Source organism: Python bivittatus, unplaced genomic scaffold, assembly GCF_059951505.1.
Source record: "Python bivittatus isolate LINGU-HERP-01145 unplaced genomic scaffold, Pbiv_v1 ctg000340_np1212, whole genome shotgun sequence".
In the NCBI taxonomy this organism is placed as follows: domain Eukaryota; kingdom Metazoa; phylum Chordata; class Lepidosauria; order Squamata; family Pythonidae; genus Python; species Python bivittatus.
In genome coordinates, this window is record NW_028277056.1 from 5,250,281 (window position 1) to 5,538,638 (window position 288,358).

The 288,358-nt window shown below is 43.4% G+C and overlaps 10 protein-coding genes across 18 annotated transcripts in view; 2 read left to right on the plus strand and 8 right to left on the minus strand.

The window, feature by feature from the left end:
- LOC103059205 (glycerophosphodiester phosphodiesterase 6-like) overlaps nt 1-13,112 on the minus strand; it is a 17,567-nt gene extending 4,455 nt beyond the window's left edge. Inside the window, exons 1-11 of the mRNA XM_025172698.2 lie at nt 12,852-13,112; nt 11,608-11,711; nt 9,471-9,564; nt 8,128-8,187; nt 6,961-7,059; nt 6,621-6,714; nt 6,085-6,230; nt 4,620-4,702; nt 3,091-3,241; nt 2,270-2,494; nt 79-236 (exon numbers count right to left, since the gene is read on the minus strand). Coding sequence (XP_025028466.2) covers nt 79-236; nt 2,270-2,494; nt 3,091-3,241; nt 4,620-4,702; nt 6,085-6,230; nt 6,621-6,714; nt 6,961-7,059; nt 8,128-8,187; nt 9,471-9,564; nt 11,608-11,711; nt 12,852-13,112 — 1,475 coding nt within the window. The remainder of the gene's footprint in view (nt 1-78; nt 237-2,269; nt 2,495-3,090; nt 3,242-4,619; nt 4,703-6,084; nt 6,231-6,620; nt 6,715-6,960; nt 7,060-8,127; nt 8,188-9,470; nt 9,565-11,607; nt 11,712-12,851) is intronic.
- Nucleotides 13,113-24,687: 11,575 nt separating this feature from the next.
- On the minus strand, nt 24,688-25,542 carry LOC112541777 (uncharacterized). Its single transcript, XM_025172697.2, has one exon. The coding sequence runs from the start codon at nt 25,540-25,542 to the stop codon at nt 24,688-24,690; it is 855 nt and encodes a 284-aa protein (XP_025028465.2).
- Nucleotides 25,543-27,376: 1,834 nt separating this feature from the next.
- PAK1 (p21 (RAC1) activated kinase 1) lies at nt 27,377-109,454 on the minus strand. Of its 2 annotated transcripts, none has more exons than XM_088140475.1 (15): nt 109,315-109,454; nt 79,985-80,192; nt 72,936-73,036; nt 70,977-71,124; nt 68,676-68,713; nt 52,897-53,013; nt 50,788-50,965; nt 47,225-47,288; nt 43,647-43,695; nt 42,094-42,206; nt 36,910-37,027; nt 35,982-36,081; nt 35,067-35,263; nt 32,627-32,764; nt 27,377-31,177 (listed from the first exon to the last, which is right to left on the minus strand). In XM_088140475.1, the coding sequence occupies exons 2-15, from the start codon at nt 80,172-80,174 to the stop codon at nt 31,091-31,093; spliced, it is 1,638 nt and encodes a 545-aa protein (XP_087996601.1). In that variant the 5' UTR covers nt 80,175-80,192; nt 109,315-109,454; the 3' UTR covers nt 27,377-31,090. The 2 variants fall into 2 exon arrangements, with proteins under 2 accessions (XP_087996601.1, XP_087996602.1); XM_088140476.1 differs by lacking the exon at nt 109,315-109,454 and adding an exon at nt 92,409-92,485.
- Nucleotides 109,455-128,207: 18,753 nt separating this feature from the next.
- AQP11 (aquaporin 11) lies at nt 128,208-137,512 on the plus strand. The gene is made up of 3 exons (XM_025172596.2): nt 128,208-129,186; nt 136,093-136,209; nt 136,817-137,512. The coding sequence occupies exons 1-3, from the start codon at nt 128,601-128,603 to the stop codon at nt 136,876-136,878; spliced, it is 765 nt and encodes a 254-aa protein (XP_025028364.1). The 5' UTR covers nt 128,208-128,600; the 3' UTR covers nt 136,879-137,512.
- A 1,722-nt stretch (nt 137,513-139,234) lies between these two features.
- CLNS1A (chloride nucleotide-sensitive channel 1A) lies at nt 139,235-151,534 on the minus strand. 2 transcript variants are annotated; one of them, XM_007437290.4, is made up of 7 exons: nt 151,347-151,534; nt 149,836-149,972; nt 147,967-148,071; nt 146,477-146,587; nt 144,541-144,714; nt 143,037-143,109; nt 139,235-139,936 (listed from the first exon to the last, which is right to left on the minus strand). In XM_007437290.4, the coding sequence occupies exons 1-6, from the start codon at nt 151,463-151,465 to the stop codon at nt 143,042-143,044; spliced, it is 714 nt and encodes a 237-aa protein (XP_007437352.2). In that variant the 5' UTR covers nt 151,466-151,534; the 3' UTR covers nt 139,235-139,936; nt 143,037-143,041. The 2 variants fall into 2 exon arrangements, with proteins under 2 accessions (XP_007437352.2, XP_007437351.2); XM_007437289.4 differs by having other exon boundaries at nt 147,967-148,074; nt 151,347-151,533.
- A 10,441-nt stretch (nt 151,535-161,975) lies between these two features.
- Nucleotides 161,976-220,669, minus strand: RSF1 (remodeling and spacing factor 1). 5 transcript variants are annotated; one of them, XM_088140478.1, is made up of 16 exons: nt 220,447-220,669; nt 189,613-189,704; nt 188,279-188,371; nt 187,181-187,386; nt 186,292-186,443; nt 183,539-185,181; nt 179,962-180,180; nt 178,871-178,975; nt 176,686-176,765; nt 172,798-172,852; nt 172,003-172,112; nt 169,922-169,989; nt 168,860-169,067; nt 167,203-167,426; nt 166,031-166,213; nt 161,976-163,335 (listed from the first exon to the last, which is right to left on the minus strand). In XM_088140478.1, exons 1-16 carry the CDS (start codon nt 220,658-220,660, stop codon nt 162,767-162,769), a joined length of 4,221 nt encoding a protein of 1,406 aa, XP_087996604.1. In that variant the 5' UTR covers nt 220,661-220,669; the 3' UTR covers nt 161,976-162,766. The 5 variants fall into 5 exon arrangements, with proteins under 5 accessions (XP_087996604.1, XP_087996603.1, XP_087996605.1 ...); XM_088140477.1 differs by having other exon boundaries at nt 166,031-166,219; XM_088140479.1 differs by lacking the exon at nt 220,447-220,669 and adding an exon at nt 219,430-219,472 and having other exon boundaries at nt 166,031-166,219.
- A 382-nt stretch (nt 220,670-221,051) lies between these two features.
- AAMDC (adipogenesis associated Mth938 domain containing) lies at nt 221,052-236,346 on the plus strand. Its single transcript, XM_088140483.1, has 4 exons — nt 221,052-221,211; nt 228,078-228,223; nt 233,529-233,624; nt 236,141-236,346. The coding sequence occupies exons 2-4, from the start codon at nt 228,092-228,094 to the stop codon at nt 236,279-236,281; spliced, it is 369 nt and encodes a 122-aa protein (XP_087996609.1). The 5' UTR covers nt 221,052-221,211; nt 228,078-228,091; the 3' UTR covers nt 236,282-236,346.
- Nucleotides 232,268-277,689, minus strand: INTS4 (integrator complex subunit 4). Of its 2 annotated transcripts, none has more exons than XM_088140482.1 (23): nt 277,536-277,689; nt 274,931-275,128; nt 272,967-273,084; nt 267,312-267,418; nt 266,548-266,733; nt 265,566-265,616; nt 264,163-264,251; nt 263,416-263,536; nt 262,895-262,966; nt 261,546-261,720; nt 260,256-260,461; nt 259,115-259,257; nt 256,392-256,507; nt 255,496-255,629; nt 254,336-254,493; nt 252,748-252,841; nt 251,170-251,250; nt 249,267-249,397; nt 248,576-248,632; nt 246,626-246,785; nt 241,841-241,984; nt 239,657-239,777; nt 232,268-233,052 (listed from the first exon to the last, which is right to left on the minus strand). In XM_088140482.1, the coding sequence occupies exons 1-23, from the start codon at nt 277,590-277,592 to the stop codon at nt 233,030-233,032; spliced, it is 2,742 nt and encodes a 913-aa protein (XP_087996608.1). In that variant the 5' UTR covers nt 277,593-277,689; the 3' UTR covers nt 232,268-233,029. The 2 variants fall into 2 exon arrangements, with proteins under 2 accessions (XP_087996608.1, XP_087996607.1); XM_088140481.1 differs by lacking the exon at nt 232,268-233,052 and adding an exon at nt 237,474-238,387.
- A 1,262-nt stretch (nt 277,690-278,951) lies between these two features.
- Nucleotides 278,952-285,136, minus strand: KCTD14 (potassium channel tetramerization domain containing 14). 2 transcript variants are annotated; one of them, XM_025177306.2, is made up of 2 exons: nt 284,826-285,136; nt 278,952-283,126 (listed from the first exon to the last, which is right to left on the minus strand). In XM_025177306.2, the coding sequence occupies exons 1-2, from the start codon at nt 284,883-284,885 to the stop codon at nt 282,455-282,457; spliced, it is 732 nt and encodes a 243-aa protein (XP_025033074.2). In that variant the 5' UTR covers nt 284,886-285,136; the 3' UTR covers nt 278,952-282,454. The 2 variants fall into 2 exon arrangements, with proteins under 2 accessions (XP_025033074.2, XP_007444893.2); XM_007444831.4 differs by having other exon boundaries at nt 278,952-283,129.
- Nucleotides 285,137-287,070: 1,934 nt separating this feature from the next.
- Nucleotides 287,071-288,358, minus strand: part of LOC103048514 (mid1-interacting protein 1-B-like) — a 2,866-nt gene continuing 1,578 nt past the window's right edge. Inside the window, exon 2 of the mRNA XM_088140485.1 lies at nt 287,071-287,496. The gene's annotated coding sequence lies outside the window, so the exon portion shown is untranslated. The remainder of the gene's footprint in view (nt 287,497-288,358) is intronic.

A 288,358-nucleotide genomic window follows, 5' to 3' on the forward strand; every position in this document is an offset into this window, starting at 1 on the left:
CAATGTGGCATTGGATACAAGATTCCTTGTTTTCCCTTTGGCTGGGGAGGGAAAATCAATGTTGCCATGACAACCTACCGAATATCTACAGTAGCCATCCTTCTGTAGTCCAAGTTGAGTTTCACAATATTCCGTTTTTGGAGATCTTCAATGGGTTCTAGGGAAGACGTAGTGTGTTGGAAGCCGGGAGCTACGGACTGAACATAAGTTCTACCTGAATCCATCAGCCATAGGACCTGGGATTTGCAGAGGAGCAATCCTAGAATTAAAATAGTCTCTCATCTTTCTATCAAGCATTTTCTAGATGGCCATGAAGAGCCATGCACAACAAATGGAACTTTATTACACACCCAAACAATTTTTCCATGGAGTATTATCTATGAAGTCCAATTCAGAAATCCAATCAGATCATATCCAGCAAAAGAGAGCCCAACATCTCTAGATAATTGGTACTAATTTCAAATTTACTCTTCTCCTCACATTGAACCAGAATCTGTCTTCCTGTGATCTAAAACCATTATTCCATGCCCTGATCTTTTTGATGATAAAAAAGAGTATTAGGCCTTCTACTGTGTGACTCACAGATATTTGAAGTCCCCTCTCAGTCTTCCCTCAAGGCTAGAATATCCCATTCCATAAATCTTTCATTTTAAGACCCCCGAGTCCTATTATCAAGTGTACAGAATAAGGATCACAAGCTTGATGGAGATGCACAGAAACTACTGCATGGGCAAGAGGGACTGAAGCATTTTTTAAGTTTGGAACATCCAGATGACTTTCAGAAGTGGTTCAGGCAGACACCTCCCTAATTCACTGCAGTATAAGAAGGAGGAGGAGATACCACACAATCAGACTTGGAGATTCTGTTATTGTAGCCAATCTCAGTAAACATAGTTTATTGATTTCCTGGTCTGGTCTACCTAGGCGGGCTGACATCAGCCTGGTTACCCTTCTCTAAACCCATGCCACTTTTCTGAATCCTCCTTAAAATGTAATTTCTACAACTAGACACAGTACGAGAGGTGAATCTGCTCCAAGCCAAATAGAGTGGAACCGTCACTTCCCACACTCTGAAAACTACCCTCATATTGATGCAACCTAAGATTGCAAGCACATCACTCTACACATCATCTACAGAGTGATGTCCAAACTCCGTTTTGTAAGTACTACAGCTAGTCCTCACTTAACGACCACAATAGGGACTGGAAAATTTGTTGTTAAGCAGGGAAGTTGTTAAGCAAGTCACACTCAATTTTATGACCTTTTTTGCAGTGGTCATTAAGCTAATCACTGTGGCCATTAAGTGAATCATTGTGGTTATTAAGCGAATCAGGTGGTTTCCCATTGATTTTGCTTGCCAGAAGCCAGCTGGGAAGGTCACAAATGATGATCACATGACCCCGGGACACTGCAACCATCTAAGTGCGAGCTGGTTGCCAAATGCCTGGATTGTGATCACATGATTGCAGGAGTGCTGAAATGGTTGTAAGTGCGAGGACCGGTTGTAAGTCCCTTTGTTCAGCACCGTTGTAACTTCGAATGATCACTAAATGAATGGTCGTTAAGTGAGGACTATCTGTATTGCAAGCCAGATATCCCTATATTTTCCATTGGATTTCTTTTTTTCTTATAGAAATATTCTGTGCTCATCTCTATTACATTTTGGTCTGGGTTTTTTTCACCCACTTTGCCCTAAGCTATAAAGATTTTGAATCTTGTTTCAATCTTCTAGGGCAGTATTTTTCAAATCTGGCAACTTCAAGATGTGTGGATTGGGGAATTCTGGGAGTTGAAGTCCATACATCTTAAAGTTGCCAAGGTTGAAAAACACTGTTGTAAGGTATCAGCCATGATGCAACTGAATCTGCCTGGTCTGTAAATTTAATGCATGATCCCCATTGTCAAAGTCATTAATCAAAGCACTGAAGCTTGGAGTAATTTCCCTCCGGACTGACAAGGAACTCTTGATGAGTGCTGAGAATAGCTTGCAAGTCATTTACACAGCTATCTGGTGGCTATACTAGGACCAAGCATGTACAGTAACCCGTTGGCTAGACGGAATGCATTCTGCTCAGAAAAATCAAACAAAGGCCAAAAATGGATGGATTTGTGATTGTCCCCTGTTAATAAGATAGCTATTGAAGTGTGTTGAGAGAAAAAGTGAGATAAGAGAGGTAAGAAGGAAGCTGAAAGTCCCAATCTTTCTCTAGGGAGGATAGAGGAAAGTTATATCATGAAGAGAAGCAGCATCATAAGAAAAGTCTCTTACCAAATTAGCTTTAATCCCAGATTCATTTTTGAGTACGTCCAAAGTCCTATTGAGGAAAGTATCCCTGTAGGGATGATTCAGAGGTGGGCGGTAAAGATCAAAGATTACCACTTTGTTCGCCTTGTCAGCCAGAGACAAGAAATCACTGAACTTGTAAATTTTCTGATTCTTCGCCCATTTTTCATCTGCCTCTGAGAGCAGGGGCATGTTAGGGAATGGCCTTCTCTACAAAATAAAATGCAGAGGAATCAGGAAGGAACTAGGTTGGTGGTGTCGTTGCTGTTTCAGCTAAAAAAATCAGCTTGGAATATCCTTTGGAAACGAAAAAGATACCAACTGCAACCACTGAGCACACTTTTAGGGAAGAAAGAGTGCCCCGGAGAGTTATGCCTATTTACCAATCTGGTAAATGTTTGAAAAGTCATCTCAATCCATACTGCATTTCTTCACTCTACACCAACCTCAACCCAACCAATGAGTTTAAGCAACCCCAAGTCATTGGCTCAGCACGGAAGAGGACCCAAATCTTTACGAAGCTTGCAGCTCGGCCAGATAGGTTGACCAAACAAAGCCCTTTTTTGTACAACATTTGTAAAGCTGTTGTAAGGAATCTGTTGCAGCTTGTTCAAAAGCTTGCACTGATGATGTTACCTAGCTGGGTAATGAAACGTCTGCCAGCAAACCACAAAGCTCAGAGAGCACCAAGGACTCCACAGTGCAACCCTGAGCTACACAGATTCTCTTCTGTTGTTCCAAAGTCTTTGGAGAATGAGGTAGAGAAAGACAAGGATCTTCTTGATTCCAATTACAAACAACCCTACCTTGAAAAACCACTGTCCGGCATTCAGTAGCTGCAAAGCTGGCCAGGAAAAAAAGGAGGCTTTTTTGTTCCTGATTGTAGGAAACAGAGTTTTGATGTTGGTGGTTCTTTTTAGAGTCTTGTCATGCATAAGGAAGGGGACCCCATCAAAACTGTCCAGGAAAAAAGTGACATTTATCACTAGCTTAGAATTTCATGTAGATGATTTGCAAGGGGGCTTAGTTTTTGTTCAAGGAGAAAGTAGAAATTATAGTCTTATGTGCTCTTTGCATCCAGTCCCATTCTTTTAATACACAAATATAAAAAGGATTAATGAAAGTACAATATTTCTCCTTCTTGACCCTGTCCTTTCCAGGGTCTTTTTTCCTTGGTTGCTAGCAACTTTCCCCATACAAGAATTCAGCTTCCTGTGTGCTAGATTAATGACCTCAGTTTAACTACCCTGATATCTTTATTTTACCTATTTGTAGAAACCAGCAGTGTGATTTATTTTGTGTTAGACCCAGGCAGAAAAAAAAAAATCTGCCTTTTTTTCCCTAGCAGCCTTCACTCAGTTTGGTGAAAGAGAATTTGCTTTCAAAACTTATTTCAAATGAGAAGAGAATTTCAAGAAACCTCTCAGTGAGTGACAAGGTAGCCAAAATATGTCTGTTGACATCCAGTCATTCATCATTTCATCCACTTCTTTGCAGTCTGAAGCCTCCCTGATTTCCCACCCTTCTGCTAAATCCCAAGAAAAGACATTATGAAGGAATTTTCCCCATTTTTTCCCCCCAGACTGGATCATGGTCCCCTCTGCTTCAGATGCCCTCCACCATCCCAGAAACTCTGTTTTGGGTTTTGAATGGGGCTGGATGCATCTAACACAGGATTTCTCAACCTTAGCAACTTTAAGATGTGTGGAAGTCCACAAAGTTGCTAAGGCTGAGAAACCCTGTGTTAGATAGTAGATAGTTAGATAGTAGCCATATACATTTGTGAAACAAACAAACAAAGTAAAATATACGTGACAAAAAATGGAAGGTTTTAGTGAATGGTTCAACGTTGAGCAGGGCTATGCAATTTTCCCTTGGTTGTTCATATATTTATGGAGTTACAAAGTTGCTAAGGCTGAGAAACCCTGATCTACCAGAAGGAAGTCTAGGCAGTGAACAAGAATAAAAACACAATGCAATAATAATATTAATATTAATAATAATAATAGGAGAAGGAGAAGGAGAAGGAGAAGGAGAAGGAGAAGGAGGAGAAGCATTTAAATGGAAAACACCGTTGATGCCCTGATAAAATTCACTTCCACAACTCAACCACGCTATCCTAGCTCCACCAACATTCCACCCCCAGCACCTGGGGCAAAAAAGGTCTCCCATCATACACCTTTCTTAATTGCATTCAGTGATCAACTTTCAGTTTCATATTTCTGTAAAACGTTCCATTCCTAAACCAACAAACATACAACAATCTCTCTTTTTTGCATTCGTATTTATCTCATTTTTACAAGGCTATTGTGACCGTTCTCTAGAATGCTCTTACCTAATGGTGACATCTGTCTCCAAACCGTCAGCACCATAGTCAATGGTTTTCACAAACGACATCTCAGTATTTTCAGGAGCCACCTAGGATGAAAATCGAACATCAGGGTTTGGCAAGATTCAATGACGCTGGGACTGAGTTAGCACAAGCACCTCACCATGATTACATGGAGCAGTTTTTAACCATCTGAAGTAGCTCTCTCAATTGTGCATAGCTGGGAGGTGCAAAGGGAGAAGATGGGAAGGGAGTTTTAGCCCTGTCTTCTCTTGCTTCTGGATTAAAAAAAAAGAATCTTTCCCAGCAAGAATGCTGATGCCTTTTACCCAATTCCATGGTTCAGATCTGACCAGGCCCCTCTGTGACTGGAATCTAAAACAAAATTCAGACCAATCCTGTGTGATCTATTATTTCCCTTACACATTGTCTGATGTTTATGTTGCTCAGAGTGCAGCAATACTCCCAGAAAATTGGCAAAAATACACATCAGCATGAGAGATTTACAAAATGCAATGTCCATATCTTGTTCTCCAAAGAAATCCAGCCAGAAAATATAAAATATCTGGTTGTTTATTGATAAAAATGCAAAACTCCATAAAATACAAGTTTCATACAAAATATAGGAAAAAACACTTCTCATGTATTTAGCATCCAAGACTTAACAACTACATAGGTATAACAAAGTCTCTAGCTAAACAAACTCTCAGAGAAGAAGTACACTACTTGGTTATTAGTTACTACTACATAACCCATAAAACTGACTACATGGTGGCTAAAACTCTACTGAGAGGCTGGGCATATAATCCTCCCGTTTTATTGCCACCCCTTGAATAACTAGCATACATATGCCAATAGGTGGCAGTAAATAGCAGTATACGTGCACAATTACAATAACAATTTTCACATGACTTGCTTAGCCATAACAATCCATTTTGAAGATAACGAGCTGCACTTCTTCCCATGAGAAAATCCTAACAGTTTAGGCTTTTTTCACTCTCTGCCTTCCAGACTTGCCTTTCTTAAAACAGAGGACTGATGGGAAGACCCTCTATCTAGTTCTATCTCGGTGGTCACAGAATCACAGAAGGTAAGGCTTGGAAAGGACCTTGCAGACCCTCTCGTTCAGCCCCCTGCCCTGTGCTGGGACCACAACATCTCTGACAAGCGGCCATTTTGCTTGACGCCTGAGCTCCAGAACCTGAACTTCTTGGCTTGAGGATTGCTTCCACCATGAACCCACTGAAGGCCCAATCCTGTTCTTCTTAGCTGGGGGCCTGTCTTGCACCCTAACCCAACTGCATTCTTCACTCAGGCATGGACCAGCTCCTACAGATACAGCCACCGTGTCCGAGGGCTCAGTCGTTATTGGAGTTCTGGTTTCCACAAATCTGGAGGGAACCTGCTACAGAAAGGTTCTTTTGATAGCACCTCTTCTTTGGCTGCTGAAGGTACTTTCTGCTCAACCTACCATCGGTGCTCCTCTGTGACCTATCAGGCCTGGCTTGGGACCCAGCGTCCCCTTCTCCCGGATGCAGGGTGAGGTCATCCCCAGGGGTATGAAGAGAAGAAAGAGCAGGATAAACAGGTAAGGACCAAAGATTAGAATCTGTAGAACTGAAGAACATCAAAGGAGTCCATTTCAGTGCCTTCTGAAAAACACCAGCTCCTGAAGAACTTGGTTCTTGCAGCATCAAGGACCAACCTTCTTCCCAAACCCACTAGCTGAAGAACTATTGTTAGTTTTCCAAAAGGTGAACTATTGTATGCAGATGCTAGATTTGATTAGCTTTGATCCAGCTAAGCTTTGATCTAACCAAGCTTCTGGTAGAGGGGTGGGGCTTTGAATGCACAAATCTGGCCATCATCTTCACTTTTTTTACTCCTTCTACAGATGCCCCTGAAACCCACCTTCTGGAACTATCTTCATCTTTCTTAAAGGATGTTATACACTGCTTTTCAGAACTGCAATATTTACACTGGAGGGTAAAGAAATCCTAACCTTACCTCTGTTTTTCATCTGGAAGAAATGGATCGCCACAGGCCAAGATAGAAGGATCATGGTCAAGATGGCAGCCATGTGGAGAAAGGGAGCTGAGATCTGCTAGGGAGACCAAACAGCTCCATTAAAAACTTTGCAGCTAATTAAAATTAAATGAAAATGAATTAAATGTTTAAAAGTTCAAGGCCAATCCATTTACATCTTATTACTTTAGTTATTTCTAGGAATGCACCTAAAATGCTTTCATCCAACAACCAAAGAATCTAGTGATGATCACATCTTCCATATATGAGGAGCATATGAGGAGCAGATCTCCTTTGTATAATGGCCTTTGAATTTCCTTACCTGAAATGACAGGTAGAATGTGTACCATTGTCCTTTCCAAAATAGTGTTATGGTGATTAAGCCAATAATGGAGAGAAACAGGGCAAAGATCGTCATCGTCTAAAGGATCAAATGTTACAGATTATTCACAAACATTGCACAGATTCAACAAAGACTCTTTCTACCTCTCAGCCCAATTTTCAGATTTGTTTCAGTTCTTCAGTCTTAAGAGATCATTCTGCCTCCTCCAGCTCAACACCAAAAGACTCTGTGGCCTTCACCTCTTCATCTAGATTTGGGTCAAGAGGGCTCCGTCCCCTCTATGCCCCTAAGCTTACTACCTACATGAGGATGGGTCGTATAATTCTCCCAGATGATGTCTGGACTGAGTCACTGGCAACGGTCCAAACCCAAAGAAAGGACAACATCAAACATGCCATAATTTTTTTAAGACACCTTCAGGGCGTTGACTGATCTCTGAGGGAGCAAGATGGTTCAAAACGTTCCTGATTTTGTGGGGTGAAGGAAAGAAGAACACCTTTGTTTGAATCTGAGAAAGCCTAAAGAAAGAAAAGGAAGGTTCTGGAATATTTTGGACCATAACTCTGCCACTGTTGAGAAACTGGAACCAATCCTCCTCCTCTTCTCTCCCTCACTTGGTCCTTAATGCCTTGTAAAGATTGTGTTCAAAATCTGTGATAGGACGCCAGGGCTATGAAATATAATCTGACAGTGGGGACAGTTACAACACAAAGATGGGTTTTTCTAAGTTTTTCCCAAGTGTTATGGGAGAGAGTGTATTCCTTTGATAAATTCTAGGACAATGTTTCTCAATCTCAGCAACATTAAGATGTGTGGACTTTAACTCCCAGAATTCTCTGGCTGGGGAATTCTGGGAGTTGAAGTCCACACATCTTGATGTTGTTGAGATTGAGAAACACTGATCTAGGAACTACCTTAGGACATGGATCATAAGTTGGGGTACATATTCTGTGGCAGAATTTCATGTTGTCCCACCTCAAAATGACTCCCTCCAAAGTTTCAGAGGTTGAAAGTGTCCACCTTTGGTTTAGTAGATCTTAAAACATCTCACGGCTCCTGGATGCTTTGCTTCCAGAACTGAAACAACATCTCTTCCTAGGAGATAATACCTTTTTAAAGAAACAGCAATAGATGAATTGTCTTTACCTTGTGACACCAGTGTAGGTACAGCTGTTGATTCTCACACAGGAGACACACTGCTAAGATCTATGAAAATCATTGGTTAGTCATACTGTAAAACAATTTGGAAATCTGTAAGAAATACAGTAAAAGTAGAGTTACATCAAACCATCCCTTTTCTCATCACCCTTCTTATCATTCTAACTTTCTGTGATATCACAGCAGCTCAGACAATGAGAACCTTGGAGATCCCTCAGTAATTTCCACCTTGGGCCATAAAGTACAGTGAAATGGAACTATCGCCAAGGAAAGCATGTAGAAAAAGGAGTTCTTGAAAAATCAGGTGCTAAGACAGGAGAGAAATGGGGGAGGCCGAGAATTTAAGCTGCATAACAAACCTGTCTTCCCTTTTCTTCTTCTCAGGAAGGACGTGACCAAATCATATGAGTCAGAGCCCTTAACATTAATGCCAGTACCTCACATCCAGTCATTAAGCAGGAGTTCAGATGTTTCATTCAAACATATTACCTACTGAGTAGATCACATTCTCTTTCGGAAGCTAGGAAAAATCTAATCTCTGCAAATGTTTTCATACTGATATTTTAGGACAGGATCATGTCAGCTTTTGAACCTGAGGCCATCCTTTTTGCCATTTATTCCAGCCCCCAAAGGCATTGGAAGACTTGAAGAACTAGGTTAGGGACAGATGGTCATGGGGAAAATCTGTCTATGTCAGTGTTGTCCAAACTTGGTCACTTTAAGATGAGTGGACTTCAACTCCCAGAATTCCTCAGCCAGCCATGCTGGCTGGGGAATTCTGGGAGTTGAAGTCCACTCATCTTAAAGTGGCCAAGTTTGGACAACACTGGTCTATGTGGTCACTAAGACTGGACAATGACTGGATGGCACATAATCTATCAGTCAAAGGCAACAAGGGTCATCATTCTGATGGCAGGGCTGAAATGTTCATACTTTGGGGGTGGGGCCATTTTTATAAAGCCAAGTAGGCTTGTGAACCCTAATGCTGTAACTGATGCCTCCAAATTTTAGCAAGATAATGAGTGGACGGGGGGTGCCCCAGCCACCAAAGATGGACAGAGAGACTACAGACAGCTGATAAGATTGTCCATCCAAGCGGAGATCATTGACTTTATGTTGCAATGACAATATGGCTGTCATCATCATAATCTTGGAATTGGGGTGTCTGCAGGCGATCAAAAAACTCGATGGCTGACACAATGATGCAATCAAAGCCCCTCCCTTTTTTACCTGCCTTGAGATTCCTGTGGCTGCCATCTTGACCTTTTTGACCCTCTCCCTGCAGACACCCCAGTCTTGGAAGATCTTTCGCTGAAAAGAGATGCACTTACCAATAAAAACAAGAGATAGGAGAATGAAAACACAGCTAAAACCAGGAGGAAAATCGACCAGTGAAACCAGTATCCTGTATTCATATAGCTGTACCTAAAAATGGAACATTAATAGGATTAGTTGAGGAACATAACCCAACGGGTAGGTAGAACATTCATGGGTTTTTATTTTCTTCCTTCTTGGTATGATACCAAAGGAATGTCAAAAAAGTCAAGATGGTAGCCAAAACTGCGTGGCTGAAGCCCCGCCTCTTGGTTACATGTAACACACATAAAAGGGGCGGAGCTTCTTTTATGTTGCACCCACCATCTTGACCTTTTGGGGGAGGGTCTGCTCTCACTAGTTTATTCTTGGATGACATGGGGGTGCAGAGAGGGTGGGAAGGCTAGGTGTCAATTCCCCCATAGTAGCCCTGACCCTCAATTGGTCACCACACAGAGAATTTTCCTTGGTCATCCGCTGCTGGAGCTCCAAGAACTACCCAGGACTAACAGCAGAGAGAGTGAAATAGATTGTGTGAATGCAGAGATTGTACACTACCTCTCAAATTTGGCAGTGAGTTACTCCCTAGCCAATTTGGGGTGACAAACGTCTATTAACAAGCCTTGACCCTGTTTCTGCATGAGCCTGAAAGAAAGGTTCCTGTCCTTTAAGAATTACATTAACTTTGATGAGTGGCTTTGACTCATTAAAGCAGCCATGTGATTAATGAGACTGACTCTTAAAGCAGCTGCTTCCTGTTTCAAGCTCCAAATGGGTCTGTTTTAAGGCATAGCTGAAAGATGCTTTCCTCTGGGGCATTTGTTGGGAGGCAATAAAAAAAGTCAAGTTGGTGGTCCCAAACTTAATCAAGAATGGCTTCCATATGTATTACATATTACGCATCAAAGGCAGTACAAACATTTAGAGTATGGTTTTTAAAGCTTACGCCAACAGGCCCTGCAAATCAGTTAGAGCAGGGTTCCTCAACCTTGGCAACTTTAAGACGGGTAGACTTCAACTCCCAGAATTCCCCAGCCACCAAGGCTGGTGGGGGAATTCTGGGAGTTGAAGTCCACCCATCTTAAAGTTGCCAAGGTTGAGGAACCTGAGTTAGAGTACAAAGAAAGGGGAAGTTAGAAATTAAATATTTACCTATATTATTTTTAGGGATTTCCCCCCCTTTTTTCTTCTTTTCTTTTTCTTTTTCTTTAACATTTATAAACAATAACATAGTCAAGATTTTGGCATTCAGCTCAAAAATTTATACAGGTAGTCCTCGGTTAATGATGCCAATTGGGACCAGAATTGCCATCGCTAAGTGACATGGTCATAAGTGTCACACCACGTGACCACACTGCTTAGCGATGGCAGTTCCAGCAATCCTGGTTGCCGTCATTAAGCAAGGACCTCACTTGGCCGCAACTTCCAACTTCCTGCTGGCTTTCCCATTGACTTTGCTTGTGGGAAGCTGGCAGGGAATGTCGGAAATCACAATCACATGACTGTCAGACACTGCAACTGCCGGAACTCCAAGGACTGGTTGTAAGTACTACTCGTTCAGCGCTGTCCCAAATTTAAACAGTCGCTGAACGAATGGACATAAGCCGAGGATTACTTGTACTTCTTTTCACTATCATAAAAATAATATACTCTGCTTGGAACCTTTACTAATGTCATATTGAGTAATAATGGCACAACCTCAGTAGTGATCTGTTTATCCATAGATAATATATTTTTTGAAATATATAAAAGGATTAGAATAAGACTAAACAATAATAATAATAAAACGAGCACAGAGAACTGTTGATGTACTTCTTAAAAGAGGAAAATGAATATATATCGCTATCTATCTATCATCTATCTATCTTTGTATATATGCATAATGTATCATTATTAAATAAAGGAGGTTTTTTTATGAAAAACATATAGTGGTCACAACCAATCCAAGCCCTGCCGCCTTTTTACACACATGTAAAAAAGGGGAGGGGCTTCAATTGGTGGGTTGCATCCACCATATCAACTTTTTTGACCCCCCCCGCAGGGATGCGTCTGGTACGTGAGATCTGAGTGCTTCTTCTCGGCCACGTCCCAAGCCCGTCCGCTCCTGTTGCTATCTGGATTTAAGCGCTTGTGTCAAGCAACGAGGACACTTACACATCAAAATTGTGATAGTCGTTCTTTGTTCCCCCCCAGAGAGACAGAAAGATGAACCAGAAGCTCAGCGCCAGCGTCAAGATTGCAAAAAAACTACACTCCCTCTAGGAAAAAAGGGAAGAATAGGAAAAAAAAGAATCAGAGGAGAGGACATGGAATTAAGGCAAGGACGACCCCTCTTCATATCAGTGCCAATGAAACGATAGTCACCAGGTGTGGAATCCAACTTGAAGGAGTCTGGATTGTGCAAAAAGTCCCTGCGAGGAGAAATTCTATGGTTTGATTATGTTTCCTTTCTTTGCACTCAGTCTAAATGGCATGATGGGGTTTGTCTAGCTTGGAAGGTAACTTAAGTCATGCTCAGGTGGAACTTGGATGGGAGACCACGAGGAAATCCCAGAGTTGCTGGAAAAAACATCCCGGAAGAAGGAAGTTGCAAAAAATTCCATACAGCTGCCAAAAAACCCTGCATTTAAGTTTTCACTTAGTGACCACAATTGGGACCAACAAATTTGTTGTTAAGCTCTGCAGTCGCTAAGCAGAAAATTATATGACCATGACGGGCTTACAACCTCACTTCCACTTCCATCGTTAAGCGAAGTGCCATGGTCTTTAATCGAAAAATCACGTGACTGCAACTTACAATTTTACCTCCACCTTCTCTCTTTAACTCTGCTTGTCACAAGCCAATTGCAAAGTGCCTGAATGGTGATCATGTGACCACAGGATGCTGCAGCAGCCGTAAATGCGAGGACTGGTCATAAACCTGGGGTTTTTTACATTGTTATAACTTTGAACGGTTGCTAAATGAGGCAGTTGGTAATTATCAGCTTTTGATAATACAGGTAGTCCCCGGGTTAAGAATGCCCAATTTACAGACGACCCATAGTTAAGAACAGAGCCTACTGTAGCAAAATTTGAGTTATATACTCAGTGGTTCAAGTTAATTACACAATACTACTTATACAGTATTATACAATAATACTGTTCCAGCTTACATACAAATTCGACTTAAGGACAGACCTTGGGAACAGAACTCGTTCTTAAACTGGGGACTACCAGTATATTGGTATCTTCAAACAGAGACTGGGGTTCACCTAGATGACCTCTGAGATCCCTTTCAACTCTATGATTCTGTGACTTTATGTCAAAAGTTGGAAACCACGCACTCTAGAGAAATTGCTGATGTCCAGCCACACTGCGCCTTCTTGCAATGACTGACAGCCTTCAATCTTCAGTCTTACCTTCTTGCAACACCAATGGCCTGGCTTCACTGTTCTGTGCTGTTGCCAGCCCCACTGACAGCTGTAGAAGCCGGTCAGGCAGATGACGAAGGGCTGATGTTCAGGGATCTGGGGTGGACGCCGGTGTCGACTTTTCCGACTCCAAAGCTTGACGTTCGTGACCGAGATGTGGCCAACATCCATTTGGAAAACGTCTATCGCATCTTCCTTCTGAAAAGAGGATCGAAGGAGATCAAAGCTGGTGCGGTAAACTTTGACCATGCTGCGATTCAACAGGATCACGTCAGTTTCAATTCCCTCTTAAACAATCAACTTCCCAGCTCTTATGGTTTAATTAGAAGGGTGGGGTTTTTTCCCCGAGCAGTTTTGAGGCAAATGTAGAATTTCCAACAATAAAAATACGGTGGGGTTCTTCAAGCAGCAGAAAAATCAAGTTTATAGCTGCTAAGAAATCCTCAAAGATATGTGAGCAATGGGAATTTCAGAAGCAGAAGGGTGAGTGAAGGCTAAGCCATGTATGATTATATGAGTTTTCTGTGTATATATTAGTGTTTCTCAATCTTGGCCGCTTTAAGCTATGTGGACTTCAACTCCCAGAATTCCCTAGCCAGCCATGCTGGCTAGGCAATTCTGGGAGTTGAAGTCCATCCATCTGAAACCTTTAACCAAAGTTCCTATCAGAGAAATTCTGATAAATATTTAACTCCAAACTTCCATCGTTTGATTTTGTTTCAAGCTTCAGGAAAAACATAGGAGCAGGAGGGCCTGCTTAAATACCAAAATAAATTGGTAAAGATAGCAGAAAACAGAATAAGGGTCAAGACACAGACCCCCTCCTCTCTCCAATGAGCTGGCTTTCTTAAACACATATGGGTAGTCCTCACCTGATGACCACAATAGGGACATCGTTAAGTGGGGTGGTTGTTAAGCAAGTCGCACCTGATTTTATGACCTTTTTTGCAATGGTCATTAAGCGAATCACTGTGGCCGTTAAGTGAATCATGCGATTCCCCATTCATTTTGCTTGCCGGAAGCTGACTGGGAAGGTCGCAAATAGCAATCATGTGACCTCGGGACACTACAACTGTTGTAAGTGCAAGCTGGTTGCCAAGCTCCCAGATTGCAATGGCGTGACTGTGGGGGTGCTGCAATGGTTGTAAGTGCAAGGACCGGTTGTAAGTCCCTTTGCTCAGCACTGTTGTAACTTTGAACAGTCACTAAACAAATAGTTGTTAAGTGAGGACTACCTGTATGCAGGAAAATTTTCCTTTTCATTCTCAGCAGGGTTTCATAAATCACATTTTCTTAAGGAAGCATTAAGTTTGCCATGAGCCAGAAGCGATCAGCATTTTGCTTTTAATACTCTAAAAAGAAATTGTGGAGAAAACATACCTCCTCAGACGATCACAGATCGGGTGTTGGAGGCTTTCTGCAGTCTGTTGTTTCCTGTCTGCCTGGAAAGTAAAAACTAAGTTTAAGATTTGGGTCATTCTATGGGTAACCTTGGGGCTAAAGACTCTGAAACCAAGCTGACTCGCCATGTACAGAAAAAAACTGAAGAGTTTCCCTGTGAATTTAGATCCGCACAACCTCCACCCACCTATTATATGATTTATAATTTATGTATACGTGCATTTCTGTTTCAATAAAATATATAAAGGAATAAGAAACTCTAGTGTAATTAGGGTGGACCTATCGGGATGTGTGTGTGTCAAAAAACTCAGCTGTCTTCTCAGGCTTATTCAAACAAACTATATTTGCAATCAAATTTCTGAAACACACATTGCAACGTTTGCAATGGCATTCCTTAATCGTAGTCACAAGTTTCATTCAGATGCAATTAGCCAGAGCAGAGCCCCATGGAAATGAATGGGGCTTCGGTTACCATCCTGTCTGGGCACACCCCCACACCCCCCCCACCAGCTGTCTCACTGATTTCCACAATGCTCCTCAAGATCTGAAGGCTGAAGGCATTAAGAATTCACAGCCTCCTTTCAAAATCTGGGATTACAAAGCAACAGGATAAGATGGAGATCTCACATACCGGCAGGGCAACAGGCAGGTTTAATTGAAGCTTTTGGCACTTAGATTCAGTATCAAGGTCTTTGTGGGGCAAGATCTTTATTAATTGGAAAAGAAATGTGACATTCTCGTGGAAAATAAAGAATTGTTTCTTGAGCTGTGGCCCCAGACCTACTGCAAGCCATCAGGGTTTCATGGTGAGTTTTAGCAGTTTATAGGCTTTTCTTTAATTTTACTCCGTTTCTGTCTTTTGTGATCAATCTGTGGATTTTTGAACTTAGGTTTATGGTATTATACAAGGCTACCTTGAGGGGCAGAAAGGAGCAGCATCATAAATATATTAAATAGCAAACTGTAAGTAATCACAGAGTTCTTTGGGGGGGAAATCCTTCTTTTTCTAAGTCTAACATAAACAGTGGGTTTGTCAAAAGAGACAAGGAAGATGGGTGGTGAAAGCAACTGACTTTTAAAATTGGGAAAACATGGTAAAAATGAGATGTGGAAATGCAATTCTAGTTTTGGGTTGTTGTTTTTAATTATAGAGACTTTCATTCAGGGGTATCCGGGGGGTTAAAAAATTCAAGATGGAGGGCTACCCGATCAAACTCCCACCCCTTTTTCACATGCATTGTGCATGATACACATAACCGGGGCGGGGCTTTGATGCACAGCCTCCATCTTGACTTTTTTGACTCTGCTTTCATTATTTGTAATAATCAAATTCATTACAATCAGAAAACCCATGGTAGGCCAAGATAGGAAGTGTGCCTCTCTAATTGACTAATTCATTAATCTCTTTCGATGATAACTCCCTGTGCTGGTTCCATGACCCTTTTTTATTAACTCTTCGTCCTTTTATTCTTACTTCAGTCAGTCTAAAAATTACATCAGGGTCTTCAGGGGTACCATCTATATTGGATAAAGTAACATGTTTTAGCAGCAAAATATTTTTGCCTGTTTTCTTTCAGTAAAAGCAAAGCATCAGGATTTTCCCACCCCACATGTCTTACTCCAAAACAAGACACCTAGCTGTTCCTGACTGATCTCAAACGGCTAAGCAGGGCTGACTAAAGCCAGTACTTGGATGGGAGACCACCAGGAGATGCTTTTTATTTTATTATATTAGATTTATGAAGTCATCGGGCGTTCAGCTCAACTCCAAGAAGACATCACACCTGAATCCAGAATAAAATCTTTTCATCTGATCTGTATTCCCTTCTAGAGGCGGGTTCCATTTTTTTCTTCTGCCCGAGCCCAACCTAGGCTTCTGGCTTCTGAACCTTATCTCAGTTCATATTCCTGCCCACAGCCAAACTTCAGAGGCTACTGGCTAAAACTTAACTGCCATAGAACTTTCTCTGGGGCAACCTTCTTCCCGTCACTTTTCTTTACTGACATTCTGATTTCCAGGTCAAATCTCTCTGATTCCAAAGCATCACGGATGCTGTGCCCATTGCAATGGTGCAGTTGAAGCTTTGCTTGGTTTTTATGCGCAGCACACTTGAAAAACAAGCAGAGTTTTGTTTCCACCACCGTGGTCAGCAACTTGACTCTTTTGACCGCATGTCGCGGACACTCCTATCCGTTGCACCCTGTGGCTCTTGTAAAGCTTTTTTTTTTTAGATTTTTTTTATCCCGCCTTTATTATTTTTATAAATAAGGTGGCGAGCATAGCTCGTACTCCTTCCTCCTCCTATTTTCCCCACAACAACAACCCTGTGAGGTTTGTTGGGCTGAGAGAAAGGGACGGGCCCAAAGTCACCCAGCTGGCTTTAGCTCTTGTACAACCACCTCTAGCAATATTCAAATCTTAGCTTCACATGACATGTTAAATTTGGGTAAGGGTTTTTTTCCCCCACGTGGCTCAATCTTACACCAATGTTTCTGAACCGTGGCAACTTTAAGACATGTGGACTTCAACTCCCAGAATTCCCCAGCCAGCATGGCTGGCTGGGGAATTCTGGGAGTTCAAGTCCACACATCTTAAAGTTGCCACGGTTCAGAAACACAGTCTTACACAAACTCATTTGGTCACTTTGTCATCCACTACTTTCCGTGAACTAAAAAAAAACCCAGTTAATGTAGTAATCCAGTTATATATATAGGTCTTCTCCGCTTATCAACTGACAGGCATATCTCCTTGAGCTCCTCCTCCTGAATTTTGGATTAAGAATGGGGGATGGATCCGCTCACTTTCCATTTCACTCTGCTTTGCACTGATGCACCAAACGGCACATTTTTGAAAGGTGTGCAAGTTAATCTGACTGGTTCTGAGGCAAAGACCAGCTGACCTCGATCGCAGGGGATTTGTCACGGGTTTTATCCCTCAGAGACCAGAAAATTGCTCAGAAATTGGTATGAGATCGGCAGAAACACAGTTTGATGCGAAGGAAATGTCTTATGGCATCTTTTTTGTATCACCTGCAAGGCGGGGACTGTGGGAGAGGACAATTATTGTCCTGTTTTACTTATAATCTTCTTGGCTAGAGTTTCTGAACCTTGGCCGCTTTAAGATGGATGGACTCCAACTCCCAGAATGCCCCAGCCAGCATTCTGGGAGTTGAAGTCCACCTATTTTAAAGAAACACTGTTCTAGGTTATCAACATTATAGCCACCAGCTCCACATAGTCATCTTGGCTGATTTGGAAAGCTAGGAACTGGATTGGAACAGGTCAATATTTGGATGGGAGACCACCAGAAAATCCTTGCTGACTGCAAAATTGAAGACCATTCTGGAAGAAGGCAACAGCCGTGCTGCTATCTAGCTTGCTGTCTAGCTTGAGACGTAGCTTTGAAAAACCCATAAACTTGAGGTCTAGTAGACCATCTTGCATCAGTGGTGCTCAAAGTAAATCAGGATTGATGTGATGATGCTAAACCAATTTTGGGTGGAATTTAATTCTCACCTTCATCCTACCCTACTAATTTAATTTCTTTTTGGGAGAGAAAGCTGGGTCCAGCCTAAGGAATCCATTTCTTCTCCTTCTTCACACTTTGGAAACAGGACAGGGCTAACCCAGAAATGAACGAATTGATTTCTGTCTTTTATTCCTTCAACGTACGTGGCCAGCCAGCCAGCCAGGCAGATGGCATCTTTTGCAACAGTTCCCTTGCCAAGATAGGGCCTACAGCACATACACGCTCTCCTTCCAAACCTCTCTGAAAGCAGACCAACCCACAGAAACCCACCGAGCGCAATTTGCTGCTTGAAGCAGCCGGCTCATTTAGCAAAGTTAAGTCAGTCCCTCAGCTTTTACATGTTCTTTCAGGGCAAAACTGTGCGATCCATCAATACGGATCCCATTGCAGCACAAATAGTAGGAATCTCTTGGTTATGCTCAGCTCAGATACGGGTCCAGAACGTAAGCGATTGGGAAACGTACATAAGGATTCACATGCAGATTTTATTTCTTTTTAACAGAGAGGGGGGAAAAGTGGATTAGATACAGACGTGGTTAGATCGAACATACAGCCCTTGCTGTGGCTTCTGTGAAGCTGTCTCTGGAAAACAGCACAAAATCTCTCCATCATTTCTTTCTGCTTACAGGGAGGTAAATAAGTGGAAGATCGTGGAGAAGAGACAGTCATGTCCAAGGGCACCAGCGAGCTTCGGCATTCTGCAAGCGATGCAGCCACCAAAGACAAGCAAATTACCAAACTCCTTAAGTTTATAATACATTCCATCAAACTATTTCTGAACAGACATACTTGTCCATCTCTAGTTCAAGTGGTTGTTGACCAAGGATGGACTTTTCCACGCTATAACCCTAATGCACCAAAACTAGCGTTTCATACTTCTCTCACTGTTGGACAAAGGAATTTGTCACACTGGAAGGCTGAAAAATCTGATGCTTATATTGCAATCAGCTGCTTTTTCACTCCATGCGTCTCCTTAAATAATACAAATTCATATCTATATCTATATATCTATATCTATATCTATATCTATATATTCCCAAATAGCATTTAATAAAGAGCTCAGAACCACTCATTATTTCAGTCAAGGTCCTAAAATTAAATCCAGCTTTAAGATATGACTGACTGACTTTTTCTTTCTTTCTTTCTTTCTTTCTTTCTTTCTTTCTTTCTTTCTTTCTTTCTTTCTTTCTTTCTTTCTTTCTCTTTTTCTTTCTTTCTTTCTTTCCTTTCTTTCTTTCTTTCTTTTTCTTTCCCTTCCTTCCTTCCTTTTCTTTCTTTTTTCTTTCTTTCTCACCTCCTACCATTATTGTTCTTTCAGATTTTTAGCAAAACCAACCTCAATATTTTAAAAAATGTGCACACTGTTAAAAGAGATCCGTGATTTGCGAGTGATCTCCAACTGCAGATGGGCTTTCCCAAAAGTGCGAGAACATACCTTTTGGTTATTCACTTCTGCAACGTCCTTGGACTCCAGGTGATAAACTGGACAGCTTTCCCCAGGCGTAAAGATCCCAGATTTCTTAGCTCAGCATCAACAGCCCCATTTACTAGGGCCAATTTAGTAAGACTCTTTATCTGATATCCTACAAACGCTCCAGGGTTAATTCTTTCTCACTCCTTGCTCCAGCAGAAAACGCGTCACCCGTCATCATTACAGGCTTGTGTTCACGATTCCCAAGGCAACAGCAAAACTTGCTTTTTCTACCTCTGAAAATATCTGCCTGTCCTTCAACCATTGAGTTACAGACTTCTTAATAATATTCCTCCCCCTGCATCATGGCCATTTTTTCTTCTTCTAATAGCTGTGGAGAACAATTCCTTTCTCAGCCGAAGAAAAGTTTTGTTTCTTCGTGCATTTTCCGAAAGCAAAGGGTCACTTTTATTAACACTCAACTCACATCCCAGATTCTCCAGGGAGGCGGGGGGAAGCTTCGTAGAGCAACATTTCACACATCAGCTTCAAAACTGATTTGTGGTGAGGGATCTTAACAAGCTGGTCACGTCCTGCTGCCCTATGGGGAATGCTACTCCCCCCAATTTCTTTCTAAATTGTCTTCAAGTCTTTTTTGAAGTTTCCCCACTCAGCACTTGGCTGCAGCTGCGATCCCAGAACTCCACAGAATTTCAATTCAAATCCCCCAAATATAAAAGATCATTTAGGAGCTTCCAAGAGTATGCTCGTTTCTGAGATTTAAAAATACACTTATATTTGGGCTTTGGGGAAAACATCTGAAATATTGAAATAGTAGGACAGATGAAAAATATGGAACTAGAACACAGATAAGCAAAGCTGCTTGCCTTACATGGTGGAAAAGAAATGGAAAGAGAAGGAAAAAGGTTATTTTGATGAAGTTCTTAGCATATCCATGCCCTTTTGAAGCATTTTGTTTTAAAATGCTACTGGCACAATCTCGCCTTTAAAAATGCTTTATAAGCAACTTGGAGTGCAACAAATGCAAACAAACATTTGCATTGTTGGAGATTTCAGTAAGACTTGATCTCTTATTTTTTCTTATTTTTAATCTTATTCTGTTGACACACATGATAATTTTTTTTTTTTTTTAAAGTACCTTCCTGTCTGCTATTCCAGAGACTTCAGCCTGTTGGATATCTTTGTGTAGGATCCTGTTTTAAATATTTCCTCCTGATGGATCACCTGGAACCACAGGCATATTGTGCAATTTTAAAAATGTAAATTGGACGAAGAAACTGGCTTTGTTAGAATAAAGGAGGAGAGGCAGAAGAGGAAAAGGAGTGGGGCAGAAAGACAAAAGGAAGCCTGTCTGCTAATATTTCACCATCCAAGCCTTTCTGGGACATTAATTTTGGCATAACCTTTGAGTGATGAAAAAGCTCTGTTGCTCATCCCTTGATAGCAAAATACTTTCAAGAAATCTAGTCAACTTGGAATGTGCACCCTTGTTGCATCATCATCATCATCATCATCATCATCATCATCATCATCATCATCTCATTATTATTTATTTGAAAATGCAGCCCATTATTACCAAGTTTATTCAAAAGCCAGCACCACTGATTTCAACTGAATTCAACTTTTAGATCAATATTTTTAGAAGTGCAGCCAAGTTGACACCAAGGATCTGATATATCTGTGATGGTTCTGTAGCACATATGCATATACACAATTCTTCACATTTATTTGTTTGCATTTAATTATACACAATCCAAGGGATAAGAACTGACATGGCTGGCTGGGGAATTCTGGGAGTTGAAGTCCACACGTCTTAAAGTGGCCAAGGCTGAAAAACACTGCACTCGAATATATGTGGGGCCTGCCAGATTGTTTTAGTAGCTACAGAATTTGTGAAATAAATAATCCAGTATTGGGGTGATATTTTGAGCCCTTCTGAATCTCAGGGCTTGACCGCACCATACAGGAAAAAAATATGTGAAAGGAAAGGACGTACAGTTTTGCATTTACTGAATTTGCAGAATGTATCAATGCCATTTGGCTATTTATCCATAACTCCGCGTCCAAGCACACCTTTTTGCCCATGTTTTACATGCAAAACATTCCAGGTTTAATTATTAGCATCTCAGGCAGGCAGCAAGTTCTGGGAAAGGTCTGGCCGTTACCCTGGAACACTCCTGGCAAAGTTTGGCCAAGAAGACCAACCGTTTGAGCTGATCAAAGGCAGCTCCCCGTGTTCCCTGCCCCAAACAGGGACTCATGCGTGAATACAACAGGCAGACTCTTCAGGACCCCATATCCTTATCCATCGTATTCTAAATGTAAAGGGACTTCATCGAAGGCATTCTCTGTTTTAATTCAGAAAACATAACGTTGCTTCCATTTTCAGAAAGGTAAACTGACCCGGCTCTGAATGGGGCCATTTGCAAGCCACAGCATTGCTCTATGATTCCCGTCTTCTTTTCAACTGATCTCTCTGGGCTTGAAATAAACACCCCTCGCCCAGCATTCATCTCAGTAGCATATAAAAATGGCTAAGAGGGTCCAAGGAGAATTTTCTGGAGTCCAGTGGCTCACGTGGAAAAACGATTGTACTTTCACACAAGGCCTGCTAAGCAACTGGTCTGCTCTTGTAATGGCATGTGGGAATGACCTTGGGAGACCCAGACTAGGCAATGGTCGGATAAGGGGCAGCTGAGCCCGCAGAAGGAAAGGGGGTGTGGCAAACATCTCAGAAGGGACCTTCCCCAGTTTCTTGGACTCACACGCAAGGTCTGCTCTTGTAATGGCAAGTGTGAATGACCTTGGGAGGCAGGAGGAAGAGCTGCAGACTAGACAGCAGTCTGATAAACAATATCCAAGTCTGAGCGAGGGATGGGGGCATGCCAAACATCTCAGAAGGGACCCTCCCTAGTTTCTTGGGCTATAAAGGAGACGGGGGAGAAAGGTCCTTTCAGCCTTGCAAGATTCTGTTCATGTAACCTTATGAGAAATTTAGAGCTAGTATTTATAGTTGTGCTTCTCGTCTGCCCTACCTCAAAGGCCTAACATCAATCTTGCAAGGCTGAAAATATTCCTCCCCTCCTTTCCTTTTACTCTCCAGAAAACTGGGGAGGGCCCCTTCTGAAACCCTTCCCATGCCCCCTCTGCTTCTGTGGTCCCAGATATCTTCTGCAGGATGATGGTCTCATCTGTGCATCTTCCTCCTGCCTCCCGAGGTCATCCCCTCATGCTGCTCAGCCGTGTTCACATCCCAAGCTGATCCGGTTCAATTCAAGACAGGGGTGTCCAAAGTCGGAAAAAAGCCAAGACGTCCGGTGCATCAAACCTGGTTTTATACGGACTGTGATGGCACTGTTGCAGCCGACCTTGATTTTTTTTAACCCTCCCCTACAGAGACCCCTGGCTCCAGAGTTAATAGCTGCATTTGCCCAACATGCAAAGCTTAAATGTAGCTTTAAAGTTGCTTCTCTACATTACTCCATTAAGTGCCAGAACAACTTCAGCGTAACTTTGCTAAGTAGGTCAGCTGGTCCAGATGTGGCACCCTCTGGTGTGTTTGGACTATACTTCCAAAAATTCCAAGCAGCCTTGTCTGCAGAGAGCTGCACCCCCCCACACACACCTCTGCATGTTCCCCCAGGCGTGGGGTCTGGAGATGGGTGAGCCCATCAGTTTGACTCCGTGTTTCGGTGGTTTGAGCTAGATGGCCCTCAGGTTATTATCATGTTATTATTGCTTGTCTTTTTTGGGGGGGGGGGTTAACCCTATGTTTGCCCCCAGAGTCACATTTGTGAGATGGGTGGCTATATAAAGCAATATGTATATAAAAAAAACAAATAAATAAAATCTGGAGGAGGACCTTGGTTCAAGAAAATGAACCAGGAATTTTTAAGCAAGTAACATCCATTCAGCATATTTCCTCCTCTGCCGCCTCCTCCTCTTCTTCCTCCTCCTTTTCTTCCTCTTCCTGAGTATCAGGAGTAGAAGGCTGAATAATACTGAACATTAGTTAACATATACAAGTCTTCTCCTCCTCCTTCTCTTTCTCTAGATATATAGTACTGTATATATTTTGAAAAAGAGCCTGCAGAGGGCGGAGTGGCCTAAGAAACTGCTGAAAATTAATCCCAATTCCCTGGATCCTTGTTCAAGAGCTGTTCAGAAGCAAGAGTTAAAATCTCCCAATTTGCAGTTGTATCTTTAGCATCTGAACGGAGGGGGGAGAGAACGAAAGCGCGAAGGGGGAGTGTTAGGGGTTCTGCCACCTCCTTCCATCGCAGAGACAGACCATCCCCACGGACTTTTAAAAAGCGGGTTTCTTCACCCCCCCATAGCTAAATATAAACATAAATAAAAATATATACATAATATATTAAAAAGGCAGGATAATAATAACAGCAGCAGCAGCAGCAACCAAATTTACCCATTTTCTGGGATCACACAAGACGTTAAATCATACATGAGCCAAACCGGCTGGATTTGCACCAAGGATTCATTCATTTAAAACTACTTCTATTCTATTCACTCTCCAGAGGATTGCATGGCAGGTTACATTCTCTAAGTGAAGCACAATAAAGCAGAAAAAAACAAGATCAATACCTAACCAACTACCACACATGATTCTAAGCGTAGTAGCACGGACAGGGAGGCATAAGGGCCGAAGAGCAAATTTGGGCTACTGAGCCCCCAACACTAAAAGCCAATTTTTGAACGAGCACCAATACCAGATGCCATCGGTCCCAGAGGCGCAACAACAAAGTCGCTCTGCCCCCCCTCCCCAAAAATATCCCTAACCAAACGTAGCATGTTGTAGGAAGACAGCATCTTGGTCTTTCCCCGAACACGTTGTGTGAACACAACCAATTTATCTACAACAGCAATTCCGTGGTGCGTCTTTCCTTAAAAAACCGTGCCAGCTAACCAAGGTTGCAGCATCTCATGTAGCTTGTGCTAAGTGATCATGGCTTACGAACGTGTGAGTATTAACCTATACGGGCAGGTAAATCGCATGCGATGCAGGTCCTAAGACAGCAGCAAAGATTTTAGGTAGGGAATTCTTTATTGGAATGAAAGTCATACATTTAATTTCCTGCAGGTAGAAAGGGAGCACCGTTTTTCCTCATTTACTAGCTTTCTACGGGCTAAGGTTTTTTTCTCTCTCTCTCTTTTTAACATGGGAGGAAATATTGAAATGTTGCTTATCCTCACCTGCAGCGTCAGATGGTACAGTCTGAGAAACTCTGCACTGATTAATAACTTTGAAGGGGGCAATCAAGCTACACCTTCTAGCAAATGTTTGGAAATAAGTGCATAATTCTTTGGAAACTAGGTCTGATTTTATTTATTTTTTTTAAAGCTGGTGATCATTTCGGTTTGCAGTTTTTTGGTTTGATGTGAGATTCCGAAGCACACCGATTTTAATTTTCAGCGGGGTCCTTGGCAATCCTCAGGACTTTCGCTCATAGAGGCAGCAAGCCGCTCAGCTTCCGGTCGTAATATGAGGGCAGGATGTTGGATACCCACCCGAGGCAGTCGGGAAACATCACCAACTGTTTCCCAGGCTCAAAGTCTTTGCTGAACAGGAAGACCAACACGTTTGAAAATTCCAGGCCAACGATCATGACCATCAGCACCCACATTCCTCTGGATAAGAGGAAGAAGAGAGTCTTTTGCATCGCTAGGGAATCTTGCACCAGTTTGGCCTGGACCATCTCTTGGAGCAGGGAGGGGGCCTCCAGGCCGTCCTCCGTCTCCGACTTGAACAAGGAGGCCTGTTCCAGCTGCCCCTGCAGACAGAGGATCTCGTTTTCCTGCACTTCACGGATCTGTTCGAGCTCATCCATCGTGCGCTTCAGCTCGGCAGCCTGGTTCTGCTCGTCCTCGTACCGTTGCTCGGCGGTTTCGATTTTCGCCTCCAACTGTTTAAAGTACCCCACGATTTTCTCCATCACCTGCTTCATACGCAAAATATCCTGCTCCTGAGTAGCCTTGTAATCCTGAAACACGATGACATGGTTGGAGACCTTCTGGATTTTGGAGCGGAGCACCTTGTTGGTCTCTTTGAAGGTCTGGTTCTGGGACTCCAAGGCTGCCACTGTGTCTTCGAGCTGTTGGAGCGTCTGCTGAAGTTCTTCCTTTTCCTTTTCCAAGTCCTCCACCATGGCTTTGAAACAATCGATTTTGGCTTCCAAGGTCCTGTTCTGCTCTTTCACGCTCTTATACTCCTTAACGATCTCCTGCTTTTCAACATCAAGGTTGGCCGCTGTCTCTCTCAGGTCCCAGATCTCATTCCTTAAGTTTTCCTTGGTGTCCATCAGGACAGATCCTGCGGGTTTCTCAATGGCATTGGTGTGAAAGGGCTTGGTTTCAGCGCCGCTCCTGTGAGTTCTCTGCTGATCAAGAACCAAAGTGAGAGTAAGCCAGCATCAATCATATTCTCGGCATATGCCATCTGTTGTTGGATGTTTTCATATGGGCAGCCACAGGAGGTGATAGCAGCCTATCCCAATTTATCCCATCTCCCCAGATTGGGTTGGTACTTGGATGAGAGACCACTAGGAAATGGGATAGGAGTGTGATGGAGTGGACTTATGAAGGCCAGGCTCAGGGAGATAAGTGTGTTCTTAGCCCCCAACAGGAGCGTGGGAAGTTCAAGATGAGGCTGGCACCCCCCTAAGGAATTCAGTGTTGTGGCTGGCTGGCTTGGGAACTAGGGTTCAGTCTGATGAGATTGATGTCCAGTTCGGCCCAAAGAACTCCACGAGACAATGCAAATACAGTTCTGTTGCGTTTATCAGCTTCAACCTCAAGACAGAATCTCACCAGACTGAACCCAAGTTCCCAAGCCAGCCAGCCACAACACCGTGAATTCCTTAGGGAGGTGCCAGCCTCATCTTCTTGAACTTCCCACGCTCCTGTTGGGGGCTAAGAACACGCTTATCTCCCTGAGCATGGCCTTCATAAGTCCATTCCATCACAGGGAGACCACTAAGAAAAAAACCCCCATCCCAGCAGAAGATAAAGACCAAGTCTGTACTGCTGCCAAGAAATGTGTAATGGCATGTGGGAATGACCTTGGGAGACAGGAGGAAGAGCCACAGACTAGACAATGGTCGGATAAGCGGCAGCTGAGCCCACCAAAGGAATGGGGACATGGCAAACATCTCAGAAGGGACCCGAGTTTCTTGAGCTGTAAAGGAGACGGGGGGAGAGATGTCCTTTCAGACTTGCAAGATTCTGTTAATGTAATCTTACAATAATAGAGCTGGTACTTCTGGGTATGCTTCTTGCCTGGACTGCCTTGCAAGGCTGGCAAACTGGCATGGATATACCCCAAGGTCCCCAGAACCCAAAATCAATTTGTTTCTCCCCCCCCCCTTATTTGGACACATGAGGTCTTCCTCTAGAGCAACCTTATTCTTTAACAGCATCTTAAGTATCTTAAGATACTTTCTAAGGATGCTCCTAATTTTTGATACCAGGCCATGAATATTTATTTCCTGGGGATCTTCAGCTGATTTTTATCGCCTCTGCAGATTTATGTCTTTGTGATCTTTTTGTTTTACTTTATTTGAAGGAATTGTCTTTTATTACTTTGTTTTGCAAAATGACCACTCCTCTCTTGAGAAGCCATTTGTTAACATGTACCAGGAAAGCAGCACCCTGACAAAGGGCTTGGGGAAGAAAGGCAGGGCTGAATATTTTAAAATAAAGCACACAATGAACGTGGTGGAACCCATTGGCTATAAAGTGCAATTAATAAAATCAATGAAAGAGCAACCACCATCCATTTCCTCATCTCCAGCTTCTTTCGAACTGTAGCCCCAGGAGACCACGGTGTGCTAACCTTTAGAAAATGTTGATTAAAAAAAGCGAAATCAACACATTATCCAGAATTCTAATGGGGTCACAGCATCATCCAGGATTCCAGATGAGATGCTCGTTCATGGTTTGGATCAGAGAAACCACCTTTTGCCTACTCACCCAAGGATCTTCAATTTCCCTGAGTTAAATTACATCTCCCAAACAGCCCGACACAAACCAGAGCGTAGCCTGAGCCCAACTGTCAGAACCTGTCCTGCAGCTGATGTCACAATCATCGAGCATTCTTGGAGAAAGGGAGGAAAAAAGGAAAGACTCAGATTCTGGAGCCAATCATTACGTTTTATTGATCGCATCCTTCCCAGATGCTCAATCACGCAGACGATACAGTCGCGCCCGCATTCCCGGCAGCAGAATTCAGTGTTGCAGTGCAAAGTCTGTACTTATCACAGTCACACGCTGAAGACTATGCAAGGATTGATTGAAATTTAGAGGCTGCCCTTTAAAGGGTGGCTTTCAATTAAAAATAAAAGGGGGAAATCCGTAACATTGGGCGGGGGGGAAGAACCACACACTCCAGAAAACATACAGTATAATAAAAACAATCCACGGAAGCTCAACACCCATCTTAACCTGGGAGACTGGTTACTAGTTGAGATGAACTTCTTAAAAGGCAGCTAAATTCGTGAAGGAAATCCAGCTGACCTTGGCTCTTATAGATGTATAATGCCAAACAGGTTCCCACAGGGTTAGTCCTTGGATGAGAGACCACTAGGAAATCTTAGATTGGAAGGTTGAAAAACATCCTAGAAGGTGACATATGTAACTAATTGGACTAAGTTGAATAAATATGCAAACTATTTCTGTAACAACGTCAAAACAAATGACATTTCCTCATTCATAAAGTCATCAGGAATGAATTAGGCTCAACACTTTTTAGAGTTGCTTCATTTGGACTCCCCAAATTCCCCAGCATCTGACTACAGGTAGTCCTTGACTTATGACAATAGGGACCAGAAAATTCACTGTTAAGCGGTGCAGTCATTAAGCAAAGCATCATGTGACCGCACCCAATTTTATGAGATTTTTTGCAGTGGGCATTAAGTGAATTGCCAGAGTCATTAAGCAAATCATGCGGTTCCCCATTGATATTGCTTGTCAGAAGCTGGGTGGGAAGGTCACAAATGGCAATCACGTGACCCTGGGACACTGCAACTGTCATAAATATGTGCCAGTTGCCAAGTGCCCGAATTTTAATCACCTGACTGCAGGGACGCTGTGACAGTTGTAAGTACAAGGACCAGTCGTAAGTCACTTTTTTCAGTGCCATTGTAACTTGAGTTGCTAAACGAATGGCCATTAAGTCAAAGACTACCCATAAACGATTACCAGAATAGTTGAAAAAAGAGATTTCAAAAAGCATGCCAAGAATGCTTGACTGGCCCCTCACAGCTCAAGTTTTCTGATTGGAGGTCAGTGATATTAGCCATGTGATGTCCATGGGAGTTGAAGTCCACGTCTTAAAGTTGCTAAGGTTGAGAAACACTGATCTAGAACCATAGGGTTGAAAAGGACCTTGGATGTCTTCTAGTCAAATCCTCAAACCACCTCAGAAAAATGGCTGTCCAACCTTGAGTACCTCCAGTAAAGGACCCCCCACCTCCAACATCAGGAGGCAGGATGTTCCACTGCTTCACAGCTCTTGTGGTCACAACATTCTTTGAGTTTAGATAACTTTATTAGTTTTATTTTGAGTTTGCTTCCACTCATTGGTTCTTGTCCTACCTTCAGAGAATAAATCCGCACCCTCTTCCCTGGGACAGCCCTTGGAAGACAGCTATCATGTCTGCTTTGCCTTCTCAGGTTCTTTTCACCATTCTTCCTAGGTTCAGCTGGACCTGTTCCAGGAGGTTGCAATCCAGATGAACCCAACCCTGGAGCTTCTTGCTTTTCCCAAGTTGCGCCCAAGAGAAATTCCAGGTGGTCTTGTGGAGTGAGTAGAGCACATCTGGGGGGTCTTGTCCCCTTCTCCTCTCTCAATCCTCCCCACATTAGAACCACTGCAGAGCTTGGATTCAAGCAGAGTATAACACAAATACCCTTCCCTTTCTCCAACTCTCCTAGCTCCTTCCCTTCTCTCCACCATCACTGCTGATTTCACCTGTCCCTGTGACTCCTCCCACTCCAGAACATCTGTGCCTGAAACGTGTGTATGCAGAGCCTGTGCCTGGATCTAACACATGTTCCACATTCAGATGGGATATGTATATGTAAACCTGCTGTTCTGTGCACAGAACATTTTGCACACCTATCGGTTTGGTTGCTGTGTTAATCTATAGCTTTAACTTTTATATTCTGCTTTGGTTTTCGAATGCTGTTAACCACCTCGAGTGCTCATCGTGATAACAAAGGTAGGAAATGTGAAAAAATACGTCCTGTCAAGGTACAGGAGAGAGAACTCTCTGCTCATGCTCGGGAATACTCATTCCTGTCACAACGGCACACAATGGCTACTCTGTTTTCAGCACTTGCAGGAGGGTGTTTCCTGAAATCGAAACTGCAAGACAAGCTTGATCCACGGATTGCTTGATGCTTTTTATACGGGTTTGCTTTCCATGCATTTCTATGCTTTGCTTTCTAACGTTCTTGCCTTTACAAACCAATCAGTGTAAAACATCTGCGATCCAGTTTATTCAAACTTGCTGATTTTGCATCCACCGTTTTCATATCACACTAATTAAAAGTTCTTTTCTATACAAAGTGACAGATGTTCCTAGCATGCTGACGCTTGGCTGCAGCTGGGACTGTAAAGACTGAATTCTCAGTTGCTCACAGAACCAGACAGACCAGTCCTGGTATAAAGCAGAAACATTTTTTGCAAATTTTGAAATGTGATATTCCTTACTAGGGCTAAGGGGCAGCAAAGAAATACAAAAAAAACCAAACCCCCTTTTTTTCACTGCCTTCTCAGAGTTTTTGCAGCCGTATTTCTTAAGCAAGGGCCAAAAGAGCAAGTTTCTGTATCATTTAATTTGAGATCATAGAAACCAAGATCACTTGCATCAGCTTTTCCCAACCCAATGCCTTCCAGCTGCCCTGGACTTCAACTCCCATAATCCCTCTGGCCACGGGTCATGCTGGGAACTGAAGTTCCAATACATCTGGAAAGGATTTTTCTAATCTATGAATCAAACAGGCACTGGATTGCAGTGATTGCAGATCAGGACGGGAAATAGCCGCAGGAATTTAATCAGAGGACAATTTGTTTCTCACACACACACATACGCATATAAACACACACATACACGCACACAAAACCTCAAACACATTGCATGATGATCACTGATTAATTAATCTTCCAAAAAGGGGTGGGGGTGGTGTTCATCCTAACTACTTCAACCTCTTCTTTGACGCATGCAGACTTGGGTCCAAACATCCAGTGGTTCCCCAGAGGGGGAAAAAACTCTTTTTCTCGAGAGTATAAAAACAGTCCAAACCTCTCTCTGCCTGCCCTAGTTTTCAAGTAATTCAAATAATCTTTCAGTAGTTTAAGAACCAGGCTCTCAGAGAGGTAAAAAGGATGCCTAGGCAATGAGAATTAGAGCTTGCTTAGGAAAAACATCATCTAAAAAGCATCTGCGTAATATTCTTCTCTTTCATTCTGAAATCAGTTCATTAAAAGATAAAGAACCCTATTCGTTGGGGAACACCCCCCAGCTTTTCACATCCTTTCCTAGGCTTCTCGCTTCTTCCACTCCAAACACAGCTCCCGAGTTCAGAGTCACTCCACGCCGCACGTCTACTTCCGAATCCTCAGTCCAAATTACCTCCATTGTGATTCACCAAAGATTAAAAGGCTTCTGCACAGGGCAGAAATCCTGCGAGATGAACGCTTTAAAATTGTCTCTTAAAAAAAGGAAGGAAGGAAGGAAGGAAGGAAGGAAGGAAGGAAGGAAGGAAGGAAGGAAGGAAGGAAGGAAGGAACCCCAGAAGGATAAAACCAAACACGTGAACAGGAGGATTCGGACCAGTTGGTGCGGTTCAGTGGTTATTCTTCGTTGCCTCCTTCGCTGCAATGATCAGAGGGGTGAGGCTGGACAAGGGCTTGGCAATTTTCAGGAACTGGTGCTAGAAAAGAGGGGGAGAAAGGCAGAAGTATGGGCAATGGAAAAGACTGGTTCATCTAACCCAGCGTTTTTCAAACTTGGTCACTTTAAGATGTTGTAGACGTCAACTCCCAGAATTCCCCAGCTGGGGAATTCTGGGAGTTGAAGTCCACACACCTTAAAGTGGCCAGGTCACCTCTGCATTTCCTCTGCGGTGGACACTCATGATGAAGAAAATCTATCTATATGGTCGCTAAGAGTTGACACTGCCTTGATGGTGCATCTTCGATCAGTCACTCACTATTGTGGGGATATTTTTCATTGAAATATGTTTATTAGGCCTTTTTTAAAAAAACAACTCATTTGTACACCATTTAGGAATGATGAAGGAGGCTGAGAAAGGGAAACCAAAGACTTCATTTCAGAGAGGACACGACCAGAAAAGAGTATCCAGGATTTGAGATATGACTGGCTAGAAATGCTGTACAATCTCTCCAGCCACCTTAGAGACTATCGCTGTCAGCCACACTAGGCTGTCATTCCAACCTTACAACAGAGATTTAATTCCTGGCAATGTCTACCCAAGACGGTGGGGAGTTATGACCTAGTTCTTCTCTGTGTCAAAGGCATGAATCTTGGTTTAATCTCACCCCTCTGAGATTGTAACTGTGTAAGGGAGGAGGATGGACAGCTGTGGCCCCAACAGCTGATCTTTGCCAACAAAGGATACCAGAGAGATTCCAGTAAAGGCAGGCTGCTTAGGAAGGTCACGGCATGACCCAAGCTGCAATCACAGAAATACATGAAGCACAGAACCATAAAGTATTTGACCTTCTGTCCTACAGGACAACATTCCTCCAAGGATCCAGATGGCCCCAACCTTGTTAGCCTTTCGTGAAGTCATTAAAGACCTCGTGGTTCCTCCAGACTTTGGGGCCAGGAGATTAAATGGGCCCAGCTGGCTGATCTTCTTGGTTCTACTCCTATGACTAGAAGCAGCATGTTTTTAGGCCTCGCCCCTTGTTTAGGCTTCTGTTGTTATTTTTGGTTGTTATTACAGACAGTCCTCTACTTACAAACAGGTTACATTCCAAGAGGCTGTTTGTAAGTCCATTTTGTTTGTAAGTCCAATCACGGAGCACCACATACATATGTACACATGCGCACTGTGGCCTTCTGGGGCAAAATACTGTATATGTGGCGTACACTTCTGAGCGTAGATATGCACGCACATCATAAAATTCCAGGACCTTCCTTCTGGGACCTTCATTGTTGGAGTTGTTAGAGGTTTGTTTGTATCGGTGAAAGTTCATAACTCGAAAGTTTATAAATAGAGGACTGTCTGTATAAGGTGTTCTCTTTGTCACCTCAACTCACTGTAGTGTGAAATGGATGGCTATGTAGATTGTGTAAAAATAAATACAATGAATACATTAAATTCTGTCTCCCTTTCTTTGAATCACAATGTTACCTGGAGAAGCTCTTTAGCAGAACCTCTCTTCTCCACGTCCATTTCAAGACAGCGGTTAAGGAAGTCTCTAAATATGGGTGAGAGTTTCTCTGGATTTTGCAGCTCCGGGGTCCCATTGGTAGCAATGAGATACAAAGCCTGAAATTTAAAAAAAAAAAAAAAAAGGAAGAATAAACATAACCGAAGCTTGAATTGCTGATCTTATTTTAGGCCCAAGTCTCGGAGAGAGATTTCATGCAAAGGCTCGTGTTGCGAAAAGCCAAAGGAAATGTCACATCATCATACAATGGGAGAGGAGGGGGATCAGAGCATCAGAATTATACTCTTGTGAATCACAGTCCAAATACAATTTGCAAACGTAGCCACTGTTTCTCCCTTTGCAAAGCAAACTGTTGTGGTTCTGGGCTGAGGATGGATTGCATAGAACACCTACGAACTATATTGATCTGGAGTATGCCAAACTAGGTTACAGATGGGAGAGTTCACAAGATCAACTGCCACTCCAGAAGAAAAATTTGCCCCCCCCCGAGGAAAATATGTGTTTTTCTGTGCACAAAGCAGAATTGCCAAAGCATTCAGAAGGGGATATAGTACAGCAGTACTCAGGTTGCTCTCAGTTTCACCTTTAAAAAAAATTGGGGGTGGGGGGATCTTGTAGGGTCAATAGGGCAGGACTAACATGCATTTCTCCTCTGCGTGGCCTGTGAGCCCACCAACCCATCTTCTTTTCCGTATTTCCCAACTGCCACCATCATCCAAGTATGGCATATCCAAGCCACCTGTAATGGACCATAGGAATGACCTTGAGGAACAGGAAGAATAGCTGCAACCGAGACAAAGAAATCTGAGTCCAGGGCAGAAATGTAATTTGAGAAAGTGTCTCAGGCTTGACCTTCCCTAGTTCTTGTGAAGATAAAGAGAGGGAGTGGAGAGGCACATTCAGATTTATAAGATTCTGTTACTGTAATCTTATATAATAAAAGCAGTCTTGTCTACTTCAGACATCAGTCTTGCATCTCTTCCTCCTGTTCCTCAAGGTTATTCCTACATCTCATTCATCACTCAACCTCTCCCCAATCTTTCCAGCAGCTTCTTTTCACTAACTCTGGGCTGCCACCAGTGATGTTGGAGATTATGGCCCCATTCTCACCCACCCCACAAGACACAGAAGACCCCTACTCAGAACACACATCTCAAATCCACATCTGGGTGAAACACGCAGGTCACTCCAGAGAGAGACCATCTAAGAGTAGTTATTCTGTGCAAGGAACAGCTCACAGACAGCATATTTTGCACAACCCTAGCAAGGTTAATTGATAAACGGTTCCTCCAGAGAGACTATTTTGATGCTCAGGGAATTTCCTCGCACCCTAGAATATTTCATCAAGGAAACCTCAGTCAGCATCACAGAGAAGAGACGTAAAGAAGGCAACTTTTGAAATGGAGGAAAAGGAAGATGACCTTTAAACTAGGTCAGAGTGTGGCTGCAGTCAGGCAACATGACATGCATAGCTTATGGTTAATTGTGAGTGCCCCCAACTGGGAGAGGTGCCACCTCCCTTCATCCCTTTCCAAAAGGCTTTTTAAGGCTTCTCAAATCATCTTCCCACTGCGGCTTTCTTTAACAGTTAGGGGCAGCTTTCGTACAACACATTCGACTAGGTTAAAATGAGGTTTGGGTAAAGATGGTCGATGTGCTGGGGAGAATCCAGCCATTTTCTCAACCTGTTGCATGAGCCACGGAATGCTGTACTTGGGCACTGCATATAAAATGTACCAACAACTGTATTTTGTTATCTGAAATTCAGGGTGCAGAGTAGTGTTTCCCAACCTTAGCAAGTTCATCAAATCCTGCACTTCAACTCCCAGAATTCCCCAGCCCGCATGGCCATTGTCGAGAATTTTGGGAGTTGATGTCCACACATCTGGAAGATGTCCAGGTTGGGAGCAATACGGTTTAGAGTCTTGTATATACCCAGCCGTTGCCTCTCCTGCCTGTGACTTCCACCTACTGTCCACTACAGAAACGAACAAGAGGCAGATAATGTCAGATTCCTTTCTTTGGTTAGCATTGGTGGAAACTGCAACTAAGGGATGCAACGAGCATTAAGATCCATGTATGGCAGGAAAAAACCAGCTGGAACAACCATTCTCGATCTCTGCTTGTTGGGCCATTTAAACACGCCTCCTTGTATTTCCATCCAGTACTTGCTGTGTCTCCCTAGGCAGAGAATGTTTTCCATCCTGTTTTCCTTGGAACTGGTAATTCAAGGCTGGAAGGTGGGAGCCTTCCCCTACAAACCTTCCCCATTGAGGCGCAGCAACTTGTCCAAGATAAGTGGGGTTAGGTCTGGCCGGAATCTGGATGGGAACACATCTGAAAATACTATGAACCCTCCATTAGAGGAGAGGACAAACATCAATGAAGTCCAAAGCTTACCCGCAGGGGATTCTCATTGAGGTACGGGGGTTCCCCCTCAATCATCTCAATGGCCATGATGCCCAGAGACCAGATGTCCACCTTGGGGCCATAGGCTTTCCTTGTTACCACTTCGGGAGCCATCCAATATGGCGTCCCCACCATGGTGCTGCGTTTACTCTGCTCAGGAGTGATTTGGGCGCAGAAGCCAAAATCAGCTGGGGGAGAAGAAGGGGAGAACAAAGGAAACAAACAGGAATGAAGGAAAGAGGTTCACACTAAGGTTGATCTACCGCAGCATTTCCCAATCTGGTGCCCCCATGATGGCATAGCAATTCCCAGAACTTCTAGCCACCATGGGCTCCTTTTCTCTTTCTTTGGAGAAGATCACCAAAAAATATACATCTTTTCTCCCACTCAGGGCCACATGGGGCCCTCAAGAGAGGTATCAAGGTTAAGACCAGGCAAACAGGCCAGGTCCAAATGAAGTGTGATTAATACGACGACTCTCTCTGTATGCAACGAATCATTTGTCATCTTGGGCCCACTGAAAATTAATATTAGATCGCCATGTTGGGATCAGAGGCATCCGCAGACAAGGGTGTGTGTGTGTGTGAAGGAAGGCCAAATGCCTAAAACAATGGTTCGATACAAGTTCTACTCCTTTTCTACACATATTATACACATGTCCAAAATCACAAAGCCTGCGTTACGAACAACAAACACTCTTTTCGCCATTTTGACCACAGCGCCAGATCCTACAGACCCCCTGGCTGGGGCCACTGTCAAACACTTCAGGGACTGTGACCGCTTGGGCTAGGGCTCTCATTAAAATTGAAGCCTTAACTGTTATGCCCCTATTACTTAATTAGGGTCCACCAACGAGGCAAAACATCCCCCAGCCTGCAATTGTCACCAATCATCCAAGCCACGTACTTAGTTTGACAGACCCGTCCATTCCAAGCAAGATGTTGTCACTTTTGATGTCCCGATGGATGACCTGGTTGGAGTGAAGGAATTCCAAAGCCTGAAGGCACTATGGAGAAACAGCAAACATAGATGTAGAGGGTGTGTGTCTGTAGGTGCGTCTATGCATTTCCCAGCAACCAACACACCCATGATACAGTTATCAGGAAGACAGGGTGATGTAAAGGTATGTGGGAATGACCTTGGGAGACAGGAGGAAGGGCCACAGACTAGACAGCGGTCAGATAAGAGGCAACTGAGCTCGGAGAAGGAATGGGGGCATGGCAAACACCCCAGAAGGGACCATCCCTAGTTTCTTGGGCCGTAAAGGAGACGGGGGGAGAATTATTTTTTTAGATTTTTTTTTTTAATCCTGCCTTTATTACTTTTATAAATAACTCAAGGTGGCGAACAAAATTAATACTCCTTCCTCTTCCTATTTTCCCTACAACAACCCTGTGAGGTGAGTTGGGCTGAGAGACGGACTGGCCCAAAGTCACCCAGCCAACTTTTATGCCTGAGGAGGGACTAGAACCCATGGTCTCCTGCTTTCTAGCCTGGTGCCTTCACCACTAGACTGTACTTTCAGACTTGCAAGATTCTATTAATGTAGCTTTACAATAAAGCAGAATTAGCTCATCGGGTCGTGTTTCCTGTCTGGTCTGCCTTGTAAGGCTGACAGGTATGAAAGGGCTACAAATTGCACAAATTTAACATTTTTTAAATCCAAGATCAGACAGAAGACTGGTTGAGCTTGAGAAGTGGATCCTTGGTGGTTTGTAACAGATCAGCAAAGTTTTCCGACTCTGATAACCTCAGATGAACTTCGTTGATGGGCTTCTCAAAGCAAGATTATGTCTTTGGTGGTGAATGCGCATATATTCATTAAAATTGTTACCTCACGGCACACTGCAGCTATCTGTCCTTCATCCATGCAGGTCTCTGTCACTACATCGGTCAACGAGCCGCCAGCCAAATACTCCATGACAACCCACAGTTCATCCCCCACAAGGTAACTGCAATAAACCCAAGAAATAACAGAAGTCATATTCTTCAGCCAAACACGCACACCTATTGCCAATCCTACAGATGGAGCAATGTTTAAAAATAGAACAAGCCAGTAGGGCAGGACATCAGTGTAAAGCCACAAAACCATGTCGCAAATACAAAACAAATGAAACTGGGGTAAGGTTGGGGAACAAATCTAGGTTCCAATTCTTGGTTAGAGGTCACGCTTTCCAGAGACTCCAGAGAAACTCTTAATTCAGTCAATTCTCTGCCTCATTCTGCTTCACTCACCCACGTAGCTTTTGTAGAGGACCTTGGAGAACAAGATCTCCAAGAAAGTTGAGAGAGGTCCCACCTTTGCAGAAAAATCAGGAGCCAAAATGATCTCCTTGCCTGCCCCATCCCTTAAAAACTGTCCCCCTAACATGGGTTGGGAAATACATTTGGCCAAATGTTTTCCTAGAAAATGTACTGGTTTGAATGAGAACTGCATGAGCAGACCAGGAACCCATGGATGAGAGAATCTGGAGAGGCTGCCCAAGAGATAGTGGGAGAATCCCAAGGGATACTGGGACACAGTAGCTCTTTTCTGTGAAACCAGCCAGCTACAAAGATTCCTGCTGGTGAACAAGAGAAATCCCCTAGTCAAATACCACCAAGACCAGGGAGTCTCAAATGTTCTACCCTGGTCCCATTTGAGGGACGTTGACGATTACTGAGGCCAGCCACTTACTGAATGGGAGTCAGGTGGGCAGAGTCAGTAGAAAATGATCCCTGAAAGAAACATCTAAAGGTAAGAAAGAACCCTCCATAATCACAATCATTTTAGTCCTGATTCCTGAAACACACATCCAAGCTCTTGGAGTATTGTCTGGTTTTTGGATTGGAGGAAAGTAATAGGGAGCAAGGCAGCCCCAAAGCTTATCAGGAGCCAAGATGACACCCAGGAGTGGCTGCAGATCCACAGTTGGGAAAAATCCATAGAAAAGCACATTCTACAACCAGGCAGAGAAGTTTGAAGAGCAGAATTTCTGTGAGACTAGTTCTCATTCCTCATCACAAATTGTCAGAGGTCTCACGTAGCTCACTTCCAAGCATGAATTTCACAGGTTTTATCTCATCACCAGAAGTCCTCCACCCCTATTTCTCCCCATAAATGCCTGAAGGTCACATTTTCCTCATTTCTCATCTCACCTCCCTCATTTCCCATCAAGGATTTTCAGAGGCCCCAGCTCCCTTATTTCAGAGGCCTCTCTTCCTTAATTTCTTGCCATAAATTCCATAAGTCTCACCTCCCTCACATCCCCATGGGAGCAATTTTCCCCAGCAGAGCTGGTGTGCTATTTGGGAGTCTTCCTGGACTCATGGTTCCTCCTGAAAGAGCAAGTGGCAGCTGTGGCCAGGAGGGCCTTTGCAGAAATAGATCTTGTGTGTAGTTGTGCCTGTTTCTAGATCAGGAGAACCTGCTCACCATCATCCATGCCTCAGTCAGTTCCTGATTGGACTACAGGTAGTCCTCATTGAACGACCACTCATTCAGCAACCATTCGAAGATTTGAAAGCGCTGAACAAAAGCAACTTATGACAGGTCCTCGTAGTTGTGGCCATCACAGCATCCCTGTGGTCACATGATTGCAATTTGGGCGCTTGGCAATTGACTCGCAATTATGTCATCACAGCATCCTGCAGTCATGCATTTACCATTTGCAACCTTCACTGCCAGCTTCCAACAAGCAAAGTCAATGGGGAAGCCAGCAGCAGGTCACAAAAGGCAATCACGTGACCATGGGATGCTGCAATCGCACGGGATTCACCTAACAAGACAACTGGGACTGCCACAACTGCCACTCTAAGTTGATGCGGTCATGTGACATCCCACTTTACGACTGCATTGCTTAGTGACAGAGTTGCCGGTCCCAATTACCATTGTTAAGTGAGGACTACCTGTACTGCAATGCGCTCTCCATGGGGCTGCCCTTGAAGACCATTCAGAAGTTTCAGGTGGCCCAGAATGCAGCAGCATGTAAAGTATTGGGCGCATCATGGTGCACCCATGTAACATCACTGTTTCTACCCATCCTGTACAATCACAGTGGGCAAGATCTGGGTGCAATTCATTAAGCATTGTCATCTGATGGGATCCAGGAAGTCTTCTTTGTTGTAACACCTGCCCTCTGGAACAGCATCCCCCCGGAGCAGTGTTTCTCAACCTTGGCAACTTTAAGATGCTGGCTGGGGAATTCTGGGAGTTGAAGTCCAGTCATCTTAAAGTTGCCACGGTTGAGAAACACTGCCCCAGAGAGGCAAACTGCCCCAACCCTACCAGCATTCAAACGAGTCTTGAAAACCTGCCTGCTCCTCCAGACCTTGGGCTAGGGCAGTTGCTGGATCTCTTTCAGTTGGACGTTGCTCAAGGAAAAGGGCTTTTATTGCCCACTATGAACAACTATCGCTTTTTTTGATATTTTGACATTTCTCCCTTTTTAATCTGTAAGCTGTCCAGAGTTGTTCTGGAGTTGACCAGCCCTAGAAATGTGTTCTATTGACTGACAGATTGCTTGAAATTAATGAAACCCAATGAATAAAATCAGCCCCATGTATTTCATAATTAAGAATTCAACTCTATGGGAGAGGCCTTGGATGCTGTAGATGACGCCATGGCAACAGATAATGTACCCCAAGCCACTTGCAAGGATCCGTTTCAAAAAAAGGACTTTAAAAAAAGGCTAAACTCCACAAATAAACTCAAAAACAAGGAGAAGCAGCAGCAAACAGAGAGAAGGAACAGTCAAAGGGGAAATATTTTAATTCTGAGCATCTGAACGCATCTTTTCCCCCCACCACTTGCCCAGATGAATCAGCCCCATTACAATTTGCTGGGACAGGAAAGAGCAACAGATGTGAAACAGCATGGATCCTTCCGCACTGAAGACGGGGACGTGCCAAGAGCAGCATGTCCATAAGAGGGCCAAGGCAGGACAGCATCGTATAGATAACACCCGGTCAGCATCTCCTCCACAGGAGGTAGTGATGGTATTTTTAACAGGTTTTTTTTTTTAATGAAGGCACAAAAACGAACACTGAAGCAGAGCTGAGAATATGTGTTTTGTTTGTTTTTTCAAAGGGAACATACTAGGTCTTAAGACTTCAACAATCAATTTGGAAGCCTTAAGGCAGCGGGGCGTAACTTTCAGAACTTTACCAGTTCGTCAGGGGAAAATTTACCTCCAGATTTATACCCTTTTGCTAAATATTTATATTACATTTTCTCTTAAGAGTCCCAAGGCTTTCTGATCTGGTTAGGACACTCTGATTGTCTGTGTTTAATACACATAAATTTGTGAACAGAGGGTTTAGGATTTAATAAGAATTAAAGATGGAAGTATATGGATTCGCTCTATGTAAGCAGCAGCTAAAAATATTTTTTTGCTTTGCTGAAAAGACATAATATCTGATTTAAAAAGCCCAAATAGAAAACCTGCCTTCTTATCAATCTCGTGGAAAATCCATTCAATGTCATTCAATATGGTCAAGATTTTAATTATGAAGAAGAAACCAAGAAAAACCTGAAATTGCCAAAGTGGAAATGAAGTGCACTAAATCAGATGCGTTAGGAATGCATGAACTTAGGTGGACCAGAGTGGACCACTAAATCAGATGGTTATGAAAAGTCCTATTCAAAGAATAAGACCATGGAAAGGAACAGAATAGCAACAATATTCATAAAGGACACAAATATCTGCTTGGCTTTAACCCTGTTAATGATTAGCATCGTATATGTTAGAATGAGTGACTATCTAGTGAACATCAATGTTACACAAATGTAAGTTTCTGCCACAGGCTCAATGGTAGAAGACATGAGGAATTCTGTGGCAAATGGCAAGGGGTGGTAGATTCGATGTGTACAAAGGACACAGTGCTAGCAAGGGATTAATCATAATGCCAAAGTTGTACAAAGAGAGGAGAATGGAATTAAAGGAAGTTTTGGATCAAGGGAAAGCAGTGAAGATGGTGCTTGGTGGGAGAAGGAAGAGAAGGCGATGGAGAAGGTGTAGCAGCAGAGACATCGTCAAGTAGGACCTGTCTAATAATATCCTGACAGGAGACCCAGATGATGTTCTTCCAATCATCTCTCTGCAATGAACTCTGAACAAACTTTGAAGTTCAAGAGTCTATCCAAGCCAATAGCAAGTAACTATTTTAGCTGGCAGTTTTGGGGCCTTTATTCAGAATTCTGTGTGTCTGATTGTTGCCCGTTTTGTCTATATTCCTCTTTTCCTAATAAACACTTTTATATAACTAGAGATTTGGGTTCATGGGTTTTAGAAGGGGATTTCTGCCTAAGACCTGGTCCACATGCAAAACTGCAGGGCTACCTGTTGTGTTCTGGGATTGGCATCTGGTTTGTTTAGTCCTCCCATCTGAGCTTTGAGCAAGCAGATCCAAAACAGCTTCCTCCATCCAGACTGAGAAGTCTTAACCAAAAGGCTAAAATCTCTCTAGGGGCACAGACTGAGCAGATACCAGGTAGTTCAGCCCAATCTGGTTGTTTTTGGAAAATACTTTTCCCCAATGGCAGCTTTGAAATACGGCACACGCCAAACCGGATTTAAAACCCAGAGATTTGTGTAGCACCCACCCTGATGATGTTCTGGAAGTCTTTAAAAAACTTGGCTGTTCCCCCAGACCTTGGGTTAAGGGGTTGGTAGAGCCCTGTGGGTGAAGTCTTTTGTCATTTTGGAGTTGGGTGGCCTTCAAATGTCATCAATCAATCAACCTTGCCACCCCTCCCAATTGTAACGAGGCCTCTGTGCATTTGAAATAATTCATTCTACTAAATTATAAACTGTTCTACTAAATTCAGATCAACACCAGCAGTGTGGAAACTTCATGGACCAGGACCAGCTCCATTTCTTGGGATCTCCTGATCAGTAAATAAAATAGGTGAGCTAAGCTGACATGGTGGGAGAGGAGAATTCTCCTGAATTCCTTTGGGGCAGTGAAAAAACAACATCTATTTCTGTAAAAAGAGCTGCATAAAACAAGGCTGCCTGCCCAATCGAATTGCAAGTACCTGTCTAGATAGTTGACGATGTTGGGGTTCTTGTTTTCCCGCATGACGAGAATTTCATTGATAATCAGTTCTTTCTTAGGCTGCTGCTGCAAATTCATCTGTTTGATTGCAACCTGAATTTTGGAGGGGAAGAAAGGAAAGGGTCAATCCATAGGTCTGATTGTGAGAGTCCCAATTCCAATGGTGGCAGAAGATTCTAGAAGTTAGTTAGTTAGAAGTAAGAAGAGAAGAAACTTTGCTTCGAGTGAGTATTAAAATATCCCACAGTTTGTGAAATGGATTCTGGAGGGTAGAAGCCAGGGTTAAATTCTAGGCAGGATCCATTTCCAAAAGGATGAAAGGAGCTTATTGCATTCTTGCTCCTGGCTGCAAAATTGAGAATTGCTCAAAACTGGAAATTTCTAGATAACCTATCACTCAATAATTGGTGGGCAAAAGTAGGGTTGCACTGATACTGACTTCCCAGAGGGATTGATTCACTTTTTTTATTGGAACTGGAAAAACTGAATATGTTATGTTAATAACTCTTCTACTGATAAATTGTTATATATAACCTATGACTGAATGTTGACATATTATTCTGAGCTGTTATCTTGTATTCTTGTTTCTCCTTGCCTTACAGGATATTAAAAACGAGAAATCGAAAAGTCAAAAAGATCGAGTCACTAGACCTCAGGGGTTTAGCTTGAACACATTTGCCATCCCCAGGACTAGAAAGGTTCCATGCAATCTCCAAACCCTCGTTTTTGTCACCTCTATAGCCACTCCCATTGCACCCCAAATTTGGCGGTGTGCATGCTGAAAAGGAAGGGCCATTTTGAGGCAGAAAATGCTCAAACAGTGCAGTGCATGTCCTAAAATATGCTTATCAGTTTCTACCGAACACAGAGAAACCCCTCAACTCTTACTTCAAAAAATGGAAGTGGGGCTCCAGCTACTTCGCATTATTGTCACACACACCCCACACTGTGTTATCAACTATCCCCCCTCCCATGTTAAATATGGCTCCTAGCAGCAAAGGATGGCCTACTCACTCAGCCACCCAAGATTATTTTCCCATGTTCTTTTATATCTTGGGATTTAAGATATTTCCAGAACAGGATCGGTTTATGCAAAGAGGGAGGGAGGGAAGAGAAGATGGAAACAAGGAAGGAAGGAAAGATGGAAACAGAAAGGAAAGGAGGGAGGGAGGGAGGGAGGGAGGGAGGGAGGGAGGGAGGGAGGGAGGAAGGAAGGAAGGAAGGAAGGAAGGAAGGAAGGAAGGAAGGAAGGAAGGAAGGAAGGAAGGAAGGAAGGAAGGAAGGAAGGAAGGAAGGAGAGATGAAAACAGGGAGGGAGGGAGGGAGGGAGGGAAAGATGACTCAGCCAAATTATTTGGATCAGTACCTTTTTTCGAATGGGAGAAATAATGCAACAGGTTTATGTCGAATCTTTAAAGATGGTCACTATGGGAGATTCCAGACAATCCCCAAAGAACCTCTTTGCCATTCAGAAAGATTTTCGGGGTACAACCCTCTGCCCGTATCCCACCTCACTCCTGCCAGAACCTTTACCTCTTGTGCCGTAGCAACATCCATCGCTGTGTAAACTGTACCCGAAGCCCTGAAACACAAGAGGGAGAAGACAATCTGTTTAAAAAATCCTCAAGTACCATGTATAAACATGGATCAGCCATTCGTGGATAAGCCAACCCTCAAATATTTAACCAAAAATACCATGAGAAATGCACCACCCGCAGATAAGCCAACCCTCAAAATGTTCATATATTTTGATTTTCAAAATTGGCTCATCTGTGGGTAATCCACAGATTATCCATTTTTCATGGTATTTTAGTTAAACATTCAAGGGTTAGCTTATCCGCAGATCTGCAGATCCACAAATATATACGGGATATACAGTTACTTTATAAAATTATAACTGTATAAACATAAGGATAAGCCTATCCATGGATAAAGCTGAACCCAATTTTTGGGGTGTATTTTGGCACCTAAAATTCTTGGCTTATTCCTGAGTATATACAGGAATTTATTTGCAAAAGTTATAAGCACCCTATTCTGTTACTGTCTCAAAGCAATTTTTTCACATTCTTCCATTTTTCACTGGCATGCTACAAAGCACGAACATCAAAAAGTAAAGAGATGCAGGTCCAAAACAAATATTACATTAAATTTAATTTAAAAGTACAGTGACTGAATGAATTAAAATCTAAAGTCTCCCTTGAGTCATCTGCTGATGACTACGTAGCGTCAGCTTTTTTGGAGGCGGCAATATGGAAGCGGCTTGCCGATCTTGTTCTTCCAGAGGGTTTTGGGTTTTTTTTGACTTCCCAAGTTTACCCCTTATCTTAAGTTTATTCCATTAACTCCTTTCTCATCCTGGTTTTTTTTAAAGGTGGGGGAATCTGTTCAACGGTCTGTAGAAGGACTTCTAGGGATTCAAATGAGGTCATTGCAGCTGAGACTAAGGTGATCGTTCATTTCTTCCATTTCAACTCTTCTCATATTACTTTCCTTTCTCACCAACCCCTGTAGTTTATTTGCGGGTATCTGCAGCATTTATGAGAATCGTGCGGCTCTGTGACCACAACGGACAATAAAACTGGCTATGTGACAAAAACGGATTCCCACCTGCAGGACGCCTTTGTCTCGGATGACCTGTCTACTCACCCATGCAAATGGGTCCTTGGCAAGCTGAAAACCCTTGACACTGATATGAACACTACTAGGTGCAAATAACAAAGATCAGCTCCCAAATCCCACAGAAACAGCAACTTGGAACAAATAAAAAACCTTTTGAAGAAAACTCCCACAGTTTCACTCAAGTCTGGAGCACAGCAAATTTCTACAGGAAAAGCACAGGGAGTGTGTCATGGTTATAAATGCCCACATTTGGGGAAGTGAGGAAAAAAGTTTGTTTCTGGTTCTCCTTACCACTAGCCCACTCCAAGGGGAGGGAAAAAAGGACATTTTGGAAAAAGAGAATTTTTGTTAAAGTACCTGCTACCTATTCTTTGGTACTATGTGTACCTGAAATGCATTATTTATTCTGCGACTTGCTCATAAAATCACCGTAATTGATACATTAAATTTCAAAGCACAACTGAGTTATGCATGCAAGAGTGTGCAGGAATGTGGCTTTCTCACAAAGTTATCAAATTAGTAAAATTTAGTTGTGGAAATCCATTCTACAGGTATGTAGCTGAAAGGAAGGTGACTATTTTTAAGGCACCACCCCCCATCTCCAACAGTAGATGGGGGAAAAAAATACAAACCCAAATTTGATAATTAACAGAAAATTACTAAAATGATAGGCGGTGCTCAGATTCCCCACCTTATCAGCCAAGAGTTACCAACTCCAGCTAAACCTTATTCTGAATGCCCCCCCCCAATGGATACATATCTCATACTTTATAAGTGCATATTATTCACTTTTCTATATATCCTGCAAAAAGTCAAATTAAAAAAAAAGAGCAGGAATCAGATTTTTAAAAATTGAATACGAATTCATAAAACTAATTGCCTCTAAAGCGAGTATTCCTATTTACAAAATTAATTGAACCCCGTTCACATATACCAATCATTCTCTCTCCCTGAGATAAAAACTACTCTCTTGCACAGAAATACACATCTCTGTAAGGCTTATGTGCTCTTCCTCCCAACAGAAACAGCAAAGAAATAAAAAGAATGAGATGGAATAAGAGGAATGGATAACAGGGTGAGGAAGGAAAAGAAACAGAAAAGGGAGGCCAACTGAATTGGAGGAGGCAAAAGGAAGTGATAACTGAACAGGAAAGGCAAGGAACAAGAGAAAGGTCCTTTTTGGGGTTACATAAGGGTTAAATTCACCAGGCAAACAACTTTCCCAAGCAAGAGATAACCTTCCAGGGCATCTTTGCTTTGAATCTTCCTACTGGATGAATATGCTATTAATAAAACAATGTACAGGTAGTCCTCACTTAACAACCACAATAGGGACCAGAAAATTCATCATTAAGTAGGGCGGTCATTAAGCGAGGCATCACATGACCGTTTTACAAGATTTTTTTGCAGCGTTCACTAAGCGAATCACTGCAGTGATTAAATGAATCGTGTGGTCCTTAAGCAAATCACACAGTTCCCCATTGATTTTGCTTGCTGGAAGCTGGCTGGGAAGGTTGCAAATGGAAATCGCGTGACCCTGAGACACTGCAACCATCGTAAGTGAAAGCTGATTGCCAGACACCTGGATCGCAATCACATGACTGCGGGGGCTCTGCGATGGTCGTAAGTGTGAGGACTGATGGTAAGTAGCTTTAGCGCCATTGTAACTTTGAATGATCACTAAACGAATGGTCTTTAAGCGAGGACTACCTATAATTAAACTAAAGTTTAATTTATTGGAGTCAGACGTCTTTATTTTTCAATAAAGCATGGAAGGCAATGGGTTCTTCTTTCTAATCTGAATCATTACCAAAATAAACCAACTTCTGCCCACCATGTTGTTCACATGATCTTTTGAGCACTTATCAAGCTGTTAGAAGGACGAGATAGATCCACCGTGATTGCAATGATCACACACGGAAATAATTTCTCGGCGCATAACTGCCAACAGTCCTTTGAAAGAGTAAGATATGAATACCTTGTTTCAAATACCTTATTCCTAATTCTAAAAGGAAATAAATCACAATCTGTTTTCCCATTTTCCCAAATTAGTTCGATAAAATGATTGCCTAAATGCCAGATATAAGTGACATAAATGCCAGATGGCCTCTTTTAAGAAGATATCTTTCTTATACAGGCATTCATTGGGTCTTTTTTAAGTCAATTTTTTTTCTTCAGAGTTGTCTTTATATGCAAACATACGCAGATCTGTGCCAGTCATCCAACAAGCTTGGGTAACAACCCAGAGATTCTCTTATTTTTACAAAAGGTTGAAGAGTACTGAGGCTAGGACTGAACCTAGCCACAACTAGGTTCACAACTGTAATCTAATATTCACTCATCAATTTTACAGCAATGCAAAGTGGATTTGAGTTATGAGTAACCAAAATAATTACAACAAATAATCTTCTTGAACAAGGAAGAGTACTTCTAACAATTCCATCTCAATCTTTAAATACAGAAGAGGGAGAAGTTCGCAATTAAATACTTACCCTTGTCCAATCTTCTCAAAACTTGTATATTTCTTCTTGGGATCACCAATGCTTACGATACCTCCTTTCAAAACAAGCAAAAAACTAAAATCAGATTTTAATTCTGCAGTCTAAGCCTTCTGATACTTGTAGCAGTCAGTTCCATGGAAATGCAATTAGTTTTCTAAAGTTTTGAGAAAAAAACATTTAACTATGAGAAAAACTAGGAAGAAAAAAATCCAAAGTTTATACAATGGGACAAAGACTTCAGTAACTTTTCAGCCTTGATGTTTTTCCTTTTAGTGTAAATTTGATCAATATGGGAACTCACTTGGGCGAGTAATAAATTATGCACCTACCAGTTTTCTTCATTTTAAACACAGCATAATAATATCGCATAAGTATGGATGGGAAACTTCCAGACAGATCTCTTATGTAAAAGAACAAAAAATCCTGTTCAAGGCTTTGCCCCTCAAAAGATGTGAAGAATATTAGAGCCGGCTGGCTGGGGAATTCTGGGAGTTGAAGTCCACGCATCTTAAAGTTGCCATGGTTGAGAAACACTGGTCTAAAATTTTCATAAGAATTTCCTTCACCTCCTCATCCCAGACATTAATGGAAAGGTTGAAGAGTACATTAAAATGGAGTGAGGCATCAAGTGAGGTTCAGTCCTAGCCTCAGTACTCTCCAACCTTTCCATTAACATTTGGGATGAGAAGGTGAAGGAAAATTTAATGGGGAGCTGTTAATGAGTACTCCCCAAATAGAGTTTTCAAGTCAGCTGTGGATTGGACATGCCACTGAGTTTATACAGTGGGGCAAAAAAGTATTTAGTCAGCCACCAATTGGGCAAGTTCTCCCACTTAAAAAGATGAGAGAGGCCTGTAATTTTCATCATAGGTATACCTCAACTATGAGAGACAAAATGGGGGGGGGAAATCCAGAAAATCACATTGTCTGATTTTTAAAGAATTTATTTGCAAATCATGGTGGAAAATAAGTATTTGGTCACCTACAAACAAGCAAGATGTCTGGCTCTCACAGACCTGTAACTACTTCTTTAAGAGGCTCCTCTGTCCTCCACTTGTTACCTGTAGTAATGGCACCTGTTTGACCTTGTTATCAGTATAAAAGACACCTGTCCACAACCTCAGACAGTCACACTCCAAACTCCACTATGGCCAAGACCAAAAAGCTGTTGAAGGACACCAGAAACAAAATTGCAGACCTGCACCAGGCTGGGAAGACTGAATCTGTAATAGGCAAGCAGCTTGATGTGAAGAAATCAACTGTGGGAGCAATAATTAGAAAATGGAAGACATATAAGACCACTGATAATCTCCCTCGATCTGGGGCTCCATGCAAGACCTCACCCCGTGGGGTCAAAATGATCACAAGAACGGTGAGCAAAAATCCCAGAACCACATGGGGGGACCTAGTGAATGACCTGCAGAGAGCTGGGACCAAAGTAACAAAGGCTACCATCAGTAACACACTACGCCGCCAGGGACTCAAATCCTGCAGTGCCAGACGTGTCCCCCTGCTTAAGCCAGTACATGTCCGGGCCCTCTGAAGTTTGCTAGAGAGCATTTGGATGATCCAGAAGAGGATTGGGAGAATGTCATATGGTCAGATTAAACCAAAGTAGAACGTTTTGGTCTAAACTCGACTCGTCGTGTTTAGAGGAGAGAGAATGCTGAGTTGCATCCAAAGAACACCATACCTACTGTGAAGCATGGGGGTGGAAACATCATGCTTTGGGGCTGTTTTTCTGCAAAGGGACCAGGACGACTGATCAGTGTAAAAGAAAGAATGAATGGGGCCATGTATCGTGAGATTTTGAGTGAACACCTCCTTCCATCAGCAAGGGCATTGAAGATGAAACGTGGCTGGGTCTTTCAGCATGACAATGATCCCAAACACACCGCCCGGGCAATGAAGGAGTAGCTTTGTAAGAAGCATTTCAAGGTCCTGAAGAGGCCTAGCCAGTCTCCAGATCTCAACCCCATGGAAAACCTTTGGAGGGAGTTGAAAGTCCGTGTTGCCCAGCGACAGCCCCAAAACATCACTGCTCTAGAGGAGATCTGCATGGAGGAATGGGCCAAAATACCAGCAACAGTGTGTGAAAACCTTGTGAAGACTTACAGAAAATGTTTGACCTCTGTCATTGCCAACAAAGGATATATAACAAAGTATTGAGATGAACTTTTGATATTGACCAAATACTTATTTTCCACCATGATTTGCAAATAAATTCTTTAAAAATCAGACAATGTGATTTTCTGGATTTTTTCCCCCATTTTGTCTCTCATAGTTGAGGTATATTTATGATGAAAATTACAGGCCTCTCTCATCTTTTTAAGTGGGAGAACTTACACAATTGGTGGCTGACTAAATACTTTTTTGCCCCACTGTACATAACATGCTTATTCATCAGAGTATCATTGGCAAATGCTTTGCTGACATCAAGATATATTACATCCATGGCATTCCCACAATCTACTAGAAAATTGCCTGATCAAAAAATGTTAAAAAATCAGTCTGACAAGACTTGGCCTCAATTCATGCTAAGTGAATATATCAGACCGTAAGTAAGGATAGTAAGAGTGTATCTTTGGTCAGTCATGAACTATACTTGAGTATTATTTTTAATTAGAATCAGAATGCCCTTAGCCACTGGTTGCCTAGAAGTTGGCAAAATTTAATTATTCACTCCCAAATCTGTAGTCCAGACTTGAAGATACCCTAAAGATGGAGGGAGCCATCAAGTCTAAGATCCTGCTCAGTGTAGGAATCTAAATTAAGGGATCCACAACAGACAACTGATCAGTCTTGAGCACATTCAGTGTAGAGAAGCCCACCACTTCATTGGTACCTCTATCTCGCTGCTCTTACTGTTTGGAAGTTTTCTTAATATTCAAGCCAAATTTGCCTTCTTATCCTATATCTTTACCATTATTCCACACCCTGTGAATCCCAGATTGCCAAAAAACCCACTTTTGATGGTGGTGGCATTTATGGTTATCCTGTTCCTGTTCCCTTTCTGCCTACAGAGCACACAATCTTCTTCTGCTAGAAACTGTTCTGCTGGTTAAAAATGCTCCTGACCTATTCATTGCTGTCCTTGTCTTCGAAATGTGGGCTTCCCAGATGTATGGGGTTCGGTCCTAGGGGAAAAGAGGATGTCAGAGCAACTGAGTCTTTTCCATGAACCCACAAGGCTCTGTCCATCTGCCATTTTCCATCATGGCCAGAATTCCTGCTTTGCTAGTACTACGGTTCTGAGTCCCAAAGCAGTTTCTAGCCTTGACAGTCCCACCTAACACATTCCATCTATTTAGAGAAGCGAAGCACCACGTATCACACCATCGACCTCGCTGGGAGAACTTTCCGAAAGCCTTCAAACACCGATGGTGCTAAAGTTTGCACTTCAGCACCAGGCGATGATATAACACCACATAGGAACATAAGCTTTGACAAGAAATATTTCTGTCTGCAAACCCAATTAAAAGATTGCACCCCCAGTGCAATGTTTTCTCTCTCTCTCTCCCCCGACCCTCAAAGTTCCACTTCAGAGAACTTACTTAATTTTTCCAGAATTTCTTCATCTGTCATTTTAGACTTCTTCTTCTGTTTTTCGGCATTTCTCGCCAGCGTATCTGGGGGCGTGGTGCTGTTTTCGGAAGGGGAGGGGATCGGAGAGGTAGTCACATCTCTGGTGGGGGCTGGCGGAAGAGGTTCGATCACAGAGCGGGTGTAGATCTGCGTTTTGGGGAAGGAGAAGGAGGAAACAGGCATAAAAATGACAAAAGGACCACAGAGAGATTAAATGGCTGTTTAAAAGCAGATCCTGCTTAGCAAACAAGAAACAGGTGGTAAAAAGGGAACTATCAGCGGCTGTTCTCATCAGCACCAAATGGAGCTTCGAGTAACAGTAGCAGTCTACCTTCAGTGGCTGGGGCTGGTGATAAAGAACGACAAAGGAGAGTTATTGCTAAAGCTCTCCTGGATATCAACGTTTTAGAAGAATTTCACATGAAATAAAGGGGGGCAGAATTCCAGCTGCCTCTTTATCCTTAAAGGAAATTCTAGGTTACTGAGATCGATTGGCCTGTGAATAATGCCTGCTGAAATCTCAGAATCCAAACGGCTGTTATGGCATCTTGTCTGGCCTAGGACTGTGTTTGCACCCCAGTTATAGAATGAGCCAAATGGACCTATTTTTATAGTTGACCTCATAATCTAACTCAGTGTTTTTCAAACTTGGCCACTTTAAAATGTGTGGACTTCAACTCCCAGAATTCCCCAGCCAGCATGGCTGGCTGGGGAATTCTGGGAGTTGAAGTCCACACATCTTAAAGTTGCTAGGGTTGAGAAACACTGATCTAACTCAATGGGCTGGATTCCCAGAACTGAAAACTAACCCCAGTAACAAAAAAGGTTACCCAAACTTAAAACTAAGCCCAGATAGGCAGTGGGTGGCTTTCTAACCAACTTGGATATGCCAACTTGTACAAAATAGTTTAAAAGACCCATTTTGGCTCCATTGATAAGATCACGCAATTCAGGTTTTCTGGGGGTCGGTTTGGGATTATCCGAGTGGGTGGAATTTTGATTCGTTACTTTTTTTAGGTACGGGTTCAACTCCACCACACTTCCAGGCATGTGAATGAACCCACTGCAAAATGTAATGCCGTGCTTGATTGGGGAAGGATCCTCGTAACCAGCAAGCATCTTGCTTGCAGAGTCTCAGGGCTGAATCCCAGAAACCTGCAAGTGTGGTTGACAAACCCCAAGTGTGTCCCCTCCCCAATTTCTGAGTATTTCTACAGAAATAACAGAACAGTGAATTAAGTCTCCACCAGGCACAGGACACCTATTCTCCCTCCCTCCCTCTCTCTCTCCTTCCTTCCTCTCTCTCTCTCTCCTTCTTTCCTTCCTTCCTTCCTCCCTTCCTTCCTTCCCTCCCTCCTCGGTACCTCCCTCTTCTAAATCTTTAAATCAGGATCTCTCAACCTTTTTTTGTTCATGGCCCCCTTCCGAGCCTCATTTACCTGTGACACCCCCCCCTTGAAAGGGGATGCTTTCAAGAATGGTCAACAGGTGTATGTTACAATCACTTTATTGTTGGAGATATATCTCAGGATCTGGAACGTTAACTCATATGGTTTGGTCTTGTCCTATTGTTGCTGCATTTTGGGCTGACAGCAACGGGATTGTTAATGCGGATTAACTAACATGTGTTAAAAGTGTACATGCTCTTTTATCCCCAGTATTCTGACTCTATCAAGACATAAAGAATGTGGATTTTTTTGGACATGGGCCTGGCCAAAGCAATCACTGTAAGAAGAAATCTATTATCTGATTTGCAGCCATGGATTGTTGATAAATGCTGTTCGTCAATATTTCAGCTCAGCTTTTTTTGGGGGGTGAACCAAGAAATAAGGAAAACCTTGGAGCAACATGGCCAAAGTTTTTTGGATTCTTCTGTTTATAACATAATACCCGGGCTGACTTTTTTTCTCTTTTCTTCTTCTTTTTTTTCCAAAAATTCCTACGCTTCTCAGTTTTGAGATTCTGCTGTTGAACCTGTATATTTTTCTTTTCTACACTCGTTTCCCCTAATAAAACAGAATAAACCCATTTGAAAAACAATTCCCCAGGGCTTGCTCAGAAGGAACCGAAGTACTCACAGACTTCGTGTGTTCAGGCCGGGGGGCAATCACGGGTGGGGGGAGAGCGTCATCATCATCGTCTTCATCTTCTGAAACAGGGGGCACAGCGGGGGTTTCCGACACAGCCTTCACATTCTGCATGGAAATAACACCCATTTATTTATGTGTTAAAGTTTTAGATCCTATCTTTTGCTTTTTCTCCAAACAGGCTCAAAGTCTCCCCTGCCCCGAGCTTGAATGGCTGAGGATGGGCTAGAACACGGGTCTCCCCACTCCTCGTCCAGCAACTTCACCCCTAGACCAGGCTGGCACCCTCTGCAGAAAAAAAAATATATGCCATGCACTGAAAACAAAATCAGCATGGCGATTTGCTTCGTGCCAATTCAAGCAGCTGAAGGATGAATCAGAACTGAAATCCTACCCCAATGCCCCCAAATTCAACAGGCAGTACCCATGTCTGGCTCATCTTTGCACACGCTGAGGTCTAGAAGCAACACGTGTGGTTTGAATCGAAACCCAAATACGCAGGATACTAAATGTTTTAAACACCAAATGACCTTGTTTATATCTACTACTGTGGGCAAGAAACCCTTAGAAGAAATGGAGTTGCACTCATAGTCAATAAGAGAGTGGGAAAGGCAGTAATGGGGTACAACCTCAAAAACGACAGAATGATCTCAGTGCGTATCCAAGGTAAACCATTCAATATCACAGTCATCCAAGTCTATGCCCCAACCACTGATGCTGAAGAAGCTGAAGTTGACCGCTTCTATGAAGACCTACAACACCTTCTAGAACTAGCACCAAAAAAAGATGTCCTTTTCATCATAGGGGATTGGAATGCTAAAGTAGGAAGTCAAGGAGTAATCGGAATAACAGGCAAGTTTGGCCTTGGAGTACAAAATGAAGCAGGGCAAAGGCTAATAGAGTTCTGTCAAGAGAACAAGCTAGTCATAGCAAACACTCTTTTCCAACAACACAAGAGACGACTCTACACATGGACATCACCAGATGGTCAATACCGAAACCAGATTGATTATATACTTTGCAGCCAAAGATGGAGAAGCTCTATACAGACAGCAAAAACAAGACCAGGAGCTGACTGTGGTTCAGATCATGAGCTTCTTACTGCAAAATTTAGGCTTAAATTGAAGAATGTAGGGAAAACCACTAGACCACTCAGGTATGACTTAGATCATATTCCTTGTGAGTACACAGTGAAGGTGATGAATAGATTTAGAGGATTAGATTTGGTAGACAGAGTGCCTGAAGAACTATGGACGGAGGTCCGTAACATTGTACAGGAGGCAGCAACTAAAACCATCCCAAAGAAAAAGAAATGCAAGAAAGCAAAATGGCTGTCTGATGAGGCTTTACAAATAGCTGTGGAAAGAAGGAATGCGAAAAGCAAGGGTGAAAGGGAAAGATATAAGCAACTGAATGCAGATTTCCAGAGAATAGCCAGGAGAGATAAGAAGGCCTTCTTAAATGAACAATGCAAAGAAATTGAGGAAAACAATAGAATGGGGAAGACTAGAGATCTCTACAAGAAAATTGGAGATATGAAAGGAACGTTTAGTCCAAAGATGGGCATGATAAAGGACAAAAAAGGCAGGGACCTAACAGAAGCAGAAGAGATTAAGAAGAGGTGGCAAGAATACACAGAAGAACTATACAAGAAAGATCTTAATGTCCCTGATGTCCACGCTGGTGTGATCACTGACCTTGAGCCAGACATCCTAGAGAGTGAAGTCAAGTGGGCCTTAGGAAGCATTGCTAACAACAAAGCTAGTGGAGATGACAGTATTCCAGCTGAGTTATTTAAAATACTAAAAGATGATGGTGTTAAAGTGCTGCACTCAATATGCCAGCAAGTTTGGAAAACGCAACAGTGGCCACGGGATTGGAAAAGGTCAGTTTATGTTCCAATTCCAAAGAAGGGCAACGCCAAAGAATGCTCAAACTATCGCACAATTGCACTCATTTCACATGCTAGCAAGGTTATGCTCAAAATCCTACAAGCTAGGCTTCAGCAATACATGAACCGAGAACTACCGGATGTACAAGCTGGGTTTCGAAGAGGCAGAGGAACTAGAGATCAAATCGCCAACATTCGCTGGATCATGGAGAAAGCACGAGAGTTCCAGAAAAATATCTACTTCTGCTTCATTGACTATGCAAAAGCCTTTGATTGTGTGGATCACAACAAACTGTGGCAAATTCTTAAAGAGATGGGAGTACCAGACCACCGTACCTGTCTCCTGAGAAATCTGTATGCGGGCCAAGAAGCAACAGTTAGAACCGGTCATGGAACAACCGATTGGTTCAAAATAGGGAAAGGTGTACGACAAGGCTGTATACTGTCACCCTGCTTATTTAACCTATATGCAGAGTACATCATGAGAAATGCCAGGCTGGAAGAATCACAAGCCGGAATTAAGATTGCAGGGAGAATCATCAACAACCTCAGATATGCGGACAATACCACCCTAATGGCAGAAAGTGAAGAAGAACTAAAGAGCCTCTTGATGAGGGTGAAAGAGGAGAGTGCAAAAGCTGGCCTGAAACTCAACATTAAAAAAACTAAGATCATGGCATCTGGACCCATCAATTCCTGGCAAATAGAAGGGGTAGAAATGGAAGCAGTAACAGACTTCATTTATTTGGGCTCCAAGATCACCGCAGACGGAGACTGCAGCCATGAAATTAAAAGACGCTTGCTCCTTGGGAGGAAAGCTATGGCAAGCCTAGATAGCATATTAAAAAGCAGAGACGTCACCTTGCCGACAAAGATCCGCATAGTCAAAGCTATGGTTTTTCCAGTAGTAATGTATGGCTGTGAGAGCTGGACCATAAAAAAGGCCGAGCGCCGAAGAATTGATGCCTTTGAACTGTGGTGCTGGAGAAGACTCTTGAGAGTCCCCTGGACTGCTGGAGGTCAAACCAGTCAATCTTAAAGGAAATCAACCCTGATTGCTCATTGGAAGGATCGATAATGAAGCTCAAGCTCAGATATTTTGGTCACCTAATGCGAAGAGAGATTTCTTTGGAGAAGACCCTGATGCTGGGAAAGATTGAAGGCAAAAGGAGAAGAGGACGGCAGAGGATGAGATGGTTAGATAGCATCACTGAAGCAATGAGCATGAAACTGAGCAAACTCAGGGAGGCAGTGAAGGACAGGAAGGCCTGGCGCAATATGGTTCATGGGGTCACGAAGAGTCGGACACGACTTAACGACTAAACAACAAGTGTTTCTCAAGCTCAGCAACTTTAAGAGGTGCAGACTTCAACTCCCAGAATTCCCCAACCAGGATGCTGGTTGAGAAACGCCGCTCTGCATATTCACAACCTTGTGAACTGCAGCTGAAAAAAATCCGGTTTCTTAGATTTAAAAGGTAATCAAAGACAAGGATAAAACAGAGTTAGGTGGTGCATGACTTATGCAAGCCCTGAACATATTGTGTGAACATGGCTTTCTATTAATCTATTACAGTGTTTCTCAAATGTGGCAACTTTAAGACATGTGGACTTCAACTCCCAGAATTCCCCAGCCAGCCATGCTGGCTGGGGAATTCTGGGAATTGAAGTCCACATGTCTTAAAGTTGCCACATTTGAGAAACACTGATCTATAATATGGTTTATTTTTTTGAACACAGCCTGTTACATGAATTCAACAACTGTGTTTTGTCAACCCAAGTTTGGGGTTAAACATGCCACAAGTTCAAACCAATGTTTCTCCACATGTGCAAGGGAGCTGAATGTCAACAAAAGTCAGAAAAAGTAAAGAATAGAGCGTATTTATGCTAAGGAAGAGGTGAGCAAGCAATATACAGCTACACCTCGGAGAACAGGAAGGAAAGTACAGATAAATTTGAGAGAAAAACTCTAGTTTTTAGTTACTGGATCCAATTCTTGGCTTCAGATCGAAATTCTCACCACCCCATCTGGTAAGAGAGCATCAGTTTTAGTCCAGCCACAGCAGGCAAATCTGTTTCTCTGATGGAAAAAGATGGTGTGACTCATGAAAGTCGTATCCACTCGGCCTTACAAAGCCCGGGGCTGTCCAAACGTGTTGGACTCCAACTTCCATCATCCCCAGCCCGCAGATTTAGAAATGAAAGGATAAGGAAGCCAGGGTTATACTAATACTCAGATGGAAAGACGGAATAGGATGAGCTCAGCCAATAAACCTTGCCTTGAGCAACGATCCTGGCGTAGAATCCATAGTAATACAGTGGTACCTCGGGATACGAACTTAATCCGTTCCGTGACCCTGGGCGTATCCCGAGTTGGTCGTAACCCAAAGGAAATTTCCCCATAGGGTTCAATGTAAATCCGGTTAATCCGTTCCGCCCTCCGAATCTGGTCGTACCCCGAAGCAAATTTTCCCATAAGGTTCAATGTAATTAACGTTAATCCGTTCTGGCGTCCGCGGACCACACGTCAGGGGCGCGAAAACGGCCGGGCGCGGTGCAGCATGGTGGGAAAACGGCTGGGCGCGGCACGGCGGGAAAATGGCTGGGTGCGGCGCAGCAGGAAAACGGCCGGGCGCAGCGCGGCGCAGCGGGAAAACAGCCGGGCGCGGTGCGAAAATGGCTGGGCGCCGCGCAGCACGGCGGAAAAATGGCCATGGACCACGTGTCAGGGGCAGAAAAATGGCCGCGGACCACGTGTCAGGGGCGGAAAAATGGCCGCGGACCACGTGTCAGGGGCAGAAAAATGGCCGCGGACCACGTGTCAGGGGCGGAAAAATGGCCGCGGACCACGTGTCAGGGGCAGAAAAATGGCCGCGGACCACGTGTCAGGCGGAAAAATGACCGTACCCCGTGGTGGAGTTCGCACATCGAGGTAAATTTTTGCGGCCGGAGCTGGTTGTAACCCGAAAAGTTTGTTAGTAGAGGTGTTCGTATCCCGAGGTACCACTGTAATTATATTATTGGTTGGCTGATGTGGATCCACCATTTTTGGACTTTTTGCAGGAAACAGAAAAAAATGATGTTGTATGGAGTTGTGATTAGAAATAATATGGGTTAACAAAAATAATGCAAGTTACTTTTTAAATTTAGAGTAAGAGTTTGATGCATGTTGTTACTTAAATCTGTTGCAAGGAGGGTCAGAAGTCAATTCTTTTTGTCTTTTTATTTCTTTTCTTTTCTGCACTTCTGATCTTCACATTTTTCTTTTTTTTCGATTTTCTTTACACTTTTTTTTTTTTTTTTTTAAGTAATACAGGATAGCTGGCATGGATCCAAATACAAAGATAGGATTCATTCTTTCAAATGGGATGCTGTTCACAAGGTGAAGCAGAGCAAGATACTCAGATTCGCAACTTTCTGTTTTAGGAGAGCCAGAATTTGTCCGCTTGACAAAGGTACTGCTTTAAAAAGTTTCTTAACTTGGCACAGAAAGATCCAGCTGTGCCTTTTCAAGATGCAAAGAAACGAACAAAAGTTTGATACAATTTGTTTCAGGAAACGGGCACCAATTTGTCCTGACTGTGGGCACTTAACTCAACTTTTAAGTTTTATCTTTGCTGTTCCTTGTAACTATTCTTTTGGTTTTGATATTCATTTGGATTTAGTTATTAATCTTCTTTTGCTTGATATTGTATGTCATCCAATGTCCTTTGGGATTGAGGCAGGGCAGAAACACTGTACATAGCAGTGTTTCTCAACCTTGGCAACTTTAAGATGTGTGGACTTCAACTCCCAGAATTCCCCAGCCAGCCATGTTGGCTGGGGAATTCTGGGAGCTGAAGTCCACACATCTTAAAGTTGCCAAGGTTGAGAAACACTGCTATATAAATATATATAATAAACAGTTATTTTAGAATCAAAGTGGTGCTTTTGAAACAATGAAACTTGCCTGTTTCTCAATATTTAAGCAATTTCACGTTGCTTTATGACTTAGAATGATTCTTTTTTTAAAGGGGAAGTGGAGGGAGCAGGGCTAAGCAAGCTTATGGATTGCAGCAAAATGTTTTTTGCAGGGTTTTTTTCCCTCTTGAGCAACAAAGTCATTAGACAACATCAAGGACATTCCACCAGCATGGCATATTCATCCTGCCAAACCAACAAAGGATGCCTGGATTAGCCGCCAAGCCCACAATATTTATTGCCGCTTATTAAAACACTCACTGAGACCTTAAAAAAAAAAATCCCTTTGTCCAACATGTGCCTCTCTTCACCTGCTGAGTAATGAAAATGTCACGGTCGTTTTATTACCAACCCATAAAATCTCCATCATTACAGGCAGGCGGGTTAGGAAAATAAAAAAAAAATTTGCAGGGATTTCAAGAGAAGAAAGACATTTCAGTTTCACTATGAAATTTTAACTCCCTTGTAGACCCTTCATTTCTAGGAGGGAGAAAAAAAACGCTAGAGTTTCTTTGGTGGATAAGAGGATGCGTTTTGCAGGTTGGGGAGATTATGTCACTAGTACAAACTACAGAGAGAAGATATAAAACAATTGAAAATGCACTGAAAAAAATAAAAGATCAGCAGCCCGTCATGATAAAACTGCAGCTTCCTACATAAAAGGAGGAACCCTATCTCCAGCTCTTATCAAACCAGAAAATGGAAGTAGATTTCTGCAGAGTGTGAAACTCGTTGGTTAATCCTGGATGGTTTGTAAATTACAGTGGAACCTCGGTTTACGAACTTAATTCATTCCGTGACTCTGGTCGCACCCCAAATTGGTCGCACCCCAAAGCAAATTTCCCCATAAGGTTCAATGTAATTTCTGTTAATCCGTTCTGGCGTGGAGGACAGGGAGGCGGCTATTGCTTGGAGGGAGAGTCCCCCTCCCTACGACCACGTGTCAGGGGTGGAAAATGGCCGCAGATCACGTGTCCGGGCGGAAAAATGGCCGCGGATCACGTGTCAGGGTCGGAAAAATGGCCATGTATCCTGTTCGTACCCTGAGGCGGAGTTCGCAAACCGAGGTAAATTTTTGCGGCTGGAGCTAGTCGTAACCCGAAAAGTTCATTAACAGAGGCATTCGTAACCCGAGGTACCACTGTACTTAAGAGTGGGAGTAAGCAACCTTGTTCTGGGGCTAGGAGGTGCATCTGAACCTGAGAGCCTATGGTGCACGCCCATCACTCAACTACGAATGGTTTGGGTAGCAGACACAGCATTTCATTCATGAGAATGCAAACTGGTTTTTCGGTATCTCCTTCAGCAACCTTAGGTGCTGGCTAATATCCCAACCTAGCTAAAATTAAGACAAAAGCAGTTTGCTATGTATTTAATTGTATACGGTAACCCAGAGAATGTCCCTGGGGACTCGCAGGTGGGAAAGACAACCTGGTGTCGGGTCCTGGTGAAGAGATGGATGGGAAAAAATTAGAGAATTCATAAAGATGCATTTGGATTAAGGCTGAGGAAGAGCAGATGGGTACTTATAACTGCTGTGAAGAATATCGGAAGCACTTTTTTCTATCTTTTTTCTTTCTTTTCTATTTTTCTTCAACTTTTTTTTTCTTTTCTTGCACTTTTTGCTTTCTCTTTGCTTTCTTTTTCTTTTTTCTTCCTTACTTTACATTAGTTTGTATTAGATAGTTTTTATCTTCTTTTTAAAAACTTTCAATAAAAATCATATTTTAAAAAAAGGAAGAGCAGGTGGCAAACAGCAACCGAGTCTTTTATGGGCAAAGTAGAGGAAACAAACATTTCTTCAATAAAATTCAAGTACCATTCAGATTTTTAAAAAAAAAAAATCAGTCAGAGTGCTGCCTTCTTTTTTGCAAACCGTGAAGTGTCTCCAACTCAAGAAGGAAAAACCTAAAATTGAAAAAGTGGTCTGAGTGGATATTTTTGCCACATTTTGCCAATGAATGTGAAACTTAGGAAGGTCATAGATGAAGAAAAGCAAGCTGCTGAAAGTCGTTTTGAAATTCCAAAGTTCTCCAATGGGAACCAAGAGCATAATGTCTTTTGGGACAAAGTCTCTTTCTAATCCTCTCTGAAAGCCATCCAAGTTCGTGGTTATAGCCACATCTTAAGAATATAAGAATGAGGCTAAGGTCCATCTTGGTCCAGCCATTTGTTTCTCGCTGTGACCAACCAGATGTCTCTAGGGTGTTCACAAGCAGGAGAAGGAGACATATTCCTCTCCCACCCATTTTTCCCTGCAGCTGGGATATGGAGTCCCACTGACCCCAACTCAGAGGTTACATGGAGTCTTCAAGAATAATAGGCCTCCACAATTCTGTCCTCCATGGATTTATCCAATCTCCTATGAAAGTCATCCAAGTCAGTGGCTGTCACCACGTCCATGGGAATACATTCTGAAAGTTATATGATCTGCTGTGCGAAAAAGGGCTTTGTTTTTACTGGTCTAAATCGTCTGCTATTAATCCATCTTCTGGGTTTGCATATCGCACATCAGGTGATGAACTAATCAAACAGAATGAGCTTGAACAACATGCTCAGCCATCCTCCCGAAAAAAGAAACCCAACAACAACCAAAGTTAACACTAACCAAAGATAGAAGGTTGTGAGAATGCAGCTACTAAGTCTTTAACTAACTTGGTTAGGCCAATCATACAAACCCAGCCCTTGACTTTAAAGATGCTCATGGTTCCCCATATGCAAAATAAATGCATTTAAAAAAAAAAAAAGCTGAATCTCCTGAGCATTCAAAGCAAGATCTCACAATATTTGTCCAACTGCTGAGACTTCAGCCATTTTTCTTTAAATCAGGGGTCCTGAAAACTTCTACTGGGATTTTCCAGCATCTCCTAATCATTGCAGTCACCACATATCAGACCTGTAGCTTACACTGCTTTCTGATCTACAACAGCTTCCAATAACAATGCATGAAAGATAAATTTGGGGACTATGGGTGCAGCCATGGCTGAAGCAAGTGATCTCCTTTTGGGACAGTTCACCAGACCTCCCATCTTTGGCCTCCTTGGTAAAAACAGGGTTAGAACATGGATAACAATCGGGCAAGAAAACCAAGCCTGACCCTGTTTAACTTACAACTCAGAAAAGATCAGCCCAGTGTAGCCAATGACTCCAGAAACATGAGGGTAGAAATCTGACTTAGATTTGAAGCAAGTCAGGAGGACAATCTGAAAAACTCAGGAACTTGGTGTCAGCAGAAGATCGGGGCTGTCTTTGTATGATATAACAGCCACTCTTCTTTCTCCTCCTTCCTCCATCCTATGGCCCCGTGGCTGCAGGATGGGGGATGAACATTAAAATAGAAGAAACTGAGTTAACCAGAGAAATATTAATTTTGCAGGGCTTCCCTTGTCTGAATCTGGGAGAAGAGTTAGTTTGCTCCACAGGAAGACATTCAGATGAAACAGCCGGAAACTAACCCCACCGGTTTAGATGTGGGGTAGGGTGTTCACACGTTCTGCTTAAGCTGGACACTTCTTCCCCCTCTATGTGCAAAAACAGCCACCCAGAAAAACTAGCTCATTTAAAAATAAAAAGTTACGGCTTCATAGTGAAAGAACCAAATTAATCTGCAAGTGTCAAATACAGATGCCAACTTTTACCTGTTATTTGAAAAAGGCTGGATTTTAAAAATAGTGCTTTTCACGTGCATGTTTGTTTGGAATTTAAAATACAGGGTGCTTTTTTAAAAACAAGAATGTAATGCCTACACCAGAAAAATAAGCTCAGATCTGTGGGATTATTTTTAGTCCTGCCAATCCAGTTCTTTGCTCTCTTATTTCAGGATTCATTCCCCCTCTTCTCCATCCATCCATCCTTTTAAAGGGAAAGCAAACTCGAAGTTTTTCTATTAACAGCCATGCAGTACACTGAACGAGGCTGCCTAACTTTAACTTTTGGATTTCAGTTTCCCATTCAGCTACAGAAAGGGCCGGCGTTTAATGGCTATGTTCACACAGTCAACTTAACCGAGTTAGATAAAATCCTAACAAATGCACTCACGTAACATACTAAGAATGCTGAATATTAACTTTGGTTAGGGTTTCTGTTACACAAATCCAGTCCCTTGGGTTTGCTGATGGTGCTGTATATTTGGGTGAACCCCCCCCAAAAAAGGGTTAATTCAGTTACCATAAGTGTCTTGTGTGAATGCAACCAGTGAGAAAAAAAGTTGGTAAGATCTAGATGTTGATCATCCAAAAGGTCTAGGACAGTGTTTCCCATTCTTTGGTAAGATTTAGATGTGAGGACTTCAACTCCCAGAATTCTCAGCAAAGGGTACGGTGGATGGGGAATTCAGGGGACTGAAGGGCACCCATCTGGATATTGCCAAGGTTTAGGAAATACTGGTCTAGGAAGAATGAAATAAGAGAGGCATCCAAGTAACGTTACCATATTGATGAACTGCCAATTTGTTAGGAATGTGTCAATGTCTAAGAGGAGCTATGAAGATCAAATTCAATGTTCATGAAGTTCATAACAGCTACTTTATCCCAGATCCCTCTATGGCTGGATTCACACAATTAAATACCTAGTGGCTGCGTTGGATGAACTGCCAACCTCGGCTAGTTTTTATGGTTTAGCAGGTTGTGCAAACCCAACCTGTTTGGTGGGTTCAGGATCCAATGGATTAATTCAGCAACCAGGTTAAGCAGGTTGGGTGGAGCCATCCCATGTACCCATCTAGCCACCCTTCTTCAGCCTGGTGACCTCCAAATGGGTTGGGATTACCACTCCCAAAACACCCACAGCACGGCCTATTCAGCAGGGATTCAGGCAGAGGGAAACCTTTCTCTTCGCCACTTAAGAAAAAGGAAACTGAAGATTCCACAGATCAAACCTGAGACCTTCTACAATCAAAAGTGGTGCTCTGCCAACCAGGCCATGACCCACCATGTCAACTTACTGCAACTTACTAGACTCAGTCCAATACAGGTACCTTAAGACCTACCATTAGCAATCAGCAGTAAAGGCATCTTACTCAGAGAGGTCACCAACTTCCTTATACGTCTACCGTGGCCTGAAGGGAGAGATGGAGGCTGGACCATGAAGATGTAACTCCTCTCCCCAAGCTGCTAAAATAGTCATGATGTCACCACCATATTACTTACTCATTATTTGGTAATTACCCCACAAACCTAGCCCCTTGGTTCCCCATTTCCCCCTACCGTATATTCATGTGGAAGCTGTTCAGAGTTTGATGCAACATCCTGTGCAAACTTGGTAGAACTAGAGATCCCAGAATTACCAGTCAGCACAGCCAAATGTTAAGACCGGCTGAAGGCACAACCGTTAAGCTTTCTGATCAGTGCAGATTTGAAGCGGACAAGGATGCTTCAGATCTGGGCACCTTCACTGTACCTGTCAGCAGCTCCTTAAAGAAGTTATACCTTTTCCTGGACTTGCACAGTAGCTATGAGGGTTCTGGAAAATGAGTGATCAAGTCAAATGTTCATATTCACCTGCTTCGAATCCAAAACCAGTACATCTCTACTTTGGGGACACCACCTTCTCAGTTAAAAATGTTCTACATGAACTCTACCAGGGATGCACAGCTTTTTCTGGACCAATGACCACACTTGAACCTTGAAGGGCATCCTTCAGAACATTAAGAGGTGGGGCAAGCACAAGAAACTACATTTCAATTTGTGTGCATTTCCACCTCTTAAAATTTACTATGACTGCTAATTATCCTTAACTAATTAATTATATTTTAGAAAGCTATAACCTCCATGACAATTTGAAATCCTTGGTTAATTTATCTGTATCATGTTCTTTATTTTCCACGTTACTTATTTATATATTTTCATCAAAATGTTCAAAAAAAAAGTTAACACAATCGCTCTAGTATAGTCAAGAATTTTCCTTTGCCCGGCTGAAAAATCTCAATTAGGTAGGAACAGTGAGAGCCTCCAGGAGTCATACCCAAGGTCTTAGAACCTATACGTGGCCTCTGAATTAGGGAGAGGGAAGAGTAATCAGTAGGAGCCCGTTAAGGTCCACAGAGATGGGTCAGATGGTAATCTGTGTGTTCAGGCCGCAAGATCAGCAGAACAGAATCCACAAGGGGGTGAGGAGACCCTTCTCTCTTTCCAGCACTCCTCTATTTCTCTCACTCCTCTCTTTCTGGCACCATCTTCTCTCTTGCACTGCCTAGGTAGGAAGAAGGGACTATCATCCCCAAGTGGAAGTTGGAAGTTTTTTTAAAATTGTACACCTCAAATCCAAACTCATTCTAAGACAACATTGTTGTTGTTTAGTCGTTAAGTCATGTCCGACTCTTCGTGACCCCATGAACCATATTGCGCCAGGCCTTCCTGTCCTTCACTGCCTCCCTGAGTTTGCTCAGTTTCATGCTCATTGCTTCAGTGATGCTATCTAACCATCTCATCCTCTGCCGTCCTCTTCTCCTTTTGCCTTCAATCTTTCCCAGCATCAGGGTCTTTTCCAAAGAGTCCTCTCTTTGCATTAGGTGGCCAAAATATCTGAGCTTGAGCTTCATTATCGATCCTTCCAATGAGCAATCAGGGTTGAAAGACAACATTGGCCTCCTTCAACTACTATTTCCAACACATGCATCTCTGTGTCAGTCCCAGTTTGCGAGACCTGCAATTGATCCCAGGAAACTCTTAGGGCCTCTAAGACCACCAAGTGGCCCAACCTGGACTGTAGCTTGGTGGTTGAATACATGCTTTGGGCACAGAGGGCCACAGGTTCAAGTCGTTGCATCCTTAACTTAGTTCATCTGATCACGAGAAGGACTTCTGTCTAGGATTAGAAACCTGCTTCCGCTTAGAGCAGGCAAATCTGGCCTGGATGCATAAATAACCAAACTAAAGCAATTCCTTATGTCCTTCTATTTCTAGTCAAAAACACTGCTGATAACCTGCTAGGCAGAGAACTCCACCATTTCTTCTCTCATGGGCCTACATCACACTATTAATGGTTTATTTTGATGTGTTATTTTTATATGCTAGCTGCCTGTGTTAATTACTGAATGCTGATTTTATTTTAATCATGGTTTTAAAGTCCCATTATAATAATGTAGGGTTACTTCAAACATTCTTATTTGATTTTATACAGCTTGTAAATCTCTTTTTCTGTTTCTCTCTTGCTATTTGGGGGGGGGGAGAGGTTACACTTTCAAATGCCCGTTAAAATAAAACGTAAAAGAATAGGAAAAAATAAGATGGAGGTAGAACGTTAGATTTTTCTGTATCGTAGAGATACCTTTTAGTTTTCACCGAGATTTTTAGTCTTGCGGTGATAGCAATAAACTAGGAGGGTCTTCAGTATGTTCTGCCAGCCTGTCTCCAGATCATCGGAACTGCAGCACCCTGAATTCCCATCATGGCCAAGGCTATTGATGGGAATCACAGACGCATTTAAGGGCTGGGGAAGAGCTATTTGGAATGGGCAAAACATTAAAATGACCCACCTGACTCCATCATACCTGGGACAATCCTGGACAGGATTTTTGTGCTTCAACACATCCTGTCAAATCTCACTCTTCTTTTTGCTATTGCTGGTCAATCACCAAAAAAGCCTGCTTGGGTTAGCCAAACATGCTAATGGCTACTACCAAAGAGACCTTTCTACAAGATTGGACGTTTACATCAAAATGATCAGAGCAGCGTCGCATTGTTGCAACACAAGCTGCACCTTTTGGGCAGGCATGCGACATCACAAGGCATGCACAGAAGGCTTGCGTCAGGACAGCATGACGCTGGCTGGTGTGGGTCTTCCGGGCTGTGTGGCCGTGTTGTGGAAGTTTTGGTTCCTAACGTTTTGCCAGCATCTGTGACCGGCATCTTCAGAGGGCAGGAGCACAGACAGGAGCGGTTCTCTCTATGCCCAGGATGATGTGACCCTTTGTGGGTATTTATAGAGATCAGCGTGGGTGCCTACAGGGGGGCGGGTTTGTGGGTTAACGAGTGGCTGCTTGTTTTGGTGATCAGCGTATGTGTACAGTGGAACCTCGGTTTACGAACTTAATTCATTCCATGACTCTGGTCGCGACCCAAATTGGTCGCGACCCGAAGCAAATTTCCCCATAAGGTTCAATGTAATTACCGTTAATCCGTTCTGGCGTGGAGGACAGGGAGGCGGCTATTGCTTGGAGGGAGAGTCCCCCTCCCTACGACCACATGTCAGGGGCGGAAAAATGGCCGCGGATCACGTGTCAGGGGCGGAAAAATGGCCACGGACCACATGTCAGGGGCAGAAAAATGACCGCGGACCACGTGTCACGGGCGGGACAATGGTCGCGGATCGGGTCACGGGAGGGAAAATGGCCACAGATCCTGTTCGTAACCCGAGGCGGAGTTCGCGAACCAAAGCAAAATTTTGCGGCCGGAGCTGGTCGTCACCCGAAAAGTTCGTGAACAGAAGCGTTCGTAACCCGAGGTTCCACTGTATATCTTCCTGTGCGTTAGGCAGGGTTTTTTGTGTTGAGTTACATTTTGTGAGGGTCACATCACCCTGGGCACAGAGAGAACCGCTCCTGTCTGTGCTCCTGTCCTCTGAAGATGCCGGCAAAACGTTAGGAACCAAAACTTCCAGAACACGGCCACACAGCCCGGAAGACCCACACCGGCCATCGTATGCCAGCCGTGAAAGCCTTCGACAATACACAGCCTGACACTGCTTTTAACTTTTGCTTCCCTTGCGCACACATGCACCCTGTAAGATATTGCTGCCTGCAAGCATACTGCCATGACCTGATCAGCAAAATTGGATAATAGCTCTCCATTAAGTGCAATCAATCCAAAAGGATCTTCCAGATACACACTATCATTATTGCATGGTACTAAACGGCTCAATTTACTATTATGGCTATTGACCAATAACATTAAAGACAATGCATTTTAATACAGGCAAGGGGCAGAAAAATCTAAACTGCTCAATGCAAAGTAATCAAGTTTCTTTTGATGAATACAGACACCAGGAAACATGAATTTTATTACTGTTCTGGCCATCGGCTAACCCTGTTCTGACAGCAATAAGCAAACAGAAAATGCATCTGATTTACCCAGAAATTCATCAAGGGAGGCAATCAAATTATTACAGATATCTGAATAAGAATATGTATACATTCATGAGATACTAATTTAACTTTCTCAGAAACATACAGGCGGATTATTTCAAGGAGCAACCCAATATCTATCAGCCAATAAACCAAAAGGCAGAACAAATATTAGCTCATTGTCCTATTTCCCAAAGTAAGATTCTGCATGTGGGCACCTTCATTGCTCAGAGAAACACAGGAATTTCAGATACTATGAACAACCTTTTTGTAGCAGGAATGGGAAAAGTTTGACCATAAAACCGTAAGCTTGATGGGGCCCATTCCCACAACCATGCCCTTGAGGTACAATCATCTGAGAAGGCTCTCTTCCTATCTGGTATTTTTTACTGCACAAATGCCAAGAGATGTCTCAGCCACTAAGTCAATTAAGTTCTCTATCTCCTTCTTATGGGCAGCCCAGAGAAAATCCAGTAACATTCAGATCTACATACTGGCACCCAAGATTTCTACAGAGGTTGGATCATCCGTGTCTTGATGATACTACGAAGAGAAGAACTCCTTTCCTTCTATCCAAAGTGACCAATCTCTACTGTTCAGCAGAACTTACTTCATGATCAATGTTCTCAAATCACCACCTCCTTCAAACACCCACTATTTGGGAACACTGCAAATATCTGAATACACCATGACAGTTACTTGGAAATCAATGTATTTACGCAGAGTTTCCATAACCTAAAGACTGATCTGATGCCAAGACTGTTGGCAGCCGAAGTAATGATTCACAGTGGGTTTACACACATTGTATTCTACACAGAATTTCATATTTGGGTATCTAAGGCACCGAAAGATGACTTACCAGAGTATTCGAGGAGTTATAGTCTTCTGCAGATTTATCTAGAAGAAAAATAGAACATCTTCAGATAACTCGGCATGTTATCTCATCAACACCAAAGGCCACTCAGATCAAACCAGCAAAACAGGGAAACAGTGAAACTGAAATCTAACCATTTAGATACACATCTAGAAATGTACACTTGTGTACCCTCCAGACTGTTAAACTCCAATACCCAGAATTCCCATGCTGGCTGAGAATACTGGGAGATCAGTCCTGACATATCTCAGGCCGGGAAAGCTTGTTGCACAAACCCTGGTTTCATAACCACATCCCCTTCTTCCCAATTGGTCAGAGCACCTTGCTTTGATTGGTGCCCAAGAGGAAGACCTCCCCCTCACGCTACAGCAGAAGTTATCAGGGTCAGCCCTGAAGGTGTCCCAAAGCATCTTTCTAGGCCTGCACCCTTTCCAAAAATCTGGCCTCCACAACCAGGGTCTAACTGGGCCGGCCATCTTGCCCTAGCTCTCCATGCCCTGTATCTTCAAGATTTGTATTCATTTGTGAGTCTTTTAATCATGCTGAAGTATAATCTGGAGGAGGTAGGGATTAAAATGGTGGATTTTAAAACTTACTGTAGCCCAATTTTTAAACAATGATTATTAAGGTTGGGAGGAACGTAAAATCGCAACCCTGCTAATGACGTGTTCATTTCAAAAAATAAGCCAGACCAAAGTTATGACTCTCGCAAACTGCTAGGTTCTTGAGGACTTCTTTGAAACCAAAACCTAGCATCTAGGTTGCCAGTTGACAATTTCACCAATGTTGAATCAGCTTTCTGCAAATGTGCAAGTGAAATATCAAGAGCTGGTTTGGGCCCTTAAGACCATTTAATTTAGGAATAATGTATTGTATGAGCTTCTTGTTCCAACACAAATCTAGTTGTGGTGGATCTCCTGTCACTGTACATGTCCAAGCAGAAACTAGTCATTTATCAGGGATACTTTTTTGATTCCTGCACTTAGCTAAACAGTGGACCTAATGACCTTAATGGTCTATTTCAACTCTATGAAAAATTATCTGGCAACACCAGATAATCTGGATTATCTGGATTCACTTCTTTGCTAGAGATGAGGCAAGTGATACTAAGAAGTCACACAGCTGTGGAATGTCCTCCCTGATTTATCCATCTGCGTCTAAGATACTGTCCTTTAATGCCAAGTATTTTTATCCAGTTATTTTGAATTCAGTCCTTCAAATTTTTAGTTTTATATGTTGATGCTTGATTATACCAAACATTACATCAGTTCTTACGTTGTCCTAATTTCTATAAGGATAGCTGTGTTAGTTACACCAACTATCAACAGTTTATTTTGAGATTAGATCTCATGAAGTACATTCACTGCACCAGATGGAGGGTGTATCATCCTGAGAGAGAGTGGGAGGAATTATAAAAGTTAAGTTACACAGAAATTAAACAGAGAAGCCACAGACAGTGATAATTACTTTGGACTGGGTATGACATAGATATCCTTGCAAGGCATAAGCCACAGTTTATTGCTGTCTTAAGAATTGGATTTATCAGAGTAGAAACAAGCCAATGTTCACTACTAAGATGAAGGATTTTTTTCTATAAGCTGAGACACATTTTCCTATACTTCATGTGAAACAGTCAAAGTTAAAAAAGGATGGGCTGTCAGAAAAGATCTTATTAAGCATTCAGAAGGAAATTTCATAGCGTTTTGCACTCTGAATAAACAGACATCTCCCATTCCAGGTGCTGTAAATTTTACTGAATGTCATGATGTATAAAGCCCAAACGTAAGACATTCTACCTTCATAATGTCCTATTCTCAGGTTCTTCTGCTACTCTAGATAGCAGAAGGGTTCCCCAACACTAACCCTCTAAATGTCCTACAATGAAACTCTAAGCAACAATAAATGTGTGCATATACAACAAAAAAGTACATCACATCCATGAAACATACACACAAAAAGATGTCTGATGCAGGTCACAATGATATCACACACACCATGTTGTTATCACACAGGTTACCAACTTGCATTATTTGTGCAATGGCCTCATGCTGCATGTGACATCGCTCCTCTCTCCCCATGTTGAACTGCCATGCACAAACATTATATTTTCATACAATTGTACACATTATTTGTTCCTTATCACCCCTTGGATGTCAAGGGGAATTGGTCAAGATCACCGCAAATTCTCCTGAGGTCTCAAGCCAACTACGTGGAAAGTCTATCAAGTCCAGCCTACCATCTCCACAAGAAGAGACTTCTTGACCTTGTCTAAACAAGGTTACCTACCTGTGAAACTCATGTATTTCTGGCTGTTTGAGGTCTTTTTGGAATTGTAGAACTCTAGGACATCCAGAACTGCTTGGGGATTCTTCTTTTGCTCTAACTTGGTGATGTTGGATGTCTGCAGCAAGCGGGCCCATTGCTCTGGCATGCCCTAGAGTGAATAATTTTTTTAAGAAAGAGTGATTAGCATTCCCTGTTATCCAAACGAACACTTTCCAGAAGCTCTTCTCCTGCTTAAAGTGAGAGCTTCACCCAGCAGTATTCCACTGCCATAGACATCTGGGCAACAGTGAAGGAGTTTGCATTCTTCACACCTCCTAAATAAGGAACAAATTGCTAGATGCAGAAGATCCAGATCAGTGTTTCTCAAACTTGGCAACTTTAAGATATGTGGACTCCAACTCCCAGAATTCCCTAGCCAGCATGCCAAGAGATCACTCCAGCGAAGATTCCCAAAACTTTCCTGGCAATCAGTTCTATTGTCAAGACATTTCTCCTCTTAAGAAACAACACAGCTTGTTCTACAGGGAGTGCAGCCATCGTACACTCTCGGCCAAAGAACAATACACTCCCATCTGGGTTGGTCATCTTGTCCACTGAGTGCGCAATTTCAGGAGGGACGCACACCCACCTAGCCAGCCAGATCAAACCTGACAATCAATGGGATGGTAGGTGTGGCAACCAGACAGCCTTCTCATCCAAGCAACAGCAGAGAAGCATCTGGCCTCGTCTGCATGATATAACTTTTACTTTCTGAAATTCGGAAGCAGTCATTCTGCCAAGGGAACCTAAAAATGTGTTAGCTTTTTCTGCAAATACATCACACTGCTAACCGAAACTCAGCTTGTCCTTGACTAACAGCCAATGTGTCAGGAGCAGCTGGTACCATCTTCCTGGTGAGAAGGTATGACTGAAGGATTTGGATGCAACTTGGTTGCTCAGTAGTACATTTCTAAGCCCAGGTGATATTCCCCTGTGCTTGGATCCATCTGGGAAGGAAAACAAGCAGCTTAAGATCTGGGAATGTAACGAGATACATTCTCCACTAAAAGAATTGGAAATACAATCTCATGTATTTTATCATTTCCATGCAGTTTTGAAAGCCAAGGACTTCCCCGAACGGAAACAGGTTCCTTGTGTCTTTCTTGATCTGGGGAGATTACTTCTAAACACTCATCAGCTTCTATTCCACATTAGTCCTTTGATGAGTAATTTTAAATGGAAAAAAATTGCTACATTGCCTTCTTTGTTTTCAATTTTTGCCCATTTTTCAGGGGGGGAAAAAGAAAACTTCAGAAAAAAATGATTTTTTTCCCAGTAGTTTAGGGCTTTGTGGCTCAGACCTTGACATGTCTAAGTATCATAGGGTGGTTTCTGGTCCAGAAGATGAGGAGGCCAAAGTTATGGTCCATTCTCCATGGAAATTACTCCATGAAAATCTGTCAGTCCAGGCTTGTTGGAAGGAGCAAGACCATGGGTACTTATTACCAAATGTGTTAGAACTCCAACTCCCATAATTCTCATCAAATGTGAATCCTGGGAGTCATGGAGACTGCTAGACTGGTGTATCCTGGGGAGGAAAACTAGCAGCCTGCATTTGACCTGAACCCCTTTCTGGTACTTGCTAAGTCAACCCTGGGATCCTTGATGTTTACATTTAGGCTGATTCAAGAGCACGCTGCATTTCTTTACTGCAATTGCGTCTGTAAGTTTTTGTGTGGCCCCATCCATTCCAGTGATGTCGCAAGGTCACCAGCTATGCACCATGAGATCCTTGAAGACCATTTTTTTTTTTAAGCTGATTTTCTCTTTTAACTACTGAGGAGAATCAGCAGAGGGACAAGTGATATCATGGGGCTGACGCAGATTGTATAACCAGTGTGATTTGCACCACAAGGTCACTACACATCTGGCACAATCACGGCCTTCACTAGATGCTACTCCCGCCTTTCCGGTTCTTACCGTAAATTCACCTGTGACAGCATCAAATCCAACGTGGATCGTGTGTTCGAAGTCTGACGGAAGGGAGATCTCAGGCCGTTCTTTCTCCTTCTTCTTGTTTGCTGTTGTGAAAAGGAAACCAAATTAAGCAAAAAACAAAACAAAACCAGAATTATTTTTATTATTTTGCACACCGCCTGACTCCCAGCAACTCTTCAGCTGACCCTGTTGTAATATTTCCTCATTAGTACTAACAAATATGAGGCCTCCATCTCCAGGGGTTTTACTATCCAAGGACCATGCAAAGCACAAGGATGCTCAGTGTTACCAGTTTTAAGATTCTAGTAATTCAGGCAGTCCCTATTATAAATTATGCACATTACAGTCACAGCTATTACACAGCTGGTAAATTCCTGCAAAAATAATTCCAAAAGTCATACTTTGTCCTTCCTCCCCTACAAGGGTGTAACTGAAGCCAATCTGCATTTTGAACATTTGGATTCTGTGACAAATCTGGCTTCTACTCATTTAACCCCCAAAGCTGCAGGTCATCAGTCAAAACTTGGTGCTCTCGTTTCTAATCTTACCACAGGTACAAAAAGCAAACCTCCATCTTCTCCTGCTGATACAAGTATTTTAGGAAGCCTATAAGCTTTTTTCATTTTGGCAAAGTCTTTTTGTAATTAGGGGCTTCAGCAGAAAGCGCCAATGGGGAATTACATCAGGAAATACAATGACATCGTAATGGCTTACAACAGACGCCTATGATTTTAATGGGTACGTTCACACAACATGCCAAATGATGGCTTTTAAGCCATGATTCATTAAAAACATAATTGAGTGGATCCCTACCATATTATCCCAATTAACTAGGGAAACCTAGTCCCAACAGCTAAAGTCCCCCACTATGCTAAACCCAGGTTAACAAGACTTAATTGTTGTTTTCACACAGCGTACTTAATATAACATGGCTTAATATATGGGTCTCATTCATACAGCATATTAAGATAATGGCTGGATTCCTATAAAACGTTTAGCCAAAAACTACACAACGCACCTTAATTTAGTCAACAGAAGAATGTTTTTCAAATTTACCCAACAAGGCACCAACAAGCCAGCCACATTATGGTCACGTGCAAACCAAATACCAAGCCATGATTTCCTGAGCTATAAAGTACTGAACAAACACCAACTGAGGAGTTCATAGAACACATTAAGCTATAAACTCTGGTTTGCAGTCCACACTGGTTGGACTCACACAGCACACTCAATAATAAAGCAACCAGCATTTTGGCTTAATTTGTTTACTTAATTAACCAGTTTCTGGATTCACACAAGACACTGAATCAGAAACTAACCCCAGACCACATTAGTGCAAAATGCTAAGCCAGGAACAAACTAATTAACATGCTGGGCTAAAGTAGGTATTAAGTCTTTAATCCAATTCAACATGTGGTGAGAATCTACACAACCCTTCTCTTCTTACGGCCTCTGCTTCTAGAGCTCTGATGGGAAAGAGAAGAACATCTCAACTCACCAGGACTTTCTAGCTGAGCTCCCATCTTCTGGAGGTTTCCTCTGTGCAAATTCCATAAAGGAGACACAGAATTCACCTTTATCCACGAAAAGTCCCACCCTGATTTCCCATTGGTTGATCCAGGGGTGGCAGAAATTTTCAGGATCTACTAAGACTTCTTGGGTTGACTCAGAACTTGACATAGGCTTGATGTGAATATGGGCCTAACCCACTGCTTGCTCAACCATAGTTTATTAAACAGACCATAATTGGCTAGGCTCAGGCAACCCACTAAGCTATTATCCATGTTTAACATAACCCATGCTTTACAGGCAAATCACATTATAGTTTACAGCAGTGTTTCTCAACCATGGCAACATGAATGTGTGGACTTCAACTCCCAGAATTTCCCAGCCATTCTCTCCCAGGGAATTCTGGGAGTTGAAGTCCACACATCACCACTGTTGAGAAACACTAGTTCAGAACAATGGACAGATCCTGCGACGGCCACCCCTGACATGCCAGGACAGTAACTCCCATCGTCTCCTGCAACAGGGAAGGAGCTAGGCTGAAGAACTCTGGAAGGACAATATGAAGCGTTTTTCTTTCAGATCATTTTCCAATGGAGGAAAATAAACACCCAAGAAAAGTTAGGTATGAATCCTGCTCCTGCTGTTGCTCCTTAATTTTAAAGGTCTGGACAATCTGCTCCTCAACATTTTTCATCTGGCTTTAATTACTGGGTCTTTTAAAGTCAAGGAAAAGTTTTTTTAAAAAAGCAAGGACATCTTTGTTATAGGGTATACAATATTATTTCTTTAAGGATGCAGAGAATTGGCTGTGCTGTTAAATTCAGTACAGTTAGCAGGATTTTGGAGTGAACAAAGAAGACAGGGATATGTATGAACAAAGAGGATATGTATATGTATTGTATTTTATATTGTTTTTAATTGCTGTGAGCCACCCAGAGTCATATATTTGAGATGGGCGACTATATAAATTGAATAAATAAATAAATATGAGAAACCAATAAAGGTATTTCTTTTTTCTTGAAACAGTGTAATAGTTATGAGTGATTTCAGGCTCAGTTGCCACCTGCCCTCACTCCTAACTGGCTTCATCTTTGTTCAGAGTTCCTTCCAGCCAGCCACTTCCAATCTCAGTTTTTCTATTTCCTTTTTCAATAGTCACTGTACATTTGGCTGGCTGGGGAATTCTGGGAGTTGAAGTCCACAAAGCTTAAAGTTGCTGAGGTTGAGAAACACTGGCCTAGAATTTTGCAGAGACTTAAATTTGGCCGTGCTTGCAGAGAATTTTGGGCATCATCATGCCTGCACATCGAGAGGTCACCAACTTAAGGACAGCCAAGATGTCTCTGGATGATGCTTTCTGCATCTGATAATAAGCGGTTTCAAAATGCACAGCAGCAAGGATTGAGAATCCAATTAATTGGCTTGAAAATCTATTAAGTAAACGGACATTTAAATTCCTGGCTTAGGAATTTATAAAGGCTTCTAGAAGTGCAAAAGCGAGCAAATGGGTTACTCAAACAAGAGCTGAGCCTGAACATATTAGAATATTAACCATTTCATCCCTTCATGCTGCCCAAAACAAGATACAGGTAGTCCTCACTTAATGACCATTCATTTAGTGACCATTTGAAGTTACAGCAGTGCTGAACAAAGGGACTTACGACCAGTCCTTACACTTATGACTGTCAGAGTGCCCTCATGGTCACATTATCATGATCCAAGCACTTGGCAACCAGCTTGCACTAACGATGGTTGCAGCATCCCAGGGTCACGAGATCGCCATTTGTGACCTTCCCAGCTGGCTTCCAGCAAGCAAAATCAATGGGGAACCATGTGATTCACTTAACGGCCACAATGTTTCACTTAATGACTGCTGCAAAAAAGGTCGTAAAATTGGGCACAACTTGCTTAACAACTGCCCTGCTTAACAATGAATTTTTCAGTCCCTATTGTGGTCGTTAAGCAAGGACTACCTGTATCTTGCAGCTGGATTCAAGGGTTTATAAGAATTAGTGATTTCATGGGCTGCTGAACTAGATGTTACCGTATATACTTGTGGATAAGCCCATCCACAGATAAGCAGACCCTCAACTTTTTCGTATGTTTTAATTCTCACAATTGGCTTATCTGCAGGTGGTGCATTTTTCATGGCATTTTGATTAAAAATTAAAGGGTCTGCTTATCCCTGGGTGGGCTTATCTGCAAGTAAAAAAGTATTACCATATATACTGGCGGATAAGCCCAACCCAATTTTGGGGGTGTATTTTGGCCCCTAAAATTCTTAGCTTCTCCACAAGTATATACGGTAATCTTTTCTCATAGCGTCTGTGGATATTTCAGCAGAGTCTTTGATGGGGCACAAAATGGATCAGATCTTTCAAACAAAAGCCTTTCTTGCGTCATTCTAGAGCAGTGTTTCTCAACTTTGGCAACTTGAAGTTGTGTGGACTTCAACTCCCAGAATTCCCCAGCCAGCATGCAGGAAAGTAGGAGTTCATAAATTGCAGAGTTTATTCTATTTTTATTTCACCCTTCCTCACCTAAGAATAGGTAACTGTACGTGGATAATCTTGCGAAAAGTAGGCTAGGCAAAGAGAGAACAACTTCCCCAGATTCATGCAACAAGTTTTACAGCTGAGTGAGGATTTGAACTCGTGTCTTCCCAGGCCAAAACAAACCCAAAATTCTCAAACTCTGCAATCCCAGGAGCCTTAAACGATCTGTAAGTTTGTGTGACTCTCCTTCCCAAGAGGAAAATGAATTTTTCCACTGGGAATCGGGTTGTGCAACAAATAAATACCCCGTTTCCTCTTCTGAATGAAATGTTAAGATCAGATCAAACCAGGATAAAACCTTGATGAAATAAAAAGGATAAAAATGCTGAACTTAGTGAACACAAACACTTTTAGAGAGGTTCAGAAGAAGATGCACACAATAATTACACACCGCCCTGGAGGCACACAGATGTTCTATCAGCATCTCCATTTATAGTTTTGCAGCAGTTTCCCCAAACAGGCATTAAACTGTAAGCCCTTTATGTGCACATCCCTACAGGGACAAAAGGGACTGTCAACGCCCTAAATTGTGAACATTATTATTTTTAGTTAAAACTGAGTGAAGTCTTTATGATATAACCTTAGAGAAAGAGGGTAAAATATAAATGCATTTATAACTGCTGTCAAAAAGATCAGAAGCTGCTTCTTTACCATCTTTTCTCATTCTTTTTCTATTTTCTCTCTTCCTTATTCACTATTCTTCCTTATTTTCTTGGTTTCTTCTCTAATATTTGTATTGTTTTTATCTTGCTCGAAATTTCTTCAATAAAAATTATGTTAAAAAAAAATGGGTGGTCTCACAAAAGCCCCCCGTTTTGCAAAATTCCAGTGTTCTTGCAAGGACTGAAGACGGAAGAACGCTGAAAGGCTGAAATTTCAGCGTTCATATGAGAACTGGTGGTATCTCAGGGGCCAGACTGTTGCCCTGTCTCAAGGCATGACAGTTTCACAGTTTGGCTCTTTTTAAAAATTATTTTTAGGGACCTGAAAACTCAAACCGGCACGAATTGGGAGAAGGAAGTGCAATGCAATGAGCTAGCAGAGAAATCGCTCCAATTTAAGAGGAAAATGTTTTGGCTTAGGGTTTTTTAAAAAGTCTCAGCAGAGCATATACGTTCATTATATGCTAAAACTGTTATTATCCCACTGTATCCTGAAGGTCGGATACAACTGCAACTGCTTTTTTCCACCTTCCACTCCTGTCCCCTTATTGTTTAGGTCCTTAATTTACTACTGCACTGGGAACATGATGGGCTTAAGAGGGGAAATAGGGTTTAAGCAAATCCTAAAATAAATGCCTAACTGGATCAATTTTTCTGAAAATTGGTGCAACTTTTAAAATTCCAAGTTGGAAACCAATCCTGGGCTGTAGTTTCTCAAAATTACTCCCAGCTCCTGAATAAATCTGATTCAGAACAGACATGCCCAGAAGTAAACTTGTGGTTTGTAATAAGATTGGGACCCAACAATGTTTGCTGAGGATGTGTAACTCTAGAGCAATATTTCTCAACCTTAGCAACTTTGAGATGCGTGGACTTCAACTCCCAGAATTCCCCAGCCAGCATGCTGGCTGGGGAATTCTGGGAGTTGAAGTCCACGCATCTCAAAGTTGCTGAGGTTGAGAAACGCTGCTCTAGACCACAAATAACTCTGGTATATATTAAGATTACCTGATCTGGGCTGCAAAGACGCAGCATGCTGGCTGGGGAATTCTGGGAGTTGAAGTCCATGCATCTCAAAGTTGCTGAGGTTGAGAAATGCTGCTCTAGACCACAAATAACTCTGGTATAAGATTACCTAATCTGGGCTGCAAAGATGCAGAGAACCACTAGATGGCATCAGAGACACAGAATCTCCTAACACATTGCTGCTAACTAGTGACTGGATGTCTGCAGTTCAATCAGGTTGCTCTTATTAGAATGCAAAACTTGTAATAAATTGGACTGGAGATTTTTCTCCTTCTGCCGAAGGCAACGAGACGCCTGTCCCACCTCGTGTCCCAAAGTCAGATGGGCAGATCTGCCTCCAAAAGGGCATCACCACATGCAGCCATTCAGCAGGTAAACCATTTCCCAACCCCAGCTGAAAAAGTTAAACTCCCCCTCCACTGACAGCTGGAATCTGATGCAATCTGGACATGGCAGTTCCTTTTTCGGGTTGCACAACCAAAAGCAGAAATAATTTTTTTGCTGCATGAGAGATAGCAAGAGGAAGAGAGCCAAATTTCGTCTCTGGCCAAAGGGGCTAAGAAACTGTTGATGATATTTTTAAGACCACTAGCTACCTAGGGGCAGAGTAGGTAAAAAAATCCTTTACAGAAAACTCTAACAAGCTGTTCTGAGTCAGTTTCATCTTGCTTCCGAATCAATCCATATCCTCAGATTTTCTTTATTAAAAAAAAAGGGGGGGAGGGAATCCTGCATATAGAAAACTAGCACAACAGGATAAAGATAGCTTAAATCATCCCAAATAGGAATTCAGAAAGCTGCTTGGACCAGCCCGGTCCATTCATCCCATTTAGCCTAGAAAACCTTTCCAGCCTTGCAACCCGGGATCTCTCGAACTGGAAAAACGGGGGCTTCAATTTTTGAAATTCTTACATTCCCCGTGGACTCTTCCACCGAATAATGACCTCCTTGTCTTTGAGGGAGGGGAAGTCTGTACAATTTCAGCCTTCAAGTCCTGACATCCTCATCTACAAGGTCTGCCAATGAAAGCCCATCCTTGGAAGATCTAGCCCAGTGTTTCTCCATCCCTGCGACTTTAAGACCTGTGGACTTCAACTCCCAGAATTCCCCAGCCAGCTGTGCTGGCTGGGGAACTCTGGGAGTTGAAGTCCACAGGTCTTAAAGTTGCAGGGATGGAGAAACACTGATCTAACCCAACCAACTCCAATCCAGATATAATGTCTATTGTAAAAAGAAAGGAAAAAAAAACACTTAAAAGGAATCAAAGAAATCGCGGTACTTTTGTCTCCTGGCAGGATGGAGCGATAAAAACGGTCTCTCCTCTTCTTTTCCTCCGGGTTAGGGGGCAGGGGTTTCGAGCCGTGGTTGAGCGTCCCCGCATCTTTGCTGCCGGAGCAAATCATGGTGCTCGTATTCCGCATTGGAGGCGCAGGCGGTTTATCTTCTGGATCGGTGCCGCTGTGGGACATCTTCAGCAGTACCTACAGCTAGGGCCGAGGAGAGGAGAAAGGGTGTCAAATCAGGGCAGAAATCAGGCCAGATTGGGGATAAATCGGCTCCTCTCGCCCCCCCACCCCCAGCCACGTGGATTTTAAATATTTGAACACGACGGACAGCTCTTTCCCAAACTTGGTGGGGGCACCTAACTTGCAACAAGGGGAAGGCTGTCCCTTTTTAAAGGACAGCCCCCGTTCTTCTCCATTACTTCCCCTGGGGGATCCCAAATCTTGGGGCACACCTGTGTTAAGGGCCCTGTTAAAGAAGCGTAGAAATCCCTATCTGAATTAACCTATTATGGGGGTGGAGGTGCCTTTGAGTCAGTCTCGACTCCTGGCGATGGCTGGATAAGTTTTCTTGACAAGATTTCAGAAGGGTTTGCCATTGCCTCCTTCCTAGGGCTGAGAGAGAGGGGCTGGCCCAAGGTCCCCCTGCTGGCTTCATGCCCAAGGCAGGACTCGAACTCATGGTCTCCCGGTTCCTGTCCTGCTGCCTTAAACCACTCTGCCAAACTGGCTCTCTCTTAGCTGATCTCAAAAAGCTAAACAGGATCCAGGAAATCCATGGATGGGAGCAATCTAAGTTTCAAAGCTTTCTCAGGTCTAGGTACGATAAGAAAAAACTTCGGCTCCCCCATCAGCACCCAGCAAGCAGAGACCACCTGCCCATGAAAAGAAACGGGACCTACAGGTTACATCTTGGCTACTTTTTCCCAGTGGTTTCAACTGCTCATTTCTTATCCCGACACATACAAGAAGACGTGAGATTCTCCCACCCGTTGCAGGGCCGCAGTAACATTTGCAACGTTGCATTATGGATTTCTCGCAGGAGTGCGCACCGGAAGAGGGTCAAAAAGATGGCGGCCACGACCGTGTGATTCAAGCCCCACCCCTTTTTCGCATGCATTGCATCGCGTACATTGCACACTAAAAGGGGTGGGGCTTTGACTGCATGGTTGTGGTGGCCATTTGACCTTTTGGACCCCCACGCAGACACCTCTGGTGGAATCCTAATCACCTCCCAGCTCCTGCTGTCTTTGAATAACTCCAGAATCCTCCAAATGCAGGAACGAGATTGACAGATGCACCGCCCCAGGGAGCATGGGGGCTGGAAACGAAGCCGGATACATACATACATTCATACATACATACATACATACATACATACATACATACATACGTCATCAAGCAGATGCCCCCATCTGCATATTTGCATCAGATCCTGGAATGCAAAAAGACCCAAATTTGGGAATCGGCCAAGCAAAGTGTTCACCGTTTCAGATAGGTTTTCATTTATTACAGTTTTACGATAATGCCAAATAAGAAAGCCTCCATAAATTAAGCCCTCCTGTATCCACGTCCGTGGTTTAGGGCCTCGCTGGGTCTAAATCCAGCCCTGAATGCAAATATGAATGGTGGCATTGGTGCAAGGCCATCCTTGTCCACGTGCCAACATTCTGCATCGCTGGCTGGCAGAGCTGCAGGATTTCCGGCAAGCACCCCTATCTCATTTACCTGCCTTGACTTCAGCCTCTCCAGGTGAAGATCAAACCTATACGGCTCCGTAACCCTGTTTCGTATCTGGCTGCTATTTCCAGCACGTGCCCGGCCAGGGCTGTTAGCTGCCTGGGTGCCTCAGTTTCCCTTTCACTGTCACGGTTATTAGTTCCTTCCTTCTCCAGCAACTTCCTGTTCAAGGCTTTCATTCTTTCTGATTTTACCTACATCCCTTTTCTCTGTTCCTCTTGGGGTATTTCGATTTAAATTTAGGGATCTGGAAAAGTTCTGCTCTGGCTGGGCCTTCGGGTTGGCTGCCCACAGATCTGACAGGGCAGAGGCACGGAGCTCAACACCCCTGCCCCTCGGAGTCCACATCCACGTGTTTTTGTGGAAGATGCTGGTTCAAAGACTCCGCACATCAGAAAAAGCAATTATTTTTCTTAGGTACATTCCATGCCACACATAACCGTGATCATTTTTAGCAGCTGTCACAAGCATTGCCCCACACGGACACGTGTGACCGAGGGGAAGGGACCCAGTGCAGAAATGCCCGTACCAGGATGTTCTCAGAAACACGAGGGTCGGTCAGTGGATTTCGGATGGCTTTTCTTGACTACATAAATGCCTCAATCGGGATTTGTCTCCCCTGATCTGAAGACCATGAGGCAGGCATTATCTGGCTAATGCACCATCCTTGGCTGAGGCTATTTGTAGTAGAGGAACTAATTGGCTGCTGATGGTGCCCGTCTGTTTTCGTTTGCGATTATTTATTTTGCTTTCAACATCTTTGCTTATTGGTTTACGCTGCTCAGAGTTGCGTGGTTCGATCTGGGCAGCCATACAAATGCTTTCAGAGGAAGGAAGGAAGGAAGGAAGGAAGGAAGGAAGGAAGGAAGGAAGGAAGGAAGGAAGGAAGGAAGGAAGGAAGGAAGGAAGGAAGGAAGGAAGGAAGGAAGGAAGGAAGGAAGGAGTGAGCAGCAAGCAAGCAAGCAGGAAAGACAGAAGGACAGAAAGACGGAGGGAGGGAGGGAGGGAAGAAGGAAGGAAGGAAGGAAGGAAGGAAGGAAGGAAGGAAGGAAGGAAGGAAGGAAGGAAGGAAGGAAGGAAGGAAGGAAGGAAGGAAGGAAGGAAGGAAGGACAGACGGACGAGGAACAAGACCTGCTTTGGGTGCAAAATATGAGCCCAGATAGAGACACATTTCAGTTAAGGAAGCCCCAACAGGCCACTGGCACGCCGTGCGCATTTCCTTAACTCAAAAGCTGAATTTCCCGAGAACGCATGGCTGCCCTGTGAGCCCAGGAAAAACCGCACCTTTCTTAAGGAGGTGCCAACAAGCACCTCCGTGCCCCTCAAAGCATCTTTTCAACTTTGGAACCGGAGCCCTGCACCCTCTTATGTATTATCACGGTCAAGCCGAGAGCATAAGATCACAGCGCATGTTTTAGTGCCAATCAATCCAGCTTTACTAAAGCGATCCGAACTGCTGGGTTTGCAGGCCTTACGGGATATACCATCATTCAGCAAACCTGTACGGCATGTGCTCCTATCGGAGGCCACCCTGACGGAAATTATTGGGAAATAAATGCTTTAATTAATTCCTCTACTAGGCTAGACAGGAGGCATTTTAGTAAGCAGCCCTGCAATTGATTCTTACCCCATGCTCAATCAGGAAAATTCACATTAGAAGGAGCAGTTTTCAAAATGTGGACAAAATTCGGTCTGGCTTCCCAGGTAGGATGTTTCTAGCACTGACTTTAATTCATGCCCCAGCCCTTGATCTTCTTAAGACATTCCCCAGGAATATTCTAGTTTTGAAAGGGGGAACCCTGAGGGTTGGAGAGACTCCAGCAAAAGCCACGGGCCTTTGGGATGACAGGATGAAACCGCTTCACAAAATACATTGCAGTTAGTTGTGAAATGCAAGCGCGGAGAGGAACGGAAACCGTGGTACAAAAAAGGAATGCAACAATTCTCCACGATCCCTTTTTGGCTGCGTCCTAAAATACTGGGGAGTTCAAAGAAGATTGTTATAGTTGTTTGGGGCCCAAAGGAGTCCCCGGGGCCAACCTTACAAGACTGTCTTTTGATATAAGCGGGAGCTTTGTGACTGGCCCCTCTATCTTGGCCGCCATTTTAAGAGGGTGCCCACAACACGAGTGCAAAAATGCCACCACGGGTAGTAAATGTTCACTTAACCCCGCTCTCAGCTGCCAGTGCCTTTTAATTCATTTATTTCCACTTAGCTTGCACCCAGAACTACTGGCAAAAATGCTGAATTTTGGGAGGAGTCGTGCAACAAGCCATATTATTTTGACGGCCTTAACTGCACGAATCAAACCAAAATTCTAAGTTTTTTTCCACCCTGTCTTTCACTGGCAGAGGGGAAGTCGATTTACAAGCTATTGCCTGCCACTAAGAGATGCTACGTAACTTCCTTTTTCATTTGCAGTTAAGGGCCTTTTTTCCCACAGACTCAATGATTTCAGCACCCAGTTTCAGCACCCAGCTGAGCATCAGACATTCCCGAAGGAAAGGCCTTTTGGAAAACAGGGGACGATTCCAACACTTTTGCAGAACTGCATTTTTCAACAGCAGCCTTGGGAATTAAAAGTTCAGGAATTGATGTCATCCCCAGAGAGAGAGAAAAAAGGCCACCGATAATGGAGTGTTTCGAAGAATTGTTGCGATTTCTGCCCAAATCACACATAAGACACCCCTCCAAGACGCAAAAACAATTATTTGGATTAGTGGCATTAGGGAATGTCCAGTAACTGTGTACGGTTTGCTCCTGGTTACAAATCCTCTGCCCATCTTAAAAGTTCTCATGACCTGTTTGAAATGTTAATGCAACAATAAAAGAGAATTCAACTGTGGTCACCATTTCATCGCTACATTTACGAAATTTCTCCTAACAGATTTTCTCTGCAAAAGCCTTTTGCAACAGAAATACCAATGCTTAAGATTACGTGTGTCCCGTATACTTCTAAATTTCTTCTCCTTCTTCTCCTTTGCTGTTTTCACTTCTCTTTCACTTCCTTTCTTTCTTTCCAGCTCTCTATTTTTAGTCACTGCTCTGTTTTCTTGATTTGTTTAAAAAGTTGTCCTCATCCAGACACCCAAGTTTCTTTTTTTTCCTAATGCCATTTTGTGGGCGGATTAAAAAGCTAAATTGCTTTTTAACTTCCCACCCTCTACACTTCCTGCAATTAACACACGGTAGCTTTAATTCGGAAAACACTCTTTTACATCATGCTAAAAGTTGCGGTGTAGTGGGGAAGGTGTTGAGCTGGCAGCTGGGAGACCCAGGTTCAAATCTCTCCTCAGCCACAGAAGCTCCCTGGGGGACTTCAGGCCAGCCGCTCTCTCTCAGCCCAGCCTACTTTGCAGGACTGTTGTTCTGGGGGAAAAGGGAAGATGGAATGCTACAGACTTCAATCACCTAGAGTTCCTGAACAAAAGAGGATTAAGACTTTAACAAATAATTTACTTATTAAGTTTATGATGCCATTTTTTTTACCCTATCTATCATCTGTCTGTCTGTCTGTCTATCACACATATTTTTGGAACTCCCTTAATCTCATTTTTTTTTTCAAATTATTTCCAACTTCCCTTGGAGTTAATAGAAACAAGGGAAACCAGAGAGGCTGCAGACCGCTGGCACTAACACACAGGACTTTCTCACACTCACACAAACATACACACCCCTTTTGCTACTAAAAAAAAAAAGGGGGTAAAAATGCTACACATTCCACCCATAAACATTTCACCAAAATTCTCCTTTTCTTGAGGGGGACCCCTAAAAACAGATGGGCTTTCATGAAACTGAATGGGGTAGGGAAGAAAATGCTTCAGCCAGCACCCACGATAAGCCACCCCACCTTCCAATTATCAGCATTTCTCCAGAAGGGCTCGTAAAAGCCAAGCATTTATAATTCATGCAAGCTTGGAAGCAGATCGTTGCAGGATTAGCCGGTATAAACTGCACGGGGGGGGGGGGGGGACAAAGATGCTCTTAAGAAAGGAATCGGGGTCTCTGCAAGATGTCAGCCGCTGCATTGCACGTAAAGAAGGGGGGGGGTCACACAGTGTCAGCCACCATCTTGACTTTTCTGACCCTCCTCCAGGCGGATGCTCCTGAGATTACCTAAGTGGTTCTTGCCGTTTTATGGGGGGGCGGGGGGGACAGGAATCAGTTCCTTTCCCTCCTTGCATTCCCAGCTCAGAAACTGGGAGATTTCCCCCCCAGCAACGGGCTGGCGAAGGACCCCAGCCTCTCCAAACCCCAAAGAAATCCAAATTTCCAAGCAACTGGGTATATTTTTCACTCTAGTCCAGTATTTGTCAAACTTGGCCACTTTAAGTTCTGTGGACTTCAACTCCCAGGAATACAGTTAATTGGTCTTGGTTAAACTTGTTGTGTGAAAAGAGCCCACGGATTCAGTTGCAGGGAACTACAGTTTGTTTTTAAATGCAAGCTATCATTCAAAGATGGGATTCCAGCCGCAATCTGCAATAATACCTCAGGGGTGTCCCATCCTAGTCTGTTCAAGGCCCATGCTTGTTTCTCACAGGTTTATAAAGTCACCTCTATAAAAAATGTATATAAAATCACCCTCCAGACAAACTGAGGTTCCTTAGCAACACTTTCAAATTGTCACTGTCTTGTTCTTATTTCTTGAGCTGGCAACCCTGAGATTCCTGGTGGTCTCCCATCCAAGGACTCGCCAAGACACCTCAAAGGTAGCTTTTCCAGGATTAGCTCAGGTCAGCGAGGTAGTGTGATATGAAAGAAATGTAAACGGCGTTTCTGTGGTCCATATAATTTTTAAAAAGGTAAACTTCCTTAAAGTCAAGCACAATTCCTCATGACTTCAGGCACACATGTCCTTGTCAACAGGACAGAAGCAATTCCTCACTGCCTCCTTCAAGACTAGTGTCCAACCCTGAGATTTCCTGGTGGTCTCCCATCAAAACACCAACCGAGCCCTATCTTCAAGCCCCGCAGCTGCTGCTGTTTAGACTTCTCTGTTGGACCTGTCACTTAAGGCACCACCGCACAATTTTTGCTGTGTTGGGATATATTTCGCAAAGCCGGATGGAGATGACACAATAGCCAGACAATTTCGCTTTGGGTTTTTCATAAAGATAAAAGGGGGGAAATAACAAAGTACTGTATTCGACAGATACTCCAGGCAGTGTTTCTCAACCTTGGCCACTTTAAGACCCGTGGACTTCAATTTCCAGAATTCCCCAGCCAGCCTTGCTGGCTGGGGAATTCTGGGAGTTGAAGTCCACGGGTCTTAAAGTGGCCAAGGTTGAGAAACTGCTCCGGGGAAGCAAACAACGCCATTTGGTCTGGAATATACTTTTTCTAAGCTAAAAGATTCTGCATTTCCAAACTCTGAGCCAAAAGCCCACCCATCCTTTGCCACAAAATCTTGATCCAGCAGATCATTTGCCCACAAAGAAGTAAGTACCTTATTTATTTATTGAAACATTTATGGTTCATTCCTCTTCTCTGACAACTCCAACCCACAAAGTTGGGGGGAAAAAATCAATGCAATATAATTAGTAATACAATAAAAGCAATTGTTCAGGTTTCTGGATGGCAACTCCCCAAACCTGGGATTATCCTGGGCCAATTCACTTGGAAGAATCTCAGAGCAGGAGATCAAAAAGGGACAGTAATTATTATTTTGTGATTTATTCGGCTTTTAATCTGCCCAGTAAGCGAAGAACTCTGGGCAGATTACAAAATGACTTAAAATTAAACCGAGTAATAGCTCTTCTCATGTTGGAATCACACAGGTAAGTAGAACTTGCTTCTGAATAGGATTGTCCTCTTTGCCTATTCTTCCCAAACTGGGAAAAACAAGGCAAAAATAAGTCCAAAAAGGAAGAATGGGGCAGTTTCTGATTTTAAGCAACTCTCCTTTGAGTTGATCAAAGAGAGCTGTCGTTTCTCCAGAAACCCAAAAGGTTCTTCTAGACTTGAAGACGAGCTGGGGAAGAGAAACGGAGCTGTTCCAAAACGACAGTTCTCTGCTGGGGCATTCTGGGAGTTGAAGTCCACACATCTGGAAGCTGCCCAGATGACAGAAGGCCGGATTTGCCATTAAAAAAGCCAAAAGCCGTGGCAGCATCTTGAGTGCCGAATAAGGTTTCATTCATGAACTGAACGAAATCCAACTTCCACCCAGTTTTAACCAATTTTTTTTTTTTGCAGCAAGAGACTAAGGTGCCTCCAATCCAGCTGTTGAGACAGCATCTGCACGGCTTGAGAGCCGAGCGCCGTTCGTTAGCTGCCTTGCAGCAAAGATAAAACAATGGGCGTCCCAAGAAGCGGGCCCCCCCATTATGAAAAGTTCTCATTAGACCACTTTTGCCAGGCGCATTAAACCATTTACTGGAAGCAGCAACGCATCGCCCGCGATTAAAAATTAAAGAACGGCAAAAAGACGGTCCGTCTTGCTCCCCTTTGGGCTCGCCTTACGTGTTCAGATGTGAAGTCATTACCCAGCCTGGGCGTGCCCTTTCCGGCGGAGCAGCACCGGCTGCAGCGTTCGAACCTGACCGCAGCCTTCCCTTTCGCCATCGCTGATCTTTAAAACGTCAAGCCTCTAGCCCCTAAGAGCAACTCGGTTGCTTCTTTATTCAATTTGCATAAATTCAGGGATTCGAGGCAGTGTGTGTGGTACAGAACAACAGCCCTGCGAGGTGGGCTGGGCTGAGAGACAGGGCTTGGCCCAAAGTTACATCTTTCAACTTCTAGGTAAGGGTAGGATTAGAACCTGGGTCTTGACCCTCGTAGTCCAACACCTTCATCACAACCCTACTGGCTCTTTTATTTCTTAAATTTATATCTCACCTTTCCTTCAGCCCTCCCTCCTCCCCTCTCTCCCTACCACAACCCTGTAAGGTAGACTGGGCTGAGAGAGAGGGACTGGCCCAAAGTCTTCCCAGGGGGAGCTTCAGGGCTGGGGGGGGACCAACCAGGGTCCCCCCACTGCCATTCCTACACCTTCCCCACCAAACCAGACTGCTTCTCTACAAAATCTCCCCTTCCGCTTTTGATCTTCGCTCAACATGTAAAGGTGAGCTTTAGGGGAGTGATCTGCCTTTCAAATATTACTGTGTTTAACCTGGTTTAATACTAGTTTGCAACCCAATGTATAGTGGTTATCCTGGTTTCCTTTTGGATATGTTCAGCAGTGAACACAAATGCTCTTTCTTCATTCTATTTTGCAACCTCCGGGCCCCTTAATCGGAAGTGGACATGTACGTAAAAGAATTAATCCATACCAGTATTTCTCAACCTCAGCAACTTTAAGTCAGGTGGACTTCAATTCCCAGAATTCCCCAGCCAGCATGGCTGGCTGGGGAATTCTGGGAGTTGATGTCCACCCGTCTTAAAGTTGCCAAGTTTTAAAACCCTGATCTATACCAAGCCCATTAAGGCTCACTCTAAAATGTAAATTCCCTTTTACAGGCATATTCTGCTGATACCAGTAAGGCCATTGATGGCTGCTTTCCCAAACCATAATCAATCATTTTTATTGTAATGTCTGAGGGCAGCAAATATTGCATCATCAATTTATATATACTTTGGTTCTCTCCATAACGTGGACCCCACCTGCCAACTGGTAAATTAACAGATGATCCCAGATTCCCTTTCAGACAAGCCTATTCCAACCCACCCAATGACAATTCCTATTTATTCTTTATTAAATTTACATTATTGATTACATTTCTTATGGCTGCCCACTCCAAAAGGCTCAACATCCAAACCACGTTTAAAGAACAGGACGGAGGTCCAGCAAAATTTGAGGCAGGTGGAAAGAGATTTAAACTTAAAGAACGGATGCACGGTACGTTCTTCATCGCTTTTTGAAAGGCCTGACTCGGCTCAGAATGACAGGATGGAGCAATGCACTTGTAGGCAATCTAGATTTAATAATAAATTTAAGAACCAAATGGGCTTGATATGAATATTAGATGGATCCTTTGTTTTTCTTTTCTTTTTTTTTCCTTCAAGTTTATTTTAATTGCAGCGATGTACGCATTATTTTACTGTGCTCTCCATGATGTTTGTTTCTGACGCTTCACTAACAAAAACAGAAATGGATTATGTCAAGCTGCTATCAACTCTCAGTAACCACAGAAATAGACCTTCTCCAGGATGAATTACATACACACACAAACAAAACAGCAGAACAACAAATGAATTAGGGACAAGCTTTTGCACCTACTGTAATACCATTCTGATTTGTTATATTTCTTCAGGGACACCGATAGGGGGTCAAAAAAGTCAAGATGGCAGCCAGGTCTGTTCACTGCATACAAAAAAGGTGGAATTTTGATTGCACAGACCCATCTTGATTTTTTCCCAGGTTCCCACTGCAGACCTCCCTGTGTTTGTTCGTAATGCCTTAATACGGATCAGTGTTTCTCAATCTTAGCAAATTTAATATGTGTGGACTTCAACTCCCAGAATTCCCCAGCCAGCCAAATGTAGAGTGACTGTTGAAAAAGGAAATAGAAAAACTGAGATTTGGGATCGGAAGTGGCTGGCTGGAGGGAACTCTGGACAGAGATGAAGCCAGTTAGGAGCGAGGGCAGGTGGCAACTGAGCCTCTACTCCAGTGTTTCTCAACCTTGGCAACTTTAAAATGTGGGGACTTCAACTCCCAGAATTCCCCAGCCAGCCAAATGTAGAGTGCCTGTTGAAAAAAGGAAGTGGAAAAACTGAGATTTTGGATCAGAAGTGGCTGGCTAGAAGGAACTCTGAATAGAGACTAAGCCAGTTAGGAGCGAGGGCAGGTGGCAACTGAGCCTCTACTCCAGTGTTTCTCAAACTTAGCAACTTTAAGACGTGGGGACGTCAACTCCCAGAACTGGGGAACTCTGGGAGCTGAAGTCCACACAACTTAAAGTTGCCAAGGCTGAGAAACACTGACATCTTAGAAGTCCTGGATCTTACACGTCTCTTCCTCATTATGGAGTCCTCCAGAGATTGCCACATGCCTGGTTCCAAACCAATATCACCTTTGGCAGTGCCCTGAAAATTTGGGGAGTCACATACTTGCCACCCTGTAGAAGGATCAACTGCACCCCTGATCCAAACCGAAACAGGAAAGAGGAGAAATTGCAAATTTAATCATTCCATCCTGATTTTCGGAGGCTAATTTTTGCTCTTGATTTTAGGAGGCTACACGAGTGTCCTTATCTCTGAGACCTTGCAAACAGATAATTGAGGGTTAAGATTGCAAGGGGAGGTGATATTTCCCTGTAAATAGTGATTATTACTAAATTGCAGGGAGGGGAGAAGGGATCCACCAGAGGATCTCATCCTCTGAAAGCAGGCACAATGTGCCAGGAGTGGCTGCTTTGGCTAAAGCAATGTTTCTCAACCTTAGCAACTTTAAGATGTGTGGACTTCAACTCCCAGAATTCCACACATCTTAAAGTTGCTAAGGTTGAGAAACACTGGGCTAAATATATCACTGGTATCAACTATCCAAATCTAGCTGACCTTGTCTGATTGCAGAAAAAGCTGCACAGAATTGGAACTAGTTAATATTTGGATGGGAGACCACCAGGAAATCCTAGGGGTGTAAACTAGTGGGCGCTAAGAGATGGGTCTGCAGACCCATTGGTACTTTCAAGCATCATAGAGGAACCCCAAGCCTATTTTAAGAGACACGTCTTTCCACAACGATCTCTAACAGGAGGGGAAGGGAGAGAGAGTGAAAGATGAGGAACACTGAACACTGGGGGGAATCCAGAAAGGATCCAGCTGAGTCAGAGGAGGAGCATTGTTGTGAAATGACGGAGCCTACCGCCCCAAAAAAGGGAACAGGGAATTGCCAAATGCACGTTTGACAACATTTATGCCAAAGAAATATGTTCACTTTAGAGATATCCTGCCAGGCTGGATTAAAAGTGGCCCAGCAAGATCTATTTAAAAGATCAGAGAGAATTTTTTTCTTAATCACACAAACGAGCAGAATCTTTGACAAATGCAAAGCCACTCTGCAGGATAGCTTTTTTGCAGAGCCAAATCTCAATTGTGATATAGCATATTCCCTCATCAGCCAGCAAAAAAAACTTTAAAAATCCATACATTTATAACAATCTAAGATATCCGACGGAAGAGAATCTCTGTAGCTCAGGGTTGAACGGTGGAGACCTGGGTGCTCTCTGAGCTCGGTGGTTCGTTTGCAGACGTTTTACTACCCAGCTAGGTAACATCATCAGTGCGCAGAGTTACCTGATTGGGTGATGAGACGTCTGCAAACAAACCACCAGCTCAGAGAGCACCAAGGACTACACAATATAAGGTATCAAAAACGAGGATTTGCAGCACAGAAAGAAGATGTTACTTGATCCTTCTCCAATGAGCAGGTCTTACGGTGTGTTTGAAAAAAATGTTAGGAGGTTTTCCATTGCTGGGATTTTATTTACGCATCTCAAGGAGCTCCTTGTCTGAACTGACATAATAACTGATTCTCCCATTATTTTTTAAACAACAATAAAAATGGTTGTGGTTATGATCAGAAATCAACAAAAGGCAAACATATGCATTAAAAGGTCAATTTCTTGCCAGGTTTCCCAATTGCTATCCTTTTTGCTGTTTCAAAGGCTTATTTGCATTATCTGAATTTTTCTCATTCCCTCTATGGTTCCAACTGATTAGAAGTACTCACCTGCCAATATTCCAAAGAGCGCAGAAAGAATGTGGGCCTGGGCAGAAAATCTAATTTTTTTTCCGCCACCCCCCCGCCAAAACTCACCCATTTAGCAGAAAAGCAAGTTTCTAGTCCCTCCCACCACAAAGATAAGCTTGAATGCCTTTGGACAATGCCAGCCAAAGTCCAAGGAAGGAGGTGGCGAGAGCAGAATGGCGGCACGGCCAGCAATTCCTCGTTTCCGGGGATTAAAAGAAGGGGAGGCGAGGGGTTGGAAAATCACCGCCGGTGCAAAATGCAACCAATGAAACCATCGTGGTAGAGTCGAAAGGGGTCCTGCTTTTCAAATTTTTTCAGGCTGCGGAACCTGTTAGTTTAAAAAACAAAAAATTCTGGAACTCCTGATCTGTCGTTCTAGTGACAGAAAACGAGCTGCATTTGAATAGGCTTTTTTCTGCCTTCGGTTTCTCATGGAACTGCATCAAGATCTCACGTAGATTGAAAATCTCTGGTCTGGTTGGTTCCTCTGAGTGTGCAGTAAAACTCATTAATGCAGTGTTTCTCAACCTTGGCCACTTGAAGATGTGTGGACTTCAACTCCCAGAATTCCCCAGCCAGGGGGAATTCTGGGAGTTGAAGTCCACACATCTTCAAGTGGCCATGGTTGAGAAACACTGATCTAACCAAACATTATCTCTGCCCAGCAACCACCTTTGGGCTTCTGCGCAAAGCGAGGGTTGTCCCATCAACTACAATCTGATCTTTTTAACTGATTTGGACGTTTGGTGTGCCGTGCATGAGTCTAGTTTTCAATGCAATTCATATTTAAAAACAACAAAAAAAAGAACATGGAGTACAGTTCTCTGAGCATGCATAGAGTGGATTTCTGCAATTACAGCTAGATTTTGTGCGCTGGGCTAAACCATGATTAGTTTAACCTTGATTTATTAAAGAAACAGTAATAGTTGACTTAGCACAAGGAACAAAGGCATTTGTTCAAAGCATCAATCACAATGGCCAGATTAACATAACCAGCAAAGCCACAATCTAGTGGGTGAGTTCTGGGCCAGCAATTTGTGGGAACGCAGCCAACTCTGGTTAATCAATACACTGTGGCTTAGCATAGTGTATAAACGCCACCACCGAGTGACACCCACTTTGGTCCTTAGCGGGCATCAATTATAGAGCTTGAATGCCATATTACAGGAATGAGATCAGAGAGAGTAGCAGTGTTTCTTAAACTTGGTAACTTTAAGATGTGTGGATGTCAACTCCCAGAACTCCCCAGCCACCACGGGGAATTCTGGGAGCTGAAGTCCACGCATCTTGAAGTTGCCAAGTTTGAGAGACACTGGAGTAGAGGCTTCTGAAATTAAAAAAAACAAAACTGTGTGCCGTACTTCCCAAATGCAGATTTCAAGCTTTTTAGTGTAGAAAGTCTGCAAAACTTATCCAAGCTTTCTCCATCGAAGGCCAAACACACTTGTTCGCAGTATGAATTATATGAAAGTAAAAAGGTTTTCCAGCTGGTGAGTCAACAATGCCCGGGATGCAGAACGAAGTCCTGATTTTAAAGCCCCCACGGCAGGCCATTTTATGCATTTTATGTATTTCCAAGAGATGCATTTCCTCCCAAATGTGCAACTGCAAAAGGCAGAATCGCAGAGTGACCGATGAAGCCCCGCACTCACCGACATGCTAACCCAGTGCTTCTCAACCTTGGCAACTATAAAATGCATGAACCTCAACTCCCAGAATTCCCCAGCCAGCATGCTGGCTGGGGAATTCTGGGAGCTGAAGTCCACGCATCTTGAAGTTGCCAAGGCTGAGAAACACTGTGCTAACCTAATGGGGGGCTTGCTCATTTGCTGGTCGGGGTGTCGTGCAATCACAACTGACGTGGCTCATTTGTGCTTCAACATGGGCGAAGTCAAGCCGGAGGAAAGGAAACGGAACCAGGTGTGTGGTGAAGTCGGTGGCTCCGTCAGAAACGACATGGCATGTGCTGCGACGCTGCGGTGCAAGGTCCACGCCTCATCTCCAGGCTGCGAGCAAAACCCGCAAACCAGGAGCAAAAGAGACAAGCGCATCGCAAGCCACATCTTGCCATTTGCTCCCCCAGCAGATGCGCAGGACGCCACGGATTAGCCGTTGGGCAAATAACGCCAGCGAGACCACTTTTTAGGCAGGGCTGCCCCCCAACAGAAGGGAAGTAAAGGCATCTACGCTTTGGTCCATTGATATCACTGGACTCTCTGTCTGGGGATGATGGGGCTGGAAAATCCTGCACCCTTGGCGGGCACCAGCAGGGCCAAGACCATGAAAGTTGCAGTTGCTTCGTTCTTTATTGATTGGTTTATATTTCAAATGTAGTCACCCCTCTCACTCAATAAATACTCTAAATATTTGCTCTTCCTCTTTATCCAATTTTACTTTTTGCTTATCTCACTTTATGTGCTATGCACAGTCACAGCATCAACAAAGATTTCAAACTCTACCCCTTTTTGGCATCAACCCGGACCTAGCGCTCTCAGGCACTCAGTCCCAGTTTTAAAAGCCCAAGGTTCTGGTCCTCATGACCACCACGTCCCCTGGAAAGAGAAACATCACCTATGGGCATTCTTTGCTGACCTTCTGGACACAAAATCAGGATTTCTGTTACCGCGAAGAAAAACGCTTGAACAATTAATAAAGTTCCTGGGGCTGGCTTCCTTGCCGTGGCACAAGCACAATCAATTATGCAAAATAAGTCGACCTCTGCAAAATTGATTACCTTGCATAATTCATGAGGGTTGGGACATTTGGCAGAATTTGGATTGCTGAGTTGCAATCGGTCCCAGGATGCCTTTAAACACACAGGACCGAGGCCAATCAGATGCTGGAAACCACATATTTAATCCTAAAGATTAAGCAAAAAACCGAGATTGCTCAGCGTCCCTGTGTTTTCACTGTAGTATGTTGAACAAGCCATGGGATCATACAACATACTACAACCCAGGTTTGTTCTCACAAGCTGGGTTAGGTAGTTCAGTAAGCCAAGCCAAGCTCAACAAGCCAGGTTACGCCTGCGTTCAACAATGCACAAAAGCAATGGTAAGTTAACCCAGGATTGTTGAATAAACTGGAATGGACTTCATTCACATTGCTAAACCTAAACCAGGGTTTACAAATCGCAACAGCTGGATTCCCGTTATTCTTTTCAAGCCACAAAGATAAAGCTGAGGTTCAAAAGAAAAAAAAAGACTGGACTTCGCACGGTGTCAGATCCTAGCTTGTTCCATTAAATCGTCGTGAAAAGTAAATATACTTTATCATTCTGCAAACAGAGCCCAAAGATTAGTACAAAGCAAAGGTACAGATTGGTCAACCACAAATATTATCTGCTGGGGGGGCGGGGGGGGCGGTTATTGCATTAAAAAAAAGTTTTGGCAAATGTTAGTCCAGTGGGCAACTGACTTTGATTTAGGCCTAGTCCTAACTCAGGATTTTTCAACCTTGGCCACTTTAAGATGTGTGGACTTCAACTCCCAGAATTCCCCAGCCAGCCAATCACTGCACTAGAAGAATAAATACAGCAAAAAGGGGTTGACTTAATGTGATATGGGAATATAGATCAAGTTATATACCAGTGTTGTCCAAACTTGGCCACTTTAAGATGAGTGGACTTCAACTCCCAGAATTCCCCAGCCAGCATGGGGAATCTTCATCATAATTTGGTTGGCTGGCTGGGGAATTCTGGGAGTTGAAGTCCACTCATCTTAAAGTGGCCAAGTTTGGACAACACTGGTATATACCAAAGCAAGGAGCTTCAGTTTGATTCCTACTTCCAGGTTCCCCTTTAAAACCAACCCCCCCCCAATAATTTTGAAGGCCAAATAATACTAATCTTCATCATAATTTGAAAGCACAGGTTTCAGGCCATATTTTTCGGGCTAGTGAGGGGAAAGAAGGAAAGGAAACAGAGAGGACCCCGTGCTAAAGCCAAGATTCTTTGTTTTCCTCGGAAAGTTTAGTTCTTATTTTTTTAAACGCACCGCCAACTTTTACACTTATACACTACGTAGTTCTGCATACCCCCCCACTTAAAATGGTGCAGCTGCGCTGCTAATTTTCAGCAAGGGCAATTCACCGGCCAGGACAAAGAGGCTAAAAGTTGCAGGTTCAACACCCCCGCCCCCAAAAAACATCATCAGTTCTCTATTGTGCAAAAGGTGCTATCTCCATTTCCATTGAGTCGAGCAGGCAATTCCTAAACTGCCAGCTCTGAGCCCCACAGAATTTTATTTTATTTTATTTCTTTGCAATTAAGGGATGTTCCCAATAATGCCTGGCCTATAAATCCTTGCTCTGGGACGGCCATCAAGACAACTTCAGACCGACTTCAATGCTGAATCGAGCGAGCGGGGAGGCCGAGGAGGGCCCTGGGGAGCAACGCTGACCCAGCCTTCCAGTTTAATGTCAGCAACTGACCCCGAGGAAACCTTTTGTAATAAATACTGTATTGCAACAGCTTCTCCAAAAGTTCCTCTGATGCCGTAGCAAAAACCAGGCCCCGCAGATCCCTTTTTAACCATTTACAGACGCCTTTCGTTTTAGGCCTCCTCTATCAAAATCCAATTCCTTGCTTTCGAGTAGAAATCCTATTTTGGGGAGCAGGGGGTTTTAAATCAGGAAACTGGCCGTCCCAATAAGACCAGGACATTTTATTAAGGGCTATTTTTAAGAGCTATCAGGTCACTGTATAAATAAATGCAGTCCTAAGCCAAGCCTTCTAAAATTACAGCCGCGTTGAAGGCTGGGGAAGGAAGCCACACGGGCCCATTTAATAAATAAAACTGGCCCATATGAAAACTAGATCAGAAAACAACCCTTTTCGCTTGTTTCGAAGTCTGGAATCACATCTCTGTCCCTCGAGATCTAGAAAGGTAATCAATTTCGATTTTAATCAAGTTGAAAGCTCTCCAAGTAAATGGGGAGAATGCCTTTTTACAGCAATCTTTTAAAAAACTTCACGGGGGATCCCACCTCTGTGAAACACCAAAGCTGTGTTCCCACCATCCTTGCCGTTGTACAACCTAAGCCTGGTTAGTTTTAAACTTGGTTAGTTGCTTTGGCCCGCATCTGGTGGCTTTTAACCAGTGATGCAAAGCCAACCTGTTGGCTTAGTTTAAGGCTCAAGGAACTGTGCAAACCCAGAAACGGCTCCTTTCAATAACCAGGTTAATCAGATTATGTCAGTGTTGTCCAAACTTGGCCACTTTAAGATGAGTGGACTTCAACTCCCAGAATTCCCCAGCCAGCATGGGGAATCTTCATCATAATTTGGTTGGCTGGCTGGGGAATTCTGGGAGTTGAAGTCCACTCATCTTAAAGTGGCCAAGTTTGGACAACACTGGATTATGTGAATGCAGCCAGGCTGCCCTTGGCGAACGGCTGAACATTTTGGTCTAAGAAGGCAAATGTGAGTTTTTGGGTGAGCCAAAACTCAGAACACCTGCAACTCCTAGCCAAAGTCTCATAGGCGTTTGGGAGAAGCTACGATGATGTCACACATGCTATGATGTCATTGCACTGCATGAAGATGTCACAGAACACATGACATCACTGGGGTTCTACAGGATGACTATGTGAATTAGATGATTTGTGTCACGCGCACAATGACACCATGATGGTATGACATCCCTTGCCCCACTTCAAGGTACAGTGAACTTTTAAACAGAGCAATGGAAAATAGCTTCTTCCCTCTTCAGTAACAAGTATTTTGCGAGTTCTGCAGCTGAAGGCTGCTTGGAAAAAACAATGCAACGGAGATAAGCAATTAATAATTTTAGAATAATCTTGTGGGCAAATCAGAAAAAAGTAGGGGTGGGGAGAGAAGTTCCTTGCCATGTTTAATAGAATTTAGTTGACAATTTAAATACAATTTAAATATCGGAAAGAATTTCTGCTAGACTCCTTGAAAATGACCTGATCATCAGAGTAAACACTAACCCTGCAGATACCAAGAGATCTTTGCTTTAGGTCCAGATATTTCCTCACAAGCTTCAGGAAAAATGCAACATTTGCTATGCAGTCGCTGAATAATCAACATAAGGGTGGGATTAATATAACCCCCAACCCATAATTCTTCTTAACTTAGTGGCAGTCCCTGCATTATTTGATCTGATCTATAAAAAAAAAAAAGTTAAGCACAACCAGATACTTGAATGGGAGACCACAAGGAAATCCCAATGCTGGGGCCTAGAGTGGAAGTCAGAAAGAAAAAAAAAATCCTGGAACGGTGAACCACTCCCACATTGTGCTAACAAAACCGCTTGGATGTGTCCGTGTGATTATCAGCAGTGAAGCTCAATGCCCAGGGCACTAAATCATAAACCATGGTTTAAGAACCAGAATGGCTGAGTTCATAAAACAGGCTAAACCAGAATCAAATAAGGCAGAGTGTGGCTGTGGGCAATGAACTGATAGAGCCAAGAAGGGTAACGCCCATATAAGGGTTGCCATATAAGAGCTGCGAGAACTGAAGTGACCACAGGATGGCAGCAAAGAGACACCTCAGACTAACTGTCTGCTGCCATCTAATGGTTGGGCCAACCCCATGAAAGAAAGTAATGGTTTTGCGTGTATTTTACATCCGGTATTTGCTTATTTAACAGGCTGATCACAGCGGGAAATTTCAGGGTACTCCAGCTCAAGGATCCAGCCTGCCAAACCCCAGAAGAGATTCCAGAATAAGTTGTCAGCCTGTGGCAGATAAACAGCACGGCCCCCCTTTTGCTCAGCTGCTTTTGGGGTTCGTGACGAATGGATTAATGGAACCAGGGGAAAACAGAAGAAAAAGCAACTTTCACTAAGCAGAAATTCAGTTCTGCCAGTTGAAACACCCTCCCTGCAGATCAGGCATCTGGAAGTTCCCCCCCGGCGTTAATAAACCCAAGATTAAGTGCAATAATTGCACTTATTACCTATCAGCATGGTAGAGCTTAAAACCGATACACCATGAAGCTCAATCCTAAAAAAAGGGCGCAGGAAGTAAACAGGGGAAATAAAAACATAGCAATGACCCAACAATTTAGAGATCCCCACTTCTGCCCACCCAGAGGTCCATTAAATGGTCGCACCGGACGAGTCTGATTCGCCATCAAGAGTTAAATTAAAGACTGATCATCTGCAAAACAGACTCAGCACCAACTTCTATACAATCGTCACCACCCACAGCATTCCAAAACATTATTCCAATTATATATTTAGAATTTCAGTCTCGTAACCTGCATTCAATTACTAAAAGAGACGGCTAGTGTTTTTTTCATTTTTAATGCATCTTTATCCCACCTTTCCGCCAAGATGCGCTGGCTGGGCCCCACGGGGCATAGGTGCCCACAAGAATGCCCATGTGGCGAAACTGGCGCGGTGACGTCACAGTCCAAGCCCTGCCTCTTTCATGCTTGCATCACGCTCTTGCACGGAGGGCTGGTGTTGGCATCACAAACATATGCTTCATCACACGGAAGGAAGCCCAGGGCGGAGGGCCGGAGAAAGAGGTGATCCCGGGTTCACTGCCCGGCTAAGCGGACATTCGAACTCAGCTCAGATCTCCAGAGATTCGAGGATGAAGCAAACTGCTGGTTTTAACTTTACAGAGCCAGGCTCGGTTTTCTACCACTTTGCAGATTCTGTGCTCCAAACAGAATCGGCCTGTCCCAGATGTTCAATCCACAAGAGGAGGCTTTGGGTCCCCCCAAAAGGTGAGGGCAAAGGCCTCCTTAGCAATACCCCATCATTACAGAACAACAGATCCCCAGACGCTCACAAAAAACTTTTTCCTCTTTTAAGGAATTGGTGAAGATGGATTTCTTTTGCCAGACGTTGCAGGATTAAGGGGGTGTCTGTTGCACTGGGCGGCCTTCTGCCTGAATTTTGGTGCGCGTTTTATTTTAAATCGTTGGCCGTTTTTATTATTCCGTTTTGGGGTTTTTTTAACTAGAATCTTGCACAAGGAGATCAACAGTGCTGTTTTTCTGTTTTTACGGACCACAAAGCATCCAGGGGCTGGGGACTGAGGACAGGAGAGGCATTTTGCATGAAATAAATAAAACAAGAACAAATAAATAGCTGTTTGCTCTAAATCAGTGTTTTTCAAAGTTGGCAACTTTAAGATGTGCGGACTTCAACGCCCAGAATTCCCCAGCCAGCTGGCTGGGGAATTCTGGGCGTTGAAGTCCGTGCATCTTAAAGTTGCCAACTTTGAAAAACACTGCTCTAAATGACATCCTGCAGTATTGAATGGAGTTGTGTGCACAGGAATGCAACTTTAAAGAAACGTGAATGATGGTTCCAACCTGATTAATTAAAAGGACTTTTGCACCCTCTCTTGCAAACTGAGCCAAGAGTTCACAAGAACAAGACCGAATCCTCCGAAGGTGTTTTCAGCCTGATACGCTCAACGTCAGCTAAGAAAATTCCCTCTGGGATCCTCCAAGACCCCATGCATTCACAGGCACCCGGAACAAGCCCTGATGACCTCACTTCCCCCTTCTGCAGACCCCCATGTCTCCGTTATCAATCAAGGACGTTCCTCACCTGGATGGAGCGTGAGACTTCAGTTGCCACGCGGTGCATCGTGCGTGCAAATATTTGGTTGAAGAAACATGGCACGTTTGTTGAATTGGAAACTCGACTGAGCTCACTCAAACCTCTTTCTATGGGGAGGACCAGCTGATTTACGGTCTGTCCCCTTGCTAAGGAGCCCCAGGGCAGAGTTCATTCCAAAAATGCAGCTGAATTAGCAAGGAGAAAAGGCAGTAACACTTGATAATGCTGGGAGAAGCTGCCTGCATCTGATAACTCCCCGTAAGGAGAAAACTAGCTAGCTGAAAGCTAGGTTAAAACAGGCTTCCCTGATCAGCTAGATTTCTACTTGGTAGGACGCTTTGCTCAAAGGAATATTCAGAAGTAATTTTCCTCTCCTTCAGCCAGAAATGGCAAAGACCGCTCAACTACTGTTCTGCCTTCATATTTGCCCCCGTATTCCCCTATCTCAATAACAGTCCCAAAATAAAACAGAGCAACCGCACGGACGCTTCCTCGAATACCCAGGATAGGTGACAAGACAGGATAAACAAACTACAATTGGCAAAGATGATTCAGATGTTATAAATGAAAAGAAATCACAATCTAAGTCCTCTAGATGTCATCTAGCCCTGAGTCAGAACTTTAAAAATAGCACCGGAGCTGAGGTTCTGTGCCAGCCCCATTAGAGCTCATTGTGTTCGTTAAATCTTCGAAAAGATATGTATAATTCGGTGCCACGAATACCGTACTGAGTCGCAGCCTTTCCCCAAAACTTTCCTAGAGTCCTTAAATTTTTGAAAGTTGAGAGGAACTCAGCTTCACGGGGGGAATCTCACCCTGGCAGAATTCCTAACCACAGATATTGCTATTAAGAAGTTTCTCCTGGCGTCGGGGCTTGGAAGGTCCTTCTGAAGTTTAGGCAAAACTCCCCGTAGTGCTGACCCCCGCTGGAGCATCAGCGAGGAGATGAATTTTTCTTTTTTGCCAGACAGAATTTCAGAAGCCTGAAGACAGCGAGCATGTCTCCCCTTTAATCTCCTCCTCCCCAGATGATATCTACTCAGCAATGTCGATTGGAAATGTATCTCCTTGGCCAGATCTGCACAACGCATCAGCCTAAATTAATCTGTGGCTCTGCCTGTCATGGAACTCCACCGTTTTACTTGTCGTGTGAACCAGAATTCACATGAAGCTGGAATACGCTTCATTTGCACGGGCACAGGAAGTTTTGCTAACCTGGACCTAGCCACGCACTCCCCCCGCCCAGGATCATGTATCACACGAAGCCAGGAGTGATGATTTCCAAACCACATTTTGACTTAATATGGTGTGCAAATCCAACAATAATAATATAGAAACACACACTTGCTTATTATGCAGGAGGAGGAAGAAACCGAGACAAGAGTTCTAATTATAGCCAGCTTTATTTATGCAATGGTGGCCTGGTTTATTCGCCCTGTTTCCCCCTGGCAAAGGGATCCTGGTCTCTCACATAGGGTAGAAATAGTTCTGTCTGTACAGCTGGAACGGCTACTCCCAAACGCAGGACTTTTTACAAACGCTGGCTGGTTTCTGCTTTGCAGCGAAGTTTGACCGATGCAAACTTCATAATTACAAAGGATGCAGGTCATGTCGTGCACGGGTGGCATCACTCGCCCCCTTGCATCCCCCCCACAGATGCCCACAATCCTGTCACTCCAGCCCTACAGTGTCCAATAAATACAGACATGTCTTCCTTTCTTTCCTCCTCTCTCGCTGACTTATTTTTCTAAATCTGGTGAAGCATTCTTGAAATGCAAAAGCATTTCACATTTAAACACACACACACACACACACAATCAGTTGGCCTGTTTAAAGTATCGCCTGTATAGATGTTTATAAAATTCCCATAAAAATCATTTTTTTAGTGCCAGAGTAGAAGTGGGCAAAAATAAGATTGTAGTTCACCAGTGCCTAGGTAGGTTTTCAAGGCATTTGCTGGCTGCTGGGATCCTTGCAACAGGGTCAGTTTTCAGGGAATCAAGGTCCCTTGAGGCCATCCAGTCTAACCCCTTCTCAGCGCAAAAATACAAACGAAAGCAACCCAGAAAGACGGTTCTCTCATTTCTGCTTGAACCCATCCAACGCCAGCTGCCTCGGGACCAAGTTGTCAGATTCAATCAAATATCATGGCTGTGTTCTAAAATAAGCAGAACATTAATTAACAGAGGGGCAAGAGGAAAGGAGGCCAGCTTTTCATCAATGGTCCCCTTATCATCCGAACTGCCAGCACAGGCAATTTTGAAGCAATTATTTTAGCTCCTTTTTAGTGCAAAAAAGCAGAGTGAGTACCATAATGTATTTTCTTTTCTTTTCCTTCCTTCCTGCTTTCCTTCCTTTTCTTTCCCTCTCCCTCTCCCCTTCCTCCTTCCCTTTCTTTCTTTCCTTTCTTTCTCTCTCTCTCCCTCCCTCCCTTTCCTTCCTACTTTTTCTACCTTCCCTTCCCTTCCCTCCCTCCCTTCCTTTCTCTCTCTCTCTCTCTTTCTTTCTCCCTCTCTCCCTCCCCCTCTCCTTCTTCCTTTCCCTTCCCTTCTTTCTTTCTTTCTTTCTCTCTCTTTCTTTCTTTCTTTCTCTCTCTCTCTCTTTCTTTCTCTCTCTCTCTTTCTCTCTCTCTCTCTCCTTCCTCCCTTCCCTTCTTTTCTTTTCTTTCTTCCAATTTCCCAGTCCTGGCTTGCGTTGACTTTGATCCATGACATTAAATTAGTAAAGTAGGAAAACGAACTCAGCTCAGCAAGCTGCAGAGTTTGCAAGACCTGCCAACCTAAACCCACTTGGCGTCAGCGGTTCATTATGGGGGATACCGCAAGTGGCAGGAAATTCAAACAGCCACCCAGAGTTAAAACTGTGTCCTGGTCTGGAAAGGAAATGAGCATTTCTACCCACAAAGACAGCCTTGCCGTATCGCTTTCCAGACCATAATATGTAAAATTATTCCGGGGAGGGAGGGAGGGAGGGAGGGAGGGAGGGAGGAAGGAAGGAAGGAAGGAAGGAAGGAAGGAAGGAAGGAAGGAAGGAAGGAAGGAAGGAAGGAAGGAAGGAAGGAAGGAAAGGAGAGAGAGGAAGGCAGGCAGACAGGCAGGCTCAAAATCAAAAGAGATGACCAGGATTACTCTGCTAAAAAAGAATTTCATATGTGCTTTGGGATGAATCTGCTTTAACAAATATTTTAAAAGCTTGAGGATTCCTTGCAAATAAAAGGGCACCCACCCTCATCTCCCAATGCTCTTCCAGGCAGGCATATTTTTACCAAGTTAAAAGGAGAGCGGAGTTCACAAAATATTTACTTCTAGTATGAAAAGAAGAACTGGGCATCTTGATACAAGTCTATAGCACGCCCAGGCTTCATTTATTTATTTATTAAATGCAGTATCGTTCAACCTTGACAACTGTAAGATGTATGGACTTCAACTCCCAGAAGTCCCCAGCCAGCATGCTGGCTGGGGACTTCTGGGAGTTGAAGTCCGCACATGCTGGTTGGAGAATTCTGAGAGTTGAAGTCCACGCATGCTGGCTGGGATTCTGGGAGTTGAAGCCCAGAGGTGCTGGCTGGGGAATTCTGGGAGTTGAAGTCCACCCATCTTCAAAGGTTGAGAAACCCTGTGCTACAACAGAGATGAAAAGGAAAGATACAACTGTGGGAGGCATAGAGCACGCCGCACAGCCAGGACGCCTGCAGCAATTCGCCCCACTTGAGCAACCCTCTTTTGCAACCGAACCGTAGGGGACAAGCGCTCAGCGCAGAGAGGAAGCTACAAGAAACCCGTCCCCTTTTTCTGCCAGTAGCTTCACACACATCACTGAGGTGCTGGGCCCCTATTTTCCAACTTGGTCCAGCTTTAAAGGCGACTGGCTGGACGTGATTTTCAATTATTATTATTATTTAGGTGAAATCAAGCCGCCCACTCCAGGGGACTCTGGGCCGCTTACAAAAAATCACACTACGTTAAAGCAATTAAAAATATAAACAAATACGTATAGGGTTTTTTTTTCCAAATTTCTCCTTCCCAGCACTTACAGAAATGTTCCCAGACAGTCTGGTATGTTCAAGACCATAAATGTGCATGCATGGAAAGGGGGAGCAGGCAGTGCTCCCAGCATGCACATCTTCCGGGATAGAGCCCCCTAAAGAGGGTTCCTGATCATGTGCAGAGCGCTGCTCCCTGTGTGAAAACACACACCAACCAGAAGTCTGGATCAGCACCCAGCTTTATGATGCATATCCCAAAGGCCCAAGAGGGGCTTATTCATAAAAGTCAAGCAATCGGTTAGCTGCTTCCTGGCTCACGAGCACGAAACCCAACATTTCAGCATTCCGGTTCTCCTTCGATGGAAAAACCGGTTTGTGGAACTGGGCGGGGAGGCAGGAAGCGGGGAGGGAAACAGAAGGGAAGGGAAACAAACCAGCTTGCTTGCTTGCTTGCTTGGGAGACCATACCTGGTTCTTGTTAAGACCATCAATGGGAACCCAGCGCATTGCCCGACAGGATTGCTCCATCCAAGCGAGCCACCACCCACCCACCGAGGTCGTCGGGTCTTCCCAATCACTGCAAGGGCGCCACAACTGATTCAGAAAATGGTTGCAACGTTCAAAGCCAGAAAATCTCTGGAGGGAGTGTGAGATCTGAACACCAGAAGAGGCACCGATGGCCACCAGGCTAGAAGACTTCAAAGAGGTGGGTAATTTCCCACGGAGGGGGCTCCGTGCAAAGCCTCTACAAGAGCTGAAAGCAGGGGCCCTCCGCTGACCGGGTGGGTCACCTCAGCCAGCTGAACTCAGCTCAGATGGGTTATGCAGTCTGCAATTCAGCACGCAACGAGAACCAGGCCATAAATTATGCCATAATGTAGTTTATTTGTTTGAGCATGGCATAATATGTAAGCCAAGCAATTATCTTTGGTTAACCCAGGTTTGGCGTGTTGTGTGAACCTGCCACTGTATCTTCCAGATCCATCTTCTGTAACTGCAAACCATCTTCCACACTGTTGAGGTATATGAAACCCATACTACAGGTAGTTCTCGCTTAACAACCACAACAGGGACTGAAATATTCATTGTTAAGTGGGACAGTTGTTAAGAGAATCAGGCTCAATTTTAAGACCTTTTTTGCAGTAGTCATTCAGCAAATCACCATGGCCGTTAAGCGAATCACACAGTTCCCCACTGATTTTGCTTGCCAGAAGCTGGCTGGGAAGGTCGCAAACAGAGATCACATGACCCTGGGACACTGCAACCGTCGTAAGTGCGAGCTGGTTGCCAAGTGCCCAGATTGCGATCATGTGACCGTGGGGGTGCTGTGACAGTTATAAGTGCAAGGACTAGTTCTAAGTCCCTTTATTCAGCACTGTTGTAATTTTGAACGGTCACTAAACAAATGGTCATTAAGTGAGGACTACCTGTAGTGAAGATTTGGAGGGTTTGTTCATATCAATGTAACAAATAAATCTCAGTGAATTATAAACAATGTTTTAAATAGGGAAATTTATCAGTAGATGAGATTTGCTAGATCTTCTTTGGATTTGCAGAGAAATTTGGAGGAAAGGATTTTGGCACTACCTAGTTGACTTTGGCTGATTTGATTAAAGCTAAGCAGGGCCAGTCTTGGTTGGTATTTGGATGGGAGACTGCCAGGAAATCCAGACTGGAGGCTAGCTGGGAAAGAAGCCCAAAACAGGCAAACCACATCTCAGCGATTCACACAACCACCTTCCCACAGCAACAGCGTGGAGGCTGCCAAGAATCCTGGGAGTTGAAGTCCCACACATCTGGAAGACGGGAGACACTGCTGTCAGCTTTTGATTGCAAGCCACCCACGTTGCTTCCATGGCTTAAAGAGGGAGAAAACCAAATGCTGCCCCAAAAAGGCTTTCCTTCAACTGAGCATTAAAAAAAACAAAAAGCTGAGCTCTGCATTTTTCAAAAAAATCCCTCTTGTCACCTTGCCCAAGGATTACCCAGCCTGTGTGTCCAATGCACGATGCATGGCTCGCAGCGGGGAGCCCACTAACCACAATGAATTTATTTCCTGCACTCCCACCGCGGGCTCTGGGTAATCACATACAATCAGAGTCCTGGATCCACACGTAGCATTGATGTCCGGAGCGGTGATGAAGGGATCAAAGGAGGCAGCCCCATGCATTATGCGTGTCCAGCGCAGACGTACGCAAAGTGGAGTTTGCACTGCAAAGCAGGCACCTCCTGCGGGCAGAACCTGTCGCAATTCCCAGCATTCCTAGCCATGCTGGCCGTGGCTGATGGGAGCTAGAGTCGAGCAGGATCTGGAATCTACCTTATGGAAGACCTTTCCCGAGTTAAGTGGATTCTTCTATCAGAAGGTGTCCGGGACTGCACAATTAACACCCCACGTAAAAAGTGCAGATTCTCCCACTTTCTCACGCGACTTCCTCTCGGGTGCGGTGGGCAACTGGCAGCCCTCGGGCCACAGCCAGCCCTCAGTTTGACTCAGATGTTCTATTCAAGGGGCATCTGTGCTCACCTGTTGCACAGGGAGGGGAGAGGGAAAAAAGGGTGCCAGAAAGAGCCAGAGATGCCGGATGCAGTAAACCAGCGTTTCTCAATTCTTGGAGTTGAAGTCCACCCATCTTAAACTTGCTGAGGTTGAGAAACACTATGACTGCTCTTCTGGGGAGGGGCACGAAATTGGGGGGGGGGCTTCTTTATACAATAAGATCACATCTTTTTTTTTTCTTTGTACCTATCATTATGCAAGTACCTGAATGGTTAAGGGACTATTTAGCTATCCTCAGCCCCCACTACAAAATTCTGAATATACATTTAAATGCCCCGAACAAAAGCAAAGTGTTGGAAAAGCACAAAGCTGTATTTATGGAATGCAATTCTTCAGAATTAGGATTAGCTCAAGAAATACACAGAGAACTATTTTACACACCAGGCAAAACTCTCAGATAGATTATTGGGGCGGGGGGGGGAATACTATGAAATTCAGCACTGTGGCTTGTAAACCTGGTGAATTTTGTGATGAATGTATGCATGTGGCTAAGCCTAACCCTAAACCATGATTTATCAAACCAGGTTAGTATGATGTATGATCCCTGCCATGCACCTGAGCAGAAAACTTAAACATCCATCCATCCATCCATCCATCCATCCATCCAAGCCTTTATTACGGCTGATGATCAGATGTGCTTATTAAATATGTTTGGACACTGTATCTGAAGAACTTTTTGTACAAGTGAGTTTTAATGCTTACCCAACCCAAAACACAACTCTTTTTGCTTTCCAGCACAACTCAATGCAGCCAACGATGGGGAAATTAAGATTTTAGGGCAGCTCTTTCTCGGGGGGCGGGGGGGGGATTACACAATCTTTTAACCATAAACTAACCAAGCAGGCAGGTTTCAGGGAAACGCCTGGCCGTTACACATATGAACTTTCTCAATGCAGCCCCACAGTTTCTAACTGGCCTGGTTAAATGGGTTATGTGAATGGAGTCACTGGAACTGATTGCTGGACTGGGGAGGGGGAGATCCAGGTCCCCCCACCCCAGCAGGGAACTCACTGGGGGACTTTGGGCCAGTCGTTCTCTTTCTCTCGGGGCAACCTACCTAGCAGGGTTGTTGTAGAGCTAAAACGCTCTGCTTTTCTCCCGGGCTGGACTTCAAGGGACAGTTCCCCAGCGGGTGGCAGCGCAGGGCCGGGCAAGGTAGGGCTGGGCAGGGCGGCCGAGGCTGCGAGCTTTCCTCCCCAGCCCCCAAGCCATAAGCCCGGGCTCGCCAGGGCTGGGCAAGGCGGCGGCGGGGCGCCTTTGTTAGCGGATCGCCGAATGAATGAACCAGCCGGGCGCGGAAGGGAAGGGAAGGGAAAGGAAGGGGAAGGGACGACCCAGGCGGCTCGGGGAGGGCCGGCCGCGCATTGTTCCGAGGGATGGGGGCGAAGGGGGCCGGTCCGCCTCCGCGGAGGGTCGCAGCTGCTGCCGCCGCCCGCCCGCCCGGGGCGCGCCCTCCGTTCCCCCACGCGCCGGGCGACGCGGCCGCCCAGCATCTCGACCCGGCGCGGCGCGAGGAGCCGGCGCTGCCCCTCGCCCTGGGACTGAGGCAGGCAAGGAGCGCCGGGCAGGGCAGGGCAGGGCAGGGCAGGGCCGGGCTGGGCCAGGCCGACCCTCCTCCCGACCCCCGCCCGACCCCCGGGCGCGCCTCCCCGCCGCCCCCCGCCCCGGGCCCCTCGCCCGCCGCCGCCGCCGGGAGAAACTTCGCCGCCGGGCGAGCGAAAGGCGCGGCGATGCCGGAGGGCGGCGGGCGGGCGAAGCGGGCACCACGCGGCGCGCCCGAGACTCACCGGCGGCGGCTTCGCTTCACCTCCGTCGTCCCCCTCTGGCCCCGGCGGCACCGCAGCCGCCTCCGCCGAGCCCAGCGAGCCGGCCAGCCCAGCCCGGCCCGTCCTCCGCTCCCCGGCGGGTGGGTGGGTGGGCGGGCGCGCGCGCCCCTCTGCCGCCCCTCGGTAGCAACAGCCGGCGGGCGGGCGGGCGGGCGAGGCGGCGGCGAGCGGCGCGCCGGCTGCCTCTTACCTTTGCCCACCCTGGACCGCGGCAGCGCCCGCCTCCCTGGCCACTCACCCCGCCTCTCCCATTGGCTGCCGGGCATGTCCTGCACGGCTTCCCCACCCCCTTCTTTTCATATGCATGTTGCCAGGAGGGCGGGGGGCTCTTCCCCCACCCCCCGCAGAGGAGGGGTGGGGGCGCGCGAGCAGGGGAAGGGGCGCGGCCGGGCGCCCGCAGCCGACAGGCGGGCTGGGGAAAAGTTTAAGCCGTCGCCATCGCCACCATCGCCACCATCACAGAATTATTATGGTTATGGTTGGAGGTCCCAGCGTGGGACCCTCCCTCCCTTGCCTGGCATTTCGTATCAAATCTTGATATGAATTATCAAATTCTGCAACGTCCAAGGTCAGGTATTAATTCTACTTACAGGGCAAACGTATCCTCAAAGTGGTAAGGTTAGAAGAGGCGGAACAAAAAAGCCGATCGAAACACAGTTTGAAACGGGCAGAAAACACCATTTTCGGGGGCCAGAGGGAAGGAGCATCAGAATAGAAGCTCACCGGCCGAACCGAAAGCGAAAAACGTGGCTTAATGTTAAGCAGAAGTATGTTAACCAGCTTGCGCAGTAAGCTCAAAATAGAGGGTGAAGAATTGTAGCTGGAGCACCTGCAAGGTCAAAAAAGTCAAGATGGCGGCCAGAGCCACACAAAGCCCCGCTCTCTTACACGCCTTGCTTTATGCTGCGCCGTTCCAGCTGCCATTTTGACTTTTTTGACCAACCTCTGGGGAGGCCCATGAATGATAGGTCATTTCTGTTTTCTTGGGCTGAAGATAACAAGGTGAAGAGGAAACCACAGCAAACTTAAACAAGATGTGAAATATGAGTAACCATTTTGACTAACAGTAGAAGAAATCTCAAACTGATAGTTCAGTTTATATCAGAATACATTTCTTCTGATATAAACTACACTTTAAAAACAAAGGGAAAACAGAAATTATATTACTGAGAAGTAGGCCTGTCCCTCTATTTGGGAAACAGGAGTGAAATGGAAATTAATTATAAAAATCACAGGAGGAAGAGATTATTATTAATAATAATGTTAATATTAATAGCATCAGAATTGAAAAATATTACTAATAGAGAGAACTGCACTCAATAATAACACTATTAGTAATAATATTACTAATAAGTAGAACTGGAATTCAGATGATTACTCAGCTGAAATCTGAGTGTATATTATATATTAATTCTGTGACTTTTAGTCAGTTGGCCAATTAAACTGAAAGGAGAGCAGTTGTTTTCAAGAGACATAAACGCATCTCAAAAATGGTACATAAAGGTATATATCGCATTCTCATGGACAGTGTCAGCCGTAGAAGAGAACCACAGAATCATAGCAAGATAATGAGGCTGGTGAGTCCACTACAAGAATCCACATTAAAGCATCTCCACCAGAGAGACAAATGTCTAGCTAGCTTTGCTGGAGCACATCCAATGAACGGGATCTACCACCTCTCAAAATAATTGGTTGCGCTGCCGTATCATCCTTATTGTTAGAAAATGTCTCCTAAACATTCAGTAGGAATCTGTGTTCCAGTAACTTCCATCCATCATGCGACATCTTGCACTTTGGAATGAGAACTATCAAGCGTTGACCTACTACATGACCTTCTAGTTGAAGAGAGCGTTCAGATCCCTTCTCCACCTTCTCTTCCAAGGCTGAACATCTCCAGCTCCTTCAAGTGTCTCTTCAAAGGACTTAGTTGCCAGGCCCTGATCAGCCACATTGCTCTTCTCTGAACTTCTTCCCATTTCTCTGAATTCTTCTTAACGTCTGAGGCCCAGATCTGGATACAGGACTCATGGTGGCATCTGACTCATGGAAAATAAAATGGGAGGATTACCTTCCATGATTCGAAAGCTTCGTTTCTGTTGATGCAGCTTAAAATTGCTTCTGCGGTTTTAGAGCCGCATCACATGGGTGATACGTTCAGCTTGTTGTCCACTGTAACTTCAAGATCTTTTTCACAAATATTGTTACCAAGCAAAGTATCCTTCATCCTATACTTGTACATTTGGTCATTGTTTCCTATGTGAAGAACTTTGTTAAATTCATTTTCAGTCCATTTCTCTCACCATTCAAGATGATGATGATGATGGTTTATTAAATTATTATTAAAGATAGGTTTGGATTTTATTTCTGTCTTCTGGGTATTAACTATCTCACTCAATTCTATGTCATCATAGATTTGATAAGCATCCATCTACTTCTTCATCCAAATAAATAACAAAAAATGTTCATGGATAGAGGACCCAGGATCGAACATGGTGGCTCCCACTCAACCCTTCATTCCAGGTTGATGAGGAACCATTACTAAGCACTCTTTCAGTACAACTTTCAAGTCAGTTAGATACTCATTTAATTCTCAGGTCTTCCGGTCCACATTTAATTAACTTGCTAATCAGAATGTCATGGGGTATTTTGCCAAATGCTTTGCTGAAATCAAGATATATTATGCATACAGCATTCCCACGATCTACTTTGGAAATTACCTAATCAAAAGATGAGATAGTGTTACTCAGTCAGGAGGAGTCCTTGATAAACTCATGGGGATGTCTGATAATTGCCCTCTTGCTTTCAAGTTACTTACAGATAGGTTTATTTGTGATTTCCCTAGAATCTTCTTAGGTATCAATGTCAGATGGATCTGTAGTTCCTTATATCCCTCTTCTTCCCTTTTCTGAAGATCTGGACAGGTGCTGTCCTCCAGTCATCTGGCATTTCAAATATTATCCAGGACTTCTCAAAGATGAGACAGACCATCAGATAGTTCCTTCAGTAACTATAGAAAGTAAGGAAGATGACCTTCATGGAAGTATGCAGGAACTATTACCTAGGCAAACACCTCCCTAATTCATTGAACTATAAGGAGGAAGAGGTCCAACACAATCAGACTTGCAAGATTCTGTTATTAGAGCCTATCTTAATAAAAAATAGTTTTATCCTTCCTGTGGAGTTGATTTCCTGGTCTGGCCAACTTTGTGGGGCTGACAGTACCCCAGGGTACAATTTTACCTAGTCCTAGTGATTTAAACTTGTTCAAAGTAAATAATCTATGCTACAATGATGACGCTATTCTGATAGCTGTAAATATGAATGATCTGGAAGCTGTAATTAAAGTCAAGGGGCTCAGTGAAAAACTCGGACTAAGATTAAATATAAAGAAGACCAAGTTAATGACAACAGGTTCAGCAACCAGCCTTAACATTGACAATGAAGATATCAAAGTGGTGGAGAGCTTCTGCATTTTAGGATCAACCATCAACAGTAAAGGAACCAGCAGTCAAGAAATACACCACAGACTAGCACTTGATAGAGCAGCCATGAAGGCCTTGGAAAAGATATTCAGATGCTGGGATGAGTCTATACCTACAAAGATCTGAATAATGCAAGCCATAGTGTTCCCTGTGACACTCTACGGAAGCGAAAGTTGGACTTTGAAGAAGCAGGAGAGGAAGAATATTGACGCCTTTGAACTTTGGTGTTGGAGGAGACTCTTGAAGATACAAATAAATGGATCATCAAATAAGTCAAGTCCAAATTCTCAGTCAAAGCTCTAACAACCAGGCTCCATCTGTCCTATTTTGGACACATCCTGTGGAGACCCCGTTCCCTTGGGAAGTCCTTAATGCTTGGAAAAGTTGAAGGAAAGAGAAGAAGAGGACAACCAGCAGCAAGGTGGATGGATTCAATTACAACAGAAATGAATGTACCACTGAAAGTCCTAAAAGACCATGTTGAAGACAGATCATCCTGGAGAGAATCTCACAATGTGGTCATGAAGAGTTGACACTTTCTTGATGGCAGTCAATCAGTCCGTCAAAGTAAATAGGTGTTTTCTGACCATGCTTGTCTTAGCTTCGCTGCTCACGATTTTCTGGTGGGAAACCCACTTCCTCACTGGAGAATACTGACTATGCATTAGCATTATCCACTTAAAAAAAATCTGAGTCTGTTCATTACCCTTAACATGTTATAGCCCACTTAATTAATTAATTGATAACTGAATTCTTCGTTCACGGAATACTCTCCACAAAGCAGAGATTTGCAGATCGCTTCTCTCGATTCTGTTGGGCTGATAATATATAATTCTAAACAATGGGGTGTCATGATAGGACTGCAATAGCTAGGGAATTACAGAGAAGAGAAACGAGAGTTTCAACAGTCAAAAATGTACTGCTGTGTCAGGTCGAATCAGCCATATCTCTGGGTGGGTTGAGATATTCTGGAGGAGAAGACCTGGAGATGCCAAGTCCACGTGACACAGAACGTGGAAGCTGGAATCTTTGAAATGCACACACAAAGATCATCCCAAACAGCCCATCGAAGAAGACACAACAAATTACCCCATCAATAATCCTAATGTAGTTTTAGAGCTGACGTGGGTCAGCTCTAAACGAAAAAGATAACACACTTTTCAAAACATGCCATTTCATTGATATACATTGAATTAAAATCATTTTAATGCAAGCTGAAGGGTGTACAAAAAAGGGAAATAGCAATTAAACCTTTTTAAAAATGCCATTTTATTTATATACGTTGAATTTCAAAATATATTTTTTTAAAAAAATGGAAAACCAAGCACCCTGAAAACCGAGGACTAAGCAGTGTATCGCAGCATCAGCTTTGGTGGAATTCAGCCCACTTCATCAGTTGCACGAGAAGCGTCCTGGACGGTTTGTATCTCCGAGGGGTGGATGAGAGTTTCTCTCTGGAACCTTCCAGTTCCCTTCCTCCCTGTTTGAGAACTAAGGTTTTCTGACAACCTCGAAATCAGGCCCCCGGGCTTGGAGGCCTCCCTTCTCACCCTGCTGAGAAAGCTGATTGATCAGCCCTGCCAGCAATTCACAGCTTCTGACAGTTTTCCTTGCTAATTTGCCTCGGGGGACTCCTTGCTTTGTTTAGCTCCCCTTCACCCGCCTGGGGTGATGCAGAAGAACCAGGAATGGTGGCTTTGGAATTCAAGAGCAGGTTTGGTGGAAGGAGAGATGGTCACTAGAGCCTAGAGTAGCCAGAAATCAGGAGGAGCCCGTTGTCTAAGTTCAGTAGTTACCTGTTCATTCAGAGATAATAGGGTTTTTTTTTGGGGGGGGGGGTATGCTTTGTTTTAAATAAAATACTGTAAAGGATTATAATAAACTTTTAAAAAAGAAATGATAAAACAAGCACAGACCTCTTACAAGAGGGAAATGAATCCATATCTCTATCTATATTTGTATATCTGTACATGCTGTGTTATTGCTAAATTAAGTTTGAACTTTTTTTAAAAAAAAGAAGTCCGGTAGCCCCTTTTCCCACGAATGCATTTTATTAATCGGCAGAAGTTTGTAAGAAATTCTAACCAGACTCCTTTAATTTATGGACAGATTTTGTATTGGAAGGAGAGGAGAGGAAGGAAGGAAGGAAGGAAGGAAGGAAGGAAGGAAGGAAGGAAGGAAGGAAGGAAGGAAGGAAGGAAGGAAGGAAGGAAGGAAGGAAGGAAGGAAGGAAGGAAGGATGGGATGATAGGGAGGGAGATGAAGGAAGGAAGGAAGGAAGGAAGGAAGGAAGGAAGGAAGGAAGGAAGGAAGGAAGGAAGGAAGGAAGGAAGGAAGGAAGGGATGATAGGGAGGGAGATGAAGGAAGGAAGGGAAGGAAGGAAGGGGAAGGAAAGGAAAGGAAAGGAAAGGAAAGGAAAGGAAAGGAAAGGAAAGGAAAAGGTCCCTGTGGACAGTTGTTTTACAGAGACACACATCTCTAAAACCCTCCTGGGATCTTGATTTCGGCTTCGAATGTTGTGGGAATCCATTCATTTACAAACTACTCATATTCGCACACCTTCCCAAACCACCAAAATTGTGCTGATGAAATGGGTCAAAAATATATTTCAGCACTTGGACTGTTTTTTAAAGCACTAAAACACAGCCTAATAAAGCACCTGTCTTCCCTTCCACTCAGGCCCTCACCCCCCCTCCAAAAGTTACAAAGAAAAGCTCCCCCCCTCCTGACTGGGGCTTTGCCCTCTTTGGTGACCTCTCTCTTCTCCACATCACTCTCCAGAAATGTGCATTTGTGGGTCTGCGGGGGTGTGTGTGTGTGTGTGCACGTGTGCATTTTAAAAAAGCGGAAAGCTGCTTTTTTTCTATTTTCTAATCCACATTTCTACTACTTTTCTCCTTTTGCAATTCTTCTATTTCCCATACCTTCACTGTAATCTTTTTTTTCTTTCGTCTTTTAATTTGTACATTAGGAAAAATAAAAATAATTGAACGAAAAAGCGGAAAGCTGGTTCCGTCCAGGTATCTTGTGCGAACCCGTTGGGATTCCCTGGTCACCTATAAATGTTCTGGGATTTTATGCGTACGAAGTTTATTTTGCTTTGTTTTTGATTTATCGTCCACCTCCCTCACTGCATCTTCTTTTCAAATAAGTGCCTACCTTGATCAGCTGCAGAAAAGCAAGAGAGGAAGGGGGTAGATCTCCACCTTTTGCTTGCAAGCGCCCTCGAGGCATCTGGATGGCCATCGCGAGAAACAAAATGCTGGATTAAAACAGACCTTGATTTGATCCCGCAAGCCTGGCCCTTACGTGGCCCTGCTTCCAAACCAAGCTGTCTCATCGATGATTTAAAAGAGGAAACCCCAAAGAACTGAATTGATAACGGTTTCCTGTCTGGTCATCTTTAAGCATTGATTACTCGCCAGAGGTGATTCGATGAACGGGCATCTAATAGGCCAACTCTAATGGACCATGCGTCATTTCAATCGAAACCGTCCATCGGTCTAAAATGGGCCTTCTGGAGCATCACCATGGTTAGGGCTCTGTGGGTCAAGGCCGGGATCCATCATAAAGGGCCGCTCCTAACCTCCAGGGCTTTCTTCTCTGAATGCCCCCAGAGAAGACCATGAATTTGGAGAGAAGAGGATTGTCACTGGCTGGCTGGGGAATTCTGGGAGTTGAAGTCCACACTTCTTGAAGCTGCCAAGGTTGAGAAACACTGCTCTATATCTATTTGTTCGGCCCTTATTTTGGGAGCCAGCTTCTAAAGAGTTGTTGGAAACCAGAAGCAAAGAAAAATAAATGTCCTCCTCTTTGGGTTCAAATCATCGTGGAACTCAGTTCTGCCTAGGCTCAGAAGCCGAGTGGAGTCATTTCTACGGTAGTTCATGCTTGGATGGGAGACCACCAGGAAGTCCCTGGCTTATAGGCTAGATCGGGAACTGGAAAAGGGTTGCGAAAGAAACTGCCGGCAAACCACTTCTGCATCGCGGTCAAGAGAACCACAGGGATGAGTCCATGCAGTCATGAATAATCAAGAGCAATGAGATCATGTTTTTCTTGTTCCTTGGTAAAAGGGCCTGGCAGCGGGTGGGGGGCACCTAGAAGAACGGTCCTGAAGCTGGATCAGGTCAAGGCCCCGTCCAGCACAGCCTGGTGGGTCACAACTCCCAAACCCAGGCAGGCAGGCAGCCCCCTTTTTCTAACTCAGCTGCCCCCCCAACCTGTATTCAGAGCTTTGACTCCAATGTAGCCAGGAGTCATGGATCCTCACAGCTGTTGACAGACCGATCCACTATGAATTGATCTGGTCCCCTTTTAAAACCAGTCTCAGTTGAGGATCATCACCACATCCAGTGGCAGTGAGTTCCACAAGTGCGCTAGGTATCTTATGAAACCTTCTTCCTTTCTCTCGTCCTCAATCTCTGCACAAAGAAGGCCTTTGCACAACTCCATCTGGTGTGCCAGCTGCACCATTTCCTAGATCGGGGGGCTCTTCAGACAGTCACTCAACCCCAGGTCATCTGGTAACTTGACTACTGCAATGTGTTCTACATGGGGCTGCCCTTCAAGACCACCCAGAAGCCTCAACTGGCCCAGAATGTGGCAGAGCGAGCAGCGGCAGGCATGCCTCAGTATACCCATGTAATACCTTTGCTTCGCGAGCTGCACTGGTTGCCAGTTTGCTTCCAGTTGCAATTCCAGGTGCTGGTGGTCACCACTAAAGCCCTCCGTGGCATCGGCACTTGGTCACTTGAGGGTCACCTGTCTCCCACAGCATCTGCCTGGCCGATTCGACCCTACAGGGTTGGCACATTCTGGGTTCCTTCAATGAAACAATGTCATCTATTGGGACACCAGAAGTGCGCCTTCTCCGTAGCAGCCCCTGCCCCCTGGAACAAGGTTCCCCCCGAGATCCAGACGGCCCCCACTCTGCTGGTGTTCAGAAGAGCCGTGAAGACCTGGCTCTTCACCCGGGACTTCAGTGAGGGAGAGGGAAACCCTTCGCTTCATTGTCCTTCCATCTTTCATCTTTATCTTTTATGTCTTATTGATTTGATTGCAATTTCTTTGTTGATTGTTGCGAGCCACCCAGAGCAATTGAGAGTTGGGCAGCATGCAATTTTAATAAATGATTATTATAATTATTTCCAACCTTCCACTGGGTTGGGGGGAAAAAAAGGATATCTTAATCATATTGACGCTGCTCTTTTTTCCCCCTTTGCTGGAAGTCGTTTTGCTATTCAGCAGTTTTTGCTTTGCCACCAGAATTCGGATTTATTTGTTTTGCTTTTTTGGTAACCATCTCTAGGGGGGGATTCCCACAGAGAGTGGCTTTCTGGGCTGGTAAACTAAGCTGCGTCAACCCTGGTCAGTACTTTTATGGGAGCCCCCCCCCCCCCCAGGTTAATACTAGGCTTGAAGACTAAACTGAGAAAAAAGCAATCTTTTGTCAGGCTGACAAGGAAGCTGCGTGGACTTGCCCCAAGTTAGCAGGAGGTGAGTTCAGCTAAAGAGAATTTAACCTTTTCCTTTAATGGATTCATGGAGTCTAGGCCAGGGTTTCTCAACCTTGACAACTTTATGATGGGTGGACTTCAACTTCCAGGATTCCCCAGCCAGCAACAGTGGACTTCAACTCCCAGCATGCTGGCTGGGGAATTCTGGGAGTTGAAGTCCACCCATCATAAAGTCGCTAAGGTTAAGAAACACCGTTCCAGGGGAAAAGGCAGAGAAGTTCCAAAAGGTCTGTCCTCTCTAGTTTAAAAACTCCTTTGGATGCCTCAACTTTTTCAACCGAGAAAATATGTTCCAATATTTTTCTTCGCATCCGGTAAAGCCGAGAGCTCCATTCCAGTTACCAGGCCGCTCCGACATTCGGGGCTGCAAAAACCGCATGGGGAAGGCTTCTAACGGAAACCACCCGTGGGGATTGCAAAGCCAGACAAGCAGAATCTTTTAAGAAATGCAAATGATCCATCGCCTCCCTTTTCTGCAGAGCAGTCAGAAAAGCTGCGAGAGAGGAAGTGCAATTAATCACTGCGTCTAAGACTGGACAATCTGCTCAGTTGTATCAAATGGTGTAGAAATCTGCAGATGCTCAGAGGGGAAAACGAAAGGCGCGCCCGGGCGTCCGCAATGGCAATCCTGTGGGTGCGTTCCTCTGAAGAAATGCTGTTGGACTGAAGGAAGCGGCGACTGGATCGTGGTTTGAACCAGCTAAAGTGGATCTCCGCTGGAGGGTGATTTGGAAAAACATGAGCCGCATCAGGACGATTAATCTGGGGAATTTTGATGCTGGGGTACTCTGGCTCCAGCGATAATCAAAGGGCTAATCGCCCAGCGAACAAAACAGAATTAGGGTTATGACGTCTCTCATAACATTTTCTGTAAGCCGGACGTGATCCTCTGACATCCTCTTTTCTCTATTAGCAATCCCCCTTTTGGATTCAGGTAAAACCCGGCCTGGATTCTGTGAACCCGGAATAGGATAGGGGCCACCACCGAAAGGCCCCGCAGGATACCAAGCAATAAATGATGAAAGCAGAGAGAGAAACGATAGGTTAAAAAAATGCAGAACCAGCAGCCTCTGCAAGGGGGCAAGGCAAAAAAAATTCACGACAGCAGTCACGATGGCAGGACTGAAGCCCTGCCTTTTTTGAACATGGGTATAAAGAGGCGGGGCTTCAGTTGTGCAGCCCCGCTGCCAACTTTCCTTTTCTGACTCCCCCCAACTTGCCGACCTTGGCGTGCAGGGAGAGCAAAGGACCCGATGCGGGTGATGTCATCTTCACCCAGAGGAAGCCCCTGACGTATTTGCATCCAATGTGATGACGTCATTGCACACACCCGCCCGTTGCACGAAGATGTCATGAGGCACGTGTCATTGTGAGCTCATGGTGGCTCGTTGCAGGCGCTATTAATTTAGCACCCTCCATTCCAGACAGCTGCTTCTGAAATGGGACAGAGAAGCCAAAGGAATAAGACACACACACACACACACACACACAAACCCCACTATTTCATTGCTCGCTTTTGAAATAAAGATGTTCTCTGTCTGGGGAAAATGCCTTCTGGCTCCAGAATCAAACACAGAGCCTGTCCGCAGCTTTCAATCCGGATGCGTGAATTTATCACCTCAACCTCGAGGTTTAATATTTTCAGAAGTTTATATTCTGTCTCAGTCAGATGGGAACTGAGTTCTGGACAAAGAAAATGCGCTTCCGATCCAAAGACTTATTGTTCAGCATCAGAAACGCCAAGACGGGGCTCCAGTTATTCACCGGCTTGCAGAATTGATCAATATAGATCGGCCATGGATGGCTGCAATGAATCAGGGCCTCAATTTATCGATATCTGTGTGTCTGTAAATATATATTTTGTCCGCTTGTATGTTTTTGTTCCTTTTTTTCCCCAGATTTTTGTCTGCTTTTATAACTTTGTGTATTCTGTTTCTTTGTTTTTTGTATCTAGTTCATTAAAAACAACTATTTGAAAAAAATTATGATGCATGAATTTCCCTGCTCTTTGGTACCTTTTACCACAGAAATCCCACTTTTTGAATTAACGTACAAAATTGGTGAAACAGGGTTAATTTCATTAATATAAAACAGGTGGAAAAAATAAAGAAAAAAGAAGAAAGTGATTGTGAAATAGAGAATTCCCCAATCTTCAACTACATTGCTCAAAATTTTTCCAGAAGTGTATAGAGGGGGTCAAAAAAGTCAAAATGGCAACCACGATGACACAATTGAAGCCCTGCCCCTTTTTATATATATTGCATATTTGCAGCTGCCATTTTGACTTTTTTGACCCCCATGGATATCCTTGCCTTCTTCATCACCCTTTTGTTGAAGAAAAAAACCTTATTAGAAAGTCGACCATTTCTATCAATCATCCTTTGCTGCAAATCCAGCAGCGATGTCCGCAGGGCGTGGTCAAAAAAGTCAAGATGTTGGCAGGGGTGCCCTTGAAGCTCCGCCCCTCCGCCCCATCGCCGCCATCTTGACTTATTTGACCATACCCTGTGGACATCCTTGAAATCCAGAGTTGTACATTGATTCAACTCCACCTCCCCAAAAAGCCATGGGTATCTTGATAGATTCCAAATCCAGGGATACAGCCCAGAAGAGCACATTAATCTTTTGCACGCGGCTTCTCTCTCGATAATTGTGCTGAAATTACGTTATCCTTACTTCCTAAAGATTACAAGCATCACTCGGAGCCAGACTAAAAATAGCATACGAACATCTGCAGAGAGAGGGAGAAAATAGGTACCCATCTTCGGCTTTGCTTCTTCTCTTGTCCTCCAAACACACACACACGGACACACTCACTCACACACACTCAGAGGAGATCCAAAACAAGCTGGCGGGCAGGTCCTGCTCTTCAGATTGCGCCAACCCTAGCTGTCTGCTAAGCGTCCGATATGTTCTGTGGTTCGTGGGGTGCAAAATGAAGCTGAACGGTGGGTCGTCCAGCCTGCTTCCCACTTCGGCTACAGTCCAGGATTCTTCGGCCCCTTGCAAAACTGAAGGCTTGCTCTGGCACACATTTTTAGGAGGGCAGAAGTGATTTCCTTGCAGGCGCTTCCTGGGGGACGGTATGGCAGCATCGCCAGGCCAACTCTCCAGCCGATGAACGCAAGGTCCGCTCTTGCTCGAAGCAGCGAGGCTCTGAAGGGAAGCTGCAGGCGGAGAACCCGGAGTTATGTCGTGGAGATGTTCCAAATGAGCAGGGCACGCCTGACAAGAGTTGGCCTAACCCAGCACTGCGCAGGAGAGCCAGTCCAACCCAAGAACAACCACACAAAAGTGGGTGCAGGGTCGTTGTGGTCTTTTTAATGCCTCTTTTCAAGATGAAGTTTATTAAATAGCAACAGTCCAGAATCTGGGGGGAAAAAATGTTCCCGAGAGCCAGCCTGCAACTCTGTAAAACGTCTGCATCGTTTTTCTGGAATGTTCTGCAATGTTTTTTTTAACTCCTCGGTCTAGACTTCTCACTCAGGGTTTCTTGGTGGTCTCCCATCCAAGTCACACACTCCCTCTCCCCCCTTCTCTCTCTCACAGGCACACAGACCCAGCTTTTCCAAGACTGGCAAGATGCTGCTATCTTCTTGTGTTAACAACACTTCCTCGGATTCATACTATAAAAAAACTGAAGCTCCATTCCTGGTGACGTTGCAAAGAAGTCTGTGTTGTCTTATTCTGGCTTATTTTGGCAAGAAAACAGAAGTAGCTTACTACTGTCTTCTTCCAAGATGCTTTCCCAACTTTTCCAACCTGCATTCCTGGCCTCTCCAGGTGGTCTCCCATCCAAGCGCTGACAACTCCCATCCCCATCAGCTTTGTGGCCACTGACCCGGGCCAATGGGAATCCAGGGCAGAGCAGTTCTCCTGTTTTCTTTGCTCCTTCTACCTTTTGCTCAACATTGCTCGTTGCCGAGCGAGCTCTCTGTGCGGAGTTTGACTCAGCGGTGAGTCACTTCAAGTGTGATTTCGCACCATAGTTGTGAACAGACACTGTTTGCTGGGCGTGCTATTTTTTATAGGAGGGGGAGCATTCCTCCTGGCCTCCCTGCCTTCAAAACTGTCAGTTGCGTAACAAAGCTGTTGTTGGAAGTGCGACATGAATGGACAGAGCGAGCCGGCTGGCAGAGGCAAACAGATTGGCCAGCGAGGGCGAGACTTGACTGGCCTCTCCCGGCGATGGCCTCACAGGCTGGATTCTTGGGCAACATCTGTAGCCCCTTCATCACAGATTTCATAAAAAGCTTTTGGGGTCCGAATATCTTGGGGGCAGGTGGTTGGCTCTCAGTGCTCTCTTTAGCAACAGAAACGCAGTTTGGCAACAGCAACGAATAAAATTAAGAAAAATAAGACCGAGATGAACCCTGAGGACTAGGAACATGGAATCCTTGAGCGGGAATTGTCAGCCTAAGAATGTGTCCCTTCTAATCTAATGTTGAGGTTCTTGTCCTTCTAACAAGAAATACTGTATTCGATTCAAGGAAAAAAACTCTTGCTTTAATCAATGCATCTCTATACCCCAGAAGCAGCTTTGTTAGAAGCAGGGATGGTCAAACTCCTGCAGCTTTGCTCTGATGGAGAGAGGATGAAGCCGTTACATTTCTTCAAAACTCAAAAAGGGATGGTGAGAAGCAAAAAGGGCTGGCAGAGGACTAGGGCGGGGGCTTGGCTGAATCTGTTGTGCCGCACAGCAGGGGTGTTTCATGCTCTCCTCTCTTGATTAATCTCCAGCCGCTTTGGGGAGGCAGAGCTGGCATTTGAGAAGACGCTGAGATGGGGCACCTCAATGGCCTTTTTGATTGATTATGTGGCAACAAGTCATTGTTGACACTTAGCGACCACATAGATCAGTGTTTCCCAACCGTGGCAACTTGAAGACGTGTGGACTTCAACTCCCAGAATTCCCCAGTCAGCACTGGCTGGGGAATTCTGGGAGTTGAAGTCCACACGTCTTCAAGTTGCCACGGTTGGGAAACACTGACATAGGTATTCTCCATAACCATCTGTCCCCAGCTTGGTCCTTCAGGCAGGGCGGGTTCTAGGTCTAGACAACCAAAGCCAGCGTTTCTCAACCATGGCAACTTGAAGATGCATGGACTTCTTCAAGTTGCCAAGTTTGAGAAACACTCACCTAGGCAGTTGCCTAGGCACCAAATTTTAGGGGGCACTGAAATTGAAAAGACTTCCAAAATATACCATATGAATATCCAACCTGATCATCTTTCCTTGTTGCTTTAGAATTTTCTCTTTCAGAAATACTAATCCCCAAAGTCGGCCAAGTGGTAGTGAACCACACATTAACCAGATGTCCCATGTCATGGAAAAGAAATTATTATTGCAGCTGTGGACCTCCAGAAGCTGATAATACTACTGAAGCAAGGCCACAGTCTGATGGGAAGGTCCTGAGTGAGCAAGTAGCAGGACGTTCAGTGCATTGAAATTATACCTGGAAAAGTGGTAATGGCCCACTTGAGGGTTAAATAACATTTTGCAGAATTGTTGCCATAGGACAACAATGAGTGTTGATGTAATTAAAATGACCTATGGTGATTTACTGTAAATAGGGTGAATATGTCCAAGAAAAGAAAAAAAATTGGCCAGGGCTAAACATTGTAATGTAAAACTCCAAAACTCAAAGAAAAAAAGAAACAAGAAAGCGCCTTTTTGATATTCCTAAGAAAATGGGAAGATGAACCAAACCATAAAGGGTGCCAGAATATGACTTTGCCTGGAGCGCCAAAACATCTGGAGTTGACCCTGCTTCAGGTCTTACAACGGTGCCCCCATCATCACTGTAACTGAGTCCCTTCACCTTGCTGATGGTCATCCTCTTCTTCTCTTTCCTTCCACTTTTCCCAGCCTTATGGAGTTCTCCAGGGAGCTGGGGTTTTGGATTGATTGATTAAATGCCATCAAACTGATGTCAGCTCTTAGCAACCACATAGATAGATTTTCTCCAGGAGGATCTATCCGCAGCCTGGTCCTTCAGGTCTTCCAAAAGTGCCCCCATCGGTGCTGTAACTGAGTCCCTCCACCTTGCTGCTGGTCCTCCTCTTCTTCTTTCCTTCCACCTTTCCCAACATTGCAGCCTTCTCCAGAGAGCTAGGTCTTCTCATAATGTATCCCAACTAGGATAATTTGAGCCTGGTCATGTAATGGCATGTGGGAATGACCTTGGGAGACAGGAGGAAGAGCCACAGACTAGACAACAGTCGGATAAGAGGCAGCTTAGCCCACAGAAGGAAAAGGGGGTGTAGCAAACATCTCAGAAGGGACCCCCCTTAGTTTCTTGGACTGTAAAGGCAAGGAGGAAGATATGTCCTTTCAGACTTGCAACACTCTGTTAATGTAACCTTGCAATAAAGTTAGAGCTAATACTTCTGGGTGTGCTTCTTGTCTGGACTACCTCATAAGGCTGACAGGTCATTTGTGCCTTGAGGGAGAACTCTGGGTTGATTTGTTTGATGACCCATCGGTTTGTTTCTTGGCTGTCCTCGGTGTTCTCAGGAGTCTTCTCCAACCCCAAAGTTCAAAAGCGTCAATACTCTTCTTATCTTGTTTCTTCGAAGTCCAACTTTCTCTTCCATGGAGCGTCACAGGGAATCCTATGGCTTGCACGATTCTGATCTTTGTAGGGATAGACCCAAAGCCCTAATGGGTTGCACAACAAAAAATAAAATGCTATCTGTTTGCTAAACAACAGGGCCAGAGGAATTCAAGGATTTACAGGAGACCGGATTTGTTTCCAGAGGAAGTCAAGAAGGCTCCTTCCAAAACCATTTCCTCCCTCCCAAATGTTGATTTGATTGGCCAGGTACATATACGGCCTGTCCTCCAGGAATTTAAGGCAGTTAAAGGGGAGCCTCCCTTCATTTGACCCACACACCAACAACAACCCTGTGAGGTAGGTCGGGTTAAAAGACAGGGCCTGGCCCCAAATCCCCAAGGAGACTCTGTGGTTAAGGGGAGACCAAAATCTAGGTTTCTTCTGGTCCAACGTCTCGTGTGAGATCAAGAATCCTGAGTCCTAACTGGTATTTTGGAATCTGAGCATATTTTCGGGGGGGGGGGGGGCGGGAACTGTCGCAAAACACTTCTGTAACCCTGTCGAGAAAACAGATTAACAGCACGAGTCAAGCTTGACACTGAAATGTTTAGCTTTCAATCAGTTTCAGGCATTTTATCGAGCTGCTTTTACAAGATTTACACAAGATATTAGTCAACGGCAGCCTCTGACCAATTCCGACTGGGATGAGAAATTAAACGGGGTTGGGATAGATGGGAAACCAGAAGAAAATCCCAGGGATGAACTTGGAAGTCAGGGAAAAATATATATATATTGGAAGCCATGCTAGTTTTGCTGCTAAATAATCAGTATGAACATGTCTGGGAAACTGCCAGGAGTGGATTTGAATGAAGGGAGACTTTAAGGCAGTGTTTCTCAACCTCAGCAACTTTAAGATGTGTGGACTTCTTTAAGATGTGTGGACAACTTTAAGATGTGTGGACTTCAACTCCCAGAATTCCCCAGCCAGCCATGCTGGCTGGGGAATTCTGGGAGTTGAAGTCCACACATCTTAAAGTTGCTGAGGTTGAGAAACACTGCTTTAAGGAAATAGGCAATCAGAAAAATTAAAGAAAATCTCTACTGCCCTCTTGTGGGAAACATGGGGTATAAATAAATAAAATGAATTTTTAAAAAGTTTTGCACAGGTACAAGTAGGTCTCGATTACTGGGGTTAATGAATCCCATGAAACGGTCTCATTATTCAGATTTGCATTATTCAAAGTGATATTTCTATAGAAAATAGGGTGATGGGTTCCAGCTCGATAGAAATAGACAATAAAAAAACTTAAACATCAATTTTGATATGTATATTAAAGAAATATGACAGTAAAGGATAAATAGAATGTACTTATAATTTAAATTTATGGTTAACAAAGTCACAGCAAAATAAAACTAAAAAAATTCTAAATATCCTTCCTAAAGGAAAGCTGGGGAATTCTGGGAGTTGAAGTGCACATACCTTCAAGTCGGCAAGGTTGAGAAACACCACTCTATAGTTTAAGACGGGCAAGTAAAAACAATTCTGGTAAAAATGAACTGTCTGATATTGCAATAATTGTTCTCAGTCTTGCAATCTGTTTTTTGAAAAAAGAAAACAGATCTTTAGGCCGCTCGGCTTATAATTGGACTTTTAAAGCTGTGCCAAACATTTTCAGTTTTGTGTAAGAATCCTGGCTGGGGAATTCTGGGAGTTGAAGTCCACATATCTAAAAGCTGCTGAGGTTAAGAAACACTGCTATCGACGGTCATCCATATCGGTGTGGAATTCCTACGGTTGGTATTCCAGTATTTAAGGATAACTGCATAAATCTAGACGGGCCTCATTTATATGTTAAACTTGCCTCATAGGCCTATTTAAAAATATGATTATTCAAATCTATGCAAAATAAGCTTCTTCAAGGTGAGTTTGACTCTTGCTGGCTTCATGTCCATGTTCCTCCTTAGCAACATTCTTGGCTGTGTTGAATGTTTGATGGTTGCTCCGTCATTTTTCCCGGCTAAAATACTATGGTTGCTTAAATTGTACAATTATTGCTAAGTGGGCCACTGATAAACAGTTGCAAAATGCCCTGAATTATTTTACGAGAAGGGTTTCAAACTTTGAGCTGAATACTTAATACTAAACTCTCTTCTGTATTGTTATTTAGTGTTATTTAAAAATGTTGAAAGGGAGAAAAAAGGAAAAAGGAGAAAGAAAAAAGAAAAAAGAAAAGATGCTGCTTGGGATAAAGTAAGTAAATATTTAATTTCTAACTTCCCTTCTTCATACTCTGACTGGTTTACAGTGTTTATAAACATTTCAACCACCGTTTCGCCATTTCGCCTGTCGAAGAGGGCAGAACGTGGAATAGCGTGACGTTTGTTCGTGTGACTTCAGGAAAAAAAACTCATTAAGGATAAACTCTCAGAGCTGGAGAGGAGGATGCGAGGAGGATCTCCATGTCATAATTTGATTTTTTTTTTCTTTTTAAAAGCAGCAATGGTGTAGAAGAGAGGAAAACGAGGACTGAAGCAGAAAGGGGTAATTTATTTCAGGGGTTCAGGCTGCCCCTAGAAACCTTTATTTCTCAAGCCAGCAAAATCCTACCTTGATATATTAAACTCACCTTGCACCAAAGTTTCTCAACCTTGGCAACTTCAAGGCGGGTGGACTTCAACTCCCAGAATTCCTCAGCCAGCCTTGCTGAAGTTGCCAAGGTCGAGAAACACTGGTGTAAGATGAGTTTAATATATCAAGGCAAGTCCACCCGTCTTGAAGTTGCCAAGGTTGAGAAACACCGCTCTGGGTTGTATTGCGGCATTAGTGCTTGGCTGAAAAGGGACGGGGCAAACCTTTTTTGCATGTGGGGGCATGTGGGGGCACCTGAGCCTCCCCCCCCCAAAAAGCCAACTCATTTCCCTGCAAGCGAGTCGCGTCTCTGCTTGGAAAGGGACGCGCCCAGCAGCACCAGCCTCGCGCCCCGGAGCGGACCGGCGCGATGCCGCCCCGCGGGCGACGGGGGTCCAGATGGGCTGCTCCGGCCGCCGCTCTGGGTCCGCCCGCTGGGGAGCCGGACCGCCGCGGGACCGCCGCCTTGCAGCTTCGGCCGGCGCGAGGCTGGAGGCGGCGGCGGCGGCGGCACCGGCCCGGAGCGCCCTCGCCGGCGCGGCGGAGCCCCTCCTCGGCGCCCCGAGCGCAGCCGGCGGAGCGAGCGGCGGCCGTTGGCGTGCCCGAACGAGGCGCGCAACGGCTGCGGCGGCGAACGGCAGGTTGCCCCGTGCCGGCCGGCTGCAGCCGGAGGGGAGTCGGCGCTGGCGAGCCGAAGGAGCCGGAGCGCCAGCCCAGCCGCTGCGATCGGTTGCCCGCGGAGGTCCTGCGCCTTTCCCCGGAGCTTCTGCGGGGCGCGCCGGCTCCTCCTGCCCCCCGGTCCTGTCTGCGGAGAGACACGGGGCGCCCCCGGCCTGAACTCCGTCCCGTGTCCGGGAGCTCCGCGGCGGAGAGAGCGCGGGCTCGGCCGGCGCTGCAAGGCTGCGAGTGGGCCAGCGCGGGGGGCGGAGGTGATCTGAGAAAGCGGAGCCGGCAGCAACCGCTGATCATCCCCAGGGAGGTAGCCCCGAGCAGGGAGGAGTGAGCCAGCCTCGGCAGGCTCTTGTTCCAAGGATCTCAGCCCTCCCCTTCCTTTTCAGCCATGGATACCAGAGAAGCCCTGATCTCCCTGCTTCTGATGGCAAGTCTCATAGCCCTTGTGGCCAGCTGCAGACAGGTGGCCAACCGGTCTGCACGGTGGAATGTCACCTTCTTCCTGGAATTAACCGGCACCTTCCAGATCTGCGCCATCACCCATGAACTTTGCCTGCTAGGCAATTTGATGCCCAAACCGCAGGTAGCCCTCTTCCTGACCTACGTTTTCACAGTCCTCCACGGCTGGACCCTAACTGGCAGCATCGCCAACCCTGCCAGCAGTTTCCAACAATTCTACAAAGGCCGGTTAGGAGTCCAAACCTGGTGTCTGCAAACTTCGGCTCAGTTCACGGCAGCCCTCCTGGCTCACATTTGCATGAAATTAATCTGGATGTTGGGCATCACCTCCGAACATACAAGAGCCCTGCCAGAGACCTGCGGCAATCCAATTCAAACCACCGTAGTCAATGCTTTTGGCCTAGAGTTCCTCTTCTCTTTCTTGCTGCATCTGACTTTACTCCAGTTTGAGTCAATGAATCCCAGGCTAAAGGTCCATCTGATTGCTTTGCTGATCACCTCATTTGTCTATACAGGTTGGTTGCCCCTCGTTTGCTCCTCTGATTTAATCTCAGACCATGACTTTCTTTGGAATAATTGCAAAGACTTAATTAACTTTACTTTGTTCCTCTAGATCGGGCTTCAGGACAGCTGAGAATACATAGCCAATTGGGTCAACCTTTGTAGGTTCCCCGTGATCCTGCCCAGCAGTTTTCAACAGTTTTCCCTTCAGGAAAAGCAACTGCCAATAATTTACAAAACTTCTGCAAAAAGGGAAATTCTAAGTAGGGCTTAGCTTGTACAGGTCATCCTCATTTAGCGACTGCCTTGTTTAGTGACCATTCGCAGTTATGACAGTGATGAAAAAGGAACTTTGCAACCACTCTTCGCACTGATGACCTTCGCAGGTCTGTAAAGCAAAGGAAAGTTGAAGGAAGATTGTAAGCAGAGTTGCAGTTTCACTTAGTGAGTGCTTTGCTGAATAACCAAGTGGCTGGTCCCAATTGTGGTCGCTAAATGAGGACTTCCTGTACAGATCAAATCTCTTGCACCTTTTTGATGCTGGTCGCAACCCAACATTTTTGCTCTAAACCAGTGTTTCTCATCAACCTTGGCAACTTTAAGATGTGTGGACTTCAACTCCCAGAATTCCCCAGCCAGCCATGCTGGCTGGGGAATTCTGGGAGTTGAAGTCCACTTTGAGTGCAATTAATTGGGTTATTCATTCTAGGCAGGACAATAAGGCATGTGCTGCTGTTTGTGGATTTGGAGACTTCATGAATCAGAAGGAGGGCTGAACTTTGAGTTGCTTTTGTAAAACATGACCTTACCCCAGGAAAACAGGAAAGTGTGAGAAATAGACTTAAGATTGCTCTGCCTTTTTTTAAAAAAAAAATTTTTTTTTTAATTAAAAGGTTTTACATACATCATAAGAAATACATTCAAAGAAAGAAAGAAAGAAACAAATATAGCAAAGTAAGCGTGAAAAAGAAAAAAAACAGAGAGAAAAGAAGGTAGAAAAAAGAAGAAGAAAACGGAAAGATGGAAAGCGTGAAAAAACATTATATATATAAAGAAATGGCTTCCGAGATCCCTCTGGGCAGTTGTTCATAGAATTCTAATCAAACTGCTCTCTCCAATTTCATCGTAATTCCCTTCTTTCTATAACCTTTCTAATCATCCAAAACCATAAATCACAAAATCGTTCTCTTTCTCACGCAAGAAGTCCGTAAGGGGTTTCCAGTCGGTGAGGAACGTCGGTTAAGATTGCTCTGCCTTGACTTCCTTTGATGGAAGAGGGAGGGAGCCCCTGCTGTCTAAAATACGCCTCCAGTGTTCAAACCCTGGAAATTCCCCATACCCACCAGATCACGGTGAGGAAGGACTCCCTGATGGTATGATCTGCCCAACGGTGGAACCATCCAGCTATGGAGATGGTACATTCTCCATCTCTGGAGGTTTTTAAGAAAAGGGTGAACGGTGGCCACTTGAGGATGGCTGAATTAGCTTTCCTGCACATGGCAGGGGGTTGGATTAGATGACCGTCATGATCCTTTTCCGATCCTACGACTTATTAAAGGGGGAATTCTGGGAGTTGAAGTCCACTCATCTTAAAGTTGCTAAGGTTGAGAAACACTGATATAAGTAGTAGTGTGTAATGAACTCGAACCATTGTGTATTTAACTCAAATTTTGCTACAAAAGGCTCTGTTGTTAACTATGGGTCGTCCTTAAACTGGGCGTTCTTAACCTGGGGACTACCTGTATTCCACGTTCAGTTTTCTGCATGAGGGGATTCATAGTCTGAAGAACTAGCCTGCTTTCGCTGACCTTTGTGATTTTCTTCCCCCAGATCATTGCATTTAGTCATCCATTTGCAAATGACTATATTCCACCAAAGATCACAGGGTTAATGTTTGCTTGTTCCACTGTCCAGGACTTTTTAGAAATCATCAGTCGGTCATCTGACTTTCCTGTTTTTGTTTAGGATCCTCTTAAGTCCCCCTGAGATCTTTGAAAATATTGGTTTTGGCAGAAAGTAGGGAGAAAACAAACCCTCTATCATTCAGCCAAGCATGGAAGGTTGCCAGATGAAACAGTTAAAATTATGTAGCCCAGCAGGATTTAAACTCCTTTTTTTTCAAACTTGACTTGGAAGCTAGAAGGAGTTGCAGAGTCATTTCTGTATCTGCCATATTCAAACTGGTCCCCTGCCAAACCGTGTTTCACTTTACTTTGAAATCTGTTTGAACTGGGAAGGCTCGAGACAATGTCCTTCTCAACACCTTCCACAGATCGCCAGTTTCCAAAACCTTGATCGGTGCATCACTGAACCATTTGGAAGATTTCGCTTGCCTATCTTTCTTTACTGAATTCTAGGTGAAGGACGAGCCGAGGGCAAGATAGGCGAAGTCGTGCTTTCAAAGAATTTCAGACTGCCGTTGCTGCAACTCCCTGCCTTTGGGCAAGGCGCCTAAGGTCGATGAAAGCTGAAAGAGAGTACATGGGTTGGTTACGGTGCTGTGCAAGATCTGTTATGCAAACAGCAAGCCATAGAGGAGCCAAGAGTCCATAAAAGATCCAGTAATGTGTTAGGAATTGATTCAATTTGGAAGAGGAACCGAACTGAGAAGATGATGGAGGCCTTCTTATAACCATCTGAGGTGCAGAACCGGCAGGCCCAGGGTCTCTATATAAATACTCTTATAGATCGTGGTTGCTTCTCGTAAGCCCAGCACATCATTTCCCCTGAACACTGCCTTTGCCAAGTACATTGTCTCTTCAAAAAGGTGGAGAGAGGGAGATGGTCTCTGCCAGCCGCTTCTGCTAATTCACCCTTTGGAGCTTAGCTCATTGGTATGTTTACTGCTTGGTTACGGTATAATTGTACCAATCTGGACTGACTCAGACTGACTCAGAAGCCCTCAGAACAATATCATGACATGTTAATCGATGGAAAGAAAAATGCTCCCAATTCTAATGTAAAACAAAGGTTAGAAGGTGTTGGAGAAGTTTCATATGGCTGGGTTGCTAGCAGCATGGTTTTCTTGCTAAGGATTTGTTGCGGGGGTACGGGGGTGGGGGAGGGGCTCAGTAGCAATAAGGACCCAAGAGACGCCAGGAGATGTTGAGCTGTTCCTAAGGACCTCCTTGGTGGTATGGTTGAGAGGGGAGTGGGAGGTGAAGGGGAATGTCAGGGCAGGACTGGTTCTGCAGCCACAGAAGAAGGAACTACTAGGAGGAAGAACTCCAGAACCCAACGTGGAACTTCTTTCTGGCTGCCATGAAAACTGTATGGATCCAGCACAAGGCTTAGATGAGTTTAGGCACCAAGTCAGAAGACATTCTTCTAGTTAGTAGGGAAGAAGTCAGATTGGGCCAAACTTGACTTCATTCCAGAAGGTGGCCTTTGAAAATGGGAGCTACCTATGCAGGTGGGCGGTATCTGGTGCTAAAGTGATGACTGTATGGTTTTTTATCCTTGATCGCATTTTCATTGTGTCTTTTCTGCAACATTTTATGTTTTCATTGTTGTAAACCACCAGGAGTCTTTGGATTCTGGCAGAGAAGTAATGCGATCAATCAATCAATCAAAATCCGAAAGGGGTCAAGTACTTGCAAGTGGACACTCTTGTTAGTTGAAAGTGAAGAAGGCTTTGACCTGGATATAAAAGTAAAACTAGAAGAAAAAAAAATCTGGGTTAATATTATTGCTAACAAGGGGAAAGTAATGTCAACCAGCATGCTTAACAAAGTTACAGCTGATGGGGAAGAAGAGAAAAAGTAGGGTGCCCCCAAGCTCAAGATAAAGATGAATGTTGTGCCTGAGTTGTAAAGAGGTAACTCTTTGGAGGAAGTCAATGATCCACATAGCCAAGATCATGAAGAATAGTTAGCCAATTCTGCCATAAACTGGTATCCGGCACTGATTGCCTGGCCCATACAAGCCAGGAGACAAGTGCCAAGGATAAACCCAGAATTTCAGAGATAAGAAACTTCTTTATTTAAACTGCCTCATAGGCAAAACTATTTGCAGTGACATCCAAGATCAGAACAGGTAAAGGAAGGCCTATGAAAGGGGGACAAGCGAAAGAAAGAATAAGAACCCATTCCAGTTACAGATTTGGAGATGATCCCTAAAAGAACTGTGTGCTACAAGGAGACCCAATCAAGAGGTCCTGACTGCTCCCTCAAGGCTATGATCAGCAAGCAGCAATTCACATCCTTTGGGCACGGGATGCAGAATGACTACCAACTCAAAAATAGGACTGTACGTAAAAGGGTGAAGAAAGTAGACAGAGAGAAAGGCAACCAACAAGGTGGATGGATGGGATTAGAAAGATTATTGGAACGTCTTTAGAAGAGCTACAAGTAGCCACTAAGGAAAAATCAGGATTGCAAGTACTTGGCCATTTAATCATCTGAAGATGTATCCAACCAGATGGCACCTAAATTACATCCATGCTGCTTTACATCTGTTGTCTCAGTAACAAACAATCATGTAAGGAAGTCTGGCATCATCCTTAAAATAATAAAGATGGAGGTAGGGATGGGAGATGACACTGGCCCTAAGATCTTAGAAGGCCCTTGGTGCAACCCTGCCTCCAGGATTGATTGATTGTTTAGGTGTCATCAAGTTGTTTTCAACATCTAGTGACCACATTGGTAGATTTTCTCTGTGATGATCTATCCCTAATCTGGCCTTTCAGGTCCTCTAATGATGCATCATCACCACCATAACTGAGTCTGTCCACCTTGCTGCTGGTTGTCCTCTTCTTCTCCTTCCTTCCACCTTTCCCAGGATTGGAACCTTCTCCAGAGACCTGGGTCTTCGCATCATGTATCCAAAGAAGGATAATTTGAGCTGGGTCATTTGTACCTCAAGTGAGAACTCTGGGTTGATTTGTTCGATGATCAGTCAGTTCATTTTCTTGGCTGTCCACAGTATTCTCAGGAATCTTCTCCAACCCGAAAGTACAAAAGCATGAATATTCTTCCTCTCCTGCTTCTTCAAAGTCCAACTTTTGCTTCTATAGAGTGTCACAAGCAAACCCATAGTTAGCACGATTCTGATTTTTGTAGGTAATCCCCCCACGATTAACACCAATCAACTATGCTGTTGCATTAAGGTCCCTGGCCTGCTTCATCCCAACCATTTCAGCAGATCTCCCAGTCCCTTGGGTTCCTTTCAGGCTTCCCAACAGCTGTTTGATGGGCTGGAAGATCTCATCTTGCTGAGCTAAGAGAGGGAAGCATGTGGGGAGAGGCATGCTTATGTGTATTTATGCACACGTGTAGGTACATAATGGACACATCTGCCCACTCCCGGCCCCTGTCCTGACCACAAGGAACCCTTGAGGAAAAACAGGTTGCCTGTTCCTGCTGCAGTGATTCTTCACACAAAATGGTTCTGTAGATTCTTGAGTAAAGTCCTCTGGGAAAGAAGATAATCCAACTCCTAATTTACTAGGGGGGCTGTAACAAAGCACCAGTTCTGTGTGGTTTGTATCATGGAAAAAACGGCCCTTCCCTAAGGGCGTGTGAAAGAATCTGAAGAACATAATCCATCCAAACGTTGCCATCGTTGATCATTAACTTTCCCCTGCAGAGTTTGGGAAATCCTCAAATGCAAACATTGTGGTTTACCAAAGACAATATCAGTGCTCTCTCACCTTTGGAATCTGTTCGGTTTGGGACTTCGTCCGAAATCTTCAGAGCAGCACACCACTGCTGCGAGATCTGTTGGTAAATGCCACGTCCATCAAGAAAACAGTCCCTTCTTGCAGAAGTCAGAGATGGGCCTTTTCTGTGACCATGCCGGGTCCAACATTGCCCCCCCCCAGCCGATGTCCAGTTGAGAAGCAGAAATGGAGACCAAGAAGTCACTGGGTCTACAGAGCAGACAAGTTTCATAATGAAGCCAAAGCATTTTGCAGAGATTCCAAAACTTGAATTTTACATATGGGATAATTTTGTGTGTGTACAAGGGAATTCTACATATGGGAAATGAGCAGGAGATCCCATGACTTGCTCTGCTCCCAGTCTGATTCCCCTCTTTGCTACTTTGGATCATACCTAACATAACTGGCAAAAGACCTGATCATCATTAGCCTAGAGTAATATCAGATTCTGTTGCCCCACAAATAATTACCCTTATTATTATTCTTTGGTGTGTGAGGTGCGGGTAGCTTTATCATTATGTTATAAGAATAAAATCAGCAGTTGAAAACAAAGAAATTGGTAAGAGATACAAAGGGCTGCAAAGATCCTTGCTGGAAAAGGCAGATTTTCTTGAAATTAACCTTTAGACCAGTGTTTCTCAACCTTGGGAGCTTTAAACTGTGTGGGCTTCAACTCCCAGAATTCCCCAGCCAGCATTCTGGGAGTTGAAGTCCACACATCTTAAAGTTCCCAAGCCTGAGAAAGACTGCTGTAGACTCTACCAAGCAAGCCATATAGGGACAGACTTGGAACCAAGGTAGAAAATATGTGACCTTCCAAGCATTGCTAAACACCAGCCACCCTAACCCTGACAATATGGCTAATACAGGTATGTATGTATGTATGTATGTATGTATGTATGTATGTATGTATGTATGTATGTATTTATTTATTTAAATTTGTATGACGCTCATCTCCCCCAGGACGGAAGACGTCGTCCAAAAGCATTTGAAACCTGCAGCTCATGAAAGCTTCTGCCTTTTAATAAAACGTATTAGTCAGAAAACGTGCTACTTGATTTTTTGCTCTTGTAGACTAACACACCTTTCTTCCTATAGCGTCTACTGCTTGGCCCAGCTCTCGAGTCATCACACTTCAGTAGGGGCATATTACGGGCTGTAAATTATCCTTGGTTCTTGCGCTAGCCGATCTAACTTTATTGGCTTTTAAAAGTTGCGTGAAGTCTTAAGAGGAGAAATGTTTTGTTTTTGTCTCTGGCAGGAGGAAACCTCACTGGCGCGATATTTAATCCAGCCCTGGCTTTTTCCTTGCACATAAGCTGCTTTGCGGAGCAATTTTGGAATTACGTGGCGGTGTATTGGGTGGCACCATGCATAGGTGAGCGGTTTTATATTTTTATTTTTCGGAGAAGCAGACTAGGACTCCCCCGTTCAACCCTGAGCTACAGCGATTCTCTTCTGTATAAACTTGCAGGCCGCCCAGTCTCAATGACTGGCAACAATCAAAGAAATTACAATAAAATCAGTAAATCATACTAATAAACGAGGACAAGCGTGATAAGGCCAGGGTTGTCATTCTCCTCTGCCAAAGGCCTGGGTGAAGTCTTGGCCCCCATTTTCCATTTTCAGCTTGAGTCCTGAACAGCACAGCAATAAAAACTTCATACTCTGGATATCCTGAAATCTTTAAACCCACGGCAGTGGTTGGGAGAGGGGTCATAAAAGTCAGGACGGTGGCTGCAGTTGCGGCTAGTATCTTGACTTTTTTGACCCGATGCCTGTTTACTCCACTCCTATTTTAATCTGTTGTTTTTTTTCCCCTTTACCCCCGTGTTTCTCAACCTTAGCAACTTTAAGATATGTGGACTTCAACTCCCAGAATTCTGGGAGTTGAAGTCCACCTGCCTCAAAGTTGCTAAGGTTGAAAAACACTGCTTTACACACTTTTCAAACAGGAGCTGAAGAGTCTGTTTTTACTCTTTCAGGATCTGTGCTCGTGACTGTTATATGGGATGAAGTTCTTCCTGGGCTACGCAGAGAAGTTTAAGGTGGAGAAGACAGATGTTCAAGCATCTCATGAAAGTGGATGGAGTCTCTTTTTCCCATTTTACTGGAGGCTGGCACTGAAATTTTCCAACATCTTACAGAGGTTGATTTTGAGCATAGGGTTCTAAGGCATTCTACATTCCCGTGCTTTAAAACTCTCCCAAGCTGAGGCACGTATTTCAAAATTGCAAGGATCTGTTTACTTTTCAAACTTTCTGAATGAGCTGAACACAGAACACCCAGGCCTGTTAAAGGGAATCATCTTCCTTTATGCAAATTTCACCTCTTCCAGTAGACACGAGTTTGTCTATTTTAAGGGGAAACAGGCCATTAAAAAATATACTAAAGTGTCACAGAAGTGCATTTATAAAGAAAATGTAGATGGGGAAAAGGATACCAGCTAAAACATTGAGCAAATGTTCATAATTAAGACAATTATGAACATTTTGCCCAATGTCTAGAACAGTGTTTCTTAACCTCAGTAACTTTTATGATGTGTGGACTTCAACTTCCAGAATCCTCCAGCCAGTATGCTGGCTGGGGAACCCTGGGAGTTGAAGTCCACACATCTTAAAGGGGCTGACATTGAGAAACACTGTCTAGAAAATGATGCAGTAAGATACATCCCAAATAGGTCTTGATCTGGAATCCAGGGATTCTTTTGTGAGCTATCCAAATAATTTAAATTTCTTCCTCCTAAGCAGTCACAGAATACTGTTTCTGCTGGCTTATTTAAGGGAGGCAGCCTCCACGCCCCCCACCCCCCCAACATTTCTCCACAAATATTTGTTTGATGCCATTTTTAAAAAAAGTGTGGGCCACCTTCGTAGAACCTATTGTTAATAAAGCACAGTTTCATGCATATATATTATGCATGTAAAAAACACAGAACCCATCAACTATGTAATTAACCAAGGGCTGAACAATTACTTTTCTTGATGACCTCTTTATTGCTCAAGTGGCAAATGATCTGAAAAGTAGAAATGAGATCCAGATGTAACCATCAGATGGCCTCACAAATGCTTCAAGGTTTTATGCTTCAGTAAAGCAGGTTCATCAAGTATTTGCACAGATTCTGGAACCCAGCAGGATATGAAACGAACACAGGCTGTGCCATAATTCTGTTAGCATCTATCCTGGAGTTAATGTGTTCCTTCCAGGGTTTCTACTTTGTTCTGTTAGCATAAAGCAGTTTCTGTTTTGTTCTGTTAGTAAATTCGGTTAGATTCCCCCTTCCCCAAGCTAACGTTTAGAAAGAATCGAAGGATTCGTTTCAGGAAAAATTGAAATTTCTGACCCATTTAAAATGGAAACACTTAAAAGATGTCTGTCTTTCCGACTTTAAAAATGCCTAATGTAAACTGCAATTGACAGAGGATGATGCCTGAAATCACCCAGGTGTTTTTTGAAAGGAAGTGTCTTAAAATTGTTGGTGGATGGAAGAGGTTTTGGGGGATATTTTGCATGGTTTATATTTAAAGAATATTGAAGTAACGAGAAATTGCCATCCACTGTCTTTGTATTTCAGCTAAAAGACTTCTGTTAATGTGACAGTTGTCTCATTCAAAATGATGGCAAAATTTATGTTATAATAGTTTATATTATATAAATTGGACACGATATAACTGTTGGTGTTACAGAACTACTACTGAAATGAGGCATCAAAATACTCCTGCAGCAAAACAGGCAAAGAAATGGAATTTTTCGATTTCTAGTCCCTAATTGGGTTAGAAACCATAACTCTGAATTTCCCTTACCCTGTGAAACTTGAACGTTGCGTACCACTGGCTGAAAAATGAGCCATGCCTGAACGAAACATCCGCAACTTACATAGGAGGTTAATACCGCCTTAAAACGGTAGAAAATGGCTATTTTCTTAATAAAGAAAACTTTACTTTTGCTCCTCTTGTACATTTTTCCTCCCAGCCTTTTAGAAAAGGCACCCCCAATATTCACTCATTTCCATAATCCCCATAAAGGCATCAGGTACACTTCCTGCATTTCACATAATCAGATGGTAGCACACAGCAGACCTGGGCTAGGCTTAAAAAAGAAAACTTGGGCTTGGACGGGAGACCACCAGGAAAACACAGAATTGTAGGCTACACTGGGAACTTGAGAAACAGCCTTGCTGGGTGGGGAATTCCGGGAGTTGGAGTTCGCACATCTTAAAGTTGCCAAGTTTGAAAAACACTGGTGTGAAAAACACTCGAGCCCCACATAATGTAAAAGGTATACAGTGGCTATTATAGGAATTGAGAAAGGTTTCCTTATTCACCTATCACCATAAACACCAGCCGCTTTTAGCCTGAGCAGAAACGTGAAAAATAAGTTCCCAGCAATAAGCAGCGAAGCTGTAAGATACAAAAATTATATTTATTGAACCATTTCGTTTTTATTTATAGCAGAGAAACAAGATTATTTATCTGTAGCACAAAACCATCTGCTCCATGCCAAAGCAGACCCTTAGAAGCGTAATACCAGATTCTCTGAGACTGAAGTCAGTTCTTTATGGGATTTTCACAATGTCCTTGACTTCATACCTCTGACGTAGCTCTGGTCATTTTAGAGCAGTGTTTCTCAACCTTGGCAACTTTAAGATGTGTGGACTTCAACTCCCAGGATTCCCCAGCCAGCTTTCCTGGGAATTGGAGTCCACACATCTTAAAGTTGCCAAGGTTGAGAAACACTGCTTTAGATAAAGCATAATAATTCTTGTTGTGTGAAACTGGCTGTAGTCAAACAGGCTCAAAACATACGGGAAAGATCCTAGAACAATCTAGAATTCTAAGTTACAACTTTGTTCCTTACCCTCTAGTATCATGTAAAGCTTTTCCAACAGTAAACCATGATTAATTCTCCAATCAAAGCCAAGTTATTATAATTTCGTGTGTGGGTGAGGGTGGATCATTCACACGGACACACACGAGTTAGATCATGTTTTATAATCACAGCTACAAAACCATTTAGTCTTCATGTTTAGGTCTTATAGAGGAATGGTAATGATTGTTGTGACATCGTCAATCTCGGGAAGCCTGCTTTGGAACCGCCAAGAGGATCTGAAAGACACAAGATGCTGGGTTTCAGAAAGAAAGAGAAAGGGGGGAAAATGCAGCATTATAACATGACACACCCGTCCAGCATCAGTGAGGTCCCGACATGTTTTCACATTAGGTTTCTTTTCAAGTAGGCTTTGAAAAACTCACATCAGTGTAAAAATAACTAAGCTAAGTTATGCAAATCTGTTTCTTCCCTTGTGATTTGGCTTGGAAACACTTGGCAAAGCGCAGCTCTGAGCCAAAAGCAGTAACAGGAGAAAGGTGGGAAGGAAAGGAACAAGATCAGGTATCTAGAAGGGAACATGCTGTTCTCCCTCCTTCAACCCCCCCATGGTATTTTTTTTAATTAAACGTCTTAAAAAAAGAACATAAACTACGATCGATCTGCCCACGAAGGATCTGTGCTAAGCAGAATGTAAGCTATAACCAAAAGTTACTTCTATACCAAATTTTCTGCCCACATACTGCATTCCTACTCTCTCCCTCTTTAGCACTTGGTGGGCTTTTCCAGGAGAATTTGGAACCCCATTCAATGAGGTTTCATTTCCTTCCCATTCCTAAACATGTCCACTGGCACATCTTGCTTTCAAAAGGTTGGGAGGGCATGTTTGAAGCAGTATACAGGAAAGAGAACCTGCCCCCTCCCACTCAAGCCCCCAACCCCTAGAGAAAGCCTGTCCTGAACTTTTTTCCTTAGGGAAAATCAGGAATCAATTTGTAGCCCCAGCAAAGATATAAAATAAATCCAAGAACAAGAAGCTAAGATGGAGTAGACAGATCCAGGTTATAGCTGGCACCACTGGGGTATAAAATGCTGTATTATCATTTTTACAAGAATCCAGCATTCTCCAATCTTTATACCAGTGTTTCTTAACCTCAGTAACTTTTATGATGTGTGGACTTCAACTTCAAGAATCCTCCAGCCAGTATGCTGGCTGGGGAACCCTGGGAGTTGAAGTCCACACATCTTAAAGGGGCTGACATTGAGAAACACTGTCTAGAAAATGATGCAGTAAGATACATCCCAAATAGGTCTTGATCTGGAATCCAGGGATTCTTTTGTGAGCTATCCAAATAATTTAAATTTCTTCCTCCTAAGCAGTCACAGAATACTGTTTCTGCTGGCTTATTTAAGGGAGGCAGCCTCCACGCCCCCCACCCCCCCAACATTTCTCCACAAATATTTGTTTGATGCCATTTTTAAAAAAAGTGTGGGCCACCTTCGTAGAACCTATTGTTAATAAAGCACAGTTTCATGCATATATATTATGCATGTAAAAAACACAGAACCCATCAACTATGTAATTAACCAAGGGCTGAACAATTACTTTTCTTGATGACCTCTTTATTGCTCAAGTGGCAAATGATCTGAAAAGTAGAAATGAGATCCAGATGTAACCATCAGATGGCCTCACAAATGCTTCAAGGTTTTATGCTTCAGTAAAGCAGGTTCATCAAGTATTTGCACAGATTCTGGAACCCAGCAGGATATGAAACGAACACAGGCTGTGCCATAATTCTGTTAGCATCTATCCTGGAGTTAATGTGTTCCTTCCAGGGTTTCTACTTTGTTCTGTTAGCATAAAGCAGTTTCTGTTTTGTTCTGTTAGTAAATTCGGTTAGATTCCCCCCTCCCCAATCTAACAACGGTGTTCTAACATTTAGAAAGAATTGAAGAATTCATTTCAGGAAAAATGGAAATTTCTGACCCTTTTAAAATGGAAACACTTTAAAGATGGCTGTCTTTCCAAGTTTAAAAATGCGTAATGTAAACTGCAATTGACAGTGGATGATGCCAGCAAAGATATAAAATACAGTCTCTGGGTTAAGAACACGTAGTTTACGGATGACCCATAGTTAAGAGCCTACTGTAGCAAAATTCAAATTAAATACAAAATGATTTGAGTGAAATACACAATGGTTCGAGTTTATTCACAATACTACTTATACAGTATTATACAATACTACTGTTCCAGCTGTCATACAAACTCAGCTTAAGGACAGACCTTGGGAATGGAATTTGTTCTTAAACTGGGGACTACCTGTAAATCCAAGAACAAGAAGATGGAGTAGACATATCCAAGTTACAGCTGGCACCACTGGAGGAAAAAATGGTATCGTCATTTTTACAGGAATCCAGCATTCTCCAACCTCTATATCAGTGTTTCTCAACCTTGGCAACTTTAAGATGAGTGGACTTCAACTCCCAGAATTCCCCAGCCAGCATGGGTGGCTGGGGAATTCTGGGAGTTCTTAAAGCTGCCAAGATTGAGAAATATTGCTCTATACTGGAGTTTCTGCCGAAAGAAGAAATGAAATGATTTATGGATTTGAAGATTAAGAAAGACGTGGGTTAAATGAGGGGCTGAAGGGACTTGTATAACATCTAAGAAGAGGGAGGAGGGACAATAAGATTATAATTATCTCTTGAAAAGAAAGTTGGAAGGCATTCACATATTTCTTTAGTTCTTTTTCTCTTTTTCGTTTCTTGGACTTTCTTATTTCTTTTGTTGCTTTTTTCCTTTTGATTTGGCTTTTATTCTATGAAAAAAAAATCTGAAATAAACGTATTAAAAAAAAGGGAAACACTGCTCTATATTATCATCCTAAGAACACTGCAAATTTGGTAGGTTAGCAAAGAAAAGTAGTATCTGGCTCAAAGCAACCAACTGATTTTCTTAGTTTACTCTAGTTTTTATCGCTTTTTCAAAACTCTGCACTGCAAGCTACTTTGATGTTATCTAGGATATGGCAGGGTGAGTATTTTATGCATGAAAGTATTACAATATTATCCATGACATTATGGGGTAAACATTTTATAAATATTGTCTAGTCTCTAAAATCCAACTGAAGCACTCTATCCTAGATGCCCTATTCAGAAACGGAGGTCGAGGGGTGTCATAATCCAAGGAACGTAAATGTTCAACAGTTCTTATCAAAATGTTCAGTACGCTTTGAAAAGTTGAGGCTTGGCCCGAGGAGGAACTGAAAAGCAGAGGGAGGGTCTAAACAAACTGGACAATCCTCTGAGCGAAAGCAAGCAGATGAATTCAGGGGCTCAATGGGATTACACCAAAGGGAGAGAAACCGTTGCTCCTACCCTCCTTAATGATCAACATCCGCATCTTCGAACTGTCCCGTGACTGCTGGTGCCGCATCCACTTCCATCCCGTCTGAAAGCAAAAACAGCAACAGGCTGGAGATACCACACGAACGGAACAGGCCATTGACACAAGGTACCTTGGGACGCCAAGGGAAAGCGACGGGAATGCTTTTTGTAAGAGCGCTCAGCAAACACAGCTCTCTGAGCTGTAGACCACACCAGTGAAAATGGAGAACGTAAAGCAATAAAATAAAATGATTGTTGGAGACGGTATCCCATCAAGAACACGCGGGAGCATAGCAGCTTATCACAGATCAATCCAAGCAATCTCGGCCATCGAAAGGAAAGATTCCTGCGCAGCAAAGGGTCCAGAATGAAAAGTTCTGGCTAAAGACAAATATGATACAATCCTTGGGAGTTCAGACTTACTAATTTTGAAGCACAGGAAGGTGGGAGTCAGTCATTAGCCTTTTTAAAAGGCTGAGAGAGAAACAGCAGAGTCTCATTCTCTGGCAAAGTTTATGGTTGAAGGGTTGGGTGCTTCTGTTTGGTCATGGCCTGTCTTATCATAACTCCAGGGGACTGGAGAGGGTGACTGGCCGAAAGTCACCCAGCCAGCTTTCATGCCAGAGGGAGGCCTAGAGCTCACCATCTCCTGCTTTCTAGGCCAGGACCTTCGCCACTACACCACACTGGCTCTCTTTACTATTTAAATACTATTTAATAGCATGTAATAGTAAACACTATTTACTATTTACCATTACTAGTAAAAGTCAGTAAATGTAAAAGTACGTCAACATGGAGATTCTAGATCAGTTGTCTCATGATATCATCACACAAACAATGCCCACTGATGCCAATGGTGTAATCTGTGCTGTTTTCGTAACGATGTCATTGTGCACATTGCACCACTTGAGTCACAGCACTGTCGTGCCAGTGACAGAATTTGATCCACTGTGAGTAAAGCCCATTGCATCAAGGTAAGGCAAGATTTCACTGCACTTGAAATCCAACAGGTGAGAACTCCCAGCACATATGACACCATCTGACTATTCTGTGCAAAATAAAGTCCTATGTTCCCAGCATCTTCCTTTTGTCCCCTGGAGCAGGTTGATCCAAATGTTCTGAGTGTGTTGGCCCTGAAACATCTGGAACAGCACAAAGCACTTCCTGATCTGGAACTTCCAGAAGCCAATAACTGGCCCCAGATCTGTCTGTTTCGGAAGCAAAACAGAATATTCCAAGGACAGAAGATCTTGCACATCCCTGTAACTAACTGCCTGAATCCTCCAAAAAGTGTGGTTCTATTAATTTCAAGGCCACCTGACTCCACAATATTCTGGGTGGCTTACAGATTAAAAAATACATAGACAAAAACACACAGCCAACTTGGAGAGCAGGACACCAGGTATAGATGGTTCTGCCGGCTTAAATCCCGACTGGAGACTGCCTTCAAAAAATCCCAACCTTTGTCACGAAACCCTGCAAGATGAATTCATACCTTCAAATTCCCTGAGAGAATCTTCCGTTCGTACGCCAGCCATGTGGTACTGAGTGCTTATAGACTGGGCCAGCATACCTTCCAATCTCTCCAAGGTAGCCTGACCCTCGGCCGTTAAATGTGACAAGCCTTCTTCATACGTGTAGAAAGAGGGGATATCACCTTGACCGATTTCTGTGCCAAGAACAAAATCCAAAATGCATTTTAGCCTTAGAGTTAATATCACCGTGCCTGGACAAAACCGCTGGACACAGGCAGTTGTTTGATTTCCTTCCAAGGAACAAGCTGATATTCTGTACTGCAAACTGGAATCAGGCAATTACAGTACATGTGAACGACTGTTAGAATTTAACCTGTCTTCCTTGAAACCAAGGCTCTTTCTAGTTTTAGATTTAGAGATGCAGTCTTGTTCCAGCTGCTTGATGTGCTGATTTTAACTCTACTACACTCTGAACAGTCTTGTCTGCTAAACCGAAACAATGAATAAATCCACTACTGATTTTTCCAGCAGATCAAACACAAGACTAAAACACAATGCAATTTAAGACAGCTGCAAGTAAGTTTGGCATCATGCAGCACAGAAAGTAAAAAATGCACAAATGAAACTAAATCCTAGCTTATTTTTTTTGGTACAAGGTCCCAGGATCATGGGATCACAGCGGGGCTTTGTGGAATGATATGAAACATGCATGGTATTCTTTATATCATTTATTCTGTACATATATATCCTCATTCTTCATTCTAGTCTGTATATGTCTCCTAGTCTGGTCTCTCCAAATCCTACTATGTGTGCTGTATAACCTTCTAATACCAGCTGGCCGGAAGAAGGAACATAATAATTATAGAAGAATACAGACAAAACCACCACTTGGCACCATTGACAGCTGTCAAGTTGAAATAAACTAAAGGAAACCTCTATTTATCGTGATTGCCTAAGCAGTACTAATAATCAAGGCTCAATTCCCTTGAGAAATGAACTGGCACATCAAAACAAGAGGGAAAGGCACAAGGCCACAACAAAACTTTTTGTGGGAATCAGCAGAGATACCATGGTCTGCCTATAAATATAAAACATAGAACACGGAATTGAAAAGCTGAGATTTTTCCCAAAATAACTCTTTGGAGTCTTGGACCTTTCATTAGCGGGGGAGAATGGCACTCTCAATTTCTCTCTATTTATCCTCCTTTACTGGTATGAACTTTTGTGGGCATGTAAATGGGGAGGGGGTTGTGTGCGTGTGTATGATAATAAAGTAATTAGAAGACTAACTGACTGTGCTCTTGGTTTGTTTGGTGAGAGCTTCACTGGCTATGGCAGTGTTTCCCAACCTTGGCAACTTTAAGATGTATGGGCTTCAACTCCAAAAATTCCTCAACCAGCTTTTAACAGTGGCTACAGAAAGTCCATAGGTGGTTTCTGACGCAACAGCCATTTGCTTCCGGCTCTGGGGATCCATCTATAATTCTAGAATCAGATCAGTCAGTGGATCTAAAGCAGCATTTTTCAAACTTGGCATCTTCAAGATGTATAGACTTCCACTCCCAGAATTCCCCAGCCAGCAAGTTGCCAAGTTTGAAAAACACAGATCTAAAGAGAGCTGAAATGAAAGCCACTGCTGTGATGATCAGAATGCTCTAAGCTTGAAATATACAGAATTGTTGAAACAAAAATACTGCTTTCCAAGAACTACTTCAATAAGGTGCAACTAACACTGTAAAATGTTTAATAACCTTCTGATACTTAACGAATGATGCTGCGATTGCTGCAAATCATAATAAGACATAGAAAGGAAACCAAGATGTATGTGTAACCAACAGCTACTAGTTCACAATGATTAGCCAATTGACTTTTTGGGGGGGGGGGGTTAACATGGCCCAATGTGGATCAAGACCAATGGAAAATTATGGCAGATCATGCAAATCAAGCCGCACTCACCGTGAGCCTCCACGTCATATTCCTCACCATCGTAATTGTTATCTGAGTCTTCATCTTCTGGGTCAGGATGCAGGGCTTGGCATTCACACATGGCAGAGAACATGGCTTCCACTAGGTAAAACACAAGTGCAACATTTGCTCACTCAATGACTGCCCCGTGAAGGTGTTTTTTTTAAACAGGGTCAGGTTGTTAAACCATCTGATCCTTTACTGACAGCATCAACCTCTCACTTCCCAGGCAGAAATTCTTTTGGTCTATGGCTCACTATGCTTTCCCTTGGGAACATCAAGGTCTAAACGGTTTGAACAAGAAACAGGATTGCCATTCTGCAGGCTAAAAGAGCTGCAGAAAAGCTGACTGAATTTTTGTTGTGTTGACCAACAGAACTCCTTGCTCAAGAAGTAAGGGACCTGTTCAGTGCAGAAAAGCTTCATTTTGGCCATAAAGAAGTTACCTTACTCTGCACAGGAAACCTCTTCATGGCCAGAATGCAGCTTTTCCACACTCAATCCACACTGAGTCATGAAAGCAGAGCGAGCACACCAGTTTCTTGACAATTGGGCAACTTTGCTAGCATAAAGACAACAGCCCCCAGAGTTTGATTTCCAGAGTCTGATTCCAAGCAAAAGGGATCTTTATGACCCCCCTTATAATGGCTGCAGTAAGAAATGGAAGTGGAGTCTAGCTTAGGAATAAAGTACAGATGCCCGGACTGTAATGCAGAGAGCACACATGCAGAATTCTCTAAAAGAGAACCCGTCACAAGCAAGGCAAGTACAATGTAACCTGCATGGTGAGCAAGAGTTAGTAGGGAGCATTCTGTCTGGCTAAAAGTTACAAGAAATCAGTCCATCTGCTATCACAAGGTATCCTTCAAATCCCTGGTCTAATCGACTGAGCTAAGATTCGCCCTAAGACTCCTCTTGGCCTCAGCATCCCAAATGAAAAAGCTTTTCTTCTTGGTCTTTGATAGTTAGAAGTTCAAGCTTTGCCACCAGCTCCGTAATGTTAGAGCTGAGCACTCAGAGCCATGACAAATGGCCACCACAGCCCACCTTGGGCCAGGCAACTGATTGACTTGGAAGAAGAGCAGAGGTGCTTGGTGACAATGGAGAAGATCTGAGCCATGAACGCCAAGAGGTGGGCAAGCAGAGAGGACAAAGGAAGCAAAGGGGAGAAGATTGTGCAAGACCAGGCCAAGCAATACAGCTGGTAAGGGCAACTGGGCCACAGAGTCCCCATAGAGCAGGAGCAGCACCATCCAGAGAAGACATCATTTTACATGACATACTTGCCCCGTGGGCTTAACATCTATGAAGAAAGAGGACATATCCAAAAGTTACAGTGTTTGAGTGCCAGTCAGACAGCATTATTCTGAAAAAAGAAGAAACAGATGTAGAGGCTTGGCTCCCTCCCTAACCTCACCCAGGATATATCCTCCATGCCAATACTGGTGTGATCCTGGTTTCTCATCTTTTTTTCTACTTACACGCTGATTTGTCGCTGGGTACAAATCGGAATTCTGAGATCGGCTCAAACTCATCATCACTCTCTTCCTCTTCATCCTCCGCTACGGGACTTTCTTTGGATTCTTCTACTAAAAAATAAAAAATGAAGATGCACATTAAGGAACCTGGCATTTCTGCCTCACTTCTCCAACGAACTAGGACCACCTTGGGTCTTCTGCCATCATTTCCAGCTAACATAGCCAATGGTCAGAGATAACAGGAACTGAAATTCAATAGCTAAGGTGTAGCTTACACAACTTTTGTTTGCAATGTAAGACTCAGAAAATCTGTCTACCGGCACTTTTAAAAGATGCTAAGGAAACTGAAATTCAGAGGAAACGTCAAATCCCATGACTTATTATTTGGCACCTAAGAATCACAGCTCTGAATTTTATTGCTATTTTATTTATTATATTTTTATTTTACAGGACTTGCAGGCTGTTCCAATTAGACCCAGCTCTGAATGACGAACCGACTGTTGTCCTATGCCATCCCAAATGTCCATTGCCTACACAGTGGTAGCCAGTTAGGGGAAAAAAAGTTTTCCAGCCTTCCTTCTAGTCTCCCTTAAGGGGAAAGGGAAACTCAAGAGAATAAATGACTAGAAAAATTGTGTTTCCCCAAGTCTCTGCTGTATCACTGGAAGCTCAGCAGTTTATGAGAATCAGAACCATCAACACCCAACCTACCCCTGCATTTCTCAGGAAGTCTTCAACAACAAGCTGTTTTCCCAGTCCAAAATATCATTCATTTCACTAGCCTAGGAAGCTTTTGATCGTGACATTAAGACGTAGGCTGACATTCTTTATATAACAGCTTTACCTTATTTTCTTCTATATCCTTTCATTCAATGTGTATTCTTTCATTGTGGCTACCCAAAGTAGGTTAAAAGGAAAACATGAAAAGAGCTGAGAACTGTAGATTACAATCTTTCCCGGGCCTTGGAGTCAGGAAGATCTGAGACCCCAACTGATGAAGGTTTCAGTTCTAATTGCCATTTTACTGGTTTAGTATGTTTTAATGAAATTGGTTGATTTTATATTGATTTGATTATGGTTTTCTCTTCTTGTTTGTTTGCCACCCAGAGTTGCAGGGCTGGTTTGGGTGGCCATATAATTGCGTTAAACCTAAATTAATAAACCATTAATTGATGCCTCTTAGAACTGATAAGTGGAAGGGACTAAAGATAATATTTATCTGACTGCACGGCCAGTGGAAGAGAAGGACCACTTCTCCACTTTTCTTCCTTTTTGGTAGATGTGCATTTGAACGTTGATTATGAGAGTCAAAACCATCAACACCCAACCTCCCTGCACATTTCTCAGGAAGTCTTCAACAACAAGCTATGCTCCCAGTCCAAAATGCCATTTATTTCACTAGCCTAGGAAGCTTTCGATAGTGACATTAAGTCTGTGCCACTTTTGACAGTGAAAAGAAGCGTGTGCATGTGTTTGTAGAAGATGGCTCTAATAAGGTAGCTAGAAAACAATTGATTATGCTCCTGGCTTGTTTGTGGATCCTCAATATCTATGCTCATTCATTCATTCATTCATTCATTCATTCATTCATTCATTCATTCGATTTGTGACTCTGGGTGGCTCACAACAATTGAAAACAACAATCAAACACAATAAAAATATAAATAAATGCAACAAACATACAACCATATTAAAATCACCATTAAAAGCTCATAAACACAACCAGCAGGTTAATACAACCATACATCTGATTCAGTACAACTATTGAAAAGGGTAATCCGTACTATCAGACCCTCAGGGACAATGACAAAGCCACGCTTCTGTGCCCTCCTATTATGCATGTAAGTTCTTATAACTATGCCACCTTCTTACCTTCAAACTTTGCATTGACCATGACGTACAAATGTTCCCACGGGTAGGCATTCAGGTCCCTGGAGATGGCATGTAAGCTTATGATGGGATAGTCCAATGAGAACCCAAGGCCTGAATTCGCTATCCATGACAGCCGACTGAAAAATACAAAACGACAAAACAAAGTTACAACTCAAGCGATGAGAGCAGAATTTAATTTAGTAAACATCCCTCTTTGTAAACATGCATACAGTGGCCCAACGATGTCTTAGGAAAATAAAAAGTGTAGAGCCATTTCAGCCTAATAGGTAAGGGCAATTTCCACCTGGATATAGAGGTGAATTCCTCAGAAAAAGAACAACTCTCCAGTAGATGAAAACCCTTTTTACAGGATATGCTAATATACTGACTTTTGGCAGGAAGAAGCTAAAAGCCAACTCCACGTAAATTGTATTAGTTCTGTACAATGTCTTCTATGGGACCCACATCAAATCAAGATCACATCCATCTGCACAGAATGAATGAAATTTTACAGTAATGAATCAGATGATTTATCACTGTAATGTAAAGGTACAGATCTTCATGGATTCTTGCAGATTTTACACCAAACAACTGTTAAATCATAGTTTACATCTATCTGCACTGAATGAGTCATAACAATGATATATGTGATTATTTTTTTAAGCTGCTATGGAGCAAAGTCTGGATCCAAGACACAAATTCTAATGGATACAGGAGGCAGGAGTATTATGTATATTCGCCACCTTGAGTTGACACACACAGACACATATATAAACAAGGCAGGATAAAAGTAATAAAAATGTTATCCACCTGAAACCACCATCAAACCACAGACTGTAACCATCTATGCAGAATGAGCCGTAACAATGATGGACTTGGCAGTTTTTGGCTCTGTCATGGCACAACAGCCAGGATCTCAGGCACACCTTTAGACATGTTTGCAGATATATCATCAGATCAGTTATTGCCATCATATATACTGTACCTTGAAGGCAGGTGCAGTCTGTGTTTCAATGCCGATTACAGGGGGACACTTTCAGATATGTGGATTTCAACTCCCAGAATTCCCCAGCCAGCACGGGGGATTCTGGGGGTTGAAGTCCATACGTCTTAAAGCGGCCAAGTTTGAAAAACTCTGGGTTAAACCGTAAGGATCTATTCCTCAGATCCACGCGTTTGCAGCAGGACGGGGCCAGGACCTTCACATCTTGTTACAATTATTGTCATTATCTGCAGATGAATGCAGTTAGTAGATGGGGTCCAGGTGAAAGCGGCATCCGCAGGGGTCCGTTATTACTCAGATCGCGGAGGCTGCAATTATACCGCGGCAGCGAACCCCCTGCCGGCCGGAGATTCTGAGCGCTGCAGGCCCGGCGTCTGAAGGCCGCAGACTGGGCCCACAGGCCCGGCCTCGGCCTCGGCTGCTCTGCCTCGGGGTGCTTCTCCGCCCCTCCGGTGGCGGGGAGTTCCGCAGGCGTCCTCGGCTAGCCCCGGTAGGCGGACGCCCTCACCTCTCCGCGATGTACAGGCTGCCGGTGCCCAGGCCGCGTCCCCCGAGCACGGCCTCCGTATCGGGCTGCCGCAGCCGGATCCCCTCACTCGGCTCCGGGATGCGCTTCAAGAAGCTCATGGCGAGCGCGGGCCTTCCGCACCTGCGAGCCGCCGAGACAGGAAGTACAACCCGCCAAGGCTGACCCGCGAAGTTCGCCGTTTCCTTTCGCCGTCACCATAGAGCGGAGAGCGCCCCGCGCGCGCATGGCTGTCACCATAGAGACTAGAGTACGACGCTCCCCGGCGGCTATTGTGGTGGGGTCATGTGACCTCCTCCTGCCTGCCAGGCGGCCGCAGCGCTGAATCCGAAAGTTTGCTAATGTTTCTTTGCAAAGCGCGGAGCGCGGAACGCTCGAAAAAAAAAAAAGAGGGATTGGAAATCGTGGGGATACTTGCACGGAGGCCTAATTAGGGCTCCCCACGCTAGAACCACCCTAAAAGTCGGGGGGCATCCCCGCCCCACCAAAATAGGAGACAACTCACGTGCCCGGTTTTTTTTTTTTTAAGGCTTCCAACAGCTGCCAAAACATTCAGATAAAGGCGGGGGGGGGAAGGAAAATCCGATTTTTTTCAGTCCTGGCAGGCCTGGGGCTGCTTTCAAGTATGCAAAATGAAGAGGGGAAGGAAGAGCTGCGACGGCTTTGGGAAAGGGGAAAAGTCCCGGGGCTCAGCTGGTTTTTGGAACAGGCAGGCAAAGCAGCAGACCGGATTTAAGGTGAGGGCTTTTAAGGTTGAATAAAGCAGGTTGGTGTGGCGCAGGCGCCGTGTCCCCCTCGCTGCACTTTTCTCCAAGGACACCTTTCGGGAAAAGGATGCCTCTATAGCCCTGTATGCACATACATACTGGTTTCCAGTTGTAAGCCGCTCAGAGCAATTTGGGAGTCGATAAAATAAATAAATAAATAAGGCGAGCAGCCCGAACTGAGTGAAACGCCATCCCGACCTAAAGGGCGTTTTAGTTCATCGTGCGCTAACCCCTCAGCTCAGGGAAGCGAAAAGCACCCTTTGCAGCTTGAGCGGTTGCGCCATGGATGAATTTTGCGCCATCGCGGCAGCGTCGACTGGCAGCCACCGCATTGTTAGACCTCCAGGATGATCTGTCCTCCGCCGGCCTTTTAGCCTCTCAATGGGGCCGCCATCGTTCAAGTCCATCCGCCTTGCTGCTGGCCATCCTCTTCCGCCTTCATGTGCGTAAGTATGAATCGTGTACGACATGCTCAAGAAGAAAACATCACTGAAATAGGCATTACATCTCTTTCAAAATACTGAGAATGGTCAGACTTCATGTTTGGAAGGAGTACAGGCCTAGGGATTCCCAGTTAATCATCCTCGTCCCTTTTAAATTTAAAATCTTTGGTCACGTTGCATCCAAAACTTATTCAGCAGCGGATCTTTTAATTCTATTGCTTCCTCTTCTGCTGATTTAAAAAAAGAAAAAGAACTGCAACGCTATTAACTTCCCCACTGCCAATTTTGCACTATCTGCAAATGGGATCAAGCAGCGGCCTTTTACGAAAAGATGTCAAAGCAGACGAGAGGATGCCCTTACATCTTCTCCGATACGTACTCGGTGCGTCAGCTTATTTAAATGTTTTTTTTATTATGACAATTTACATGTCATATTTATATGAAAGAAATGACAGTAGATATTATAAACAAAAACATTATGAAAGAAAAAAAGTTACACAATTAGGCCTCCGAGCTATAAAAAAAGGCTGTAGGCCCAGCTTATACACTAAGAGTTCCGACCAGACCATAGTGAGACAACATTGAACATTTCATTAACAAAAATATTGGCACCAGCCGTAACATTTTTTTTTAAACTTCATTTACAAGGAATACAGTATTTAAACAGTCATGTACTGCAAAGCTAAAAACACCAGCTGTTAGTCAACTGCAGTTAACCACTTTGAGTGCTGAGGGAAGTAGGACGTTCCAGGTCAAGTTAAAAAGTTCCATGCAAGTGAGTTTACTGGTATGGGGAGAAAACAAAAAAAAAATGGTAATAAAGCAAGCCCAAAGTTATGTACAAGTATGAAGATACGTCCAGTTCTCTCCCCATAATAATCTATTTCTCTCTCCAAACGTCCACTTCAAATGCAACATTTCAAAAACCAAGCAAAATGAAACATCCACATGAAAGAATCACGTAGGAAGTTTATGCCCTCACAGTAGGACACCACACACACACCTGCAGATGGAAAACTGCACATCAGCTTCCTAATCAGCCTCAAGCAACCTCAGAAAGACGCATTAAAACCCTGGGGTGAGTTTGCATTCACAGCTTCTTGTCTGACATGAAGCTGTAAGCATACACCCTGTGCACAAAATCCAGAATCTATTGCCCTTCGAAATATAACCAATTTATAATTTTATTTAAAGAAAAACAGGCCACAAGTTGTAAAAGTTTTTGATAGGGCTTAGCAAATGTTCTTAAGGGATTTGATGGAGTTACTGCCTTTTGGAGAGGATAATGACTCAACTGAGGATAAGACAGAAGGTTCAAAAACCAGCTATGCGCTATTATTATTCAGTCTCGGGTGTGCAACCAATGTGTTTCCCTGCCTCCCTGCTTTGTTGCTGTCACTGCTTAGTAATGGGTGCACTGATGAACCCTGCGGGGTGCAGGTTAGACTTGACGATCTCTGAGGCTCCTTCCCACTCTACGATTCGGCCATCCTGGTGGGGCTTACGGACTGAAATCAAGATTTAAGAACAGTTCCAAAGGGAGAGTGAGGGAATCTATGCCGATGGCCAAACTCAAATTCTAATTTAGGACAAGAGCACTGCTAGGCGAGGAAATATTCTGCCAAGCTGCTCACGGTAAAAATGCTCCTGGGAATGCAGAACTGTGCGTGTAGTGTAACTGTCACAGAGGGGAGGAAGAGGACAGAAACTGAACTCCTTCCTATAGACAGGAAGCACTTGCCCCAGAAAACTGGGGGGGGGGCATGCCCCCCCAGAGAACAGAAAAAAGCAAGCCCAGATTAAGACCCCCAGTAGTGCAATTGGATATAGGCTAAATACAAGTAATGTTGAGAATGCAACATTTTCTTTTCCTCAAATGCCAGCAAAAGAACGATTCCTGAAGCAGAATTACTAGGCTGTGTAGAAAAGCAACGGTGGGCCAACCTGTCCCATTATGGAACCAGCCAACTTTAACCCTAAGGTCTACCCCCGTCCCAGCCCCGAGCAAACTGCATGTGTCAGAAGACCGAAACCGGTACCCTGCGTCCCTAAACAAAACGTCTGTGCCCCATGTCCCTAAACACATTAAGTTTTAATACACATTAGGGATAGAAATACATTCTAAAACGTCCCATACGTGAGATGAGGGCAAGACTGGCTAAATCACAAAGCCTTTTCCACAAAGACTGGCACTTCTTTTTGTTAATAAATGACCAGTGAACTGTGACGCCTTTCGAGACCTGTTAAATGGAATACGGGCCACATCCTTTGAAAAATCAACAGTGAGGTTGGCCTGGTGGAGCTTACCAGAAACAAACAGTGCTCCAACAGGGCTAACCGCCCCCCCCAGTCTTTCCTTGGAGTGCACCCCGATATTCTGTCTGGAAAAATCCACCCAGCATCCACTGTCACGTGTGCAATCGTAAAAGAATTAACAATGTCCATCACACAACGGGATTCATCCCTGCCACCTGAAAACTGAAATTCAGAGGTAGGATACGCTGCTTTAAAAAGCTCTCCCATCACAGTTGCAGGGGGAAAAGATTAAACAGGCAGTAAACAAGGGGCTATCGAATGCCTACCCCATCCAGACAGGTCCATTCACAAAGAAGAGCAGCCAATGGCGAAAACTAGATCATGCTGTGTTATTTCAAACCCTTGTCTGCTTCTCTTTGCGGGATCTTGAATATGTCACCAGGGATGACGTTCCCCTCCCCTCCCACTGGCTACCTAGAGATCATCCAATGTCTTCCATAAAATTAAAATGGGATTGGGGAGGGGAGAGGCGGGAGAGGAAGGAAGAAAAATAAGTGACCTAATGGGGCTTAGAAAGTCTGGGCGAAGAAGACGGCCGCACCGGCTTGCTCTCCCTATAGAGAGCAGAGGCCAACTGAAGAGCAGTGGGTGGCTTTCAACAGCAGAGGAGAAATGGAGAAGTCTGTGAAACCTGAACTTTCAAGAAAGGAAGAGGAATGTAAAGATGAGGAATTTCTGCACCAGGAAGGAGTGTGCCTAGACCAGTATTTTTCAACCTTGTCAACTTTAAGATATCTGGACTTCAACTCCCAGAATTCCCCAGCCAGCCATGCTGGCTGGGGAATTCTGGGAGTTGAAGTCCAGACATCTTAAAGTTGACAAGGTTGAGAAACACTGGCCTAGACAAATCACACAAAAAGGCCTAAGTGGTGTAGGATTTAATCTTTTCCCTCTGCAAATCAGTGTAGGGAATACAGATTTGCTCAGATAGGACAGCTATTAAAAAGAGAGAGCAAGCAGACAGAAAAAGGAAACCAGGAACCCCCTTCAATACGTCAACAAAGCTTGCTTCGACTAGGATTAGTAACTCACATTAGATGGTAAATGATAAAAAGATCAGAAGTAACCATCCGTACAGCTCCTTCTACCTTAAAAGCATTTGGATTATTCAGAACAATTGAAAGACACTGTAGGAGGAGTGCCCTGTTAGTTTAGGATATCGAAAAATCAGGAGGAGCTTGGTAGTGCCTTTTCTGATTAACGTGTTTTATTAAAATGCCTTTTAATAAAATTCGTTGGTCGGGAAAGGCGCTACCAAGCTCCTCCTGATTTTTTTAATCGAACAATTAAAGCGTCCAATTGTCTCAGAGTTTTCATTTTTGTTTTCATTATGCTTTAAAACCTTTAACACACATGCCGGTTTGCAGAGATTAAATCTGGCCCTCCTTAAATCCGGTATCAGGGATCACCGATTTTGAAAATCCTTTTCGAGGCTTTCACGTCACCCATCTTTCTAGTAGCAGCTGACCATCCAGTCTATTCTGTTTGAGCAGCGATCAAGTCAAGAAAACACTTTTAAAGCCCACTGCATTCAAGATGAGACTCACACCTTTAATTCACTCATTCCTGCTAAAACCAAAGCGATTTAAATACTCAGGCTGATGAGTGCTCCAAAGGTTGGGGTGCCAAAAATGATAGCAGGGAAAATAAATTCTTAAACTATCTAGAAAATGGGGGGGGGGGGGGAACTAGCTATATTCTACAAGATAGTAGTGTCTTGAACTTCACGGCTTTAGCACGGGTGTAGTAAGGCACTTGCCTTTAAAAACTGGACTGAACATCCTATGGCCTTCACTAGTGCAGTCCAGAGAGTTTTATCACCTTCTGCTGTGCAACGTCTGGATAGGCCTTAAATTGAGGTTCACGCTGTTCTTTTCTTCCAGGGTAGAGAACAATTTAACCTTGCTTGACTCTTAGCAGCCAATGGGCAGCCTTGTGTTTCTTACAAGAAGCATCAACAGGTAAAAACTCAAGCCATTTCCTGGGGTGTGCCAAACAGTAGTGCACAATCTGCGCAACGTCACTGCCGTGTATGGAGAGAGGGTTAGGGTTCATATCCCTCCCTGTACACCCCCCCCGAATCCTACTACTATCATTAGGACACACGGGTATGTGCAAATCCCGCCCTGCAGGTTTTTGGAGTCCCATTATGGGAAATCCTTTCAGTAGGGCAGTGTTGTCCAAACTTGGCCACTTTAAGATGAGTGGACTTCAACTCCCAGAATTCCCCAGCCAGCATGGCTGGCTGGGGAATTCTGGGAGTTGAAGTCCACTCATCTTAAAGTGGTCAAGTTTGGACAACACTGCAGTAGGGAAATACTATGGCAAGATTCTTGCTTGCCCGTTGAATATTTAGCATCAGAAGGACACTATCCATCAACACCTGAATCTTGCTGCTCTCTTTCGTAAAGCACAACTCAACATCTTTTCATCCAGAGCAGTGTTTCTCAACCTTGGCTGCTTGAAGATGTGTGGACTTCAGTTCCCAGAATTCCCCAGCCAGCCTTGCTGGCTGGGGAATTCTGGGAGTTGAAGTCCACACATCTTCAAGCGTCCAAGGTTGAGAAACACTGATCCATAGATTTCTCAATTGAAACGTTTCAGAAGTATGCATATTCCATACATGCATTACATATTAAAAATCTGCTAAAATGTTCATCTTGCACACGCCCCGTCAAATCCCAATCATTAACTGCAGAATTCAACAGATAAATTAGCGACGAAAATGAGATGTTACCCCAGCTGAGCTATCAGGAAGGCCTCCGTGTCATCCTCTTCCCATTTGCTCCTGGGCCTTTTTCCCCCAACGGCTCCTTTCTTTAGCACTGCAGAAACAAAAGATTGGCACCTCCCGTATTCACAAAGCTTCACGGTTTACGTGCAATTTGACTACCAGAGTTTGATGGCGGATAAAAGGCAGGACAAACTTCCTTGGCATGTCCCTTCTCCTCCCCCGGGCGCTGCGGCACTACAGGCTTAATATGCAATCTTAGGCTGCACTGTGTGGTTCCCTTTATGATCATTGCAGAGGAAATTAGTTCCACATTAATAACAGGAGACACAATTAAAAGAGAAAGGCAAACCCGCAAACTGGCAGACAAAAGCAGCAAGCGTTAAAAGCAGATCTTCAATTATTTCCCCAGCATGTACAGTGAAAAAAATATTAAAACATTCGAAAACGACAGCCAGAAGTGCTTAAACAGAGCTCGGTTGCACTCCCTTTGGTGTCAAAGTCTCCGTTTTCCCCCAAAAGAAAAGAGGTGAAGGGTAGTTTGAAAATCTCTTAAATAGCACAGGGAGAAAAAATTCTATCCTTCCTTTGCAGCTCTGTGCAAGAAAATGATGCCCTTCTTAAAGCAACATATATACGAGTTGTTTTGGAGTTGTGTTTACATTGATTTGGAAACAAACTCCATTGAATTCAATGCAGCTTACTTCCAAGTAAACACGCAGAAGTACCGAACACATGAACCTCTGCCAATTCACCAAGGTAAATGTATATCTGTGGGGAAAATATTTTTGATACTGAACTTAGAGGGGGGAGTGGCTTCTAAATTCCACTGAAATGAAACCACATTAATCAAATATGGAGTCCTTCGTTTGAATGAATGCAAGAATATCTCCCAGATGTGACTTTGGGGAAGTGGGGGAAGGAATCAAGGTAGCAATAAAAATTTCATTTCAGCTTTTCAGAGGCAGTGTGGCGATAAAAAATGAGAATACTTCTGCCTACCAGTCATGGCCACAAAGAGAGAGATTCAGAAAAATCACTCTGGTGATATTTTGGGACTTATGCCTCCATTAATTCCTTACAGAACTCGATTTTGCAGACATGCACAATTTGATTATCCGCATTGTAACTACTGTACTTGTTGTTTTAATCCCTCTGTGACAGTGGACGCGGCCACAAGGAAGAGTTTTCAGAGCCTTTCTTAGATCCACTATGCTGGAGCACACTGTTTCTCAACTGCAGAAAGTTTAAGATGGGTGGACTTCCAACTCCCAGGATTCCCCAGCCAGCATGCATGCTGGCTAGGGAATTCTGGGAGTTGAAGTCCACTCATCTTAAACTTGCTGAGGTTGAGAAAGACTGCTCTGGTGGATTGAAATTCTGAGAGTCACAATCCCAAGAGTATGCATTAGGAAAGGCTGGGTAAAGAAGCACCTTTTTGGCCCAATCTCCCTGTTTTTCTTCAACTTTCTGACCAGCTCAGCTGCCTTTCTTAAAAGAGTCTAAGCCCATTTCCAAAATAGCACTATTTATTCCCAACGTGCTTGTCAATCAAAGATGCTCAAACAGAATTTAAGCTTTTCTCCTCTGCAACTATGTAAAACAAGATACCATCTACTCAAACCCAATAATGCACTTATTTGCAGAATTCAGTTAGAGCAGTGGTTTTCAACCTAGGCAACCTTAAGATGTGTGGACTTCAACTCTCAGAATTCCCCAGCCAGTAAGGCTGGTTGGGGAATTCTGGGAGTTGAAGTCCACACATCTTAAGGTTGCCAAGGTGGAAAAACATTGAGTTAGAGAAAGGAGGGATATCTTGAGGCTTAAACGGATGTCATTTGGCCAAAAGACAAAATTTTACTGTTTTGATACAGGGACTTCAGATCCATCTAGTATTTAATATTACGAAGACTCTGAAAACAGAAAATCAACAGAAAACAAGGTAATAGAGGTCCTTTTCAAGGGACGTCACCCAAATGCTTTTACCAAATTATCAGTTGTGCTTTGATGGGAAGTGAGCTCAGTTCTAAACCATCTCTCTCTCTCTCTCTCTCTCTCCCCCCATTCATTCATTCATTCATTCATTCATTCATTCATTCATTCATAGCAGGCTAAGAATTCAGGAAGTGGTCATCCAATACATCTGGAGAGAACCAAAACAGATAAACTGGAGTAAAAATCTTGGACACAGATTTTTGTGTCTCAAAAAACAGCTTCCAAAGTCCCTTTGGATAAAATCTGAACCCTTTCCAAAGTGGTTGTAAACCAATTCCTTTAATTAGCTTAATTAAAACAACTGAGCAACTGGACTGCTGCAAAAACTCGGAAGTACTGCTGTGGAATAAGCGCCCACTACTCATCAATTTAAACGACGTTTAAATGAATATACTGCTAATTATCCAAGCCAAGATCTGAAATTCTGAGATACAGTCTGGCTACCTGTGAACACGACATGGATCAGAGGAAAAAAGGCTTACGGAAAGATCTTCCTGCAAAGATCTACGTGGAACGAGAAAGGGGCAGAGAACAATCCAGTCCTGCGCTATCCATTTTCATGTGGGTTACTTACACTGAGTAACCCATCTTGCTCTGCAGTAGTAATTCTATTCTGGAGGACAGTTCTGACTATGAAGAGCTCTTCTGCAAATGGAAGAGAGCGAGGAGAAAGGTGTGGTGTCCATCCTGTTGAGGGATACCAGCCCCTTCTCATATTCCCCAGATGTTTTGGACAATTCCCACCATTCCAGGCAGATGGAAAGTGTAATCCAAAACATTAGAAGGAATGCCAGGAGCCTTGCTAAGTGTGAAATATTATGCTTGAAATCTATTTGTTGACCAATAGGATTAACCAGGGATACATACTTTGTTTCCTCAGGAAGTAGGCTTATTAACACTTTGCTTTCTTCTCAGGAGTAACTCTCCTTGCCTACATTGAATTCTAAAAATATACAAATGCGTTCTGGCACTGGTGAAGTAAAACACTGGCTCACTCTAATACGAACTGAAAGTGAGGAAAAATATATCTTGCCTTAGAACATCACCCACATGATAGTAAAAATTACTATTTAAAACAGTGTTTCTCAATCTTGGCAACCTTAAGATGTGTGGACTTCAACTCCCAGAATTCCCCAGCCAGTAAGGCTGGTTGGGGAATTCTGGGAGTTGAAGTCCACACATCTTAAGGTTGCCGAGTTTGAGAAATGCCGATTTAAAAGAACGAGCTACCTATTTCTGTGGGTTTTCAGCTATATTCTGCCATTAGAATAGACACACACACAGAAAATTAGGCCACACAGCCAGAGTCCTTTCTTTTGTGGACTGCAGAAATATTGTTCAGGAAAGCCATTTTTTTTAAGAAAGGAGAACTTTAGGATTTTAAAGTGGAAGGTTGAAACTTTGCTAGAATATTACATATGAAGTTGAAATGGGGACAAAGAACCAAAGTTTCAAAATCAGGAAGATGAGGGGATCCAGGTATTTTTGGCGAGGTATTTTGTGAGACCAGGCGGCAGCTTTAAAAGCAATGAAAAGCAGAAGTGCTTAGCAGCAGGCCAACGTCTCTAAAATGCAACGTGGTGTTAAGATAACAGGGCAGGCACGGGACAGAGAATTCTCACCTCCGCATCAGCGCAAAGCAAGGAACCTAGCATCTGCATATAAAGTCGAAAAGTTAGCACTGAAAAGGGAGGTTCGGGGAGATGACCACTTGAATCTCCACATTTCATTGAGTGTTTTTGCAACATTTCAAGCAGTCCACTGTGTACACAAAACAAGAAAGGAAACATAACAGAGACCCCAGGGACACAAGACTGCAATTGTCTGAATGTCTACTAATTGGCAGAGAAGCGCTTCTGAAGCAGAGACTCTGTACTTACGCTCTGTCTGCTGTCATGTCCCGCAACTCCCCAGAAAAGTCCCATTTTAGAAATCAGTTGGTCAAGTGATAGCTATTAAATGCATATTAAAAACCCGAAGACACCAACAGATCAGCCATTGCAGTTAAAATCTGCTGGATCATCCAGATAAGTAAAATTACAAGACACACAGACACGCACACCTCCTAAACAGAAAAATCTCCCAGAAAAAAAAAAGAATTAAATCCTGCTCTATTTCCATACTTCAATTTGAAGTAGATATTAAGAGCGCCGAGAGCGTTTTAAAAGTGGCTGGATGTTTCTTTACAAGGGTGCTGCCACGGTTGAAAGTGGTCACAAAGTCTGGGCTCTTACCTATTCTCTCCCAGGAGTGATTGTATGTGGGAGACCAGCAGATGAGTAAAGACATTAAGAGCAGCCTTGTGCCATCCCCACTAGTACTGTTTTAAACTACAGAAAGCTCATGAGAGTTTACACTGTTTACTGTATGAAACACTTTTAAAATAAGTTTATTGGGGGGAGGGGGAGACCATGAATTAAAAGACGATGCAAAAAACTTCTTTTCCGTGGAATTTCCTCCATCTCTGTCCACTGTGCTAATATTCAGGATCTTGTCAGAGTTGCTTTTCAGGAAGGCAATTACTAAAATCAACTAAGGTTAAGTTAGCCTACAAGCCACAAAATGCAACAGTAAAGATATTCATTTCTTCCCCTTAAAATTGCATGTTAAATTGTAATCTAAGTTGTGAACATTTAAATAGAATATATATCTCCTATGAAAAAAGTTGGAGCACAAGTGCTTCTGTACCCCCCACCCCTTGTCCCTCCTCCCCCCCAAAGTTTAGATTTTGGGCCCTGGCCAACTTGGAATGCTTTTGTTCAACCATCCCACTCCCCTAACAAGTTTGTGCACGCTCAGGAAATATAGAGTCAAAAATATACAAATCTCTCCTTTACTACAAGCTCTGCATGTGGATGATTTTTTTTTTTTTCCAGAATTATGGAACTGAATGACGAGGAGGTGAGGGAAAGCCTGGGCGATTCACTTCAAAAAAGAGTTGCAGAAAGAAAGAGAACAAAAAACCTGGTCGCTTGGGTTGGGGGGCAGGGGAAGGAAAAAAAAAATACCCCAAAACTGCAGGACTGGTGAAATTTTGACTGCTAAAAAGTGATACTGTAGTGGAGTTTTCTAGGAAAAATAAAACACCTTTTAATAACTGGCCCGCTGGTATGAGCTACCGTGGAATAAATTAGCACAAAAATGGAAGTCTTATAACTGTTCACTGTTACAGACGTAATCCACAAGGTCAGTCACTCGCAAGAGTTCGTCTTCATCTTCCTCCGGTCCCCCTGCCTCCGGGCCACCACCTGTCCCATTGGATGCCAAGCTGGCATTGGCTGTGCTGTCCTTGGAGGAGGGGGCCTTCTCACTGGGCTTACCAATCAAATTCTCGATTGTTTTCCCGGGGCTCTGTCCGTTGGTGGACGGCAAATCCACCAGGCTGTAGTCCAACGGGCTTTCTACCTTCCCCACATTGTCAAAGTCATCTTCCTCGTCGCTTTCTATCCGGTAGCAGGGCTTCTTGGTGGTGTCTTGTGGAGCAGGAGAGACAAAGGGCTTATTAGCGGGCACCAGCTTGCTTACGTTGGTGTTGGTGTTGGCGCAGTTGTCTTCCTCGTCCGTTTCAATACGATTCACACGCTTGCGGATCGGCCGCCCCTCCTCGTTGTCCTCCTCGCCTTCCGAGTACTCATCTGTGGTGTGGCTACGCTTCCGGACCGATCTTTTGGACAGCGGGGCAGGTTGGTCGTCCTCAGAATTTTTAGCCGTGTAGCTCTCTGCAACAAGGATCAGACTTAGAGGGGTTAGCAAAATCTGAAGGCAGGGAGGAGCTCCAGCTGTGCTTCTCTTTTTAAAAAAAACAGAGCACGCTCCACATGTATCACAGAACGACCTGTTTATACCAGGATAAAAATGGGAGCCACGGTAAAATTTAAAAAGGTTATGTTACCCAAGACAATATTAGAGACATTTGTTATATTGTATTTCTGCATGATTTATTAAAACGTTATACTAGAGCAGTGTTCCTCAACCATGACAGCTTGAAGATGTGTGGACTTCATCTCTCAGAATTCCCCAGCCAGCTTGGGAGTTGAAGTCCACACATGCTGGCTGGGGAATTATGGGGGTTGAAGTCCACACATCTTCAAGTTGCCAAGGTTGAGAAACACTGTACTGTACTAGAGAGACCATAATAGGCCTGAACATTTAGGAGAAAACCTTCAGAGTCACATGGATCAATATCAGGGCCATTATGGTCATCTCAGTCTCATGGTGCAATCTCCAAGGCTTATTTGCTCAGAAAGAAGTCCCACTCCAGTACATTGAGGCTCCATTTTTTCTCAAGATTAACTTCCTGTCTATATGAACAGGCAGTACGGCAATAACGTATATCAATAAATCAACCCATCAGTTTGCCTATCTTGGGGATGCTGTAGCTACATTCCTACATCACAGTTAACCAGAACAATTTTTTTGTGTGTGTGGGGGGGTGCCTTTGAGTCAGTGTTGACTCCTGGTGACTTCCTGGACAAGTCCTGCAGTTTCTGGCAAAAGGGAAAGTAGTTAGGTAGAAGAATCCTTTGTCCTGAGTTTGGATCTCCTAAGTTTAAACAGATAAAAGGAAATATTTTTTTACCCAACATGTAATCAAACTTTGGAATTTGCTACCATGAGATGTGGGGCTGGCTACCAGCTTGTCTGGCTTCAAAAAAAAAGGGTTGGACCAGTTCATGGAAGTCCTGGAGATGAATGGCAGTGGGGCTGCCTCCGAAGGGGATCTGCTGGGAGACGGGTGGGCTTCCTTGGGCAGCTAGTGACCCACTGGGAGAACAGGCTGCTGGATTAGATGGGCCAGGGGTCCCATCCAGCAGGACATGGCTTGTGTTCTTATGTCATGATGAAGAGTTACAAAACTACAAGCAAGACCTGGCACCTGAAGAAAGAAGCCAACATCCTCTTTGGATGCTTTTATACTAAATAGCTCTGACAGTTAAACATGACACGGGAATATTCTGTTTTATATAATGCGTGTATGCATGTAGGTATGCTACTTATCCTTATTTCAGATTCTGCAGCATAGCAAAAATCATTGTTGTACTGATGGCAAATGTCCACTTGGCCCTGAGCCTCGATGGGGCAGGCTGAGGGTCGGTGGCAGACAATATCCTGATAGCGGGGCTAAAAATGCCAGCTGTCCCTCGGCCTCCCCTGTCTAGGTGCAGAGTCATGCTTTCTTCTAGGACAAGCCTCTGGGAGGATGCCAATACTGTCTGAAAGAATGGCAGGCTCCCGCCCTACTTCAAGCGTTGGCTATCCTGCTATAGATGTGAACAAGCTGTGAGAGGACAGGCAAGAGACAATTAAGCCGATTTTCTTTTATTGCTGGACTAGAGATAGCATTTCAGAAAGCAGATCAAACACTGCTTTCGGACTCTGTTCACTGCGTGTTCTTTGCATGTCAAGGCCTTTTCTCGTTTTCAGAAGGGAGCCCCACTAGGATCTATCTTTCATATGCAATTATTCTGCTTTTACAAATACGCAATTCTAAAAATTATAATCTATTTTAACAATGATTATTTTATTTTATGAATTTTATAAATTTATAAATTTTATTATTTTATAAATGTATTATTATAAATTATTTTAACAATTATAATTTATTTTCCAGGAATGACATCAGCTGAGGCCACATGCTTAATGCAACTACATGTATGACCCAGTGTTGTGTATTAAGCAACCCACGAACTATGTTTAAAACTCTCTTGAAAGTTGTCTCACGTTTTGGCCGCTGCAATTTAACGCTTTGGGATTGCTACTGCTTCGAATTGTTTGGTACTATGGGATTCTAAACCGGCTATCAGGATGACCTCACATATCTACAACCTCCAAATACTACCTTACTTATATAGAGGTGGGAATCAGTAGGTGTTAGTGCAGTTTTTTATTGAATATATGTGAATTTAAAGGCATACCAATATTGTGGTACTTCTGACTTTCTTCATTTCTGACTTACTAGAGACTTTTGAATCAATATAGGAAAATGCTTCAGTGTTGGGCCCTTGTGATGATTTCAGTCTGAGATTCTTGAGGTATACAATACAGTGTTGGACTGGAGAGACCTGGGTTCAGATCCCAACTGCACTATGAAGTTGACTGAGTGAACTTTGGTCACTATTTCTCAATTTAAACCACCATGCAGGGTTCTTATGAAGATAAAACAAGAAAGGGGATGAACACCTTGCACTCCTGGAGAAAAAGTGGGATATAAATATAATAAATAAATAAAAACAAATTTGATGCTAAAAAAAATAGCAAATTATCTCAAAGCGCTTGGCTTAATAAGGCTGCTTTGCATCTATGTGGACCCCCATCGCTGCCAAATTGTATTCAGTTGTGTGAGGAGAGTCTTCCATAATTGTGGTGGGATTTAAATTCGATTAATAATATGAAATAAATAAATGTTTATCATACCTTCGCTGTCTGAACTGGAAAGCCTGCGCTTATGTATTCTTCTCAGCTCCTTCCCGTATCGGAAGCTTTTCTGAGAGCCCTCACTTTCCGAATCCTCCTTGTAGTTTACTTGTCTCTTCTGATTCCGCCGAGATCTTCGTCTTGTTTCCAAATAATCCTCATCGCTGTATTCTGAAGAAGCATCTGTTTCTGGACAAGGCAGGGAACCGGGAGATGAGAAAGGAAGGAAAAACATCTAGGTCAGTTTATCTAGGGAACTGAATATTCTCCACTACATGGGCATTCAGATATAATCTAAGTCTTTAACTCTAGCCATCCCCCCCGCCCGAAAAAAAACTTGGTCAAAAGAAGGATGTACCAAATGGTCTGACCCCAAAACAGGACCATTCCAAGTGTTTCAGCCCATTTCCAGGTCAGAACAGGTATGATGGAACGTGCGTATACACTTAGGCAAAATTACCCCCGAACTGAGCTAATAAAACTATTACCCATTTATTTTGTTTATTCATTTATTGACAAGCAGTTCTCTACGGTTCATCTTCTTTTTAAAGAACTTTATTAAATTTCAACAGAGAGTAAAATATAGAAAAGTCAAAAAAAGGAAGGAAGTAGCAAAAGAGAGAAGATCAGAAAAGAAATACAAAAGAAAAAAGTAACTTCCAACTTTCTTTGGTACAGGTATAGATATAAAATACATTCACCTCTTACTCTAATATTTAAAAAACTACAAAATAAATCTCTATCCACAAGAAATATAAAGAACGTTAATACAAAGTATTTCTATAGTTATAAAATAAATCAGTCATCGGACCCCAAAATCAAAGTTTCATTTTTTTTGAGTCTCAAGTAAAAAGTCCAAGAGTGGTTTCCAAGTACAAACAAAGCCAGATAGTGTCTTGTCTCTACGGTTCATCTTTCAAAGCCTTGGGGTTATGCAGCATCAGAAACAAAAGATAATTTAAAAACGGCCACCCAAAACGAAGCATCCAACGGTATCAATCATCAGCCGCTGGAGGCTGGCTGAAACGGAGCCGATCTGATGGCTCTACAGAAAGCCAAAGTAATGCTGTCTGACTCCTCAACTGTAAGAAGGTGGTTGGTCCTCCAGGAAAACAGATGTTGATCAGCATCATTCAATCCTCTGGACCAGCCATCAAGTTACAAAGACTTACCAGAGTCACCACTTAAGTTATCCTCAGAGTCTTCCTCTTCATCATCTTCTGAGTACCTTTTCTTGATCGTTTTTCTCTGTAGCCGTCTGCTTTGCCTCATAGGCCTAGGATGGTGCTGTCTCGGCCTACGCTGGGAGAACTCTGCATCGCTGTCGTCATTTGATGGCTGATCCTCTTCACTTTCATCGAGGTTATCATCTGATACCACAAACTCATCCTGAGATCTGTGGGGACAAAGATTAGTGGAGAAGATATTTAAAATTAAGGAATTTCGACTGAAAATACACTTAGCCTGATTAAAGACTTGCATTTTAAGTGGGAAAAAGCACAGATCTATAGGTTTTCATCCTCTGATGGCAGTGATTCACTCTTTGAATTAACGGTTTCAGTTATTAATATGCTGCCTTTTTTGTAACAGGACCGTGGGACCTATCAAAACAAGTGCCTGTGCCTTGTAAAATGCCTGATGAGAAAGTCTTACATATGACATTTATATGTCAGGAAGGATTAAAAATTGTTCTTTAAAATGTAAGGAGAAAGCCTTTTTGGCTCTTCTGGTGTCACACACACACAGGCAAAACATCTTCCCCCAGACAGCTGTGAGAATGCAGCCATTTTCAACTCTTTTCCTTTCCCAAGGAAACAGAACCAGATCGTTGTGTTACCCGACATCGCTAGATGCTGTTGGTCTATGATAGCCCAAAATCAGAAGGACTCTGGGAGCACTTTTTCCAACTAACAAATGTTATTAAAAGGTGTAAGCTTTCATGAGCTCCACGCAACTGATGAAATAAGCTGCAGTTCACAAAAGCTTACGCCAGTGTTCTTCAACCGTGGCCGCTTTAAGATGTGTGGACTTCAACTCCCAGAATTCCCCATGCTGGCTGGGGAATTCTGGGAGTTGAAGTCCATCCACATGTCTTAAAGCGGCCAAGGTTGAGAAACACTGGCTTATGGCTTTTAATAAAATGTCTTAGTTGAAGAAGGGGCTACCAGACTCCTGATTTTTCACTATCATTGCCAGTGACCTCTGGTGCTGAAATATGGCACCACGGCACCAGGGAGCTCTGGAGTGTTTCAGGTGGACCACAGATTGTCCAATCCTGCCTTTGATGATACTGAAAGCTCAAAAACATGCTTTCCAGTATCAGGGCCCCAAATAAGTCTTGCATAGTGCACTCCTCTTTAGAAGAAGGAGCAGTCCTACAAGAATAAGGCAGAAAGTCCTGGAATGTGGGAGAAAGTGTTGAAGGAGAGGCTACAGGCCCACCCTGAGCTTGTCTGTCACCTCCAGATGCAGGGAAGGATCTTATTCCACGGCCCCCATTGAAAGAAAATTCAACTGTCATCCCATCAGCTTTGGTTCCTGGAATTAAAAGCATCCCTTATGGGAGCAAAACATCCCTGGTCAGGGCGCTAAGGCGGCAGCTATGAAAGTCTATCTTCAAATGCAAATGCTAAACTGAAAAATGGCCACGCTAACGCCAAGAGGGGGAGAGAGGAGTTTTTTCCAACCTCCACCCTATTCCCTCCAGATGTGCTGGACTTCCACCCAAGACGGAAAGGCAGACCCGAGTCGAGGAGATGCATTCCAACTGGAAATCCAAGGGGCTTGGCTTGGCCTAGTTGCGAGTGAAGAGACTTTAGCGCGTCTCACCCTTCGCTGATTCTGAACTCATCTTCACTCTCTTCTTCATCCAGGTTGCTGTCACTGTCCAGGTCATTCAGTCGCCGCCGTTTCTTGCGGCGGATGGCAGCAGCTCTTGGAGGCCGCTTGCTCTCCTTTCTTTCTTCCTCCAGGATGGTGGAAATGTCCTTGCCTCGATGCCCTGTGATGTTAGACATATCCTTCCCTCTTCCACCACCTACATTCAGGGGGATCAAGATGATGGCAACAATGAACTGCTGTAGGCCTTCTTATTCCCTATGTATTTCTTCACCCGCTGCGAGTCTCCCTTCCATAAAACAATGGGGTGCAACGTTTTTTCTATCAAGAGCCGCCTTTGGCTTTTGAATGGAATGCTGGGGGCCTCACTCCCTCAATGTGGGCAAAAAGTAATACCTTGTTACACATTTGATTTAATCCCCATGTCATTAAGGTGAACAGTCAGTAAGACTGCTCCCCATGCATTTAGTGGTTTCCCAATTCTATCAAATCACTTTGGGGGCCACATTCAAGACTGTTGAGGGACTGATATGACCTTGAGGATGCCAGACATGTACCTCCACCAAAAAAGGTGGTCAGATCTGCTGATAAATGGGGTATTTCTCCACCTTGCACACATTCAATGAAAGTTTGGACAAGGTAATGATATTTAGGATTCTGATTTTGTTTTTTCCTTGTCTTCCTTCCAAGTAAATCAGGAATGCATACATAGGATTCCTCCTTCCTGTTCTCACATTCCTTTACTCCAATAATCCAACAAGGGAGATTACATTATGTGACAGTAAGTACAAAAACAGCAGGGCCAAGAAGATCTTGAACTCATGTTACTTTGGCCTGATTTCAAGAAGTTTGACAAGAGGATAAAAGCCAAATTCTGCTGTTTCTGCATTCAGCAAATACACAGTTCCCTTACCCCTGACTGAAACAGCTCAACATCTAAATCCCTCAACCCAAATTTAGCATCTGCCATGCAAAAATTCAGAATAACCATTCACTGCTCAACTCCTCCACATATTTCTCTAATACTATCCAAATTTAGCCCCCAAAGCTCACCTCCTCCATCAGCCTCCTTGATGTCATCTTCTATGGCTTCATCAATGGCCTCGTCAAATTCATCAAACCTGGGAAATAGGATTTGATGGCAATGACTATGTGTCAACTCTTAGCAACTTGGTTTAGCAACCACACAGATTTTCTCCAGGAAAACAGGATAGACTCATATTTATTTTATACACATCTTTATTTTGTGCAACTCAAGGTGATGTGCATAACACTCCTGCATCCTATTTTCCCCTCAACAACAACCCAGTGAGGTGGGTTGGGCGGAGAGGGAGAGGGCGCAACTGACCCAAAGTCACCCAACTGGCTTTCGTGCCTAAGGGAGGAACAGAGTTCAAGTCTCCTGGTTTCCACTCCAGCACTTTCACCGCTGCACCAACTAGCTTTCTAAAAGTTTCTGCAAGGTTTGAACTGAGGATGTCCTGCATGTGAAGCAAGTATTCCAACAGTAGTGCCATTGAAATAATATTATGCCTTAACATCTCAACCACTCTTCAAGGGATAAGCAATCAAATATAATAAGGCAACCGAAGAGCGAAAGACATCAACTACTTGTAGTTTTGTAACCAACTAAGAACCATAACTTTACAAGCATGCTGGCCGATATTAATTTCCTGGTTATCTGGTCAATCACCCACCATTCTCATGTTTAAATAGACTGAGCACACAAACAGGAAATTAAATTTTATTCCCAATGATTATCAATGGTATTTGGATTCCTTTACACTAATGAAGACTGAGATGCAAAGAGGAAGAGAATTAACTTGTATCTCACTAAAGAGACATTCTGATTTTTTATTCTTCACAAATGTTTGAAAAAAGAAACATTACAGAGATCTACTGCCTTGCAAATTCTGTAGCACAGCTTCTTATATTTAGTTTACACAAGCAGGATAAACTTTATGATCGCCCTGACAGATTATCAGCACAAAATATTAAAAATGGACATTAATTTCCCACAATTTTCTCAATAATTTTCTTCTGAAAGGAAAACAGCTGTTCTTGCTCCTTAAGTGGTAATCTGCCTTTTTTTTTTTTATATAACAGAGTGACGTAAGGGAAGGGATTAAAATATAGTTAAGGGTCCTTGCAAATGTTATAGTTAAAAGCAACTTGGAAAGATGTGTAAAAGCAGCCAAGATGAAGCATTTCACCATCGCACTTGTTTCAAGGGCCCTTTCAAACTGCTACTATTATAAAATGGCTTCATTTCCCTGGAGCAAGAGAGGGGGGGATCTGCAGGGTACTGTAATCAGTTCTTTGCATCTCCTGGAAACCTGACAATTTGTCTAAAAATCGCAGAAATGGAGTATAAAAATAGAAGGGAGGAGGAGGCTTCTAGACCCCTAGGCAACTTTGCAGAAGTTATTCTGATTAGGGACATCAGAAGGCTGCATGGGAAAACAGTGCAGGAACCTTCACGCCATGAGCAACCGCCATAGTAGCAGAGGGAAGCCACAGATGCAGCTAGCTTTCTACCCATCTGATGGGCCACGGATTTTCCATCCCTGGCTCCAAAAATCCAACTTTCCACCATACTGCTGATGAAGCAATACAGGTGGAACACACTGAAGTGTTTGAGCCAGGGATGGGAAATTGGTGGCCCACCAGATGTTGCTAAACTACAAGTCACCCACTTGTAATCAAGAGTCACTTGTTGAGATGGGCGGCTACAGAAATCAAATAAGTGAGTGAGTGAGTCTCAGCATATCTCACCATTGACCACACTGGTTCAGGTTGCTGGGAGCAATAGTTCCGGAATCATGGAAGAGGTAAAGGTTCCCCACCCCATGGCTAAACCCAATACTCCTCTTTCCATAGAGAACTATTTCAGGAGCGAGGTTTGAGTCCTTCAACTTCTTTCCAATGTCAAAGCAAGATACGAGAGGGGCAGGAAAAGGGGAGAACTTCCAAATCTCCAAACGCTTTGGGGGTGAGGAAGGTTGAGTTGAACAAAGTCTTCCTCTATTGCTGAGACACCTGTCATTTCCTTCCACCCTTAATTTTTGCAGATTTCCACTTGCACGTGTTGAATTGGAGACATAGCATCTCTCAAATCCAGAAAAGTAATTTACCTGTAGCTGATACACTTCCGCTGCCTGGTTGACCTCCTTTCAAGCAGTTTTGCTTTTGATTTTTTGGAATCTTTCTTCTTTTCATCCACAGGTTCAGGGATTTCAGGCTCCTGTTTAAAAGACACCCCCCCTTTAAATACATCATCAGTTGGAGCCAATGTAAGAACTTCCTATGGTTCAACCATTTACGTTCAGCCTGTTTCTGGTTAATGGAAAGAAATGTATAGTTTCAGACCTTCACCCTTAGCCAGCATCTACCTATTACTAAATGAGGTTGTCTTCTCAAATCTTGCAAATAACAGATTTGCCCAACGATAGGTCCCAAGATGGAAATGCCAATCTCAGAGGCTTTCCCTCAAATCTACAAATGCTCACCTTCAAAAGTCACTGGAAGTAGAGAGGAGGACAAGACAAAACCAAACTACTCTTGATTCTGAGTGATTAGGGAACTAGGTTTAGTGCCAGTGACAGCTCCTTATCTCTCCATATGAAAAGCAGCTAAAGGATAAAATCTTCAAGTTGAGCTTGTCTTCTGGTGACCTCGTGCACGTGTCCCTGCAGTGTTTTTGGCAGCAGTTGGCCACAGTGTTCTTCTGGGATGTGTTCTGACCTTCCCATCTAACCCAAACAGCATGAACCAAATATTTTAGAAGAAAAAAAAGAACAAGTGTGCAAATATCTATCACTAATGCCACTTGTGCCAATTCTGCTTTTTCCCAGATAGAATTTTTTATTGTTTTCAGCACTAGGTCCTTAACTGAGAGCAAAAGGTATCAGGGGATCCATTTCACTTACCCGTGGAGGAATGATATTCTCGATACTAATACCGACATAGACAAGGCGTTCCTTCCTTGGAGAGAAAAACAATACGAAAATGATATTTTTTTCATAATACCCTCTGCCTTTCCATTCCCCCTTTACTATAGTACCAATATACTTCAAAGCTGGCCAAGTGAGGCTGTCAAAGTCCTGTTCCAGTGCCTGGATAGGGAGAAACCAACTCCGGATCAATCCTACAAGACCAAGTGGGTATGGCAGTTGGGACCGCCCAAATCTGAGGATTTTCCATCTTTATTCCTGCATGGGGTTGCACTTCCCCACTCAAGGGTGGTGCACAACTTCAGGGTTCTCTTGGACTCCCAGCTCCTGCTCAAAGAGCAGGTGGCAACTGTGGAGAAGGGGACGTTTGCATGGCTCCATCTTTCCTGGAATGGTCGGCCCTCCAGGCAGCCACTCAAGCCTTTGTCACCTCACAGCTCAACCTCTGCAACACACTCTACATGGGGCTGCCCTTGAAGACCACTCAGAAGCGTCAACTGATCCAGAATGCAGGGGCACGAGCAGTGATGGGCTTGCTGGGCATGCCCACGTGACATCTCTGCTCCACGAACAACACTAATTGCCAGTGTGCTTCCAGGTGCGATTCAAGGTGGTGGTTATAACCCATACAGCCCTACATGGCACGGGGCCTAGTTATTTGTGGGACAGCCCTCTGTGGTTTCTGCCCCTCCAATATGTGGGTGCACTCCAGGCCCCCTCAATTAAATGGTGTCATCTTGTGGGACCTGGGAAGTGTATCTTCTCTGTAGCAGCACCTCCCACTGGAATGAGGTCCTCCCTGATATCTATATGGCTTCCACCGTGACAACGTTCCAGAAAGCCTTAAAAAAACTGGCTATTTACCTAGGCCTTGGGGTAGAGTGGATGGGATTCTCCTGTTTGTGATATTTTATGTTTGCTTTCTTGTTGGTTTGCCATCTTGTGATTATTTTGTAGTTATTTTTGTACTGTTTGGGGTAATTCTCTGCATTCTGTTGTTTATTTTTTATGTTATTTTATTGTTGTGAGCCACCCAGGGTCGGTTGGAGTCGGGCAGCATCCAAACTGAATAAAATAAAGAAATAAAAATAATTACGTCTGGCTTATTCCTCAAAGCATGCTGAATAAGTGGGCTTGCAAGTTGGTCTGGCCCTAATACTTCTTAGCAAAAACATCAGCACATGAGCTGTGAAATGATGGCATGTGGGCAAAGAACATACAGTGGGGCAAAAAGTATTTAGTCAGCCACCAATTGTGCAAGTTCTCCCACTTAAAAAGATGAGAGAGGCCTGTAATTTTCATCAGAGGTATACCTCAACTATGAGAGACAAAATGAGAAAAAAAATCCAGAAAATCACATTGTCTGATTTTTAAAGAATTTATTTGCAAATCTTGGTGGAAAATAAGTATTTGGTCACCTACAAACAAGCAAGATGTCTGGCTCTCACAGACCTGTAACTACTTCTTTAAGAGGCTCCTCTGTCCTCCACTCGTTACCTGTAGTAATGGCACCTGTTTGACCTTGTTATCAGTATAAAAGACACCTGTCCACAACCTCAAACAGTCACACTCCAAACTCTACTATGGCCAAGGCCAAAGAGGTGTTGAAGGACACCAGAAACAAAATTGTAGACCTGCACCAGGCTGGGAAGACTGAATCTGCAATAGGCAAGCAGCTTGGTGTGAAGAAATCAACTGTGGGAGCAATAATTAGAAAATGGAAGACATACAAGACCACTGATAATCTCCCTCGATCTGGGGCTCCACGCAAGATCTCACCCCGTGGGGTCAAAATGATCACAAGAATGGTGAGCAAAAATTCCCAGAACCACATGGGGGGACCTAGTGAATGACCTGCAGAGCTGGGACCAAAGTAACAAAGGCTACCATCAGTAACACACTACGCCGCCAGGGACTCAAATCCTGCAGTGCCAGACGTGTCCCCCTGCTTAAGCCAGTACATGTCTGGGCCTGTCTGAAGTTTGCTAGAGAGCATTTGGATGATCCAGAAGAGGATTGGGAGAATGTCATATGGTCAGATGAAACCAAAGTAGAACGTTTTGGTCTAAACTCGACTCGTCGTGTTTGGAGGAGAGAGAATGCTGAGTTGCATCCAAAGAACACCATACCTACTGTGAAGCATGGGGGTGGAAACATCATGCTTTGGGGCTGTTTTTCTGCAAAGGGACCAGGACGACTGATCCGTGTAAAGGAAAGAATGAATGGGGCCATGTATCATGAGATTTTGAGTGAACACCTCCTTCCATCAGCAAGGGCACTGAAGATGAAACGTGGCTGGGTCTTTCAGCATGACAATGATCCCAAACACACCGCCCGGGCAATGAAGGAGTGGCTTTGTAAGAAGCATCTCAAGGTCCTGGAGTGGCCTAGCCAGTCTCCAGATCTCAACCCCATGGAAAACCTTTGGAGGGAGTTGAAAGTCCGTGTTGCCCAGCAACAGCCCCAAAACATCACTGCTCTACAGGAGATCTGCATGGAGGAATGGGCCAAAATACCAGCAACAGTGTGTGAAAACCTTGTGAAGACTTACAGAAAACGTTTGACCTCTGTCATTGCCAACAAAGGATATATAACAAAGTACTGAGATGAACTTTTGATATTGACCAAATACTTATTTTCCACCATGATTTGCAAATAAATTCTTTAAAAATCAGACAATGTGATTTTCTGGATTTTCCCCCCCATTTTGTCTCTCATAGTTGAGGTATACCTATGATGAAAATTACAGGGCTCTCTCATCTTTTTAAGTGGGAGAACTTGCACAATTGGTGGCTGACTAAATAATTTTTTGCCCCACTGTAGGAGTTCCTGGGGAAATGCCTACAAACACTGTTAAGAAATTAGATGCTTCTAAGAGAGCTGCCAGGACATGCGATCCAAAAACACGTACGCCTATTAATGTTCATGGGCTCCTTAGATGGCTGAGCTTAGGGGTGTCTAAAGGGGGAGGGTTAAAAATTCAAGATGGTGGCCACAATCATGTGATCAAAGACCCACCCCTTTCTTTACTGTTTTGATCCCCTCCCTGCAGACACCCCTGCCGGAGCTCATATACTGCTTTCTTTTTGTATGTGTGTTTTCTAGTATTTATTTATTTTAAATGTTTAGATCCCATTCTTCCAATGAAAAATCCAACATGAAGCACAACAGAGGACATTACTTTTCAAAGTTACAAGACAAAAGGCCATTGCCATTAAAATCTGTTTCCCTTTTACTCCACAATTTTATTAAGCCTGAGGACAGCCAGCTGATCACTTCAATTTTAAGGAACCCTCTCATATTATTTAAAAAGTGTGCAGTCTGGCTTCGACAGTCGTAGGTGCAGTTCCTTCATTTTCTGCTTCTTGCCTTCCAAGGATTTTGTGAGACCTGGACAGGACAGAACCTGACAAATACAGCACAGAGGGTCCTGATTTATATTATTTTCAATGGGAACATGGATTTTCATTCCCTGTTTCAACCAAAGGCCCTCCTGAGATTTGTTTACAAATGTGGTCAGTTAATAACTTAGTCTATGTGTCACAGAACAGCTGGGAAGAATGTTAACTATGGTAACTAGTGTTCACCAGGTTGGTATGTAAAATATACAAAATTTGACAATTCAGCCTCCTGAGCCTCTTCCAATTTGGGGAATCTACTTCTAAAACCCTATGGTCCTGAAGAGATTTAGCATGCTCCAATAGAAAAACAACATCCTGGAGTTCTCTGGAGCAGTAACAAAGTTCTACGGTTCTCCAAAATGTTCAATGTTTGAACTGACAAATGTTGCACATCTTTAGTATATACATGCCTTTTTTAGCGGGATTATACTGGCTAAACTTTGGCCAGTTAATATTATTATACCTTCGTTCTGCACGTTCTTTCTTTTTCAAGACAACATCGAGGTCCTGTAGCTGTTCTTCTAACTTCTCACAGAGCAATTTCTATGGGATTAAAACAAAATAACACTATTACATTAGCATACTCCAAAAATATCTTTAGGTAGTCTGTTTCTTAGTAGGCCCACTCCCAAACACTGTTCAGAGTAATGGCTACTTATGGCTATATGAGAAGAAGGAACGGATGTGAATGCCAAAAATAAAGAGATGGAAATTTGGAAAGCCTAAATAAAATGTCTACATTTTGAAGTACATCCCATGGTTGTAGTAAGTTCCAATTTATTTTTAGATCTGGTCTTGCAATTTAGGACTACAGCAGCATCTCCAAAGCCCTGCTTTCAGAAATGCTATCTATTCCAGAGAAACAGGCAAGCAGTAATAAAAAAAGATTCATAATATGTAAAATGTTTAAGACATAAAGGAAAGCTCAGAGGGCAATAAGAGCTTCCATCAAATTAGATGTAATCATAGCTGGTAGGAATCCAAGATTAACCATGATTAATATGGAGGCAATTTGCCCCAGGACATAAGGAAATTGCTCTTATGATACTAGTGACCGCTTCCAATGTACTTGATTATATTAAGGACAGATAATTTAGAAAAATTATGATAAAAATTACAAATTAATACATTCAGTCAGGGAATGTTCCAAGCCATCACAATCTCTTCCATGTTTTTCGGTAGTGATTTGACTTTTCTAAGATTTAATTCTAACATTATCTGCCTTCTGGAATAAGATGGACTCTTCCGGAAGGTGTTTAGGGCATTATATTCCCAGCAGTTATTAGTGGGTTTTTCAGTATTTTGTTTCCATATTATTTTATTTTCTGTATTTTATTCCTTGTTTTAAGCTGCCAAGAGTCTGTTCAGACTACAGCAGAGTACAAACTTAATAAATAAAAAAATGAAGGTTGTATCTCTTCTAAAACATTTGGAATGATCTTCATACCGTAGGAATAAAATCAACTTGCACTACATTTTTTGTATTTAATTTTTCTTGCCTCAGAGGAAAAAAAAAAGGGAAAAGGAAAAAAGGAATCAATGCAGAAGCATGAACTAAAGTTTCAAAAGTTATTCCAAGAATGGAAATATATCGCCAGAGTCATCCAGAGTCTTGAAGTTTTGTATAGCTAGTAAACATTTTCAACAGCCAAGAAAAAAGACACTAAAACTGCAGTTCCCCCTGAACCCAAGTTGAATTTATCCCGAGGAAACTTTTTAGAACTGCTCTGATTAGCTTAGGCTGCTGCACTAGGGTACGTGGAGGTAAAGATGTAAAAAATACATATTATATAAAATATATGTTTGTGTGTATATGGTAAAATATATGTTACAATACATTGGAAAATATAAAAGCTTACACTAAGCAATCTGGACATCCTATCTATCTTCACCAATATTCCAGCCTTCCTCAATCCATTGGCCTTCAGAACTGGGGCTACAAACTCCAGAATTCCCAACCAACATAACTGAATTTGAGGAGCTGGTGCTCCAACACATCAGGAAGATCAAAATCCAGTTTGCCATCCAGCTCCAACATCTCAAGAAGGTTTGCTGGGCCTATCCCACCACCTGGGGTGAATGAGGCACCAGGCCTTCTCCAGAGAAGCCCCCAGGTTCTGGAACATGCTTTCCCTGGAGATAAATTTAGCCTCTTCCATTCTTGCCTTTTGCAAGACAGTAAAAACAGTACATTTCCACCCTACCTTTGGCTCTTTGAGAACATTCATCTTCCATATGCATGGTTCTTACAATTTTGGGTTATTTTCTTAAGGTCTGTTCTGCCTTATTCATGCTTTGTTGTTCACTGCTCAGAGTGTTCAGTGAGTGGGTTGTTTACAAATATTTTATATATATGTACATACAAAAGAAGTTATGCTGGAAAAAACTGCCCCATGCTGCCTGGAAGAGGCTGTCTAAGTCTCAAAAAGAGCAAGGCCCTCTGCATCATGAGCCACTTTTAACAGCAGCCACTCAGTACTGAATCGGAGACTACCTTCCTGAAAAACCTGAATTTTATTCCCTTTACATTGCAAATGTATTAATATTCCCAAATGGAATTCAGGAGAACTGAATTCATAACAACATCATGGCTGAAGGCCTGAACGGGAAGGAGGGAAAAAAGGAAAAGAAATCAAAACAAGGCCTACATGTTGACAAGGTGGGCAGAACCACTCGCCATCTGGAATGATCATCAGTGGGGGTCGGAGACACGCCGTGTGGTAGCCGCTGTCACAGGAATCGCACAGAAGAATCTGTGGAACAAATTGAACCATCAGCTTGACTTTGCGTCCCAATGCGGATTCCTTGTCTGAGATGCATCTTATTTCCATATGTTTCAAAAGCAGATACCTTGAACAACCCAACTGTTACTTTGGCTCAAAAAGGCAGAGTGAATGTACAGACAAAATTCAGCTCTTTAAAGCACCAACTGAGCTTCATCACAGGCCGCTGAGGGCGTGACTAATTCACCTGCTGAATTATTATAGAATCTGAAAGGAACTGAATTAAGCCACATGTCTGTATTTACAACCCTCAAGTTAATTCCCTGTTGCCTGTAAACGGTATAAAATGGGCAATGAATGCCCTTGTATGGTAACGAAACTGCTGTAGAGTCAAATGGGAAACAAATATACCTCAGATTCTTACAAAGAAATGCAGTTGAAATCTATTTTTTATCATCTGGGCAACATGGGCTATTCTAGAATGAAACCTTAATGCAAAGCATGTCAGAAATTCCGGGCCTCCTCCATATGAGCAGAATGAAAAAGGGAGTGCCTTTATAAACCAATACATATACACCTGTTTTAGAGTACATAACTGTCCTAAATTTCCTATCGTGCTTTTACATGAAGATGCCCCCAACTTTTCTATCCCTGGTTTTATGAATGTATACAGTAAAGAAGGGACTGTACCCACCCAAACATTTTAGCTTTGTTGCTTGCCTGAGCTAACTTTCCATTCTCTCACAGCCTTTTAAGTTCACTGGACCGTCAAACTACAGTAGCTTATGAGTGGAGTGATGGGTATAAATATCGTCTATCATTTTGCACCTTATGCCAAACCTCTGAACCATTATTTCCTATCTCATCTTGCCAACAGATCATAAACCAAGCTCTGAAGATCATGATTAGGCTTCTTTATCTCGGTTGGGGATTATGTTTGAATTCAGCAATATTTCTGTAGAGAGCTCTGTGAGTCTCTTTTTCTACTTTTATCATTCCCAAAGATAAGAACCTACTAGCTCTGGGTGATTAGGAAGGCCACACTTCTTGCAAGGTTCATCATCATCCGCAGGTGCAGGTTCTTCCTCCTCTTCTTCCTCCTCCTCCTCTTCCTCCTCCTCCTCTTCCTCCTCCTCTTCTTCATTCTCAGAACCTTCACTCTCATCATTGCTTGAGTATCTCCATCTGCCACGAGTTCGGGTACCAGCCCATCGAACTTTACTTCGCCGGGAAGCCTGGGGATTCAGCAATAAGGAAAACCTCTCAACTCCTGGACAACATTTCCACAAATAACAGCAACAGCAAGGGCTCCAGGTGTTTTCTATGTCATGGAACACATACCTCTCATTTGCAACTGTCTGAATAAGTCAGCAATCATAAGCACTTTCTAACGTCTCCAAGGAAAGGCAAAAACCTGGTATCTCATAATTCACGGTGTAAAAAAATCACACTGACAGCTCCGTGGGTTGTGCTACTACACAGACAAGAAACTTGCTTTATCATGTAGCACTACATTATTGGTCGATGGACATACTATTAAGCAACGTTTCATGTTATGTTACCAAAGAGCAGCAAGTCTTCTACATATACGCTCAGGAGAGCTGCAAAAAGGTGATGGAAAGCTGCTGCTTCCGCTGTAAATTAGTCACAGAGCATTGTATGGTACAAGTCATAAATGGTGGGTATGTTTAGTTATCTTTCTCTTTGTACTTTGGTTTTATAATCTTTTAATTATGTATTGCCGATTTTAGTTTGTTGTAAGCCGCCCAGAGTCCCCCGTTGGGGGGAGATGGGCGGGGACAAGTCAAATAAATGATGATGATGATGATGATGATGATGATGATGATGATGATGATGATGTTTTGGTGAAACAAGGCAGATTCAAAATATGTGGTTTTATGGAGCTGCCCCGTTTCACCAAACAATCATTCAGATCACGCGTATTTTGTCTGGGCTTGCCAGTGGCTAATCTAAAGTAGAAAGAACAGAAGAGAACAAGGGACAGAGATTCAAACACAAGACTTGTTGCAATTTGTTCTCATGATGATAAACCGTGAATAACGTTAAGGGCTCCTCTAAAGGCAAGCAGAGTTTGGGTCTGTTGTATATCGGGGAGGAGATCATGCCAGAGCACAGGGGCAGCCATCGAAAGGTATGCTTCCTAGGTTCCAAGAGATGGCAAAGTTTAAAAGAGGGGATCTGGAGCATGTGGGACAAGCAGATGCTCTTAGGAGAAGGTGGCCCTGCAACTAATCCTGTCCTATGGCATGTAGGGTTTTAAAGGTGATACAACCTGCATGTTGAATTGTGCCCATGACTACCCATATCGCTATATTCTGGACCAACTGAAGCATCCAGGTGGTCTTCATGGGAAGCCCCATGTAAAGTGCATTACAACAGTCCAAATGGGAAGTGACTAAGGCATCCTGGTCCAGGAATGGATGCAACTGGCACACAAGATGCAGTTGTGCAAAGGCACTCCAGTCATAGCTGTCATCTGCTCTTCAAGCAGAAGCTGTGAGTTCAGGAGGACACCCAGACTGCGCACAAAGTCTAAACAAGGCAGTGCCATCCAGTCTAGAATCAAAGAGGGAAATACTCCAGTTCCCAGATCCAGGGGACTCAGAACCCATAACCACTGTGTCTTTGCAGAGATTGAGGTGCAACCTGTTCTTCCCCATCCAGACCCTCACAGCCTCCAAACAGTGGGTCAGAACCTCAACAGTTCCACTTGAATGGCCAGGGGCAGAGATGTATAACTGGGTATCATCAGCATATTGATGATACCTTACTCCATACCAACAGAGGACCTCATCTAGCAGCTTCATATAGATATTGAAAAGAAGGGGAAAGGGTAGAACCTCAAGGCACCCCGCAAAGCAGTGGCCTAGGGCTTGACCACTCTCCCACCAACACCAACTGGAACTGGCCTCAGAGGAAGGAGGTGAATCAACAGAAAACTGTGTCCCCCACTCCCAGCCTTCTCAGCCATGGTTGATAGTATCAAAAGCTGCCAAGAGATCAAGGAGAACCTAGATGAACAAACCACTCCATCCCAAGCTCATCGCAGGTCATCAACAAGCACAACCAAAGCTGTTTCAGTACTGTGCCCTGGCCTGAGTCTCAACTGGAAAGGGTTCAGATAATCTATTTCCTCCAGGGCCTTCTGAAGCTGGAAGCCAACCACCTTCTCAACAACCTTCCCTAGAAAGGGAAGGTTGGAGACTGGATGAAAATTGTCCAGTTTGGCTGGATCCACAGATGGCCTCTTGAGAAGAGGGAATGCCACCATCTCTTTCAGAGCTGGTGGAACCACCCTCTCAAAGACACATTTAGCACTGCATGGATCCACCCACATGCTCCCTCCCTGGAGGCCCTAACCAAGGGACATGGATTGAATACACGGGTAGCCACAACTACACCTTTGACAATCCTGTCTACTCCCTCGGAACTAACAGGCTCAAACTCTTTTCAGATAATATCACAAGAGTGTGCCTCAATCACCTCCATAGACCTGCCCAGCTGGAGTCCAACTCACAGCAAATTTGAGAGGTTTTATCCACCAGGTGTCGAGAATAGTCCTCAGTGCTCCGTTGACCCCTCCTGACTCAGAAGGGACCAGGTTGCTCTGGACAGAGCCGCTGGCCAATCCTTGGAGGATGCAGTAAGGGCAGAAAAATAAGCCTTTTTCTCTGCACTTATCGCCACAAGGTAAGCTCTAACAAAGGCTCTTACCTGTGCTCCAGTAAGATTCACTCCTAGTTTTCCACCAGCAGTGCTCTAGGTATCTCTTCTGTTGCTTCATCCTCCTGAGGCCCTCTGAAAACCAGGGGGCATACCAGGGTCTGTGCACAGAGAGAGTCCACATAGGGGGGTACTACGGTAAACTCCAGGGTCATCATATAGTGATCTGCCCATGACAAGGGACAGACAGCAAAATCACCCAACTCCAGATCACGTAGTCACCACCCCAAGACAAAAACCAGGTCCAATGTGTGCCGCTTCTATGGGTGGTGCCCACAATAAGCTGGGTCAGGTCCATGGTTGTCACGGTGGCCATAAAACTGCCTCTGAGCCCACCAAGAATGGTAGATTGAAGTCCCCCAGCACCATAAGTCTGGGGAACACCACCACCAGCCCAAACATGGCCTCAAACAGAGTGGGCAGGGAACTGGTACAATAGCAGAATTCCCAACTGATCCAACATCACAAGTAAGGCCTCACAGTTGGAGCATCCCATCTGACAACCTTCAGAGTCTCCCCATGGACAACAGTACCCATCCCCACCATCCTGGCCATGGAGTCATGGTTGGTGCCAAACCTGAAACACCTCTGAGCACATAAGCTCTCTCTGCTGTATTCCTTTACTAATTCCTCTGCTATTTACAACTATGAATTTCAGGACAAAATCTATAAAACCCTGTTAATGTGGCTAATTGAGAAAACTTATTTAAAAAACTACCCTAATATGTACAGCTTGGAGTAAGTGATAGAGGGAGGTGATAAAAAAATCACTTTAATCTCTGGATTTTTAACAGCATTAGCAATCACCAAAATATAAAAGACCAAGGAAACCACATCTGAATATTTCACCTTGTGGGTTTTAGAATTCATCTCCTTCTCTTGCTTTTTTGATTCTTCTTTCTTATCCTGTTTTTGCATGGAAGCCACCTTTTCCTCCTCTTCCTCACTTCGTTTCTTCTCGGTTTTCTGATCTCGGGTCTCTACTATCTTGGGGGTAGGTTTAGATATCCGGGGGGACCTCCTTAAAATGCGACCAACGTTCACAACTTCCTCCTCCTTTCCAGCAGCTGCATTCAGAGACTTTGCAGGAAGAGGATCCGTTTTCTTCCTACTGGAGATTCGGATTGTGAGCTTAATCCCATCTTTCTGCCTCTCAGAGGTTATTTCCCTGTTCTCTGTCAGAGAACTTTCTTCTTCTGAAATCAGCTTATATTTACACTTGCTTTTTACAGAGTCTTTTTTCACCTCAGAAGATTCCTTGATGGAGCTTGGGATGTCACCTATTGTTGGCAGCTCTCTCTCTTCAGATTCAGAGTCCTTGTGTGTTTTAGCCTCCTGCTCCTCGTACGCTTGTTTCTTGACAGGGAGAGTGCTTCTGGAATCAGAGTCTTCTTTCTCCACCACAGGTTTCTTAGACAAAAGGGCTGAAACAGATGATGGAGTTGCATCTGGCCTGGCTAATTCTGTTTTCTCCTCTGAAGGACCTGTATTTTTCAAATCATCAGCCTCGGAAGCAACAGTCAACTCTTTAGGGGATGGTAGCTTGGTGGATTTTTCCAAGCTCTCCTTGGAAAGCATCAGGCTATCGTTTGCTTTAAGAGAGTCTTCAAGCTTCTTAGGAGGATCATCTGTCTTCTTCATCTCAAGCTGGTTTTCGTTCCCTTTTGGGCTGGTTTCCTCCTTTAAAGGCACGATCACACCAACAGCCTCCTTCCCTGGATGCATAATACACCTCTCAACATCACTGGTTCTTACTATTGTGCTAATACCCTCTTGTACTCGTTCCTCCCCAAGGCCATTTTTCTCCTTAGGCAGGCTGGAAGCATCTTCCTTTGGGCAAGAGGAATGATCCAATTTGTTATTTGGCATGATTTTCTCACTACTAATTTCCCCATTTACTAGGAATTTCCCATCAGTGATTGTAGGAACTCTCTTAAAGGTCTCCTCTTCAGGTTTGCCCCCTTCCTCCTTCAAAACCTCTTTGGTTGGAGTTATACATTTGCGTAAGGGACCTTTTATGGGGCTGTCATAATCATCCGTCAGCTTGATCTCTCGCTTTTTGAGTGGGATCTTTGCCTGCTGGTCATTTTTAAGTTTCTCGTTCTCTTCCGCTGTTCTTTCCACAACATCTTGGGGAGTTTTGACGCTGACACAGAACTCTATCCTCTCAGGCTCATGGACTGCTTTCTCTGTGTTGCTATTTACCTCTCTTGAATCTTTTGGCTCCAGCTTATACTCCTTCCCTTCTGTTTTATCGGGCTTAACGTTTTCTTTAAAAGAGTCATTTTCATCTTTGGTAGTTTGTGCTTCCCCGTTGTTCTCCAAAGGTTTTTCTAGTTTTACGATAACGGGGAGCTTTATGATTTCTCTCTCTTCCACTTGTTCTACTTTAATCTTGTTTTCCTCTTCTGGAACTTGAGGAGGTGGAAGGTTTTCACATGGCTTCGGCAGTTCTTCTGGTAGTTTTTCTTCCTTCACCTTTAATTCATTTTCTATTTATAATTAAAAACAGAGAAACAAAATAAAGTTACAATAATGATAAGCATTAATTGTACCCAGCTCAGACCACATATGTGCATGCTAACAGGATTGTACAGTGCTTTGGAAAATATTCAGAAACAATACTTCAAAATGTAGAGGGCTGCAACCCCAGCACCTGTCTGCATCTCCTGCTACTTCTCCCAGGAAGGAAAGGCTGCCCTCTGCAGCTACCACAAAATCCAGGGAAAGACGCAGCTGCTTTAAAGAGTTACAGATAAGTACTACATTTGTGCCCTTGTATGTTCCAAAGTTCCTTTTTGGAAGTGAATTCAAAACACTACAAGATTATGATTAAAATACATTCCAATGATAAACTTTTATTTGGAATAGCAAAATCATAAATAATATTGATGGAATGGTCGTAGCTTCCCCTAAGAGAATCCTAGGAACAGTAGTTTGTTACTCGCATGTCTTTGTTGATTCCTCCTCCTCCAACAGGCTGCACTATACCACTACAATTCTCAGGTTCTCCAAGAAGAAGAAATTATTATTATACATCTAAAATCTAAAGCAGTGTTTTTCAACCTTGGCAACTTTAAGACATGTGGACTTTAGCTTCCAGAATTCCCCAGCCAGTATACTGAAGTCCACATATCTTAAAGTTGCCAAGGTTGAAAAAATGCTGCTCTAGAGAATAGAAGTAGAAAGACTCACCCTGGAATTTCTGTGTGCATATCGGAGTGGGGGATTGTTGAGGTTTCATGTGTGTGCTAATAGTATGCCCCAGAAGGCCTATCCTGCACCTATCTCTGGAACAAGCTTTTGGGTGATTTTGTCTTTGCTTGTCTGGAGCACATCCCCCCTTTGTTCACTTCAGAAGAAAACGCACAGTAATTTTTGTAAACTGAATTCTAATTCAATTTCCAAATATTTTTGTATTGCAACAGTTAAAGTCAAATTAGCCAACCTTTCGAAACTTAGATGCTAAGGAAAATCAACAATAGGCCCTTTAAAGGATGTTTAATATTGAACCTCCCTCCCCACATTCCTTGTGTGCCAGTTCCCAGAAGAGTAAACGATAATGCAAAATGCCCACTGCAAGATGAGAACAGTAGCAAAACCTTGGACTGCGGTGTCTTCCCCTTTTTTGGCCTCTTCATCTTCAGTACTAGGACTCTCTCGTGACAAGTTATCCTGTTGCTGGTTTTTCAACAGTGCAGGGTCAATTTGCGCTTTCAGGAGCTCAAGAGTTTCAGCCAGCTCATTTCGGCTTCTGGATGAAAAATAAGACACACACCAAACCTCAGAAAAATAGCAACCTTATGTAATACGCCACTCCTGCCCAAATCTGTCTGCCTGTGTTCTGCTTTGCCAGCATTTGCAGGCAAACGAAGAGGAGGAGAAAATATCTGGGAAACGTGATAGGCTATCTCCGTTTTAAAAAATCTAGATCAGTGTTTCTCAATGGTAGGAACTTCTCCACCTCAGCTGGCTGGGAAATTCTGGGAGCTGGAGACCACACATCTTAAAGTTGCTGAGGGTGAGAAACACTGATCTAGATAAAATTATGAAGGGCTGCATTAATACTTACCTTCTTCTCAGATCTATTTGCACACTTAGGAGGAGCCAACACTTTGCACCCTAAACATTTAATGGGAGCAAGAATCAGGATTCACCCTCTACCTAACACATAAAGCCCATGTCTCTGACTATATTTTTAACATTATTTTTTTTCCATGTAAAGGACTTTATATTTCCATATAACGTTGCAGACCTAAACAGGACCCAAGAGGCAGCTGTAAGAATTTCTAATTGTGCCACAGGCAGAGTTTGGAAAATCACAGCTATTCTCTTTGGAAGAATTATCTGAGCAAGGCCTGGCCTTCTGTTAGTTTGTTAAAAACAGTTCAGCATTCCCCAAGCTATTGCCTTCCAAACATACTAGGCTTAACTCAGTATTCCATAGTCAACAAGCCTGAGGGCACCATGTTGAGAAACAAGAGAGGGTACCTGACAATGCACTTCCATGAAGACCCATCTTGATCATCCTGCTCTTCCACATACATTCTAACATTATGCTCTTGGTCCAGCTGGTACCAGTAGGTCAAACCATCTTTGTCTCGGCCAAGTGGCTGAAGACGCATGGCATCGGCATCTTCCTCATTAATGATATTCTTAAACTTTAGATTGTCATCAAACTGGCATTCACAAAGGTACTTGAAAAGAGAGAGCAAGGGAAAAGGAGAAGAAGCACATTAAAATATTTTAGGGAACATCAAAAGTGCATTCTTCACCAATATTACCACTACTTTATGGGTCAGCAAATCTAATTTGCAACTTAATTTTTTTATTACTGTATTGTCACCTATTCCCATTGCAACACCAACCTATCACAGGATACAAATTCTTGATATAATATAATCCTGTTATGGATATGTATTAACTTAAACATATCCATAACATCAATTATGAAATAATTCTCTATGTCTACCTATATACGTACACACATACCCCCAAATCACAACCAGAATCCACCTGGTTCTGGGATCCACCCCACAGAATAGTTGATGGGACTGGCTCTGCAGGCAATGAGGGAACAAAGTGATCCAGCTGTGAAGGGCCTGTGGCTCCAAGCTGGAGCACCTGCTCTGCAGCAGAGCTCTGGTTCAAATCCCAGCAGCTCCAGGGAAAATGAGAAAGAGCTCAGAAAAATCTGGGCCTGAGACTCTGGAGGGATGTCACCTGCCTGGGGTGATAAGACTACTCTGGGCAATCAATCTTCTGTAGAAGGCAGTTTCATGCTGCCTTCAAACAACATAAGTCCTCAGTTATTTTCAGTCTATGTAGCCTTCAGGGCTTTGAATTTCCTTGTGTCTTTTATGGGCCAACTCAAGTTCATATGTTATTTCTCTAGTTTAGAAGGAACATATTCCATAGAATTGTGCATGTTTTGAAAATGGTTCAGAAGAGATGTTTTAGAATGGGTATGAGTGCAGGACCTCTTTAAAGCAGCTGCATCCTTTTTCAGCTCCTGCATGGAGATAACTGTGTTTGGTACAGCTTGTAAATGGAGTAGGAAGTAGACAGCACTGCAGAGAAGAGCAATACCTTCAATATTCCCAATTTGCATTCGGTGCTCATTTCAAGATATCCTTTTTTCTCCATCTCCCAAGCCCAGGTGCTGTTGAAGTCTTGACACATCTATAAGGCAAACTTTTAAATTAAATACTGAGGAATCTTTCCACCACTACAAGTATACCCAATACATTTTTGCCATAATGAATGTCTTCTGGTGTCTCTGGAAATGAAGCATGAACCAAGACTGGGGGTGAGGGAGAGATGGAATTGCTAGTACACTCATAGTTTATTTATCAAACTTCAATACTGCCACAGTCTCCAAGAGCTCCCAGTGTTTCACAACAACATATTGTAATACTAAATAATAATTTCAAAAGTTAAACTGTCCATGATAGTAATAACATGCAACATACTAAAATTATTTAACTCAATTTAAAACAATAAAACATAAATAACAACAACAGATAGTGTCATCCCAACTTAGCCCCCAAGTGCCCTCCAGAACAGCTGTATCTTCTGAAAGACGTCCAAGAAGGGGGCTAATCTAACGTCTTGTAGACGAGTACAGAAAATACATGGCAGCCATTACAAAAACATCAGCTTAGTCTGGAAAGACAGGAGGAGGTGAGGAAGAAACTCAAGACTGGCCTGCCTTGACCCTCTTTGCTATAAGAGGAAGGAGAAGGGATGCTCCATCAGGTTTCAAGATTCTGACAGTATAGCCTATTACAATAAAACAGAGTTCTAATATTTCTTGTGGCATTTGTTTCTTGACCTGGTCTACCTCAGAGGGTTGACCCTTCTAGTGGGAAGCTGTTCCAAAGGATAGGTGCCATTATAGAAAACGGACTCCGTGCCTCAGCCCTTGTTATCTCAGAAATGTGGGGAACCACCAGCAGTTTTTCCCAAGGTGAACATATGGGACAGAATCAAAGTCTCTTTCAAGTTGAGCTTAACTCCTGATGACGTCATGAATACAGTATGTCCCATTTATTTTTCTTGGCAGAGATACAGAAACAGCTTGCCACTGTCTTCTTTGGGGATGATTTTTGACTTCCCAGTCTACAGCCTTGGCATTTCCTCATGGTTTCCCATCCAAGTACTGAGCCAGTCCAACCTTGCTTATCAGACAAGGTACGCTGGGTGCTGCCACCTATCTGGGCAAACCACAGGACTAGGTGTTCCAAATCACAGGAGACAACAGCAGCCAATACAGAGACATACCTTACAGGTACTCGCTTCAGGTCAGAAATCAACTTCAAAATCTGTACAGAAGTTTTTGACTTTAGGCCAGGGTATTATTATACACTGCCAAGCCCTCAGCATCCAATATTATATTTTCAAAAGATATAAAATCAATATACCTTGATTAAGTATTTTTCCCATCGGTCCGCTGTGACAGATTTTCCAATCTTTCTCATCAGTTTCAGATGAAGTTCGACCAATTCTCTTGGAACTAGAAATAATAAGAAGGAAGAGTGTGTTTAAAGAAATGAAACAAAGAAGTTCTTGATAGTAAATGGAAGCATACATTAAATGCAAGGTGTTTTTCTTTTTTGCCCTTGAACACAAATTTTATTTTTATTATTTTTTTCTACTCTGAAAATTCTGTAAGACAAGAATACAAGGTAATATCTAAGAACAACTATCTCAACATTCAATCAGTTTCCATGTATCACTACATTTATTGAGTTATTATTATTTGCACCCATTATATAATTTTCCAAAGCTAATTAAAATGAGATTCATCCTTCTGTGAAGCTAATATTCTAATTTTATCAGTAACTTTTCCAAGAACACCAACTGTTCAATGATAAATTATATAAGAATTTCCACTTTCGTGCAATTATTGATTTAGCTGCCAGGAGTAAAAATACAACAAGCTCTTTTTTGTTTAGTCTAGAGTTACTTCCCTTGGATATATGCAATAATACCAACCCTGGAACAATTATATTTTTTATTTAGTTTTTATTCTAACTTCTTTGAATATTTTCTTCCGATAAGGAAGAAAAACTTTTCACAGGTCCACCACACATGAAAAAGAATTCCCTTCTGATTACAACCCCTCCAACATTTTGATGACTAAATTATGAAATATATAGTTGGAGTTAAATGCCAGTTGATATATTATCTTCATCTGCACCTCTTGTATGGAATTTGATAGAAAACCACAATTGCCACTTCAACTTTTCCACCTTTGTTTTCCTAAATCTGTATCCCAAGCTTCTTTTAAACCTGCAGCGGGGTTACCTATCTCCAATTCCCATAATAACCTTTACATTTTTGAAGTGGTTCCTTTGGGTTGGGAAGGGCAATGAATAATTTTTCAAAAATGGTTAAACTATGAGAGGCTCACTCCCTTACAGTCTTTATTATTAAAAAAAGGATTTAAGATGGAGCCACATTAGGCAATCAAGACAGACCAGAACCTATCTGCAACTCAATCTTTTCTTTATTATGCAGCGTCTGATTATTGGAAGTCTCTTACTCTATTGCAACTGAGATCTCTCCATGGTTTCAACTGTATTGACTGTCCCATTATAGAAACCTGAGTATACTACTAAAAGTGTTAGGAGGAAGATGCTGTGTATCTTTTTTTCTAAACCTGAAGCGTAGCTTTTGTGAACATACTATTTATATTACTTACAAACCTTTTGGAAGAAGAAAACATTTGGCTTATTGATCTATCTGCTTCCTGTATGTTTTCTGGCTACATCCACTGTCTTGGAGCTTCTAATATAAAGGGAGTATGTGCCAAACATGCCACCTGATAATATAATTTTAAAAATGGAATTCCCCACTCTCCCTGTTCTGGGATCCACAAATGATCTTTCTATTACAGGTAGACCTTGCTTACCAATTGCTTTGTTTAATGACTATCTGAAGCTATGATGGTGCTAAAAAAGTAATCTTGCAACCAGTCCTCATATTTACGACTGTTGCAGTGCCCCATGGTCATGGGATCACCATTCACACACTTCACAACCGGCTTCTGACAAGCAGAGTCAATGGAGAAGCCAGCAGTAAAATTGCAAGTTGTGGCACGTGATGTCTCACTTAACAACCTGCTGGGATTCACTTAATGACCGCAACAGAAATGAGGTTGTAAGCCTGTTGCGGTCAAGTTTCGCTTAATGACCATGTTGCTTAGTGATGGTGTTGCCGGTCCCAATTGTGGTTGCTAAGTGAGGACCATCAGTAACTCTTTTAATTTTTTTAGTTCAGAAACAATTTTTTCCATTTTTTTCTTTGTCACAATATTTGCGTAAATATCTTATCCAGCATTTATTCTGGAAGATTTTAAAATTAAAATTAATTTTGAAAGTTTCATTATTTTAACTGCTACAATTTCACCCAATATATATTTAAATATTTCTTATTCCATGTGTTCATTTCTTTTTTAAAAAATTTCTTCAAGTAAAATTAGTATTAAACAATTTGTCAACATTTTTTTGTGGTATTAATTCCTTGATACTTGAAGAATTTGTATTCTACTGGTATATTTAAAATACCACATACAGGTAGTCTTCGCTTAACAACTGTTTGTTTAACAACAGTTCAAAGTTACGATGGCCTTGGAAAAAGCACTTATAACCTGTACTCACATGACCATTGCAAACCACTGCACCACCCCTCATGGTCACATGATCACAATTTGCGACCTTTTTTACAACAGTCGTTAAGCAAATCACCACGGTCATTAAGCAAATTCCAGCAAAAAAGTCCACTGGGGAGCTGGATTCACTTAACGGCCATCGGAAAAGGTTGTAAAATTGGGTCCGGTCATGTGATGACTCACTTAACGACTGCCTCACTTAATGACCAATTTTCCAGTCCCTCAATAAATGAGGACTAGCTGCACCTCTCTTTGAATTTTAAGAGAGGTTTGAAAAAGCATCAGTTGTAACTTTGAAAATATACTGTTTGAAATTTCTGCAAATTTGTCCGTCATATAGGTAGTCCTCGTTTAGCAACCACAATTGGGACCGGCAACTCAGTTGTTAAGCAAAGTGGTGACTAAGTGAAACTGCGACTGTGCTTATGATCTTCCTTCAGTTTTCCTTTGCTTTACAGACCTCTGAAGATCATAAATGCGAGGATTGGTTGCAAAGTTCTTTTTTCATCACTGTCATAACTGTGAACAGTTGCTAAATGAGGCAGTTGCTAAATGAGATTTTTTCCCTCCTCTTTCAGTCGTGACCAATTCTACAGAGGCTGCCTGGATGAGTCCCTGCAGTTTTCCTGGCAAGGTTTTTTCGGAAGTGGTTTGCCATTGCCTCCTTCCTAGGGAGGAGCCCAGCTGGTGGTCACAGGAAATCAAGTCTCTTCTGTTGCATTGCGTTGCATCCAGCAACGAGCAACTGATTCCCATTTTCTTGTGCAAGGTGCCATCAGCGTTCTTCCTCCCATTGGGGTGAGAGTACCTATTTATCTACTTGCTCACGCTTTCTAGCTGCTAGGTGGGCAGGAGCTAAGGGCACAAGACGGGAGCTCACCCCGCCGCATGGAGCTTGGGCTTGAACCGCTGAAGTGTCAACCATTTCTGGCCAGCAACTTCCAGTGTCATTAAGCCACTGTACCACCACATCCCTTAAAATGAGAATTACCTGTAATGTATTTAGCTAAATTACTAGAAGTTGCAAAAAAATCAATATATCATCTGCAAATAAATGTAATTTTTATCTCCTATTTTTATCACTTTAACTTCCTTATTGCTACGGTGCTACTGCTTACAAGATTAAATAATAAAGGGGATAACAGAAAGCCCTGCGTGGTATCTCTTGACATGGGGAACTGTTCTGAATCATAATTATTAATTCTTGTCTGGGTACTGGTAAGATTATAAATCTGATCTATCGTGCTGAAAAAGTAATATAGCTGTGACATGGGAAAAAGCTCCATCGCTGCAGCACAGCAAGCCCCACAGCAGTGGCATGGCAAAAAGCCCCATTGCTGCTGCGCCTCCCCATGCATTGCCAGGATGGTGAGCTCAGCAGAGGGAAGGCAGGCAAAGACGACAATAATTTACCTGTTACGCCATCAGGACCTGGAGATGTCCCTTTTTTAAAATAATCATCAACTTCTGATTGTTCAAATGGACAGTTTTACTATAGGTAGTCCTTGTTTAGCGACCGCAATTGGGACTGGTGATTTGGTCATTAAGCAAAGCGGTCGCTAAGTGAAAATCACTGACCGCAACTATGCAATCAAACTCTACAATTTCTTAAATGCTAAACATTGTCTTCTACTTTCCTAAACACTTGTTCCATCCCCAAGTGTAACTGCATCAATATTTAAATTGCCTGTTAGAACGAAATTCTCCCAAGCAAATTTATTTGTAATTTTCATAACTTTTTGTATAAACCCAAACTGACTGTGATTTGGTGCAGAGAGAAAGAGAGAGAGAGTGCCCAGTGTTATAGTTTTATTGTCAAACTTTCCTTTAATAAAACCAAATCTCTCCTCTTTATCTTTTTGAATCTCTTCTACATAAAATCCATATTAACTTATGTAAAGTTAATATGGCTACCCCTCTTGATTTATTAATCCTTATTAGAACTGTCTTTCAAAACATTTATCCTTAATCTTTGCCAATTTATGTTTCCTGTAACATAATCACAGACACAGGGAAGGATCTTAAATACTGATTCTAGTTCTTTTTATTGGATCACCTAACCGCGGAGCATTTACAGAAATGACCCTACATTGTTCTATCACCAGTCCTACAAAGCCCACTTATAACAGTAAAACCCATCAATCTTACCAAATGACACTTCTGTGAATAAATTCATGGAATTATTGATTTTATAACTATCATTTTTGTCTCCTAAATCCTTTTTCCCAGCTCTCCCCAAGTTCATTTTTCCACTTTTTTAAAGATTCTTTTTATCCAACCCTTTATTGTTTTTATAAATAAGGCATCAAACATACCTAATCTCCTCCTATTTTCCCCCCAACAACAACCCTATGAGGTGAGTTCGGCTGAGAGAGAAGGACGGGCCCAAAGTCACCCAGCCAGCTTTCGTGCCTAAGGCAGGACTAGAACTCATCGTCTCCTGCTTTCTAGCCTGGTGCCTTCACCACTAGACCAAATGGCCTTCACTCATCTTCAACGTCCCAACCCATTTAGACCACATGTTAACAGAAGTAGACAGACTTAATTAAATCCTCTAATCAGTGTAATTAGGGTAGTGTTACACTGAGCTCTCATCTCCCCCTTTCCACTTTATCTTGTCCTTAAATTAAGTTCTATGTAATACTCTCCAGTTCTCTGTATTTTGTCTTACTATTTCCCAACTAATATGAAATCATATTAAACATTTATTTCTTATATATCTCAAATGCCAAAGGGCTTATCATATCTTCTCATAAAGTAATATCGGTTCTTTAAATATCCAAGCTTGTTCTCTATTAGTTCTTCATGAAGTATTCTATAGGTTTGTTAAGACTTCATTCATCTCTTGAAGCACTGAAATAATTTATCTTCGTTGTGGTTGAAATAGAATTAAATTAAAAAGGGAAGCCCCCATTTATGTCATATTCTTCTTTTTAATAACTCTTCTGACAGAGGTTTGAAGACTTTTCTTCTTTGTAACATGGCGGGATAATATCTTGAAAAAAATAACATTTTAACTCTACCTCAATTTCTCTCTTTTAATTCACAAGCTTTGTGTAGAATTTTTTCACCTGAGCGTTTACAAATCATATTAGAATATCTTTTGCATTTGATTGAATTTAGGAGTAAAGACTCTAAGGGTACATCCCACATCTTTATCTGAAAGCTTTAAATCAGGTACCTTGTTGTTAAGTTTTGAGATGTGATATCCAACTGAATGAATATTTTCTACATCTTCTCTAATTCCCAAATTATTTTTATTTAATGACTGTAATATCTTTTTGAATTTTTCCAGTATCAAGCTCATTGTTCAGAGCAACGTCATATGCTTTGCTAACCAGTCTGAATGACCTCTGAAACTTGAGAAGACAATCCTGTTAGTTGTTTATTAACTTGTTCAAACATACTTGCCAAGTCATTTCAAATCAAGTCAGCTGATTTATCCCATTCCACCTAGTTCTTGTTTGAGTTGCTTAATTAGATTTCCAATCAAGTCAACCTCAAAGCTTCTTCCTGGGCAGCGCTGTTTTCTTCCTGTGCTCCATCGGGGTATCCTCCTCAGCCACCTCTTCTCCCTTACTAGAGGGGCGTGCTGCCTCAGCCTCCCCTGAATCATCCATGTAAACCTTCATTCCTCTGCCTTTTGGGGAAGTACCTTTTTATACATTTTTTTTATTGTTAATCTGGCCAATTACCCAGATATTAGTAAAAAAAAAAAAAAACCCACAAAAATTATCAGAAAAAACTGGGTGGGGGGAGCAAAATCTGCTCAGCATGCTATCTTCTCTGATGGTTAGTTGTGCCCCTTGCAAGGTGCATTTTAAAGATTTAAAATTTTAAATTAAAGATGCATTTTAAAGATTTTAAAGATCCAAGCAGCCACACAACCTCTTTTGGATGCTATTGCTTGGTTCACATATAACACTACAGCAAAAAAAATCAATCAACCAGGTGAGGTTCATTGCTCCAATAGGAGCAATTCATTGTCTCCAATAGGATGAATGTGGACTTCAAGGGGCATATGGGCATCATCTTTGGCACCCACCAGATTTCTTACCCCATATGACTTTGTACATTTAAGGGGGAAGAAAAGGGACATGGCCTTGCTGCAAAGCAATCCATATTCAGTATTTTAGTCCAAAACCAATGGGTAGATGGAGATAATCTATCAGGAAATACTTGTTGATATAACCAATGGTGACTGTATCTTTAAAGAATACTTCAACACTGTTGCTGAATTAATTTTCTAGCCACTGCTATTTCCCATACTTTTAAACACCAGTGATCCAAAGAAAGATGTACTTTAGTTTCCCAGTTTTATGGGAAATGTGGCAGTTAACTAAAATATAATTCACTTAAAAATAAAGTTTGTTTTAATTTTAAATTCTTTTTGTTGCCCAGAATTGCTTTGCCGAGAGGGGCAGCCATATACATAAATTTAAAAAAAAAACTTCTTGTTTTGTACCATCTTATAGATCTTGCAAAGAATAGACAACAGACTAGTCTAGAACTAATGATTAAAGGTTTATGATTATTTTTCCAGTTTACTCAAAAGCTTTCAACCAAAATGAGTAACTAAATAGGTCTTGACAGCAGAGATGACAGTTTGTATCTGTTTGATTATAAATTCTCCAAAATATTTTAATTAATATAATATAGTTTTAACAGAATGTATAACTATTTATGACTCATGCTTACAGAAAGTTCTTGATGACTTGCCAAATTAACTAAGATTTTCAAAATTCCTACTGTTGCACTCAGTAGGAATGTTATTTAGTACTCAAGAGGCTCTTCTGATTTTAATTGGTATGAATTCATGCCATTCTTTAACAACTGATAATATTTTTTATTCAAGAGCAAAAGAAAAAATGTGACTATCATCTGAAACTTGTGTTATTCTTTTTGCAAAATATCTTAAACAGAAACCGGATGCCCATCAATAATCATGTATCTGACCTTATAAAGTCCTCCATCTTCCCTTCCTTGAAAACTGTCATATTATCCCTGTGTTTAAAATTTCAGTGATTGGGGAAAGGGAGAAGAGGAGAATGATCAGCGAACAAAATTTTATTCCACCTTTCCCAAACTTTTAAGGCAAGTTTTAAACAGGATTTATGATAGCTGAAATTAATGTCTTAATAACAGGAGGAAATAATATTGTCTGCTTGAGAGTTTGAATCTTGTAACTTATATCTACTGAATTTTAAAATTCTGAATAATGAAAATGAATTGTTTAAATTAAAAAACATCAAGCTAATAATTCAGGTTTGGCATAACTAAAACCTCTATCATACCTTGGCTTATCCAGGTAGTCCTCACTTACTGATCGAAATTGGGGCTGGCAACCCCATCACTAAACAACAAAGTTGTAAAGTGAAATATCACATGATTGTGCCCGACTTACAATCTCAGTTCTGGCTATGGTCATTAAGTGAATCTCCCATGGCCATTAAGCACAATGTCACTTGACCGCAACTTGTGACTTCCTGCCGCTTCTCCATTGACTTGTCGGAAGCCAGCTGTGAAGGCTGCAAATGGTGATCATGTGACCACGGGGCGCTGCAACTGTTGTACATGTGCACTGGTTGTCAAGCACCCGAATCGTGATCACATGACCACAGGGATGGCCACAACTTTGAGGACCAGTCGTAAATCTCCTTTTTCAGCACTGTTGTAACTTTGAACAGTCACTGAATGAGCAGTCAGTAAACAAGGACTACCTGTAATGTAGTTTTCCTCACACTGGGTTGTTTTTTTTTAAATGATATAAAATAAAGAATTTTTGTTATGCAATTCCTTGATGGTCAATACTTGGATGGATGACCATCAGGAAACACAGGCTATAGGATAGGGAAGTTTAAATAACATCCCATAATGAGGCAGTAGCAAAAGACTTTCATATTGCTACCAGGAGACCTATATGCTCACAAAATCACAAAGAGTTGAGCTCAAATTGGGGAGTCTTTCCCTTTCCCTCAAAAGATAAGGAAAGTATTTGAAGTAGGAATGAAATTTTGAGAAGAACAGCCATTTTAACTGTGGCTGTTTTGCCAAGGAAGAAAGATGTAGCCATGTCTTAAATTCTGTCCTCATCCTTCCCACAACAGGGTTATAATTCTTATAATTGGTTTAAAACTTTAATAATACTTCTAAATATCTAAATCTACCTAGACTTATATGAAATCCAGTAAATTTTATAAAAATCCTTTTTGCAATTGTGTTACTATTGATTAACCCAGCAAATGATTTATCAAAATTGACTTCTAGCCCAGCTATGTTCGTTACATAGATATGAAATAAAAGGCTACCATATACCATCACACTGTCACATATTGTGATCATCTTCAGTTTCAGTAAGTTTCTCAGGGGATGCAACTGTTCATTCACTCCAGTGCTGACATGAAGCCATAAATGCTTGACTTCCAGTTTTTCAAAATTTCTATCCTTGCCACCATAAAAAGGAAAGTTATAAATTCTGAATCCAACAGACAACTATTATCGGCATCAAAGTCAGAAAATAAAAGTAGCATTTCAGAGAAGGTAACTTGTTGGACTATAAACTCTGATATAATCTGCAATATAATAGACCAACATTGGTGATCAGTTGGCAATGAAGCCATACATGGACCCAAGTCCACAATACCCAATATTCAGGACAGTATATTTTACATTAGTTAGAAGTGAGAATTGCCATATACAATGTAGTTTTTAAAATCTTTGCAGAGATTAATTTAATCAAAGGACTGATCCATAACTGATCCCATAACAAACAACAATTTTGTCATTTAAGACCCCTTCCCAAGTTATTTTTACCCTAATAGTAGCATATTTTATTTATGACTAACAAACTTGGAAAATCTCATCTCTGGTTAGTATTTCCCTTGACAGATGCGACAGCTCAGAGTCTGAAGGATCTATCGTATTCTCCCCTCCATCTCATCCAATTACTGAGTAAAAACAATTTCCCTTATTTTATGAGGGCTGAATTGGTTCCAAAGCAACTTTCTATCTACCTCATCAACAAGATTACGGGTAGTCCTCGCTCAACGACCATTCATTCAACAACCATTCAAGGTTACAATGAACAAATGGTAGCTACGATTGGTCCTTGAAGTTACAACTGTTGCAGCATTCCCACAGACACGTGATCAAAATTCAGGTGCTTGGTAGCCTGCCCATACTTAAGACTGCAGGGTGCACCTCAATTCCCTCCACCCACCCACCTACCTCCCCATTTCTGCCCTTTTGGCTGCCCTGCATTCCATTGTCGCCTACCCCTGCCGCCCCCAGCTGACCTTCCCATCTTCTTCCTCCTGCTGCTGATGAAGTGCTCCTGGCCGAGGTAGCCACTGGCCCTTCACAATGCCTTGCAAGGCCTCTGCAAGGCCCTGCAGAAGCCTCATGAAGAGCCAGCAGCAAATAAGGAGCAACTAGCCAGTCTGCATGCTAAGCTAAGGTTCTGTCCTTAGTGCAGTCTACAAGTAGATATTTGCTTGGAAATCAGCAGATAACAGTGAATAACAGAATATGAACAGGAGCACAAAGCTGACACAGAAGAAATTGAATGTCATGGAAAACACACAACAATGTTTAAACTCCCGGAAATAATTATGGAAAAGTCAGTGTTGAGAGGATGTTGCTTCCTGTAAAAAATCTAGCCAATGACAGTGACCACTTATTAATGATGTATCCTTCTGGCAAATTAATTTCTGGATATACATTGCCAATGTACCTCAGTAACTAGAGCTGATTGTCTGAATCCTTTGAAGAAGACACATATTGCTCTTCATTTTCAAAATGAAAAGGTATACATACGTCTCATGCAATTCTTCTCACTTTCATTGGCTAATCCGAGGGGTAATAGGGCAAAAGCAGACAGGACTGGCAATGCCACTTAAGCCTGGAATTAATATAGCAGATATCCCTTCCCCACAAAAATGGGATGTGACATGGGAAGGGAGACACTGACCCACTGCACACCTGGTATAGCTTCAGCCCACTCACCAACCCTGAGCTCTTAAGAATAGGAGGGATGGCTTATTTTCTGCTCAGATGTCCCCAGTTGCAGACTTAGTTTTTGCTCTGACCCCTTGCTGCTTTTAGAGACAGATCACAAAGCCAGGGATATGACCCATAGAAGAGGATCTTGCTGAGGGCAGTATCTGTACATGGAAAGGTCAGCCTGTTTATCAGCTCTTAATCTCACCTGCTATCTGTAACAAATCTGATTCCATTCTAATGAGAACTTAAATTGGGATGATGAGTTTCTCTGCCGTTATAACCAGGGGAGAGTAGCAAGAAAGATATAATTAGAATAGCTGGGAAGAAATAATTAGAACAATAGCATGTTCACCAATTACTGTTGAGAATGGGCTGTTCCTTTCTTGTTTTTGGAATATACAGTGTTTGTGTGGATCAGTATCACCAGCTCGTTGCATTTTACAATCTTTTGACTCCTCTGTTTCACATATTGCGCTAATGGAGTTTCTCCTGCTCTGACTTACCACCTATCATGATGTTTCAACCCAGCCACACAAATCTAAACCAACTCTGAGATCTGTAAACCTGGTTGCAATAGTAGTATAACCTAAAGCACCAAGGGTGCCACGCAGACTCTGAGCACCCTATTTCTGCCCTCTAGAAACCTCTCTGAACATAATTCCTGGAGACTGTAGCAAGCTGTCTTGCACTTTTGAAATGGAAATGGCCCATAACCAATCAATCAACTCTGTATATGGTAGTGTCAATTAGGTAAATCGTTTTTTTCTAGATGCCCATGCCAAATGCCCAAGCCTGGAATAGATCTGGAAAAGGAAATCAGATAAAAGGGTTCACTAATATGAACAAAGAAATGCATCCCAACTGACTGCTCAGAATCGTAATGTTTCCTTTCACAAAGAGAGTTCTGACATCTTTGCAATCCCCTTCTCAAGGAAGTTAGGCTGAAAAGCCAACCAGTGAATAACGTCATGGCAAACACTTTCTGATATTTAAACTTACTGCAAGAAAGGTCTTCCTGGATCCCCAGCTGCAAAGGCTATTCTTTTTTAGCATCTCCTATGTCATGGACCTGATGAAGGACTGGTGGGAACAGCACAAACAAGACGCAGCACAACTGCTACCTCCTGCTGTAGTTCTCCAGCAAACTGCATTGTAAAAAATGGATGACAGCCTGAAGGCTTCTGAAAGCTGAAGACACAACAATATCAATGAGTGGGTGGGTGGGAAAGATGTCAGCCAATTTTTTGGGGGGAGCTAAGGCTTAACAGGTGAAAATGAATATATTTTGACTCAGAAATGCTTCCCTTCCACTGTTATTGTTGCTCTGAAAACTAGTGCCACTGAAGATCAGCCATGATGTAGGGGTGCTCTTGGGCCATATTCTGGGGGGCTAGGTTCATCATGTAGATCGCCCATCCCTGAGATCACAAAGAGCCATTGCTAATGTTCATAAATTTATTCAGGATCTTGTAAAGTCAATAAAAGTAGCAGTTCTCACCTCATCCTGTAGCAGAAAATTCCATGGGAAAAAAACACAATTCTTCAAAAATCTCCTTCAGTATTTTTATTGTTATAACATTTTGCAACCTTTTACAGGCTTGTAAATCTTTCCTCTACCTGAAAACTTTAGTTTCTTCTAGAGTCCAGTTTTTGAAATCATGAAATTCCCTATCCTTGTTATGTCTTGTAAAAACCAAAACAGGATCTATTTCCCATGAGAAGCTGCTTGTTCTTTATAATTAATTCCAAACTCTTATTGTAAAAGTTTCAATACTCCAATGTCATCTGGACCCTTAGTCCATTAATAACATTCTAAGATCAGAATCTTATTTTGCTTTTTGCTCCTTATTTCAGATTCTTTAAATTCTTAAGGTTATGATTAAAATTTTCTTTCATTCAGGATTGAAGGCATTTTCAAGCTTGTCCTTCCGAAGGTCTCTAATAGCTTAGAAGTAGTTAATGAGCAATTTCCGAAAGCGACTGGAAAGTGAGGTTTGCAAATGTAGCGTCCTTTAAATGTCTCCGCCAAAGTTGCGAGCAAGACGAACTTCATCATTTTGCTCTGTGCATGGAAAGGACACGAGTGCTGGACTTTGCGTGCTTGTTCCCTACTTGCCCATGGCCATGATGTGGTAAGATCATAAGGCTCTGTTGTAGCAACACAGAGATTTAACAATGTATGTGTCTTTTAACATGGATGTGAAGATAGGTAACAACTCAAAACCACTACTAGTTTTCTGTGACAAGTGTGTGATTGGTACTCAGGTAATTTTATAAGGAACACAACTTTCAAACTGTTGCATAGATTCTGAAGCAAGAAAAAGCTACTTTAAAGGGGTTCATATTAAAAAAAAACCCAAAAAAACAAGCTTTCTCACCAGATACCTTCCAGATATGCTGGACTTTGGTTCCCAGAATTTCCACTCAGAATGGTCACAGAGCAAGAAAAATTCTCAAGAGAATAGCTAATACGTGGGTCCTTGTATTAAATGTGTCTGCGAATGCAGGGATTCAATTCCTATGCATTTATACAACTGTTTTTAAAGTCTCTGGGATTTCTCATAAACCCCGGCTGATTGCTACTGTTCACAAACTCATATCAACTCTATGTTCCATTCCCAATTCTAAGGCAGTATCTTGATAGCCTGATGTGAACTCATAAGAATTCTAACATGACTGATATATCTAAACATCGCCCCCTCACCCCACCCCCAAAATCTTGTTTCATACAATTCACATTTAGCAGTTTGGGGCTCATTAATTCACTAGGGAGTTTGGCAAGTCCTTTGCATAATCATGTGTAAAATTAGCTAAGTTGTGCAAGATAACAGTCTATTCATATTTCCATTCACAGGAGAGCGGTGCTTAATTAGCATTTATACTGACTATAAAAGTTACTGGCAAACGCAGGGACTGCAATTGGATGTTTTCTTTTTCCCAAAATATGAAACAAATGGAGATGGGTTCCTGCACATCCATGTCCTATCTTTAAATATGGTGTTGCCCCATATTATAAGTGGAAGACTTGCTGAGAAAAAGTACATGTTCAGTGTGCAATTTATGCATCTCAAAGCTGTGAGATAAGCAAGCTATAAGCTTTTTTGTGGGGCAGAAGGATGCAAACACATACACGCAACCATATATATTAAGAATTTTTATAATTAGTATGGGCTCTATGAGCAGGGAAACCAAAAAACAGATCTACCGGCATGAAAGGAAGTTTACCTTTGCGCTAAGTGTTTTTATGGAAAAGCTTCTTTTAAAATTATATTCATGATACAGGAAGAATAGAAAAGGGTTTGAAAAAAAAGAGCAGAAACATCTTTAGGGTTGTGAAATGGAGAGTCATAAAGAAGACCTTTATAATACTTCTAGTGCGACCATGTTGGTCTTATTTATCCAAAGACTCAGAATACAATAAACCAAGAAAGGATTACAACTTTTATTAAAAGTTTTATTCACTCAGACACCCCCCCAACCCACAATACAAAGTTTAATTGGACGAAGTTAGGTTTGAATTCCAGAAGCATCAGAGCAGGACACCCATCATACACAACACCTGGTTCTACATGATGACACCTACAAAGCTTAGCCAATTTTGAGAATCATTTTTTGCTAGTCTTCTTAGAAGCCTTCTTTTTATTGTATGTTTTTTTCCTACAGAAGTATAAGCTAAAATCTTCCTGAACAAATCTTTCTTCTTTTATGGCCTATTCTGACTGTATTCCATCTCTCATGTACCATACATGTCCATTATAACCACTGGTAACAATATGGCAATAAGGCTTTATGTGGGTTTGTTACATAATTAAGAGGCATTTTGTTAATTACCTTCCTACATGAAAAAAATGAACCCTGAGATAAATTTTAATTGTTTTTAACCAGAAATAAAATTACCACTATGGCGATTTGAAATTTGAAAAATATGATTTGAAAAATATGAAATTTAAACTCCTGTATGTATTTCTTAAGAGGACTTGTGACAAAAATGTATTGACATTTCTTTGCGGTATTTAATGCCTCTCCTCTTTTCTATTACTATGCTTAATAGTCCAAAGTATTCAAGACAAGGCATCCACATCGAATTCTACAATACTGGTTCAGCTAATGGGCCATGTGCCTCCGCATTATGCACACAAATACATAAGGGATGGAGCTTGAATCAGGGCATCACAATATGTTCTGTCATTTCAGTGAAATCTTGGCTTGCTGTGAATGCCTCTGGACGGCACTATCATGTAATATCATGATTGTTCTCCTACAAAGAACCACAAGGTTACAGCAAAAGGGTAAATCCATAGATCATCCTACCTTGTAAAGAAAGATCCCAGGTTCCTGTTTAGACCAAAAAGAATTAGTAATTATTGTAGAATATCAATAACAATCACCATATTGTTACCAGTGACTATGTATTGATTTGAAATTGCTTGCCTTGCAATCCCTGGAGACCTGTCCATGGTACCTCCAATTAAATAGTTTTAGAAAGAAAACTTAACCTTAGCATTAAGAAAACTTAGTTGTGAATTCTTTCTACAATGTCCTGTATAGTGAAAAAATATGTTTGCCTAAAATGTTTAAACTGGAGACATCCTTCTTATTGTTAAAGAAGCCAACAAAGTATAATCTGCAAAATGTAGCCTGCTCAGAAATCTCTTTTGTTCATGGACAAGCCAGCTAGACAAACACACAGACACACTTAAAAGAGAAGAACACAATTTCCTCTTTCCCCTTGGTTAGATCTGTACTGAGGAATCAGATTGGACTATTACAGATTTTTTTTTTTTTTAATCTTCAACGTTCTTAGTGTACATCTTGGGGAGAAAGTCAAAGCTATTATTTATAGAACATAAAGTCACATGCTTTAGCCCTGCTACAGAAAAGGGCTAATAGGTGACTTTATGCTCTATAAGTAATAGCTTTGACTTTCTACCCAAGCTAATGGCAAACTACTTCTGAAAATGCTTCCTGCAAAACTGCACAGACTTGTCCATCTAGTTGCCAGGAGTCAAATCTGACTGGGGTGGGGGGAGAGAAAGATGGGGGTGCATATCTGAAAGAAGGCAAGGAAGACAAACTACAACTGAACAGCAACAGATGCTGTTGGTCCCTGGTTACTATTCTCTTAAGGACTGACAAGTAACCCAGCCTGAAACTCCAGAGGGCTGCTAATGAGAATATTAGGGCTATCCTAACTGGTCTGCAAAAATCAGGATGTCCAATAGATGGCTGCAAGGAGTTAGAGGTTTCTGTACTGCCTTCTGCATTATAATACAGGTAGTCCCCGGGTTAAGAATGCCCAGTTTAAGGACAACCCATAATTAAGAACAGAGCCTATTCTAGCAAAATTTGAGTTAAATACACAATGGTTTGAGTTCATTACACAATACTACTTATACAGTATTATACAATAATACTATTCCATCTTATGTACAAATTTGACTTAAGGACAGACCGTGGGAACAGAACTCATTCTTAAACCGGGGACTACCTGTAGCCATCCCAATGTAGACAGCCGTGATGTAGCAGCCCTGCAGAACAGACAATGCTGTTAGATACAGATAGGCTAAGCTAGCCTATAATAATTCTGCTGATAAACTAAAAGCAAGGAAGTTAATTCTACGGCAGAAGAGGGAACAACTCTGAGCAGCCCCAGCAAGCAGGGCCAAGGATGAACGATCCTGGAAACTAGATAACAGGCCACAATCTCCCCAGCTTGGTCCTGTGGTCTCACATACGGCTTATTTAGAATTGCTATGCCATACTGAGTACAAGAGATGTAGGAGAGGGAATGCTGTCTGCTGAACACAGAAAACTGCAACGACATGTACTTTTCACTCAAAAATGAGGTCCGCTGTTCTTAGGGGTTCTAGTTCTTGATGACTGTATGCCGTCAAGTCAGTGCCGACGCTTAGCAACCCCACAGACAGATTTTCTTCATGATGATGTATCCCTAACTAGGTCCTTCAGGTCTTCCAACAGGGCACCCAACACTGTTGTAAGGGAGCTCCTCCACCTTGCTACTGATTTTCCTTCTTGCTTCTTTTCTTCTACCTTTCCCAGCATCAGAGCCTTCTTCAAGGAGCTGGGTCTCCACATAATATGTCTGAAGCAGGATAAGTTGAGCCTGGTCATTTGTTCCTTGAGTGAGAACTTTGGGCTGATTTATCTGATGATCCGTTTGTTTTCTTGGCTGTCCATAGTATTCTCAGGAGTCTTCTCTAACATCAAAGTTCAAAAGTGTCAATACTCTTCCTATCTTGCTTCTTCAAAGTCCAATTTCTGCTTCCGTAGAACGTCATAGGGAATACCATGGTGTAGGTAGAGAGACAACCCAGCATCTGAACATCTTTTCCAAGCCCTTTGTGGCGGTTCTACCAAGTGCTAGTCTGAGGTGTACTTCTTGACTGCTTGTTTGTTTATTTATTTATTTAAAATTTAGCAACCACCCATCTCACTCAAAGAGTGACTCTGGGCAATTTACAATAAAAGCAAGAATAAATACTAATTAAAATATAACAAAATAGTGTTCTTAAATACATAATGTATTCCAAGAAATAGATGGTAAATGAAAAGTTATTAGTCTACGGGAGCCTTTTCAGGGTGCTAGCCACCCTCAGGGTTGGTTACCCCTCCTCGCACCCCACACGAATTGGCACAGCCAGGTCTTCGCTCCTTTCCAGAAAGCTGGGAGAGCAGGGACCCACCTCACCTCTGGGGGGGAGAGTGTTCCACAGGGCATGGGCAACAGCAGAGAAGGCTCTTTTTGTGGGCCCCACCAGTTGACATTCTTTCAGGGACAGGGTCTGCAACATACCTTCTCTGCCTGACCGGGTGGGACAGGTCGATATAATGGGGATAAGGCAGTCCTTCAGGTAACCTGGTCCCATGCCATGTAGGGCTTCAAAGGTAATGACCAACACCTTGAATCGGACCCAGAAGCAAACCGGCACCCAATGCAGCTCCTGCAGCAAAGGTGTTACATGCGCCATCCTGGGGGTACCCAAAATTGCCCGCTAAGCCGCATTCTGAAGTTTCCGGATACTCTTGAAAGGGTAGCCCCATGTAGAGTGCATTGCAACAGTCTATATGGGAGATGACTAGGGCATGAATGACTGACTGGAAGGCTTCCCAATCCAGGAAGGGGCTTAACTGGCGCAAAACATGAAGTTGACTGCTTGTTCCTTTATTATTGATGATTGGTTCTAAAAGGCAGAAGCCATCTACCACTTCCACTGTCAATTCTAAGGCTGGTTGTTCTACCTATTATTAGTTTGGTCTTCTTTATATTTAATTTTAATTCACACTACTCCTTAACTTTTATAATTTTTCACACTACTCCTTAACTTTTATAATAACAGCTTGCAGATCCTTTGCATTTTCAGCTATCAAAGTACTGTCATCAGTTTAGCGCGGGTTACTGATGTTTCTTCCTCCAGCTGTAAAACCACGCTCATCTTCTCCCAATACAGCTTCCCTTAATATATATTCAGCATATAGGTTGAATAAATAAGAGGAGAATATACTCCTTTATAGTCACACTCTTTTGCCGACCTGGAGCCAATCTATTTCGCCATGTTCTGTCAGTACTGTGGCTTCCTGACTTGTATATAGGTTTCTCATGAGGACAATGAGATGTTCTGGGATCCCTTTTTTCTAAGCACATTCCACAGCTTGATGTGACTGACACAACTGAAGGCCTTTCCATAATCAAGCACATACTGACTTCTTTTTGGTATTCTTTGGCCTTCTCAGTTATCCAGCACGCATCAGCAATAATGCCTCATGTTCCTCTCATCACTTTTTCCATGTAGTGCTCTAATCTGCTTAGATGATCCTAGGCATTATTTTGCTAACAAGTGAAATTAAAGATATTGTGGAATAGTTTGCACATTCTGTTAAATCTCTCTCTTTTTGGATTGGAATATAGATTGACCTCTTCCAATCTGTGTCATTCTCCAGATTTACTGGCATAGCGTGGTTAGAACCTTCATAGTCTTCTTCTGTTGCTTGCCATATTTTAGTGGGTATTCCATCAGTTCCTGTAGCCTTCCGGCCTGGTAATGACCAGAGCCCTGATCTAACTTCATCTTCTAGTACTAGAGGTTCTTGTAAGTATGGAACATCTTCTAAACTATCTTGGATGTTTGACATCTCTACTGTACAGTATTTCAGTATACTCCTTCCATCTTCGTTTGATCTTCCTGTAATCAGTCACTATCTTTCCACTGGAGTCCTTTAGCATACCAATTTGAAGTTGGAACCTCCTTCTGAGTTCAGAGATCTTTTGAAAGACTTTCCTTGTTTTCTATGTCTGTTTCCATCTTCAATGTCTTTGCAGATGTTGTGGTAATACCGCTTCTTGTCTCTTCTAACAGCTCTCTGAAACTCTTTGTTAAGTTCCTTCCTGAGATTTTTGTCTTTCTTGGCTTTGGCTTCTCTTTTCTTCTTGGCAATTTCCACAGTTTGTTCTGACATCCAGTTTGCTTTCTTCTTTTTCTTCATCTTTGGCAGTCTCTTTTCACATTCATCCTTAACGACGTCATTAATTCATTCCACAGTTTCTCTTGTTCTCTATCAGTGAGATTCAGGACTTCAAAGCGATTCCTGATGTTCTCCTTGAAAATGATGGATCAAGATCATATTGTGAAACCGTGACAGTTTGGTGTTTTTCAAAGATGAAATTCAATTACCTATCTTTTTTGTATGCAAACTGTATGTAAATGGTATGTTTTAATGAGGGCCATGGGTAAAAGTTCTACAAAATCTCAATAGATTTTTTTTCTTTGGCTAGCCATTTTTAAAAGTTAAAAGAGGAGGTTTCAAAGGGAATCCTTCTCCTTCTTCATGTCTGTTAGTGATTTGCTACCTAAGGAACATAGTCTCAAATTAATAAAAAAATAAAACACTATTTTCTTGTCAAACCTTCAGAACGTTGTTCCCTTTATTACTTCAGGCACAGAGGAATAGCCTTCTTGCTTTTTTCTACAATGAGAAATCTTATCCTAGGGCTGCATTTGTTTTATAAATTTTATAAACCACCTCTCCCCAGGGGCTCTAGGTAACATACAAAGTCCAACACTCTGTAAAGCACAATATAATAAAAATAAAATAAAAGATGTAAACAATAATGTGAATTTTCTTCTAGTTGCTTAATCACTTAATCACCAAAGGACTTCCAGAAAAGCTAAGTTTTAACTATTTTCCAGAATGCCATAAGAATGGGGACCATTCTTGCCTCAAGGGATAAGAGGATTCAGAATCAGGGGAGCAACAAAAAATGCCAAATTAGGTGGGCAGAAAAGACCTGGGATAGGTGGTCTCTAAGATACCCAGGCCCTGAGCCATATAGGGCTTCATAAGTAAGAACCAGTACCTTGAACTGCTTTCTGAAACAGACTGGGAAACATCCCATAGCAGTAGTATTATGTGACAGCAAGGACACAGACAGCAGCCTTTTGCATCAGATGAAGTTTTTAGGTGGTCTTCAAAGATAGCCCCATGGAGAGTAAATTGCAGGAATCTAGACACGAGGTGACAAGGAAGTAACCATCTTCACTTTATCCTGTTCTAGATAAAGACACAGCTGGTGCACCAGCTTAAATTGGGCAAAGACCCTTCTGGCCATGGCTCCACTTGCAGGAGCCATGAGTCCAGGAGGACCTCTAGATTGTAACCCTGATCTCTCGGGGGAGCACAACCCCATTAACAGCTAAGGTTGGAATCAACCTAGAGGCTGTTGGTTTTTGAATCCACTCCATCTTGCTTGGGTTGAATCTGATCCTGTTTTTCCCTAGGCGCTGACAGCTTCCAGACACTGGGTGAGGAATAGAGGAGTATGGAGATGGCCTTGAAGAAGGTATTCAATAGCCATTACGAAAACATCAGCTTAGCCCAGAAAGACAGGAAGAAGGAAGGAAGAAACTCAAGAATGCCTCACATTGACTGTCTTTGGTATAAGAAAGAAAGAAATTCTGTCAGGCTTTCAAGATTCTCTTATTATACCTTATAACAATAAAGCAGAGTTACAATAGTTCATGTGGTATATGTTTCCTGACATGGTTTACCTCAAAGGGACTTCCACTATATCTCTCATTTGGCCTGGGGCAGAGAGGTATGGCTGGGCATCATTAATATTTTGATGATACCTCACTCCATGTCAGCAGATGACCTCTCCCAGCAGCTTCATGTAGATGTCAAGCAGTTACACTGAATGGTAGGAACACAGACAGAATGGGTGGCAAGATCATCCCAATGCCATGCTGTGCCATTCTACTCCGTTCCACCCCAAGCAATACTGCCTCTCTAGAGCTGATGCCCCTATTAAAAATTATTTGAGTTATATCCCTCCTTTATTTTGTACAACTCGAGGTGGCATGCATAATGCTCCCTCCTATTTTCCCCACCACAACAAATCTGTGATGCGGATTGGGCTGAGAGGGAGTGACTACCCCAAGATCACCCAGCCAGCTTTCATACCTAAGGAAGGACTAGAACTCACAGTCTCCCAGTTTCTACTCACTGCACCAAACCGGCTCTATCAAAATTTGCTGACGGCCCAACTTTATAGGGAAGAGGAAGCACTGGGGATATGTTAGTCAGATTGTGAAGCTAACACTGGCTATAAATCTTATATCTGATTGGCTTGCTATCTAGAGACTTGTCCTGTGACCACAGAATGAGTGCAGGGGATAGTTGGGTGAGAACTCATGTAAAAACCAGAACTATCCTAAAGATTAAAGACCTAACTAGTCCCACATTCCATTCCCATAGTGACCATATCAGATGTCTACAATATCAAAATCAAGACTTCAGTGCAACAGCATTCTCATCACAAGGAGCAGGACCTGCAATTCCTATACCTTTTATTCTTATATGGTTTAGTTTTTAATCTAAACATAGATTTTTAAATTGTGTACTGTATATCTCTGTGAACCGCCAAATCCTTCAGGGCTGCAGTGGGGTATAAATGTGATCAACAAATAACTCAATATACTGTGAGATGTTATCTAAGATTTATTAACAATTTATTAACAGTTTAGTTAAACATACTCCTTGGGTTCACTGTACTATATTTGTTTTGGCCTTTACCCAGAAGGGTATTCTCCTTCTGGAGAATTCAAATTTCTTTGAACTTACAGGAAGCCATGTCTTCCTATAAGCAGAAACCATCAAGAAAATGATTCACGCTAAACTACAAGCCAAGGGAGCTATTTATTAGATTCATACCCCAGTTTTCTCCAGGTAGCTAACAAAACCCTCATGGCATAAGGCAGCTACAGAAAATCAATACAAAATTACAGCCAATCTAAGAATCACTCTGTAGAAAAAAGATTCCTGGTTGTTAAGTCTGAATGCTGGACTTAGTCCCTTTCTTTGCTAAATATTATAACTGTGCACACAGAACCATCACTTAATAGATTAACATGAGCAAAAGACAGGCCCTGCCATAAGGAACTTACAGCATTAATTTAAACCAGAGAAAGGGAAGGACAGTGCAATAAATGTACCTAGCCATATTCCAGAGGATGCCCTGTACACTCTAAGGGTAAACAGCATTCAGATCTTTTGTACTTCCATCCCCACCATCACAAGCCACCACAGCCAAAGGGAAAGGTTTGTGTAAGCTGTAGTATAGGTTTCGAAGCGGTCTACTCCAGTATACCTAGTAAGACACTGTGCCTTTCCTTCTTCCTAAAATAGGAATTCACCCCAATACAGGAAAATGTTAGGTATTTCTCTGGGGAGGGGGGACTAATGAAGACCCTACTTAGTGAATTTCTTTAAGAATTAAATTCCATGAAGTTAATGTAAATTTCCTAACTGTAGTCACATCTAGGGATGGGATGGGGAACACATCACAAAGAGAAAAAGAAAGGAACCATCAAATTAAAGCAGGACTTGAAACCTGACTGGTACAGGATACGATGGACTTTGCATTAAGGAGCTAAAACGTTTTAGGATGACACTGAAAGAGCCTCTATTCCCAATCCAGTGAGGACTGAAAAATCAGTTTCCTTTGAAAAGCAGCTTTTTTATTTATTTAGGCCACAGCACAAATAAAACTGCAAACGGAAAGCATTACAATAACATTGAACTTAAATAACATGTCAGGCAGAAACCACTTAGATGCAAAAGCAAGACATCAAAAATCCAGTTAACGGCCTGCAAAATGGGCAACAGGAGAATTTCCTCAGCATTCTAAAATGATTTTAATAATGATTTATTACCAACCCTACTCCAAAAAAGAGAGAAAACCAGCACTAGCCTGGGGGGGTGGGGGCCTGGATGGGGCACAACAGGCTTCAGCTCAACCCAAGCAAGACTGAGTGGCTTTGGGTTTGGATCTCCTGGTGCCAGGACCTTCCTTCATTGGTCTTGGATGGGGTGGCACTGCCTTAGACAGACTCAGTGCGTAGTCTGGAAGCCTTCCTGGACTCATGCCCCCTTCTTGAAGGGTAGATGCCAGCCATGACTTGGAGGGCCTTTGCACACCTTTGGGTTGTGCACCAGCTCGCGCCCATTCCTGGACCGGGAGGCCTTGCTCACTGTCACTTATGTCCTCATGACCTTGTCTGGATTACTGCAATGCGCTCTACATGGGGCTGCCCTTGAAGAGCATTCGGAAGCTTCAACTGATGCAGAATGCAGCAGCACAGGTAGTCAATGGCGCCAGTTACTTGGTGCATGTAACACCACTACTCCGTGAGCTGCACTGGTTGCCAGTGGGCTTCTGGCTACAACCCAAGGTGCTGCTTGTCACCTTTAAAGCCCTTCATGGCCTAGGACCAGGTTGCTGATGGTCTCTCCCCAGTTTCTATTCCTCCAATCCAGTCAGGTAGGATGGGCATGCTTCAGGTCCCATTGGCCAAAGAATGCTGGTTGGCAGGGCCTAGAAGACATGCTTTTTCTGCTGTAGTGCCCACCTTATGGAATATGCTCCCTCCAGAGAACAGGATGGTCCCATCTCTGCTGGCCTTTCATAAGGCCTTAAAGAGTTGGTTCTGTACCCAGGCCTGGGGTCCCGAGTGTGTGCAGTGACTCACTTCTCAGTTGTCTTAGTGATTTGGGTTGTTTCTCAGCTGCTGCATTTTTAATTTTTATAAATTATAAATTAGTTATTGTTTTTATCCCATTTTAATTCTCTTGGCCATTCAGAGTCACTCACTGAGATGGGTATCCATATAAATTGGATACGTAAATAAATAAATAAACTAGCAACTGGACAAAAGGAAGCAATGGGGTCTTCATCCCTTCACCAAGGCCAGCAAACATGTGGAATGGCAGTACTCAGGTGAGAATTCATCTGCAGTCTTTAGACAGCTGATGAAATGGCTTCTCTCTGCTCTTCTGAACTGGAATTCAGAAGAAGGCCCAAGGAGAAGACTTCCGTTTACAAGGAGAGAAAAGAAAGAGATGGGCTCTCCAAGAGCTGCCTACAAAAACTGCCTGAATTCTGCACTAGTTCCTTAGATCTGAGTTCTGTGAAAGTCAAAAGGAGGCTGTAAAGGAAAAAAAACAATACAAATGGTTTGAACTACATCTCTCAACTACACCTCCCAGACTCTACTGCCAGGCTGATGGAGATACAGGTGGTAACCTCAACACATCTGGAGGGGCTATGCTGGAGAGAAACAACCTAGCAAATAGTCAAAACTTACAGGCTTCATGTCTTGGAGGGAAGGGGAATGCAGAAATGGATTAAACACATCTCTCTTAAAATGAGAACTACCCCAGCACACATTTGTTCTCTGTGCCGCAGGACAGAGGCCAGAGATTTCCTTTAGAGTTTCAACCTCTAGAACATAATGGTCTGTTAAAAGGCAAACCTTTCAAAACAAACAAAATTACAGTATTAGTGGGATTACTCTTTAAAACATTAGTCTTTTAAACTGATCTTTTAATTGAAAATCATCAGTTTGTCAGTTTTAAACATGTGCTTTAATTTGCCACCCAGGCCACATCCTCAAACCAATTTACTATACGGCCCCTTTACAAAATACATAACTCTGGGGGGACTTTTCTCCCCCCCCCAAAGTTTTCCTGGAAGCAATAACTGTGTTTCAGATGTATACACGCTTTCATGACAATTTATGTAAACACTGTACAGTAGCTCTGATTGTTTGAAAGACAGAAAAGTAATTCTGATTTAAAAGTAAAAAGCACGGTTGAGAGTATCCATGAAAAATACCGGGTTGCTGGCTTCTTCAGCTGAACCATGAAAAGCAGTAATTCAACACTTTTAAGAAGCTGATCATGACCAAGGACTCCACAAAGCTGATCATTAAAAGAAATAATTAGAAAATACACAACTGGCTTCAGTTTTTCTACAGTTTCTTTCAAAGAGCACCATGATTCAAATGAATACTTAGTCAAGGACAACTTCTCCAACCTGACACCCTCCAAACCTGCTAAAGTGCATCTCCCCAAATTGCAAGTCCATGTAATCTTTGGAAGTCCTGTGAGTCGTAGTCACAAGATATCTGGAGGAAAACTGGTGATCCAGATATACACCACACAACCCCCCTCAAATCCACTATGATCCCGCTCTATTTGTAAACTCTTCTAGGAATATTCCAAATAAACTCAGCAGCCCTTTCCTAAATTTTGGTAGGAATATTTAATACCTACCCAATTCAAATGTAGAGAGCCTTTGTTACCACATGGCTTCCAAATCAAACCAGAAGCTGGTATGCTTGAGTTCAATGCCAACTCTACCATGAAGCTTGATGGATGATGTTGGGATAAATATTTCTCATTAAAAAATACTCCCCAGGATTTTTACGAGAAAATCACATATCCAAACTTTCTCAAGCCTGAGGTCTGAGATGGGCCAGGACTACAACCCCCAGAATTTCCAACCAGCCAAAAAGACCCTAAAAATGCAAAAATATCAAGAATAACCTACTGTGTTAGTCAAGTTGCCGGCCAGAAATGGTCGACGCTTCAGCGGTTCGAGCCCAGCCTTTGCGTTAGCAGGGTGAGCTCCTGTTTCCTCCCCAGTTCCTGTAAACCCAACAGTTCGAAAACTCACGTGAGTAGATAAATGGGTATTCTCACCCCGGTGGGAGGAAAAATGCTGGCGGCGCCTTGCAAAAAAGGAGTCAGGAGCAGTTGCCGGTAAGCACGAAAAACCACGCACGCCCGAAAAGGGCGCGAAGCAACGGAAACCCCGCCTCCTGCGCTTACCAGCTGGGCTCTGCTCTAGGAAGGAGGCACTGGCAAACCACTTCCGAAACACCTTGCCTTGAAAACTGCAAAAGGACTTGTCCAAGCAGTCACTGCAGAGTCGGTAACGACTGAGTGCAGATTAAAAAAAAAAAAAAAGCATCTTTTCAGACATACTTCTCAAAGATACCGTGGCATTTGTTCTTCCCCGGTGAAAGGACTTCAAGTAATTTAAAGTAATCCAGGTTTTTAAACCTCAAGACGTTCAGGTAGTCCTTGTGTAATGACAGTAATTGGAGCCAGAATTTCTGTCGTTAAGCGATGCAGTCATAAAGCGTGACATCACATGACCACACCACTTAGCAATAGCAATCCCTGCAGTCCCCATTGTCATCGTTAAGCGAGGACCTCCTTCCAACTTCCTGCCAGCTTCCAACAACCAAAGTCAGTGGGGAAGCCAGCAGGAAGTTACAAGACCAGGTGGTTTGCAAGCAGGCAAGTGGCTGCTGGTGGGGGGGGGGGCGTGCGGACGGGTGCAGCAGTGCACACAAGCGATTTCAGGCGGGGAGTGGCTGTTGCCAGGAAGGGGAGGGTGGGCAGGTGGCCGCAGGAATGCACATGAGCAATTTCAGGGCCAGGGGTTGCTGCTGCTGGCGGGGGGAGACGTACCAAAGCGACTTGCAACCTTCCCTGCCAGCTTCCCCATTGACTTTGCTTGTGGGAAGCCAGCAAGGGAAGGTAGCAAATAGTGATCATGTTACCATGGGGCGCTGTAACTGTCTTAAGTGTGAGCCGGTTGCCAAGCACACAGATCATGATCGCATGATCACGGGAGTGGTGCGATGGCCAGAACTTTGAGGATCAGTCGTAAGTACCACTCATTCAGCGCTGTGGCAACTTTGAATGGTTGCTAACAAGTGGTCGCTAAGCAATGACTACCTATAGTTTGTGTATTTTAGATTATATTGCAACATCAGCTTTTATGAACTACAGTAATCACATCAGATTCATATGGTTTTATTCACATTTATTACATCTATCTGTCTAGCTCTACAGACATACACACATGAATACGGAAAAACCTCTCTAAAAACCTGTAAAATATGAGGCATATTTTGTAATCTATAACAATTCCAAAGGCATATTTTGTGGATATTTACCCAAAAAAGTTGTGAATGCCAATAATTTTACAGGTTTTCCAGTCATTTCCTTTGCAATATTATCTAGATTATAAATTTTCTGCCTTCCTTTTTATAGAACATCAGACACATTGATTATGTTAAGTAATAGTTATTAATTTGCTGTTCATTACAGAATAAATTACCAATTTATTGATACTTAAACTGAATATCAACAACCATTTGCATGTGCTTATCTCATCCAATTCCAAAAGCTCTAAAGACAAGTCCACATACTGTAGTAAACTCAGGGCCGAGATAAGATTTCAACTGAGAACTCCCTACCTGTTATTGTGACAACTTAATCCCTCTTGTACTCTCAATGGGCACTGAATAACAAATGAAAGAAGAGATTTTACAAGGCTGTTTGAAATGGGCTTGACTTCAGCACATCCTCCAAAGACTGAATTAAATATCACTACCACACTCTATAATAAAAATAAATGTAGGTAACACACAGCACCTACAGCAGCTAGACCAGCTTAGATCACACATCCTATGGTTTAGCTTTGGTTCAGCCTTCTATTTGATCTCAGCCATTGTGGTTTCTAAACCCAGGATTTTCAACCTGTGTTTCCCAGAACCTTAGGATTCCACAAGAATTTGATGGGTTTCCATAAGAGACTAAGAGCAAAAAGAAAAAAAAAATCATTTGAATGCAGCCAACTTTCTGCCACTAGACCACTATTTCTCAACCTTGGCCACTTGAAGATGTGTGGACTTCAATTCCCAGAATTCCCCAGCCAGTGTGCTGGCTAGGGAATTCTGGGAGTTGAAGTCCACACGTCTTCAAGTGGCCAAGGTTGAGAAACACTGCACTAGACCCTTGGCGTTGGATCAGGGCTTCCAGGGAAATATAGGTTCCACAGCCTGAAAAACTTTGAAAACCGCTGGTTTAGGGAACAAAACACTCATGAAATTACAGGTAGTCCCCGGGTTAAGAACGCCCAGGTTACAGACGACCCATAGTTAAGAAAAATTGTAGCAAAAATTGAGTTAAATACACAATGATTCAAGTTCATTACCCAATACCACTTATACAGTAGTACTTATACAATAATACTGTTCCAGTTTATATACAAATTCGACTTAAGGACAGACTTTGGGAACGGAACTCCACAGAAACATTTCAGTTGTAGAAATCTATGGGTTAGTCCATACAACCCCCCTTAATAGTTAAGGCTACTTTGTATTCTGAGCAAGTAAGTATCAAAAACATATCTAATTATATTTAAACAATCTAACATTTACGTTCCCCTCTTGCAAAGAACATAATACTGTAATAAAGAATGTAGAAGCAATGAGAAGGTATTTATAATTTTATTGGAAATTACCGTTGTGTGTCAGGCTTCATATTCAAGCAATTAAAAGATACATTAAGATTTGAGTTATTTTGATTGCCCATTTGAAAAGGACAATCAACAAAGAAACTGGCCACTGAGAATTTTCAATCCTTTGGAAACTCAGCTCACAAAATACGTTCTGCTAGAGACCCTATGACTTGGGAAGTGGAGGGAGCAGTTTCTGTGAGTTACAGAAGGAAGACTACAGATGGAAGACTCCTCAAGATATTCTGAGCTTACTCCAAGATTTAGTTTTGCTACCCTTCCAGTTTGTTTTTAAAATAAATGTGCCTTTTTCCCTTAGCAAAAACCCACAGCGACCATCCTAACAGATAGTACTTTAAGAAAGCTTGTCCCTAGAATTAGGTGAAAAAGCTTTAATGGCATGTTTTGAGTGTTCTGTATGTTTGAACTGGCATTCTACTGTATGAGAAAAGGAAGTTTATGAAGGCCTGGATGGTAATGTGCCATAAATGCTGCCATGTGTGTATGATGGCAGGAAACATGAGCATGAACAAAAAAACCTCCAAAAATGCAGAAAACAACAGATATTTTCTTCTGCCTATCCACAGCACTTTTAACAACCTCAAAATGAATCATTCAAATATGTTAGGAAATAAGCAGTAAAGAGAAATAATTGTTCGGCCCCAAATATTCATGCAGTTAGAGAAAGGTAAAAGCAGCCTGCGAACCAAGGAGACGTTTTAAGACAGTGAGTGGTTATTGTGTATTTTTTTTCCTTTTACAAAAATCTCCATCAACTTCAGCTGTCCTTCAAATTTACAAATTCCCTCAGTCTAAGTATATTACCCAGAATAATCATAATCAATCTGTCTCTCAAGATATGCTCTTTTGCTTAAGGACAGATGAAATGCCTCAGTGATCAGCCTACATATTTATTTATTGTTTATTTACTAGCTGGATTTTTATCCCACCTCTCACTCAGTAGCTCAAGACAGGGTACTCAATGCTCCAGCCTCCCGTTTCTCTCGACAACATAGCCTGGTTTCAGAAAAAAATTACTGGTCCAAAGTCACCCAAGAAGCTTCTGCGTGTGAGGGTGGAGAAGAATCTGGATCTTCATCACTGTGTCATATTTGACCATAGCCAAATGACTGGACTACTGTACAGTTGTTAACAGCCTGCCAAAAAGGTGGAGCAGTGGATGCTGCTAGATCATATCCACCTTCGAGCAACAATATGGAAACCGGTCAATTTCACCAAAAACGCTTAAGTCCCAATCCCTTTTTACCAGTCCTTGATAGAGGAGTGCGATGAACCAAGGAGTGCATGAAGCAGGCAAAAAACTATAGATTTGCTAGAACAGGACAAATAGAGGTAAACGTAGCCCAAAACTGGAATAAGAAATGAAGCAACTGAGATGCAAATGCCCCATTTTTTCTGCAAGGCAGACAACACAAAGGCACACACAAAGAACAGAACCGCACTGGGGGAAGGAGGAGACAACAACACTCAAACGCCAACACAGAGAACCAGAGAAGAAAGAAGGTAGCCAGTCTGGAGAGTCTGTCTATGTCAGTGTTTCTCAACCTTGGCAGTATTAAGATGTGTGGACTTCAACTCCCAGAATCCCCCAGCCAGTACACTGGCCAGGGGATTCTGGGAGTTGAAGTCCACACATCTTAAAGTTGCTGAGGTTGAGAAACATTGGTCAACATGATAAAAGCTAGTTAGAGAAGGGTTGGGAGAAGGGAGAACTGCAGATTAGGGATATCTGCAGGGTGCTGTCAAAAAAATCAAGATGGCAGCCACAACCGTGTGATCGAACCTCTGCTTGCTTTTTGCAAGTGTCACACATAAACAGCTGGAAATTTGAGCAGAGTCCTGCGGGCACCCACTCAACTCCTCAGATCCTACCTTGCAGACATCCCTGCTACAGAAGAAACCATTCCTACAAAGGGAACTCAGAGAGAACGACGCCAAAGGAAGAACTTCCAGGACACGGATGAGGACGGAGCAACATCTCCTCTCTAATCCATCTTTTAGAAATCATGGCTTCGAAAGAGAAAGCATCCCAGCCTTTCCTCCATCAGGTTAAGGGGCTGGCCTAGAAAGCAGGAGATGGTGAGTTTTAGGCCTTCCTCAGGCATGAAAGCCGGCTGGGTGACTTTGGGCCAGTCTCTCTCTCTCAGCCCAACCCACCTCACTGGGTCGCCATTGTGGGGCAAATAGGAGGCAGGAGGATTAGGTATGTTCACTGCCTAACACTCACTGAGATTGATCGATCAATCAATCAATGAATCGATCAATCAAAAAGGGAGGATAAAAATCTAATTCAACAACAACAAAAACAACAAACAGCAGGGAGATGCCAGGCTACCAGGAAGATCGGATCTCCCAAGGCAAAGGACCCTTGCTGGTCAGAGGAAAGAGGAATCCTGCACCCATGTTCCCCTACATGCCCATCATCCCCTCCTCCCGCTCGCGGCTGATCCTTCCCAGTGTAGCTGGAGACGGCCGGGGGACGGCAGGGAACTACCTCTGCCTGCTCCACCCCGCTTCGCCCTGGCTGCCTTGGACCCGGGTCTCCCCCAGGGGCCGACCCGGGTCAGCGTCTCGTGCAAACGCAGCGCCCGCGGGTAGCCCGGCCGGAGCGAGGGCGCCGCCCGCTCGAGCAAGGCTGCGCGGCGAGGCCCCCGAGGGAGGGGACAAAAGGGCCCGCCGCCCACCGCCGCCGAGAGGGAGCGGCTCTCCGCCCGCGCCGCGAGAGGAAGGCCCGCCCGGGCCGCGGGAAGCGGAGGCGGCGTCCCGGCGGAAAGTGAAGCGGCGCGGCGGGACCGGCGGGGGGAGGCTCCTCCTGCCCCCGGCGCGCAGAAGCCGCCTCGCCCCGAGGCCGGGGGAGCGGCGCCCCGCGGGCAGCCGGGCTGGGCTTACCCTGCTCGCCGGGGTCCTGCGGCGGCTGCAAGACGCGCTCCAGCTCCGGGAAGGGCAGCTCGGGCAGGTCGAGGAGGGCGCCGTACCTCTCCAGGAAGGAGCAGACGACGGCGAAGTTGGGCCACGAGCCCGGGCAGGACGGGCCCCCCGACGGCGGGGCGGCAGGGAAAGGCGGGGAGGGGGGAGCCGCCGCCGCCGCCGCCGCAGCCGCCATCTTGGAACCTGAGAGGATGGATGGAGGAGGAGAGGCGGGCCGGGCGGGCGGGCGAGGGAGGAAGGCAGGGGGCGCTGTGGCGGGAAGCGGCCCTCGGCGCCATTCTCCCGTCAGGCCCCGCGAGAGGAGGCGAGGAGAGCCGCGCGGAAGGGCAGGAGCGCTGGGAAAGAGCGGCCCGAGCAGCCTGCCCCGATCTCGTTGGTCTCCCTGAGGCTGATTGACACAGGAACCAAAACGAGGCTGCGCACGGGGGGGGGAGTAGAAAGGGGCGGGGAGAGGACGCCGCCTGAGCCAATCCCGCCGGCGGCGACTGAGAAAGGGGCGCAATCATAATAGAAGGGACGAGGGAGGCGGCTGTCAATCCTCCTCCCACCCCACAAAAGGGGGCGCGGCCGACAGCGGTGCGCGGGGGTGGAGGCCGATGTTGTGGAAAGGTTTGTTAGTGGGCGCGGCCCGTGTTTGTCACATCGGCCTTGGCCAATGAAGGGCGTGAGGGGGCGTGTCCTCCCGGAGAAGGAGAAGGAGGAGCGAGAGGTCGGCGGTGGGGACAGGTGAGCGGGACGCGCGCGGGGGGACTACAACCCCCATCACTCCCCACCTCACCCTGGCTGCGGATGATGGGAGCTGTAATCTGGCGCCTCTCGGGAAGCGCCGCTTCCTTGGGTTGGAAAAAGGGGGTGTGTCGGCTGCCATGCGAGCAATTCTCCGGATTCAGGAATAAGAATTAAATTCAACGTGGGGAGCGCCTGGGGAGCTCTCAGGTTGGGGGGAACCTGGTTATTCGGATCTGTGGTGATGTATTATAGCATTTGCTGTGTCAAGGAACGTGGGGAGGGTGAATGGCTGCGTTCACACGACGCGGGTCAGCTGGACCTGCACGAAGCCCTTTTTCTGGGTTCACACACTCCTTTGAGTCACGCACGACCTGGGGAGGCGGGTTCTGACCCAATGGAAACGCAGGAAAGAGCTAACTGAGATTAACATCAACCGGGTTTTGCGTGTTGTGTGAACAGAGCCGTTAGGTCTTAACGTGACTTGGTTAAGCTGTGGTGTAGCCCCAGTCTGTGTGAACACAGAACCGGGGTGCGCAACTGGAAACCCCCCCTTTAAACAGCCCCAGACCCCTTACAGAGGCACCCCCAATTCCGAGCCTGTCATTTGGAGCCCCACAAGTTAAACCCAGACCAGTTCAACCAAACACAATTGTGTCTCCTGTCAACAAGTTCCTGCCTTACTGAATTGACTTATCCAACCAGCTTCAAATTGCCTGCTATGTTTTTGTTCGCAGCAAGAAAAAAGTTTGGCTTTTTTAAACTGTCTTGTTCTATTCTTGCACACGTTTATTGTGGCACAGGATTTCAGAGTCCACAGGATCAAAGGCTTTTGTCGAAATGAAGAAAGCAGCACAGCAGCGTCACGAGGCCCTCTTTGTCCCCTTCACACATGCACGTGGCATCACAATATGTGCACAGAAGGGCAGAGCGGCAGGCACAACGCCAGGGTCGTCTGCCCAGAGGGGGTTAAAAAAGTCAAGAGGTCAGCTGTGACCACTTGATCAAAGGCCTGACCCTTTTTTACATATTTAACGTAATTAAAATAAAAACCATAGCGAAATAAGCAGCCGTGTCCAGCCCCAGCATCCAGAAGGGCTACCCTCAATCTAGTCCCAAGGCTTGCAGGAAAAGCCACATTTTTAAAAAATATATATATTTATTGAAAATTTTACATAGAGTAAAAAACCAATCTAAAGGAAAAGAAAGAAGAAAGAAATAAAAAAGGTGCAAGAAAAGAAGAAAAGAAACTAAAGTTATGAAATATAGTAACTTCCAACCTTCTCTTCAACGGATAATTATAGAATTGGGATTATAAGATTGGAAAAGCCACATTTTTGTGAGTGAGCCCCTCACTTCATTGTGTTTGCCCTCTTTTTTTTTCTTTCTTTTTTATATGTTTTATTGTTGTGAGCCTCCCAGAGTTGTTGAGAGTCAGGCAGCGTACAAATTTAATAAATTATTGGTAGTCTACAATTACATTCACAGTCAAAGACTGTGGGAAACTTAATAATTCAAGTCCCCATTTGAACATCCAACTGATGATCTTATTTGTAACCGATAGGCGTGAGGTGAATGCTAAAATTTAGTAACTTTGATAATATACAACAGACATCGTAATTCATTGGCAACATTTGATTATTATTACAAAATTATATTAAATATATATATATATATATATATATATATATATATATATAAATATAATTTGCTGTTCCCTTTCTCTCTATAGAAATACAAAGAGAATATTGGAGACCATATGAAATAGAATTTTAATGCTGTTATTTTTAGGGAGAAAGGGGCCCACAAAGGGAAAAGTGGATGGGGCCCACAACATTCACAACATGGTCTTGACTGAGTAGGGTACCCCTGTGGTAGCTAAAAATTATTTCTTAAGAGAAGTGACTCATTGGGAACCCACCCCTCCTGATCTTATTGGGTGGGCAGACGTCACAGGGAGAAGGTGGCCCACAGATTTTTATATCCTAAACCATACCGGACTTTAAAAGGGACAACATCCCTTGAATTGTCCCTAGGGAAAAAAAATCTCATTTTATACTCTTGTTCTTTTTGCTAAAACACTCCAAGTGTGGTCAGCTTTCATTGTAACTGAACTACTTTGTCCCTTCTGATCAATTTGCCATTTTTTGCCCATTCTGAGTTTCACAATTTCCTTTTCATGGAAGGGGAGTTAAGCAGGAGTGGGGCTGACAGTCCAGAAATGAACCCATGGAAAGTGGCAAAGAGAAAGAAATGGATCAGTTCTCTCGGCTTCCGGTCTGGTAAAATACATTTCGCTGTGCTGACCATACTCAGAAAACTGGGATTTCTTTAAAATGTACTTAGCAAAAATAGATCATCATCAACCCATGGTTTCAGGCTTTGGGTTGCCCGATAAAGTTTGAATAAACTATAATTCCTAAGTTTGGGATGCTGTCTTTAATTAAACATTGCAAATAGAAGCAAACCGGGGGGGATTCTGAGATTTGCCCTAGCAAAGTCATGAAAATAGACTTTCCTTATTAACTTTCCTTCTTTCCAGTTACCAAAAGAGCTTTTCAACGTTTATCTTAACAAAAGTTATTTCAAAAGGATTTGTTCCTTTTCTGATAGAATTTACAGACATCACCTGAGATCCCTTCAAACTCCATTCAGTTGCCCCTTTTTAGGTCTTCTGGTATCCTTTTTTTTGGGGGGGGGGATACCTCATGCCAGACTTTGCTGACCTGGTTCCTGTTGTGTTGGACTACAAGTCCCATGAAAACATGTCAGCAGCAGCCATGCTGGCTGGTGGTGAGGGAAGCTGTAGGCCAGAAACTTGACAAATCACTAGCTGGAAGAGCACTAGCCCTTAATCTGTTCTGTTTTGCTACCTGTCTTGCATTTTCACTAATTCTGTCAAATTCTAGTTTGTGTCCAGAAAATGAATGATGCTTTGTATCCCAGGTGCTCCCTAATGGAGATGTCTAAGATGCTTGCATAGAGATTAGCAACGTGCAGGCCACAAGCAGCCTCCAGCACCCCATTTAGGTTCCCCATCACCCCAAGATCATGCTACCAACATTTGGTGGCCTGGCCAGTTTTCAGATTTTAGTGGGGTTTCAGAGATGGGAATGTTAGATGTCAACCCTTTAGGATAGACCAGGTCAGGGGACAGACACAAGAAATACTAGAACTCAATTTTATTGATATAGGGTGTAATAACAGAGAGAACCAGACTGGTGTAGTGATTAAGGCATCAGGCTACAAACTGGGAGACCATGAGTTGTCCTGCCTTGGACACAAATCTACCTGGGGGACTTTGAGCCAGTCCCTCTCTCTCAGCCCAGGAAGAAGGCAGCGGCAAACCACTTCTGAAAAACGTTGCCAAGAAAACTGCAGAGATTAATCCGGCAGTCGCCAGGAGTCAAGACTGACTTGAAGGTGCCAACCTCCCTGCAAAAAACAGAAACGTGAAACCCTGACAGCTTCTCAATTATAGCGAAGAGAATCGAGGTGGGCCAGTCTTGAGTTTCTTTCTCACGCCTTCCCGTTTTCCAGGGCTAAGCTCGCATTTTCTCAGTGATTGCCTATACTTTCTTCATGGCCATCTCCATATCCCTCTATAATAGCAGATCCCCCTGCTGGTGATGTCACTGCATCACCTGATGGCCTCCTGGGGTCTCCCCAGAAGATCAGGAGGCCTAGTTGCAAGAGAGGCCCAGCCTCTCTGAAGATGCCCAAACAATCCCTTTTTCTCACTGTGCAAAGTCAGGCAGTCTTTGACATGTTCAGAGCCTTGACGCCAGTCACTCTCAGTTTGGCATTTCAAAGCTGCTTCTCCGAGTCTAATTTGGCAAGTCAAAGAGGACTACCTGCTCTTCACCCACTTGTTTGCTGCACTTTCTCTGAGACTGGAAGGGCCATCTGGCGTTACTTGATCTTTCTGCAATAGTCAGCAGGTGTTCCTTACTGAGTTCCAGCAAGATAGAAGAACCAGCTTACCCAGAGACAGCTTTTTAATTTTTATATATATATATATATGTGTGTGTGTGTGTGTATGTATATGTATATGTATATGTATATGTATATATAATAAATAAATACTGAAGCAGAAGAGACAAATGGTGGAGGGTTGCCTTGTTTAAAATGGGTGTCATTATCTTACGGTAGGACTTGCTGGATCACAAGAACAGTTGCAAGCACGATTGAGGTGAGTAATATGCAGCTCAGATTAAAATACAAAATAGAGTGGAAGAAAAGATATGCAAGGGGTGTGAGAAGTTCCTGAGCTTCGCCAGCCTGGAGATTTGCTGTTGAAAAGAAATCACTGAGATTTAGGACCTGAGAAGAGCAACTGATATTTGCTGAGTAGCTGGAGGGACTGAGCGCAAATTGGTTTCTCAAAATCTCGTGCTTTCAAAGAGTCTTGTACGGAGTTCACTGTCCACAGTGGAAGGGTATTGTAACCCCATTTCTTTTGTTTGACAAGCTAATTCTTTCTGTGCCAAGACACAAAGCTAAAACAGAACAGAGAGAAGCTAACCAGGATTAGCACAGTGTGTGCATGCAGCCTGCTTATGTGTGTCATGTGAACCTGTCCTGTGTGTCTGTGGGGTCTCTGGAGCTAAGAAACAGGACTACAGGTAGTCTCCAGTTTAAGAATGAGTTCTGTTCCCAAGGTCTATTCTTAAGTCGAATTTGTATGTAAGCCGGAATAGTATTATTGAATAATATTGTATAAGTCAGTGTTTCTCAACCTTGGCAACTTTAAGATGAGTGGACTTCAACTCCCAGAATTCCCCAGCCAGCATAAACGCGACAGAACTGTATTTGCATTGTCTCTTGGAGTTCTTTGGGCTGAACCTGACTGTTTATTAGCTTCAACCTCCAGACAGAAATCTCCCCAGACTGAACCCTAGTTCCCAAGCCAGCCAGCCACAACACCCTGAATTCCTTAGGGAGGTGCCCGCCTCATCTTCTTGAACTTCCCACGCTCCTGTTGGGGGCTAAGAACACGCTTATCTCCCTGAGCCTGGCCTTCATAAGTCCATTCCATCACAGGAACGGAGTTACGTAGCAAACAAACCATGTTTGCGAGCAAACCACCAAGCTCAGAGAGCACTCAGAACCCCACAGCTGAACCCTGAGCTACAGAAAGTCTCTTCTGTTGAGATCTTATTCTATGGGGCTTGAACTTTCTACTAGGAATTGAACTCATGGACCTTCACCTAGACTATATATAGGGCATTACCTTTAGGAGCTCTCTAGCTCCTGGCACTGAGCACTGTTGTAGGAAGGGAAATCTCAAATCTATCTTTAGAATGACAAACATTATCCATCTCCCCTTAACTTCTCAGAGCAGAGAGATACAGATGTCACATTTAAAGTGTCTGAAACTTACTGGAGGCTTCGTATACCTAGTTTACTTAAATTTCCCGCTGGAGAGTCATTCAGCAGTTGGCTGTCAGTTTTTTAGTGTCCAGTGTCGAGTCTTGGGGGGCATGGCCAGGAAACATTAAAAAAGGGGTTCATCTCCCCCGTTTAGACTGTGGCCCGTGAGCTACCTCTCCCCACTTCAGAGTTTTAAGATAAGCAAGTAAGCTTACTGTATTGGTGTAACTACAGGTCATAACATGTAGGGTGCTATAAAATACAATAAAATAACAGTAAAACAGATTGTAAAATAAAGTAATAAAAGAGTATTAGGTGTAAAAAGATTACAGCAAAATCAAGCCAAAGCTAAGTATTGATTTCTAAGTTTAAATGACAGCAGAGCAAAAGTAGCAAGTTGGTTGGGAGTTTTAAGATGCACCAATCCAACCATTTTATATCTTCCAAACTCTATAACAGTGTTTCTCCACCTTGGCAACTTTAAGATGTGTGGACTTCAACTCCCAGAATTCCCCAGCCAGCCATGCTGGCTGGGGAATTCTGGGAATTGAAGTCCACACATCTTCAAGTTGCCAAGGTGGAGAAACACCGCTCTATAATCTAAGGAGGAAAGTTCATTCTCCACCAGGAATTGAAAAGCTTGGGTAGCAGCACCCAAATTAATGAATTCATTCGATTTATGTAACCGCTCATTCCATAACAGTGACTCTGGGCGGCATGCATGCATTAAAACAGGAACCACAACATAAAACCCCACTTTATCCTGTCTCCCCCAGGTTAAAGCTCATGAAACAATCACACAGAAAATCACATCAGCAGCAGCAGAGCTCGCTTAACCTCCTAGCCCAAATGCCGGGTCTTGAAAGCCTTGCAAAAGGCTAGCAGAATCAGGGCCATCCGGATTTGGGAAGGTGACGCTGTTTGATGGAAGGGAGAAGATTCCTTCTGTTTATGTATTTCTTGCTTTGCAGAGACGTTGGCAAAAGTTTTTACAGACAGCATGGGAAATACAGCGCAGGTGGAAAATAACAGTATTAACAGCAACGACAGTAGATTAAACTTGTATGCCACCGGACTCTCAACGACGCTGAGCGACTCACAACAATTGCTATTATTATTTTTTTTTTACTGCAAACAGCCCAGAGTCACTTCCTAGTGAGATGGGCGGTGACCAAATTTGAAATACATACATATAAATAAATAAATGTTTACAAATCTATATTTTTCTTCCCGAACATTTGTTTCCATCGCCCTTCCTTCTCATGAGTTTTCCACCTCCCAACCATCTCCTGCACAATCACCAAAGATTATTCCTTGGACAAGCTTCAGGTTTCCTTGTGAAGATGGTCACTATCCCAAACCAGCTAGAAGGAAGCGTTGGAAAATAACAAGATGAACCGAGAGGCTTCAGAGCCCATCTCCTTCCCTCTGGTTGGTTTATTGCAAGGCCATTTCTCATCCTCTTGCCTCTTGTTCTTCTCTTTCCCTTTCAGACGTCTGGCTGACTATGTCTTCTCCGGAAATCGCCTCCCTCTCATGGGGACGGATGACGGTGAAAGGCTGCACCACAACCTATAAAGACTGTAAAGTGTGGCCCGGTGGCAGCCGAACGTGGGACTGGCGAGAGACAGGCACGGAGGTGGGTATCTTGGCCCGCCCCGGGGGAATTCCTTTGGGGTCATTGGCACTTCCATTTTCCATAGCCCATAAGGAGAGCGTGCCAGAGAGAATCCCAGCGAAACAGAGTGAGAATTGGGAATGGTTCCTCTTTGCCCAAGATCCTGAACGATCACTGCTGCCAAGCAGGCTAGGAAATTTGGCCTGCGGTGATGTTGATTCCTCTACAGTGCTGTTCCTCTGGACTGGTAAATTTAATTGGGATTAACCACTTGTTTCCTGGCAGTCCAATCGAATGGCAGATGAATGCCTGGAGAGGCTTACCCTGTCTCTTAGGTAGGTTTGCACAACGCAGTTAACCCAGTTCCTGGGTTTGTGCTTTCCGTCCGATCCCAAGAAAGGCAAACAAGTGTAACCCTAACTAAGCTTAGCACGTGGTCTGACTGCGACCCTCAGTTGTGGGTTTGCTGAAATCTTTACACACGGTACAGATCATAACACCATTCAGTTCCTAGGAGCATGAAAGGGACTGTATCCGTAGGTTGGGAGGGGCGTATCAAACCATCTCTTCACCTTGTTGCAGCTGTGCATAACTGTTCTCAGGTAAAGATTCCCTTGAGTTGGGCTTGACTCCTGGCAATTTTATAGGCCTGTCCATGGAATTGTTGTGGCAGAAATACCGACGTGGTTTCCCCTTGTCTTCTTCAGTGACTTTTTTTTTGGACTTCCCAGTCTAGCCTCCAGCTGTAGGATTTTTTGGGTGGTCTCCTGTCCAAGGACTCAACGGCTTAGCTCTTTGAGATCGGCTTAACACTGGCTAGATGCTGCCAAGTCAAATTTGGCTCATGGTGGCTATGTGGGCACTATTATTATTATTAGATTTTTATCCCTCCCTCCCTCCCTCCCTCCCTCCCTCCCTCCCTCCCTCCTTTCTTGCTTGCTTGCTTGCTTGCTTGCTTGCTTGCTTTTTTCCTTCCTTCCTTCCTTCCTTCCTTCCTTCCTTCCTTCCTTCCTTCCTTCCTTCCTTCCTTCCTTCCTTCCTTCCTTCCTTCCTTCCTTCCTTCTCTATCTCTATGTCTCTATGTCTCTGTGTCTCTATCTCTATCTCTATCTCTATCTCTATCTCTATCTCTATCTCTCTCAAGGTGGTGAACATACCTCATACTCCTGCCTCCTATTTTCCCCACAACAACAACCCTGTGAGTTGAAGTAGTTTTCTTTAGCAAATATCTGGAAGTGTTCTGCCATTGCCTTAGGATTTTCTTTTTTTACTCTGCACTCTAGTTTTTGTCCAGGAGCTTCTTGGTGGCCTCCCATCCAAGGCCGACGATGCCAACCCTGCTTATCTTTTTGAGATCAGCCAAGGTGCATTTCCACCAAAGCTGGAAAGATGACCCTCATCTCAGACATGCCAGCCTTCATCCAAATGGCACCCTGGTTGAAGTGCATCCTTGGGGCTTCCTCTTTATGCAACTTTTTGGGAAATTTATTTATTTTATTGACGCCCATTTGCGGTCTTGTTTCATACCGCACCCTTTTTTGACCAAGTGACTAAGGCACCTCCCCTCCTTACATACCAACTATTTCTGGTTATTTTGCACAAAACCATGCAGCACCTCCCGATTGTACGCCTTGCTCCTTCATTGAGTGCTTAAAATTCTAATTGTTTAAAAGTGTTCAAACTGCCTCGAACTGCGAAGATCTGCTGGCCCTCGTTGAACACTGCCTTTGGGACTGTTCTTTATCATTGGCGAGGAGGGAATCAGTTTGATGTTGCTTCTCGTGAACAGTACTGACCTATTTGGATTAAAAGAAATACTTTTCCAGAGTTTGACGCCCGCTTCCTTCCTACTCTGCTTCCCCGGCCCCAACCACCCCTTCCTTTCAGCAGAACAAAATAAAACAGAGGCTCAGGGCCGTCTTCTTGCACCCCCCATCCCCTTGTCTGAACATCGAGAATAGCTTTGGGATTTATTGCATTTAAATCACCTTTTCTTCTTCCCCATTGCTTTTTGGGACAAGCGCAGCGAAAGGATGCACGCCAGAACTGGGAACGAAACGACAACTGCCATGCTTTAAGATATCCAAGGCGATTTTTTGGGGGGTGGGAGTTGAGGAAGGTTCAGGCCTGCTCCAGAGGTGGGGGAAATGCATCTTGTAGGATTGCGCTGGTAAAATTTGGCAGCCGACAGCTGTTGGGATGGCAAAAAGTACTGTAGAGATGGAAGGCCTCTGCTGCTGAACATGCCTATGCCAGGCCTTTTCTTGATTTAAAAATGCATGTTTGTGAAATTAGAGAACCTTGGGGGGGGGGACTTGCAGCATTAAAAAAAATACTAAAACCAGTGTGTAAAAAGATGCTTTATGCCCAGTCTCAAGTCCTAAAGGCTTCACAGTCTGAGTCTGCTTCAGAAAAGGAGAGGATCAGCTGCCGGCGTCAAACCCAGCAATTGGCAGGACCGGTTTGAGGCCGTAAGACGTCTTGTGGGGGAAGAGGCAGTTCTGCTATTATTGCCTTAAAGGCTCGCCCAGATCCTGAAAGCAACTTGCAAGATCTGGGCCAAAACAATGAATCCGGCCTCCTGCAGGAAGATCAATGCCATTCCCCTGCAGGCTGGACAATATGTATGCTTTAAAAAGGGTCTCCGACTGTGGCCGTACAGCATCAGAGGCGTCCAGGAGAGGCTGCAACAATAGCATCCTGTGTGTGGCAACAACATTGTGCAATGGACATCCTTTGCATCCTTTGCGTGGTGATACCGTGACATGCGTGATGTCAGGTTCTCATCACCACCACCGCAGAAGCTTATAAACTTGGATACTTGCAGGCTGAGCTAAACTATGTCCGTATCTCTGCGAATTGGGGTGGAGAGAGGGATCCTGTCCCTTTTTCTCTTCTCCTCCCCCCACCCTGCAATACCCCCAATAGCTTGCTAAGAGGCACTAGGCCTCAACGTTTGTGTTCACTTCCTTTTCTCCGTGGAACATTAGCTACCACAGCCCTGTCGCAGCCTTCCCAGCCGACTGTTGAAATTGCAATCAACTACAGTCGCATTTCCTCCTTTGGAATTGTAGAATTACAACCGGAATTGGAATTCCAGGGGTGGAATTGTAGCGGGGGCCCCCTTAAAGCTAGGCAAAGTTTTTAGATGCAGGAGAATAACATTTTCCTTGTGCGTGGCCCTGACATAGATGGCTTCTTTATCAGAACGGTTGCTCCCCTCCCACCCACCCGCGCCACTTAGTTAAAATTAAATATCTGCACTCTGCAGGGCCATCCAAAAACAGAATGTGGATTTGATCCCATGATCGTGGCTGCCATCTTGACTCTTTTGACTCTCCCCTGAACATCAGTGGCACTCTTCATTAGAAGATGCCACATTTAGTATATAACAGGGTTTCTCAACCTCGGGAGCTTTAAGATGTGTGGATTTCAACTCCCAGAATTCCCATGCTGGCTGGGGAATTCTGGGAGTTGAAGTCCACACATCTTAAAGTTCCCGAGGTTGAGAAACCCTGGTATATATTAAGAAAAAATTGAATTACCACATGGCTTCCTGATGCAAGGAAGATGCTGTGCTACTTCTGCTATGCATAAATTCCAGGCTACATTCACATGGCACGTTGAAATACCAGCTGGCCCATCCCATTTCAGCCCCCTCGAACCCTGTGAGCCCACCCCCCTGTGGCACGTTTGCAGTTCAGCATCTCGTGCAAACTTGCAGAACTTCAGGGTTCAGCTCTCCACGGGGAAGTGCGCGCACGGCTCCTGTGTTCTCACTGGTGGACTGGCAGGTTTGAGAGTTGGGCCCTGACATCCCCAGCTGCAGAGCATCAGATTGCGGGAGTTTTTATTATTTTTATTCGTTACCTGTCTCACCTGTCTTCCAGGTGTTCAAGGCGGTGTACGTTTTTCTGGAATCGAGTAATCCCCCGAGGTTGTTATAGACTGGAATTATACGTGCACTCCAAAGTACTTTTTGGAGATCGCATCCAAGTGTTTGCACAGCCCTAGTTTATATAGGGGTCCCTCCAATTTTATTCCTCATAACAACAGCCCTGTGAGGGAGGTTGGGCTGAGCGGTCCGTGCATCTTCTTGGTCCTACTCCAATGTTCCAACCACTATACTGGACTGCACTGGTTCTTTTAGGCTGTGGAATGATTTTAAAAGCTTATTAAAAATAGCCACGAGGTCTACTGGGAACAGCTGCATGCCATGTACAGAGCCCGTCTGAGCAGGAAGCCCGCAGCACTTTATTATGCAAATTTAGTTACAAATTGCAATCAGAGCACAGAAGGGAAACAAACAGGCTAAAAAAAGTCACATCTGCCTCAACAAGCTGTCATTTACCAGAAGAGGTTAATTTGATCAGCGGGAAGCCGTGCCAGAAAAGTACATATGCTCTTCTGGTTCAGGGAATCGGATTCTACAAAAGGGGTTGGGAATATGGTTAAGTAGAGAAAGTTACCTGGGGTGTCCGTGGGGGTGTGCGTGTGTTAAAAAGTCAAAATGGTGGTATTGCACTTTTTGCGTGCACGCACACACACATACTGCAAATGCTCCTGAAAATTGCCCGTAAGATTGGAAAACTCTAATGCAGATAAGTGCTCAGACACTAGTGGTGCCTACTGGAAGCCAAATGGAACTGGAATATTAATATTAGCAGAATCCTGAAGCCCAAGGCTAGCAATGTACCGGTGTGGCCACCACTCTTATGAAACCGGCAGAAAATGAAAACACCAGCCACGAGCATCGTCTTTTGCAGATCTCTGTAGCGCACACTAGCGTTCTTTGAAAATAATGATGAGTAGATGCAATTCCAAGCTTCATGGCTTGGAAGAAGGTCCACCTGTGCAGAAAATCAGAAGAGTAACTCAGAATGGTGGGATGTACCTGGGAGTGGGGGGAATGGAAGGAAGTAACCTCACTAGTTTGCCTTTTTTTGAAGTGGGAATTTTGCAGCTGGAACGTACCTTCCCTGACACCCATGGCGGCCTTTGGGGAAAACGCTCATCATACAACCTTGAAGTCTGAGACACGCTCACCCAGTGAGACGTTTTGATAGCCTCTGCTATGGAACGAGGGGAAAGTTTGAGCAGGTTTAGCTGCAGGTGAAGGGAATATAAAAGAGGCTCTGGGAATTTGTGTGCATCTGCAACAGGAGAAGGAACCAGGCAGTTGCTGAAGCAATGCAGCTCAAAGCCGGTCCTTGAAGGGTGCCAGTTCTCAATATCGGGTCCCCCAATTCTGTTGAATTACATATTGTTTTTCTGGCACGGCAAAAGCATCTGCCACTAACCTTTCCCCCCCTTGTTCCCAACACAGCATGTCCCTGGTGTTCAGCCTGCAGATGTGGAAGAGGTTCTTCAGAAGGGTGTCAAAACGCTAGTGATAGGTCGTGGCATGAGCGAGGCCTTGCAGGTAGGCTTGGTCAGGTGAACTGAACCACGAGCTATTTAAAGAGCAGGGATCTGGTTGCACGCTAGGGCAGCAAAGTGAGAATGCAATATTTATTCATCAAAGCTTTAGATCAGTTGGCTGGGGGATTCTGGGAGTTGGAGTCCACCCATCTTAAAAGTTGCCAAGTTCGAAAAACACTGGTTTGGATGGTGGGAGAACGTTGAGAGAGGAACGGTAGAGGAAATAATGGCTTTTCCTGTTGCCTTCGCCCACCTGGGAGAACCTGATGGAGGTTGGGTTCAGCATTTTGTCCCCGGGTGAAGCATTTGTAAGGGAATTCTTTGAGTCAAAAGTGGGGACGGACATTTCCAAAATACTGCAAAACAAGAACAGCTGGACATTCCTTTTGTATCTTCTGAATGGGTAGCAGCCTCCCCACAAGTCATGGGACAGGATCAAAGGCATCAAGGGGGCCCTGCCTGAAATGTACTCCCTGATAAATTAGGTCTGATATGCACATACCCCGTTTCTAACAGTCTGGAACCCAACCCCTTTCATTGCAATCAACCTAACTAATGGGAATCTGCTTTTCTCGGCTGCCGTTGACAGCCTTTGTGAAGTGAATAAAGCCTTCTCCACGGTGGTGCAACACCTCTGGAATTCTGTAGCCCAAGAGATCGGGTTCATCCTATCTGCGTTCCAATGCCAAGCCAGGATTTGCGATTCCAGTCTGTTTCTCAGCCTGGGGAGTGGTAAATCTTGGAATTGTGGAATGGATGATTTGAGAGTGCGTAGCAGTTGTTCAGTTTAACTGCAGGAAGCCGCTAAACATCTCAGTAGTTCTCCTCTGAACCTGCTCCAGCTTCCACATATCCCTTTGAAAGCCCAGTGCTCAGACCTGGATCCAGAATTGGTACAATGGGGCTATTATCTCCTGCGATCTGGACACAATGCTTCTGTTAATACAGCCCAAGATTGCACTGGCAACTTTAGCTGGTCAGATAATACAATAAGCTCACTTGTATGCCCTCACAAGCACATAAGCAGCTCGGAATACAGGTAGTCCTCGACTTATGACAACTGGGACCAGAATTTCTGTTGCTAAGCGATGCAGTTGTAAAGCGCAACTGCATCGCTTAGCGACAGTAATCCCTGCAGTCCTGTTTGCCATCGTTAATTGAATTCCATGGTTGTTAGGCAAGGCAACTTCTGGCCAGCTTCCCATAACCGAAATCAGTAGGGAAGCCGGCAGGAAGTTTCAAGTCCCAGGTTGGCAGGCAGGTAAGTGGCCATTGCCGGGTGAGGGAGGGAGCAAGGGGGTGCACAAGGGTACAAGGGAGGTGCGGTTGGGTTGGGGAGGGTGCGTGAGAGTTGCAAGGGTTCAAGGGAGGCGCAGCAAGGGGAGGAAAAGGTGCAAGGGGGTGCATGAGGGTGCAAGGGAGGCACGGGAAGGGTTGGGGAGGGTGTGTGGGGATGCACGAGTGGCTGGTGCGGCATGAGCACAGAGAGGTTGGGGTATATGGGTGGGAGAGACTTACCCCAGCAACTTGTGACCCTCCCTGCTGGCTTCCTCATTGACTTTCTGGGAAAGCTGGCAGGGAAGGTTGCAAATGGCAATCATGTAATCACAGGGTGCTTGGCAACCACTCCTAAGTGTGAGCCGGTTGCCAAGTGCTCAGATCCAATCACGTGGCCACAGGGGTGCTGGGACAGCCATAACTTTAAGGATCAGTCTTAACCACTTGTTCGGCACCGTCATAACTTCAAACTGTCACTGAACAAATGGTTGAAAGGCAAGGACTACCTGTACGTTCCAAGATATGGTTATGGCCAATCACGTGGACGGCTTTCAGAGGGGATTACAGTAGTTAAATTAATGGAAAAGAGCTCTGCTAAGGGCCATCAGTCTTGATGGGACCTCTGGTTGGTTGCAGATATTTTTGGGTACCGGTTGCAGGGGAAGGAAAGAACGAGGGTGTCTCCATCACCTTGGGAGCATAACAGAGGCATCTGATTAGCCACTGGGAGAAAAAGTGCTGGACTAAGTTGGACTTTGGTGTGGAGGAGCATTGAGATGGTCTTGAAGGAAGAATCCAATGACTGTGTAATCATCAGCTTAGCATGAATAGAGAGGAGGAAGTGAGGAAAAAAATCAAGATTTCTCCACCTCTTTTCTCTTTAGTATTAGAGGGGGGAGAGAGAGAGAGAGAGAGAGAGAGAGAGAGAGAGAGAATCTCTGTCTGGCTTCCAAGACTCATGTCAGCCCTTCAAGGTAGACCAGATCAGGAAACAGGCTCCACATGAACTACTGAAACTCTGTTGTTATAGGGTATAACAACAGAATTTTGAAACTCCAACAGTTGACCTGATCCAGTAGGGTTATTTTCATGTTCTTATGCCCTGTTGCTCTGGAACTCTTCCTTTGATCAGTTGTTAATCTTTTTGAGGCTCTGATATAGATGTAAAAGAGGGTTAATATTATTTTAATAAATAAAATTGCTTCTTTGTCACAGACTTTCTTTTCTTCCTTTTTCAAGGTGCCGTCGGCTACAGTGGAGTATCTTAAGAAGCACGGGATTGACGTGATGGTCCTGCAAACTGAGAAGGCTGTGAAAGAATATAATATCTTGGCTTCCCAGGGAGCCAGAGTGGGCGGTGTCTTCCATTCTACCTGCTAGAGGGCTAACCACAGATCGTCTCTGTCTTCCACCTGTTCCTTTGGGTGAATAAAAAGGAGCATTTCTCTGCTGTACCAATTTTTGAACGCTTTCCACAGAGGAATAAAACAATTTGCAAAGATGAAAGCCTCCCCCACCCAATATTATTGGATCACATTCAGGTGCATAAAGGGAAGGTGGTCAAGAACTATTTTCCATGACTGCAGAAACTAGGACCTGAATAAGTTGCAGCTCCCTAGATTTTGCCAGAATGTCAGGAAAAACTTCCTGATGGTAAGATGGCTACAACAGTGGAACAATCTACGGAGGGAGGGAGGGAGGGAGGGAGGGAGGGAGGGAGGGAGGGAGGGAGGAAGGAAGGAAGGAAGGAAGGAAGGAAGGAAGGAAGGAAGGAAGGAAGGAAGGAAGGAAGGAAGGAAGGAAGGAAGGAAGGAAGGAAGGAAGGAAGGGTGGGTCACCTACAGTCCACCCCGAAGCATTTCTTTGCTAGCATCCAGAATGTATAAGCAGATCCTCATGCTAAAGTTTGCTGGGAAGAAGCACATTCCCAACTCATTGTATTTCAAGGCTTTGAAATCACAGCCTGCAGAACCCACCAACCCCAGGGTTTCCAGACTTTTTTTCATTGTTTTTGCAATCCTGGGGCAGATTGCAAAAAGAGAGGCATTTCAAGCTGGGCAGGATGCATTTGGCTTGCTCAGTCACACAACTCGTTTCAAAGAAAGACCTCTTCTCAAATTCAGTTTAAGGCTGCCATGCAAGGAGAGCAGAAATAGTGAGAAAAATGTTAACAAACCAAGCCTTTCCTTTTTATAGACTAAGTCGGTGATCAGAGCTATGAGATCATAGTCCAGCTGCAACTAAGGAGACGCAATACACATAAGCAATTGAGCAGCAGGAAGGCTTCAGCTACAGTGTAAGAGTGGCAGCCTGCTCTGGAGGATGCCATGGGGAAATTTTATTTCTGCCTTCAGAAGCTGAGGCCAATCTGTACAAATAGAAGTATAACCTATGTACTAAATAAACAAACTTCCATCCTATTCCTTCCTTCCTTCCTTCCTTCCTTCCTTCCTTCCTTCCTTCCTTCCTTCCTTCCTTCCTTCCTTCCTTCCATCCATCCATCCATCCATCCATCCATCCATCCATCCATCCAAATTAACCAAAACTTCAGAGTTCAGTCAAGGGATATGACTTACAGCATAATGTCACCAGAGGAGGCATGGTATTATTTTAATAAATGTGGAAAAAACTTGATTAAATTACTGGCTACCAAGTTCTTTGCATGAAACCAAAAAACAAGGAGCTCATACAAAAGCATCTTTGCAGGCAAGAAGTTTCTATCTCTTCACCAGATCACCCACAACTTCTTTTCCCCTTTATTCAACTGGCCCCATATAACCAAATAAGGGGAAATGTACATTCCAGGTTCAGTCTAAATGCCAGATACAAATCAACCCGAGATACCGGGCTTGATGACTTTGTTTCATCATGTCACTGAAGTGTAAAAAGTTGTTAAAAGAAACACTGCCCAGCATCCTAAAAGTTTTTAAAAAGGCCAAAGCAGGGTGACCAAGATCAGATGTTCCCAACCAGACACCCCTCCAGACATGTTGGAAATGCCCAACTGTAGAACTCTTAGTTAGGCAAGATGGACCAAGGTCTTTTTTGCATTTAAGGAAGCTGCCAACCGTACAGTAAATAACTGTAGCAGAGTCTGAGTAACAACTTCTTTTACCACTTTCCTTTCAAATAGTTCTGTAAGCAGAGAAGAGAGCAGAATTTTAAAATGGAGGCCAACAGGTACTATCTCACACCATAGGTGCGCTTCAATCGTCTTTATGGAAGTCCTGTTCAACTCCTGAAACTGCCTTAAGTCTCTTCCCAAAGGTAAAATTATCTTGCACAACACCCTTCACCGTCTGGCAGGCTTGGGCATAATATAAACTTTGACTGGTTTGCTGAACAGGAGAGTCCCTTCGATGCTGCCCTCGGATGGGGGGAGAAGCTCCATACTGTCTCCCCAGGTGGGTCGCGAGAGGCCCACGGAGGCTTTGTTTCGATCCGAACTGTATGCCAGTAACAGACGTAGTTCAATTTGGCAAGGCTCTGGGACAGAGAAAAAAAGGCGAGAAGGAAAAGGTCTCAAATCTGCCAGGTTTCAAAGGGCATCTAACATACACAGCAAGGATGCCAGAACTCCAAAATCCACACAGTTCCTTGCACCAGCCAACTTCATATCTGCACAAGCAAGCTACAGGTGTAATTTGCAAGGGTGGCTGCATTCAGAAAGACCAAAAAGCCAGAGAGAGGTTTTGTTTTGACAAGGGTCATGGGATCCTTCAGTCACTCATGCCCTAGTCATGGACAACTGTAATGCGCTCTAAATGGGGCTGCCCTTGAAGACCACTCAGAAGCCACAACTGGTTCAGAATACAGCAGCACGAGCAATGTTAGGCACGCCTTGGTATGCCCATGTGACATCACTGTTGTGCAAACAGCACTGGTTACCAGCTGGTTTCCATGTGCAATTCAAGGTGCTGGTTATCTGTATTTGTCTACCTATAAGGCTCTTCATGGCATTGAGTTTGGTTACTTGAAAAACTGCCTATCTCCAATAATTTCTGCCCATCTGATAGGATCTGGCAGAGTGGGTGTGATTCAGTTACCTCAATTAAACAATATTATCTAAGGGGACCTTGGAAGCACACTTTCTCTATCACGGCACCTGCCCCCAGAGATCCAGATGGCTCCCATCCTAACATGAAACCCTGGTTATTCTTCCAGGCCTGGGAGAGGGATGTTGGTGGACCCCTGTAAATTTTGGGGTCTAAAAAAAAAGGAAAATTAAAAAGGGGGGGCAAAAATGCTTAATTTAACACATCTGAATTCCCAGATCCAAAGTTTTTGTTATTATTTGCTGTGACACAATCTCTCTCTTAAAGTAAGGCTTGTTTCTCAAGGTTGCAAACTATTTTTTTAGTGGAACAAGAAATTATAAACTCACCAGCAAACAAGACATTTATTCTAATAATCGAAATTATCTTAGTTTGGTTTTTATTGGCTTATTTTAACAACCACATGTCTTTAGTCTTGCTGAGTCTCTAATAAAGAACTTGTGGAGTATGAAATATATTAACAACTTTCTCCAGCACTTAACGCCTGAAACTTTCCTGAAGGTTAGCATGTGCAATATATCCTGTTAATTTGGGAATATTCATCTCATTGCTGCGCTGCCTTGGAACCACCTTCCCTTCTTTCTGTCACCAGAGAAATCACATAATTCTTTTGAACCCCGAGAATTACCCAAAGGAAATCTACGTTACATAGAATTTCCACAGCAGAGCAAAAAATGCACTGAAGCCAAGTCTTCCATACCTGTCCAGGCCGTATGTGAAAGGTAAACCTGAGTAATTAACCGGTGCCTTCCCGGACCAGGATTTCTAAAATCTGCCGGTTTCGGATGGATCACCTGCGACTGACCATCAGGATACAGGATCTAGAAAAAAAGAGAGGCCTGAAGGGTGCTTTTTCTCAACCTTGTATTCATCGATGATGCAACTCCTGCTTGTCCCACATCCCACTGACTTTTGTTCAACCAAGAAGACGTCTTTGCTATTGTGACACCCTCTTTATGGAGCACTCTCTCCTTAAAAGAAAGAAAAAAAAACGTGAAACCTCATTATAATTCAGGAGAAAGGGAGCAAGTACTGCCAGACATTCAGGCCTCAGTTCAGCAGACAGGAAGAGATTTCAGAACAGTGGACGTTAAGCCCCAATCAGCAACATTTTCAGACTTTTTTCTATACCATCCTCCTTCCAGAAAACCTGATGAAAGCCTGCAAGATTCCACATGAAAATGCTGACATTTTCAGATAGTTGGTGCACCTTTCTGCTATATTTAATTTATTCTGGTGGTGAGAGAAGCCGTTGTGGTGGCGTGCCAAGGCCTCCTTTTGCTAAACTCTGCATGCTAGCCTGGAATTGATACCTCCCTGTGGAATCTGCAGCAAGAAGGTGCTCTGTGATCTACAGTATCACATTACCAGAGATGGTCTATGCTTTCTTCTTCCTATTTCCAAATTTACTTGCCTCTGCAAAGGCTAATTTGTCACTCTGCCAACAGAGTAAAATATGCATCCTGTTTACACTTTTAGATAAGGTATTTATTTATCACATTTATATGCCGCCGCAAACCTGAAGGACTCTCAGTGGTCCACAAAGGTAAAAGTATAAAATACATAAAAATACATGGAAACATCCACCATTTGAGTAAAGGTAAAGCACAGAATACTAAAAAATATCCAGACATAAAGAACCAATCAGTAATCCTAACCAAGATGACCTCACACCCCAAACACTCTCTGGAAAAGTTCCATTTTGAGCTGCTTCTGGAAAGCAGTCAAAGTGGGAGAATTCAGAACACCATAAATACAAGAGTTTTTAAACGTAGCTCTTAAGAGCTTCAGGCTCGGCCAAGTGTTTTGGGATGTCCAAGCAAAGAGAAGAGCTACAGTTTATCTAAATGTATGAAAGTATGGAGGATTATACTTTAAGGTCAATGTGGAGCAGGTGAAAAGCATGCCCCGTATAAATTCATGACTATAGGATGTGGCAATGATCACCACCGACCAAAGAATAGTCCTTCATCATAAAGCACATCATTAACTTGCAGAATTCATTACCCTGGGATGTGATGAGAACCGCTACCTTGGATGGTTTTCAAAGGGGACAGGATAAATCCAGGAAGGACAGGTCTATTGAGGGCTATTAGTCTCGAAGACTCAGTGTTACCTCTGGGTTGGCAGCATTTATGCCTCCAAGTATCAACTGCATAGAAAAACCGTGGGAGAGAAGCACACTTCCATCTCCTGATTTTGAGGACCCCAGAAGTATCAGATTGGCTGCTGTGAGAAGCAAACAGCAAGACCAACATGAGTCTTGGTCTGCTCCAGCAGATCTGTGATCAGGTCCTTAAGATGGTGATGGCCACTAATTTAGATGGCTTTCACAGGGGATAAATTCATGGAGGACAGGGCTATTACGGATTCTTGGTCTTGAAGACTCCATGTTACTTCCAGGTTGGATGCAACATGCGTCCAAAAACCAGTCACAGGAGAACAATGAGGACAGAAGCCTCCATCTTCGGTTTGCAAGGACCCCATAGACATGCAGTTGGCCACTGTGAGAAACAAAATGCTCTACTAAGATGGTCCGTGGCCTCATCCAACAAGGCCAAGTTAGTTTGAATATATTTAATACATTATTAGATGAACAAAATCTACATGAACTATGACAAGTAACCTTCATTAATTTTAAATAAACATTTATATCCTACCCTTCTAATGCATTTGTGCCAGTCAGGGAACAACCTGCATTCAGAGGATGCTCCTCAGTACCAGATATTGGAAGAAAACAGGAAGATTGCCCATCTCCTCTGTCTGGCCACCAGCTTCATGCCCTGCTTCACTTGGCCCACCAAGAATTGGAGATAAAATGGTGGGACAATGAATCCTTGTTGACAAACATGGTGGCCAACATTCACATCCCAATCCCCATTACCTGAACTTTCACTGTGTTTTGTGGGTCTTGCACGTGTTCCAGAGTGGCATCCACGTCCAATGCAACAACTAATCCTGATGTGAAGCGCAGGGGATTGTCTGATTCTCCGGTTGGTTCAATAATGGTGGCAGTTGCTCGGTGGATCTGGGGAAGGAATGGGGCAAGTCAGCCTATGCTTCTTGGGACAAAACAACTCCTTAACATTCTGTTTTTCAGTCTTGACATGGGGTTGGATTTGGTCTGATCCAATTTGTAGTTGCAGCAAGAGAGGACCTGGGAGAAAAAAATGATCTAGGACGGTCACGTAATCGTGATTTGATACCTTTTTTACTACAGCCATTAAGCAATTCACTGTAGTCGTTAAGTGAATCACATGGTTGTTAAGTGAATTCCAGCAAAAAAGTCCATTGGGAAAGTTGGATTTGCTTAACAACCATGTGACTCGCTTAATGATTGTGGTGATTCACTTAATGACTGTTGTAAAAATGGTCATAAAATTAGGTCCAGTCATGTGGTGACTCACTTAATGACTGCCCCACTTAATGAACAATTTTCGGTATTGTGGTAATTAAGCAAGGACTGGAGAAGGAAATGGCAACCCACTCCAGTATCCTTGCCAAGAAAACCCCATGGACAATGTTAAAAGGCTAAAAGATATGACGCCGGAAGATGAGCCCCTCAGGTCGGAAGGTGTCCAATATGCTACTGGGGAAGAGCGGAGGGCAATTCCAAGTAGCTCCAGAAAGAGTGAAGCGGCTGGGCCAAAGCCGAAAGGATGTGGATATATCTGGAAGCGAAAAGAAGGTCCGATGCTGTAAAGAACAATATTGTATAGGTACCTGGAATGTAAGATCTATGAACCAAGGCAAGCTGGATGTGGTCAAACATGAGATGACAAGATTGAACATCGACATCTTGGGAATCAGCGAACTGAAATGGACGGGAATGGGTGAATTTAATTCAGGTGACCATCATATCTACTACTGTGGGCAAGAAACCCTTAGAAGAAATGGAGTTGCACTCATAGTCAATAAGAGAGTGGGAAAGGCAGTAATGGGGTACAACCTCAAAAACGACAGAATGATCTCAGTGCATATCCAAGGCAAACCATTCAATATCACAGTCATCCAAGTCTATGCCCCAACCACTGATGCTGAAGAAGCTGAAGTTGACCGCTTCTATGAAGACCTACAACACCTTCTAGAACTAGCACCAAAAAAAGATGTCCTTTTCATCATAGGGGATTGGAATACTAAAGTAGGAAGTCAAGGAGTAATCGGAATAACAGGCAAATTTGGCCTTGGAGTACAAAATGAAGCAGGGCAAAGGCTAATAGAGTTCTGTCAAGAGAACAAGCTAGTCATAGCAAACACTCTTTTCCAACAACACAAGAGACGACTCTACACATGGACATCACCAGATGGTCAATACCGAAACCAGACTGATTATATACTTTGCAGCCAAAGATGGAGAAGCTCCATGAGCTTCTTACTGCAAAATTAAATTGAAGAACGTAGGGAAAACCACTAGACCACTCAGGTATGACTTAGATCATATTCCTTGTGAGTACACAGTGAAGGTGATGAATAGATTTAGAGGATTAGATTTGGTAGACAGAGTGCCTGAAGAACTATGGACGGAGGTCCGTAACATTGTACAGGACGCAGCAACTAAAACCATCCCAAAGAAAAAGAAATGCAAGAAAGCAAAATGGCTGTCTGATGAGGCTTTACAAATAGCTGTGGAAAGAAGGAATGCGAAAAGCAAGGGTGAAAGGGAAAGATATAAGCAACTGAATGCAGATTTCCAGAGAATAGCAAGGAGAGATAAGAAGGCCTTCTTAAATGAACAATGCAAAGAAATCGAGGAAAACAATAGAATGGGGAAGACTAGAGATCTCTACAAGAAAATTGGAGATATGAAAGGAACGTTTAGTCCAAAGATGGGCATGATAAAGGACAAAAAAGGCAGGGACCTAACAGAAGCAGAAGAGATTAAGAAGAGGTGGCAAGAATACACAGAAGAACTATACAAGAAAGATCTTAATGTCCCTGATGTCCACGCTGGTGTGATCACTGACCTTGAGCCAGACATCCTAGAGAGTGAAGTCAAGTGGGCCTTAGGAAGCATTGCTAACAACAAAGCTAGTGGAGATGACAGTATTCCAGCTGAGTTATTTAAAATACTAAAAGACGATGGTGTTAAAGTGCTGCACTCAATATGCCAGCAAGTTTGGAAAACACAACAGTGGCCACGGGATTGGAAAAGGTCAGTTTATGTTCCAATTCCAAAGAAGGGCAACGCCAAAGAATGCTCAAACTATCGCACAATTGCACTCATTTCACATGCTAGCAAGGTTATGCTCAAAATCCTACAAGCTAGGCTTCAGCAATACATGAACCGAGAACTACCGGATGTACAAGCTGGGTTTCGAAGAGGCAAAGGAACTAGAGATCAAATCGCCAACATTCGCTGGATCATGGAGAAAGCACGAGAGTTCCAGAAAAATATCTACTTCTGCTTCATTGACTATGCAAAAGCCTTTGATTGTGTGGATCACAACAAACTGTGGCAAGTTCTTAAAGAGATGGGAGTATCAGACCACCTTACCTGTCTCCTGAGAAATCTGTATGCGGGCCAAGAAGCAACAGTTAGAACCGGTCATGGAACAACCGATTGGTTCAAAATAGGGAAAGGTGTACGACGAGGCTGTATACTGTCACCCTGCTTATTTAACCTATATGCAGAGTACATCATGAGAAATGCCAGGCTGGAAGAATCACAAGCCAGAATTAAGATTGCAGGGAGAATCATCAACAACCTCAGATATGCGGACGATACCACCCTAATGGCAGAAAGTGAAGAAGAACTAAAGAGCCTCTTGATGAGGGTGAAAGAGGAGAGTGCAAAAGCTGGATTGAAACTCAACATTAAAAAAACTAAGATCATGGCATCTGGACCCATTAATTCCTGGCAAATAGAAGGGGTAGAAATGGAAGCAGTAACAGACTTCATTTATTTGGGCTCCAAGATCACCGCAGACGGAGACTGCAGCCATGAAATTAAAAGACGCTTGCTCCTTGGGAGGAAAGCTATGGCAAGCCTAGATAGCATATTAAAAAGCAGAGACGTCACCTTGCCGACAAAGATCCGCATAGTCAAAGCTATGGTTTTTCCAGTAGTAATGTACGGCTGTGAGAGCTGGACCATAAAGAAGGTTGAGCGCCGAAGAATTGATGCCTTTGAACTGTGGTGCTGGAGAAGACTCTTGAGAGTCCCCTGGACTGCTAGGAGGTCAAACCAGTCAATCTTAAAGGAAATCAACCCTGATTGCTCATTGGAAGGATCGATAATGAAGCTCAAGCTCAGATACTTTGGTCACCTAATGCGAAGAGAGATTTCTTTGGAGAAGACCCTGATACTGGGAAAGATGGAAGGCAAAAGGAGAAGAGGACGGCAGAGGATGAGATGGTTAGATAGCATCACTGAAGCAATGAGCATGAAACTGAGCAAACTCAGGGAGGCAGTGAAGGACAGGAAGGCCTGGTGCAATATGGTTCATGGGGTCACGAAGAGTCAGACATGACTTAACGACTAAACAACAACAACTGTAATTAATTTACAGAATTCACTAATGCAGAATGGAGTAGGTTTTTTTGGCCTTTCAGTATTTCATTAAACCAAAGAGAGAAAAAAAGAGCTAACTTGGACAGCCTTAAAAAAGGATTAAACAGATTTTTGCAGGATAGGACAATGAATGGCTGTTGCATAAACAATGGAAGTCATAATCAGTGTTGCTGGGAAACAGCAGGGTGTTACGAACCATACCATTTTCCCACCAGACTGAATTAATTTAGTATCAATATCATGTGGATGTTTTTAAAAACTGAATCCCCCCCAGTTTTGTTTATTTTAATCACTGTAAAAGATGCAATTTTAACTTTAAGACAGGCGAGATCCATTACTAGTGGAACAAGGGCAAAGACGTATCTCAAGTCCAAAACAAGCAAAGAGTATGCATAAGCAGCTCAGACAGACACCTCCCTAATTCACGTGGGAATAAGAAGGGGAGGAGGTCCAGCGCAATCAGACTTGCAAGATTCTGTTATTACGGCCACTCTCATTAAAAGCAGTCTTCGCCCTCCTGTGGAATTGATTTCCTGGTCTGGTCTACCTGGTGGGGCTGACAGGCAGAGCCCACGACATGGCTGTGTCGATCTGTTTGCTGGTTGTTTTGGTTTTGGTTTTACCTCAGCTGCCAATTCTGTGTGTATTATTGTTATATGGTGTTATACGGTGCTTTTTAACTGCTGTTAGCTGCGCAGAATCAAGAATCTGACATAGGTGGCCATATAAACAAAGAAATAAAATTCCCAGAGGCATTAGGGAACTGATCAGACTGATGTTTGCTCCAGCAGGGCTCTGTTCTTAACCCCCAAGTTTTGTGGGAGGGGAAAGGCAGGAGACCGACCAAACCCCCAACGAGGACCAATGGTGTTCAGTGGATGGAGGGTGGTAACCATCTGTGGAAGAGAACAGGAACCGGGGGCAGCAAAGAGGAAGCCAATGGCATGATGGAATACTAAATTAGCTGCGTGTTTTGCTGGAGCTCTGACTGGTAGGTTGCAGCAGACCTCGAACTGAGCAAAGTGGAACTATTACAGATGGCAATGTGCTGGAGCACATCAAGGGATGGTGGCACGCTTGAGCCTAAGGCATGGCCCCAGTGGTCAAAGCAGAAAGAGCTAGGACATCAGCACAGCACAGCGCTCCAGAGTACCTCACCTTCTCTGGCAGCGGAAGGCAAAGGAAGTTACTCTGCCGCAAGGTCACCCGGAGGATCTTGACCACTTCTGAAGGCTTGGAAGTGACCAACCTGGGCATCAGGTCGAGAAGCTTATCCACAAAGCTGCCTTGCATATGAGGGAGCTCGGAAATGAAACATCTGTGAAATGATGAGAGAACAAAGAAGTCAAGCCAATGTACTTACGGCTGTCGGGATTCACAAACTAAAGGGTACAGCTCTGGAAGCTGGCTGATGCATGAGAGAAGCATAAATGGAGAAAGGAGAGAAACTTGGGCACCTCCGCATGAGATGTGACTATCCCAGTATAGCCATGGACTACACTGGTTCTTCCAATTATGTCCTAGGACGAAGCTTATGAAGAACTATTAGCCCAAAGCAGCCACAGAAACCTGGAAAATCATTTTAATGTGATGGTTATACATGAGTGCGGGAACATCTTCACAAAATACAGAGGGAGTTCTGAACGTGGAAAGATTCTGGTTTGTTTATATGAGACAATCCTTCATGGACAAGAGAATATACACTTGATGCACCTTAAAACATTACAAGCTGTCACGCACCCTCTTTGTTGTCTGTGCACTTTTCATATTATCCTTTTATTTGTCAATATGAAAGCTTAATCTCAGGAACTCAGAGGGCTCTTGAACAGATCTGTTGGTTTTGCTGTCACCGCTGAACCCTTTCCTGCTTTGCTTTGCTCCTCTAGTTTTTTATCTCATCGAATGGAACGTGAGTTGGTGGAACAAGGGGAAGATACAGAAGAGAGCCCATGTTTCTTTAACAGGTCAATAAGGAATTGAATTCACTTTCATTAAAGAACTTGAAATGGGTTGTAAAGTGGCTCCCTTAATATTACCATGGATCGATCCTTGCTGACCTGGGACTGGGATATTAAACCAGTCACTTGGAGACAGTGGATTTTCCTAGGCATCAAACTTCTCAGACCCCTTCTTCCATCCACCCCTCAAATCTCTCTCCTCAATTCCCCCTCCCACCAGAGTATAAACTGGCAGAAGGTGTCCTGTGCCCTGCCCTTGGACTGGCAGTTCTAGTACTGCATCATCACACCAGAAGATCTTTTCTCCTCCATCTTCTCAGCAATAGGCTTTAGCACCAATGGCGCCAGTGCTTTTAAAAGAACACCTTCTTAAACTCGAGAGCTAGTTCTCATGAAGACCAGAGGCACTGAAAAACCTGTACCTGGACTGTATCGCTTCACCCTGCAGATAAGGGTACGCATGAATAATAATTCCAAAAGTCTTCAATTTGGGAGCCTAATTCTAGAGCAATGTTTCTCAACCTTGTTGAGTTGAAGTCCACACATCTTAAAGTGGCCAAGGTTGAGAAACACTGCTCTAGAGCATATCCTGAGTGCTCTTAGCAAATGATTATCTTAGAAGGGACTTGGCTGTCATTAAGAAAAACAAAAACAACTCCAAAACTGATTACCAGAAAATGTTGCTCCCTGTGACGTCTCTAACAAGAAAAGCTCTCTATTAAATTAACATTATTTTTCTGGACCAGTAGGCATGTTTCCAGGAAAAGTCTCAGACTTCAGCACTTTGCTACTTTTATTTTCCAATAACGCACTGACGGTCTATAGAATGCAGGGGCATGCGTGCAAATAAATATAATACTCAAGGCTATTTTTCATTAAAACAACCTGAAAATATAAAGTCAAAGTGCAAGGAGATGAACAGAAAGCTATTCCGCTAAAAATAATGGATGAATGAAAGAATCCATGTATGACTAAAAGGAACATATGAGAAAAAAACAAGAATAAGATCAAATTACTAATTATTACCTTTCTGAGAATGGGGGGGCGGGGTTTGCACACATGCATGTGGTCACAAAAGAGAGGGAAAATTCAGACAAGTGCAGCCTTATGACAATTCGACCAGGGAGGAATACTTAACCAGAGTACACACCTTTGAAAACAGTCCACTTCCTGCAAAAATTTCTCACAGATTCCAAGTGGTTCCACCCTGTAATAAAGATATAAAGTCCATTCTAGACATCTTGATGTTTGCCTGTTACAACTGACTTCCACAGCAGGAAGTCAGACACATTATTCTACAGAAAAGCTGGCTTGGGAATGCAAGGGGTATTAAAGATTTCCCATTCCAACTCTTACTTAACCATCAGTTCAGCGCTAGGCCTTTGGTAAACTGCTTTGGAACCTACATCAAATCTGCAATTTTGGGGGGGTGAAAACTGTCTTGGACAAGTGCCATCCCCTGCATTTCTGACATAATACTTCTGTAGCTTCCCTATTTATTTATGTATCTGGTCGCTAAGAGTCGACACCAACTTGATGGCACGTACCAACAGAAGCGAGTATGTGTAGCTCAGGGTTGAACTGTGGAGTCCTTGGAGTTCTCTGAGCTTGGCTGTTGAGCACTGAAGATGTGACCTAGCCGGGTAATGAAACGTTTGCAAGAAAACAACCAAGTTCCGAGAACCCCAAGGATGCCACGGTGATGGCACATAGTCAGTCAGTCAAAAGCTTTCCACAACAGCCAGTTTTATGGACCCACTGTAGCCAACGACTGAATCTGCCTTCCGCTAATTTGTCTTTCAACCGATCCAGCATCCCCATGTCCCAGAAGGCCTCCTTACCCTCTTGCTGTCCGCACGGTCACAATCAGCTGCAGAGCCTTTGCCTGCAGCCTCATATGGTGGATGATGACCACCTGCCTATGCTCCACGTTGCTGTACATGAACTCCATCTTGTACGTTTCTTCCATAATCTAGACAAGAAGCCACTGGTTTTTAATTCTGACAGATTCCCAGGGGGCTACCCAGAGATTGCTTCCCCTGGAAAACATGGTGTTGGCTAGTTCAAACCCAAAATGGGTGAAGCGACAGTACAGTACAATATAACAGAGCCATCATCAAGAGCCTCTTATTAGCATCATGTGATGATTTCAACAAGATGGGTGGTAGAACAGGGGCTTTCTGGACTTCCCGTAGAAGAATTTTGAGAAATTGCAATTTAATTGTTGGAGTTACGGTGTGGATGGATACATGTGTATGATATTCACATACATGTGATATTCACATGCATATTGTATTAATGGGAGAACTCTTAATGTATTGGTGTGTTACTGGGCAGGATATATAGCTGTCGCAGAAGTACCAACTATTTTATACTTCAATTTGTTTTTAAAAAAGGATGTTGTGCAGGAATCTCTGGATTTAGAAAGCAGACAATATGCACAAAATTGTTGAAATGCTAAGGCCAGGGGGAGGGGGGAGGACACCAGATCCCCCAGGGCAAGTTTCTCGCCTAGCCTGCTCAAGAAGATTAGGGTTCCCAATTCCCAGAATTTTTAGCAGACTCAGCTTTTGGTAGTCACAGCCTCACCACATGCTGTAAGGAAAGCTTATTCTTCTATCCACCTGTACAGGGTCTCCATTTCTTCTCTCCTAAACAATCTAGTCTGGCTTCTCTAGTCTGGAGTAGCCCCCCCCACCTCTTCTCCCTTGGAAGGGTTAAACCTCTTAGAGTCTGACTATCTGTGGAACCACCTCTCGTTTTGAATCTGTCTGGGCACAAAGATCTCCCAGAAATGCTCTTTTAAAGATGGGCCCTCTCTCATCAGCCCATTTGCCGGGCAAGCAGAAGAAAACTCTCCTGTGCATCTTCCAAGCTATGGAAAAAGCTATGCTAAGAAAAGCATTTTGTTCTTGCCCTCTGCACCTCCAGAAGGCATTAAAAATTCTTCAGCTAGGTCTTTCCAATTGTTTTTACAAGTGTTTCTCTGTGTATGCATTTTAACTATGTTTAAATTTTTGATTTCCCTCCATTAGCCACTTCTACCACTCTATTGGATCGAAAGGAGGGGCATGAATTTCAGAAATACTATAATTCATATATATTTCTGGCATTCTTACCCAGTATTGGTCATACATATTGCCTTTTAATTCTGTGCCAACTTCCCTGTGGTTTTTTTATACCCCTGCAGAACTGTGTTATATATTTCTCTGTATATGTGTACTTGTGTGTATGTATGTGTGAATACACACACACACACACGCACGCACACACCTGACCTACAGGCTAGGTCAATAGAATACTGCCTTCTCCACCCCCCGCCCTCCAGGCATGTTAGAACTACAGTTCCCAGATTCCCCAGCCAACTTAGTTAAGTACAGTTCCCAGATTCCTCAGCCAATTTGGTTATTTCTCCCTGATGGACCCTAATTTCGCTACCGGCCAAAATTTGCTATGTTGCTCTCATTCCACAGAACGCCACTGCATTTAGGATCAGAAAGTTGGAGGCTTCTGTTAAATTCTGACAAAACCTCAGGGCTCCTCTCTGAATTCGAATGGGAGGGCAGCCTTGCCTGCTCCGTCACCATCCCTCCTCCATTCTTTCCACCTCTGACTCCATGCTCCTAAAACAATCCAGGTTCTTGGTTTTTCTGCCGCCCCCAAGCCAAAGTCACAGAGCCAGAGCAGCTCTCTGCTCTGACTCGCAGAGGTTCCCTCCCACCCCCCACTCACCCCCCAGCGTACCTGCCTGGCTGCAGCTGAGGCCAGGGCATTCTGTTTCACGTACAGAGGAGCTGCTACATTCCAGAGTTTTTCCTGAAGAGCCTGCAAATGAAATGACACCCAGGAGTTTTTGCAACAGATCTCACATGGGGAGCACTGTCGCCCAGAACAACCTGGGCTACGGGAAGTCTTGACCCTGTTCTGGATCTGACGGGGGAGGCCAAGGGGAACCTGACTGCATGCTGGAGTGTTGACTCTTGGATCAATTCAGACCCAGGCACGGTCTGAGTCTTACAACTCCACAAGGCTAAGTCCGATTTACAATGTTATGAATGAGTGCAGCCGTGTTTTCTTGATTGGCCAGGGTGCTGTATTCTTTTCCTTGAAACTTATTCCAGGCACCTTCCAGATTACAACTCCCATGATCCCCATCTACTTCAGTGGGAGGGATGAGCACTTAAGCCTCAACCCACTTATAGGTTACTGGATCGGGAATGACAGTTGAAGGCTGCAGTGATTCTGGATACAACAGGCCTCTTTGGGGGTTGTTGGTTTTGCTAATACATTTGTCCTGAGTGTTATATAAAGAAACAAGCACAACAAAGATTAAACACCTTGAATGAGAACATAAAGGCTGGTAGAGGACCAATGGGAGTGAAGTAACATTCACACATTCACAAGTTCTCTTAATGGTGTCCTATCCTTTGGCACTCAGCTAAGCACAGAAGGTAATATGACTTGGCAAACCTCTAACTTCCACCCTCACCCCCAAATTAGTAGAGCATTGCCTGGGCCCTCCAGAAGCTGCTGGTGAATATGCAATGTTAACACAACAGAAAGCAAACACGATTAAACACAAATTTTAGCCCAACTTAACTTTGGTTCCATATCGTTTTCATTTCAGTCCTGTCCACTTAACGTGATCTAGCAGGCACGCTCATGGATATCCCAAAGACAAATGACATTTCCCTTGCTTACAGTTTCTCTAGCTTTAGAGTTCATGCCTTTGCTGGTGGGGATGGGGGCAGGAGCGGAAAGAGAGAAAGCAGCGCTGAAAGCCGCATGAATTGCAAAATCAGCCAGTGTTCCAAAAGCTGCTGAGACAGCGGCTAATTAACGCAAAGGCTCCCAACTCCAGCTACTGATATGCCGTCCATGAGCCCAAAACTTCAGAAAGGAGGCACAGATTGGCACAGTGCAAACGAAGGGATTTCCCCTCTGCCAAGTCACTTTCTAGTTACTTGGCTTAGAACTGCTTCTGGATGAGTCACTTTCTCGCTGGATCTTTTTTTATTATTATTATTATTAGATTTTTATCCTACCTTTTTATTTCTCTCTCTCTTTCAAGGATGTGAACATACCTATTACTCCTAGCTCCTATACTCATTTGTTCATTCATTCATTTATCAAATGTATATGGCCACCCAACTTGCACACAGCGACTCCGGGCCGCTTACAGAGTAAAATCCCCAATACGAAAACCATCAACACCCACCCCCTGACAATGGGCTGAAAGACAGTGACTGGCCCAACATCATTTCCAAACAGTAAGTGCCAGGACAACACACAGCTACGTGCCCAGTGGGTACGAATGCATACCTTAATGAGAAGGAGCTGGCACCGTAGGTAAGCTGCAGAGAAGTCGGCCATCCCGGCCAAGTCAGACTGGAGCTCTCCAAACCTCTGAAGGTCCCTGGGGCAAAGAAGAGAGCAGGAAAATTCTGCTTTGTTAGCCACAGACAATCAACACAATCAGCTTGTTCGAGTTAAAATAACTCTCAAAGACAGGCTTGACTGATTTGTTCCCAGGGACAAACTGGAGACGTCTGGCCTCCGAGCTTCACAGATCTAGCGAGAGCTGTGTCCGTATGGGCCAAAACGTGGCAGGGCCAGGGAACAAGAGCCAGCTCGTGGCCTTGCTGTAGCAAACCTCATCTAGATCTGCTTGCTATACAGTAGTTTCCAAGAGCTCTGCAGGCACAAGGTGTTGCTGCGTGATTTTGTGTTATGGCACAAGCACCAAAATAACAGTAATTTATTTATTTATTTATTTAATTTATTTATTAAACGCATTTCTATCCCGCTACAGTTCAAAAAAAGCTCTCAGAGGCTTCCACAGAATAATAAAAAATCCCACGAGATTTCAGATGTCATGCCCTGAAATCCTGCAAGATTTTGAAAGATTTGTGAGATCTTGCAGAAATTTGGCCCCCTCGTAACAAAGAAAAATGCTAAAGGGGGTGGATATCCTGTGGATCCTACCAGGGTCTATCATGGGCACCTTTAAAGATGAAATAACCAAGCCTTGTTCTCCATCTCCCTTTTTCTAGCACTTGCAATGACATTCGGTGTATCTGTTGACCCACACAGGGCTACCAACATCGAGACAGATCACTTTCTCCCTTTTGTCTAGGTCTAATGGGGATCCCGAGGTCTAATTTGCCTGAAATTTCCAGTGCAGCCACCACAACAGTGTTTCTCAACCTTAGCCATTTTAAGATGTATGGACTTCGATTCCCAGAATTCCCCAGCCAACATTCTGGCTAGGGAATTCTGGGAGTTGAAGTCCACACATCTTAAAATGGCCAAGGTTGAGAAACACTGCACTAGAGGGAAGACATGCTTTATTAAGCATCATGACTATGAGATTCCTACTTGGTTCAGGTGTAACCAGAGCCAAGTTTAGGAAAAATTTGGGGCACCAGCCGAAATCTTATCGTTACCTTAGCTTTTCATCTAAATGTTTCTACTGCATCTTTTGTTACTTTAATATCAAAATGGTTTCAAAATGGTGCAGTGTGCATGGAGGGGCACATCACTTTGGGGACTATTATGCAGAGAGTGAAAAAAAAGCCACCACTACAGAAAGGTTGGGCCTCTTCTTCGTACAGAGAGGAAAGGATTTTGCCCGTGTCAGTTACCCCTCACTCCCTCTGCCTCTATGACTCGCTCTGCCAGGGGCTGCCCCACAGACAACACTTACAAAGGTATAAAAAGTACTATTGTAACCAAGATCTTTGCATTTCTGCAGCTGCTTCAGGGCACAAACCCACACTGCTGAATAGGGCTGGCCTGTACAAGGGTCTGGGGGCTATGAAACAGAAAAGCATGTGCTGAGTTCTGGTGGACGTCACCAACCTGGATGAAGTTCCCACCCCACCCCTCTCTCATTTTGCAAAGTAAGCACCGAATGGTGAATTCAAGCAGCTCCTGAGTGCCCTGTGGATCTAGATGCTGAAGATTGAAAACTCTTTCAAGGCTCTGCTGTAGAAATTCCTGGGAAGGGTCTTCCTGAAGTGTGAGGCTGGCAGGCACGGAAGAAGATGCCAGCTTTTTCCCAGGCAGCTATGTGAAAAGAAAAAAAAGGGGGGGGGGAAGGGTGAGAAAGGAGGATTCAGCTGGCCATGCAGTTCCCAACATGCGTGCCCTGCCATGAGTTTTTTCTCTTGGAAGTGATGGCTTCTCGTCCATGACTGTGTTTTACAACCCCATTTTCCACTCTCGGGGTCCCTCCCACTGGAAACACGTGGCAAAGATAAGGCATTCCCATGGCACCAGATTCCTTGCCCTCTGCAGCATAAAGTTAAAAGATCCATGCTAAGGATTGTCCCAACAGAATTTCTCTCTCTAGTGCAGGGTTCCTCAACCTTGGCAACTTTAAGACGGGTGGACTTAGTCCACCCGCCTTAAAGTTGCCAAGGTTGAGGAACCCTGCTCTAATGGGCAACCTGCAGGCCACAGGTGACCCCCAGCCCACTGCATTTGTGGCTACTAGGACCTTCCAGAGGGGTAAGGCTAACATTCTCAAACTTCCACATGGGAAGAAATGTTAATGTGAAGAAACAAACATTATAATCCTGCAATGCTTAAGCCACGTGTTGCACCTAATCTGCCCCAATCTGGCTGTTTTTTTCAATGTTGTGGGAGGGACAAAGGCACCCTGGATGCTTTAGGCTTCTGAAGTTTGTCCCTTAAAACCTCACAAACCATCCAAAACAGAGTCAACGTTTTCAGTCCCACTTGCTCTGATGATGCCTTGATGTCACAGGCTGTGTGCCCAGTGGTCCCCCAGGCAAAGCACAAAGGCACATTACAGGCCCCATAACCCCCCCACAACTTGCCCACCTTGCTCTAAGTAAAGAAGGGCAGCTTACAGATTGTGGACTAGGTACAACCTTTTCCAAACTCTAGAGTAGGTCTCAGAGCAGGATGTCTAGACTACTAAACATCACGCTGCTCCTTCAACTCGAACCGGAGGCCTTCTTGCCTGTGCAAATTCTTCAAGACTGAAGCACAATAAAAGCACAGTCACAGATGCAAAAAGTTCATCCCAACTACTCAACTTACCCTCAAGGGTGGGACAAGGTGCGAGAGACTGTCCCGAAGATAGGCATAGTGCCGAAAGGTGTGGTCGGAGAACAGTGCTGGCATAGTCGGGCACGATTTGGCCGCATTGAAAATCAGAACCAAGACTGCAATATCTGTGTCACAGCTTAAGGAGGGAAAAAACTTCAGATCTTTGATTGCAAAGCAGTTAAACAGAAGTCTATAAGTGCAGGAAAAAAAAGTTGGGTTGGCAACTGCAGAAATGAAGCTCATGAACAGAAAGCAATTATTTGGGTTTACTGAAGAGTGTATTAACATCAGCACCAAGGAATTACCTACAAGGTATTTCACTGTCAAAGGTCTTCCTATAAAATCCTTCTCTTTCTGTCTTTTCACAGCTACTGAGGGTACAACTAACATTTAGATGTAAAGGCTGAACAATGGCTTACTGTAAAGTGTTAAATCACAGCTAATGTGATATTTTCTCTTGTTTATAGAGGGACAACTGTATTTTATTTATTTATATTTCACATCTGTCATTGCCCATCTTCCTAGAAGCGACTCTGGGCAATTTACAGTAAAGGAATATTAATTAAAATACAATAAAGCAATAGAGCTACAAATAATAAATATCTTCCAAGGTCGATGGTAAAATTATGAGGCTCAGGGAGCATCCTCACGGCACCCCCAGGGTCTATTACGTCTCTTCTCGCCCCACAGGAGACGGCAGAGCCAGGTCTTCAGTTCTTTCCAGAAAGCCAGGAGGGTGGGGGCCCGCCTCCCCTCTCGGGGGAGAATATTCCATGCTGGCTGGGGAATTCTGGGAGTTGAAGTCCACACACCTTAAAGTTGCCAAGGCTGAGAAACACTGCTCTAGAGCATTATCCACGGAATAAGTAGAGGAGACAAAAGGATACAAGCTGGGTCATCCATGTCTGGCTCGGGGGTGTCAAAGAAAGGGTGGGTGCCCAACAATTCAGGAACAAGTGGGAGCACTAGAGTGGGGTGCCTGCCTCCCAGGAACTTTAAACATCTGAAAAACACCGATTCAAAGCAGAGAAGGTTCTCTTTTACTGTAACCAAACAGCAAATTTTGAATGTGAGTAAATGACTGCAGTTTAAAGGCAAACTTGTAGTCTGTTCTTTTTTAAGTGAAAGTTAGATATTTTAAAATGCATTTGGTTTTTAATAACTGTGTGCTAGCTCTTTTCCCCAATCTGGTACTCTCCAGAAGGATCACAACAGACAACAGCTGTCTGGCTGTGGATGGGGGTGGTAATCAAAACATTTGGATGGCATGAAGATCAGGGGAGGCCACCGTATACAATATTGCACCAGGGGATGCCTAGCTCAAAGAGGGAATATTAATCTTTTTATGAATAAATGAATGAAAATGAGGCTGTGCAAAATTTACAAGATGCTACAAACAACTTCTTTAGTGCTACAGGTAGTCCTCAGTTAACGGCGGCAATTGGAACTGGAATTTCCGTTGCTAAGTGATGCAGTTATAAAGCACGACATCATGTGACCACATTGCTACCAACAGCAATCCTAGCAGTCCAAGTTGCTATCGTAACCCCAGGACCACACAGGGCATGAAGCAAGAAGAGGCAAGAGACCCAGGCAAGGAGTGTGGGGGGATGTGGAATGTGGGTGGGTCGGCGGGGCTGTGGGCAGGCGCTACAGAGCGTAGGCAGACTGGCAGGGGCTGCAGATGGGCCGGGGGTGCTGTGGGTGGGCTACAAAGTGTGTGCAGACAGGCAGGGGGGGTACTACTGGGATCTTATACACCATAGTAGGGCTCCTCATGAGAAAAAGTGGGGGGAGCAACTTATGGGAGCAACTTCTGACCTTCCCTGCCAGCTTCCCCATTGACTTTGCTTGTGGGAAGCTGGCAGAGAAAGTTGCAAATCCTGATCACGTGACCATGGAATGCTGGAACAGTCGGAAATCTGGTCCGGTTGCCGAGTGCCTGGATCACGTTTGCGTGACTAGAGGGACATTGCAACAGCCAGAACTCTGAGGAATGGTTGTAAGTACCACTTGTTCAGCGCCGTCGTAATTTTGAACAGTTACTGAATGAGTGGTCATAACTCAAGGACTACTAGTACAGTAAACCATTTTGTACAGAACTGTCAATCAAAGAAGACATTTTTCCAATCCAGGTATCAACATTATTGCATTATTCAAGTCTAGAATTACAACTCTTCTTTTGTGATCTTAGGAATGAAGAGCTAGGACAGAAGCAAGCTGACAGACTGTGTATTTTTAAAATTATACTTAAACGATGTCAAAGCCAAGCATTCATTTGGCTGGCATTCTAGTCTAGCTGTAGGCATCTAAAAAAAAAGGCCGCAGAACTTAAAACACTGCTGTTAGAAAAAATAAGAACTCTTACTTATCCCCAATTTATGTAGCCTAGAGAAGATAAAGCCGTTCTCTGACATCCCATACTAGCCTACAGGGATTAAGCCTGGAATTTCCTGATAGTCTCGCATCTACCTATCATCCCATTCCAATCTTCTCTACTTTGGGCTTTGATCTTATATTTGCAAATAATTAATAAGTAAAATAAGTGATTGAAAATAAATAAATAATGCACAGTTCCAAAGGGAATTCCCCTATAGTTGGAACAGCATTCCAACCCTCTTTCAAACTCAAAACATTCCAAAATCAAAATATTTTTCATTATTTGAGGAGTTTTCCAAACTACAATTTCCCCCATAAGTGCAGTGGCAAATGAAAATGTCCTTCAATACTTTGCTATGGGTTGGGAGCCCTAAGTGCTCCAGAACTCCCGTTAGGATTATAAAATTTAACCTTAAAAAAAAGGCTATAGCAATTATTTATGAACAGTTAGAATACACTAAATTAGATGTTCCAAAATAAAGAGAAAATAGAACAAAGGATCAGAGATTAAACTGGATAAATGCCCCTAGAAGACCATTCTGGCATCTACAGTATATTCCCATTGTTATAGATTTAAAATTACAGTTAATTGAACAACATCACAATTATTTAATCATTTGAAATCCATTTGATGTCATGTCTCCTGGACATCAGTGCATCTCTTCTGGAAGAAACTAATTCAGTCAATAATGGCTGGAGTTGTACTCCAAATGCAACATTTGTTCAAATTACGTGATTGTGTTGCTTCCTTTGCAACATAACGGTTCGTGCATTTATTTAATTAACGAATATTCATTCTGGCCTACAAACTCATTGAATTTGCAGGTGCTTACATTCTCTGGAATTATTTGTCATAGAAATTAACGGGAGGACAAGGCAAATAAATATTGAACACATTTAGGGTTGTAAGAAAAAAAACAATACTATGAGGCTGGAAATGCCCATTATCTGTTAGTTTCACAAAACTCTGGAGAACTCACTTCCATTTCTGTAGCTGACCAAGCCTTTTTACTGTTTAGGATTAAAAACTGGAGTCCTATTCAGAAATCTGGATTGCATACACTGGCTCTTACATTTTTATTTATTTTTTGCTATTGCAGAATACTGGCAAATATGACAATCTTAAAAGGGGCCCTCTTTTTCTTTTCACACATAAAACAGTTTTAAGCAGAGTTTCTATCATGGTATCTTACCACCCTTACTATTCCACTTTAAGGGGACAAAGACTTACTTCCAGATGGAATCCCTGTCTGTAGGATACTTGGAAAGATTTTTTAGCAGCTCCGCCAAAGCAAGATGGATGCCTTCTTTGGTCGAGACGTTGGTGCAACACAACAGCTCGTGGAGAGCTTCCCGGATATCTCGGGAGGAGTCCTAAAGCAACACACAGAAAGCCTTGAATATCAAAGTGGTGGAGAGCCTTTTAGGATCAACTATCAATGGTAAGGGAACAAGAAGTCAAGAAATAAGCTGCAGACTAGCACTTGGTAGAGCAGCCATGAAGGCCTTGGAAAAGATATTCAGATGCAGTGATGCATCTATCCCTACAAAGATCATAATAGCGCAAGCAGTGTTTTGTCCTGTGACACTCCATGAAAGCAAAAGTTGGACTTCGAAGAAACAGGATAGGAAGAGTGTTGGCACTTTTGAACTCTGGTGTTGGAGAAGACTCCTGAGAATATGGAGGACAGCCAAGAAAACAAACAAATGGATCATCAAACAAATAAACCCAAAGGCCTCACTTGGGGTACAAATGACCAGACTCAAATTATCCTACTTTAGATACATTATACAAAGACCTAGGTCTCCGGAGAAGGCTAAAATGCTGGGAAAGGTAGAAGGAAAGAGAAGAGAACAACCAGCAGCAAGATGGATGGACTCAGTTACAGTGGCGATGGGTGCACAATTGAAAGACCTGAAACACCAGGCTAGGGATGGATCATCATGGAGAAAATCTCTGTGGTTGCTAAGAGTTGATGACTTGATGGCACATAATCAATCAATCAATCAAAGATAATCAGTTTATACTGTCAAGCTCCTACTGGCCATCCTGGATGGGGCGGAAGGGAGCAATAGTCCCAACGACATCTAGGGAACCTCAGTTTCTCTACCTCTGACCTCAAAAATAACATGCTCTTGGATAGGTACAGATCCAGTGGAGTGGTGTAGCAGTCAGAATGTTGGGCCAGAACTCCATGAAGCGGAATTCAAACCTGCAGTTGATACTGGGTGACAGGGAGCTATCCCAACCAAATGAAAATGATGATGAAATTATCATTTCATGATCATGACAATGATCCCACTGAAATCAAATGATGGCGAGCCCATCCCAAAGGAAGTCCAGACTAAAGAAGGATGGGAAAAACCCTTGCCTCCAAGACACCCAGCACTGTGTCTAGTTGATCCTCTCGGAGAGTGATGTTGTTGGAAATCTTCCTCATGGTGTGAATTGACCGCAGCCTCACTTCCTCAATTTCGTCGTTAAACATGTCAACCAGAAAATCAAGGCACTTCTCTGCAAAAGAGGGTGAAGACTGTGCCAGCATGCAGAGGGCTTCAACAGCAGCAATCCGGACCTCTGAAAAACAGATCAAGAGGGTGAGAGATGGAAAAAGGAATGCCAGAATCCTATCTCAAGGATAACCAGGTTCCCACAACACAATAAGCCAAACCCAAATAAACAATAAAATCAGGTCTCTGTGAAATGTATGAATCCAGTCGCTGTGTTTTTCCACAATTTTTTTTTTGAGGCAATGCCCCTGTTGGACTGGTGTTTCAGGTCTTTCAATTGTGCACCCATCGCCACTGTAACTGAGTCCATCCATCTTGCTGCTGGTTGTTCTCTTCTCTTTCCTTCTACCTTTCCCAGCATTTTAGCCTTCTCCGGAGACCTAGGTCTTTGTATAATGTATCTAAAGTAGGATAATTTGACCAGAGGAAACAGAATGGACACTTCCAGTATGATCAGAGGAAACAGAATGGACACTTCAACTCCTGAAAAATAATTTGCATGCAAAGAAGGAAGATGTTTGCAATTAGAAGACTAGGCCATCTCTCCAAGTCATATTGCCTACTGCAGCCTTCCTCTATCTAGAAACCTTCAGAAGTTGGAAATTCTTGAAGGGCCATTTCCGAAACAGAGAACAAGTTGGGCAAAGATGACTGGCTGAATGGGGCCACACCAGTTCCACCAGTGCCCAACTGAATCAGAACCTCCTTCCTGAGATAAAAGGCCGTTAAGAGAGAAAACACCGGAATGGAAACTCTTAGACTTGACAGATAAATCACCAAAGGGCTTAATTTGAAGCCAGTGTGTCTTCCCCAACTTTAAATTTTAAAGACTGTAAGGTAAGCCCCCCTCTCCTTCATTTTCAAAACTCGTTGGATTCAGGCCAGCCACTGGATTTGGAAATGCAAGCTACATTTCTGAAATGGCTTTCTCAGAAGTACCAGCAGCTTCTCTTTATTAAATTGCCAGACTTTTTGCAATTTTGGACTTCATTACACAGAGGGACCATTGTGGTGTTTGATAACGCACAAATGCATTGAAATATGAGCTAGAAATCGCTCTGTCAGATAAAAGGCAGAGGACCAAAGGACCAGACAACTTTTCTATGAGGTGATAACAGCTCCGCAAAAAGATCCAAAGGGCTCCTACTCACCGTACATCTCATCTTCCAGGCCATGAACAAAAGCTCCGCAGGCCCCCGATTCAATGAGGTTCACGGCCCCCGTGTCTATTTCTTCTTTGGGAGCGTCATCCCCCCATTTCCTGCCACTTGAGAATTCCCCAGAACTGTACAGCTCTTTAGCCCGTTCATGGGCAGTGCGTTTTCGCTGTAGACATAACAGACAGGGAAGTCACGTATTTTAAAATACCCCAGCCATTTCTTTTAAATGATATACAAGTAGTCACCACTTAGTGATGGTAGCTGGGACTGGAATTTCCATCACTAAGCGATGTGGTCATAAAGCGCAATGTCACATGACTGCTCTGCTTAGCGATGGAAATTCCGACACTTCCGGTTGCCATCGTTAAGTGAATCGCTGTGGGTCATTAAGCGAGAACCTCACGTGACCGTGACTTCCTACTTCTTGCCAGCTTCCCCATTGATTTTGCTTGTGGGAAGCTGGTAGGGAAGGTTGCAAATCATGATCATGTGACTGCAGGATGAGTGATGGCCAGAAGTTTGTGGACCAACTGTAACTACCACCTGTTCAGTGCCACTGCAAGTTTGAACAGTCGCTGAACGAATGGTTGTTAAATGAAGATCATCTGTAATAACAGATGAATAGTGAAGCCCTGCTGGAGTCAACATTTTAGGACGCACAGCTAATGTCATCAGCTCTTTTCCTTTCCAAAGTTCCCACTCTGGAAGCAGAACAGGTAGCCTGAATAGTGTAGTTTTATCCACAAACTGTGTCAGCTGACTGCCTACCTCTTAATAAATACGGCTGGGGTTATAATTGGGCTTCACTGGCCCAATTAATCTTAATCTACCAAAGAAACAAATTCTGGCTTGCTGAGGTACAGAAATGATAGGTAGGTAGGTAGACAGACAGAACTTTATTAAGTTCATAGCCCAAAATAATGAAAAGATTACCATAGTAAAACATGGCATAACCATTAGCAGTGTGGAGTTTACATTCAATGTAATAAAACTTAGCAACATTTATGGACACAGAATTATCTTTGTTATCTAACAAGTAATGTCAGTAAAATGTCAGAATGCCCTGGGAATTTAAGAGAGGAGACGGGAGATGAACTGCAAATGAGAGTCCCTGTAGAAATGGCAATATAACAAGACACGGGGTGTTCTTTCTATTGCCCCTGTGTCACAGGGCTACCATCGTTTAGCAATGGGGATTTTGCTGTGTTCCAACACTGCTGGGGGGAACAAAAATGATATACAGCATCAGAAAGCATTCAAAGAAATCAATTGTGCAACTTCCAGAATCCCAGGGTTCGGACATATAAGCACCAGCAACAAAACAGAACAGGATTCCATACCCTCAAGTCTGACATCAGCTTCTTGTCCAGGGTCTGTTCTAAGAAATGAGAACTAACTTGCTGCATAGATCCCTGGAAAACAAGTGGGAAGGGAGTCCATCAGAAGGTCATTTTAAACACAAGCACAATGAAGATTAAGACGATAATACAAGCCCAGTCTGGTATGTGGGTAGTGAGTTTCAGGTCATTTTCAACTGAATGATGCCAAGATCACTAAAAAATTGTGCTTTAGAACAAGCCACTCTCTTATTTCACAGATATTCAAAATGTGGTAGGATCAGAACGTTCCAGTATGCCAAACACCCTTTTATTCCATATAAAAGGCTCAACATTGGAACCTTTTTCACTTCCTCCATGGCTCCCCTTCGCTCCTCTGAGCTTCAGGGTGAGACGTAATGAAGCTCAGCACAAAGGCAGATCAACAATAAATGGAGAGAACAATTAAGCATCTTGTATTTCATGTGCCAGCTGGCAGATCAGGGACGCTCTCCTTGGCAACTGAAAAGAATTAGGGCCCTTACCAATAGTTTAGCAGCCTGGACTCTTACAACCCAAGAGCCATCGCTGACCATGTGACAAATCTTCCCAAAAGCATCATCAACTAGCCGGATTTCTTCATTGGAGGATGGGATTGGGACAATGCTGGGGAGAGAGACAAATTTTTATTACTGCTGGCTTAGTAGGTGGTAGTGTCTGGGCTTAGAAGCTAAGCAGGAGCTAGCCTGGTGAGGACTTGAATGGGAGACTACCAGAAATTGCAGGGCTGCGGGCTAGACAGGGAAGCTGAACAAAAACCAGAAGCAGCCCATGCAAACCATTTTGTAGTGCTGCCAAGAAAGCTACGTGCACATGACGTTCCTGGGAATTACTATCACCATTAGCATGTCGTGCTGGGTGGCCATTCTGAGTTGCAACACTACATCAGGAACGTGCCAGGCTGGAGAAAGGCTTTTTAAAGAAATGGAGCATATGGGGATAATATGTCCAGATGAAGCCATTCCTTTATACGAGAGTTTCTCAGCCTTGGCAACTTGAAGATGTCTGGACTTCAACTCCCAGAATTCCCCAGCCAGCAATTCCCGGCTGGGGAATTCTGGGAGTTGAAGTCCAGACATCTTCAAGTTGCTAAGATGGAGAAATACGGCTTTGTACTACAGGAGGGGAGTTACCTTGCTTGCTACATAGCTTCTCCAAATCTTGCTTTACACACTCTCATACCACAACGTTAACTCCCCTACCTTTGGAACTACCTGACACCTTATACGTACCTTTCTGGGTAAAGCTGGCTAAGGACCCAAGTGAGTTGTACTGCTACGCTGCGGACCTGTTCATAATCATCCGTTAAGAGTTTACACGCCTGAAATAGGAGGTTTCCAGGAGGTTATTAGCTGTAAGCCATTATTTGCACTTCAGCCTATGATTTCATCTTTTTTTTTTTTTTAATGGGGACTGAAACGTATGGGTAGAAACTAAATGAACAAAGACATGAAAAAGCACCTAAAACCCCAAAAAGGACTGTCCCCATCATTGCCTAACAGCCTTTGATAGCCTGTGAGAGGAATTTCCACAGAATAAGCAAAGATCAGCTGAGCATTTTGGGTGGGAAACTGGGAAGACCCGGAGGGGGATGCTGACTTTCTCCCCACTGCAACGGGTCTCATGCATCTCAGCCCTGCCGCAGGATCCAAGGGTTTTATCAGTGTTTGCATCCTGCATGCCGTATAGGCGTTGCTTCAAAACACTTCCCTGTCCTATATTATAAATTAGTTTTAGAGCATCTTCCACAATGAAATCCATCTAAGCTAGCACACTACACGGAAAATTATAATAAAAATAGCAATTAATCCCTTCCCTCCTCAAAACCCAGCAGCCCAGAAACCCCAGCTTAAAAAAAAAAGGTGACCCCCCCCAAAACCCCCCCTGGGTATTCAGAGCTTTTAAAAGCATGCAGAGGAAAGGCCACCGAGGCAACCTGGACCAAGGATGCAGGGCTGCTCCTGAAACAATCCTTTCCTTTGTGCAAACACAACCTCCTTGGCCACAACCAAGGGAGAAAAGATTCCACTGATGATCGGAGGGGGCAGGCATGCTGGTACAAGCAGAGGAGGCGTCAGCTTGAACCCACGCTATTTAAACCTTTAAACTTCGGAAGCAGCACATCTGTCCAAACGCTGCAACTTCCTGATCTTTCCTCTTTGCATGTTTGTTCAGCTAATGCTTTGTCGTTTTAGCAAAAAGAAGGAATTAGCCCATTTCTTATGCCAAGGGAGTTGGGGGTGGGGGGTGGCAGAGGCTGAATAACACTTTGCCACCACTGACTCACAAAAACAAATACCCCCCCCCACACCAAGAGCAAAAAGTAAGACTCGTGAGTTTAAAACCAACCTCCTCTCTCTTGCATTCCTCTTACATCTTTATTCTCCTGGGTGTACATTGCAAGTCATTTTGGAAGTTAATTTTGGGTGAAAGACCAAATGCAAATATAAAAAAGCACAGTGTTTGCAAGAAGAAAAACAGAAAAGGACCCCAGAAATCTGCCCTGCAGGCACCTTTTCTTGATTTTGTTTCGTGGCTTGGGGAAGGCTAATTTAAGCAGTTCTCCTTGATATTTCTCTTGGATTCATCGAACATTAGAGCCCTTTGCTAAACTGATATATCACACAATCGTTACCTGGCTATAAATTGTTTGCTGCAACTTTAATCCCCTTTCATGAAGCTGCAACTATAGGGGGGAAAAAACACAAGACTGTTATTACAGTAATTCAGAGAAGTTAGGCTTTTGCACGTTGCATAATGCAAAATAACATGAAATGGAAAAGTGTTACAGGATTCTGGCTACATTTCTGTACAGGAAAATAACAAGTAAAATAGTGAAATTAAAAGGGGAAGTAATCTTACACACAAACATTCACTTCTCTAGAATGCATGACAAACATTTCAATCAGGAGAATTTATACACAGTAGCTGGGTTCACACAACATGCTAAACCAGGTTAAAAGGTTGGGTAGTTTGTGATTCAATGTTTATGGGAAACTTGTCCTTGTCTTAGCATGTTGGGTGAACCTAGGCCACCATATTACACCAACATGTAATTTGTGTTCACTTAACAAAGCTGTTAACCTGAGTTTAAGGATCAACATGTTGCATGAATCCACACAACTTCGTTTAGCCTGCAGTCTAACATTAGGTTTCCTGGGAGGAAGCCCCATTGAATTCCGTAGGCATGTTTCTGGATAAATATGCACTGGACTGCTCAGAAGTTCTAAGTACATTTTAACTGCTTTTAACCTGGTTTAGCATGTTTAACTTCAAGGATGTTAATTCCTCTTTTTTTAACACTATCCTTAGTCAACACACATTCTGTGCTTTGCTGGAGGGCCACTCCAAGAACGAGGGAAGCAAGAGAGATGGATCCATTTCTTCAATGCGCATAGCCATGAGTCCCATTACTACAAAGGTTGACCACAGTAGCAGAGATGAAGCAGATTTAGGAGTCACTGTTGGCCCAGGGCCTACCAGGTGCTAACCCCTGCTGAACATGTAGACCAAGGATTTTGTTTTCTGAGAATTGCTGGAGGTCTACTCATGCCCTGTGGCATTCTGCTAAGCTCCGTAACTCATTCTAAATCACCATTCTTCTCACTGAGACCTACCATAGCTTTTATAGCTGCAGTCCTAACTCGTGGATCCTGGTCGCTAAAGTGATCCCCTATAATCTTCTGCACGTCTTTGGGAGACTGGTGCTCCGCTTCCTTCGAGCCACCTTTTTCCACTGTCCCCAGACAGCCAATCAGGAGCAGGCATTTGTTCCTTACACCATGGGAGGAATCCGTCAGATGCTGCGGAGCAAAACAGAAGAGCGGGTTGACCCATGTTTTGTCTGCTCTTTGGATATCAGGAGATATTAGGAGATGCCCTTATAAGTGATTAGTATCTTTGAAATTCCCATCCTGCCAGGTAGAAATAATGTGTTAATGCAAACATATTGGTTTTCAACAAGATTTTCTAGGGAAAGTGGGGGTGGCAAAACTTATCATCTCAGCATCTGCAGGAAGCGGGTCTGGGCTACACGCTCTCCTCACCATCTGTCACAGGTCCCCCCACGCTCACCTCCATCCTCCTCATCTCTTCCTACAATGCATATGCTTTTCTAAGAGAAGACACACTTCCCTGTTAATGCCACAAATCCTTCTCTCTCTGCATAAAAATACTTTTTAAACAACACCTACTTAAAACTGTGGGATTTGTGGCCACTGGGTATAACTACGATTACCAATCTAGATGTCCTTCAACTCAGCATGCTGTCTGGGGAATTCTGGGAGTTGAAGTCCACACATCTTAAAGTTGCCAAGGTTGAAAAACATTGAACTATACAATCAAATAGCTTAGAGTTCTTTCACTGGCTGTCTTAAATTACCTTGCAAGCTACGTCTATAAGACGCCCTCGCACTGCAGGGTTCTCTTGAAGCTTCTTCCCAATCACCAGCAACGTATCCAAAAGCTGAGCCAGAACTTGGTGGGACTCTGAAAGCAAACCAAAAAGCCACTTCTATTCACAAGAGACATAATGCAACAACCGTGCTGTAGGAAGAGGGTCTGTACTTGGGGGGGATTGCCTGAGGATCATTACAGGATCACACCTGCAATGTTGACAGCACATTTTGGGAGCACTCATAAAAATGGCTGCCATCTATTTACCAGGAAGCAACAATGGCGTGGTTGTTTCTTACAGCCAGGACTTTCCTTGTCCCTGGATGCTCCATACCAACCCCAGCTTACCTCTCTCTCTTTTCTGGGCAGGTGGGGATACTTCTAAGCAAAATATTAAGCTAATTTTCTCAGAATGCCTCCATGGCTATGTGAGAGGCTGGCTTTATTTATTCATTTATAATGCCAATTTGTATGGCTGCCCAACTCAACACAGATTCTTGGAAACGAGGGGATGCCAGGGGCAGCCATGGACTTTGAAACATGCCAGCTTCCTGTTTAATTGTTTTTGGATAATAATCTCTAAAAATATAAAATCATCTGCCCGTGCATATGCTCAGGCCTGCATTACATCTTCTGTCTTGAGCTTTATAAATAAAATATGTACAAATGAAATTTGTGGCCAAAATGGCTGACAAAATTGAAGGATTGTTTGCAATAGCATTTTATAGTCGCTCTATATATTTTAAACTCTTCATATTAAACATGTTTTACAAATGCATATACAATCGTCTTATGTTTGGGAAAACTGTAATCTTGAAAGGCAGCCGTGAAATCAATCAATCAATCAATCAATCAATCAATCAATCAATCAATCAATCTCTCTCTCTCTCTCTATATATATACAGTGAGGCAAAAAAGTATTTAGTCAGCCACCAATTGTGCAAGTTCTCCCACTTAAAAAGATGAGAGAGGCCTGTAATTTTCATCATAGGTATACCTCAACTATGAGAGACAAAATGAGAAAAAAAATCCAGAAAATCACATTGTCTGATTTTTAAAGAATTTATTTGCAAATCATGGTGGAAAATAAGTATTTGGTCACCTACAAACAAGCAAGATGTCTGGCTCTCACAGACCTGTAACTACTTCTTTAAGAGGCTCCTCTGTCTTCCACTCGTTACCTGTAGTAATGGCACTTATTTGACCTTGTTATCAGTATAAAAGACACCTGTCCACAACCTCAAACAGTCACACTCCAAACTCTACTATGGCCAAGACCAAAGAGCTGTCAAAGGACACCAGAAACAAAATTGTAGACCTGCACCAGGCTGGGAAGACTGAATCTGCAATAGGCAAGCAGCTTGGTGTGAAGAAATCAACTGTGGGAGCAATAATTAGAAAATGGAAGACATACAAGACCACTGATAATCTCCCTCGATCTGGGGCTCCATGCAAGACCTCATCCTATGGGGTCAAAATGATCACAAGAACGGTGAGCAAAAATCCCAGAACCACACGGGGGGACCTAGTGAATGACTTGCAGCGAGCTGGGACCAAAGTAACAAAGGCTACCATCAGTAACACACTATGCTGCCAGGGACTCAAATCCTGCAGTGCCAGATGTGTCCCCCTGCTTATGCCAGTACATGTCCGGGCCTGTCTGAAGTTTGCTAGAGAGCATTTGGATGATCCAGAAGAGGATTGGGAGAATGTCATATGGTCAGATGAAACCAAAGTAGAACGTTTTGGTCTAAAGTCAACTCGTCGTGTTTGGAGGAGAGAGAATGCTGAGTTGCATCCAAAGAACACCATACCTACTGTGAAGCATGGGGGTGGAAACATCATGCTTTGGGGCTGTTTTTCTGCAAAGGGACCAGGACGACTGATCCGTGTAAAGGAAAGAATGAATGGGGCCATGTATCATGAGATTTTGAGTGAACACCTCCTTCCATCAGCAAGGGCACTGAAGATGAAACGTGGCTGGGTCTTTCAGCATGACAATGATCCCAAACACACCACCCGGGCAATGAAGGAGTGGCTTCGTAAGAAGCATTTCAAGGTCCTGGAGTGGCCTAGCCAGTCTCCAGATCTCAACCCCATGGAAAACCTTTGGAGGGAGTTGAAAGTCCGTGTTGCCCAGCGACAGCCCCAAAACATCACTGCTCTAGAGGAGATCTGCATGGAGGAATGGGCCAAAATACCAGCAACAGTGTGTGAAAACCTTGTGAAGACTTACAGAAAACGTTTGACCTCTGTCATTGCCAACAAAGGATATATAACAAAGTATTGAGATGAACTTTTGATATGGACCAAATACTTATTTTCCACCATGATTTGCAAATAAATTCTTTAAAAATCAGACAATGTGATTTTCTGGATTTTTTTTTCCCATTGTGTCTCTCATAGTTGAGGTATACCAATGATGAAAATTACAGGCCTCTCTCATCTTTTTAAGTGGGAGAACTTGCACAATTGGTGGCTGACTAAATACTTTTTTGCCCCACTGTATATATATAGTGCCTTCAAGTCAGTTTTTGACTCCTAGAGACTGCTTGAACTAGCCCCTGCAGTTTTCTTGGCAAGGCTTTTCTGAAGTGGTTTGCCATTGCCTTCCTCCTAGGGCTGAGAGAGTGACTGGCCCAAGATCACCCAGCTGGCTTTGTGTCCAACGCAGGACTAGAACTCACAATTTGGGGAGTCTTACATAAAACACAAAAATAAAATATAAAGAGTCACTAAGTAAAGAATAAGGTCCTGATATGTCACTATTCAGTCAGTAGAATCTTATGTGTTTATTTTACAAGGCTTACATGTCACTTCTGCAGCTCAAATTATCCTACTTCAGACACGTTAGTCTCCAGAGAAGGCTCTAATGCTGGGAAAGGTAGAAGGAAAAAGAAGGGGACGACCAGCAGCAAGGTGGAGGGACTCCGTTACAGTGGCAACATGAACACCATTGGGAGACTTGAAAAACTGGGCTGGGGACAGATCGTCATGAAGAAAAGCTATCTATGTGGTCACTAGGAGCCAAAAACAACTTGACGGCACATAATCAATCAACATGCCACTCCAATCACTGACTCTTTGCAGCTTACCATCTGACCAAGCATGACAGAGTTGAAACAATTAAGAAACAGAACCAGATAAACAACAAACATTATATCCCTAGTTTTAGCACAATAATAGCAAAATATCTCTCTTTTGAGGACCCATAAAACCCATTCAGTCACACACTCCCACACAGGCAGAAGCTCTCTTAATTCATCACCCCCTCAAAAAGGCCTGCTGAAATAACTGGGTTTTGATCGCTTCCCTAAACCCCCAAAATGTTGGGGCGAATAAAAGTCTCTGTGTAACGAAGAAGTGGGGCAGCAGAATCTCTCTGGGGACAGCAGAAGTGTCCCTAAATGCCTCCTAGTCAGACTTCTCTTTCTAAGAAATACTGCCCATGTATGCTGAGCTTAAAGTAAGCAGGCTGTGGAAGAAACAATAGCTACCGAAGGATGACAGTCAAATCACTCCCACTGTACGAACTGTGGAATGGTGCCATTTTTCTCTGCGTTCTAGTGGAATTTGGCTTACTTGAAAACTTATACCTAGAAGTAAAATTAGACTCATCTGAAATTAATCATATGACAGTGTAACACAGAGAGGGAAGAAAATCTGTACTGTGCAGAAAGGCTTTTCCAATGATTTGGCAAGGAGTTAAAAAAAATACACACAGCACAGTCTCATGATCTCATATACAAAAACAGCATCTCCTTTCCTTCAGCATATTAACAAGGATTTCCATTACATTCAGTTAAACCAAGGGTACGTAACCACCCGTTCTTGACAGCTTTGGGTGCAGCACCCGGGGACCTCAAAAATTCATTGCCAAATATTGATATTTTTTTTAGATTTTTTTATCCCACCTTTATTATTTTTATAAATAACTCAAGGCGGTGAACATACCTAATACTCCTTCCTCTTCCTATTTTCCCCACAACAACAACCCCATGAGGTGAGTTGGGCTGAGAGAGAGGGACAGGCCCAAAGCCACCCAGCTGGCTTTCATGCCTAGGGCAGGACTAGAACTCACCGTCTCCTGCTTTCTAGCCTGGTGCCTTCGCCACTAGACCAAACTGGCTCTCCACTGATTGATTGATTGATTCATTCATTTTATATGGCCACCCATCTCAAACACATGACTCTGGGCAGCTAACAACAATTAAAAACATGATAAAACATTATAACAAACCAATAAATAACATACTGCACCAAGATAAAAGACCAACCCACACAGCAATTAACAGAACCATGATAGGGTCTCAGCTGTATACCCAGGGGCCCAGGCTCTGTTAAAGAAACCAAATCTTCAAGGCCTTATGAAACGTTAATTTTCAGTGTGACAGAAAAGGAGAGGGAGGGAAGGAGGGAGGGAGAGGGAGGACTGGACTACAATAACAAGGACACAGGAAAAGCTGTGACAATGGACGTGGCTCTCAATCCACCTAATCCAGGCTTCTGAATTGTCCAGTGGCCATCTGGGTGTGCTTGGGGAACTTCCAAGCCTGGTCCAGGGGGTGATGGCCCCTTCCCCATCACTTCCCACCACCTAGTAGTTCAGGCCTGCTGTCTAGGAGGCAGGAGGTAAGAAACAGTCATGGATATTAGCAGTTATTGAGAATATGAACCTCCATAAATCTGCCCACTCTCGTTTCTAAAGTTATATGACCTATACTTTGTTTAAATTAACATAAATAATATGAAACCACATTTCTCATGGTCCTACCTAATACTTTTAAAAGCATGGCCCTCAGCATACCATTGAAAGTTTAAGTGGGGCCCTTGACCTGGGCAACACCACACATTGCTGAGTTCCAGAACTCCATCTCCAGTAATCAACACTGGGCTAGACAGACCAATGATGTGATACACTATGAAAAGCTATTGTTTGTTTTAATTGTGATTTGTTGAACAAGCTAGTATGGTCAGGTCCATCATGCTACACTATAAACCACCGTTGACAAACCACATTGGCTGGTGTTCATACAATGCACCATGCCAGGATTTTTTAAACATAGGGAGTCCTTGCTTAATGACCACAATAGGGACTCGAAAATTGCTCATTAAGCGAGTCACCACGTGATCAAACCTGATTTTATGACCATTTTTACGATGGTTAAGTGAACCACTGTGGTTGTTAAGTGAATCATGTGGTCATTAAGTGAATCCAGCTTCCCCAATGGACTTTTTTGCCAGAATTCACTTAATGACCATGTGATTTGCTTAATGACCACGGTGATTCGCTTAATGACCATTGTAAAAAAGGTTGCAAATCGTGATCACCTGACTGTGGGGAGGATGCAATTGTTTGTGATGGTCGTACGTGCAAGTAAAGCACTTTTTCCGAGGCCGTAGTAATTTTGAACTATCATTAAATGAACAGTCATTAAGCGAGGACTACCTGTAGTGACTGTTTTGAACAATCCACAGTGGCCTGATTCCCCCATGGGGCTAACCCATCACACAAAGCAAAGAGCAGTCAAGCTACATTAAAGCTTAGTAGGATGGGAACCCAGCAAGTGGGAATGTAACACATGCTTCAAATAGTCTGCAACAATTCCATATATTTGTTAGTTGGGAAAAGATCACTTACTTTCATTTTGGAGCGTGTTAATGGCATCGTCCAGAATGCAATCAGGAGAAAACCCAGGAGTCTTTGACAGCAAGCCCAGCAAGGAAGCAATTTTTAGTCTCACAGAAGGATCGTTTTCCTGGGTGATGAGAGAAGGATATCAAAACATCATCTTCCCACAAATCTGCAAGAGCTTTTCCTGTGCACCATTACAGGTGAAGATAGTCCAGCATCTTTAAAGGGCTGTCTCTCTTTTTTCTCTCTGGTCCAGCATCATTATCTCATTTCCCTTTGTTCCCCATTAAGATGGCCCTGCCTGAGGCATGCAAATCTGATCAACCTATGGCCTGCCCATGAGACAAATGAACCTATGGCCTTCTCTCACACATGCTTCACCATAGGAATAAATCCAGATGCAGCTTTTGTCTTCTTGGTTGTTTGCACCAGTGTATGAACAGCCCAATCTGTGCTAAACAAAATAGCGAGAGTGCACGTATCAATATGCTTTAAGAGCTGTGAGAAATGTCCTTATTCAGCGGAAGCAATATCCCAAAGACTCCAACTGCAGGGTAGCAGCAAAGGAGAGCTTATTACCCTCACATCCTTGAAACAAAGTGCTGGATTTGATGTATCCTTAGTCTAATCCACAGGCTGTTCTGTTTATTAACTGAATGTGGAGGGACCTTTTCCACCAGAATCAACTTAAATAGAAATAACTGACTTCCTGTCTTACCCAACTTGGCTTTTTAATTTTCTTAAAATAGTCTTTTAGTTAATAAATAAATGGGAAACCAGTGTGCCAGAAAGCAAAGCATCTGCTTTATTATTTGCATTGACAATAATGTTTCTGAATGCCAGAGAGGTTTAGAAAATAAACATGCTGAGCAGCTCCAGCTGAGTTCTCAGTATAGAAATGTTCCTGCTAAGAATGTGCAAGATTTCAATTTAAAACCCCCGTTTGCTCAAAATGTTCCTCTGCACTCAACAAATTCAAGACACTTTGAACCAATTCGCTTTGTGCCAAAGCAGCTGTTCCAAACTTGAAACGTCACCTTTAAATTTAAAACACTGTACTGTAGGTTTAATTTGATGTGCTTTGTTCACCTCCAGTGCCCACTTGCCCACCAAGAAAAAGATAAAAGTAATCCGTATGCTAAAGCATGACGTGAAGCTAGAGGGGAAGCAGCCTCTGAATGAGAGCAGACACATACAATCTCAGAATTTCAAATGTGTTTGTTGAGCTTAGGTTCCTGAGCTATGAGAAGCAATCCTGAAGAAAAGTAGGAGAAACATCCAGAAAAACAGACTCTGAAGCCAGTGAGATCATAGCTACCATGAGTTTAGTATTCGCTTTGAGTTTTTGGGAGAAAGGGTTAGTAACACACCAAGAGTGTAGAAGAAACCACATTAAATTCCCAGAATTTTTAGGTAGGGCGGGCAAAGACTGATAACTATGAGTTGAGCTGGAAACCAGCAGCATCCACAGGGGGCAGTCAAAATCGTCAAAACACAGGCCTGAAATCATGATTCCCTGCCTGCCATCTTCCAAATGGGATCACAGAGAGAGACTCTACAGATGCTGCCATCCAGGCCAAAGATGGCTGTTATCCAAACATACAATTGCTTGACTGAGGCCACCAAGCAGCGTGCTAGGTCTTGGTGAATCTGGAAGGACAGGAGGAAGAACCCTCGTGTTCAAACCCCCAAGGGTATCAAAGTTATTTACCACTTTTCACTAGCAGTGGGCAATCAATGTTTTGTGCTATTTCATTCCAGTCTACAATAAGGACTGTAATCTAGCAAAGCCACATCTGTGAGTTGACACGGTCATGTGTCTACCCGCCAGTTCAGCCAAGGAGTCGAACTAAGCTATGACATGTCAGAAGATTGGGAATTTATGACTGAGTTTTGGTTGGGAAGTTTGACTGAATCCTGGAGAATGAGTCCACTTAAAGCTGCCAAAGATTTCAGATTGTTTACCTTACCTTGTAATAATGTTCCAGCAAGATTCGCACAACTCCTTCCACACTTTCAGCTTCCACTGGTTTCCTAGCGAACTGGAGCAGGTACTGTAATGCATCTGCCGGTGAAGTGGCCTTGCAAAGGTCTACGTGAAGCGCGGCAGATTTGCTCGGCTTGGTTAGTCGGAGTTTCTTGGCTGAAATTTCTTCATGCTGCTGTTGCTGAAACATTAATGCAGGGTTTACGCTGTGGTCAAATTTTTGTTCTGTTTATAATGGACTTCTTTAAGTCTTTTAAATTTTTTAAATTATTATATTAATATAACAACTATCAGTATTACTAGAGGAATATGGATGCTGTGTTATTGCACTAATGCTGTTTTTTGTGTTTAAACTTTTTTTTGTTAATTGGTTTAGAGTAACAACATTATTACAAAGCACAATCTTCACATAAATTAGAAAGGAAGAGGTACAGCTGGGTTCCTTCTTAGGGGAACGCATGAAACAAAACACATGTTTTGTTTTGAATCTGAAAATCCATCCAGGACCATCCACCCAAACATTTCAAGCTGGCTGCATTTTGTGGAACAAATATTCAAACCATTTCAAGGGTTTTGGTCACATGAAACAATGGGAAGATGTCAGAGCTTTTCCGACTCAAATATTTTATGAAAAGGCATAAACCTAGCATGTTGAGCCTGACTGTGATTTGTATCATGGTGTATTCAATAAAACAGGTTCAAACAACGCCAGCAGCTGGGTTTGCATAACACATCAGACTAGCCTTCAGTGAGGTTTCGTAGTCTGTGATTCACTATGTTATGGAAAGCAAGCTACTCCCTTGCCAGGCCACGCGAGCCAAACTATATTATGAAATTATTTAAGTTTTGGTGTTGCATGTCACGCAAACATGGCAATGGGTGTTCAGTCTATGACGTAGCCTCTTATCAGAACCCAACATTTTAGCTCCTTGAGCAATTTTGGGCCAGTCACTCTTTTTCTCAGCCCAACATACTTCACAGGGTTGTTGTGGCGTGGAAAAATAGGAGGAAGGCACTCTGCGTGTGCTGCCTTGACCTCCTGAAGGAAAAGTGGGGTAGAAACCTCACAAATAAAGAAATGGGCTTCTGTTACCAAGGAAGGCACCACCTCTAAGACACTGCTGATGTGAACAGACAATTTTATCGTGTCTTTATGTTTGATTGTAAAATACACAATTACTGTATGTTTCATTCTACTTTTATCTTGTAACCTGACTTAGAAATGTGGGGATGTAGGCTGTTCAGAGTCATTTGCAAATGCAACAGTTTGTAAACCCAGTTGAGTGAATAAAATATCAAAGGACACAGGTTCATTTAGCCAAGGTTTGCCCCATTAACCCAGCCCAGATTGCATGACGCCCAGGGCTCAGTTTGCCCTGTGTGTCGAGGGACTTGGCTCCAATGGGGTCACAGAGTTTGTGTTCAGTGTGCTTCTTAAAATTTGGTATGTATTTATTAATCCATTTCTGTCCATCATCCAGGAGCTCAGGGTGCCCTCCCTCCTCTCATGGAGAGCCACCAACCACCCACCCCACTTTGAGTGAACCAACCTGTCACTTCACATCATTATACAGTGTATTTTTTTCCTTAAAAAAAAAAGATTAACTGAACAGATAAAAAGAAAATATGTACATAACAAGAAGAAAGAAAAAGCAGAAACAAAAGTATAAAAACAGAATAGGTAAATGACACGTTGTTTACAAGTGTGATGAAGTTATGGATTTTCCATACTGATAAGGGGTTAACAATACCTGAATATTCTTTCATCCCCCAAATCCCTCTTAAACCCTACGCAGAATACTAATATACAGAATAACAAGTAAATACAAGGTAGATCATGCAGTAAAATTACAAAATTATAAATTGCGATGAATTCTTTTTAAAAATAAACTAAAAAGGAAATGAAGGTTGCTATTCATATATAAAAGAGGAAAAAGAATGCAAAAATATAAAAGAAAAAATATATAACAAAAACATGATTTTTTTAATTATATGAAAAATAAATAAGAAAAAATAGAAAAGGAAAACATGGAAAAATACAAAAGAAAAAAGTATATGAACATATATAAGAAAGGAAAAGTATATGAAAATTTATAAATGAAAAATATGTGGAAAAATAGAAAAGAAAAAGTATATGAACCTATATCAAAGAAAAGGAAAAGTATATGAAAATATGTAAAAGAAAATATGTGGAAAAATAGAAAAGAAAAAGTATATGTATATAAAGAAAAGGAAAAGTTTATGAAAATATACAAAAGAAATACATGTGGGAAAAAAAGAATATGAAATACACACGAAAATATATAAGCCAACATCCACACGGTCCTTTTTAACTCAGGTCAAGTGTAACGTGAGAACCCACCCATTCCCTTGGCACGTGGCGTGCCTGAACCATGCAACGCGCCGCAAAGTGAAAAGCTGTGTGAATGCCGCCCGTCTCTTTCGATAACCCGGGTTCAGCGTGTCGTGTGAAGCCAGCCAGCGTTCCTTCCCACCCACCTACCCACTCCCCCCGCGCCGCAGGCTGCTTCCATGAACTCCCTCCGACCCTGGCATCTCCTTCCCTCCTCCAGAGCCTCGCCGGCTACCTGGACCACCACTTTGCTGAACTCCTCGTAGACCCGCTTCTTCAGGTGAGCCGCCATCCTCGAGGCCTGGCGAGCCAGCCCAGCTTCGCCTTCTGGGAGCCACTGAGCCGCCCCGGCCACCGTAACCGCTCTCTCCCATCCGCACTGAAATGGCGCGGCGCTCCTCGTTTCGCGAGTTCCACGCAGCCACGACTTCAGGTTGTCAAGGGCAGGTTTCAGAGTCTTCCATTTGCGGGGTCGGAGTGGCGGAAGTAAATGGGAATGTACCGCAGTTGTGATTTGTCGAGTGGAGCAGATCCAGAGGTAGAAGAAATGGGCTTGTCTTTCTTGCTGAAAATCCACTCCAAGGTATACACGTGCAATTGAGATGGATTTACCCTGTAACTCAGTGTTTCTCAACCTTGGCCACTTTAAGATGTGTGGACTTCAACTCCCAGAATTCTCCAGCCAGCAAGGCTGGCTGGGGAATTCTGGGAGTTGAAGTCCACACATCTTAAAGTGGCCAAGGTTAAGAAACACTGCATAATGGCTGGTTTTCCATAAACAATTCTGTATTTGTCTTGCTTCAATTTAACAGGCTTCCTCTTCTGAGAGAGAGCAAATACAGGCACAACGTTCATCCTGTTCTCTCGAGATCCCCCTGCTAAAATGTTTAGCTCTGATTTTCCAGTTACTATGGGAAGTTATAATTATCATGGGAAGAGATATTAAATTCTACAAAGCCAAGGTCCAATGGAGATCTAGACGCCGTTCAAAAGTGCCGCGGCTAAATCCAAACAGAATTCCCCTAAGTGGGACCATCTTCTGATGATGGTCGATGGTAGAGAAAGAGGTGGTTTTCACCCAATAGATTAAGCTCCAAATGAAGGTTAGCAAGCCAGTCAACAAGCATGGGTTTTGGGGCCCAAACTGCATGGAAAGGATAGTTGTTTATTATTCGTTTATTATATATTTGTTTGTTTGTTGTATATTTATTGTTTATTTGTTTATTTAACTCCCCAGGCATCAGCCTGGGGTCTGTGTGCAAAACAACTAGGAAATCATTAAAAAAAAAAAAAAAGCAAGGCTGTAGGCATAGTAGGTAATAGAGGGCTGCTCAAAATCTTCACCTGCAGGAAAAGAAATGGCAAGATGGTAAACACTTTTCTGAAATGCCACAACCATACAGGTTGTGTGTGCCACCACGTGAAGAGGCAGGGGTGCAATAATTAATTAAGCTTTTTAGCTTAGCGTGCTGCCCAATACAGACTGACCGTATTGTCCTCTTTGTACAGTGTTTCTGACCACAGGTCCTTGGATCTTGCTGAACTACAGTTCCCATCATCCTTATGTTAGGCACCAGCCTTTGTTTATTCGTTTACACAAGTTTAGAGAACCAAATTAACTTGAGACGAGGCATTTTATCTAACAAATGTTTTATTGGGCCAAGAAACATCTGGATGGGTCATTCAACACCGTGGCAAAGTGTTGAAAAGAACCACCCCTTGCAAAGCAAACAACAAAGATTTTATAGACATCCACAAACGTAATCGAATTGTACATCCCCTCATCCCCATATAAGGAAATGCAGGGATGGTCTAAGGGGGGGGGAAAGGTGGATCCCAGAAGAAGAAAGTGAGCTCAACTTTCTTCTCCTGTTACCAAGGGAATAGCCCATATCAGTCCTTATCTCTTCTTTGTTCCTCTTTGGAATTTCTTCTGGCCTTCTTTGTAACTTCTTTAGAATTTGGTGTCTCTGCCTGCCCGGTACAAATCTAATTTACAGCTTACTTGTTCAGTCAGGCATCTGGCTAACTGCTTCTAAAGGAAATGGGATGGAGGAATGGTGTGCTCTCTTGGAAGGCAATCAGGCATTCAACAAAGAGATAAGGTGGGGGAAAGGAACGCTGTGCTCTTTACAAAGCAAGTTGATCCTTTATAAATAAGATAGAGTGCACTGTTACATGCATGTTAAATATATATACAAAATATAAAATCGTATATTAAAATAATGCCCTTCACTTAGTTATAGGCTATCCCACTGGAGTAATAGTAACGACTTGGGGAAAGCATTTTGTACAGTTTGGGGCACAACACTGAGAGTTTGTGGTGGCCTACTGGTTATATAATACCTACATGAACATTGATAAAATGTCATTAATATATTTTTTGCAGATTGGTTGTAAAGGTGTATCCTATTGCAAATCCAAAGCCTATGAATAGGTCCTCAGTTCGGAATGGTCTTAAAATTAGGTAACCAAGATTTTATTTAATTGCTTTGAAGAGGGCAAAACAAAGACAACACAACTTGTGTGTAATTTCTAAGAAATCAGACTTATTGGACCTTGAAGCTTTTCCCCAAAAAAGGAGCTTGGGTCTTTAAAGCGCTCTGTACATGCTTCATGGCTTTTTTCCCCATCATTACCAGTATTTTAAGATTGTAATACAAAAATCAAAACGTATTTGGAAGTTAAGTTCCTCTTCAAATTAATCTAAGGGGTACTTAGAGAAGGTAACACAACAGTTATTTACAGTACTGATCTCTGATTCATTCTCTTAACTCCTTTGGGGTTTCAAAAGCTGGAAAACTCCTGATTTTGATCTTGGACTTCTAAGACTAACAAAGCGATTCTGCAAAAGAGTGCAGAAAGTCTTTTCAAGAGAAGCAAAAGCCAATTAAGTGTGAAAAAAAGGACATGCTCCAGTGCAAAACAACAGTGATTACACCAAACACAGTATAAGGAAATAAATATTAACCCAATGCATGTGATTTATTCAAACATTCCTAAAGAACAAGGATACAGCTGTTGTCAATCACTAAAATACATACAGTCTAAGACAGCTGCATTCCCATACACCAACCTTTCCCAACTCTGCCTCCAGATGTGTTGGACTATAACTTCCATAACTCTCAGCCAGGATGACTTAGAAAGTCTAAGAATTGTGGGAGTTGCATATCAACTCGTCAGCAGGGCAGTAGATTGGAAAAGGCGAGTACCTTATCAATCAGGTTTGAAGCTCTTTAAAGGGTCTTCCTTCCAAGCAGAGATGCATAAGATTGTGCTATTAAGGTTACCTATGATGGCTGTTTTAGCAGAAACTCAGAATATTCCTGTTTGGAGCTAGCTGTGGCTAAACTTGGTTTAAACTTGGCTAAACTTGGTAAAGTTGCCCCAGGCAGCAGATGCTTGGAGTTGACAGGAAGCTGCTGATGGAGAGAGCTGTTTGGGATAGGTCCTATGCAGCCCCACATCACTTAGCCTATCACCTTCTCAAATGGATGAGGGTATCACCCCATTATGTGCCCTGTGAAACTGAGAAAATTCAGCTTCTGTGATGGAATGAGATAGGTACCATCTTGGTCTCAGCAAGAGCCAGCATGATGTACTGGATAAGGTGCTGAACTAAGAGCAGGAACAGAAGATCCAGGTTTTCGTCCTTCCTTTGACATGAAAGCCAACTGGGTGACCTTGGGTCAGTCCATTGCTTCTCAGCCCTGATCGGTGTCAGGCCCTGCGACAAGCTGGTTCAAAAACAAAGCCTCTTGCACATCGTGCATTGATAACTTTGCTGTGTGAATGAGGTGAGCACGGTGCAAAATGCAAGTGGACCCCACAACCAAGCAGGACAGATGTGAAGAAGAACATCTTTCCTTCTGCTGTCCTCCTTCCTCAAAGGGCATAAGGTCCTGTTGATCATATCAACTGTTACAAAAGGATCTCGGTCCAGTTGGTCCCAGTAAGACTAGGTAGGTCCAGAATTTAAGCTAATTCTCAATGTGCCAATAGCAGAAAGAAGGGTACTCACGTTCGGAGAACAAAAATAGAATCACAGAGCTGGAAGGATCAAATTAAAGCATACAGAGGGTTGCCACCTCCCTAGATAATTGGTTTCTCAGTCCAACTGCTTTTACTGTTAGGAAGTTTTTTCCTAACTTTCAACCCTAATCTGTCTTCCTGTAACTCAGGATTCCTCAACCTCAGCAACTTTAAGATGGGTGGACTTCAACTCCATCTTAAGTCCACCCATCTTAAAGTTGCTGAGGTTGAGGAACCCTGCTGTAACTACCCATTTCCTTCAATCTCTCCTTATAGAACTTCATTTTCAGTATTTTGATGTAGGGCAATTTGATCTGGGTTGCAGAAATCTGGAGGATCACTAAGAGGATGGCAAAAAGTTAGAATGGTCAGTTCCTCTTTGCTGCCCCTTGTGGTACCTCCAGTCTTGCACTTAGAGCTGTCACCCCTACTTGATCATTCTTGTTGCTCTTCTCTGCCTGGAGGGGAAAAAGCATGGATAAACTGAAGAGCCCCCAGGTGCAAAGCAGTTTAGAGATGATCTTGGGGAAGGTATGAAAGAAGCTTAAGAGGGACTTGGAGAAGAGATTCCATCGTCCTGAAAGAGAAGGAAGCGTGGACAGAAACTCAAAATAACCTCACCTTGATTTTGCTTACTGTAGGAGGGGACAGAGAGAAAGTTGTGCAGGCTTTCAAGATTCTGTTGTTGTATCCTGCAACAATAAAGTAGCATTCCTGTGGTGTGTGTTTCTTGACCTGGACTACCTTGAAGAGCTGGCACCTGGGGAGGTAGAACAGATAATGGAGGAACCTGACCAGGCTTCCTCTGAAAACAGGATGTTTGGGAACTGACTACACCAACTTAGGCAGATCTTCTGACCAGGTAAACCCTTATCCTCCCACTTTTGCCTGTTCCCTATTTTGTGAGAATGCCCACCAAATTCCAAATGTCCCCACGGATTCAAAAAATCTGCCAACTCCAGACTTGGAGCAAAGCTTGGAGATCCTAGATCTCTGGGCTGCACAAATCCAGCAGACATCTGGAGTGATCATCTGGTTTGCGTAGCCCAGGTATGCTAGTGCTAGGAAAACTACAAAAGTGACCTTGTTGATCTCAAAGACTTGTAAGTCGCTGGCTTTTGGCTACCACCAATGGAACAAAAATTTGTAGAAGAAGTCACTGGATTTGAAGCGAAAGCCTTTTTCTGGAACGTAGACCTGGAAAGAAGCCTTGTAACCCTTGGCTTCGATGTCCATCTTGATGCAGTCCAAGAGGTCCAGAATGCTTGGTGCAGCTTTCCAGGGGCCAAACTGGACCACTGACTTCTTGGAGGTGTCTAAGCTGTTGAGAGCATCACTGCACTTGGCCACGTCCTCCAGAGTCTTCACCACGCATAGCATGACGCTGGATTGGCGGGAGGCCACAGCTTCTGCCCGGGCGATTCGAATCATCAGCTCGATGTTTTCAGAATAGTTGGGCACCCGGGCAAGAAATTGCTTCCTGGCCACCAGCTCACCAAAGATTTGAGGGGATTCCTCCAGTTGCTTGATCAGAGGCTTGATGTCATAGTAGATGGCTTCCTTGTAAACCTCCTCAACGTTTTGCAAGGGAACTTGGTCGCTGCGCAGATACTCAAGGATGTATTTAAAATAAGTCCCAGGTCGGTCTATGAAGTATCTCCCCGCCGAATCTGTTCGTGGCTTGGCCTGTCCCCCGGCAAACATCTCAGCCAATTTGGAACTCGGATGCTTCTTCAAGGTGCTCAGCATGGTTGTGAAGATCTCCCCCCCAACATTTAACTCAATGATTTGCAACTGCTGATGAGAAAGGGGAGGGGAAGATGTCACACATTACGCATCCCGGTTTTGAGAACGGAAAGTGCAGGGGCAGCCTCGAAGATGTATTTAAAATATCTATCCTCTATAATAGCAATGCGAAAGTCAGCTGCACTCCCAAGTTCCCTTTTTGCCACACCTGGAATTCTTATCAAGAGTAAAGACTGAAAACTGATAGCATTGCTTTAAAGCAGTGTTTCTCAATCTGGAAAACTTTAAGAGGTGCGGACTTTAACTCCCAGAATTCCCCAGAGTTGAAGTCCACACATCTTAAAGTTGCCAAGGTTGAGAAACATTGCTTTAGAGCAGTGTTGTCCAAACTTGGCCACTTTAAGATGGCTGGCTGGGGAATTCTGGGAGTTGAGGTCCACTCATCTTAAAGTGGCCAAGTTTGGACAACACTGCTTTAGAGGCACTTTTGTTTAAGCCCTGGAATAGGTATCGTTAGACCAGGTGGCCGTCCCTAGCTGAGCCTGGCTATTTTCAAAATGCTGAACAGGGTGGGGCATGGTTACCATTTGGATAGGAGACCACCAGGCTAGATTGGGAAGTCATTAAAACTTTCTAGAAGAAAGCAGTGGTAAACCACTTCCATATTTTTTCCAGAGAACTTCCCAGAGGTGTCTGTGAAGTCACTAGAGTTTCATCTCATGTCAACAGGTGACAGCACTTTCCTAAAAAAGGAGTGAGTTGGGCTTCCCTTGGGTGGGAACACTACAACTTAAGTCCAGCAACTGGTTGGTGGTACCTACAAGAGAACCTCAGCAGAGCCTACTCTAGGATCCACAAAGGCTGGGTTCACACCTCTAACTAAGCCACCATTTCTTGCTGAAGGAGCCATATGTTGACTTCACATGACGCACTATGTCACAACTGGCCTAACCATGGTTTGTTGAATAAGCCACAATTGGCTGGATTCCCACGACATGCTTATCAAACCACAGTTTAGAAACCACAGTGGCTGGAATTGCACAATGTGCAAAGCTATTTTTTAATCCTTGATTTGTTGAATAGGCCACCAGGTTTCACACACACCGTGAAGCTATAATGTAGTTTGCTTGTTTTCGGCTTAGTGTGAATTATACCACAAACCATGCTTTTAAAATAGCCTGGTTTAGGCTGATGCATGAACCTATGCATGTATATGTGAACCTATGCATACAGAACATGCCACAGTTTCTGTGGGTGCAGTCCTGACTCCTCCCTTTCTGAGTCACTGAATTTGTCTGGTTTTGACTTAGTCCATATGGAATCTAACCAGTATGTTTTGTGAACCACAGTTGATGGCTTAGTACAGTGTTTCTCAACTCCAGAAACTTTAAGATGTCTGGATTTCAGCTCCCAGAATCCCCCAACCAGCCATGGGATTCTGGGAGCTGAAGTCCACGCATCTTAAAGTTGCTGGGGTTGAGAAACACCGTCTTAGTGTGTTGTGTGATCTCAACCCACTGGATGCACAAATGCGCAAACTGAGCAATGGCTCCGTTGGTGGAGCTGAGAGGCGGATTCTGCAGACCCACAACACTGCTTTCCCCATTTCCCCACTGAGCCGGCTTCTCAAACAGAGAAAAGGATCTCCTGCCACCTGCTCCTCAACGACAGAACTGCCGGAGATGGGATCAAATCCACCACCTTCCGCGCGCTAAGCGTGCGCTTTGCTTCCTCCTCCCTCACTTACCATCTGCAAGTTCGTCAGATTTTGTTTTCCAAGCATCTTGGGCTCCGGAGAATCGCTCATTTTTCTCCTCCAGCACTGGAGACCCAGAGCTCTACCAGTTAGCAAGTGGTGGGGTGATTGTTGGGAAGGGACTAGTTAACCGGTCTTCCTCCCCAGCTCCTGGTCACCACCTTGCAGCACACTGATGCCCACTCACACCCGTTGCACGCCCAGAGTCTCCTCCCAGGTGAAACCAGCATAAGGGAGCACCTGTAAGCGGAAGTCTCCCGTTTAGGAAACCTTCTGAGCTGGCATTCCACTTTGAAGCGGGAGCAGGGGGCTGGCCAGCATTTCTGAAATTCCTGCCTCCAGACACACACGTCAACGATGACTAATACCCAGCCAGCCCAATCAGTCCTTCCTTGGCCCTTTTGTGCCTTCAGCAAACAATCTCAGTAAACAGGCATCGCCTTTGGCTCTTTTAAAATGCCTGGACTCCGAATTCTTCAGCTTCCTCAGTCTGGTTGAAGAGGGCAAATCTCATGATCACCTGAACTTTAAAAGCCCAGATCCGAGGCCCTAGTTTTATCTTCTTTCTCCTAAAGGCACAGGAGGCAGCGAAAACCCCAAGGAACCTCCCCCCTACCATGGGGCAGGGTTTTGGGGCGAAAAAACATTTTTTTGGAATCTACTGCCCCAGTACTATAGCAAAGTCCCATTCAAAATGCTGGAAAGATGCTGCTGGACAGACTTGGTTGGCACATCATTCTAAGCCATCATGGTGTGTTTAGTTCTGGCTTAGTGAACGGGGTGAAGCCAGCCCTGGTGACTGGCAAACTGGTTCATAGCCTAGTGCAATGTGGGAACCCAGCCAGTCATGGTTCATTCAAGAAAAGGTTCTTGAAACAGTGCAGAGGGTGAGAACCCAGCAGCAGAGTTGGCTCTTCTTATGCTAAGCTGTGATTTGTTTTCACCTTTAACCTTAGTTTGGGGAACCAGCCACAATGACCTGATTCACCCCAAAGCTAAACCAGCCACCATCGTTTGCAAACCTCAGGGGCTGGGCTCAAAAGTTATGCTAACCCAAAATGAAAGAAGCCACATGATGGCGGATGAACAACGATCCCCCTTGGCATAAACAGGCTTCCTGTGTCTCTAATTTGAGTTTTCGCCAGCACTGGAGCTGCAGCCCGTGTCAATCGTCTTGTTAGCTGGGATTTATAAGAATAGACGTTAACACATCTGGAGGGCAGCAGGTTGGAGAAAGGCTCCTCAGATCATTAGATCCCCTTGTGCCAAGAGAGAATGTCCGGAGGAAGGGAGGACAGCATATCAAATTCAACACTTTCAGAGAGTGAGGTGTTGGAAGGCAGGGACTGTTCCTGATAGGACATGATGTTTGCAGAGGTGGAGGGAAAGCTCAGCATGGCACAAAGGAGGGCAACTCCCATGGAGGGAGCCTTATCGGCAACTCAGATGGCTTTGCTGAGTTCTGGGTGCTCTCTGAGCATGCTTTTCTTCTTGCACTTGTTTCATGACCAGATGAAGTGACGTTATCAGTGATGATGATGGTGCTGGTAGTGAAGCTTTCTAGCTGTTAGTATATAGACAGCACGGATGTAGTGGGCTGTCATGGGGAGAAGGAATGACCCTGAGGAGCAGGAGGAAGAGCTGCTGGCTGGGGAATTCTGGGAGTTGAAGTCCACACATCTTAAAGTTGTCAAGGTTGAGGAACACTGATCTAGATCAACTTATACCTAGCATAATGAAGGCAGACTTGGGTCTCTTTCTCATGCTACTCCCTCCCGATGTCTCTGTGGCAATGGTCCCGTTTCCTCTCTAGGTTCCCAGGGCCTGCTAGACATTTCATCAGACTAGAATTGTTATGGGTAGGTGGCATCTAACGCTGCAAATCAGTAACAATGTATAGCCTGGCATCAAACAGAACATCATCTAGATTCCAGGATCCCCTCCTTTTATGCCACATTTGAAAAATCCCTCTTCTTCAAGATATTTGAAGACCTAGGAATCAAAGATGCTTGCTGGCAGTCTTGTCAGAAGAGCATGCTTTAGGCCAGGTGGAAAAAGAACCTGGAAGGAAACCATGGTGGGATCTGTGAAGTCACCAGGAGAGAAGTAGGACTTGAAGGAGTCTTTTCTTTGAAAGAAAACGAGCAAACTATAGATGTTAACTAACTTCCGAATTCTGCAAGTGGGTAAAACACTGAAGCTGGGTAAGAAGGGAAGGAATGAGTCAATATCTGGAATTAATTTTATTTATATTGTTTTATTCAGTAAGTGCCTCAGTTCAGTTACATATCAAACAACAGCATAAACATCATTCCGAAAATGATTTTCAAGCAGTAGTCAGTTTCAGTCTCACCGTGGTAGGATGTCTGGGCTGATTCACAAGGTACAAAAACACGGAATATTGCATCTATGAATAATAACTTAATCTTCTGTTCATCCTAAGCAAGTTCAGAACCAGAAATACTTAAGTATTTTTTGGTATTTCAAGACATTGCCGGCAAGAAAAGTTTTCCCATTCACTCTGAGCAAGTTCAGAACTGAAATAGTCAACTTTTTCTAGAAATTGCAACATGCCACTGGCTGCACAAGGATGTTCTTTGGAGCAGTGTTCAGGAGGATGGCAGTCCATACATGACTTTCAGGCACCAGTGGTGGAGTGAACCTGTGAAATGAGTAAGAAACGTGGATCAGCAGCCCGCTCTGGCCAGCGTGAAGTCCTGCCAGCAGAAGCTCTTCAAGGTTCTCCAAGCTTCTTTATATGTGGCAAATCAGGGGACAATGCTAGTTGTTTCTACCCTGTTAACTCTTGACCAGTCTCCCCCTACATATATCTGAAATGAGGGTGCTGATAATTTGGGATTTAATCATTGCTACAGTTATAAATTTTTAGTGTGATGCAGTTAATTACATTTTGGTGTGATTTCTCACACAATAGCAGGGTTCATACATCACAGAAAGCTCTGTATAAGCAACATGGTTAGGTTATTATACTCTCTATGGGAAGGAAGGGAAGGGAAGGGAAAGGAGGGAAGGAAGGAAGGAGGGAGAAAGGGAGGGGAGGGGAGGGGAGGGGAGGGGAGGGGAGGGGAGGGGAGGGGAGGGGAGGGGAGGGGAAGGGAAGGGAAGGGAAGGGAAGGAGGGAGAAGAGGATCAAAGAAAAAACTTCAGTGAAATAATATGGCAAAGCTAAACCCAAGTTTGTCTCTCAGGGAGAAAGTCTCAAGATAATAAGAGAGAAGCAAATTCTCAAAGAGAGGAAAAAGTAAATGGTATTTTAAATTTACTTCACTGCAGTTGTCTGGAAATTGATTCTGTTAAATTGCTGGGGAGGTTTTGAGTAAACCTGTCTTATGGGGATGGGTCCCCAGAGTACCTCCAGAGACCATAGTGCCCCCCTAGACTAGGCAGAGCCAAACGTTTGGAATTATTTGCAATTCCAAACAATTATTATTTAATTGCAATTATTATTACTGCAATTATTTATGTTAAGGCATGTTTCCCCCTTTAAGCCCCTAACCCAGTGT

Bases quoted from the DNA above. Each gene is read 5' to 3' on its own strand.
- INTS4 (XM_088140481.1), bottom strand. From the start codon at position 277,592: ATGGCGGCTCACCTGAAGAAGCGGGTCTACGAGGAGTTCAGCAAAGTG. The intron at 249,398-251,169 runs GTACGCTGGGGG...CTTCTTGTCTAG, and splicing joins CCTCAGCTGCAGCCAGGCAG to ATTATGGAAGAAACGTACAA. The intron at 246,786-248,575 runs GTGTGTACTCTG...ATCATTTCACAG, and splicing joins GAAGTGGACTGTTTTCAAAG to ATGTTTCATTTCCGAGCTCC.
- PAK1 (XM_088140475.1), bottom strand. From the start codon at position 80,174: ATGTCCCACAGCGGCACCGATCCAGAAGATAAACCGCCTGCGCCTCCA. The intron at 71,125-72,935 runs GTAAGAACCGGA...TATTCACTCTAG, and splicing joins CTGTCACAGGTGAATTTACG to GGCATGCCAGAGCAATGGGC. The intron at 37,028-42,093 runs GTACTTGCAATT...GGTTTATTGCAG, and splicing joins ATCGTCAACTATCTAGACAG to TTACCTTGTGGGGGATGAAC.
- CLNS1A (XM_007437289.4), bottom strand. From the start codon at position 151,465: ATGAGCTTCTTGAAGCGCATCCCGGAGCCGAGTGAGGGGATCCGGCTG. The intron at 146,588-147,966 runs GTAAGTAGAAAA...TGTTTTACCTAG, and splicing joins ACCCAGCGACAAATCAGCGT to TGGAAGCCATGTTCTCTGCC. The intron at 144,715-146,476 runs GTGAGTGCGGCT...TTCTTGGCACAG, and splicing joins ATATGACGTGGAGGCTCACG to AAATCGGTCAAGGTGATATC.
- LOC112541777 (XM_025172697.2), bottom strand. From the start codon at position 25,542: ATGGACACCAAGGAAAACTTAAGGAATGAGATCTGGGACCTGAGAGAG.
- RSF1 (XM_088140477.1), bottom strand. From the start codon at position 220,660: ATGGCGGCTGCGGCGGCGGCGGCGGCGGCTCCCCCCTCCCCGCCTTTC. The intron at 178,976-179,961 runs GTAGGTTCTTAT...TTTGTTCCACAG, and splicing joins TTCCTAATCACCCAGAGCTA to ATTCTTCTGTGCGATTCCTG. The intron at 172,853-176,685 runs GTATAATAATAT...TTTCTCTCCAAG, and splicing joins AAAGAACGTGCAGAACGAAG to GAAGGAACGCCTTGTCTATG.
- AQP11 (XM_025172596.2), top strand. From the start codon at position 128,601: ATGGATACCAGAGAAGCCCTGATCTCCCTGCTTCTGATGGCAAGTCTC. The intron at 129,187-136,092 runs GTTGGTTGCCCC...TGTCTCTGGCAG, and splicing joins CACCTCATTTGTCTATACAG to GAGGAAACCTCACTGGCGCG. The intron at 136,210-136,816 runs GTGAGCGGTTTT...TTACTCTTTCAG, and splicing joins TTGGGTGGCACCATGCATAG to GATCTGTGCTCGTGACTGTT.
- AAMDC (XM_088140483.1), top strand. From the start codon at position 228,092: ATGTCTTCTCCGGAAATCGCCTCCCTCTCATGGGGACGGATGACGGTG. The intron at 228,224-233,528 runs GTGGGTATCTTG...TTCCCAACACAG, and splicing joins GGCGAGAGACAGGCACGGAG to CATGTCCCTGGTGTTCAGCC. The intron at 233,625-236,140 runs GTAGGCTTGGTC...TCCTTTTTCAAG, and splicing joins GCATGAGCGAGGCCTTGCAG to GTGCCGTCGGCTACAGTGGA.
- KCTD14 (XM_007444831.4), bottom strand. From the start codon at position 284,885: ATGAGCGATTCTCCGGAGCCCAAGATGCTTGGAAAACAAAATCTGACG. The intron at 283,130-284,825 runs GTAAGTGAGGGA...CTTTCTCATCAG, and splicing joins ATCTGACGAACTTGCAGATG to CAGTTGCAAATCATTGAGTT.